At 36.7% G+C, this 288,358-nt stretch overlaps 1 protein-coding gene across 1 annotated transcript; it reads right to left on the bottom strand.

Moving 5' to 3' along the window:
- Window positions 1-56,254: 56,254 nt before the first annotated feature.
- FLI1 (Fli-1 proto-oncogene, ETS transcription factor) lies at window positions 56,255-212,933 on the bottom strand. Its single transcript, XM_074303827.1, is given in 10 exon segments — window positions 56,255-58,371; window positions 60,693-60,740; window positions 62,373-62,435; window positions 63,551-63,616; window positions 98,856-98,924; window positions 109,621-109,824; window positions 115,993-116,050; window positions 116,052-116,145; window positions 131,069-131,277; window positions 212,641-212,933. Coding segments are annotated over 10 exon segments (1,359 nt in total). The 5' UTR covers window positions 212,659-212,933; the 3' UTR covers window positions 56,255-57,841.
- Between the last annotated feature and the right edge of the window lie 75,425 nt (window positions 212,934-288,358).

Consider the following 288,358-nt stretch of genomic DNA (forward strand, 5'->3'; position numbering starts at 1 on the left):
CCTCCATTGCTGAAAAAAAAAAAAAACTGTCAATGACTTCCTATTGTCTAGAGAATTAAGTCCATACTCATCATCCTGGCATTCAAGGAGGCCCTCCACAATCTGGACCCAACCTATTTTCTAACCTCATCTCACACAACTCCCCAAACTTCTACTTCAACAAACTGGTCTCTTAGCTTTCCCTCAGACATTCTCTCTGCACTACTGTTCTCACTATTCCCACTTGGCCCCATATTTCCACTCTATTCACCATTCCTTCATGAATAAGCTCCCTAAACTCCCCATTTCTTTAATTTTGAATAATCCTATAAGATCTAATCAATTTTGGTTTTCTCTACAAAGTCTTCCTTGAGCATCTCAGTCTGAAGTGATTTTCCCACATAATCCTGTCTAAAATAATTCACTTGATGCTTGTCTTTTATTGCCTTTAACTATAGTCAATAAACTTCTAAATTCCTGCCATGTATGTCAGGCACAAAGCTAATTATTCAGTTTAATTCAACAAATATTTATTAAACAATCAAGAAACATTAAATTGATCAAATGTCTATTATGTACTAGGTACTGGATATAGAGATTACAAGAAAAAGTTCTTACTGATATTTTATCAAGCAAGACTTGTATATATGTATATAAGTACATATAAAATACTGACTGGGTCTGTGATTTCATCAATATATTAAAGGCATAAATGACTAAATTCCTTGTAGCAAAATAAGTTGACTTAGAAAACTGCCTTGAGCAACCAGAGATTAAGTGACTTGTTCAGGGTGAACTTGCCAGATCTTCACAACTCCAAGACTAGCTCCTTATCCACTATTTTCAACTGCCTCTTTCATATACAGGATAAATGTAAAGTAATTAGAAAGAAAAGAAAGGCACCAGAAGCTGTAAGGATTTTTTTAAAAGCTTTCTTTAAGTAGAAAGTTGTTTGAGTTAATTTTGAAGGAAATGTACAATCCTAGGGATTCAAAGAAAAAAATTAAAATAATCTTGGTTATCAGAGCTTGGCTACTTTATCTTTATATGTCCATGTGACTAATTCCCCTACTTAGATTGAACACTCAATATTTTTATCTTTATTTCTTTATATGTCTGTGTGACTAATTCTCCCAATTAGATTGAACATTCAATATTTTATACATCTTTAAATTCCTCATAGTTTCCAAAGCAGTGTCTTGCACTATACTTAATAGGATGTTTCATAAAAATTTGAGATTTATTATTGATTGATTTTCTCATCAGCAGACTCAACTCATATGCCAGGCCACCAAATAATTTCTCTTTTCTCTAGGACTATGCAAGAGCAAATATATAAAACTAAGGTCTTTTCTTGGATGATGATAAGAATCATATTCTGAAGATTTTTAAAGATGTTTTTTGAAACTTGAAATCAATTTTTTATTCATAAAAAATTTTAAAAATAATTATAGCTAACTAGCACTTTAGAGATTGCAAAGTACTTACAAATATTATCTCATTTTATCCTCACAATAACTTTGGGAAGTAGGTGCTATTGTTATTTTACAGTTGAGGAAACTGATTCAGACAGAAGTGATTATTTTCCCAAAGTCCCATAATACTAGCTATTGTTTTCTCTTCTTCCCACATGCTCCCTCCCCCACTGTAAAAAGAAAAACAAAATCTTTGAAACAAATGTTGATAGTTAAGAAAGACAAAATATAGGATTCTTGTTTCACAACCAGGGCTCATCCAAGATGGGAATCTTGAAGAAAGTATCTTCATGAGCAATATTAGGATCACCAGGGCAAAGAGTATTTTTTGAGGTGAATATGGAAGATAAAAGAAAAATAATCATAGCAAGAGACACATAGTTAAGCTCCTTGGAGTCAGGAACATTGTTTTGTTTTGTTTTGTTTTGTGTGTTCTTCCAGCACCTGGTAGAGTGCCTTGTAAATAACATGTGCATTATAAACGCTCCTTCAATTGAAATGACAGCTGGAAGAAAATGAAAACTAGGCAAAAAAAGGAGGGTGTTATCTTTTAAAAATAATTCATTCATTTATTTTTAATATTCATTAAATTTTTGAGTTCTAAATTCTCTTCTTCCCTTTTGTCCTTCCCACACTCCTTAAGAAAGCAAGCAATATCTCAATTATACATGTGAAGTCATGCTCAGTATATTACCATATTAGCCATTTTGCAAAACAAAAACAAAACCCAATAAAAAACAAGAAACATAAAAAAGAGAAAAAGGTATGTTTCAATGTGAACCCAGAGTTCTTCTTTCTCTGGAGGTTATAGAATTTTTCATCATGGATCCTTTGACATTATCTTGGATCATTGTATCAATCAGAGAAGCTAAGTCTTTCATGGTTGATCATCAATTCAATATTGCTGTTAGTGTGGATAATGTTCTTCTGGTTCTGTTCACTTTACTTTTCATCAATTCACATATGTCTTCCCAAGTTTTTCTGAAACCCTCCAATTTGTCATCTCTTAGAGCACAATAGGCTTTCATCACAATCATATACCAGAACTTTTTCAGCATTCCCCAATTGATAAACATTCTACCTCAATTTCTAATTATTTGACACTGAGAAAAAAAAACTACTATAAGCTACATGTAGGTCCTTTTCCTTATTCTTTGTTCTCTTTGGGATATAGAACTAACAATTAGTTTAGGAATAGAAATTATCCAGATACTTATTTCAAGCCCTCACTTCACTGAGATGCATAGGCATTGCCTGAGCTCCTACTTTTGATTTAAAAAAAAACCCAAAATTATATATTATACTGATAAATAATGTGAAGGGATGAAGGTAAATAAAAGGAGGAAATGATAAATTGGTGACTAAATCAGCATCAGAGTAAACAGAATTTTATAAGTTAGAAAGATAAGATATGGCAGCATCCTGATCAATTCAGCCCTTGCCTTGGGTAGATGGTATACAATTTCAGCTTGGCCTTGGCTGCCTTGGATATTCCTCTACTCTTATTGACTCCTTAGCTCATTCTCCATATTAACTACTCCAAATCTTTTTATCTCTCTTCAAGCCCCAACTGGTAGTCCCAATTCCTATTCTTCTATCACAAGACCTCATTTTCTTCTGAAACAAGAAATGATTGAGACTCTCTGAAGGTAGTTCTACCAACCCTGAAGAGAGGTAATATGGTATAACATAATAATCAGTGACATTTATTACCTCTGTAACTTGGAGCAAAAAATTTAATTTTCATGGGCTTTATCTTGTTCCTTATTGCTAAAATGAAGGTCTTTTCTAGTTCTAGGGTTATGATCTTGCAAACTCTATTATTCAAAACTCAGCACTATCAACTTCTTTTTTCTTTTCTTCTTTCAGCATTGAAAGAGGTAAATGTTTCTTTTTTTTATTTTAAATTGTATTTAATTTTTCTAAATACATACAAAAATAGTTTTCACCTTTGTAAAACATTTCTAATTGTTCCTCTCTGCTACTAGCCCCTTCTCAAGACAGCAAGCAATTCGATATAGGTTAAACACATACCTTTATTCTAAACATATTTCCCTATTTGTTATGCTGTGCAAGAAAAATCAGATCAAAAGAGGAAAAAAAAAGCACAAGAAAGAAAAAACAGACAAGCAAACAAACAACAACAACAAAAAGGTAAAAATACTATGCTTTGATTCACCTTCAATTTCCATATTTCTTTCTCTGGATGAAGATGGCACTTTCCATTCCAGGTCTATCGAAATTGTCTTGAATCACCTCATTGTTGAAAAGAGCCAAGTCCATCACAGCTAATCATCACATAATCTTGTTGTTACTGTATACAATGTTCCCTTGGTTCTGCTCACTTCACTTAGCATCAGATCATGTAATTCTTTCCAGGCTTTTCTGAAAGTCTCTGGTCATCTGAGGTAATCTTTGTTAAGACTAATCCTTATAACTGTACTTTTGATCCAATTCTCACTCGTGTTGTTTTTTATGACTTCTAACAATAATCTTTCACCTATAAGATACGTACATATTTTCTTTGTCTTAAAAAGGCCCCTCTTCTCCCTTCTATCCTAGGCAGTTATCATATCACTTCCCACCTTCCCTTTAGTGCTAGTCTTATTGAATGCATTTTTTACTTTTCCAGCACTTATCTCTACTGAGCTTAAAGTTTGGCTTCTATCTCTACTAAACTACTGAAACAACTTCCTAGAAAGACACTATTAATCTTCTAATTACTAAAAATGGTATCTTTTTGCTAGTTCTCATTTTCCTTGATTTTTGCAGCAACTGACACAATCAACAACTCCCTCTTATATGATACTCTCTTTTTCAGTTGCTTGCTAAGACATTCCTTTTTATAGTTCGGTGTCTTCAACTATTTCTTCCTATATTTTTTCATCTTCCTTTAACTCAATCCATTTTCTGTACTTACTCTAAACAAGGCTCTTCCTAACTCTTGGATCTATGTTTCTTCCTGGCCTCGACCCTTTTTTGCTTTATGCTCCCTCCATTGGTAATTTCATTCACTCCCATGCATTTAACTAGCTTCTCTGCACCTGAAATTTTATTCCTCATATCTTTCCTGTGTTCTGCCCATGAATCTTTATCCATGAAGCATTTCTATATACATGTCCCACATATATCTCAAACTCAATATGTCCGATCTTGAACTTTTTTATCTTTTTCCCCAAAAGCATGCTCTTCCTTTTGATTCCACTGTTTTATGTGACACCAACATTCACCATTTAAAATGGTGAATTCATATTTAAAATGTTAATGTTATCTTCTTTCTTTCTCATTTGTTGCTCATCTGAGTACTTGTGATTCTATCTCTTAGATCATCAAATTGGTACAGTAGAACCTCAATACAACTCACTTAGATGATTACAATATTTTCTAACAGGTTTTCCAACATGTACATCTCTCCCTGTCCCAAGCTATTATTAACAGCATAACCTGACTAACATTCTTTATTTATAGGCCATAGTTTGATCACATCATTCCCTAGATGAAAGTCCTTCCTAGCTCCCTATTGAGTATGGAACATGTCCTTCAAGATCTTCCATAATCTTGCATCACTTTACTTTACTGGATACCACCCCTTCCATATACTTTATATACCAAAATGGTTTACTCATTGGAAGTGCTCCATATAAACCCACCACTCCCCTAGCTCTCTATCTTTACTTTTGCCACTTTCCTATGACTGGAATATCCTTCTAACTCTATCCCTTTTAGGCTATCAAGTTTCTATACATCAATGAAAGCACAACTTCAGAGCTACCTCTTCTGGGAAATATTCTCTCATTCTAGAAGTAAGCAGTGATCTTCTCCACCTCAAGAAATCCCATATTATTTTACAGCTTTTATTGTATAATTTAAAATTTTTGATTATTCTTCCTCTTGGTTTCTATGTCTTCCTTTAAGATCCATTTCAAATCTTTCTTTCTGTAGGAGGTCTTTACTGGTCTCCACCAGTACTATCTGGAGCTTTCTTCTCTAACACTACCTTTCACTTATTCTGTATCTATATTTTATGTACTTAGATACTTACATATTGTCTCCTCCATTGGACTCTGAATTTTTTAAAGGCTTTTGTCTTGCTTATCACATAGTAAGCACTTATTAAATGCTTGTTGAATGGGAAGTTCTTATATAAACTGATGAAGAGGGAAGTGAGCAAAAAGGGGAATATGATAAATATGGTAACAACATCAGAAAAATAAACAACTTAGAAAGACTTAAAAACCCTGGTCAATGCAACATAAACCAAGAGAACTCTTGGGATACATACAGTACACTTTCTGACAAAGGTGATACAAAATGAAACAAGTAATTATGAACATCGACAATGTGAGAATTATTTTTTGCTTGATTATTGGTTACGATGGCTTTGTTTTTCTTATAAATGGAAAAGGAGTAATGCGAGAAAATAAATTTTTATTAATTGAAAAGTAAAATAAAGTAAAGGAAAATACTGACTGGTAATATCTGTTTAATAAATATATTACTTGCACTGAGTTAAACGTCAAAATATCATCCTTGTGACTGAAGCCTTGTAATCTAGCAGATTCTTTCCTTCAAGCTCTTCTTCCCTGTTTAGAGGTTTGACCTTAATCAAGGACTGTGGTTCTCCCCTTCCCCCCATCAGTAGCTTTACTCTCAGGAAGATTTCATATGGATCTTGGGGCACCCAACAGATCGATTTCCCTAATTCTATGCTCTTTCCTTGCCCATATCTCTTTGCCCACACCTCTTTCTCCAGAGTCACTGGTGTTCCCCGCTTGGGAGGCTGAGGAAAAAAGAGCCCCGGAGGAGAGAAACAGGAGTTGTTGCTACACATTTGACATGTGGCGATGAGAGTGAGGGGAGTTTATGCCGCATAGGGGCAGTATTGGATTGGAATAAGCTAGACTGTATTAGGTGCCGGCTGTGTAGCATCTAGTCAGCAGGTGGCACCATACTCTATAGTTTCACCAAAGTGAAAATTGCCTCATTGAGAGACAGTCATAGTTCTGGGGCAACCAGCAGCTACTGTATTTCAGATGTGGTGCAATTGGGTCCTTTGCAACATCTAATGGGCTTTTTAGTAACCATTACAATCTTTTGGGAACATAACAACTAGACAAATACAATGTAGCACAGTGTTGCACATAAAACAAGCACTTAGTTGGTAATTATATGGCAGCAATGAAAAGGAAGAGATATATGCTGTTTTGGCTCTTTAACTGGGCAAATAATTTAATCTGTTTGAGCCTCAGGGGATAATAATACTTGAGCTACCTATCTCACAGAGTCCTCAGGGAAAATTATTTCCAAACCTTAAATTTAGGTTTAGAATTACCAAATTATGGAAAATCTCTTGGGTTTCTCATCTAATACAATATAACACAATATAATATAATATAATGTAACATAATACAACCTAGACAAACACAACATAATATAGCATGCCAAGTAATATGATGCATCCTAACCAAACATATCATATCACATTATGTAATCTATTTTAACCTAATACAATAAATATGATATATTATAATGTAATATACAATATAACATGCTAAGGTCCATTAAGCACTGAAATTCTAAGGTGCAAATTAAATTAGTAAATTATTATTAAATTCAGAGCTTTAGGTTTTTGGACATCAATTTAAAAAATTTAATAGTTCTTACCTTTCTGGAACTTGTAGCTTAGTAAAAAGTAAACACCAACACAAATAACTACAAAACAAGTGTGACTAAGTTATGTCAATCATTTCAAGAACCTTTTATGTTTTTTAGGGTAAAATAAAAGTCCTTTCAGATTTTCTTAAATTAATTACACATTGCTCCCTCTCATGAACTCTGCTTTGGTTAAATTTATCTTGATGTTCCATGTATGAGATTTCTTTCTCTCATATCTATGTCTTTGTTCAGGTATAAACTACCTTTTCTTTTCTCACTGTTTCTTCTTGGAAACTTTAGCTCCCTTCAGAGGAGCCCTTCACTTTCTTCTTCCAAATCATTGTGCCTTGATTTTGAAGATATTCTATCTTTTCTTATCTGTGACCATAATGTATCATGCAAAAGAAAATGCAAGCTCCTTGAGCATACTTTTATATCTACCATCTAACATAATGCCTGACACATAGTAGGCATTTAATAAAGGAACACTGAGAACTATATGTTGTGAAAGCTATCCTCCACATGTGTAGGAAGAGTGTGTTGTGTGGCTCAAAGTGAGAAGATTAGACATCTCTATCCTAGTTTCTAGCTAACCCTTCTCCAAAGGTTACTATTTCCTGCAAGGAGAGGGAGCAGGAGGTTGAATCCAGAAGCTTGGTTACTCAGAGAAAAGCGGTAGCAGGCTAGCATTATATTTGTCTGTTCTCAATATTATTAGTCCAGGAGATATAGTGTTCAGACTAAGTTAAACTTCTGATTGCTATTCATTAATGAGGAAAGAATGCTTATATACAAGACTTAACTTCCCACCAAATATAAGTTCTACAATGAACACACATAACTGGTAGCAAAGAAATTCATTTTTCCAAATCAATAGCAAAAGAGAAATCAGAGAAAGTATATAGAGGAGAATACGTATCATATAATAAAAAGAAGAAAAAGTAACAGCTCAACTGAGAAAGAGGAACAGATCATGCCCAAAGGATTCCCTGAAGATTCTAATGTAGTAAACTAGGAATAAGAACATATTCTCTTGTTGGCTTTTTCCCACAGTCTTATCTTCCCAACTGAAGTGGGGTTGGCATTGTCTAATTTTCTCTCAAAACTGGAAGAACGAAGCTCCTGAAATGTCTATAGAGCTTGAAGAACCTTAAGAAGCTATTAGGTGCCATTAGACCACACTGATTACTAGTCATGCAGCTTAAATAAGGCAGTGATATATTTGAAGATCATAAATTGTAGATTCAGCACTAGCAGCAATCTTGAAGGCATTTGGTTCTAATCCTTTCCCCCCCATTTTACAGATGAGGCAACTTAAGCCGAGAGAGATAGGATAACATAGCCAGGAAATATTTTAGGATTTGAACTCTAAGATCCATCAGTCCCCCAAATGTGCCAATACAAATAAGAAAATCATAATTCACTTTATCTATTAAGCAGCATAATCAATAATATCCTTAATTTCTGGAAACCTCCCTCCTTCCACCCAGGAATCATCATCAAAATACCAGATGCCAGTGAATGCAATTTCATTAGAGAATTATGAAATAAATTGCTATACACAACAGAGAATCCAGCAGACTTCTCATAGAAAGTACCATTTACAAAGACATAGCTATAGTCAGTCACACAAATAGTCTTTCTAATGCATTTGGTTACAGAAAGTCTTTGGCTTATAACATCTCCATTAGTTGCTCTCACGTATCATATCACCATTCTTATGTCCTCTGAATATAGTTGATAAAATGTGGTGAAAAGATTTGGAGTACAAAAACCTCAGTTCAAAGAATCCCATGTTTGTCCATCACAGTTATCCCTTCCACATCACAACTTTCTCCCTCATGGTGTCAATAAACACAAGTTGGCATTGGAAATTAAGGGGGAATTTTTTTTGGAAGAGGCTTCGATTGCCCCAGGATGTCCATGACATGAAAAGGTTAAGAACCCCTACTTTACAATATAGTGAAGTGGCTCCCAATTGTTTATAGAATCAAATATAAAATGTTCTGTTTGACATTTAAGGACATGAACACCCTTGGGCAGTCTGGTGAAGCCTATGAGTTCTTTCTCAGAATAATGCATAGAATGCATAAATAAAACATGTAGGACTTCAAAACAGAGCACAGTTTAATAAAGCTAAGGATGTAAGTTATTCCCCATCTAAACAAGTTTATGTACCTCCCAAAATCTACCCATGGTCCCTATGTTAAGAACTCTTGTTATAAACAACCTGAACAGAAGGAGAAAACAAATAAGTCAGGAAATAGATTGTGATCCCTAATACTAGGGCATCTCCTAAAGTGCTGAAGGCAAAGTAGTTGATAAAGTCTTGATATGTGTGTGTGTGTGTGTATTAAGTCTCTATAATTCTCTCTCTGGATGTGGATGGCATTTTCCTATAAAATCTATTGGAATTTCCTTGACTCATTGTATTGTTGAGAAGAGCTTTGTCTGTTATAGTTGATTCTCATATAATCTTACTGTTACTGTGTGCAATGTTTTCCTGGTTCTGTGTGCTTCGCTCGACATCAATTCCTGTCTTTCCAGACATTCTTAAATCAGACTTTTCATCATTTCTTATAGAACAATAAAATTCCATGACTTTCATATACCATAACTTATTCAGCCATTGCTCAATTGATGAGCATTCACTCATTTTTTCAGTTCTTTGTCACCACAAAAAAGAGCTACTCCAAACTTTTTTTTTCACCTGTGGGTCCTTTTCCTTCTTATAATCTCTTTGGGATACAGACCTAGTAGTAATTATTGGATCAAAGGGTATAATTCTTAATTTATTTTAAAAAAATAATTTAGCATTATTGATCAGAGAAGTACAAATTAAGACAACTCTGAGGTACCAATATACACCTCTCAGATTGACTAAGATGACAGGAAAAGATAATGATGAATGTTGGAGGGAATATGGGAAAATTGGGGCACTAATACATTGTTGGTAGAGTTGTGAACTGATTCAACCATTCTGGAGGACAATTTGAAATTATGCCTAAAGGGCTATCAAACTGTGCTTACCCTTTGATCTAGCAGTGTTTCTACTGGGCTTGTGTCCCAAGGAGATCATAAAGGAAGGAAAGAGACTACATGTGCAAAAATGTTTGTGACAGCCCTTTTTGTAGTGTCAAGAAACTGGAAAATGAGTGGATGCCCATCAGTTGGAGAATGACTGAATAAGTATATTGAATGTGGAATATTATTGTTCTATAAGAAATGATCAGAAGGATGATTTCAGAGAGGCCTGGAGAATCTTACATAAATTGTTATTAAGTGAAGTGAGCAAAACCAGGAGATCATTGTACATGGCAACAAGATTACACAATGATCAATTCTGATGAACATAGCTCTTTTCAACAATGAGATGATTCAGGCCAGTTCCAATGGTCTTGTGATGAAGAGAGCCATCTGCACTCAGAGAGAGCACTGTGGGAACTGAGTGTGGATCACAACATATTATTTTTACTCTTTTTATTGTTGTTTGCCTTTGTTTTGTTTTGTTTTTCTTTTTTTTTCCTTTTTGAACTGATTTTTCTTGTGCAGCATAATTGTAGAAATATGTACAGAAGAATTTGACATGTTTAACATATATTAGATTATTTGCCATCTAGGGGAGGGGGTGAGGGAAGGGAGGGAAAAAATGTGGAACACAAGGTTTTGCAAGGGTGAATGTTGAAAATTATCCATGCATATATTTTGAAAATAAAAAGCCTTAATGAAAAATAACTTAGTTCTTCAGGGGAAATAATACTCTAACCAACAAGAGTGGGGCAGTTGCTGAAGTAAAAATTCTAAGAGGTACTGACTATTTTATTTAAAATTATTATTAAAGAATAGGAAAAAATTCCAAGTACTGTAACATATATGGTAGATTTTGGGGAAAACATAATGCAAAGAGTTTGGTGAAATGATAAGATGCTATGATCTAAAAATGCTACAAAGTAAGTCAAACCAATAGGAATGAGTAGTTCTCAAAAAATGAAATTCTTGGAATGCAAGTGAAAACAATTCTTAAAAGGAATGAAAAGGTAAGCTTATATAAAGCCATTGAGCACAAACAAGGAATTCATTGACCAACTTAGATTCCATATATATATATGTATATATATATACATATATATATAAATTTGTAGTCTGTATATATTTACATAAGTATAGATAAACAGATGAATGGATGGATGAAAGAGTGGATACAAAAATGTAAGCATAATAAGTATGGTATCAAGAATATTAAAGTTTGAAATAAGCTAAGTCTAATTAATAATAAATACTGAAAATAATACATACTATGTTCCCCCTAGTTATATTAAGAATAAGAACATCATAGGAAGAATACTATGGTTGTTAAAGTTGGTAGGATAATAATTATATATAATAGAGGAAAAAGCAGAATAATTTAATTGCTCTTTTCCTCTAGTTTTTCTGCCAAGGAGGGAAAAAAAGAAGCAAAATAATTCTCTGAAAGAAACAGAACATAAATGGTTAATGGAGAGTTAAAATTTAAGATGAGTAAGAGTGTATTAAATGTCAGCTGGGTGACCAGTGGGTGGAGTGCTGGACCTAGAGTGAAGAAGACTCATCCCTGTGAGTTCAAATCTCAGACATTTATTTTGCTATGTGACTTTCAGCAAGTTATTTAACTCTATTTGCTTCAGTTTTTTTATTTGTAAAATGAGTCTCCATAGCCCTCTCTAGATACAGATGGCTTTCTCCACCACAAGTTTATTGAAATTGGCCTGAATCACCTCATTGCTGAAAAGAGCCAAGTCCATCACAGTTGATCATCACATAATCTTGTTATTGTGCACAATGTTTTCTTAGTTCTAATGCTATGATAGTTTACCTAGATTTCAGAAAAGATTTGACCAAGTCTGTCTTGTTAGTTAGTGGATAAAATGGAAAGAAGTGGACTAGTTCGGTAGAATTAGGCCTAGTTCAATGACAGAAGTCTGAGAGCAGTTATTAATGGCCAATGACATATTGGAGAGAGGTCTCTTGTGGAGCACAAGTAGTTAAAAAAAAATCCAAAGGAGAGAGCCAAGAAAACCTCTGTGGCAAATTTGAGTAAGAAGAGATCATTTTCAATTGGGAGGGATTAAAGGAAACAGCATCAGTACAATTGATCATTAAAAAAAAAAAAAAAAAAAAAAAAAAAAAGGGAGTTCCACCAACTGGAAATGGATTGGGGGAGTGGAAAAGACAGTCCATTCAAGGCATGAGAGAAGGTGTGGAAGGCAAAAAAAAAAAAGGAAAGGAAAGGAAGAGTTGTAGATCAATTTAGCTGAAAAAGAATACTTGAAAGGGAGTACTATAAGATTGGGGACCATCTCTAGTAAGCCTGAGCTATGTCGCTCCATTGAACCAGAGATAGCTCTGGAGGAAAGAGTGAGGCTGATGACTGTGCATAGCCCTGCCTCACTTAAATCCAATTCACTTTCAAGTTAAGATATCATCTTCTGGATGTTATTGGTCTTCTTTGAGAACATAATTCCCATATAGGGACACTGTTCCAGTTGAGAAGTGCTGCTACTCCTTCCTTCCTTCCTTCCTTCCTTCCTTCCTTCCTTCCTTCCTTCCTTCCTTCCTTCCTTCCTTCCTTCCTTCCTTCCTTCCTTCCTTCCTTCCTTCCTTCCTTCCTTCCTTCCTTCCTTTCTTCCTTCCTTCTTTCCTTGCTTTCTTTTTCCTCTCTCCCTTCCTTCCTGCCTTCCTTCCTCTGTGCATATGAGTAATCATGCACTTATATGTGGGTTCTCTACCCAAAAGAAAGTGTATTTCTTGAAATAGAGTTCAGGGTTAGAGTAGCCAGGAAGTTACCTGAGCTCTCCCCAGTTTCCCTTGGAAACAATGTCGAACCTAAACAGATTCTGGAGCAACAGAACCTACAGAAAGGCAGAATGAAATAATTTTCCATCTCAAGATAACTTAGAAGGAGTTTAGGAAAGGTCTATCTTATTTGGGTAAAAAGGGGGCACAGCCCAATGCAATTGTCTGGACAAGCCAACAGGAAATTCTGAACCACAGCACAGATTAGCAGTTGAAGCCCCTTGGTGCTGACTCAGCAGGCGCTAGTGGCATAGTATGCCAACTATGAGGTCTCCAACAACAGCACAAAAGGCAAATTGTCAGCTTCAGAATCCAGGGCACAGTGCAGGTAGCTTGGGCCACCCTAGTATACTGGGCAAGCTACAAACAACTGAAATAATGTCAAGAAAAGTCAGTGACCAGGTCTCTGGTCCCTAGCACTAGAAGCTTGGGACATGACTCATGACTCAGAAGTAAAGAAGTAAAAGACCAAAAAGAACCCTATCCATAAATAGCTACTATGGTGGAGAGAAGATTAAAACACAAAATCAGGAAAGGTTAACAATATCAAAATGCCTATATGTGAAGCCTCAAATGGGAATATGAATTGATCTCAAGCCCAAAAAGTCCTCTTAGAAGAGCTCAAAAAGAATTTTAAAAATCAAATAAAATAGAAGAAAATTTGGGAAAGGAAATGAAAGTTTGCAGGAGAATTATGAGGAGAAAATCAACAGCTTAGAAAAGGAAGCACAAAAATTAACTGAATAAATAACTCCTTAAAAATAGAATTGGATCAATTGGGGGGGGGGACCCACTGAAGAAAACAATTTTAAAAGTAGAATTGGCTAAATAGAAGAGAAGTTAACTGAAGAAAATAACTCCTTTAAAATTAGAATTGAGCAAGTGGAAGCTGTGAAACAGCAAGAATCAGTCAGACAAAATCAAAGGAATGAAAAAAATAGAAGAAAATGTAAAATACCTCATTGGAGGTATTTTACTGAAGACCACAGAGGCCCTGCCAGCTCTAACATTCTTACTGATTCCAAAGTAAGAAAAAAATTTTTGGATCCTGGATACATTGTCCAATGTAAAAATTAATAAACATGACTTCTCTGTTGTCAGCCAAGACATTGCTGAAAATATTAAATAACCTTATACCAAGTAAGCCAAGATCAGGCTTATTGGAGATGGTCCCCCATCTTATACTACTTTTTCAAGTATTCTTGTATTCAAGTATTCAAGTATTCACAACTCTTCATTTCTTTCCATCTTGCCTTCTATTCATACCTTTCTTCATACCTTGAATGGACTGTCTTCTCTATTCTCAATCCATTTCCAGCTGGTGAAGTCACTTCCTTTTTAAAAAATGGTCAACTCCAAACCCAAAGATACCAACATTAGGGATAAAAATTCATTATTTGGAAAAAACTGTTAGGAAAACTGGAAATTAGTATGGCAGAAATTAGATATGGATCCACACTTAACACCATATACCAAGATAAGATCAAAATGGGTCCATGATTTAGGCATAAAGAATGGAGATAATAAATAGATTAGAGAAACAGAAAATAGTCTACCTCTCAGACCTGTGGAGGAGGAAGGAATTTATGACCAGAGGAGAACTAGAGATTGATCACAAAATAGAAGATTTTGATTACATCAAACTAAAAAGTTTATGTAGAAACAATACTAATGCAAACAAGATTAGAAGGGAAGTAACAAATTGGGAAAATATTTTTAAAGTTAAAGGTTCTGACAAAGGTCTCATTTCCAAAATATATAGAGAACTGACCGTAATTTATAAGAAATCAAACCATTCTCCACTTGATAAATGGTCAAAGGATATGAACAGACAATTCTCAGATGATGAAATTGAAACTATATCCACTCATATGAGTGTTCCAAATCACTATTGATTAGAGAAATGCAAATTAAGACAACTCTGAGATATCACTACACATCTGTCAGATTGGCTAAGATGAAAGGTACAAATAATGATGAATGTTGGAGGGGATGTGGGAAAACTGGGACACTGATACATTGTTGGTGGAGTTGTGAAAGAATCCAGCCATTCTGGAGAGCAATTTGGAACTATGCCCAAAAAGTTATCAAACTGTGCATACCCTTTGACCCAGCATTGCTGCTATTGGGCTTATATCCCAAAGAAATAATAAAGAAGGGAAAGGGACCTGTATGTGCCAAAATGTTTGTGGCAGCTCTCTTTGTTGTAGCTAGAAACTGGAAGTTGAATGGATGCCCATCAATTGGAGAATGGTTGGGTAAATTATGGTATATGAAGGTTATGGAATACTATTGCTTTGTAAGAAATGACCAGCAGGAGGAATACAGAGAGGCTTGGAGAGACTTACATCAACTGATGCTGAGTGAAATGAATAGAACCAGAAGATCGCTGTACACTTCAATGTTGTATGAAGATATATTCTGATGGAAGTGGATATCTTCAACATAAAGAAGATCCAACTCACTTCCAGTTGATCAATGATGGACAGAAATAACTACACCCAGAGAAGGAACACTGGGAAGTGAATGTAAATTGTTAGCACTACTGTCTATCTACCCAGGTTACTTATACCTTTGGAATCTAATACTTAATGTGCAACAAGAAAATGGTATTTACACACATATATTGTATCTAGGTTTTATTGTAATACATATAAAATGCGTGGGATTGCCTGTCATCGGGGGGGAGGGAATGGAGGGAGGGGGGGGATAATTTGGAAAAATGAATACAAGGGATAATATTATAAAAAAATTACTCATGCATATATACTGTGAAAAAAATTCTAAATAAATAAAAAAATAAATTTAAAAAAATGGTCAACTCTACTGATGCTCCTTCCTTTAATCTTTCCCAATTGAAAATGATCTCTTCTTACTCAAATTTGCCACAGAGATTTTCTAAATAGTTAGTCCAAGTCAGAAGTATACCTTATATTTTGTGGAGTCTTTTTTAGAGAAAAGATGTTAAAAAATTAATAATAGGATGGATCCTACAGCATACAATTTTACAAGACATGTGGGCTGAAGGATTGGAAAAGCAAAATTCTGACAATGCAAAAATATAAGTCATTCCAAGGAGAAATAATAAATGGATTTGAAGATGCATATTTGGATTTACAGGAATTCATAGTTCACCACTTTATTTTTTTGTTTATTTAAAACCAACTTTAATTCTATGGATTCAATCCAAGTGAAAGTGTCTGTTGAAATGGATGGAAGCTATTGTAAGCCAAAATTCTGTGTGACCAGTGGTGAGGGACTTCAAGGCTAATAGGATAACCCATATCTCTGGACCTTCAAAAATTATAACCATAGAATTCAAGGACACAAAGAAACAAAAATTAAATACATAAATAAATGAACAGACAAATAATGAAAAAACAAAAAAGCAAAAAAAGAGATATAAATGTAAACAATGTTTAAGGATGTAAACAAATGAACAATAAATGTGAAAATGCATAAATAAAAATGAAGAAAGAAGTAAATAAATAGATGTATAAATATATAGGCAGATGAACGAACAAATAATTTGAATGAATAAATCAATAAAAATCAATTAATGAATAATAAATACTTAAATGAAATTTTTAAAAACTATACAAGAAGCAGGTGACAGTTTAATAACAGTTGACTCTTGAATTTCCTTCCCTTACATAGAAATGTTTTGCCAGTCATAGAAAAAGGCTCCATGGATATAAACCCATGTATATAGTCACTGGCACATTTCAGAGAACTTCAGTGAAAAATGAAGAAGAATATTTCTCATTTTCGTAAATGGCTCTGGCATTAGAGCAAACTTAGGGCTTATTTTTCCCAGCAAAGTGAACTTTCTTTATTAGGCTTTTAAGGAGTGATTCAGACAACCAACCTCTGCCTCTAATTTAGGGCTCAGAGGCCCTCAGGCAAAATGACTGGGAATTGGTTTTGCACAAGCATTTCCAAAATCTGTTTGTAAAAAAATTGTAAAAACTTAGCATCCCAGTCACCTGTGGAGGAACTTTTAGAATTGTTTAAGTGTTTGCCAGGGCCCCATTACACCACCTTAGCAAAAATATCAAAACCTTTGATGAGCATTCTCAAGTAGGGCAATCTTGGTCTTGGGGATGGCAATCTGATCCAACCTCTGCAGAACTGATGGTGTTTTTCTGGGGTGTATCCTGGTTGTTGATGAAATCATCCTCTGGTCTCATTAATGAGGGGTCTTGTTTCTTCTAATACCATCTTGTCCCAAGCAGCCAATATTATAATTAATTTCGGGCTTTCAGCTATCACCTCATTGGGAGATGATAGTGCTTGTTCATTGTGGATTTCTCTCTGACTTTTCTTTCACTTTCTAAAAATATCTTTCTCCATTCATTCAGAAACTTCTAAAGGAAAGCTGTCTGTAATTCACAGGGTGTAGAAGGGGTAGAAACAAACAAACAGAGAAACAGAGGTGGGAGGAAGGTGAAATGATGAGGCAACTGCCAATCTGAGCTACCTAAGAGAAAGCTTTTATGGTAATTACATTTTAAAAAGAAGATATAAATAAGTGAGGGTAGGTAGCTATTGATCACAAAAGCAACAAACATGATCGTGGACAAATTTTGGGAGACAGTGGAAGATAGAAGGGCCTGGCATTCTATGGTCCATGGGGTCATAAAGGGTCAGATATGACTGAATGACTTAACAACAACAAAATTAGGGATGGATATAAAAGAGTTGGACTGCCCAATGAGAATAAAATCTGAAAAGACAAAGCTCAGAACAAGCTGAGACATGACAGGAATGTTAAGGACAAAAAAAAATGTTGGGAAGAAGAAGAGCCAAGAAGAGAGAGAACCATTTCTTAGGATGAAAATACTAGATAATGGAGGGAAGACAGAAGTACTAAATTGTTGGTTTGCTTCTGTTTTTCCTACCAAGGAGGCAGAAAGTAATTGCCAATATTTTAACTAATTTGTTCTAAAATTTGAAAAGCACTTTGCACAGATTATCTCATTTGTTCTTCATAAAGAACTGGTGAGATAAGTATTAGTATTATTACCCCCATTGTATAGATAATGAAACTAAGGCTGAAAGAAGTAACTCAACTAGGAAGTGTCAAAGGTGGGTTTTTGAGCTCAAGTTTCTTTGACTCCAAGTGCAATGCTCCCTCTGTTTGCTATCAGTGGGCTTTTAGAATTTAAGACTTGGATGCATGAATCATGTACTTGGAACAGTTTGGGGTAAGCATTCACCAATAAGGTGACAAGATAGCTTATCCTGGTATGATAGTGCTCATCCCAGGGAAAGAGTTAATGGAAATGCTTGCCTCAGGTTGTGCTAATGCACATGGACAGGTCATACTCAAAGTGTGGTCCAGGGATGAGGATCCCCAAGATCCTTTTAGGGGGTTTGTGAGACTAAAACTATTTTTACAACAATATTAAGATATTTTAATTTTGAATAGTACATTTTGGTAGATATAATCCAGATAAAGAAAAGCTCTTTGGACTGTCCTCAATAAGTTTTAAGAGCTTAAAGTGGTTCTGAAATCAAAAAGTTTGAGAACCACTGATGCACATTATATGTATCTCTAGAATGTACATATAATATAATATATATGTATATATCAATATAATAAGAGAATAGAAATGCTTAATAGAAAAGTAAAATTCACAATAAAGGTGATAACAAAAGAATACCTCCTTAGTGCAGTGAGATGGCATAATAGAAAAGAGCACTGGACCTGAGTTAAAATCTAGCCTCAAACACTTATTTGTTGTATGACTCTAGGCAAACCACTTAAATTCTATTTGCTTTTGTTTCCTTATCTGCATAACGGGGATAACAAGTGCCTTTCTTCCCAGGGTTGTTGTAAGGATCAATTAAAGTAATATTTGCTAAAATGCCAGGCACATAGTAGGTATTTAATAAATACATGTTCCCCACTTCTGTCCTTACTGAACTCAGATCTACAGTCTAAATGAATTAGATCCCAAGATAATGAAAGAAATAAATTGTGAACATGATTTAGAGAGAAGCTGCTTGGGAAAGTACAAGGAGATAAAAGATCATCAATTAAGAAGAAAAAGTAGGTAATTAGATATAATTATATAATTCGAATTCAGTTTGTGGAATTTATTGGGGCATGATAGAATAAAGTTATCAGGGTGGAGGTTATTAATCAATTCAAGGACCTCCTCAACCAATCTAATGAAAATTAAGGTCATGGATCATTGTTTGGAAGCAAATGAAGGAATTCCTGATGGAAAATGAGCATGGCCTCCTGGAATTGGATTAATTGAGTTTCAGAGTTTCAGAGAATGGAGGTATTGAAATGATTATCTTACTAAGAATCAGTCACTCATCTCTATGATCTATCAAAGTCAGGGGTGAGACCCATCTCAGTCCTTCTTTGTTCATCCTTATTCTTCAATATTTCACCTTTCTCATTCTCCTTACATTTTTATTTAGAGTGAAGAAAAAAATAATTTCTCACTTCCCATCCTTAAGAGGTAATAATGATTACTTGTAGCAGCAATTCATGGCAATAAGAATTTGCTTGCATAGGGTTTGAGAAAGGAGTTTAAGGATATTGTTCTAGGGACTGAATTCTTTGGGCAATGTGATCTGAGAAACTGGTCTACCTAGGGAAAAATAAGTTCCTGTACAGTTTTAACTTAAATTCTGAGCATTAGTTTTTCCTGGAGAGAATATAATTTCCTGATATTGCTCTTTGGAGAAAGAGCATCATTTATTGAGTGGTTCCCATTTTTAATCATTCATGAACCCATTGGTAATTCATGATAATCTAAGAGATTTGTGTTGAAAATTCTTTAATGATGTCTTAAGTAGTAAATAAATGTTCAATTATATTACAAATATGTTTTTCTTCTGTGACAAATAATATGCTTGAAGCATTATAACTTTGTTTCTACATCAATTCAAATCCATTACAATCATGTGCATGATTTTGGTGTTCATGTAGTGATTATATTAAACTCTGTACACGAATAAGTGTAATATGGTCTCTCAACTTGTTATCAAATTGTTTCCAAACTGTCATATATGATTGACTTTTTTTTTTTTAATTTTATATATATATATATTTTATAATATTATCCCTTGTATTCATTTTTCCAATTTACCCCCCCTCCCTCTATTCCCTCCCCCCGACGACAGGCAATACCATGCATTTTACATGTGTTACAATATAGTCTAGGTACAATACATGTGTGCGAATATCATTTTCTTGTTGCACAATAAACATTAGAATCCGAAGGTACATGCAACCTGGGCAGACAGATATTAGTGCTAACAATTTTCATTCCCCTCCCAGTGTTTCTTCTCTGGGTGCAGCTACCTCTGTCCATCATTGATCAACTGGAAGTGAGTTGGATCTTCTTTATGTTGAAGATTTCCACTTCCATATGATTGACTTTTAAAAGCAAATTGATGTCTGTATTTATATCCTCATTTGTACTCTGACTACTTCACCAGACTAGCTTGTTCATTTCCATCTGTTAATCTGCAATTATACCTCATCAGCTATATGATCACGTTACTATGAACATTTGTGTTTTTATAGTGCAAATGTTAGGATATTTGAAAAACCTGATCTCTGGGCATGCACATCTTGTAACTTACTTGAACCATCACAAACAATCAACAAAAGCAAATCTTAAATGTCACTATAGTATTAAGGCTCTTTTCTCATTTAAATATCTGCTTATATTAGTATTCTTCTATCTGATGATTTTCAAATGAATGGTTTGGCAACACTAGTCAACTGTTCAGTAGATTTTCTATGAGAATGTAGCTGGTATGCTATCGGAAGAAATCAGGTTTGAAGAGATTCCTTCCTTTCAAAGGTCAGTTAATTATTGTTTTGTTTTTTTTAAAGCAACATAATAATAATAACTAACTTTATGTAGCAATTACTATGTGCCAGATATTGTGGTAAAACCTGTACAAATATTTCATTTGCTCCTCACAACAACCCAGGGAAGCAGGTGCTATTATTATCCCCATTTTACAGAAGAAATAACTGAGGCAAATAGAAATTAAATGTGACACAGATAATAAGCATCTGAGGCAAGACTCAAATCAACTTCTTGACTCTAGACCTATTGCTATAACTACTATGCTACTGAGCTGCTTGTAATATATGCAATTAAGCTAATTTAGTTTACTAAAATGCTTGTCATTAGTCAGTAGAAAAATAAATATTTTATATTGCAAATATCTGTTTACTTTCTCCCTCTTCTATCCCTCCAACTATTCACTTTTATTGATAGTCAGGTACCTAAAAGTTAAAAAAGTTCTATCAGCAACAGATCTTGTAAAATTCTCCTGTCATTCCCACTACATATTTGTGTGAGGGAGTTTTAAGTTTGTTTTAATCAAAATGCAGAAATAAATTAAATGCACTCAGGTTTAAGTCTATTTAGTGTTGAATCAAATATTATATAAACCTTTGTCCAAATAAAGAAATTCAACATTAAAATTAAGTTTGTATATGCTTATTATATTATGTGAAACATCTTCCAAATAGTAACTTAGTTCATTAAAATATTATTTATATTCAATAAAATTTATAAAATACAGAATTTTCTTGTAGATAAGCATGAAGCCTTGATGAAGTACTTTTTATTCTTGCAGAATATTCCATATAAAATATTCATAATTACTTTATAATTATAAAGAGTTCTATAAGTTCTATTTATTGAATAAAATTTCATATTTAATAAGTATAGATTTTAATTTGGAGATTTTAATGGGAACTATGTGGTACAGTGGATAGCATTCTGGGCCTGGAGTCACATTAAATCTCAGACACTTTCTAGCTATGTGATCCTCTGCAAGTCATTTAATCTCTATTTTTGCAGTTTCCTAATTCGTAAAATGGGAATAATATATCCTAGCACAATGGTTGTCTCAGTAAATGTTTGTTAATTGATTGATACTTAATTTCTATACATTTTCTGTTAGTAGAGCAAAGCCAGTGAGATATCAAGGCAGTATAAGTCCAATAAGAGAAATTCCTTACTCAGCAAGCACAAATTATGCCTGTTTATATTTTGGGAAATCTAAACTATTAAGTGGGATTAGGAGTCTTGGGAAGGTTATGGGGAAAGATGGGTTCACTCAGGGGTATGCTGATTAAAGTTTAAAAAGCAGTTCTCCAAAACCTCCCATATGCTTTTTAATTTAATCTGCATCATTAATATTTTCATTTACTAACATTTTCAATCTAGAAATCAACAAAACAATAAATCAACTCCTGGATTTGTAGAATTTGCTAATTTCTGAAGCATAAACATACATTGAAAATGTAACAATTGGCTAGGGGACAAGTTAGTTTGAACACCACTTCCCCTCCACACCCCCCCACTCCTAATACTGGAATGACAAAAGGCTGTATCAACAGCAATCCCCAATTTTATTCTCTTCTAGGGGAGTTGATGAGCTTTTTGAAAGTTTCTCATTTTTGTGTCTATTCTTAGGCTCCTGAGTCCTTCATGTCTTATACTGTAGGGCTAAAGTAAGTACAGTCTTGTACTCCATATCCACATTGTCTGTGTGAGAGAAAACTAAGTTTGAATTCTCCCCTTTTGGAGGTTTGGATTTATGATTTCAGTGCTGTGGGGAGCTTTTAATGTAAAAGCTTCCTCTCCTAATTTAGATCAGCAACTGTTCTGCACATTATAATTTTAGGGAATTGCCTTGGGGCACTTAGAGGTTAAATAATTTGCCACGGGTCAGATAGCCAATGTGTGTAATAAATGGGACTTGAAGTCTGATTATCTGGATTCCAAGACTGACCCTTTCTATTCCACTATGTTGCCTGTCCAGGAATGAGTTACACTTAAGCTTTTATTTATTTATTAGAGATTTTTTTTTTTTTGGAGTAAAATTCTAGAATGTGGCAATGAACCAAAGTGGAAAAACTGGGCCTCTTAGGTCAGGATCCAGAATCTGAAGCTAGTCCATTTTGACAGGGAGGGGATTATTATTATAAAAATGAGCAGATAGCATCTTATCATGGGAAGAATCAGAATCCATCCATGAATAAAACATCATAAAGTAATTATAAGAAACCGAGTCTCTAGCATAGTCATCAGATAAGGCAGCCTCTAAACTTGGCAATAAAAGCTATCAAAAAAGAAAAGGACAGAGGATCTCACTTTGAGCTTACATAGGACAGACACAATTCTGGAATAATGTATAGGTGAACAGTGTTGTTTCTATACCAACACTGCCCAAACAACCTAGGAAGGTCCCCAATCACATGGGGTGAACATAAAAGTGCATAAGTGTTAGGTAGTTTATTTAGGGGAATTGAATCATTTTGTAATGGCTATTAAGAGATGATTATTAAATTTTTATTGTGAGCATTTATACCTTAGAAATCAGTAAATGCTTCAAATGAAGGCTTGGTTTATTATTTTGTTGATTGTATATAATTAGGAAAGTGGTAGAGAAAATGTGAACAATACAGACTAAAATTAAAAGTGTATTCCATATTTTTGGAGAGCTGCTTGTTAAACTTTTATCAACGCATCACTGCATAGATGGGTAGTAATCTACATATGCATGTCTAAGAAACTGCAGATCCACTGGAGTTGTCCCAGTTGCTGCTATTACCTGTTGCCAGAGACAGATAGACATCCGTTATCAGCATGCCTTGGAATTCAAGAAGTTTCTTGTTTTATATAGGTCCAGCTTCACCTCCCCTCCCTACACCAATCAGAAGAGCTCCAAAGCTCCCTTCTTTTTCTTTGTCTCATGATTCGAAATCCTACTTGCTAGGTTCTTACTAAGTGCTAATGAGATAATGAGATATTAGGTTCTTACTAAGTGCAAAGTTGGTACTTGACAATTCTCTAGTTCCGGCCTTTACTGGGAGTTTTTACTTGTGAATTCCTGGGGAAGAGCTTGCATGCTTAGGAGGAGCCCTTGCATTATCCCATGCCCATTCCCTGGGAGGATAAAAGAGGGAAGTCACTACTCTGGACCAGAGTTGACGGCAACCGTCTGGAGACAACGGATCTCTACTGGAAGAAGAATCTTTCTGAGAGATTTGAGTTGACACAGCAGATCTCCTCCCAGAGAGCGATGGGCAGCTTCTGGAGGCAACAGCACGTTATACCTACTCACCCCTCCCAGATAACAAACAAGCAATCCCACAAATTTCTCTACCTCTCTGTAATCCTATTTTTAAAAATTTCTTCTTTGAAGCATTTGTTCTATTCTTTCGAGGACTATTTTGTTCTCTTTGTTAAACTGTGAGTTGAAAAGATGATGATGATGATAACAATAATTAATCTTGATATTGTATTTTAAGACTTTTAAAGTAATTTTTCTCATATGATCCATATAACAAACTGACAAAGGTTGAACAGCAGGTATGTTAATCTCATTTTACAAAGGAGAAAACTGAGTCACTGAGAAGTTAAATAACTTGTCATATAATTGGTGGCTGAGACAAAGTTCAAATTCAGGTATCCTGATTCTAGGTAAAATACTCCACTATGTCATGATACTTTCTTCCAAGACAGAGACCAACTTCTATTTTTTATTGCATATATGTGTTCATTTGGTTTGACATTATGGGAAGAAACAAACAAATAAATTACCTGGAAAAATAGATGTCAAAAATTTCAGAGAAACATTAAATTAAGATCAAAATGGTTAAAACATTTTTCAGTCAGATTGATCTAAGGATAGAAAGTATTCAAAAATGGAACTCTGAAGCTACACAAAATTGAATATGATGAAGAGAAAAAAGAGGAAATTGTCTTTTATTGGTACTATGCCTATTTAGATTTTTTGTATTCATAATGTGTGTGTGTGTAGACATTCTCCAGGATAATGTGAGATCCTTGAAGTCAGAGACCAGTTCATTTTTGTCTTTTATCTTTGGTAACTAGCACACTGCCTGGCACATAGTGAACAATTTATATTCATCCATTGAATGAAATGGAATAGAACTGCCTTAAAAGATTGAGGTGATAAACTAGGAACTTATAGAGCAAATCAGATTTTTAAAAGAGATGATAAGAGAATCTATACTGTCTGACAGTAGACTATTACAAACACTATTCACCAGTGGGATTTCCACCATTCTTCCTCTTTTTCTTTACTCATATTCTTGACTTCTGTGCTTCTGTAAAAGAACCTTTCAAGTCAAAATCTTGTAATTATCTTGATGAATTATTTAAGTGAATCTATTGGAAAATATTTCCTGCTAATAAAATTGAAAGCAAGGATCAAATATTTGTTGGCTTCCTGTTGGATTCCATGCTTTTTAATTTTGAGGTAAGGGAGAGAATTGAAGAGATTCCTTCCTTTCAAAGGTCAGTTAATTATTGTTTTGTTTTTTTTAAAGCAACAGTTTTGGTAAATGACCTAAGTAAACTAGCCTGATTTTGATTCTTGGCAACATTCTAGAATGTATAATTAAATGGATAGTTTTTGAACATTTAGAAAAGAAAACAATAATCACTGAATACTGGGGCTTCCTCAAAAAAAAAAATCATGACATACAAATTTTGTGTTCTTTTTTGAGAAGGTAATTAGATAATTATCAACACGAGGTCAGGACTGAAAAAAAAATAGATTAGGAAATAAGGGGAATGCTATAGACCTAGTTTATCTAGATTTCAGCAGATCATTTACCAAAGCCTCTTGCTTCATCCTTTTGGACAAGATGGAGAAATGTGGATCCTGTATTGTTAGGAAGATTCAGAATTGGCTGAATGACAGAATCCAAGGAGTTGTCATTAGTTACATCAGGTCACCTTGGAGAAAGATCTCTAGTAGACCACTCTAGGGAGCTGTAATTGGTTCTAGGCTATTCTTTATTGTTACCAATGCCTTAGTTAAAGGTAAAGAAGACAAAGATAGAGATGACACAAAGCTGGGAGAGAGAACTAAAATACTGGATGATGGAATCAGTAGACAAAAATATTTCAACAATTCAATCCAATTAATGCAACAAAAATGAATTAAGTACCTACTATGTCCTAGGCATTGTGATATGTACTAAAGATACAAATAAGAAAAAAAAAAAAAAAAAGACAATCTCTACCATTAAGGAGCTTGTAGTCTAATAAGGGAACTTTCCTCTTCCCTCAAAAAGGAAACTGGAAACTTCCACACAAAAGAAAACTGGAAAGTGGAGGGGAGGGGAGAACTAGGAAGTAACCAATATGGGGTATGATGTTCCCTAGGATCCAGACTAAGTAGAGCAGCTGATGGAAAGTTAGCTAGAAAGTTTAAATCAAAACTCTCCATTAAGAAAAGCTTTGGGAGGAGTTTAGCTTTCCAACTTCTACCCTCCAATCAGAGGAGAGAAGAGACTAAGGCACTTGAGGTATTGAGTATCCAAAACTGAGTTGATCAGCACTATAACAGGATTTCAGGTCATCACCTTATTATAAGAAAGGCATGATATTCCTGAAGTTCAAACCAAGCAGAGTTGCTGATGAAAACTCAAAGTATGGGCTAGATTTAATAAACTGAAAGTTAAAAGAAATAAATATTTTATATACTATACTCATCATTTCTAAATTGAGTTCTAAAATACAACTTTAAAAGTACAAGATGGGAGAATTTATGTCTAGACAATAGTTTGTATTAAGAAAAAGATGGGAGTTATAGTAGATTATAATGAGTCAACCATGTGAAATGGCAGACAAAATATGTCAATGTTCTTCTTGGTTTCATTGAGAAAAGTATCCTGAAGAAAAAAAAAAAAAAAAAAAGATAGTTCCACTGAACCTTGCTATACACTTCTGAAGTAATGTGTTTGATTATCACATTATAGGTTGAGAATTCTTATAAAACGATGTATATAGCAAAAGGGGACTGGCAATCATATTCATATAAGACTTGTTGGAAAAAATGGACAGCATGTTATCTGGAGTAGGAGAAAAATTAGGGAGAAGATTATGCATATAATCTTCAAGTATCTGAAGGGATGTCACAGAGAAGTGGGATTAGATTCATTCTATTTGTCTTCAGAGGACAGAACTAGAAGCAACAAGAAGGAAGTTGAAAATGAGCAGATTTAAGCTTGATTTAAGGGGGAGGGTATATTTCCTAAAAATTAAAAACCTATCTAAAATTTGTTTTGCTGTTTTCTCTGGAATATTGTAGAGGACTTGCTTTATCACTTACGGGTTAAATTAGAGAGCTTTTGAAGTTCTACTTTATTCTAGGATTTGGTGATTTGATTGCTGATTTTATATAAAATCATATAGAATGGTAAAGGTTTTGCAAAGCTGGAAGAAGACAATATGGTCCCAATTTTCAAAAAATGGGAAAAGAGCAGATTTTTAAAACTATAGGCAGGTGAGTGTGACTTTAGTTTCTGGCAGAATTCCAGAACACATTATTAAAGGCATATTTTGTGAGCAGTTATGAAGAGAAGCAGAGATCATTTTGTGTCAGCATGGGTTCATTAAGAACAACTCATGCCAGGATAAGCTCACTTCCTTTTTTGATAAGGATATTACACAGGGAGATCAGGAAAATGACATGACAGAGGAGTACTTTACATGTGAATTTCAAGCAAAAGGTTTGACCAAATCCCATGGAGACAACAAGGATCTGTGTATTAGAGAATAGTGCAGTTAGGATGAACCAGAATTGTTCTGGATTAAAGAAAGATAATAGATAAATATCTTCTGGATTAAATACATGAAAAGTTTGGGTCCATTCCCCATCACATAAGCAATCTGTTGTTAACATCTCTCCCATAGATATTTTTCTCTACATTCTCTAGGCTACAGTCCTTATTTGCATCTTTATAACCTCTTAAGTAGACACTTTAATCATATATTATCTGAACTTTAAGAACATGGCAACAGAAAAATGGCCTGGAAGTAGCATGGTCCATATCTAAGGTAGAAACTATGAATGTTTACTAATCAATGAGAAATCTAGTCTCTTAAGAGTGGAGCTTATGTTCTGAGTCAGAATTCTGTGGAGTGATGAAGAATGGCAACTTGAAGATGGATAGGAAATAACATGGTAAACATGAAAATAAGCTTCCGAAGGAGAAGGGGAAAAAATGGCATTGAGGTTTATGAAGAGGTGGGTTAACCTTAACAAGCCGAAAAGTCACTTTATCCTCTAGGACTAGAACAAATGAGGAGAGGATGGGCGAATCATCTCACTTTCATCTTTAAAATGAGAGGTTAAATTTAATGACTTCTAGGGTCCTTAGCTCTAAATCTAAGTTGCTATCAAACTCTAAAGACACTGAAGGAAAAAGTTTGTAGGACTTAGAGCAGTTCCAACTTGGAATGGATTGACTCAAGTAAGTTATTCCTCATTGGCTAGATTAGTATTTGACCGGGGCATTTCTGTTCAGGTTCAGGTTGCATTTGATGACCTTCCATCCTTGGGTGTCTACACTTTTATGACTCTAGGACTAGGACGAAATCCATTGTCTGACATAGCACCAAGCTGCTTCTTGTTAGTGACACAGCACCTTGTCCAGAGTAGAAGGGAGGCAGGAAGGCTGGGCTTTCCTAAGCAACCTCCCCTGGGGAAGGACAAAAAGATCAACTTGCAAGGTATATCTCATTTTCTAATCAGTCTGCTTGTGATGACCTTTATACTCTGTACATGATTCTGAACTGTGTGATATACTAGAGAGGCAAGATGGGATAGTAAAAATAACACTGTGTGGCTTAAATTTGAAGCATAACTTCATCACTTAACTGTTTGTTCTCTGGCAAATCATTCAGGTTTCCTCATCTGAGAAAGTTGGACGAGATGACTTTGAAGGTCCCTTTGGTTCTCTAAATCTAAGATCCTATGATCTGTGAAATAGGATTAATAATATCTATCCTACCCACTTTTCAAGAGTGTTGAGAGAATCCAATGAGATAATATAAATGAAAGCACATTGTAAATTGTAGAGCAGTCAACTCTGTGTGCAGATGTAACCTATTAGTATTGCTAGACACTGCAGTCTGGAAGGCAGGGCTGTGCTTAAGTGTTCTTGGGCTTGAGGAAGGATTGGATTCCCTGGAATACCATTTCAACCAGTGACACCCAGCTCTGTGAGGAGCACCTAATTTCTGCATTATTCACATTTATTATCCTCTCTGCATGGTTTATTATGGGTCAAAGATCCAGCCTAATATGAAGTAGAGAGAGGGGAAGAGAGATAAATATAGAATGAAAGACCGAGAGGAGAAAGATGACTCTCCCTCCGTCAATCTCTCACTCTCTTTATTTGAGATACCTGTGTGGAGACACACATATAGGAGAAGATGAATAAATCATTTAGCTTGAAGATGTTACAGAGAGACCACCTCCCTCCACCTCCTCTAACATACACATGGAAAAAGAAGAGAAACAATTAAGTAGACCAGAAATTCCTGAGCCCCCAGGTATTAGCTGTTTGTTTAATGGATTGGTAGCTCCTAGCTAGCTCAGTAGGAAAGCCTAGGCCTGGCCTTACCTACACCCATTCATGAAAGAAGAAGGCAGGACCAGGATCACAAAGAGCTTTTATGGTGGGTGGCAGGATGATGCATATGCAGAGTTTGAGACATCTGCAATTCCCTCCAGACCTTCACCTGTCTCCATCAGATTCCATCACCCCCTTAAAGCTTGACCCTTGGCAGGAAATGATTCCTTCTTTCCCCCCCCTTCTATTTCTTTTCTTATCTCAGCCTCGCTGATGTCTCTTTCAATTATCTTTTTTGTCTCCCTTTCTCTCTTTGTCTCCATAGCTCCCCATTCTTTGTTTTTCTCACTTTTTACACCTCTGGCCCTTCCTCCATCCCCCTTCCAACATGTACCTTTAGCTGGTAATAATTCTCCTGACAGGCTCCTTCTCAGTTTTCTGGCTGCCTGAATAGCCAGACTGAGAAGCTTTCCAAGGAGGCTGGCCAGGGGGTGGGTGGAGTGTCTAGGGCCCAGGATCCCCATGCTGAGAAGTGAATAAAGATGCCCTCCTTCTCTGTTCCTCACCACCTTCCTTCAGCCCACCCACCACTGGCTAGAAGCCTTTTTTGAGGAGGTGCTGGGGTCACAAGAAGCCTCCTGAGAATTCTTCCTGGAGATTTGAGATGGAAGGGGTGGGGGTTGGGGCAAGAGTGATGAGGAGGATGGACCGGGACCTGGGAGGAATACAGCTGCAGCCACATGTTTGCAATAAACTCCTGACTCAGATTGGGGTGGGGGTGGTCTGCAGTCTGACATAAGGCTGGAAGAGGCAGACAGGGACATCCACAATGGGAACTGACTTTCTGGTGCTTGGGAGCTAGGGTTGGGAATTGGAGGCCAGAGAATTGTTTCAACTTCCTCCCTAACCGTCCCCACAAATTTATCCCCAATTACCATCACTTTTGAAAACAGCCACAGCTACTCTTCCAGGTCACAGGCGAGGGGGACCTTTGGGTTAGGAAGAAGTGGAATGAAAGGGGCTGTCAGGACCTGGCCAGGGATGATGGGAAGGTGGGAAGCCGCGGGGCTGCTAGGGCCGGGGCTAGGCCCGCTGCCCACCAGTCGGAGCCCCGCCCCCCGGCCTCCTTGGGCCCTCCTGGCCCTAGCTGTGTGTCCTGCACAGGAGGGGCAGGGGCAGGACCGCAGAGCCGGCTCCGGCGGGCTGTCTGCATGCCGCGCTCCAAGGCAGCAGGAAGAATGGACGCCGTCCAACCCGGAGCCGGCAACTTGAAAATAAAAATAAAATAGAAGGGGAAAAAAATAAATAATAAGGAGTGCTCTAGAATGCCAAAGAAAATACAATCCCGAAACGACCCGGCCTCGAGCAGGCTGCAAGTCCTGGACTGAGATTGCTTGGTATTTAAAGCCGCGAAGTCTTTGTGTTTCTTTTCTGCATCTCCTTCCTCCCCGCCCCCCTCCCCATTTCTATTTTAATTGACGAAACACAATCCGGCCCTTGCAAGCCGCCTCCCCAGCAGCATGGTAACCTAGAAAGGGCTGCTTTATGCCCTGGGCTGAGCCTGCGCCGTCTCCAGGCCTTGGAAGGCCTGCTGATAATGTGCAGATGCATAAGGCAGCCCTGGAAAGCTCCTTGCCCCTCCCCCAGGCCTCAATCCCTACCCCCTCCCCAATCTTCTGGCCCTCCCCATCCCACTCCCTGCTCAACAAGAGACCATCTTGTTCTTTGTGCTAGCAAATATTTATTTTGGTTCAAGTGGACCCCCTTCCACAAAGACCACCTGGTTGTAATCAATAACACCTATTTTCAGATAATCTGCAGCTCTCTGGGCTGAGCCTGCGGAACTCACCCAAACAGAGGCCTTTTCAAAGAGAATTTTAAATGAGTTGAATTCACTGGGAGGAGGGGGAGGGGTGGACCACTGAGACAGGGGTCTGGGGCGGTTGGGGAGAAGAGAGAACTGGGTAACTAGACTGGGCCAGTGGATGCAGGCAAAGAGAGCCCAGCTAGAGCTGCTGGTCTTGGTCCTGGAATGGGGTTAGTGCAACTTCAGTCCTTTTTCTTTGCAAAGTCCTGAATCGCTCTACAGGGATTCCTGGAAAGGAAATCGGCTCTCAGATAGATTTCCACTTTCTGAGGGTACTATGATCCCTAGGCCAAAAGACATTTCCTCATCTGTAAAATACAGAGGTTGGACTAGAGATGATCTGAAAAGCTCCCCTTCAACCATAAATTATCTGAACCTGTGATAGATGAGTAAAGGACATCCAGCATCCTAGAGGAATGAGTAGAGGGAGGCAGTAAACAACCCAACTTCTTTGTGTCACAGAGATGAAAGGGCTCCTATGGGAGATCATCTTTTGGAATTGTCCTTCCTTTCCTCTTACAATCACATGAGGCATCTGTCTTGTTAAATCAGTGTCTAGTAGAGAATTTCTTTTTAAGGTTTGAGACACATACCAAATGATAGGAAAAGGTCCTTTTCTTAAATTGATACCTCAGCTCCTTTGTGACTAGAGTTTATTTTCTTATTTAAGAATTCTTTGGGAGTCTAAATTAGATTTTTAAACAACTTATACAGAAGATGGAAATAAAAGCAGATAATTGATGATAAATATAGAAGAATAACCTATCACATAAAAAAGTTCAGAACCACAAAATTTCAGAAAAAGCCAAGGCTTGCAATAATGAAAGGGATTTAAATATCTACCTACCTAGCTATCCAAACTTTCACTTTTTTTTAATTCATTCAGGCACTTATTCATTCATTTATTAACTTATTCAATTATTTGTTGATTTACTTATAGCAGTTTTGGAAAACAAGAAAATAATTGAGATTGAATAGGTTCATTCCTCTGGGTTTATTGGGTCATTATCTCATGCTCCACCCTATTTCTCTCCCACCATTAGTGATAGGAAATGGTCTCCAAACTCCTATCCTGTAATTTTGTGATTGGTGAGATTTCTGATTGATTGAGAATATGTAGCCCACCCCAGACCCACTTCACTATTCTCTAGCCATCTTTCAGCTATTAAGTATATCTCCTTAAGGATAGGGACTGTTTCACTTTTTGTAATATGATTTGTTTAACAGAGTTCATGGCATATGATAAATACTTAATTATGGGTCTTTTCATTAATTTATATATGCTGCTATATGCCAAAGGGGATTGTTTTCTTGGGTGGAAACCCCTTGGAAGACATTTTGATCACTGGTCAGTGAATAAGTATTTATCAAGTACTTTCTATATTCCAGTCACTTTCTATATTCCAGTCTATGTTTTGAGGAAGAAAATGCACAAGTCTTTGCTTTCAAGGAGATTATATTCTAACAGGAGGAGACAAGACACATATATAGAAGTAATGGTCAGGAAAGGTGTGTCTGGAAGTCACGGGAATGGTAAACTGATTCAAATGGAAGTCAGCTGAAAAAGCCTTTCCAAGAACAATAATAATTCGATTATTGAAGAAAAAGAGAATGTGATATTTTCAGGGTATGTGAAGGACAGATGTTCTTTTGAAGGGTAGATGTCAATATGATAAGAAAGGAATAGCTGCTTGGGGTGTGAAACAAGGTCTGGTCTAGTGAGCTCCGTCTGGCTAGATACAATGACTAGTTAAATTTGTACTCTATCAAGACAACATAGTCCAAATCATGAGGTCCAAATAGATGTTACCATGTCAATGAAATATAATTTGTTCTAGGGTCTGGCTTTAACATTCAACATATATGAAGAACCACAAAGCTAGAAGGGACCTCAAAGACTTCTAGTCCAACTCTCCTCATTGAACAGGTAAGGAAAGTGAGGCTGGCAAAGTGTGAAGTAGCACATATGACATCTTCATAACAATAATATTTTATATAAAATTCCTATATTAAAGCATATTGATTAATTCTGAAAAATAGGATAAAAGTTTTGAATTCAAAGGGAACTTGGCTATTTTATTTAACTCCTCAATTTTTGCAGATGAGCAAATGGAGGCCTAAAGTACTTAAATAACTTGTCCAAGATTACCTAGGTAGCAAGTGGGTTTGAAAACAGGTTCTCTGTTTCCAAATGCAGATGTGCTACCTCATCCTCTTTTTGAACTAAAAGTGCTGTATTAGATCTTATTCATTATCCATCCATCCCAGCATTCAATCCCTGATAGTATCACTATCAGACACTTCACGGAAAAATGCATTTGCCCTCCAATTTCTTTAGTTCTGAAAGGTCAGGGATAAAGATTATATTTTAAAATACATTTCATCATCATCATTCTCATCAAAATTAAATTACATTAATCCTTTTTTTGAACCTGGATAATTCCTAGAAAAAAAAAGTCACAAAGAGACGACATCTACGAGTTTATAGACTATTCTACAGCCATAATTCCTCAACTCTCTGCTAAAGGGAAGAGTATTTTATCATATTCATCACATTCTCCCCAAACCCTGAATTTTTTTGTATGATCAGAAAGGATGAGCACACAATGATTAGCCTGATAGCATTTAAGATAGTGTTAGGCACCTAGTGAATGCTTGTTGAATGTCAGCTGAGGTTGGAAGACTTTTGCTACTTCCTTTTTCAGTTTGGATTTTTTTTTTTTTTTTTTTTTTTTTTTGTGATAAAAGATCTGTAATTAACATAGCAAAATAACTTCTAGAGTCTCAACACATAGTCTACTGTATTTATGGAAGGAAGCCCAGGGAGAGCTATTCCCCAAGGGGTTAGGACCGCCTGAGATTGAATTAATGTCATCTCCACCCCTATCATAGGAATATAATTTAGTTGTTCTGATGAGATGGTCTTCAGCAATATTCCTTAGTCCTAAGCTTCCCTGGAGAATAACATTGAACTTGGGCTCAGAAAGCCCTGGTGGGGGTCAAAACCAGAAAAGATTATGATAAGAAAGGGCAGGGGGGAGGTTGATCTGTTGGAATTTGGGATAATTGAATTTGCTATGCAGCCAACATTTACGACTTGGGTCATCTGCTTAGATCTTTTCTCATAAATCCACTGGGCCAGGAAATTCCATAGTCAGGCTTATCTCTCTGTCCTTCTTAGGGATGAGGCTTGCTAAGGTCTTAACAGGGACTGATTTCTATCTTCTAAAGATTCTATATTCATTAGCAAAAGAAGGGATTGAAGGAGATCTTGCATAAGACTTTCTAAAATATTTCTATATATACTATATAAATGCTAAATACTAATCAATATTATCAAAGTCATCATCATCTTCTTTGTTGTTATCATTTTTGTTATCCTACTCAATTTAGGATCTACTCTTAAGAATTTGGTTGCTCTTCAGCAGATGATACTTATCCCTTTTTCCTGGAACCTAGATCTCTAATTTTATAAAAAAAAAAAAAAAAATGTGATGAATGAAGGGAGATAGAATTCAATTTCCATAATTCTAATGTGTGCCCAGCATAGTCATAGAGAACCTCCCCCAAAACTCCAGTAGATCATTCCTACTGCTGTGAACTTCCAGTTATATCTACCATTAATTGGAATGTCTCATGCCTTAACTTGTGAAATATTCTTTAGGGAGAGGTAGCATAGACTGTGTCCTTAATCCCCTTGCTCCAAAGCATCCAGTGTGCTTCAAAGCAGATGTCCATTCACAACCCTAACAGGTGATTCTGTAGTTTCTATTTGACTAATTCCAATTATTAGATTAAGCTCTCACCTCTTACCTTGACTGTTAGCAATAGTCTAATTGATCTTCCTACCTCATATTTCTCTTTTTGGCAATCCATCCTTCACAGAACTGCCTAAAGTTCAAGTCAGATCTTGCTGCTTCCTTATATAGGTTGGATAAGGCAAATTCTGATTTTTACTTCCAGCTCTGAGATTCCTCACAAACGTCAGCTAACTGTCTCACAAGTCTTCCAAAACACAAGAACACAAGGGATGGCTTGTTCAAAGACAAAGTTTAAAGAATTTTGATTCATCAACCAAACTCTAGTGCAGGCCTAGGATTGGGGGGAGTTACATAATGATTTTGAACATCATATCAGGAAGAACTTCATAAAACCTGGATCAAGCTAAAACTGGAATACAAAAGCAAAACTGAAACATCCAGTGATGTTTAAGCCCCAGTGACTTTCTATTACCTTTATGATAGAATAGAAACTATTTCATTTGGCAAGTAAGTCCGTTCAAAGCCTAGCCCCAATTTACTCATCCAGCCCTATTATTCAGTATTCTACATTATGAAATAATAGGATTAACCAAGTCAGACTATTTGTTATCCTCAAATGCAAGATTCCCTCTTCATGGCTTTGCTCAGGCTGAATCCTTCTCCGTTTCCTGAAATATACTTCCTCCTTACCTTTGACTCTTAAAATATGCCTGATTTCCTTCAAAACTCATCTAATATGTGACTTCCTACATGAGACTTTTCCTGATCCCTCTCAAGTGCTAATGCATCTCTATATTACCCTATATTCATTTTGTATATATCCTCTATATATTTATAGCTACACATGTTGTCATTCTCTCCATAGAATGTAAACTCCTTGTGGACAGGGGATGTTTCAGTTTTGCTTTTGTATTCCTGACACTTAGCATGGTGCCCCACAATTACTAGGCACTTAATGCATGATTGGTGATTAATTGGGTGATAGATTAATGAGGACTTGATAAAACAACCCAGTTTTAGCTTGATCCAGGTTTTATGAAGTTCTTCCTGATATGATGTTCAAAATCATTATGTAACTCCCCCCAATCCTAGGCCTGCACTAGAGTTTGGTTGATGAATCAAAATTCTTTAAACTTTGTCTTTGAACAAGCCATCCCTTGTGTTCTTGTGTTTTGGAAGACTTGTGAGACAGTTAGCTGACGTTTGTGAGGAATCTCAGAGCTGGAAATAAAAATCAGAATTTGCCTTATCCAACCTATATAAGCACTTGTAGGGATTTCTCACTATTAGGGGTTTCCCCTGATATTGAGATTAAATTTGTTCTTCTGCAAATTCATCCATGACTTCTAATTGCCGAGGTCTGGGCAGAACATACCAAACTTCTCTTATATAGTTTAGGGCTAGAGATTCTTAAAAATGCCTTCTGTTGTTTTAAGATAAATAATTTTGTACCCTTGATGCATTTCCCTCTCATCTCCTCTGGGATCTTGCCCTTTTGATCATTTCTAATTCCTTTCCCCTAATTTTTAATCTCTCATTATCCAGGATCCTTCCCTGCTGCTTCATAATGAACAGCACTCCCTCCCTTCCCATCCCCAACCAGGACACCAGCAACCTGTGAGTGGCCTTGATTTACTAAGTTGGACCCCAGTGAGTATAGTCAGGATTTGCTCCTTTGCAGTAGTAACTCCCCTTCAGAGATCCTCTGTCCTCTGTTATTTATGCTCATCATCTTTTCCCTCCTGCTAGCCTCAGCAGGCAGACCCAGTCACTGTCTTGCCATCAGTTCTGTCCCCTGCAGTCTCTGTTTCCTGCCACTCTTATTCCTTAATCTCTCTTTTTCTTCTGTAATATTAGTAATCACCTTCTATTAGGAAGATAGGTAGTACAGTGAATAAATTACAGGACTAAAAGTCAGGAAGCCTGAGTTTACATCTGATCACAGGTACTTACTGACTTGGTTGACCTTGTCATACTATTCAACTGTATGTATAACCTTATGTATAAAATGAGGATAATAATATCACTTTCTTCCTGGGATAGTGGTGAGGATATAATGAGATATTTGTAAAGCATTTGTTAGCCTAGGAGTACTACATAAATGGTAGTTACTATCATCATTATCAAATCATCATCATTATCTTTGTTGTTATGATTATTGTTATTCTACTCAAATTAGCCTCTACTCTTAAGAATTTGGTTCCTCTTCAATAGATGACACTTATCCCCTTTCCCTGGGAACTAGATCTCTAATCTGGCTAATTTGGGATAAATTTCTGAGTGTTAATTATAGGGTTTTTTTTAATCCTATAAAATTCTGTTATTCTTATATGTTTTTATTTTTCTATTGTCATAAATAAAATTCTTTAAAAATTTTTTTATTTTATAATTATAACTTTTTTTTTTTTGACAGTACATTGCCTGGGTAATTTTTTATATTATCCCTTGCACTTACTTCTGTCTGATTTTTCCCTTCCTTCCCTCCACCCCTTCCCCTAGATGGCAGGCAGTCTTATATATATTAGATATGTTATAGTATAGCCTAGATACAAAATATGTGTATAGAACTGAATTTCTTGTTGCACAGGAAGAATTGGATTCAGAAGGTAAAAATAACCTGGGAAGAAAAACAAAAATACAAACAGTTCACACTCATTTCCCAGTGTTCTTTCTCTGGGTATAGCTGATTCTGTCCATCATTGATCAATTGGAAGTGAATTAAATCTTCTCATTTTCGAAGATATCCATTTCCATGAGAATACATCCTCATACAGTATCGTTGTTCAATAATGATCTCCTGGTTCTACTCATTTCACACAGCATCAGTTCTTGTAAGTCTCTCCAAGCCTCTCTGTATTCATCCTGCTGGTCATTTCTTACAGACCAATAATATTCCATAACATTCATGTAACACAGTTTACCCAACCATTCTTCAATTCATTTCCAGTTTCTAGCCACTACAAAAAGGGCTGCCACAAACATTTTGGCACATACAGGTCCCTTTCCCCTCTTTAGTATTTCTTTGGGATATAAGCCCAGTATTAACACTTCTGGATCAAAGGGTATGCACAGCTTGATAACTTTTTGTGCATAGTTTCACATTGCTCTCCAGAATGGTTGCACCAATAATGCACCAGTGTCCCAGTTTTCCCATATCTCCTCCAACATTCATCATTACATAAATACAATTCTGAAAGACAAAGTTTCAGCTGTGATTTATTGATTTCTTAATTAAGCTAGTTAATAATTAATAAGCCGAGGTCACTAATCTCTCTCTCTTGGTAACCAAAAATGCCAAGGAAGCATCCCTGGCAGGTTTATGGATGTTTTAACAGAAAAGTGAATGATACAAATTAATATTAATAATGAAATTATATAATATTGAAATTAATTGTCCTCAGTACATAGGTTCCACAACTGTAGTCTTTTCACAGTAGGGATTTTTAAGTGAGTGAGTGGTGGGTGGTTACAACCTAATGAGAATGTTTCTTTTTTGTAACAAGAAAATAAGTCTCTTTCCACTCAAATTCAAGTTTATGATGAGTTATAGCTCCATTCTCTCCCAACATCCATTGATGTGTCTCCCATTTATGTATGTCTTAGGATCTAGGGAAACACTTCTATTCTTACCTTGATTTTTCTTTAATCCTCAAATGTTCCATTAGGTCATCTAAATTATCTGGGGCTGCTTCCAGGAATTTCAAGAAGGGAGGGGGAAAGGCTCCTTTTTGCACAGGTTCTTAGAGGCCCCAAAGGAGGAAATTGTAGTCCCAGCTGCATAAATTTGAGAAGTATGCCTTCTGCACTTAAATCCAAGTCATTGATAAAAAATACTAAACATTCCAGGGCCTAGGAAAGGTCCCTGGGGGACTCTTCTAGACAAAAATTCCTAAGTAGACATGAAGCCATTAATATCTTTGGACCTTTTTTTCATTCAACTAAATCTAAATCTACTTAATTGTGCTATCCTCTATTTCACTTTTCTCCATCTTGTCCCTGAGGATGGTGTTCATCATGAGGGAATTAGTCAAATTCCCTCTTGAAAGCTAGGTATGTTATTGGCACAGCACTTCCTTGATCTATTGATTTAGTTACCCTGTCAAAAAAGGAAATAGGTCTAATCTGGCATGAACTGTTCTTGAGGAAACCATGTTATCACTCGATGACCATGCTTCCCTTTGGGAATACTCATAAATAATGCCTTTAATAATATGATTTCCAATTTTTCCAGGAAGGAAGTCAGGAATTCTGGTCTATCTGTTGAAGACTCTATCCTCTTTCCTTTTTTTTGTTTGCTTTTAAACAGAGACAACAGAGTTGTCTTCCTCTTGTCCTGTGGTATTTCCCCCCCCCCAACCAAATTTTGCAGAGCTCACTGATAGTAGCTCAATAATATACTCACCTTCCCCCCCCCCCAATTATAAGAATGTGATTTATTTGGGCCTAGAGCTTTAAACTTGTTGAGGATTGATAGAAGCTCCTTTTCCACCTCCTTACTTATCTTGTTTTTCAAATCTGTGCTAATTATTTTTCTTTCTTTCTTTTTTTGTTAGTCCAACATCTTTCTCCTAAGTAGAGAAATATAAAAATAACTAGAATTCAATAATTCTGCCTTCTCTCTATTCCCATTGTTATTATTCTTTTCATTCTGAACTATGGTCCTTTCCCATCATTAGATGTGCTCTTTCCTTCAACCTAGCTATAAAAGCTATTTTAGTTGGCTTTAGTTTAGTTAGCATGCATTACTAGTTTTGGTTCATTCTAATCTCTGATATTCTAGATAGCATTTTTACAGAACCATGACATACAAAAGATACTTTTGTATCTATGTTTAGTTACCTGTCCTTGGTTCTATCTTCTATTAGACATATCTTTTTAAAAATTATTAGTTTTCAGCACTTACTTTTATAATATTTCCATTTTTCTTCAAAGTTAGTTTTGCATGCATAAAATAGAATGCATAGATTTACAAAGAAAACTAATTTTATTAAAATAGAATTACCAGGGGCAGCTGGGTGGTGCAGTGGATAGAGCACCAGCCTTGAATTCAGGAGGACTGGAGTTCAAATCTGTTCTCAGACACTTAACACTTCTTAGCTGTGTGACCCTGGGCAAGTCACTTAACCCCAGCCTCAAAAAAAAAAAAAAATAGAATTACCAAAGTATTTTTAAAAAATCAAATGCCCCAGATTAAGAAACTGTTCTGAAGTATAGCCTATATTCCCAAAAGAATCCTTTCTACTTCATACTTGGTAAATAGTCATCCAGTCTTTGGTCAAAGACTTTTTCAATATTTACTTTTTATAGTATTTCCATTTTGCTCCATTTCTTCCCTTCCTCCTCCCCAAAATAGATTATATATGTACAATCAAAATAACCTTATTTTCACATTACTCATGTTGTGAAAGAAAAATCAGAGGAAAACTATGAGAAAGAAAAACCAATAAAAAAGTGAAAACAGTGTGCTTCAATCTGCATTGAAACTCCATAATTATTTCTCTGGATGTGGATAGTATTTTCTATCATGAGTCTTTTGGAATTTAGACATATCTTTTTAAAAATTCAACTTGGTCAGTGAACTATCTGCCAGATATTTTTGGTTAAGTATTATTCAGAATTGAAAGTCCAGCTCATATCTGAATAAAAAATTTCTCTCTTTCTAAAACATCCTCTATAAGTAATCATTCAGCTTCCATTTAGAGGTATCCAGTGAGGTACACCTGAAACAATCCATTACTCTTTTGGCAAGCTCTAATTATTAGGAATTTAAGATATATATGTGTGTGTGTGTACATACATACATACACATGTACATATTATTTGAATATTTTTAGTTTAAGTATAAAAATAAAATTTTTTAACTTTTAAAAAAAGTATAAATCTTTCTTTGGGAAATCTATAGCCACTGCCACTAGTTTTAGACAGACTTCTTTCTTCTGTCTTAAATAAAAATAAATTTAGTATTTATCCTTCTGCAATTTCTTGAGATTATCTCTTCCTGTGTTCCGTGAGTACCTTTAACTAGATCTATTGTTTCTTTCTTTAAAAAAAAAAAAAAAAAGGCATTTATTTATTCATTTGAAATATAAATATAAAAATGAAAATGAAAAAACAAAAAGAAAAATTGTCATGTACATAACAGAATATAAGAGAAGATTCAAAATATGTAACAATAAATTTTCATGTCAAGAAAGCATATATAATAATAGAACACACTGTTTTTAGAACTTTTTATCTTTGCTTCCTTATAGGTTTTTTTGTTCTCTGCTATACATTTTTTACTTTATTCTCCCTCCTCCCTTTTCTCTACATCTAGATCTTTCTTTTGCCTCTAACATAGATTTTAAAAAGCTTTCTTTGTTATTCTTAGAATACATCACTAAATTTATTTCACTTAAACTTTAGCATTCTTTATATTATTTTTAAGTATACCACCTTTTGTATTTTTCCTGTCATCTACCTTTGCTTCTATGTGTCTTTTAAAAAATCTCATTAGATTGAGTACTTTTTTGAGAATATACATTGACCTTTTTATATAGCTCCCCCCTTTCTTGCCCATGATTGTATTTCTATTTCTATTTCTGAGAACTTCCTATCTGTCTTGTGATGACTTGTCTTATATAATTGTAGACTATGAGATATGAGATCCACTTTTTCTTTCTCTGTACTCTTAATTTTATCTCAAGAAATCTATGATATACTATGTTCAGCTCTCCTTTCTTATATTATTAACTTTAAGACAAAGTGGCGATTTTTCTCCCCATTTTTCCTTTCTTTCTGATTCCATAACCAAACCTTTCTTTTTGGTCAGAGTCCAGAATACTGATTCCTTTTGTTGCTGAATTTTCTACCTTTCAAAGAACGGCACTATTGTCAAGGCAAGCCAAGAATTTATCAGCTGTTTTCCTTTTGGCAGACAGAATGCTTCAAGAGATGTCTGGATAGTTGAAGTCAGTTGTGATGTGTCTATTCCAGGTTTGTTTCCAAACTTATTCTGTTTTCTCCTTCATACTTGGTGATCTTTTGTGTATTTCTATTATAATGTTAGTTTTTTGTCTTTCCATGAAACCTAATTCAAATTTCCCTAACCTTTTACCCTACTCTTTCCCCTAGATTTCCTTACATGATGTTGTAAACATCTATTGCTAATCCACTGCCTTGCTTGTTGCTTTTGAATACATTAATATATAGTCTCCCACAGCTGTATGCAAATTGTTAAATTTCATTCTGCCAAACCTCAGTTATGTCTACATAGTTGGATGTATTTCAATGCATTAAAGTTACTAGCTTAGCCAGTCCATACTTAGTACAATTTGTATTTAAATAGATGAATGTGTTGATTTTATTGTTGAATATGGTTCCTTGGATATCATCCCCTGTGAATTAGTGGGGCTGCCTTCTAAAATTCTTCTTCTCATGTAGTCCCTGAGTTATCTACATTGACAGATATATTTAAGTAGTTTCTCCACCTCTATGCATTTTCATTTTATAATCTTGATCACATTTGCAGAATTTCAGATGACTATAATGTTAGTAGCCCTTATTAAGTATATACCACCCTCAACCAAAAAAAGATGTCATTCCTATATGAACGAATAAGAAAAAGGAAAGAGACATTTATTAAGCATATACTATGTATCAGATTCTGTTTAGTGCTTTACAACTATTATTTCATTTGATCCTCACAACAATCTGGTGGTTGGAGGCTACTATTATTTTTAGTATATTTTTTGAGGAAACTAAGGCTTACAGAAATTATTTGCCTAGGTCACATAGCCAATAAGTATTTGATGCTGGATTTGAACCTAGATATTCCTGATTACAGGTCCAGGTCCTATGCTCTGCACTACCTACTTTGTTCACTTGGTATAGACATCTTAGAACGGGGTTTTATTCTCAGATTCTTTCTGGGATATTATATACTACATGGAAGGCACTGTGCTAAGATTTGGATATATAAATCCAAAGGGAAATAGTTCCTGACCCCAAGAAACTTCCATTTTAACGTGTGTAGACAATAAAAATGTTTTGTCTAATATGTGTACACAAAAACATGTATAAATGTGTTCAGGGAAAACTAATACCTCTAGTCTGAGGGCTGCCTAGCCTTTTTGAAAGCTGCTTTCTACCTTTGGTGTTCATCCGATCTACCTAACTCTCACTTTTGTCTCCAAGAAGCTGTAGCAATATGTGATGCAGAGTGTTGGATTGATCATAGATTTATCCTCTCAAAGTTAAATATTAACATTCAACAAAAGTAACACCAGAAGAATTAATGTCAACAGAGTAGAATATTCTGAGCAGAAATAGTTTGTTGCTAACTTGGAGGGGAAAATGAGTCAACACACAGTTGGTAACAGTGGAGCAGAAAGGAGTGATTTGATTATATAAAGGTTTGAGAATTGCCCACAATAATACAGAAAATAGCAAGAGTATGAATGTGGAATAAGGTGACACCTAGCAAGGGCAAGTCTGAAACAACAGTACCCTGGAGGTCTCATTGACCCTGCCAATAAAACATTCGTCCAGAAGTCCTAGAGCTGAACGAGTTAAGTTTCTTAAGAATATGGTCAATAAAAAAGTCTAGAAATTAAAGTTCCATTCTCATATAGGATGCTTTTAAACCAGATGCTAAGTTCTCTAATTTGACCACCTTCAAATGAAAGCAGTGATAAAAATTGTACCTGTACTCTAATGGATCTTCAGTTTCTTGCCTAGAAATGTCTTTAACAATGCACTCAGTTCCTTTTGTGGTATCACTGGCCCCATGTAAATTAACAGAAGTGAGTACTGATTGGCAGATGTGTTGTTTTCTTGGAAGGTTCTGTGATTGCATATCTATTCTTAGAAGACAACATTATCTTACCTTTATTCATATCAGTTCAACAGAAGATTACCTTAGCACAGCACAAGACTCATCTGTCATCTCTTGTCATCTTTCTTTAGTTCTAGCAGAACTCTGACTTCCCCAGAATTACTTTAAGATGAGATGAAATTTCTGCAAAAAAATCATTAAACAAAACAGGAAAGAAAGTTCATTTGTGCATTCAAAAAAGAATTAGAAGAAGGAGGAGGAGGAGGAGGAGAAAGAGGAGGAGGAGGAGGAGAAGGAGGAGGTAGAGGAGGAGGAGGAAGAGGAGGAGGAAGAAGAAGAAGAAGAAAGAAGAAGAAGAAGAAGAAGAAGAAGAAGAAGAAGCTGGCATTAACAAAAAAACTCATGCTGCATATCTGGGAAGAGGTAGGGAATACCTTGACTTGTCCAGCAAATTGTTGTTTTAACATCAGAGTCAATTCAAGCTACAGGCTTCAGAAGAGAATGACACATTTGGAAAGTGAATAGCTCATAAGAACATAATGCCAGAGGCAGGGATTTGGATTTTAGAATCGAGGAAGAATGAAGGTGACTCTTGTAAAAATACATTCAGAGTTTTACAAATCTTGCTAAGTGGTTTCTAATGTGAAAAGAGAGAGCAGCAAAAGGAAAAAAAATGTTAATACCTCAAAATACATGTCAAGTCAGATACCATAGAAAGTAGCAGATATAAAAGAGAAAGATTAGTAGCAGAGAGAGGCTTAGTTAATTCACAAGATATAATATCCCAGAAAGAATCTGAGAATAAAACCTCGTTCTAAGATATCTATACCAAGTGAACAAAGTAGGAAGAATGACCAAAGCAAAAAAGTAATCTTAATTCCAGGAGGCAAATTCAACCACTGATACTTGGAGACATGTGACTCATGGCTGGAATATTGCTAAGAAAGTATATGCCATAGCCAAAAGCAATATAAAAGATAAATGGAGGAAGAACTACATGATATAAAGAAGGTATGTTTATATTGAGAAATACAGAAATTGAAAGAGAAAAACATTTGGTTAATGACTAATGGAGGGAGAAACAGAAATGATATTGTAGGAGATATCCAATAGACCACCAAGTCTGAAAATGAAAAAAAAAAAAAGATGACCTTGTGAATCAAACCTGGCACAGAGACTTTAACTGGTCAAATATTCCCTGGAGTGCTTTTTCTGCCAAAATGCAGAATAGTTGGCTAGTTCTTGACTTGTCTTAATGGTACTTTCATTCTTCAAAATGTCAGGGAAGGTCTATTATAACTCTATTATTCTGGACTCGAGTCTAACCAATAAGGATAGAATGGTTGTTGAAATACTTATGATGGGAACATTGAAAGGAAGTGATCACAGCATCCTGGAATTCATGATTGAGGAGATAAAATCTAGGCATAATCTCATAGGAATCTTAGATTCTAGGAAAATATATTTCAAACAGTTTTGAGAAAGGATAGCTAGAATTCTGTGGCTCATGAATATGCAAGACAATGCAACATAGGAACAGAAAATGGAAAAAGATCAAAATGGATGTTTTAAAGATGGGGGCATGGATCAATAAGTGGTAAGTCATGATGTGTATGAATTGTTACTGCAATGGTTTGATTCACCTAATGCTGACCCCAAATCTCATTTTCAAGAGATCACTCTGAATTTCTTCTTCTTTGAGCGCTGCGGTTGGTCCAAAGCAAAGAATCAGTCTGTAGGTAAGATCTATACCATCACTATGAGAGCCCCTTGGGATGTTAAAATAGATTTTACCAAAGCAAAAATTCTTTTAAATATTTGTTTTTATTTTTAAAGCTTTTTATTTTCAAAACATATGCATGGATACTTTTTCAGTATTAATCCTTATGTAGCCTTGTGTTTTAGATTTTCCCCTCTTTCTCCTTACCCCTCCCCTAAATGGCAAGCAATCCACTATATGCTATACATATTAAAATATATGTTAAATCCAATATGTGTAAACATATTTAAATAATTCTCTTGCTGCAAAGAAAAATCAGACCAAAAAGGAAAGAAAATGAGTAAGAAAACAAAATGCAAATGACCAACAACAAAAAGAGTTCAGTTCCCACAGTTCTCTCTCTGGGTGTAGATGGCTCTCTTCATCACAAGATCATTGGCACTGGCATCAGTCATCTCATTGGAAAGAGCTATGTTCATCAGAATTGATCATTATATTATATTGATGTTTCCATGTACGATGATCTCCTGGTTCTGCTCATTTTACTTAGCATCAATTCATGTCTCTCCAGGCCTTTCTGAAACCATCCTCCAGATCATTTCTTACAGAACAATAATATTCCATAACATTCATATACCATAACTTATTCAGCCATTCCCCAACTGATGAGCATCTACTTAGTTTCTTGCCACTACAAAGAGGGCTGCCACAAACCTTTCCCTCCTTTAAGATCTCTTTGGGATATAATCCCAGTGGAGACACTGCTAAGTCAAAGGATATGCACAGTTTGATAACTTTTTGAACATAGTTCCAAATCGTTCTCCAGAATGGTTGGATCTGTTCACAGTTCCACCAACAATGTATTAGTGTCCCAGTTTTCCCACATCCCTTCCAACATTCGTCATCAAAGCAAAAATTCTTGAGTTGAATTTAAAATTTCTTCTTTCAGTTAGAAAGGAGTTCAGAAGACCATCCAGATTGTATCCTCTCAATCTAGCAATAGTATTAAACACCTTGCAGGATGATAGATAGCCATATCTGTATTGCTGTAAACTCAAAGAGTAGCTCTCATTTTATGTCTCAAGTAGGAAATCTGTGGTTTCTAGCTTCCTATTCAATAGAGCAGTTGGAGACATTGTAGGGGAACATTTTGCAGAAGTACTCCGTGGCTCAACCAAAAGTGCCACCTCTTCTATAAAGGCTGGCCTGATTTCCCAGTTTGAAATGGTCTCTCTTTCTCTTCTAATTGTCTGGTATACAAATTATATTTAGAAGAAGATGAACTCTTTAAGAACAGTGACAGTATTGCTTTTTTGTGTCCTCATTAGTTAGCACAGTACTTTTTACATAGTAAGAGCTTATGTGTTTTTTTTTCATTCATTCCTATCACATTTCCTTTATTTTAGTAGATATTTAATAAATGTTTGTGGAATTAACTTATTAAGTTGATGGGAAGCTCTCAAAACTGAAATTCTGAAGATAAAAACAGAAAAAAAACTCCAATGAGTAAAAATGATATCATATTCTAAAGAAATTGATATGGATACAATGGGAACTCATCAACTAACTTAGATTTTTAAAAGATGGGTTTATCAAATAGAAACAAGAAGGAAACAAAAGAATTACACAGACTTGAAAAAATACGTCAAATGAAATAAAACTCAGATCAACTGAGGATGATGATGAATGTTTAGGGGGAAAAAAACAAACAAACAAACCTTTGAAGGGAAAGAAGAAGCTTCAAAAGGGATACCACAGCAAATAAGATTTCAGTAGACAGTAACAAAAGAGACAAAACACAATTAGATTTTGCTTCTATTTTCTCTGTAAAGGAAAGTTGTCTTTGGACTTGGAAGAATTGAACAATTTTACCATAGGGAGTTTAAATTCAAGATAAGTGAGTAGATAGTAAGGGAGCACCTGGCTACTCCAGTGAGTTCAACTCAAATCCTGGATAAACTATGTTCAAGGATATTGCAAGAATGAGCAGATGTGATTCCTGAGCCATTATCAGTAATCTTGGAAAAATTTGTAGGGGGAGCAGTAGAGTTGCCATGGGACTGAAGAAAAGCAGATGTTTCTCTAATTTTAAAAGGAAGGAATAGGGAAGAATCCATAAACCATTGAACTCAGCTTTGTTTCCTGAAGAAAATTTTTGAATATATAGTTTGTGAGCATTTTGAAAAGAAAGTGGTGACCAGTAAATGTCAATATAATTTCATCAAAAGCAAATCATGTCAGTCTGACCTCACTTCAATGCTACTAGAATCTGACAGTCTTGAGCTGTCCTTGAGACAAGATGGAGAGATGTGGACTAGATTTAGTACAGTTAGGATGATTCAGAATTGTCTAGATGATCTTATACAAATGGTAGTCATTAGTGGATTGATGTCAACTTAGAGGGAGGTCTCAGGGGAATGTTCCAGGAATCTGTCCTTGGCCTTGAAATTTGAGACATTTTTATCAATGACTTGCAGAAAAGCACCAAGAACACATTTATCAAATTTTCAAATGACAGAAAACTGGGAAGGATAACCACAGTGTTAGATGCCAAAGTGAAGAACCGAAAAGATCTTGAAAATGAGCCAAATCGAATAAGGTGAAATTTAATTAAGATAAATACAAAGTCCAATAGTCAGGGTCAATGATAACTTCACAAGTCCAAGGGGTAGGACATGAGAGATTGAACTTGTTTCCAAAGGACAGAACTAGGAACCATCAATGCAACTTACAAAGAGGCATATTTAAGTGTAAAGAAGGGGAAAAAAACCTTCCTACATCCAGAACTGTTCAAAAGTGGAATGAGTTGTCTTGGGAAGTAATAAGTTCTTTACTGATCTCTTCAAATGAAGTCTGGATGACCCCTTGTTAAGGTTATCATAGAGGGAATTCCAGTTTAGAAACAGATTGGACTGGATAGATTCTGGGTTTCTTTCCAACCCTGAGATTTTAAAAATATATTTATATATTTACCCAAATACTCACATGGATCTATGATCCCTTCCCCAACTCATCCCTACCTTTTATGACTTTCAATTATGTCCTCTCAAAAGTTCATCACTAGGAGCTCACTCAATATACTAGAAGTCTTTCTTACTTTCTCCCAACTTTGAGAGGATACCAGCAGAGTTTTCTAGCTGACCCTTTGTTATCATTTGCTCTTGGTATATGACCAGACTGTTTTCTCTTTCTTTAATATAATTCTTTGATGACATTTTTTACTCTTAAACTCCTTTGGATTTCCTCATTGGCTATATGGTTCAACTTTCTCTCATTCATGCACTTTTCCATTGCCTTCTGTGTGATGCTCATCTTTAAAGAAATATGGAAAAAACAGCTGGATTTGAATACGTGTATAAAGGAAGAAATTCATGCTGAAAGGGATACAATGGTGATAATGTTTAGGGACTGATTTGCAAGGTGTTTAAGGGTTTATAAAAAAAATCTCAGATTTTTTGTTTTTAAAAGGTAACATAAACCATTGTCAAAATATTTCTATGTTCTTTTTTACACAAAATCTTATTGAAGGTCTTCTATACACAAATTGAGGGAATCCTTGATGAGTATATTAATAAGGAACAAGCAGATTTTTTGCAAATTAACTAGAAGATATCAGAGTATAAGATACCCATTTATTACTTCCAAACGCATTGCATTCAGTAAAACAAAATTCCACTCTGGTTTTTGTTGTTGTTTTTTATACAATGAAATTATCGATTATTCCTTAGAAAATGTAACAACAGAAATAACCCTGTTCATGGATTCTCTGATAATAAACATTAAAAGAGGTCAAAAGCTCCCAGCTTGGTAGTTAAGAGAAAATCATGAATTATCCCAGAAAAATCAACAACCCTATGTCCCAATGCACATGCATGCATGAATGCACTTAAACACAAACACAGGAGTCATTGTCATATCCATTTCCCAAAAGGCAGAATATACTAGAAAATAGTGTCCATTCCCATCATGGGCTCTTAAAATTGGAATGTTACTTATATGATTGAAAGTGCTCTAATTAAATGTGTATTAAATTTGGAGTCAATGGTCTTGACAATTACTACTTATGTGACTACGTACAAAGGCATTTGGCCCATCTGAAGCTCATTTTTAAAAATCTGTAAAGAGATAATATTTATAGCGACAATCTTTCAGAATCTAGGCATTTGCACAGGTCTAGAATTCTCTCCTTTTTCTCTATCTCCTGGCTTCCTGTAAGTTTTAATTAAAGTTCTACCTTCTAAAGAAAGTCTTCCGTAGTTCCTCTTAATGCGAATGTCTTCTTGTTATTGGTTATTTCCAATTTATCTGTCTATATCTTGTTTGACATGGTTATTTGCATGTTGGTCTAGTCCATTAGATTATAAACTCCTTGAGGGCAGTTATCTTTCAACTTTCTGTAAACCCAGGGTTTAGCATTATTCCTGACACACAGTAGGCACTTCTTTTTGTTGATTTGACTTGACTCAACTTGAAATAGTACATCTAAAGTTCTTTGAAAAAACATAAATTCTTATATAAATTTCAATTAATTGGAGAACTTATCTAATTTAATGCCTTTCTTTTGTAGATAAGGAAGCTGAAGCACAGAATGATAGAGTAATTTCTCCATGGTGATACAGAGGCTACTGCATTTGAATCCAGGACTTTTTCTCATTTTTCCATAATACCCCTAAATCTTGAGGCAGCCTGATAGTGTCATTGATAGAGCTCTTGCCCTGGAGCTAGAAAAAACTGAATTTAAATCCAGCCCTCAGACACTTACTAGTTGTATATTTACCCCAATTTCTCCAATTATAAAATAAAGCTAATAATAGCCCTTCTCAGAGTTTTTGGGAGTTCCAAATGAGATAATATTAATAAAGGATATAATCCCTGGCACTTAGTAGTGCTTAATAAACTATTACTTTTCTTCCTTCCTTTCCATAATTCTTCACTATTGACTTGCTAACTAAGGTATTCCTGTGAAGAATTTCAGCTTTCTGATCCTGAGAACACATTTTATACATCTTGAATTGGAAAGGGCTGTCTACATACTGCCACCAAGGCACAAGATAATCATCTCATCCTATGCTTGGTTTGGACTCTCAGGGTAATGGTAAAAATCTCTATGGAGTTCTGTCATAGAAGCTTCAATCTTTTAAGGTAAAGAACACTAGGGTGGGAGAACTCAGTTCTTAGTGTGATCCTATCACTAATTAGCTATGTGACCTTAGGCAAATGATTTAACTTTTCTTGACCTCAACTTCCTCAACTATCTAATGAAAGTTTAAATACTTGTCCAGTCAATATCTTTGGGGACTATTGATGATAAATATACAAAGAATTATGGAAAGTGTGAGCTATTATTATTATCTTAATAAGATTTCTAAATCATAGTTACCTTTGTAAATGGTCTATTGGATAGTCTTGGGCCAAAGTACTAAAATATTGGGCTAGAATATAAGTTCAAACTAAGTTGGAACTTGGCATTTAAAAAGAGAAATCCTCTTAAACTTCCACACAGCCTTATGAAATTATTTTCTAGTGTTTAAAAAATGCCTCTCCTCCACACTTTTTTGGGGGATTTCAAAGTTTAGGTTTTGTTTTTGTGTATGTGTATGTAAATTTTAAACTTTGTTTTAAACATAGATATAGAATGAGAAAAGAAAAAAAATTGCCATGTACACTTTAAAACAGAAGAGAAGATTCAATATAAAACAATAAATTTCCATTTCAAGAAAACCTATATAATAAATATTGCACATTATTTGCTTCCTAGCTTTTCTTTGCTACCTTGTACATTTCCTTTTGTCCTCTGCTACGCACTTTTAATTTTATTTTCCCTTCCCTCTCACACCCTAAAAGAAAGCTATAATTAAGCATATATATATATATACACATACATACATATATGTACACAAATAAACACATATATACTCATACACATATATGTATCTTCTGGTTCTCTCAGGGTGGATGACATCTTCTTTCATAAATCCAAATATTTCCATGTTTTCCTAAACCAATCAGCTTATCAATTCCTACCCTACTGCAATGTTCCAACCCAATACCATCCTATCTGAGAGATTGCCTATAAAAGGTTTTTTCCAATTTTCTGAATTCCTTTTACTTTTGGATGCTCTCACCTTAAATTTGAAGTCTGACACTGCAGAATGTACTTCTTTTACATCTTTTTTTTTTTTAAAGTTCCTGACTTTTTGTTCTTCCAAATGAACTTAGTTAAATTTTTTCTAACTCAGTAAGAAAATTTTTTTAGTAAGTTAATTGAGATGACATTGAAAAAATAGATTAGTCAGGTAAAATTATCATTTTAAATTTTATTTACTTATCCATGAATAATAAATATTACTTCAGTTATTTTGATCTGACTTTATTTGTATAGAAAGTGTTTTATACTTATGTTCATATAGTTTCTGTGTCTGTTTAAGCAGCTATTTGCTCAGGTATCTTATACTATCTAATTATTTTAAATGGTCTAAAGTAATATTAAATAATATTGTTGACACACACAATGTAGTTTCTCTTTTTTCTTTTTTATTAAATTTATTTTAACTTTGTCTGAGATCATGATTACTACCCCTAGTTTTTATAACCTGGGTTCTATTCATGTACTTTATTTTACTTTTGTTTGCATCTTTCATTTTTATAGTGTTTCCTGAAAGCTTTATAGGGTCAGATTCAAAATTTTAATTTGCTATTACTGTTTTATGGTAACATCCTATCCCATCCATATTTTAAGTTATAATTACTTGTTATATATTTTCCTCCTTCCTATTTTTTTTATCATCATCCCTCTTACCTTATCCCTCCTCACTCCTTTGCTTTACTTCTACCAGCTATCTTGCCCTCCTATTATATAACTTATCCACCATTCCTAATCTTCTCCCCTTAACCTATCCCCTTATCCTCGTATTTCATTCTGAATTTAGAAGACTTTTATACTTTACTTTTGTTCCTTCTTTAACCCATTCTTGATGAGATTAAGATTCTAGTACTACTGGTCCTCCACCCACCCAGAGTCATCTGCATAGGTTTTTCCTTTTCTGTCTTATTTGTATGACATAACTACTCCTTTTTGTCTCTCCTTACACAGTTTTATTTTTTAGAATCATCCCATCAGCTCAAACCAAACCTTTCTTTCTAACTACCCAAATAATAATGACAGTCATAAGAGGCATGCTAATATTTTCGCTTTTAAGAAGTAAACAATTTAACCTTATGGAGATTTTTATAATTGATCTTTGATGTTTACCTTATGTTTCTCTTAGATGTTATATATTGAATTTTTCATTAAGTTCAGAGGTTTTTGTCACAAAAACCTGAAAGTCTTTCAGTTTATTCAATATCCTTTTTTTCATTCAGGATTATACATAACTTTTCTGGGTAGATGAACTTGGTCATAACCCCTAGTTCTTTTGCTCTATGGTCCTTCACATAGTAGCTGCTAGGTCTTGTGTAATCCTTATTGTAGCCCCATGGTATTTAAATTGTTGGGGTTTTTGGTTGTTGTTGCTGTCCTTTCTGTCCCAGAAATGAAACTAGGAATTTTGCTCTATAGCAAGTGTCCATAACCAGCAAGATCCCTGCCCCTCTGCTACTGTGCTAGTTCCTTCTCCCTGCAGCAACCAGTGGCAGGTTCGGGGTACAGGGAATCAAATAGAGCCCCTGTAACCCCTTTGGATTCGGCACAAGGATACAGAGTTAAATGAGGTTTAGTGATGGCACAAAAGTCCCCTGTAAAGGAATTTACAGACCCGAAATCCTAGATTGATAAAAGAGGTTTATTACGGGGTTTTAAAGTTAAAGTCTAATTAGTAAAAAGTGAAGGTAGAGATAAGAGGGCACCAAAACCAGGGTTCCAGTGGGCAGAGACCCTTAGCATGCTAGGTGTAAGGCTGCCATGTTTGGAACCTCTGCAAAGAGAGGACTTCAGTTTGGTTCTTTTATAAGGAGAGATTTAGCTAAAGGGGCCTGTGGATGGAGTACCAAATTGGCTCAGATCTGACTGGGACTGGGACAAGCCCAGATCTCCTATTGGAATTCAAAAGGGTGCTTTTGACCAGGATTTGTGAATCAAAGGTCCTAGCTTCTTGAATTGTTAATGCTTCAGCTAGGAGGGGCTGGGAATCTGAAAGGAATAAATCAATCTAAAAGGACTAGTTTCTTAAAGGGAGCACAACCCACATCTCTGGGACACTTCTGGTCATCTAAGAGCTCTCCACAGTGGACAATCCTTCAGTCTTCTCTTATTCAGCCATCAGACATCTCCCTCCCTCTGGCTCAGCTGCCTCTCCACCCAGATGCCCCCAAGGCTTGTTGTTTGCTATTTCTGCAGTTAGCCTGGAAGGGTTTGCATTCCTCTTCCTAGGTTCTTTTCAAATTGTTTTTGGAAGACGAATGTTTCATCTCAATTTTTGTTTATTTCTTCTGTTCTACCTTCCCTCCAAGGTGATATTCTGATGCTGTTTTTGTTATTGTTTTATTATGTTTCTTTTTTTTTTTTTTTTTAAATAGGAAACTTGAAGAGTGAGAATTTTTCTGATCTATTCTACCATCTTCCTCAAATATTCTCTAGAGATTTCAAGCTGAAGAGTAAATGCTTGACCTGAACATGACATTGAAAAAGAACATAGTTATTGTCAGTATGGTATCATTAGGAGACAGCGAGGTTGTTCAATGGACAGAGTACTGGACCTGGAGTCAGGAAGACCTGAGTCCAAATGTGGCCACAGATGCTTCCTAGTAATGTAAGCCAGGGCTATTCACTTAACTCCTTATTTGCTTTAATACACAGAAGGAAATGACAAATCACTTCAGCATCTTTGCCAAGAAAATCCCATGGACAATATGCTTAGAAGCTGTCATGGATGGAAACATCTCCTATTTCCACACCTCATGATCAGATTTTCCTGGGTTTTAAAATAGGGAAACAGGGCCTAAAAGGAAACAGAACTGCGTTACCTAAGAGATATGTTGGGAAGAAAAAGAAAAAGGGATCAAAAATTATTCATTACCCAAGCACTTCTTGAGAAAAAGGAAAAAGGGACCAAAAATTATCCAAGCACTTCTTGAAAAGTATGATCTACTGCATGTAAGCAAGTTTCTTTCTTGTCAAAAGGGAACCTTTTAAAGTACCATAAAGACTATTAAATACTGGGGCAGCTGCCCCAAAGGAAGTGGAAATATTATCTCATGGAGAATTTTGAGGATAGACAAGTCATCAGTCTCTGCTATCTAGGGTTATTCATCAACACAATGTCCAGGAAGCCAATTTTCATCCTCTTTTTGTATCTATTGGGTTTTACAAAGAATTGTACAAATTGTAAAGTGCTCCATAAGTGAGCACTGTGTACTGGCCTTGAGTAATACCATAGCACACAAATGACCGGATGCCCTTCAATGATCCCAAGAATGCAAGCTCTGACAGCTCTTACCAAACTGGGAAGGCTTCCATCATAGTCCTGATGATATAGGGCCTGGTGGCCACAGACTACTGTTGAGTACTGATTCTGGAGTTCAGAAGATATAAGTTCAAATTCTGTCTTTGCCATTTAGTATTCGTGAGCTTCTTGTGTAAGGCTCTTAATGTTGGCCTCAAATCTGTAAAACTAGGAAGGTGGATTAGATGGTGTCTAAGGTTCCTTCCAGGTCTAAGTCTATCATGTTATGTAATTCAAGAACCTCTGTGGTATAGTGGGAAAAATATCAGATCGGTACTCAAAGGACGTGAGTTCAAATTCTGACTTACTATTTATGCAATCTTGGGAAATTCATGTAAGCCTTGGTTATCAGTTTCCTCCTTTAAAGGAGAAGGGATTGGACAACTTGACTTCTAAAGATCTATTCCAATTTTAAATCTCTAATACTATGATGGTCTTGGTTTACATTAATTTGAAGAGGGTCAACTGGATTATCTGTGAGAGTGATAAATTTTTTGGCCACTGCACTTCTTGAAGACTGTGTACCCAAATCACTGTAGATTTGCAATCTGCATTGGTGAAAGGAGCAACTACTTTGAAGAAAGCACAAATACCTGAAGAATAAAAAGACAGTGTGGTTTTGTGGAGAGAGTAGTAGACATGGAGACAGAAACTTGCTCCAGATCTAGCCTCTGACATTTTCTAGTTGTATGATCCAGGGGAAATCCCTCCATCTGAGGGGTCTCAGTTTTCTCATTTTTTTATGACAGGATTGGGGTATATACTCTTTAAAGTCTCTTCCAAATCTATCTTTGTGATCATGATTATTATTATTATTGCTTAACACCATGGCCATAGACTACCTCCTCCTTCCCCCTTCCCTGGCCAGATATCCCCTGTGGACCATTAATCCTAATGGGACCACCACATGACTAGAGAAGTCTCCAAGCACACACTCTGGCCATGTATACAGGGCTGGTTGAAAGAATCGGGATACTGTGAGCCATGGAAGCTGGGTTGGGTACAGGTAAAACAAAGTGTGGTCTAATGCAGAAGGGAGCCACCACTGATCAGCATCTTAGTTCTCAAGAGCTATGAGTGGCCTTCATGGTGAATAGTAACCTGGAGAAGCAGCATTTATTCTCTGACTTGGGGAGGTAGTGTTGTTGGGGTTTTCCAGGTCTGAAAGGGACAGCTATCAAAGGGGCAATTGTAACTGTACCATTTTGCTATATGCTCATTAAAAACATTCCTGAGTGTGAAAGAAAGCCATACAAAATGGCCCCCAAGAGACAGTCCCTTCCAGGGAAGCAGAGAAGAAAGAGGAAATTTCTGTTTTGAAAGAAGGCACAATTTATTTTGTCACATTATTTTACAACATAATCTTCATATAACAGTTGTCAGCGTAACACTAATACAGTTTAAAAAAAGGACAAAGATTACCTGCAAAATTATATATATATTTTAATATCCAAAAAAATACATTGCATATATAGAACAGGAAAAGTCTCGTATCCACGAGGGTAAGTTTATTTGTTTTATAAAGCACAAGTTGTGATTATTGCAATATTGTTATTTATTAATGTCACTGAAGCACTAATGATCTAAACAGATTAGTTTTACTCCCTTGTCTTTTTTTGTTAAATAATGGCACCAGTGCATCACTTTGAAGAGACACTCAAATGTTTTGTTTCCTTCCAGTCGCAGTTAAGATACATCGCCCTCCTTTTTTTTTTTTTTAACCTAGCTAAAAAGTACAAAGCAATGGCCCAAATGTACAGATTGACAAAAGATGTACAAATTACATTAAAAAAAAAAAACAAAACAAAACACGACAACCAATTTGATAGTAAAAACTGCATTTGTGACCGAGGTCAACTCGTTTCCTTCTTATTTTTAATTTTTATTAATTTTTTTAATACTGTGAGATATAGGAAAATAACTCTGCATAATTTATACAGTAAGTTGCCTTCTGATTTGTTGATCCTGGAATGACCTTCTGACAAACGCACAGCGCTTGCGAATCTGTTTATGTTTCAAAATCCCTACAACTCTTCCAAGTTCTGGGACCTACTGTCATCCATTTAAAAAAAAATTAATTAATCATTTACCTTTATAAGTTTCAGGAATGTCTGTGCTTGCATTAAAATTCTCCCGATTCAGATCTCAGCTACTCCCAGAGAAAATGCTTTGCCTAGTGTGCATTGCACAGTGAGACGGGATTTTGCAATGCCCTTGGCTTTTTCAACATGACACACTCACTCACACACACTCATACTTGCTAAAAAAAAAAAAAAAAAAAAAAAGATTCCAGTTGGGTGAAAACTTCACTAGCCTTTCAGCCAGTGTTCCAGTTGCCATCCACTTGTCAAATTAGCAATGCTGTCAGGTTCACTTTCTGATTCTTCTAGCATAGGCTAGGAGGCTTCCCATCATCCCTCCCTAATAAGGGTCCCAAACCAGTGCATGACTGGTTTAGTGAGCAGTGACTCTGTGATCCATGTTCATAATAATCTTTATGAGGTCCTTGATGAGACCTGTGTCTTTGATAAACAGCTTTGGGTCATAAAATTTTTTTAAAAAGGATTGTAATTGTTTTTTTCATAAAATATGTTAGAACCGTTCCAGTAATCTGAATGTTCAACTCCTTAGAGATCAAAGGAGACTGTGAATCCAAACTGGAATACTGGCCAATAGAAATATCCATCTCTCTATTTAAGTACAGGAAGCAAAAGTTACCAACTTTTTTTTTTTTTTTTTTTTTTTTTTAAAGAAGAGCTAAAAAGGTTCTATCCAGCAAGAAAGAACATCCAGTTTGGTTTTTGTCTTCATGGTCACAGATAGCCTTCAAAGTCCAAAATTTCCCAGGAACTATGAGGAATGTATGTGTGTGCAGCTAAAAGGCTATTGAGAATACAACTCCTAGTAGTAACTACCTAAGTGTGAGGGGACATGGGTGTTGGGATGGCGGGGGACGTTGGGGTTCGGGTAAATGCCCCCAGTTGGGGAGGTCCAGTATTGTGATGCTGCTCCAAAGAAGCTGGAGGAAGAGACAGGCATGGAGGATGGGTGCGGAGGAACAAAGTTCACCTTCTGTTGATGAGCGTGGTAGGAAGGCATATAGGAGATATCAGAAGGGTACTTGTACATGGGAGATTCAGTTGGGTGGGGCTGAAGAGCTTGGGCAATGCCGTGGAAGTCAAATTTGTAGGCATATCTTTTGCCGTGCACTTTGGTCATAATGTTTTTATCGTAGTAGTATCGGAGGGCCCGGCTCAGCTTGTCATAATTCATATTGGGCTTGCTCTTCCGCTCCCCCCAGCGCCTGGCCACCTCATCGGGGTCCGTCATTTTGAATTCCCCATTGGTCCCCTCCCAAGTAATGCAGCTGGCATTGGAGCTATCCGAGAGCAGCTCAAGGAGGAATTGCCACAGCTGGATTTGCCCGCTCCCTAGAGAAAGTGAAGAAAACAGAGGGAAAAATTATATATTTCTCTATAAAAGTCAGAACTCTAGCCTTATGAGGGCATAACTTATTTTTTAATATTATGTTCTTCCTCTATTACTTTGGTTTTTGGTTATTTAATTATTATGGTTTTCTGTCTAACAAAGAATTCAACTCTATTCAACAAATATCAATTAAGAGATATTATATACCAAGCAATATGTTAATTACTACAGCTACAAAGACAAAAATAAAAGTTTTTGCTCTCTAAAAGCTTACATTCTACAAGGAAGGATGGAACTAATATACTAATAAATGCAATTTTTAAAGATAAACAATTTGAAGGAAAAGAATCCTAAACTATCTCCTTAATTAAAAAAAAAAAAAAACACATTTTTTTCAGTACCACATGCCTCAAGCCTTCTGGACATATTAAAACATAAAAATATTCAAAATTTTAAAATCAATCATACAAGATCAGAAACAGAAAAGAAATGAATATATATATAAAATAGCACAATATTATTTCCCAGCACTCACTTCCAACTGATCTTGGTTGGGATAGTCTTTATTTTTTTATTATTTTCCCCACCCACCCCAGGTATCTTGGGTCAGCAAAATGAACTAAATTCTAGACAAAACCAAATATTGAATATGATTTTGTGAATGATCAGATCACCAGAATGATTTAAGTGAAGTAATCTATGGAAAGATTTGTAATACTTTTAGAAGAGCCTAGCTTTTTCCTAGAACTAAGACAACACCCAGGGCAAAGAAATTTATCTCTCTACTACATATCCACTTTTACATTTTTTCATATTCTTCTCTATTCTACTTGGTTTAGACTGGATACGTACATAAAGAAGAAAAGAAAAATCCTAGCATTCAATTTGAACTGGCTGGTCAAAAAGTTCCAGAGAAGATTAAACACACTCTCATGGACAAGACAATTCCCACTTCTCTCCCCATAGCTCCTATTTCTATTAAAATAATAATTTTTTTTTTTTTATTGAAAGCTTCTCTCCTTATTCTAGATGAACTGACTTTGTTCATGCAAAATTTTTAATTATAAAAACCACTCTAGGTGTATGACAGAGCAACTAGTATCAGGGATAAACATCAACTCATCTACATTAAAAATGATAGAGCTGAGACATTTTGCATATAAACTTTCCAAATACCCTCATCAACATTATTTGAAACCTATAATGACCTGAACTGACTAATGTCTAATGATTCTTCCCATATCTAGAAAAAAAACATGCTTGCATGTCATTCCCCCAGCTGGGGATCTAGCAAAGGAAAAGGGGTGGCCAGAGAGTAAGTTTACAAGAATTTGTAATACAGAATACTCAAGGTTATAAATGGATAGGTAATTAAGGTCCATGACAGAAACAAAAGGAATAATACTAGAAAAAAGCTGCTGCTGTCTTGCTTACTAAATTTAATATTTTCTTAAGTAAGAAAATAATTTACAAAAGTAAATCTCTCGTAACCTCTCCCAAATCAAATCCTATATCTATATCTCCATATTTATTTATCTGCCATCTATCTATCGATCTATCTATCTATCTATCTATCTCTCATCTCTCAACAATTTTTCATTTGTAATTCCTTTAAGAAAACAACATGGATTTACAAAACCTGCAAAACTTTTTGCCACTAAAAAAAAAAAAATTCTTTATATTTTAAAAGGAGACCTGGGGTTTGCTTTAAATGACAAACTCCCCTTTTGCATTTAAAATGAATCAAGTTAGGAGGAGATTAATTCAGAATGAACTTTTTTAGGCATGTCTCTTGCATAAAGCCAGGTGCTCCTATAGCTCCTATAGACCAAGTGGAAGGTTTTTGTTTTTGCTTTTTTTTTTTTACTTTTAATTTTTAAAAAAAGATTATTTGTCCACATGAGTGGAGATATTTGAGAAGTGAGTGCTATTTGATTTCTTTTCCCTTTTCCCCAAATAGAATTCCCATTTTAACTGCTCTTCTCTATTTTGAAATTCAGTAATAAATGTGCTTAATGATGCTGTTTGTTTCTGTCTAAACAGCTTCACCTAAAGCATATTACTAACTGATGAAAACACTTTGGTCTTTCCAAGTGTCTGTTTCTTCATTCACTCTTCAGCCCTTTACTCAGTCTTCTTTTCCTTCTTTTGCTTCTTTCCTTTCTACTTTTCCTCTAATTCATGATAAGAACAAGCTGAGGTCAGTGTGTTACTGTCCAGGGCACTTGGTTATGTTTGGATCAAGGGCAGAAGTCCAATGTTTTGTCTAAACTTTGGACCATTTGGGACAAAAGAGACTTAGAATAGGCTTAAAGTAACTTACCTGGGTTTGCTAAGCGACTGCTGGTTGGGCCCAGTATCTGATAGGGATCTAAACAAAGAATACCAAAGAATATTGGCTTCATTATTTTGGGTTTTTTACATTCATAACTATGAACTTAAGACTCTGTATGTTTATAATTTTATTGTACTCTCACAAGAAAGTTTGATCTGAGAAAGTTTTTTTCTGATGTCTTCTACAGACTTCAAATTTCCGGACAATTTATGGACACAGTTAAAATCTGTGCATCAGCAATAACAGAAATAACATAAATACTACTAGGGATACCACCACCTCAGACTTAATGTATCCTAATTCCCAACTTTGATTAATGCTAACTTTTGACAGAAAACTCTAGCTAATGTTTCATCTTGTAATAATAATAATACGAATTAATGGAAAGTTTGCCCAATAACTGGGTTTAGAGAAATATTAATAATTGCTGGGCCATGATTCTTATTTAGCAATAACAATGTTATAAATTTCTCTTTATTCTTCTGATATTTTGGAGAAATCCCAGATGTCAAGAAATCTAGGTTCTAATTCCAGCTTTGCCATTAGCTAGCTCAGTCTGTCTGGACTTTAGTTTCCTTTATAAAATAAGGAGTTTGAATTCTAATGTCCTTCCAACATCTGGCAAATTTGAAGACAGAACGATAGTTGACTAATGTCAATATTAGCCACTGTTTCAGTCTCAGATTTATCAATTTATCCTTTTTGAAATTTCTATTTATATGTATTATTACTCAGATGTGAAAGATCCCCAAAGCTTGAAAAATCTTTTCCAGTAGTGCAAAAACATATAGGCTTATAGGATGGTTGTAGTTTTTAAAAAATGAACTATTAGTTATGGGAGCCTGAGGTTAGAAAAGATTCTACAGGTTACTTTATCTCTTCTTTTTTACCTTTAAGCAATAGTAGAATTAGATGATTTCTGGTGGCTAGTTTTAACTTTTTCTTAACTAGGAAATTCTTCAAATTGCCTTAATGGCACTTCCTAGTGTCTCACAATTCTCACAATCAGTAACATTTCTTTCTTTTTGTTGTTGTTGTTGAGGTTAAATGACTTGCCCAGGGTCACACAGCTAGGAAGTATTAAGAGTCTAAGGCTAGATTTAACCTCTGGTCCTCCTGACTTCAGGGCTGGTTCTCTATCCACTGCACTAGCTAACTGCCCCAACATTTCTTTCTTTCTTTCTTTCTTTTTTAACTCAAATCTTTCCTGTTGAAATTTAAGTTTATTTTCTGTCTGTATTTAGACATTAGAACAACAGTCACAATTTCCTCCCACAAAAACAAATACATTGTTTATTTTAGAAAAAAAAAAAAAAAGCTTAAGATGTCAGTTTTGGAAGAGGTGGAGCACAACAACTTTTTAAAAAATATGTGAAAGGCTGTTCTATGGAAAGAAGAGACATATGTATATATGTATGTATAAACACAGTTATGTATTATATATGTATAAATACATACATATACACATATATATGTACACAAACATATACTGTATATGTACCATTTCTTTTTCCAGTTCATTTTAAGATGAGAAAACTGAGGTAGAGTTAAATGATTTGCCCAGGATCATATGTGCAGAATATAATTTGACTCCATAACACCTAACTATGCTGCTGTAATGTCAAACATAGAACAATGAGCTAATACTAATGAATCATAGCTGGTTACCTGGTTGAGGGCGTTGCTGTTCAGTATTCTTATTCATGTTTTGTGCTCCTCCAATGGGAGGACCTGTAACAAGGAAGAAAGAAAATCAGCTTAATTAGAGCAAAGAGGGAAATCTTGTTGGCTCTCCTTCAAGAGAATATCATTACTAAGAAATATACAGTGTTGTCTCAAAGATGAGAGGCAGCATAGTATAGTGTAGAGGTGTCAAACATTCTATATTACAATGTTCCAAGAACCAGATTAAAATATAATTGGGAAATATTTCACAAAATAAGTAAAAATATCATAGAACATAGATAATATTAATATGTAGTTTTTTAAATTAATATGCTGCCAGGGAGGGGACCTTATGTGGCCCCTGTTTTTATTTGAGTTTTTAGATAGAGAACTGGTCTCAATGTCAGGAGTTTAATTCCCACCATTGACACAATCAGGTTGCATGACCTTCAGCAAGACACTTAACTTCCTCAGGTAACCCATTAAGAATCACAATTCTATAAGTTGCAGAGAAGGTACCAATCTGTAATCTACAACTGGTAGAGGGAGTTTCTGCATCTAGGAATTCAGATGTTCATTATACCAGTGAAATCACAGGCTAGTATTTATCTTTATCCTTTTCCATATGCAATTATTCTAGTATCCAGGAGTGTAGAACCATCTCAGTCAGTAGATCTGGCTTTAGAACCTACTTAATTTGGAATAATTCATTTGAGGGAACCACTTTTCTGTATATAGTTTCTATTCTTATCCATATGCCACCAGATGGGAAGATACCATGATGCCTGCAAAAGTGACCAATGGAGGAGAATATTTTTGCTCAAGGGTTTGTCTGCTGCACTTTTCTCATGCCACAGAGAGATAAGGTCCAGACTTTCCCACAGGTTAATATCCCCTTAGTGACAGATCCTCTAGCTTCTCTCTATCATCTCTATTCTCTGCTTTGCTTCATTTCTTTTCCTAAAGCCAAATGTAACCATGAAATGACTAAATGAAAATCCTGGGTTTGGATAATACTAACAATTTCTACATTTGTAATTAATTTTGCTTTGATAATGGAAAACAAATTTTCAACTTATTTCACTTAGCTTTTTTTCCTGCTCCCAAATTCCATTATTGCTCTTTCACAATCTCAGAAAAAAATTTAATTTTTCCTAATGAATTAGAAGATAGTTACTTACTTTTGGTGAGGCCTGAATTCATGTTATTGCCCCATCCTGTTCTCCTGACTGATTCATAAGAAGGATCTGATTTTAAAAAATAGCAGATAGAGGTACCTTAAAATTACATTTTTTCAAACAACAAAAGTTGTTGCATGAACAAAATCAATCCAGCTAGAAGAATAAGAATTATCAACTGGGGGGGGGGGGCAAATCTTTACTTCAAATATTCCTAATCCAAATATAATCCAAGGTATGGAGCGAATTTATAAAATATTTAAGATCAAAACCATTATCTAATAAAGGACTTGTTAAAGATTTGAACAAATAATATTAGTAAAAGAAATGTAAGTTAACAATCATATAGAAAATGCTACAAATAATAACAATAGGAATAAAAAGAGGAGGGGAATGAGAAGATCAAAGAAGAACAAGAAGAAGAAAAGAAGGAGAAGAAGGAGAAGAAGAAGACGAAGAAGAAGAAGAAGAAAAGAAGAAAAAGAAGAAGAAAAGAAGAAGAAGAAAAGAAGAAGAAGAAGAAGAAGAAGAAGAAGAAGAAGAAGAAAAGAAGAAGAAATGCAAATGAAAGCAATCTCACCTATCAAATTGGCTAAGATGAAAAAAGATAAAAATGGTCAAAATAGATTGCATGAAAGCAAATACTAATACTCTGTTAGTTGACCTATAAATTATTGCAATTGTTATTTTAAAATTTGGAATTTATTAGAAAAATCATGAGAAACCATTTGACCTTGTTTCTACAAAGATAACTACAGGGAACATAACCCAAAGAAGTAAATGACAGAAAGAAAAATGTTAAATGTAACAAATTATTTCTAATAGCACTTTTTGTGATATTAAAAATAAGGAAAAAAGTGGGTCTCTATTGATGGGGGAATGGCTGAGCAAAGTGTTATACATTAATATAAAGTATATTATTGTAGCACAAGAAACACTGAGCATGAGGAATTCAGAGAAACATGGGAAACTTGCAATATGCAATACCTATATTAATGGTAAGTGAAAAAAAGTCTAGCACATAGTCGATTCTTAATAAATACTTCCTGACTTAACAAGACCATTAAAAGGGGTAGTCAAACTCACACTAATTGCAATAAACAAATTCGACTCTGTTCAGATATGAAACACATCTCCCTCCTCTTGATAGATAGATAGTGGACTATGAGTGAGGAGGGGCATAAATGTTTACTTCATGTGTCAGTTTTCTTTTGTTATAAGGGAAAGTTCAGTGGTGGGGGATGGATAATAGAAAATGATTTTAAGGTAAAGAAAAACAAAGAAATCACTTCAAAAACAGAGGGGAAAGACTTTGTGCTTCTTCAGAGTTCTGATAAAAAGATTATCTCAAGAATTAATAGGAAACATTTAAATCAATACTGGCTTAACTGACTTTGGATTCTTCCATCTTCTCACTAACAGGTTTATAAATACCGCTAGATAATACCCATGCTGCTTTCTTATTTGATGAGTTCCCATATCTCCTCCATCTTCCACTTAACCTTAATATGTTATCTCCCTATTTAGAATGTAAGATTCTTGAAGGTAAAGATTGTTTACTTGCTTATATTTGTAAACCCAGGCTTAGCCCAGTGCCAGGTATATGGGAAGTATTTAATAAAAGTTTTGTCTATTCAATTCAATTCATCAAGTATTTATTAATTCAGATAGTATTCATTAATAGGATGTTGGGGGTATTCATAAATCTAAGCCTATCAAGTGCTTATTGACTTTCTCAGAAGAGAAATTGTATATATATATGCATATATATACATATATGTGTGTGTGTGTGTGTGTGTGTGTGTGTGTGTGTGTGTGTGTGTGTGTGTAATAGAATATTCCTATTGATTATAAAGGGAATCTTTTACCCAGCAGTGGGGGAAAAATGGAAATGGTTAAAATCAAAATTCTTGAAGGGGAGAGATTATGGGGCTTCAAGACTCCCATTCTTCCAAAGAACCAATGTTTGCCAGCCAGTGATTCAGGCTGGTGTATTGTGAATATGTCATGAAGCATTATAAAGTTCCAGATTTCCTTAGCTACTTTGTTCCCCTGTGAGAAGGATGAATGATGTTTCTGACAATTGTGGTGAAGAATAGAAAGAGATTAGAAGTAAGTATAGATGGACAGATGGTTAGATTCATTAATGGTTTGATGGAGAGGAATGAGGAATCATTCTTTAGGGCACCATAACAAGTTCTTGGATACAATACTCAAAATTTTGTTGTTGTTGTTCAGTGGTTCAGTCACATCCTAATCATCAAGACTCCATGTGCCATAATACTGTCTGTGGAATTTCCTTCTTCAGTGGGTCATCTTTTGTCAGAATTCTCCACTACAACCTGTCTGTCCTAGGCAACTCTGCACAGCATAGCTCATAGTTCCCTTGAGCTATGTAAGTCCTTCCTCAATGACAAGGCAATAGTCCAAAAGGGATTCAAAATAATTGGGTAACATTATTTCAGTTTTTCCCCATTCTCTTCTAAACTATCCTGGGGAAAATAACTCTGAAGTTACCTATTTGAAATCTCATTCTGTTCCTCGAAAGATATCTCCTTGACTTCCAAACCTTATTTAGGAATGGCTTGATTGAATGGTGGAGATCAAAAGTCAGGGGTTCCCCTTTCATTCCACTGACCCAGATTTGCCAAGGGTTGGAATTACAGAAAAGTAACAGAGGGGATATAGAGGACTGAGCTCCATTAAGACATTCAACAAGAACAGAAAAAGATTTCCTGACCATAGAACTCTGACTTTCAAAGTCTTTCTCTGAACAACAAAAGAAACCATAAAAAAACCCATTGGAACAAATGGAGCACAAACCTCATCAAACACCAGTCTCACAGAATGAAACAAAAACCATTTCTAATTACCCCATTCCAAGTCCCTCAGACAAATTAAAATAAGAGTCAGGGATATGGGGAGGCTCATCTGATTGCTTGTTCTCATTGTTTCTAGCCTAGAAGAGCCAAAAGACAAGGACAATTTTCTTATGGAAAAATCCACGTGCAGATGTACATTCCTTATGGCTTTGGAAAAGCTAGTTCAGTTTTAAAATTATAGTCTTTTAGTTGTTGGCATGAAAAAGAAAACAGAAAGTGAGGAGAGAAAGGGTGGGTAGAGTGGGTGGGGAAGGGAAAAGAGGAAAGAGGCAAAGCTCTGCTCATTTCATTCTTCTGTTTTTATTTTTATTTGACTTTCCCCCCATCAAAACCACAATTCCTCCTGCAAATAGATTCTTCTGCTTGCCTTAAAAAATGAAAAACAAAAACAAAACAAAACCAAAAACTTGTTTATAGGCTGGAAATAAAAGCTCTGATGAGACATTTTCTGGGATTTCTTGCCTAGGTCTGAAATGCTTGTGCAATGCTGCTTTGAACAAAAGAAAAGGTGAGTTTTTCCAAGGGTTGGATCTCTTTTTTCTTATAGGTAGGGTAGCAGTATAAGGGAGGAGAAGCTGGAAAATGATTAGAGGTATCAACTTAATATGTTTACTAAGTGTATATATAAGCATCTTGTGACTAACTCTCAGATGTACTTCAATTTCCTTACCTGAAAAAGAGAGAATTGGGCTATATGACCCTCTGAAGTGTCTTTTAGCTCAAATTCATGATTTAAGGGCAAGGAATATAGGGGAATACAATGAAATAGAAGACAAAAGGGCCCCTGCCTTTCAGATGTTTTAAGATTTCATTGGAGAGAAAAGAAAGAAGAAATGAAATGTATATACCTATGGCAGAGGACAATATAGGATAAATGTCAAATGAGTGGTATAGATAACATATACCACAAGAATCCAGAGAAGAGAAAGATGAGATAATTTTTGGGCAGATGGGGACAAAGGGAATGGAAAAAGTTAATTCAAGAGTCATTTCTTTTAATTAATTTGTTTTGGTCTGGGCTATTTTTTTTTTTTTTTTTTTTAGTACAGTATGTGAAGACTAAAATTGAGGCTTTAACAACTACTATCTTAATTATCTCTTTTTATCTTGTTCTCTTTATTTCTCTATTTAACCATAGCCCTAGAAATGTTGTTTGAAATTGTTTTTGTGTTGTTTCATCAAAATAAGTAGATTTAGATCACACAAGTTTGCTACATGGATGTTGGGCATAGTTGAGCCACAGAAGCAAAGAAAAGGTTATGAGGGAAGAGATTATTATCAAGAAATTAATCATCAATTAACATGTATTTATTAAGTGTTTATTATATCACATCTTCTATGTTATACAGTATTGATTAAAAAAGAACAATTAAGTCATTTCAGTCATGCCCAACTTTCTATGACCCCATTTGGGATTTTCCTGACAAAGATACTAGAGTAGCCTGCCATATCCTTCTCTAGAAAAGAAAGAAAGAAAGAAGAAAAGAAACACTCCTTTTACCAGTGCTGACTTTTGATTTGGCAATTTGAGTTTTAGAGAGCTACCTGAGACATTGAGAAGTTAAGTGACTTTCTTAGGATTCATACAACCTCTAATGTGTTAGAGATGGGACTTGAAGTCAGGTATTTAAATTTATGATGAGGTTACATAAGGTATTCCAAAGAAGATGAGCTTACAGGTTTTTAGCTCAATTCCATTTGTTTTGATTCAGCGACCATTTATTAAAGAGTTTGCCTGGTTTAGTGTAACTGACAGAAGGAAACAAAAAACATTTCCAATTACCTCATTCCAAACGTATCTGAGATTTGGGGAGACGTCTACCTCAAGCACATGGAGACTTCCCCTGGCAGAACAATTTGTCCCAGTGGCCATGAAGGAGGCTTAGAGTTTGCTCAGCCATTGGAGACACCAAGATCAACCAGGTCAACCATTACCTTCATGGGCCATGGCTAATTGTCTTGCCCTTTGTTCTCGACTTTGATATCTCAGGAAGAAAGATTAAATAATTAAATAGAATTATTGTGGATATATTGCCTATTCACTGGATGATCTCTTTGAAAGACACACCTATAGCTACACCAGATTGTTTTTTCAACCAAAAGAAAAAAAAAACAAACAAACAAACAGATGAGGTCTTTGGAAATATGCAGAGAAATGTTTTGTGAATCATCAGAATGAATCATCTATGAATCATCAGAAGTTTCCAAAACTTGCAATACTCAGAGCAGAAGCAACAACGCATCCGAGAAGATGGGGGGAATGGGCTGCACTAAAATTTCTCTTTCTTTTTTTAATGTGATGCTAGGAAAAGTTTCTGCCTATGGAGCAGAGTAAAACCATTTCAATGGACAGAAAAATAACCAAAGTACCTTAAAAACAATTGTAGTTCTCTGAGATAGGCTCTGGGCAGCTAGATGACACAATGCACAGAGCACTTGGCTGGGAATCAGGAAGAGTCATCTTCCTGCCTTTAAATCTGATCTCAGATACTTATTAGTTTTGCCACCCTGGGGAAGTCATTTAATCCTGTTTGCCTCAGTTTCCTCATCTGTAAAATGAGCTGCAGAAGGAAATGTTGTTGCCAAGAAAACCCCAAATGAGGTCATGAAGAATCAGATACAACTGAAATAACTGAGCATCACAGCACAGATAAGTCATGAAAGTATTTTTATTTCCAATTTGCAGATCTTGAAACTGAGTCTTAGAGAGCAAAATAGTTTGCCTATAGTCACACCACTAGCCAGGATTCTCTTCTGATTCTAGGTCCAGCACTTTTTCCACCATACTATAATACCTCACCATTATATATCCCTAAAGATTAATTTTCTATCCTATTGAATAAAAAAAATAGTTTTACAAAGGTGCTCAGGGAGTATTTCTACTTGTCCTCCTCCTAATCTGTTTTCAGTTCCAAGCCAAATCTTTCTTAATATCTTTTAGTTTTCAGGGGTGATTCGTGTCAAGGGACCAATTGATATCCTAAGTTGTGAGAAGGACTGAAGACCCATAATAAGTACTACTGAAACCAAGAGGAGTCTTATATAAATTTCATCCTTTAGCATTCTGAATGGTCAATGAACAAATAGAAGTTATCACCAGGATACAATCTGGGGCATTTTCAAGCAGGAAAATATTGATCCTCCAAAACTTTTCATTAAAAGGCTTGGGGCCCTTAAGAGATGTCCAGATTTATAAGCTGATTTAGGTAAAGTGCTGTTCTGTAGATAGGAAGATTACACCTCCTAAAAGTATCATCTGGTCTAACAAGGCAGAAAGGTAACAAGGAATGGCAGTGGTACAGAAACCATCTAGCAATCAATGTTACTGGTAGGCTAACTGTGAATTTAACAGAGCAATAAACAGCAACAGCACATGCTGAAGTGAAGGGTGGTGTTTTTAGCCAACATGTAACAGATTGAAGTGTGTAGTCAGTGGGACAGAGACCACAAATCTCCCAGTGGCCTCTTCATTCATATCCATATGCATGGGAAAGCCTCCTGCCAGTACCCACATCTCTGGACACAAAGAATACTTCTCTTTGCATTTATTTATTCAATTTATCAAAAGCATGCCATGGACCTCAGGGCTATTGGGATACATGTACCAAATGCAAAAATTAAATTAAATCCAGTGGCTAAAATTGTGATTCCAAAGAAAAAAGTCTTAATACAATTGGCTCACAAGCCAAGACTGAAGAACTGAGGTCTGGCAGCTTGCCCTGGAGGTCAACAATCTGGTGTAGCTTTGCAGATAGGCATGAGAAGAGTTCAGAACACAAACATTTTCCAGCAGCCCACCAAATCTGCATTTGCTCCACCTGGGCCCATCACTTCACCCACCTGCCAGATGTATAAAAAATATCTTAAAATTCCCTTATTTCCATCAAAGAAAGCATCGTCACCACCTTAAATGCTCCCAACCAAAGTTCCCCAAATAAGGTGTTCTCAATGTGTGTGTGTGTGTGTGTGTGTGTGTGTGTGTGTGTGTGTGTGTGTGTGTGAGAGAGAGAGAGAGAGAGAGAGAGAGAGAGAGAGAGAGAGAGGAAGCAAATTCCGTAATGGTCTCCATGAGTTCTAACACTGTCAATAGTGTCTTCTTCAAACACAAGGGACAGTCATTCACATATGTGTCTGTGCACAAACTGAAACTTTGTCTCTGCAAGGACGCTAAGATGTCAGCTACGGAGGTTTCCAACAACTTTTTTTCTTTTAAGCAACATCGGCTAGGGTCCATTTTTTTTTTTTTTTTTTCTTTTTCACTACAAATCATGCAAGATGAAACTGAGCACTGTGGTCAGCTCCAGCCTCCAGACACACAAATAGAAACACGTCTAAGACAAAATGGAAAAGCCAGCACCAGGGAGCCAGTCCAAGGACTCACATTTCTGTAAAAACAATATCCCTCCTAGAGCCTGACGCCCAGCAGCTTCAAGAGTTCCTTGGATATTCATGGCCCATCAGCCAGCAGATGAAGGGACTAACTTCTCTGCCTCATCCAAAAGCTGCCTGAGTGTATGTGAAAGTAGACTCAGTTATGTTGTTTTCTTTCTGAGACATGAATTTATACCATGACATCTTTAGAGAACTCTTCAAGAAGGTTTTTCAAAAAGGAGTTTATAATGGTAACTGGGGGCACATTGTATGGCTTTTTGGGGCTAAAAGATACAGTTAATGATCTGAAAACTGCTATGTCTATATTATAGATTAATGCAGAGTTTAGAACTAGAAAGTACCTCAGAGATATCTATTCTGATGCCTTTATTTTATATGTAACTTGTGACCCATATCTAAAATTTTAGACTCACAGATGGAGTTCAATCATGCAAACCTTACAAATAAGCTTTATGACTCATGCCCCCACCCAAAATTTCCTCTGATAATCCTGGAATCTAGCTTGTGTAACCTAAAGGTTCTGAGCTCCAATGCAAAAATCTCAATTTAACAAAATTTCCAATGGGATAAATCTTATTCATTACAACAGCAATGACAACAACAATAAGCACCAAAAAGCCTATAAACAGTCAAAATAATTTTAATTTCTTCTCCAATGGGCCTCTACCTTCCATAGAGATTTACTTATATAACCCTTGGGACTTATAGTATTCCTATGGATGGGCTCACAGACATACACAGATACACCCCCTCTACAAAGATAAAGAGCATGGGGTTTCTAGGGAACCAGAAATATTCTGTTCTTATGATCCTCTGCTTCCCCAGAGACCTATATAATCAAGGTTGTGCTGGTAAATATTTCACAGCTGGTTCATGATGCCGGTGAAGGAATGTGTCTGGGTTATTCCTCCACATCTTAACTTTCCCTTTGGATCTCTGACTGTTCAGTGCTTTCTTTCCACCTCACATTGGTCTCTGTCTTCTTCTGGGATTAGTTTCTCCTCTCCTGGTGACCCACATGGTTCCCTAGAGAGAAGTCTGGACATCTTCTTGGCGTCTCCAGGAAATTAAGCCCATCTTTAAGCATAACCTCTCCAGCATGCTTGACCTTCCTTTTCTGTCTCTCGGTCTCTTTCTGAGTCTCTGAGATCTTCTCATTCTGAGCCTACGCAGATAGATCTAAGAAATAAGGGAGCCAGGATCCCAAGTCTGTGCCAAGATAATGACTTTGTCTATGGGACAATCTGAATGTGATACCTTGTTAACAAGGCACTTAGAAGGAGTAAAGGACTAGAGATTCACTGTACAGAGTGGGGGAAATTGAAGCTGAGAAGTTGAGTTTTTTAAGTTAAGAGAAGTTTGCCCAAGACCGAAACTGTAATAAATAGTAATTTCAATATTTAAACCTAGGTCATCTTGCCAGTATACTATCCGACTGTAGTGAATGCATTAATTAATAGAAATTTCTCCCTCAGATCTGAAAAACTTCAGCGCATTATTGATGAAAATTGACTTGCGTCCTGTCTTCCTGTAGTCCAGAGGTGGAATTTAATGTTTTCTCTCCTAAACTGGAAGTGCCCAGAAGGACATAATCTAATGGCTATAAGTGAGCCTGTGACTGTGCTGTGAGTGACCCCTCTTTTGAAAAAGTCAATGTGGATTTATGTGTATTACCACATATCTGATAAGCCAAAATAAGCCAACGGTGCCTCCATTATCAGATATGTGGTACATTGGCTTTCCCCGTATTTTCACCAGAAAATAGGTCTGACTTCAGCTGAAGCCAAAAGGGGGTTACTCATAGAGTAGTCACAGGCTTACTCATAACCCTGACCACGGATTCTTCCATACCAGCCATCTGATAGGCCAACAGTATCTCCAATATGGGCAGCAAGGTGGCCCAGGATAGGGTGGGGTCTGGAGTCAGGAGGACTCATCTTCCTAAGTTTAAATCTAACCTCAGACACTCACCAGCTATGTGACCCTGGGCAAGGTTTTTAATCCTGTTTGCCTCAATTTACCTCAATTTCTTCAATGATCTGGAAAAGAAAATGGTGAACTACTCTAATATCTCTGCCAAGAAAATCCAAACTGGGGCCACAGAAAAGTCGGATATGACTGAGCAACAATAAAACCTCCACCATATTTGGCTTAAAGTGACTGATTCTGACACTAGAAGACTGATTAGATTCCAGGGCCAAATCCTAAGGGCAAGAAAATCTGAAATGGGTTATTTCACTTTTCTTATGAACTCCAAGATACAAGAAAGCTTCTTGTGTATACTATCCTCCCACAAAAATCCTAGTAGGAATTGTTTTATGTCTTTATTGCTGAAAGTTTTCTGTAGATCCTAGAACTTGGATAAGAAATGTGAGGGGAGACTTTTCTTGTTATTCTGCATCCCACAATTAACTGCCTATAAGACTTGGATTTATTAGTTAATACTCAGCATTCTACTTTACTCCATATCCAACCTTACTAGGAGATAAGATTAATGATACCAGAATATGAGAACCTCTCTCTTCCCTTCATTCTTCTTTTCTTCCAATTTAAGTTCTATTCTTTTTAGTTTCCTTTTATGTGTTGTCTTTCCTCATTAGGATGAAAGTTCCTTGAAGGAAAGGGACTTGAGGACAGATAACACAGTACTTAGCACATTTTAAGTGCATGATAAAATCTCTCTGTGTCTCTTTTTCTCTCTGTCTCTGTCTGTGTCTTTGTCTTTGTCTTTGTCTTTCTGTCTATCTATCTCTTAATTTCTGTCTTTCTCTGTTCTGTCTGTCTCTCTCTCTGTTTCTTCTCTCTGTATGTCTTTCTGTCATCTATTTACTCCTTCATCTTTAAAATTATAATATAGAATGAATTTTTCCAGACTCTGATAGAGCCTACTGAGAATGTTTGTTCTTGCTCATCTTGGGAAACTTTAAGTTTTAGATGCAAACTTTTAGTAGAGAATAAGCTACAATCAATCAGCAGTCTGTGCAATATATGAAGTGAGGTATCTATATTGTCCTCAGGATAGTCCCATCATGACTGGATGCTTTTTTCTAAAATAGTTCCAATGAGGATCCTCCTTGGGGTTTACTGGTTCCAGGGTCATTCCTAAGGTGTGGGGGACCTTGAACTGATTATGCTTGTTTAACTGTTCCTTCTCTCTTCTCTCCATTCACCTTTATTATTTGTGTCCAGGGGGGTTAAGATTCAAATGAACATCGAGGGCAGCTCTGAAATGGAAGGAAGCAAGCTGGCACAGTAGAAAGAAGGAAGGCTGGATTTGGCATTAGAGGACCTGGATTCGTACATTGACAGGTATTTACTACCTGTATAAATTTAGGTAAATCTCTTCTCCCTTCGGGACCCCCATCTTCTCAACTCTAAGAAGGGGGAGTTGACCTAAATGACATCTATCAACAACAGCAAAAACAGCAGCTGGAATTTATACAGTGCCTTAAAGTTTGCTCAGTGCTTTACAAATATCATCTCATTTTATCTTTATAACAATCCTGGAAGTTGGGTGCTATTACTATCCCCATTTGACTGTTAAGAAAACTGAAACAGAGGCTCAATACTTGCCCCTGTAGAGTCATATAGCCAATAAATATCTGAGATTAGATTTGAATACAGGTCTTTCAGACTTTAGAGTGGCTATATGGCAGTACAGTTAGCATGAAGTCAGAAATATGTAAGATCAAATCCAATCTTAGACTCTTAGTGGCTGTGTGATCTTGAACAAATCACTTTAATCTGTGATTCCTTAGGAGATAGCAAGGTGACTCAGGATAAAGCAGGGCCTGGAGTCAGGTAAAGTACAAATTCAGCCTTAGAAACTTACTGTGACCCCAGGCAAGTTATTTAATCCTGTTTACCTCCATTTCCTCATCTGTAAAATGAGCTAGAGAAGGAAATGGAAAACTCCTCCAGTGTTTTTACCAAGAAAACCCCATGGACATGGTCTACCGGATCAGGAAGAGTCAAACAGTAGTGCACAAGAAGTTCCTGACTCCAGCTCTCCATCCTGACTTTAGCATTCTCTGCTGTGACAGGCCTGGCTGCCTACTGCTCCTTCTAGTTTTAAGCTGTGATGCTACCAACTAAAAAGGCTACTAAGGCTTGTGGGTGGAAAGAGGCACAGCCCTACCCCTTTGCCTACTAGTGGGAATAGTGGTATTGGAGGTTAGGATTATGAATTGATTGTATTTCTTTATATGAGTTTCAGGGTTGTTTGTTTTAAGCTGGCTGGTGGAATCATTTCCACCCCCGCAGGCTGCCCGCCTGAGTCACTGCTCCACAGGCTCCCCAAAGCAGGAGGCCTGGAGGTGGTTTGCCCATTGGGGAGGGGGCGGTACAGCTTTGATTCTGTGTCAAAGCTTCAGTGTGTCCTGTGTCCCAAAGGGTAAAAGCAAGGACTTGGCTCCCATGGAGAGCTCCGTGGGAGGGAAATATCCAGGCAAGGCTTTCCCTAAATTTTGGAGAAGGAAGAAAAAAACATCCTGGATCAGCTTTCCTTCAGCCTGGGATCCTAGCCTGGCCTCCAACCAGCCCCTCAGTGTCAGCATCAGCCATCGTGTGGAGCGGAGCATAATGGAAGTACTGTTTAAGATATTATACGTGCAAAGAAGAAGAATGGGGGAAGGGAAAAGAGAATGACCTATGAGAAAAATGCTCTAAAAAGCTGATTTTAAGAAAAAAATATAAAGTGTTTAGAAAGCCAAATGCTGTGTTACCCAGGCCCAGCATCAAACACACAGTCACTTGGATCTTGGTGTTGCTTGCTAAGTGCTGACATTCAGTTTCTCTCATGGGTTGGCTAGATCTATTTAGTCTGGTGAAAAGCAGAAGTTGAGGTATCAACTGGTTAATTTGGCTGGGCTGCAAAGTCAATGTTTTTGTTTGTTTTGTTTTGGCCCAAATTGTCTTTAGTGATCTTCATGGATTACATTTGTTGGACAGATGTCAAAATTTCATCGTCTAAGTCTGTGCATAGAACCAGAGAATCCAGGACCTTCACGAATGAGAAAGCACCTCAAAAAACCAACCCATGTCTGAACAAGTATGCCGTCAATAACATCCTCAGAAAATGGTCAAACAGCCTTTGTGTAAAGACTTCTAGTGAGCAGGAACTCACAATAGCCAGGGATAGATAATTTTTCTAGGTCTGGCTAGCTCTAATTGTTAGAAAATATTTCTTCTCTTATGAGAAAGTGGGGGAGAGGAGAGGGGAGGGAAAGGGAAAGGGAATTGGAGGGGGAGGAGTAGAGAGAGAGAAGGAGGGAAGGAAGGAAGGAAGGAAGGAGGGAAGGAAGGAAGGAAGGAAGGAAGGAAGGAAGGAAGGAAGGAAGGAAGGAAGGAAGGAAGGAAGGAAGGAAGGAAGGAAGGAAGGAAGGAAGGAAGGAAGGAAAGGAAGGAAGGAAGGAAGGAAGGAAGGAAGGAAGGAAGGAAGGAAAGGAAGGAAGGAAGGAAGGAAGGAAGGAAGGAAGGAAGGAAGGAAGGAAGGAAGGAAGGAAGGAAGGAAGGAAGGAAGGAAGGAAGGAAAGGAAGGAAGGAAGGAAGGAAGAAAGGAAAGGAAGGAAGGAAGGAAGGAAGGGAAGGAAAGGAAGGAAGGAAGGAAGGAAGGAAGGAAGGAAGGAAGGAAGGAAGGAAGGGAAGGAAAGGAAGGAAGGGAAGGAAAGGAAGGAAGGAAGGAAGGAAGGAAGGAAGGAAGGAAGGAAAAGAAAGGAAGGAAGGAAGGAAAGGAAGGAGGGAGGGAGAGAAGGAAAGAGGGAAGGAGGGAAGGAGGGAGGGAGGGAAGGAGTAAGAGAGGGAAGAGGAAAAAAGAAAACGAAAGGGAGAGAAGAGAAAGGAAGAGAAGGGAAGGAGGAAAAGGGGAAGAGAAAAGAAAATAAGATGGAAGGATAAAGGATGACAGGAAGGGAAGGGAGATAAAAAAAGTGCTTGTAAATGATTGAAAATGGTTTAGGGAGAAACAGGGACATTCTATATTTTCAAACTTTTGGGCTCCTTGCTCTATTCGCTATTTATCCTATTGCTGACAGAGAACAATGCCAAGGGTAGAAAATCCAAGAGAGCTTCATGGGAGATAGACAGGATCACTCTTGTTTCTTCCTCTTTGCTCAGCATGTGAAAAGTAAAGTGCTGAGTAGAGACAAAAGCCAAGTCTCCTTCATTAACCATCTGAGTTTTTGCTACACTTGATTTATCGCATATTGTCTTTGGAGTTGACATTTGGGCACGTGGCAATAATAAAGTTAAAAACACATCCAAACTCTAGATCCCTTGTAGTGCTGCTGAACGCTTCAGCTCAGAATCCCCCCAAAGTCATGCACTTTTCTCTTCTAAAATCTGGGCCACTTGAATCTCAATGCTCCAAGAAAAGATGATCAAATCGTTTCAACCTTCTATTCCACATCTGGTGACAGCAGTCCTGTTTACCTTGATCCCATGTGTTATATTCTTGTGGAAGGGCTTGAATGAGCTCCTTTAATCTTCTCATGAGGACCGTATTAAATCACTCAGATCTCCAGGCCCTTCTGAGAAGGTAGCTTTCTTTTCATTGCTTCATAATTTGATAAGCATGGTTTTTCACTGATGAAAGTAGAAGTGATAATGATAACTGACATTTATATAACACTTTGAAGTCTGCAAAGCACTTCACATACATATCTCATCTAAATTTTCATCATAGTCCTGTGACATAGGACAATTATCTCCATTTTTCAGAAAGGTAAGGTAAGCCTGGATGAATTACAATTGATCATATGCCTAGTTAGTGTCAGAAATGGCCCTTGAACCCATCTTCTTGATACCAAGTCAGTCATGATATCCAGTACAGTCTGCTTCCCATGTTCAGAAAATTGGATAGCTTTACTTCAATGTGCTGGGCATGGCTGGGCTGGACCAAAAGCAAGTTTCATCAGCTTTTTCATGTCTATGAGCAAGAAGGATTAGGGCTGCTCTGTGGTCAGGGCCTGACTTCTGACACATATCCAAACCAGGAGACATTAAGTCCCAACACTTTCCATGATTAGCTTTTCAACCTGCCTGTGGAGAGGTTGGCCCAAAAGAGCAGCTTTCTGGGTTCAATGTGGGGAAAGTGGTTAAATGAGATCAACTTGAGGAAATATTCCACCTTTTGTGGCCTTGTGGGTGAGCACTGAGTGTGCAGATCCCAGCTTCTGAATCCATAAAAAGATTGGTCACTCAAGAGATGCAAAACCACCACTTCCTCCTAGATGAGATGGAGCACCTCCCATCTATAGCTTCAACCATCAAGGACTTCTTTTTAATTTGGAGGGAATCATGCAACCAGCTATACAAATCAGCATAGGCCCCAAAACCAGAGTTGGAGAAAAAGCATAGAATTTGAGTATGCTGAAAATGTAATTCAGGCCATAATGATCATCTTTCTTTAAAGTTTCAATTTTCTTTCCCATTACTCTCTCACAATGACACTGGATGAGTAAGTGGATGAAATTCAATTGAGATTTTTCAAGACCAAGCATTTTTAACATGTAACTAGTTCACCATTTTTCTAATAGGTACAGTAATATCTTTCATGTATGATAGTATTTTCCCTGCTTTTTTTTTTTTAATAGGACTTGCAGATCCATTGGTGTAAAGAATTTCCCAGTGACAAAATTACCTCTACCAATGAAGATCTCAGCAATTACTCTGCCACTGAGTCTTAAGAGTATTGCCCATAGTAATGGAAAATTAAATGATTAGAATCACACAGCTAGGAAGTAGCAGAGGCAGGACTTGAATCCATCCATGTCTTCCTGATGCCAAGATTAGTTCTATATGTACTATTCTAAGATGCCTCTCTCATTTGTCTTTTTCTTAAAGATTCCTAAAGGAACTTCCAAGACTTCTTTAATCCATTTTTGTCATTGTTTTGTTTCAGTCAAGTCTGATTCCATTTGCAGTTTTCTTGACAAAGATCCTAGAGCGCTTTGCCATTTTCATTCTCCATATCATTTTACAGAAGAGGAAACTGAGAGAATTGGTTTAAGTGACTTGCTGAGGGTCACATAGTAAGTATCTGAGGCTGGATTTGACACAGGTCTTCATCACTCCAAGCAGAGTGCTCTATCCCCTTGCCATCTAGTTATCCCCTTTAATTCATGTCAGGGAGTAAAAATATTTGTTTCTTAACCTCCATCAAATTCAGATTCCTCATTTGTAAAATGGAGATGACAATGCCTTCCAAAGTTGTTTTGAGGAAACAATGAAATAATATTTATAAAAGCATTTAGAAAATTTTAAACATGCTATGTAAATGTTAGTTATTATAAAAAAAAAAGTTTTCTTGTCTTAACTGAAGCTTTTGTTGTTGTTGTTCTGCCTCTAAGGGAAAAGAAAGATTGATCCTGTTTCACTGAGAAATCAGCTTTTGATATGTATTGGCATTCTCCTATGTGCCCACCATAGTTTGTAGGACTAAATCCTATAGAATAGTTCAAAATAGTATAGAAATTAGAGGACTAGACAGTAAAAAACGTATTGCACTGGGCTGAAGTAAAGAGTCCTAATCTTGCATCAGCCACAAAGTAGCAATGTGACTTTGAACAGCACCTCAGGCTTCCTCTTCATTCATTCATTTATTTATTTTTTCATTCATTCATTTAAGGCATTTTAGGGTTAAGTGACTTGCCCAGGGTCACACAGTTAGCAAGTGTTAAGTGTCCAAGGCCATATTTGACCTCAGGTCCTCCTGACTCCAGAACTGTTGCTCTATCCACTGCATCCCCCTTTTGTCTTCCTCATTTTTTTTTCATCTGTAAAGATCATGAATTAGACTGAGATCCCTTCCAGATTAAAGACTCCACATTGAGGAGCATGGCAGTGTGGTAGGAAGGCTCTAGATTTGGAAGTGGCTTCAATTTGGATCTTAGCTTTCCATACTAGTGTGTCCTTTTAGGCAAATCATTTGGCCCTTCTAAGTTCCCTCACTGTGAGATCAGTGAGTGGGGCCAGATAACTGTTCTAAATCTGTGATCCATCTCCTTTAAGTGCTATATTGGAGAGTACCCACAATAGCAAAAATGTAGGGGAAATTTAGAATTAGGTGCTGGGCCTGGAATAAAGAAGACCTGAATTAAAATCCAGCCTCAGATCTAGAAGTCACTTAACCTTTGCCTGCTTTAATCCACCAGAAAAGGAAATGGAAAACTATTTCCGTATTCTTGCCAAGAAAACCTCATGGGAAAATATGGTTCACAGAGTTAGACATGACTGAATAACTGGACAACAACAGAAAAGCATCTGGAAGACATATGAACAGATATAGAATAAAGTAAACAATCACAGAAACAATTCACACAATGACAAGAACAATGTAAATGGAAAGAATAAAAGACTTGAAACTGAACATTGGATAAATATAACGATCACATTTGACCTTAGAGAAGAGATGAGAAAATGAATCTCCCTCCCTTCATTTCAGAGATGGCAGAATATGACTATGAAATGCTACAGACACCATCATTCACAGATGATGTATCAACTAGTTTGACTGAACTACATTTTTTTTTTTTTTTTTTGCACTCTTCAAAAGCATTTGATGCCAGGGACATCATGCTTTGTAAGAGAGATAGAAAGGATATATTCAATCAATATCAATCAACCAATAAGCGTTTATTAAGTGCTTACTATGTGCCAGGCACTCGGTTAAACACTGCTAATTACAAAGATATGCAAAAGTCAGTTCCTGCCTTCAAGGATATAAATGAATATGATTGAAAGATAAAATTGTATCAATAAAAATAAGATACCAAAGTTGGATGGCACAACCTCTGGGTTGTAAGAGTTCCTTTCTACCTCTCTCCCTCTTTCCCTCTCTTCTTCTCTCCTTCTCTCACTTCCTTCCTTCCTTCCTTCCTTCCTTCCTTCCTTCCTTCCTTCCTTCCTTCCTTCCTTCCTTCCTTCCTTCCTTCCTTCCTTTCTTCCTTCCTTCCTTCCTTCCCTTCCCTTCCTTCCTCCTCCCATTCTTTTTTTTTTTTTTTTGTTCTTATTGATCTCCTTATCCTTGTCTTCCTGTTCCCTTTCTTTTTTCTATCATTGACATATATAGCACCTTTAAGTTTGCAAATACTTTTGAATACATAATATTATTTGGGCCTCATAACATTGCTTCAAGGTATGTAAAATTTATTTTCTGGCAGGAGGAGGAAGAGGAGGAGGAGGAGGGTGTGGACTTCTGATTTAATTGATCTGAGGAGTTTTCAGGGTAGAAACTCCTTCCTTCCACTGGTACATAAATTCATTTGCAATCTACTATCTTAGAGAATTGTCTGAAGTACTGATTAGTAATGTGACTTGCTCAAAATGACCACACTTCTAGATAGTGTCAAAGACAAGTTTTAAAATTACTTCTCCTCAATTCCAAGACCAATGCTCTAAATATTGTCACTGAGTTTTCTGAGAAAGCATGGCATAGGCAGAATAATACTTAATAAGAGATCAGAACACCTCGTTCCAAATTCTGACTTTGCTACTTACTACCTTTGATATCTTGGGTCATACATTTAGTTTTTCTTGACTTAGTTTCTTTATCTGTAAAATGAAGACACTGGACTCTGAGTTCTCTTCCATCCTTAAATCTATAATTTATAATGACGATTATAAAAGTAGTGATCATCTTTCTCCTCCTAAAAAAGCCACAATAAGTTTTATGTATCCAAAAGCTTATGTTCTTAGGAATCCCCTTCCATAAGAGAGGGAATTACTTTCTGTTTTTCTACCTATAATAATGCTTTTTAGTTTAGCATATAGGCTTTCCTGAAAGGATTCACCATAAATTTCTTTAATGTAAGATAAAAGGATGTTTAAGGCATGCAGGTAATCAAATCTGAAAAAAAAAAAAAAAAAGCATGGAAAAGATTTCACTGCTAAAATGACAGGCCATGTTGGAGATTCCAGTATGAGATAAGTAATACATCAGTCAAAACCTTTTCAATGACATTATGACCAACTCTCACCGTCTTTTATCTTGCCTGAGCTTTTGATAGCCCTTATGGGCTCAGCAAATTTTTGAAGGGATTAGGTGGCAGGTGAGAAGGAATATAAGGACCCTTTTCCTTGAAGCAGCCAGGTCTTCTGGAACTATTTCGAGTTTGAATTGTGAAAAAAACCACAAGATCATACCAAGATCACATGGCCATCAAGATTGTAGCAATTGCCACCAAGTTTGCTTGAAGTCTGGCTTTGCTTTCAGGAGTTTGATGATAGTGTCAAACTGAAACTTGGTAAGGATGATGTACTTAAAATAGTCCCAGAGATGAAGGAACTAGAGGTGACTTTAAAAGACCACATCCTAATGTAGTAGCTTTTAAAATAGTAATCATCAACTTATTTAAAAAGGTATTCTGATAATTGCATTCTACGATACCATGTGTTTTATGCATTTAAAAACATTCTGAAAAGGGGTCACCTTCATTCAAAGAGAGTCCATGATGCCCCACCCCAAAATTCCTTCCTTAAACATTCAATATGCTTTTGAATTCTATTTTAGGGCAAACTGGGGAAAGACTGAACTAGATTCTCTAAACTGGCTCAGTCATGAGTAGGCTAAATATCTGCCTATCTACTTGATTTGAAGGTTTTCTTTAAGGTGACCTCTGGTTTATCTCCCTCATAGCTTTGCTATTGATAGAATCCTGTTCTCTATTATTCATTTTTAGATCTTGTATACTTTTAAAATGCAAGTTGCTTTGCTGAGAGACAACACATTAAATTTTTTGTTTATTAACACCTTAAAAAGACTTTAGAGTTATGTGATGAGTTGGTAAATGTTTAATAAACAGCTTTCTGAAAGCATCATACACTTTAAAATTTGATCTGCACCATTAACAGTTTCTACTTCCCTGACTTAATTCTAGATAATCAACAAAACAATAAATCAAACCTCAATTTGCTTGCTGATTTCTGAAGTATAAATGCTCACAATGAAAAAAAAATTAAATCATCTAGGGAAGGTGTTAGATTGTATCTTACAAGTAAGAAGGAGTAAAGATGTACCCAGAATATACTGCTTTTATGGGAAAGGACAGGCTTGGGTAGGGTGATAAAAAAGCATATTCTGAATAACAATGAGGGAATCATGAAAACATGAAGGTAAGGGAGTAAGGACTATAAGAGGAAATAAAAGATGGAGAGTAAAAATGAAAGCTAAAAGAGGAAGTGCCAGAGAGTTGAAGAAAATGTCATCTACTGACAATTTTGTCTATGTCAAGAGTCCTGATTTCAGGGGTGGGGAAAACACTATCTTATTTTAACTAACTTTTATTTTCCTTGGTAACTCTATGCATTGTATTTTATACATCCATAAGTCATTACACAAATGGGTTCATTGGCTTGACTAGACTTTCAAAGAGATTTATGACATAAGAAAGATTAAAAATTTCTGCTCTAAGGATGGTTTCAGAAAGATCTAGAAAGACTTAATATGAACTGATGCAAAGTGAAATGATCAGAGCCAGATGAACATTGTACACAGTAACAACAATATTGTAAGGATGATAAATTGTGAAAGGCTTAGTTACTCTGATTAAGGATCTAAGATAATTCCAAAGGACACATGAAAAAAAAAATGCTATACATTTCCAGAGAGAGAATTGATGAACTTTGATTACAGATTGAAGCATAATTTTTAAACTTTCTCTATGTTCCTTGATTTTTCTCTCTTTTTTTTTTTCTTGCAACATGGCTTAGTGTGGAAATATGTTTTGCATGACCTCACATGTATAATTGATGTTGGTAGGGGAGGGGTTCACAATGGGTAGGGGAGGGGTAGGAGAGAGAAATGGTACTCAATTTAAAAAATTGAATGAATTAAATGAATGCTAAAAATTAATTAGCAAGAAAAAAAAAAAGCCAAGCCATTTTTTTTCTAGCTCTTACCTAGATGGTTACCTATCTGATAAGCTATAAGGAACCTACCTTATATCTTTTGGACAGACTGGCCTAAATCTTGTACTTTTAGATTTATTCTTTTGAATGAACAAAATGTCTCATTTGGAATGTAAATTTTAAGTTCTGTCTATCCATTCTTCACCTTCTTGTGAATTTTAAGATTGTTTTCTTGTCAGCAGTCAATCAACTATCTTGAGATTTGTATTGGGGTGAGGGGGAGGAAGGGAAGGGTAGTTTTGGAACAAGGACATTTTGTGGAATATGGCTGCTCAGCACATTAGGTAGTCAGGAGAAAGATGCACTAGGTTTGAGGAGAGTCAAGGAGATGAGGGAGCAGTGCTGACAAGCATTAGAAAATTGATATCAGAGGGTAAAAGACAAGTTTCCCCTATTGTCCAATTCTGCTAAGAGTTTCTCCTATCCTGTGCTTTCCCATTGATGAATATCACCTTCTAGCAACTGTATAAAGACATTCCTGAGGTTGGAAATCACCCAAGGGTGAGGGTTCAGTCTTCAAGTTAAAAAATTTCCCTTTAAACTCCTTGGTTTATAATTACCTGGAGCTGAAAAGGGAAAGGAAGGATCAAGTTGGGCAATGGAAAATTCACATTTTGACAATTCTTGTGGAAATGATGAGTAAAGATTAGGGAGAAAACATTTCCCTTAAAATAAAATGCATTTAATTGCATCTCAAAAAAAGTTTTCATTGAAAACTTGTTAGGATTACAAGGTGATAACTCAGGTTGCCTAAACAATTCTCTAGCTCAGAATTCACACCTTTGGTTCAGGCCTTTGAAAGGAGTTTTTTAAGAAGAGCAAGTTCATTGGTTGAAGTATTTCCCCGAAGGGCCCTGAGTTCTCACTAGTCCAATCTCTGCTAGGATAAAAGAGGAGGGCAGTCGGGCAAGGAGTTAGTCTATACTGGGAGATTGAGTTTAGATGGGAGTCTGGAAGAAGAGTCTAGACTGGGAGAAAAACAAGACTTCTCAGGAGAACTTCAGGGAAGCTCGAGGAGATTCAGAGCCAGGATTCATTCAGGAAGAAGAGGATTCAAGATTCTACCTTCGCTTTGGCTGGAGGCTCTAGAAACTTCCCAAGAAACCTGCTCTCAGACGAAAAGATTTTACAGAAAAGAGATCTCCTCCCAGAGAAGGATTACAACTGAGAGATGACAGGACCTTTACAAAAATTAATGTTAATAATTATTTAGGAGTTACAAATGGTGTGAATCCCCCAGCACCTAGCACAATCCTTAATAAATGCTCACTCAATGTAGAAGATACCTATAGATACCTATACAGAATTCAAAGTAATTATTTTGTTTACCATTAAAATCCAATGACTATTTTTGAGTATAGTTCCATGATCAGGTTCTAGGGCTCCTTGCATCTACTCTGGGCACTAATTGTTTGATTCATTCATTAATAAATTTAACTAATACTTATTAAGTTCATACTGTATGCAGAGCATTGTGATAAACTCTGGGAGAGAGAAAAAGCTTATAGTCTAGTAGAAAGACTAAAAGTACACATGAGGACATTTCATCGGATTAGGTGCATAACAAGGTGCCACATGAGTCTCTGTAAGCATCATCTTCTATTTGAATGCTGGGGCTGAGAAAAGGGCTATTTTGCTGGTTGACCACATAGACTATTTTTACTTAGTCAATTTAGGAACTTCATTTACTTTTTTTTCTTACTCTCTATCAATATGTAATTCCAAATAAAGCTGGGGCCAATCATCAGGTCAAGTTCCTGCCAGACCTTGCATGAATGTAGAATGTTCAATTTTATTTCTGACATCCGTTTCTGGCTCATTCTCTAGCATGCTCTACCTCCACGTGACTGCTTGGACTTTGCTTTCAGGTATCCTTCTTCCTTCATCCTTTGCCCCAACTCTGCTTTTTATGTGTTGTCTTCCCCTATTAGAATGGAAGATCCTGGAGATGATCTTGTTTAGCATTTAGTACAGTGCCTGGTATTTAGTAAGTACTTTAAAAAGTTCCATTTATATATCTATGTATCCATGTGTCTGTCTATCTATCTATCTATCTATGTATCTATAACATTTTGCTTTATTGTGCTCTTTAGATGTTTCATTTTTTAGAAATGAAAAGTTTGTAGCAACCTGTGTGGAGCAAACCTATCAGCATAATTTTCCAAGAGCATGTACTCACATTGTGTCTCTGTGTCACATTCTCAGAATTCTTGCAATATTTCAAACTTTTTCATTGTTATTATATACTATGGTGATCTGTGATGGGTTTTTTATTTGATGTTACTATTGTAAATGTTTTGGGGTACCATGAACTGCACTTAATCAGCAAATGCTGTGTGTTCTGAATGCTCCAATAACTAATCTTTCCTGTTGTTTTTCCTTTCCTTTCATTCCTATTCCTTGAGAATAGGATTATTTAAATTAATCCACTCAATAACCCTGCAATGGCTTCTAAGTGTTCAAATGAAAAGAAGAGTCAATAATACAGTGAACTTCGTTGTTTTCTTACTTTAAGAAATTGGGTTCTGAGTTACCTAACCTTCATCAACTTTTAACCTGATCTGTCAACAGTCATCAACAAGTGATGGAGGTAAGATCCTCCAACCAGCAAAAAGATTATAGCATGCTTTAGGCTGAGATGATGACTAACATCTTTTAGCAATAAAGTATTTTTAAATTAAGATATATTCATTTCTTTATACACAATACTATTAAACACTTAATAGAATACTATTTGGTATAAACATAGCTTTTATATGCTCTAGGAAATCAAAAACAGAAATCTTGTGACTTGCTTTATCGCCATATTTGTTTTATTGTGATAGTCTGGAACCAAACCTGCAATATCTTTGAGGTTTGCCTGTAATCTACCTGTCTTTCTCTGAGTGTCTGTTTGCCTATCTTTCTATCTCTGGTGTTTTCTTTTCTCTCTCTCTCTCTCTCTCTCTCTCTCTCTCTCTCTCTCTCTCTCTCTCTCTCTCTCTCTCTCTCCCATTCCCTAGGGCAAGCCAAGAACAGGCTGTATACAGATACTAGCAAGGAGAAGTTAATTTCTATTAGACTGTTTTACATATGGTCTAACTAGATTGGAAAGAGGGAGAAGAAAATCAGGTAAACTTTGGCAATGATTTCTGCTTTTCTACTTGTTAGATATGTGGCCTACTATCTATGTCTCCTCTCAGTTCTCCCTAGTATGTTCTTCTTCTCCAGAGCCTCAGGGGAGGTGGTTACAATATTCCATTTTCTTCCTCTCCTTCCTAAAAATAGCAGCTCTCAATTTTCTTACTCCTTTTCCCTCCTGCTATATTTTACCAGAAGCAGGTCAAATTTCTCCATGCTCAGCAGCCTTGGAGGCTCTCTGATTCTCTCTCTCTCTCTCTCTCTCTCTCTCTTTCTCTCTCTCTCTCTCTCTCTCTCTCTCTCTCTCTCTCTCTCTCTCTCTCTCTCTCTCTCTCTCTCTCTCTCTTGTTCTGTCTTGTTTCTTCCCTTCTTCTCTACTGCTTCAATCACTTCTTCCCACCTTCTTCCCTCCTTTCCTTATAAGTTCACTTTGAGTTCAAAGTTATTAGATTTTGCATGGCCTTGTGTCAATTAATTCTATGCAATGGGTTTTAAGAGAAGTACTAATTACAATTCTTTCCCATGATCTTTACAGAAATGTGTCTGTATATTAAGTGGGATATTTGCTATTCTTAACTCATAAATGTTATCTGGATAAATTTACATGCTTGTTTTGAATTAGAAACTTCTCTGAAAATCCATTTAACTCATTAAATGAATACTTCTTGATTTTTGAGAAATCACCTGTGTTTTTTTTTCCTTGAGATACATTCCATCCAAACAAGAGACTATTTTTAGCTAAAAATGCTGGGAGTTACTAGCTGAGGAGAATCAAAGTTAAGCCTGTACCCTGTGTTCCAGTATTGTTGGCAACACCATTTAGAAGAGTTATAGCAGGAACAAAGGATTTTGTGGAACAAAACAATTCCAAAATTGAGAAGTAACTCCCTATATTTTTCAGCACTTTTTTGCCACAAGCCATGTTGCATTTACATGACTTTAAACAGTAAGAATACAGATCTGGGTATAGTAGCATAGACCCATAAGCCTTGGTATGAGGGGGAGGCTAAGCCTGGTGGATTACATGAGCTTTGAAGATGAGCTGTAGTAGGTCTATAGCTATCAGAGTATCTACACTAAGTCTGGCAGCTATCTGGAGTGATGGTGAGGGGAGTGAGATGAGCATCAAGCTGCCCAAAGAGAAGCAAACCTGCCTGGGTCAGAAAAAAAAAAAAAGCAGGTCAGTTTCCATCCTGATTAGCAGTGGGATGTGGCTTGTGAGTGGTCACTGCACTCCCAGACTGGGGACCCAGTCTCAGATCTCAACCAGAATTGAGTTCACTATGCCTCTTGGGAAGGTAAGTGTTGGTCAATGTGGGTAGCCACATTTTATATCCCTGCCCCTCTCATGTTCCACATAAAAAACTCACTTTTTCAGGGATTCAGAGTCATAGCTGAAACCAAAAGAGAGTTTTTCCTAGGTATCCAATGCTATAGCATTACATTTAAACTTACACTTTTTTCCAAGTATCCTAAATTGAGATGAAGTGAAGAATGCTGAATCTGACCACTTGTGCAGATTATCAGCACTCTTCAAGGACATCCAACCCTCTTTGGTTCCATCCCTAGCCCATGAGTGCTTAGTAAGAGGAGGATTCAGAAATGAGACTCTTTGAAGGGGCATTGGAGATAAGCCAAATGGACTTTCTCCCCCATGCTATTTCAGACTAAATCCATCATACCAGGATAGGCTCAATTATGTGAAATATCATTCAGAAGCACAGAGATCGAGCCTCAGAGTAGTTCCTAATCCCAGGAAGGAGCAGCTGTCTGGCTTGAACTATGGCCACAGTCTCCAGTTGAGACTGTTGGCCTACCACAACATCCCAGTGATTCCATTAACTATAATATTTTTGATACAGATCTGAATTCCCTTTCCTGGTGAAACTGATAGGGATGTTTCTTTTAAAAAGCAAAAGTGAGTGAACAGTCAAAGATTCGTGTTTGTTTGTGTTTCAACCAGATAGGTCCCAAAGGTATGAAAAGTACACATGTTGAATATTCTTCTGCCTTTATTCTATGCTACATATTTCCTAGATATAAGATCTCTCCCAAATAAGGAAATCCATAGAATTGGAAACAGGAACATATATAGACACACACAGGTACACATAAACACACACATAGCCACACACAATGCACCTCAAACACATCCTCTGATATATATATACCTGCTCCCATCATGGCAGTATTACAGCATTTAAAGTCATTTGCCTCTTTACCCTGGAACAAATTTACACTTATCTTGGGAAACAGCCAACTGGTTCCAACAGTTTAGAGAAAGTGTGTCCTAGTCACTGTGTAACCCACATGTGTGTAATAACATTGCACATAGTGCACCCACAAAAAAAAAAAAATAACAGTCCTTTTGCTTAGAGAAAGGAAGGATAATGGTTACTTAGAAAGTGTCCCAGACAAGCTGTCAAATTGAATTCAGAGAACTGGAGTCTAACTCTGGGACAGCACTGGCTGGCTAAGCTCCCTTGGGACTGGGGTTTCCTGCCTGCTGCAGCTTAGAGACAACTATTCTTTGTTTCCAGGGTTTTTTCTTTTTCTTTTTTTTTCTATCTTTTTTTTTTTTTTGTGGAAAAAAAATAAAAAAACAAAAAAAACAAAAAAAAAACGTGAGGCTGCCTCCGAAGAGGGTCAGATAGAAAGCAGACAAAACATTAACTCTGGAATTTCAAAGGAAAACAATTTTTTTAAAAATCTGAGAGAGTTTGCTACTGTCTATTCTGGAATGGTAAATTCTGCCCTTGGATTGCAGGGTAATAGTAATATTAAGAATGCGCACACACACACACACATACACAGAGCAATCATTTCTGTTTTTGTTCTAGGGCACTTAAAAATTAATCTGAAGCATTTTTCACAAAAGAAAAGCAGACATCTTAATGAAAGGACTAAAATACCTTCACATCTCAAAGACATGTTAGCTGATGTGGATGGAGTGCATGGGGCCAGATAATCTGCTATATAAGACGTGTTATTTACTCCCTAAAATTATTAGCATTACAAGTCTTTCCTTTGGGCACACATGTTTGGGGCTTTACCCTGCATACAGTACGCCATACAAGGAGACATACACAAACTATGTAGTTTCAACTTCTCCTTGACTTTACACACATATATACATACATACAATTCTCCTGCAAAACTCTTCTATATGCATGCTATATTATAAGTAGATTAACTTCATTCACAAAGACTTGTTAGAGGCAGCTAGATAGTGCAGTGGGCCTGGAATCAGAAAAACCTGGGTTCAAATTTAACCTCAGACATTTACTGGCTATGTGGTCCCAGGTATAATCCTTTTAAACCTTTGTCTCTGTTTCCTCATCTGTAAAATGGGAACAATAGCACCTACTTCTCACAGTTGTTGGGAGGCTTGAATGAGATAATAGTTTAAAATGTGTTCATCCCAGTGTCTGCACAAAGTAGATACTATATAAATATTTATTCCTTTCTCCCTTCCGCACTTGTCATCCTCATTAAATGTGATTAATAATTGTAAAGTGTTTTGCAAGCCTTAAAGAGCTAGATGATATTATTAATTAATTATTAATACACAGAGATACAATTTTTATTTTTTAAAAAATACTATTGTGCCCAAATCCCTAGCACCTGTCAATATCTCTAAGGTCCTTACAACCAACAACCTACAGTCTAAGAATTTTCTCACCCTTCTCTGTGCTCATGGACCCATCACCAGCCTCCCCAGTCCTACAAAGCACATCATGTCACTAGTTATAACACTCCACTTTCCCTTGTAATATATATCACTTCCCTGGAGCAATATAAGAACTCAGGCATTCACCTCTCTCAACTCCTTAATTGCTCCCCCAGAATTCATAAATCTCTCTAGGACTCAATTTTCTCTTCTGTAAAGTGGAGATAATAGCATCTATACAACGAGGTGTTGGAAAGATCTAAAAATGTCAAGTACTTTAAAGCTTTTAACAGGTTATCCCAAAAGCCTTAGGACAGTTTCATGCCATCTTATATAAATTTCAGCTATTATTATTTCATCACTAATCTTTATTTTATGTCTTCTATTTCCTCCATATTGAGACCTATCATTTCTACTATGGCCCAGACTACTAAAAACATACAACCTTTCTCTAAGTCCATTCTGATCATTTGATAAATGAATTCCATCAAGAAGAGTTAGATCCCTGATGGCTAAGGGAATGGAACAAAAAGCCTCAGTTTAGGGTTCAAACCTAACTGGGCATTGGGGGTAACATGAACATTAAAATTTCACTTCTGATATTTTAAGTGGAACTATGGATGAGTCATTCTCCTTCAGCCTTGATTTCTTTATCTGTAAAACAGGAATGATAATGCCTACTTTTACCCCATTTTACCATAGAAGAACTGAGGTAGACAGAGGTTAAATAATTTTCCCAGGGTCACAGAGCTAGGAAGCATCTTGGGGTAAGATTTGAACTTAGGACTTCCTGATTCCAGGCCCTAAGCTCTGCCCACTGAACAATCTAAGCTGCCTCTCTTGTGAGTAGTACTGGGATATTCTGAGTATCCAATGTAATAATGTGTTTTAAAGCACTGAGTCTATTCCATGCTTTTCTTTACCTCCCTACTAGTTATTATTATGGCTGACACATAATAGGTACTTAATAAATGTTTCTTGAATTAAATTGTATGATTATGAGTAATAGGAGTGGTTATTTCTTTAAATATTTAAAATATATGCAGATTTTTTTAGCTAATCAAATGTGGGAAACTACTCTAGAACCCTCTTTCTAAAGACATTTCAGAATGTTTAGCAGAAAAGTGCTTCTAGCAATCAGCCCGGAAAAGGCTTCCCACACCATAGCCATGAGGCTAAGTGCTGAATGGGCAGAAGGGGACTTCATTAGTTTCAGGAGCTAATAAAATAGTTTAGTGTCTTGGGTCTTTTCGACACCGGGGGACATTTAAACAGATTCTTAATGAAGTACAAGTACAGAAAGACTTAGACTAGAAAGCAACTGTGCTCTGTTTAAAGTCTGGCATCTGTTTTGTGCCCAGTGGCTGTGTCTGTGCAGAACAGACATAATGAGGATATAAGTGAACCTGAAAGATGAAGGGAATACATCAGGAGACTTCAAATTCTCCCTACTAGCCCTGAACCAGATATTTTATTCAATTTATTAATTAGTCTCACAGTTCCATTTGGGATCAGGAAGATGCAAGATTAATTGCCTTTGTGGTAGAAGTTTGTTGTCTCCAAGTTATTTATGAGTTTAAGTCTCACTTCCTCCTTTCTGGTTTGTCTGAATTATGTAGACAGGCTCAAATCATAGTTATGCATGATATCATTAAGAAATCCAAGGAAAATCATGTCAGCTAATGGATTGCCACTGACCAATATGATAACAATCATAATAATGATAGCTTGCAGCCATTTATGTGGTTTTAAAGTTTTCAAAATATTTTATATACCTTATTTTAGTTACTTTATCCTCATAACAACCTTGTAAAACAGGTGCTATTATTATTTCAGTTTGGCACATTGGGAAACTGAATCTCAGAGTCAGATAACTAGTAAGTATTTGGGATGAGCTTCATTCAGAGGTTCTTCTGCCTCCAATGTTCTACATACTTTGCTACAGTAATACACCCATGTCAGCTAAAGAGGCCAGCTATTGAGAACAATATTGACCATTTTTATTATGATATAATCTACAGCTACATGTTGGCTATGTAGGGAAAGAAATTGTCTCAGGAAAGGACAGTTGCAGCATTAAATGGAGAAAGTAGATGGAAATGGGGCAACAATACTCAACTAAGGAGAGAGAAAAAACATTTTCTACACTCAAACTCTTAAGTTTAGGTGTTTTCAGAAAAAGCCAGTCAGCAAGCAAAAGCATGGAGTTATCCTGGAAGCCATTTAGTCTCTGGCATCTGGTTATAATTTTACTTTGGTAACAATACCTTCCCACCCTAATTAATCTTATGTCTTAGTCCAGACTACTTGCTGTAACAGGGATCATAACCAACCTAGTGGGATCTAATCTGTCTTTAGAATATTTAGCTTAAGTAGGTTCAGAACTCTTTTGTAAGCTCATTCTTATTAACCCAGCCTTGCTTCTTGGGTACTTTAACCCTCAGGATAGTAGTCAGCATGTGCAGAGACTGCTGGAGGGAAGATTGGGCCATTTTAAATAATAAAAAGGCATTCCAATTTGATTCACACATTGAAAAATCATTAACAAACACCATCTCTCAACTCCTTTGCTTTGTGCCTGGTGCCAGCACCTGCCCTTTGAGAGAAGAAGAAACATAGGGCAGACGGTGGGCACACACATAGATGGAAAGAAGGGTAGAAAAGCTCAGGCAAGCTCCTTGTGTTTGATTGTGTGTGTCTCTGTGTGTGTGTGTGTGTGTCTGTGTGTGTGTGTCTGTGTGTGTATGTGTGTGTGCATGTCTTATTCAAGCACGCCAGAGCCAAGGTTACATTCAGGTTTTCTTTCATTTTTTTTAAGGTAGCTATTAGAGCACAGAGAGGAACTGGGTTAGCTTTGTCTTGCTAATGTACTTTGTTTCCCTTCCTGATGGCTTGTTCAAGCAGATTGAGACCACCTCGGGAGGAGGAGGGGATGGGAGAGCAAGGGCTCAAGTGGAGGGTTTTACTGGGGACAAAAGATGCACCTGCAAAGCACAGAATTAATCATCTCTCCAGAGGGCAGAGCCAATGTTGAGAGATAAATACCCTGGTACAACCTGAATGAGTGCGGAATGGGCTCGTTTGCTTGGATACTGGATGGTCCTATAGGCCATTCATCTCATGAGAGGGGGTTGCTACCCAGCAAACGTGAGCTGTTAGTATAAATCCCAAGAACATGAATCTTACACTTGGGGTAGGGAAGAAAATATGACCTAGTAGATGGAAAAGTAAACAGGGAGTTAGGATTCCTGGAGATATATTAAAAGATGTGGTTACTGACATATTCTATCCCAGATAAAGTGACTTTTCAACTCTCTGGTATAATTAAAAACCCAAAGACATGAAAAATGCTCTAGTTCACTATTGATTAGAGAAATGGAAATTAAAACAATTCTGAGGTACCACCTTCTATTTATCGGAGTGGCTAATATGACAAAAAGAAAAAGAAAATATCAAATGTTGGAGGGGATATAGGAAAACTGGGATACTGATGCTCTGTTGGTGGAGTTGTGAAGTGAACAGACTATTCTGAATAGCAATTTGAAACCATGCCCAAAAGTCTACAAAATTGTGAATACCTTTTCATCCAACAATACCACTGCTAGGTCTATATCCTAAAGATATATTAAAAAAAAAAAAAAAGTTTGTGTGTGTGGGGAGACCTATTTGTACAAAAATATTTACAGCAGCTCTTTTTGTAGTGACTAAGAACTGGAAATAAAAGGGATGTCCATCAACTGAGGAATGGCTAAATAAACTGTAGTATAGGATTGGGAAGGAATACTATTGTGCTGTAAGAAATGACAAGTGGGATGGTTTCAAAAAACCTGGAAAGACTTGTATGAACTGATACATAGTAAAGTGAGCAGAACCAGGAGAACACTGTATACAGCAACAACAATAATGTATGATGAAGAATTGTGAATGACAGCTATTCTTAGCAGTCAGCAGATCAGTAGACTGATCTAAGACAGTCCCAAAGGACTAATACTGAAGCATACTATCTGCCTTCAGAGAAAGAAGTGGTGGTATTGATTGACTGGTGTGCCTTTTTTCACTTTCTTTTATTTTTTGTTTTTGTTTTCTTTTATTTATCATCTTGTACAAAATGACTAAAATGGAAATGGTTTACATAATCGCAAAAAAACAAAAAACAAAAAAACAAACACCCCCCCCCCGAATCGCCCCCTACTGGCTCTTCTAAAGAAACTACTAGATTTTCCTTTTTTTGCTGCTATTTAGGGTACCTGTAAATTCAGACTTTGAGAAATTTAAGTCAGGTAGCCAAGTATGATTTAATGCAGCCTCTACCTTTGATATGTGAAAATTAAGTATTACATTTAGAGAAAAAAGTGAGCATCACTGAAAGGAGTAATGGATAAACTTTTAATATTGTGTGGGCTTGGCATAATATTGGTCCCCAAGTTGGTTTCCCCTTAAAATAAATTTTTTTTAAAAGAAAAAAAGGATAAGTATATATTGAAAATGACTGTATAGGCTTCATTCAAACATTTTAAAAATGAAGACAAGTCTTATTTATAATCAGAGCAACTTAATATATTTTCATAAAAAAATCTTTTTGAAATAATTGAAGAACAGAGATTATAAATGTACAGAATAGGCTTAATGACTTTGAATAAGTCATTTGACATCTCTGGACACCAATTTTATCATCTCTAAAATGAGGTGGTTGGAAATAGAATCCTACTGTATCAGGGCTAGAAGGTAGAGATCATAACCCAAGTCTCTAATTTTACAAATGAGAAAATTGAAATAGATACAAAGTAACTTATGCAGTATTCCCTTACTACACAGTAGCAAAAGTGGGACTAGAAGAATCCAGGTTATTTTGTTTGGCAGAATCTAAGAACTGGGAAGTACCTTTTTGAGCATTTAAACCATAGTCTACATATCTGAAGGATGACCACTTAGCCTTAACTTACCAACTTCTGAGACAATCCATTCTATTTTAGACAGTTCTAATAAATTTTTTCCTATTTTAATTTATTTTATTTTTAATTTATACACTAAATATGCATTTCCATAAAATATAATAAGATGATTACACATGAAAGCTCAAATCTATTATGTACAACTTTCTATTCTTTTTCAATATATAATAAACTTATCATATAAATTACTTCCCTTCCCCTTTCCCCTTCTTTATTTGTAGTTTCCAAACATTACTCCTAGTCCTGCCCTTTAGGTCAAAATAGAATAAGTCTAACATTCTACTTGATAGCATTTCAAATATTTTGACCATAGTTATCACATGTTCCTTGAGCCTTTTTCAGGCTCAATGTTCTTTGCCTAACATGGACTCAAAGCTTTTCACTATTTTAATTGTCATCCTCTGGATATTCTTCAATCCATCAATATTCCTTCTAAGTTATAGTATCCATCAATGAATACACTACTCCAGTTGTGATCTGACCAAGACAGACTACATACAGCAGGATTATCATTGCTTTCAATCTGAACACTGTACCTCTTTTAATAATAAGCCAAAACTACAATAACAGTAACTTTGGTTTTTGGCTGTCAAAATCACGTGATCAATTAATATTGTGCTTATAGTTTACTATTCAATATAATTCACTAAATTCACTAAAAATTCATGATAAATTCACTAAAATCTCCAGATTGTTTTCTGGCCTTCAAGTCCAAGAAATTTCCAATTTTGTACTTTTATAATATTTATTAAAAAAAAAAAACAAATGAACTTGCTTTCCTCTATTAAATTTCATCTTTTGGTTGGATGGTATGGATATAATCTTGGAATTGGAGTCAGGGATACTTATGTTCAAATACTATTTATGATACATAGTTGTATATCTCTGAACAAGTCACTTAATTTCTCTCAGACTTGATATCCTCATCTATAAAATTGGGATATGCATAGTTCATATTTCAAAAGATTGTTGAGAATTTCAAATGAGAAAACAAATGTAAAGTCCTTTGCAACTTGTAAAGTACAATGTGAATTCCTCTTCACCTCCTTCCCCTCTTCCTTCTCTTTCTCTTCCTCTTTTTTTTTTCTTCTTCCCCTTCTCCTCCTTTTTCTCCCTTTTCTTATCTTCTTAAGATTTGATCCACATTCTAATGTTCAACATTTTTGGATTCTGACGGGCAACCAGTTTGTTAGCCATCTTTCCCAGAGCTGTGGTTTCTTCAAATTTGAAATACTACCTGTGTCTTTATCCAAGTCACTGACAAAAAAAAAATATTAAGCATCATAGGGCCAAGCATTGATTTCATTATGGAAAGTGGCATAGCAATACTGATGGGAGAGGTCCTGATATCACAAATCTTGAGAAAGTCGGAGGGTAGGGTCAGTTTCATGTGATTTCCCTAAAAATATACCTATTCCTAAAGAAATTGAAGAACATTATAGTGGAGACCCTCCTTCCAAGTTAATATGGTACTATTAATAAATACTCTTTGAGTCTGGTCATTTGACCAATTCTCAATGTATTTAATTATATATCCTCTAGCCCATATCTCTCTATCTTTTCCATAAGAATATCATGAGACACTTTATTAAACATTTTATAATAACCTAGGTAAATTATGAACACAGCATTCTTCTGATTTATTAATTTAATAACCTGTGAAAAAAGGAAATGAGGTTAGTTTGTCATGACTTAATGAAGCCAGTTCTTTGTGGTCCCTTTGCTACATGTTCACTAGTCAATAATAATTGAGCATCTCTGCCTCCTTTCTGCCAATAATTATCAAGATCCTTTCTACTCCAAGCAGCATCCCTTCAATAGTCTTCCTTCCATCACTATTAGCTAAAAACAAACCAAACTATTACTTTCTATGGGTCTTAGCTTTTCTCATTAGCTTGAATTCATTCCAAGCTATAGCATTTCTAACCCCCAGATCAGCCTTTTTACTACATCAACTTCCCTTTGGCAGCCTGATAGACTCCTTAGAATGATATTTCTTAATATGCAAAATAAAATAAATAGAACTACAATAGAATATTGTGTTTAGTAAGATAAAAATTGAATTTTTCCATTCCAGTGCACAGATACCCTAAAATCTGTCCATGAACCCCTAAATCCATTAAAGTCATGTTAAGACCCTCTGCTCTGAATGATGTAGAATCCTTTTAGGAAAGTCTCTTGTAGCACTATACTTTCATGATTTAGAGACAGTGTTTCACTATAGAAAGTAGCATGGGCAATGATGATAGGAATGGTCCAGCTATCACAAACCTAGAGAGAACTGGAGGGTCGACTTCATATGGTTGCCCTAAAAAAATTCCCACATCTAAAGAAACCCAAGTGTATCAAATGAGGAAACTAAACTCTATGTTTTAAATTATAATCTTGTTGTTTATTTTGGTATTAAAGATCTACAGTCTCAACCTGAACTATATCTTTTTTCTTGCTCCTTAAGACTATGTCATTCATGCTAGTAAGGACTCTTCTATGGACATCACCTTCTCCCTTAAGTCTATTCATTTTAGCAACTTACATCCAGGTATTGAGTTCTGACTCATTCTATTAAGTTTTAGGCCTTGAAATTAATGGGAACTTTCTGACCCTAACTTTATATCCAAAGATAAAAGGTAGAAAAACTTCAATTTGAACCACAGAACAAACTTCACCTAAGGCCATAGTTGATTCTTTCACCTATCCCTGGTCAGGGTTACATTTTAGAGAATGGAAGATTTACTTAGTATACTATCCTAAATATAAGAAACAATAAATCATACACTGCAGTTCTATTTTGTTATCTGAGAGAAAGAAGAAAGAAGAAGAAGAAGAAGAAGAAGAAGAAGAAGAAGAAGAAGAAGAAGAAGAAGAAGAAGAAGAAGAAGAAGAAGAAGAAGAAGAAGAAGAAGGAAGAGGAGGAGGAGGAGGAGGAGGAGGAGGAGGAGGAGGAGGAGGAAAAGAGAGAGAGATTGAGAAGTAGAAGCAAAGGAAAAGATCAGAGATAAAGATAGAAAAGCAACATTGATATTTTTCATATTCCTAAGAACAAAAGTCACTCTAAATACTTTTTTTTTAGATAAGAAGGAGGAGGGGGAAGAAGAGCCTTTAAAATTAGATTAACAAGACTTCAACTTGTTATAAAATTGTTTTAATTCCTATAGAGAATAAAAATCATCTTGCATTGAATGATATTTCCATGGTATAACTTTTTAGCACATTGCCATGGAAGTCATTCATGTATTTTTCACAGCTATAAGCATAAGTAGGGAATTTCTCTATGGATGAAGAAATACAGTTAAAGGCTAGATCACAAACTGGTGGTTCTACACTCTTTCTGACACTTTATCAAGTTCTGTGTTTCACATAAAAGAGGAAAAGAAAAATTAACTTACCTTCCTTGGCAGTCAGTCTTGAGGACTGGTCTGTATGAGAGGGAGTATTATATGCAAGCAGAGAGCTACCTGTAAGGATAGAGAAACAAAGCTATAAATGATAGAATATCCAGAACCAAAAGGAATAGAAATATTACTGACTGAGACAAAATTAACTATTATATAATCATCAATTTGGAGCTGTATTCATGTTATCTTTTATGAGTTATAGTTAGAGCAACTATTCAGGTTTTTGGCTCCCATGTTTATTCAGGGTGGGATTAAATTAACTACATTGTGAGAAAGTATTCACAAAATTGAACATAATCCTGAAGTTCTTGGAAGAAAAATCAAATTCATAAAATATTAGTCCCTTTTAATAATGTTATCAATCCAGAGGCATCATGGCTAAGCGCTGGGAATGAAGTAATGGGTTAAATTCATATATAATGACTTTTTGATCACCTTGTGGATTTCTGGAAGAGAGAATATCAAACTAAAATAACTTTACTTTCCTATCCCACTGGTGTACTGATGTCCATCCTTTTTTGTAGTGTAATCATTGTTATGTTTGCTTAAAATTTTGTAGTTTCTCCTCTCTTTTTCCAACCAGATCACAGATTCTTGGAGTCTTAAAGCATGCCATAGATTTATTTTGTTCATTAAATAATTTTGTTTTGATCAGTTCTGGAGAATTTGGGGAAATCCCTGGAGAATGCTGAAGAATAGAGCTGGGAATCACTGCTCTATAAAGCAGCTAGTGTATTTTTAAGATGAGCAAGATATTTCTGAACAATCTTTTATTGGCTTATGAGGGCTGGAAAATACCCATTTAGGAAACAGGATTTTAGTACATGGAATTCCCATTCTCAGCTAAACTTTTCTTCTGTCTCAGGTTGTGAACAGGTAAAAAACCAGTAATTCTATAATCTGTTGGCTACAGGCTAATGGTTGTGCTCTTCAGAGAAAAGGATTGATAATTAGAACAATTTTAGAATATGAGAGAAGGGGATTTAAAGAGATTTAACTGACTGTTCAATATGTAGTCCTTCCTCAAATGAATATGACTTAATAATAGCTTGCACTTATATACTTTAAAATTTGCAAAGCACTTTAAAAATATTATCTGATTCTTCCTCCCAAACCCCCCAACAATTAGAAAGTAGATGCTGTTATCATCCCCATTTTACAGGTAAGGAAATAGAGGCAGTCAAGGGTTAAAAGTAACTTTGCCCATGGCCCCGTAGCTAGTAAGTATCTGAAGTGACATTTGACTTTGAGGATTTCTGAGCCCAAGATCAACATATCATTGATTCAATGAGAATTGGAAAGGTGAAGAAAACAACTCTTAAAATTCAATGGTATTATCTCAGTTTAAGGAAGGGGAAGATTGACTATGAGGCATAATGTTTGTCTCCTTTCTCAAGAAAATGAATACAATTAGAGTCTATCATAATATGACATTCTTATCTGCATACAAAGGCAAATTAATGTTCTCTAAATAACAATAAAAAGTTATAGGACAGAAAATCACCCAAAGGATCTTGAAAGAGCATAGTGGTCATGAACAGGCTGTAGCCAATTATAATGTAGGAACTTTGAAGACAAGGCAATGTAAAAGCTGTCTTCAAAGAAAGCTACTAATGGAAAGATCACCACAAAAGTGGGATGGCTAATGTGATCTATGTAACATCAAGATAATGAAAAGAAGGCCTCTGGGGTGGAATTATAGGGAGATAGGAACAAGAGCCTTACAAGATGGGCAGGAAGGGACTACCAGTATGGCTGAGAGAACAGAACGATTGTAATAATTAGAGTAAATAATGTTAACAGCAGGCAATAAAAGCCCAGTGGGTTAGTTAGCCATGTTCCCTGCTCCAGCATCATTGTTATCAAAGAGCACTACTGTAATAAGAAAGAGCCTTACTACATGGAAAATGACAAAGAAATGGATAAAAAGAATCATCAAGAATAGAAACAAGAATTCCTGCCTTCGTTTGGCCTACAATCTTTTCTCCCTGCTTCTGTCTCTTTCTAGAACTTATAAAACTTCACTGGTGAAGTACATAAAGAAGAACGATGTCTCTGAGGGAGAAAAGCCTTCATCATTAGTATAGATTTAGCAGAAAGCACAAAGCTTAGATAAACCATATTTATTAAATTTCCCCTTGGTGAAAATTCTTCTTCTGGCATATGTGAATTCCACAGGAAACTCTCAGAGAACACAGAGAGAAAGAGTTTTTTGACCTCCCTAAAGCTTGCATGAAATACATATTTCATGGTTACCTAGGAAAAGGATTTTGCCCTAAAGACTATTTTTGGTTCAAGTTTCACTCTTAGAAAGATTGCCTTTCCTGTAAAGGCTAGTGGGGGAGTTGAGTGTTTTAGCTTTCTTCCTGAAAAAATAGTGTTGCCTCCTCCTAATCCTTGTCTAACAAGTTCTTGGGGGCCAGGAAGCCACAATACTTTCTTTTCTTAGATGGACTTGCTAAGAAGTGATAGGATTCCTACTGGAGCCCACCCTGATGATATTTGCCAAATCTTTGCCTATGCATGCATTCCATGTGTGTTATTTGAGGATCATTATGTTGGAAAATTTCGCATGGAATTTGGCTCAGCATTGATGTATTGCTGAATCCCTAGGCTACCAAAGACCCCACCAATAAAAACAATTTCAGTCACAGAAACCAAGAGCTCATTTAGACCAATCCTTACTTGAATGTGTCACAAGTCCACTACAGCATCTCTGAGAAACAGTCATTCAGTCTTTCTTTGAACACTTTCAGGGATAGAAAACTCACTGCCCCTGAGGAAGTCAACTCTAGTTTTCTACAGTTTTAGCTGTTTAGAAGTTCTTCCTTCTAGTAATTCAAAAAGTGAATCCCTATAAATCCTACTTTTTCTCCCTGAGATCAGGCAGAGCATGTCTGATTACATTTCCATATGCATTCCTTTGCTTTTTCAGTGATGTTATTGATATGAATACTCCTTTGTCTGATGTGGATTGTAGCCCCTTTATCTCCCTTCTCATCCTGTATAATTCTTGCCTGCTTTAGGTACTAGTTGATGCAGTGGAAAGAACAAGTCAGGAAAACCTGAGTTCAAATTCTATCCCAGACATTTATTAGCTGTGAAATCCTGAGTAAATAAATTAACTTCTGTTTGCCTCAATCTTCCTCAACTACTTTGGGGATAGTAACAGTACCTATCTCCCAGGGTTGTTATAAATGAGTAATTTTTATTTATAAAGTGTATATCTTAGTACCTAGCACATAATAGGTACCTTACAAATGTTTATCCCTTTCTTTCCCCTTCCTTTGACTTTTTTTCTGTAACAGAAGATAATTATTGTATCTACCTTGTTTTCTCTTATTTGGGCTAAACATTCAACCGATTCTTGTGTGGAATGATTTTTAGTTTATCTAGCTCCAATTTTTTAATGTTCTATTTAAAATGTAGCTCCCCAAAACGATAAAAATCCTCAAGGATAGAGAACAACAAAATTAAAATTTCCCATCATTTTGAACACTCTATTTGTATAGAAGTCACTCAAATTTGCATCAACTCACAGAACTTGGCAAGAGAGAAACAAAGAAAGCCCCCTATATTATAATTTTACATTGTAATTATTTGTGGATATATTATAGCACTCTATAGATTATGATCTCATTAAATGCACAAATTTAACTTAATCCAGTCCTTGGTAGCCCCATTCTGACGCTTCAACATGGTGTGAATGTGACCCTGAGTTCCAAAAGGCTATGCAGTAGGAAACAAACTTTTTTTAGTGGCTCCTAACAAATTAGAAAGGCTTTGAGTATAACATGCTTCCCTCAGTTTCAAATAGCATGCTTTATATTCTGTTGGACAGTTAATGACATATTCACCATGACTTAAGATAACACTAAGATAGATTTTTCCAGGTCTTCCATGTGACCAGAAGGAAGATAAACCAGTTTCTCAAAACTACAGGCAGAACCAACTTAATATCAATCATTGATTCCATGGAAACAGAATTTTAGATTTTCATATTATGGAGGCAGTCAATTCCTTAGAGAACAGAGCAGCAAAGAAAATGAAAATGTTCTTGTTGGGGAGTCCACCAAATGAGTCAGGGAAGCTCATTGAGAAGTGGGAAGAAGGCTGAGTGTTCTAATAAACACTTTGTCCCATTCTCTTCCCTTCTTCCCTCAAATGTTAGAATAGGGTTTGAGACTTTTTTCATGGCCTTCTCCTTTTATAATGTCTCAGAGAGATTTTTGTAAAACAGCATTTATTAAATAAGCACTACTTGGGGTATGCCTGGGTGAGTCATAAGGACAGTCCCCAGAGGCAGTCACCATTTAAGTATGTCCACAGGTTTCGCTGAGGTCAAATTTCATAGCTAGTTGGAATAGACCCTGCAATAGCATGAATCTCTGACATCTTTATTGAGTCTGGCTAAAATTGGAGCTGTGTTTGGAGACTGAAAGAAGGGAGAGACTGCTATGGCTAATCTTTGAAGTGGTGATTGAATAAACCTTTATTAAACACCTCCTATCTGTCAGGCATCTGGAGGCAGTCTTCTCCAGTGACTAGAGCCCTAACCTTAGAGTCAGAAAAGCCTGAGTTCCGTCCTGCCTGTGACACATGTTGCTCATGTGACCCTGGGCAAATAATTTTACATTCTCAGCTTCCTCCCAAACAATCTCTAGCAATACAAATCTACATTAGTAGAGATAACTTCTCTTATTAGCAATTCCTAATTAATAATTACTTGTTAGTAATTCCTGATAACAATGAAATGATATATCCCACCAAAGAAATAAAAAAAAAGAAGAAATTCACAAGGCACTGTGTTAAGCAAAATGAAACAGAGATGCTCTCCTCCAGATACTTACTTTCTATTCTACCTGAATTGTTTCTTAAACCTCTACTGATTGAGTAGCAAATAAATACTTGGCTCTCCAAATTTTATTTCCTGGCATTTCAACACAGTTCTATACCCATTATTCAATAATAGATTAGCACCTCCAATCCTTTTATCAAATTTTACTCCCACTACCCTTCTTTTGCTTTTAGATTACTGCTATAGGGCTTAGGAGGCTGAAATCTCAACATGGATTTCAGGAGTAAATTTTATACACTTCAACCAGTTTGACTAACCCCCTGAATATGAGGAAAATCTGAGTCCCTCCTCCCCCCACTCCTCATTTTAAACTCTTTTAATAGTCCAAACATTGGTGTGTAATGTTGCTGGAAAGGATAAAGCATCACCAACTTAATTGCCCAGAGCCATCACCTTTGCCCGGCAGTCGAGGTTGCAGGTGGGAATGCCACAGAATGGGAAACATGTTTTCCATTAAAGCTTAAATTAAAAATGGAAATGGGGGGGGGGATCTTTTCTATTGCCTTCTTGCTACACAAGGTATTTGTTTCTCTTGTGTTGCCACCATTTGAAAATATAGTAATGTTTGTGAAAAGTCAGACTTAGACACTCACATACCTGTAAATTCTTCTCTTCAATGAGAGTAAATGGACTCTTTTCTCTCCTTCTTTCCTCCCTACCAGATGCTTTTCTTCTCCCAAACATCACAAAACTCCCCCCAGCGGTCTTGAGGGTGAACTTCTAGTAAGGGACAGTTAAGTTTCTTTTGAAGTCTATCCCAACTTTGGTATGCAAACATCTAAATCTCATTTCCCCGAAGCCTGCCTCTTATAAATATGGCCTTTGTCAAATGGAGTGAGTATGAGAAAGTACATCAACCAATTATCTCCAGACTTTGAAAAGCAGTGGAGAAGAAAGATAGGGCTAACTGTGCTGTCAAGTTTGGTTAATCTGTCTCACTCTAAGAGCCCATATAAAAAGCTTTTGAAAAAAGGTTATCTTTCCTTGTGAATAAAAAACAAAATATACTGTGGGAAAAGTGGCTTGTCCTTGGGAACTGGACAGAAGTATAAGGACATTTTAAAGGTGGTGGGAATATAAGAAGAGATCTTTCAAACCTTATTTCCTTAACCTAAATTGAATTTTCTGTCATAATAGTCCCTAAATCATTAACATGAGGTAGTTTACAAACAGATACCATAAAAGGGATTTGGGAGACCTGAATTCTAAGTATTGTTCTGTTATTCATCCTTTGTGTGACAATGAATAAATTAATTAATTTTTCTAAGGATTCAGTTTCTTCAGGTCTACAATGGGAATACTAATAAGATTTCCGTATATAATACACAAGGAGCCATCCTATACATAGGCATCATATACATACCTAGCAACTGTTACTTGTTAGTTGTCTGGGAGGCACTGTTTGCCTTTATATACTCATGTGGATTGAGGCTGTTTGGCAATTGTTCTGGGAAGTCTGAGTTTCTCCAGGAGAGTTAAAGTGGTCATAAATGATGAAGGGTCTGTTTCTTTCTGAAAAGTCATGGTGACTGTATGTACTGTGCATATGGATGGAGGGATGGAGGGATGGGTGGATGGATTGGTATCTATCAATTCATTTTGGAATAAGTTGAATATCAGGAAAAATTAGGGCAGACTTGGTAAATCCCAATGAGGTTGTCATCAGGCAGTGATTCTAGCAGCTCCAGTCAAAAACTATTTACATCCCTACTGTATTGTGGTAGAGTAGAAAAGTACTAGATTCAAAGTCAAAGGAGCTGAATTAATATCTATGTGATCACTGGCAAGTCATTTCACTTCTCTTGACCTCAGCTTTCCAATCCCTAAAATGGACTAGTTGATCTATTAAAAGTCTCTCTCTTCCTTAGTTAATGTTTATATGATTCCCTACCCTGGAAATCTGAACAATATTGGATGTATGGATAGGATCTTCGTCAAGCCATAGAAAAGCTCCTTCTTGGAACAACCTGATCTCAGTACAAAGAGAGAAGTCTTACTCTAAAAAAATTTCTGTTTTATACTGAATACCAGAAGATAGATACTTCAGAGCAACATCTTAACTGGAAGGCCTTGTGCAATACCAGAGTTCTCTACTCAAATTTTATTTCCTCACTCATCCTCACTATTGGTTCTCCTTGAGCTTCCATTGGTATAAGGGAAATTGCAAATATTTTTCTCATATTTAATGGAAATAGGAGACTTTCCTCCTTTTCTTTTACCCATCCTCCAAATGACAAAGCATAAGAAATACCTCCCTCAAAAATACCCTCTTTTCCCCAAGAACTGACCTCCCTCCATTAATACAAACATCCGCTGGAAATAAGTCCAGAAAAACAATAAAGTATTTAAAGGTGTTCCAGCATTGGGGAATTCCCAACAACTAAGACATCAGAGAAGAGCACAGCTGCCTGGAAAGAATTTTCTCCTATTCTTCTATCTTTCCTCCACGAGGGTTGACATTTAGGTATCTAAACTTGCTACCCAGCAAAACCCAACACTGAAGGAGTCCAGAAGTTAGAAAATAGAGAGTGAAACTAATATGTCTAGTACTAGGGACCAGAACAAGCTGATCAGAAAAATAAAATTTAAAAATAAGTGAATCTGGTCTGTTTTCTTTAAGGTGACTCAATGTAGGACTGGTCTCTCAAAGGGCTCTGTACATCTAGATCCTTGTCGTCTCCTCTTAGGGACTTTTTAACAAGTGCTGACTCCTTCCTTAATAATTATAGTTTGAACGCAAAACTCTATGGGTGGGACCCCTTGATTTTTTTTATTGGATTGTCAACAAGACACCAGTTCAAAGAGCCAAATGGGAACAAAGGGACTTTACAAATGCAGCTAGTATTTGTTTAGTAAGTAAGGCATTTTCACCTTAAAATGCTATTTTTCACCATGAGACTCAAGTATTATATACTGAGTCACCATGGAATACCTTTTAATAGTGGTACATATTTATTTTCACCTAGAACTGAGGTTTAGCTGAAAAATGTACTTGGTGTTACACAAGACATCATTAAGAAATCAGATGAAAGATATAGCTGGTGAGAATTTTATCAAATTAGGTTATCTTGAGTGAAATCTAGAATCAGGAAAGTGAGAATTCTAGAGCTATCTTCCTCTCTTCTATTCAGATCACCTATAAAGGACTATGTTTAATACTACAGACCAAATTTTAAGAAGGATAGTATCCAATTGGAATTTGTCAAGAAGAAAGTGGCCAGAATGGAAAAGCATACAACTTCAGGACTGCTTGAAGGAAGGAGAAGTTTTCAAAGGAACAGAATAGCTATCTGTAAGTATTTGAGGGATTGTTACATGGAAAACCAATTAGAACTTGTTTTCCTTTCCCATAAGATAGAACTAGGAACAATGGGAGAATTCCAGAATCAGTTTTAGGCTCAACCAGAATCATTCGACTGGTAGTCTACTAGCATTTATCAGGTGCTTACTGTGCTAGGCACTATGCTAAGCACATTTCCTAATAACTCAATCTACTTAAAAGTGGAATGGGCTACCTTGGGCTTTCTTTCATTGGAGGCCTTCAAACAGAGCTTTAACAATCATTGTTAGGAATGCTGAAGAGAACATTTCTATTTGAATTGGGGTTAGGCAGGATAATCTCTCATCTAAAGTTCCTTCCATAGCTGGCATTCTGTGTCATAATTATCTTTAGTGTTGTGTCTCTCAATATCTTTATCTTAGGCTCTAGTCTGTCTAATATTACAGCTAAGAAACAGGTAGGTAGGTAGGTAGGTAGTGCATCTGGTAGAATAGTAGACCAGAATCAGGAAGACATTCAAATCTGATCTCACATACTTACAAGCAAATCACTTAACCTCTACTTCAGTTTGTTCCTTTGTCATATGGGGATAAAAATAGCACCTAGTGTTGTAAGGATCAAAGGGGAAGAATTATAAGGTACTTTGCAAACATTAAAGTGTTATTATTGTTACTGAGCCATATAGTCAATAAAGACTTGAGAGGTGAGTGCTCACAAGGAAATAGCATTGTCTTTCTTTATCATGACAGGGGTTGTTAGTGTAAAGAAAACTGAACTATAAGTCATAATGCATGCATTTAAGTACCAACTTAAGTTTAAGTACCAACAAGAGTTTGCCCCCAAACTCTCTAGGCTTATTTCCTCATGTATAAAATGATCTCTAAGAGATTATAAAAACTTCTGTTGGCTATGTGACTGGTTTTTTTTCAATTCTATCAGAGACCATAGTTGTTTATTCTCTAAGTATTTATGAGCAAGGAAATGTGGACATTAAAATATACTAAATACTCTAAACAAAGGAAGAATGAAGTCATAGGTAAATAGAAGAGAGCAGAATATTCCTCTATTATGTGAAAGTGGAATTTTAGGGGAGGGAGGGAAAGAGAGAGGGGGGGCAGAGAAAGAGAAAGAGAGACACAGAGAGACACAGAGACAGAGAAGAAAAAGATAAAAAGAGATTCAGAGATAGAGAGAAACAGAGACAGAGACAGACTGACAGGCCGACAGAAAGAGAGACAGAGTGACAAAGACAGAGATAGATAGAGACAGAGAGACAGAGAGAGAAACACAGACAGAGAGACAAAGACAGAGAGACAGAGAGAAACCGAGACATTCAGAGAAAAACAGAGAGACAGAAAGACAAAGAGTCCTTTATATTAGCAGCCTAACTCTATCTTGAGCTAAGTAAATGGTATCAATATATCTATATACTTATATTTATTATATATTATTACATCATGCACACTTGTCTCTTTGTTATTCAAGATGTGATAATAACTTAGCCTGCAATCTCAGACTACTGCTAGAGATTCCATGGTCAGTTTTTATTTTGTTCTTAGAGAATACAAATACAATTATTCTTATTTCTTGCTGGTATATTATTACAATGTGAGTCAGAAAAATGGCAAGTCAGTTATTTTGTTGTTATTATTATTTTTCACTTAGTTTTGGTTTATTATAGTGAGTGCTGGTTGGGTTTACTAGCTGAATTATGTAAAATACTTTCTTGGAGGAACTTTCTGAGTTTAGAACAGTTTTTATCTTGTAGTAGGGAATTAAAAATTATAGCTTCTAAGCAATCTTACAAATAGGAAAGTTCATGAGTACTTTTTCTAGATGCCACTGGAAAGCTGAAAGCTACCCACTGAGCATTTCCCCCCCAAATATCTCCATTCTTCTATTCTCTTTCAATTATTTTAATTACATTAGAGTGCCAACTTCATGTTCCTTTAACATTAGTTGATTTTTTTAAGAAGAGTATGCTCAGAGCATTCTATATCCAGGGCTAACAAGAGTAGTAGGCAGTGAAAAGTTGGGGGTAGGTTAGAAAAGGAGAGAGTTAATATGCTGTTGTCAGGGTACCCAGGAGCTATTCAAAACTGAGAACCTTAGATCCATATATCTGGAGGGTTTCCTGTGTGGCTTTTTAAAAATAACTACTCAAGAAAACACTAGTCAGGCTGTCCATCTAGAAGAATAAAAATAACAGAGTCCCAAAATCTACACCCTTCTAGAGGTCTCATCCTCACTCCCATCCCATTCCTTTCCCTGTTTGCTTAGTTCATGCCCTTCTGTGAAGAAGTCACTTGACACTATTTCCCTTATACATGGGACTATGTCTAGCCCTCAGCAGTGTCTTAAAGAGCCAGTGTGGCCTTGGCAATTTTACAGGAAAAAAAAAGGATCCTTCCAACACAAACTGATACCAAGAGGATGAATTTCCTTTCCTTAAATCTGCCTTGGGAATTAGGCCATTCACAAAATATCTACTCCAAAACCCAAGCTATAAACTAAGGCTTAACACTCAGAATCTAATGTTGCTTTCCTGGGATAGCTTCATGTCTAACCTGAGGGCCAACACACACACCTACATCCCCAAGAGAGGGAGAAGCACTTACTTTCCCTGAGGTAAGTAAGGTGTGACCACAGTACATCTGTGTTGTACAGGGAGGTGGTTCGGAGAAAGTCCTCCTTGTTCATTTTACACAGTTCTTTGCCATCCATATTCTGGAACAAGGTTGTGTCAATGTCCATTAAGCCATACTCCTTTATTGCCCACTCCAGCCACTGGCGTACATGTTCCTGGGTCCACAGAGTCGGATCTAGATGAAGAAGAAAACAGAGTAAGCAAATGGTGTCTGCTTAGCCAAAAAAGCCATCCCTCCATCCATTCATCTTATGCTATTTTTATAAGGCCTTTCTCCAGGGGGAAAGTTTTTGTTCCCAGATGGGCTTTCCAACAGCACCCATCTGGGGACCACATCTGCAGCTGCCTGAACCACTTAGTATTTCTTAGAGCTTTTTAGACACTTCCTTCTATAACCTGACAGGAGACTCTTTCAATTTTTAGCAGAGATGCTGGTAATCTGAGCCTAGGCAGTGATAGCATGAAAATGAAAATAAACACTAATTCATAGATATCATCCTTCTCCCCACTCTGTCCCTAGTGCCAAAAAAAAATGAACAATTTCTAGCTCAGAAATACTATTGGTGGTCACATATCTTAAAGATCTTGAATGAATGAAGAAAATTAGATACTTAGTCTGCAATTATACCTTCACATCCAAAGGCTAAGACCTTTGAGATAAGCCAGGCTTAGTTTAATTTCCATCAGATGATCCCAAACATGCAGTTGAAATTCATGTGTTAATTAAAGTCCCATAAGCATTGGGCTGCTTTGTTGGACATAGAAAAATCTCTGATATGAGAGTGGATTGTCCTTGGGTCTGACAATAATAGTCACATAATAAATATTCAACATGACCACATACAAACCAAAGACCGGATTTTTGCCACACTGAGATCTTTACAATCTATTCCCAGCAAGCCAAGGTTTGAGGGGTTGAGAGGGACTTCTTTGATTGCAAACCAGTGATAAGCATCCCACAGTCCGTCCCTGGTGTCTAAAACTGAGGCTAAGAATTCTTGCTTCCTGCAGTATCACTATTGCTTCTCCAGAAGCAAAAAAAGCAGAATGCAACATAATGTGCTCTCTCTCTTCTTTTGGCTTTTCTGTTCCTTGGCATCATCCCACCTTCTAGCACCAGCTCTCCTCAAGAGCACATAACCATCTTCCGGCCTCCTGTGGGGTACAACTCCTCCTCAGCTCCCCACAAGGACTGCCCCATTCAGCAAATATCTCAAATTTCCTTTTCCTGCCCCCACCAATTTACCTGACCTCTGCAGTTACCCTGTTCTTTTGCCAAAAAATATAACTTCTCCAAAAGCCACACTGCACACATACTTTCTTTCCTCTCCTCCTCCCTCTCCTTCACCTTTGCCCCTCTCCTTTCTTTCCCTTCCTCCTTACTTCCTTCTCTCCCTCTCTCTCCCCTCTTGCTTCTCCCTTCTCTTTTTTCTTTTTCTTCTCCTCATTTCCCCCCCCACACACTTCTCTCTCTCCTTCCTTCTGCCCCTCCCTTCCCTCCTCTCATTCCCTCTATTACTTACCTGGGTATTTTTTTTTCTGTTTTATTTCCAGAAATTAGAAATTACCAAGAAAACTGGCCCCAGGGAAAGTGGAAACAACTTACAACTGTTTCAAATTTTGAAGAAAATATTCTTCCATTGCTCAATTTCAGGGAAGGTTCTTTCATCTGATCATTGCTCTTCTTAACTCCCTGCTTTATGTTACCACACCATACAGTCCCCTACATTCTCTCTTGCAAACTGTAGTTTTATTTATTTTATTATTCTTTCCCCACCTGCTTTTGGGCCCTGTCACAATATTATTTTTTTTCCCTCTGCAACACAATGACTTATAAATCTTCCACTCTGGATTATATTAAACTCTTCCAAATGCATTTTCTGGATGATTTAGATCTGGTTTATTCCAATCTAAGCTTAAAGCTGATGATTAATTAGGGCCTTCATTTATATCTGTCTTAAAATGGGACCATAAATCCATGCTATTGTTTTCAGATACTTTATTGCCTTGATTTGTGGACTTGCCCAGATGAGAGGCTTTCTCCCTAGTGCCCAGGAAACTGACCTGAACTACACCAAAGTGACCTCTGAGAGATGCTTAAGGATTTGGTCAGTGCCAGAAATGCCAGTGACTTCCACATTAAAATTCCTATTTCCTTGAAGTGGACTTATGAAATGAAGTTACTTTTTTTTTTTCAATTTAAAGGGACAAGTGACTAGACAACTTTTGGGAACAGAAAGACACTTCTCTGTTTCACAAAAAACAATAGAAAGAGCTCTGGTTATAGAAGCAGAGGATGTTAATGAAAATCTTGACTCTAATGCTTACCACTTATAGGACTTTGGGCAAATCCTCTACCTGATTTGGGTCACAGTTTTCTCATCTACAAACTGAGGAGACTGGACTCGATTGTACTTAAGGGCACTTTTATTTCTAAATCTATGACCTACATTTACTCCTTTTTCTACTCTTTGCTGAACTCACAACACATGAAGGAAGATAGTTCACTAGAGAAATACCAGATTCTGCCCTGAGACCCTGCTTTGAGACAACAGGCCTCTTGTTAAGAGTCCTTAGGACCATGGAATCAAAATGAGATGACTAATATAAAGTGCTCTGCAAACCTTAAAGCATTCTGGACTGTTAGCTATGAGTAATATTACTACCTGAAATGAGATGGTAATTACTATTGGTTCAGAATATTTGTCTGGGGCAGCTAGGTGGCACAGTGGATAGAGCACCAGCCTTGAATTCAGGAGGGCCCCAGTTCAAATCTGGTCTCAGACACTTAATACTTCCTAGCTGTGTGACCCTGGGCAAGTCACTTAACCCCAAACTCAGGGGGAAAAAAATATTTCACTGATAAACCTGGCTCTTATAATACCTTTATCAAATTGGTCATTGATACAAATTTTAGTTGGGGAAGGTGGCTAATGCACTGGATGAACAAATCATAGTTTTAAAAATCTTGACAGGCTGCATACACCATTGGGTTTAATTTAATAAAATGAATTTCATTTGAGATGGTTGTAAAGTCTTAAGTATGGCTTCAAAAAATTAATTTTACAAATACAAGATGAGGGAGCCCTGTTTATATGGCAGTTTGTCTGAAAAAGATCTGGAGGCTTATTTGGACTATAAGCTGCATAGGAGTTAATAGTATGATAAGGTAATAAAAAAAAATCAATGTAATACTGGACTGTATTAAGATGTGGATAACTTGCAAATAGAAGAGGAGATGGTCCTGTCATATTCTGCTCTGATCAGACCACATCTGGGGTATTCTATTAATTTCTGGGCACCAGGGAAGGCAACTAGGATGATAAAGGGCCCTTTGCTCATGCAATATAAAACTCATTTGAAAGAACTTCTCTAAACTAGAGAAGACTCAAGCACAGTAGCTATCTAAAAGTATTTGAACATCTACCATTTGAGAGAGTGATTAAACTATTTTGCTTGGTTTTCAGAGGTGAGCTATGGGTAGAAATTTTAGAGGCAAATTTAGGCTTGAAATCAAGAAAAACTTCCTAAAAATTAAAGTTCATCCATATGTAGGATGGATTGCCTTATGAAGCAGTAGGTTTCTAGCATTGTTGTTGTTCAAGCATCTCTGACTCCTTTGTGACTCTATTTGGGATTTTCTTGGCAAAGAAGCTGGAATAGATTGCCATTTCCTTCTTCTGCTCATTTTACAGATATGGAAACTGTAGCAAATAGGGTTAAGTGACCAAGCCAGGATCACACAGCTAGAAAGCATCTGAGATTGGATTTGATCTCACAGCTTCCTGATTGTGAGTCTGGTGCTCTATCCATTGTGTTACCTGGCTGCCCTAGAATTAGAGGTCTTCAAAGAAAAGCTGGATATCCATGGGTCATATCTGCTATTGTGAGGATATTTTTAGGTTCATGACTTGCACTAGTTAACACTATGTTCCCTTCTGAGACTGTTTCTGGGATATCATGTCCTGTGGTGAGATAATCCGGGTTGCCAGTTTTCTGAACTTTCAAAGGTATGAGAATAGGATGGGAATGAAGACAGAGTCAGTTATCAAAGGCCTGAGGAGACCAGCCTTGGATTTTGGGTGGGACAGAGTGACTTGGCTATTCAGTTTAAACCTACCCTAGTGCCAACACTATGTTTGAGGGAAGAATGGCTTTATTTGGCCTATAGACATATACAAGAGAATAGGATATAAACATTCTAATGAATTCCAAGAAGGGCAGAGAGACAGGAGATCAAGAGTAGTAATAGGATCACGAAAGGCAAAAGAACTTTAACATTCCTTGCAAATAGTTTATAAGATTCTGTCAGACCCATAAAACCTACATGGGCCCCACCCTTGTTTCTCCAAGGCCTTTGCCTCTGCCCCTACCATATCTAACTTGGCCCCATCGACACCTGCCTAACATTCTTTGTTCAAGGGGAATATTAAAACCAAAAGAAATAGGAGAGACACAGAATACATTTAAATTTATTTTAGCCAAGCTAAGTTCTTTAGACCTGATAGTGCATTTCTTTTAGGGTTTTTATATAGCATTTGCATGGGTTCTTATAAAGGGACATCTAACTCCCCTGCCTTCAAGCATAACTGTATTTATACTCTCATAATTGGATAGGTGCTTATCCTCTATGAAAGGTTTCCATGATAAGATATATTTCAACTCTAATATTTCATAAAACTCACAGTCATGAATGGATAAGTTAAGATGGAATAAGTTAATCTGATTAGTCATCAGCTAAGCTCATTTGCACCATCATGCTTAAATGATGCTTTTTAATTGGTCTCTTTGACTTAAGTCTGCTCTACCATCCTTTACATGGTTGTCAAAGTAATATTCTTAAAACATATATGTGACCATGTCCCTCCTTTGCTCAAAAAACAAAACAAAATAAAAAACCCCAAACAAACCCAAAACCATGAGTGACTCCCTATTATCTCAAAGATTAAACATAAACTCTTACATTCAGCTTTTAAACTGCTTCACAATCTGACTCAGGACACATCATTACCTTTCTCTTTTTCAATATTCCTCTCAACTTTTTTTCTTATTGCTTTTTCTACTGTCCAGTTTCTTAAACTATGGATTGCAACTCCATATGATATCTCATAACTGAATATGGTGATCACAAAATTGTTATTTTCTATCAGTAAATGCTTGATTTATATACCTATTTTATACACCCATGAGCCTGGGGTCGCATAAAAAGTTTTCAGATAAAAAGGGGTTGTTAGTGGAAAAAGTTTAAAAAGGCCTGTTCTACAGGCATTCCATTTTATACCTCTCTGCTTCCCAACAGGTTGTCTCCTATGATAGATATAAAAGTGATTCTTATTTATCTTTGCCTCTTAGAATCTCTAGTTTCCTACAAAATTCTTGCTTTTTCCAGCATAGCTATTTTCTATACATTTTGTGTTTCTTTGTATGACTATATGTTGTACCTCTCAATAGAATACAAGCTCCTTGAGGGCAGGGTCTTTCATTTTTATCACTGTATCCTCAGCACCTAACATAATTGTTGGCAAATATTAAGTCTTTAATAAACATTTGTTGATTGGTCTTGATGCTAATGGAATCAAAATAAAGTTAATTATAATTAGAATCAAAATAATATGACTAACATAGCAATAAAAACTCCAAACCAAGGAAAATGTGTTTATTTTGTAATCATGACTTAACTCATTACACACATGTTAAAATATTCCATTTGCTAAATATAGTTGTTTCTATTTTAAAATAAAAATAGTATTTGGCTTTGATTTTGGAAAGGTGGAACTCACAAATGCCAAAATTTATGAGTCTGATGGACAGAACAGATTTCTTTAGCTACCCTTCTACGAGGCAGAAGTATTAGAATGTAAAGCCTGGCTTTAGTCCTCATTATAGACCAGTTATTAATAATTATTAATACTTGTTGTGGTGTCATCAGGGTCTTGGAAGAGAGTAGGAAAGAAGTGGAGCTTGGCAATCAGTTGCTACTCTTCTCCACCTTATTATTTTTTCATAATTTGGATTGTGGTGGCTACACCATAATATTAATAACTAGCATTTTTATGGTGCTCTACTTTTTGCAAAGCATTTGATCCTTATGGCAACCCAGAAGGTAAGTGCTATTAATTATTCCCATTTTACAGATGAGCACACTTGAGGCTGAAAGAAGTCAGTAATTTGCCTAGGGTTACACAGAAAGCAAATGTTTGAGGCAGGTTGTGAGCTCATGTTCTCCCTAATTCCTTTTAAATGATATCATGGCTCTCTGGCATTTTCTGATCCCATATCTGCTGACCTAGAAGAATACAAAACTAAAGCGTATAACTAAAAGAAGATCCCAGTTTCAAAATACCTGCAGGGACGATGACTCTTCTCTCATTGGTGGTCATGTTAGGAGGGGGACCGTTTTTTCTCATCCATGTAGGTATTATAATTCATTGGATTGGACTCGTTTCCACCAACTAGCTTGCTGCATTTGTTAACACTGCAGTCTACTGGAGACTCCCTAAAAATGGAGGAAAGCAAAAATACCGTAAGGGTGTTGTCATCTTTGGAGTCTGCTCTAGCCAAGTGGCTACCCAGACATAAAGGCAGTCATCCACCAAGTTCAGAGGACACATATTATTTCTCGGAGAGATACGGAGCTCTTTAGTAATTGGGCACAATGTTTTCATTATCAGTAATAATAATAATAATAATAATAATAATAATAATAATAATATATAATAGTCATAGCACAATATAGTTTATAGCATACTTTTACATAATTTTCTCATTTGATCCCAATATAAACCCTATTATTTAGACAGGCAAATGGCAATAATGATACTAAAATAATTAAATTATTTCAAGAATCTATCATTTAATCTGTGTGGGTTCTCTCTCAACTCATATAAATTGGGGTCCCCTTAAGACTTGGCAGACAGTCTCTTGGGGTGGCTGTGAGCCAACAATTAATTCTTCTCCAGTAACTGGGAGTGAGCCTTCTGAACTTAGACAGGCTGGGCCTTGGATGACAAAGCATCCCAGTTCTGTGCCTGAGGCCCAGATTCAAAGCCTTTCTAGCAAAGAAGGACTTGCCAGAGCTTGTTATCCAATGACCAAGGCTTTGAAGATCCAGTGTGTGAGGAAGACATTGATTTCCTACTTAACATTATGCTTTACAATTTACAAAGTACCTTTCATTACAGGGATTCTTCTCCCCATTAAACAGAGGGAAAAACTAGTTTAGGTGGTTTGCCCAGGATCATACCTCAGAAAATGTCAGAAACTAGATCTTCTGACTTAGTTTCTGTGACAAATCAGTTTCAAAACATCTGGTTGTCAACTGAGGCAGAAATAGAACTCAGGAGTCTTGATTCCCAGTCCCCTGTAAGATAAAAGTTACAGGCCCTAAGCCTTTGTACCCTTCATGGCAATATTCACAAAGGAAACAATGCGGACATGCTTAATGCAACTCAAGTTACACAACAGAGTCACTCATTACACAAGTCCCAATTAGTGCTTAACATCTTGCAACATCCATGCCCAGATATAGTCAGAGTGACTTGTCCGTTTTACCACAAAAGCAAAAAGCAGATGCATGAGCCTGGAGTATTCACCTTGGTCTCATGAGTGCTGATCCCTGGAGGTAAAATCCACATAGGATAACTGAATACTCCTATTCATTTCACTGGACTCAATTCAGTCCTAGTTTTTCCTCCCATGCTGCCCAGGCTCACCATGAGAAAGGGAAGGACCCTGGGCAGAAGAAGAGCCAAAGGATGTTGCCCAAAGGCCAAAGGCAAACTGTTATAATTTGGGGGGATTACTGCTAGGGTTATAACCAACAAAGAACCGTGAAGAGAGATGCTTTTCTTAAGGGCTTCCAACCAAGGTTTCAAACCCAGTAAGTTCAGATAAGGTTCAGATAGACAGCTTCAAGCTCCAGCATATTTGTCTGTCTTGTTCTTGCCAATGACCCAAGCATTGCTTACCATCATTTTTTTAAGACAGGCGGATGACATCTCAAGATGGTCTAAAACAGTATTTGTAGCCGAGGATCCCTCAGGGCTACTCAACCAATGTGGTAGCAATGCCGCAAAAAAAAAAAAAAAAAGAAAAAGAAAAAGAAAGAAAGAAAGAAAAGGGGGGAGGGGAAATGTGGCAACCTGGAGAAAAGCCACTAACCCAGAGGGAAAGAATTATAGCACAGTGCACCCCAAAGACCCAGGCAGGATAGAGGAAGTCTGAGCACATTCAATAAAGAAAATTAAATGAATTTGTTTCTTAATCTGAAGGAAAAAAATATTGAAGATCACTTATCATAGCTGGGAGATAAATGCTCCACTGAGATATTAGAAGTCAGACGGTAATTTTTTCCTGATGTCTTACAGGGGAAAACATGGCCTGAAAATGAAAATAAGATGTATAACTTACACATGTTAGAATTTAAGGTTTTACTATTCGCCTACTGTTTTTCCAGGCAGAGACCCAAAAGCCAGCCTTCAGAGTCCCAAATTGCTGAAGGTTTAATGTCCCCACAGCAGTTAAAAGAAGCAGTAAGTAGCACATCAGGGCAGGGATTTTTTTTTTTTTTGTTATTTCATTTATTTATTTATTTTAGCAGAGTTTGGTGAAATTGACTTCTGCCTGAAGGCTTGGCTTCAGATGAAGTACCTCTGAAATGCACTGCCTCTGGCTTAAACCCTACTCTGTATATTTCCCACCCACCCCCAATCATTGGGGGCCCTTTCTTATTAGAACTAGTAGGCAAAACAAGAAAAACAGAAGGCTGGAAGTTTCAGTCAGCCTTTAATAGGGGAGAGTGACTTTTTTCTTGATTAGGGAAAAACTACAGAGTGGAAAAGATAGAAACTGAATAGGACCTGTCTGTGTGCAAAGGGAGAGGAAGAGGAAGGAAACCTCTAGAAATCATAAGGATAGGAAGATAGGGACCAAGGGGTCATCTGATCTCTGCATTTGAGACTTTCCCCGGTGTGGTGCTGGAGGAGGGAGATGGGTAGCTGTTTTCACCTCTGACCTAATCCTTTGGGGAATTCTGGGTTAAAACCTAGCCTCATGAGAAGTAAAAGGAGAAAAGTGGATTCTCATTGTAATAGAAATTTTTGAAGCTTCCCAAAATAAGATGTTAGTGGAAGATGTTTCATGTTGTTACTGATAGCACATGCTAAGTCTTGCGGTTGTCCCTGTTATTAGGGACCAAGAAAAAAATGGATGGGGTTAAATTACAGGTGTTGCCTAAGAAAATGCTCCGCTAAGATTAGAGAAAAGGAAGCTTGCATCCGATAGAAAAGAGAGAAGTCTTCCATGGAAAAGGAAAAAGAAGCCTCCCAAAATAGAAGGGGACTCAAAGGAACTAATAAATGTCCCGAAAAAATGTGGGAGAGTGAAGTGGGACTGGGAAAAAATGAAGATTTCAAAAAAAAAATTGCTGGCAAGCATTGGATATTTGTGTTAGGTGCCCGTTTTCTTTGTAATAGTAGGGCACTGGTCACATACATATGACAAGTTTGTTCTCAGATTTCTGTTTGCTACATTCCCTCTTTGCTGCCCCACTATTGTATACACATCGTGCCCCCACTGTCTTTCAGGGTTATCCTTGTGGCTGACTACTTTGGTGGGAATAATGGGTACCACTTAGATCCCCAACTCAGGAGTTAAGAGCTTCCATGAAGCAAGCTCTTTTAAGCTAAGTCCCAACCCCCAAATCACAGACAACGCGTTTTTTCGGGCCAATCTTCATCTAAAAGAACCAATTTGGCCATCTAACTTCAGAAAACTCACACTGTTCAGGAAGAGAAAAAAAAAGCCATACCTGCCCGACTGCTAGGTCTCCCTCCATTCTCAGAGCTCCAGAGGCATTATGATCCCCCAGAGACTACACAAGCCTCTCTCCCTCTCCCATACACTGAACAACTATTGCTTCTGGTACAGGTGAAGCACAACATAAAAGCTACTCTTTAACAAGGCAGCTGGAGCCTATGAAGAGGGCCCGATGAAAACAAGAGGGAGGGAGCAGGGGAGGGAAAGCGGGTTTTGTTCTTCAGCCGGCCGGCACTGCCAGCTAATCGGTATTGAGACCTGTGCTTGCAGCTCAGAGGGTGTCGGGCCATCAGGCAGCTGGTGGCAATAAGATAGGTGATTGAAGAGCCCTGGGCTGCCATAATGGAGCTGGGCAAAGGGACTAAGAGGGCACAGCTTAATTGTCTCCATTGCAGGGGAGGAGTAAAAATATAAGTGCAGGGCATCAGGAGAGAAGAAATACTCTAGACTAGTTCTGCACACCAGAGGCATTTTTGGGGGGTCCGTGATGAGCATTACATCTAAGATCAATCAATCTGAATTCAAATCCCAGGGCTGCTACTGCCTGCCTCTGGGATTTTAAGAAAGTCACTTAGTCCCTTAGGACTTCAATTTCCTAGTTTGTAAAATGAAGGGAATGGAATAGATGATTACTAAGATTCTGCAATCTGTAAAATATATGTCCCATCTAGAGTTTTTTATGTACTTGGAGAAGTCTTAAAGAATGGATACCCTTTTTATTTTCCAAATGGCAGATAATTTAAAATGGATCAAGAGGATTTGAAAGGCTGAGGAAGAGGAAGAGTACAAAAAGCAAAAGTGTAGCCCCAGCCTTATTATTTGAAGAGCTCTTTTTGATAGGTGGTGTGTGGTGGAGAGAGAGCATCCAACTTAAATTCAGGAAGATTCATGTTCTGTCTCTGATACATCCTGACTTTGCAAATCTAAATAAGTTGCAACGTCTCTGTACTTTAGCCAAGCCTCATCAGGAGCTCCAATGCATTGATAACATCAAAGCTGGTTAGTGAGAGAGAGAGAGAGAAATCCTTTTTTACACCTTCCCAAATCTGCATGGAAGCAGCTAAAACTAGGTTAACCCCACCTGAAGGGAGAGGAAGCTAGGTGGCTCAGTGGACAGTAGTGAGCTACGCCTGGAGTCATGAAGACCTGAATTGAAATACAGCCTCATTCACTAGCTGCATGACCTTGGATAAATCTCTTAATCTGTTTGGAAAGGAAATGGAAAATCTCTCCATTATCTTTGTAAAAAAAAAAAACCAAAAAACAAAAAACCCAACAAGGTTCTGAAAAGTGGGACACAACTGAACAACAAGCCCCATCTGAACATATCAGTTCGCATTAGGCTTATTATAGCTTAAAAAGAAAGGTTCTTGGGGACAATCAGTCAATAAGCATTTATTTAACATTTACTATATTCTAGGTACTGGGATAAGCACTGAGGAACATCATAATGTAATTAAGTTAAATAAGTATAAAGAGTATAAAAAATATGAAAAGACTTTTATGAAATAGTGCAAAGCAAAAACAAAACAGCTTATATTTTGTATTGGGAGACAACAAGCAAATAACTCTGTATATACAAAAAGCATGCAATGTAAATGCCAGATAATTTCAGAGGGTTGGTATTAACTTTGGAAGTTAGGATTAGGAGAGTAGGCAAAGTAATTGGTTGAATTTAAACTGAATTTTACAAGAAGCTGAGGAACTAAGTGCCAAGAGGCAAAGCATTCTAGGTTGTAGGGGCAGCCCATACAAAAAAACTGACATTGGGAAATGGTGTGTCATGTGTGACAAGCAGCAAATAGGCCAATATAACAAGATCCTATGGTACATGAAAGAGAGTAGGGAAAGTGTAAGAAAGCTGAGCACTGCAGAATTGACACTTTGAAATGGTAGTACTGGAGAAGACTTTTAAGAGTCCCTTAGACAGCTAGGAGATTAAATCAGTCAATTCTAAACTATCTTTGCTAAATATAAAGAGGACTTTGAGGGAAAAATAATTATCCCAATATTTTGGTATAAGATCAAATAAAACAAGATCACTCCAAGAGATGACACTGGAAGAGAGGAACATCATAATGTAATTAAGTTAAATAAGTATGAAGAATATAAAAAATATGAAAGGACTTTTATGAAATAGTGCAAAGCAAAAAACAAAACAAAAATAAAAACCTGAAGCACAGGTATGTATATGTATATGTAGACGTATGTAAATTATATAAGAGAAAAAGTAAATGGGATGAATAAACACTCCTAATGAAAACTTAAGAAAAAGTGATTAAAAACATTATGACATTTTAAGCTAGGTGATATAGTGGATAGAGATCTGAGCCTGAAGTCAGGAAGATTCATCTTCTTGAGTTAAAATCCAGCCTCATACACTTTTTAGCTGTGTGACCCTGGGCAAGTCACTTAATAGTGAGGAGGAAATGGCAAAATATTTCAGTATCTTTGCCAAGAAAACCCCAAATGGGGTCACAAAGAGTCAGACATGACAAAAACTATTAGCTCCATTAAATGTAAATAATCACAAAGTTTAATTGAATTGATGCTTAGTAAAATATTTATAATCAATTGTTTTTCAAAAATTGGAATAAAACAGTGAAAAAAAGAGAAATGAATCACATCTTCCATTTTCTACAGTGATCCATTTCCCCTGTTTATGATGATGGAACCATCTCATTTGTTGCTCTCCATAACCTTAATACAGTCCAAGTCTATGAGACAAAGGCAGTGCCAGTTAGGAAAAAGAAGTTAAGAAGAGCACCTGTACTAGACCCAATGTATCCATAATGGAAGTGACACAATTTTAAAGGAAGGAGAGAAATAATCATTTTAAAAGCACCTACAATGTACCAGGCATGGTGCTAAATACGTTGCAAATATTATCTCATTTAGTTCTCACAATTATCTCTTTTTTATAGTTGAAGAAACTGAGGTAGACAAAGGAAAAAGGATTTGCCCAAATCACAGAGGTCTAAGGCTGAATTTGAAGTCCTTATTCTTTGCCTGGTGCTTTATTCACTGTGTTACCTCATTGCTCTTGATAGATTCTTGTGAAACAATTTTTTTTTTTTTTTTTTTTTTTTTTTTTTGCTGAGGCAATTGGGATTAAGTGACTTGCCCAGGGTCACACAGCTAGGAAATGTTAAGTGTCTGTGTTTTGATTTGAACTCAGGTCCTCCTGACTTCAGCGTTGGTGCTCTATCCACTGCACCACTTAACTGCCCCTTGTAAAACAATTTTCAAGCTATTTCAAAGCAGGAAAGATTACAAAAGAATGAAAAAAAGATCAAACATACGAAAAACATAACCAAGAAGCCATCAGGAGTTTCTCAGTGATGCTGTTATAGAATACTGGACATGAAGAAGACCTGAATTCAAATCCTGCCTTGTATATCTATTGTATGATTCAGGTCAAGTCCCTTGACCTCATTCAGTCTTAGTTACTTTATAAAATAAGGAGCTTGTGTAAAATCTCTCTCTGCTTTACATCTATGATGTGTCATCTTTACAAAAGTCTTTGAGATTGATCTGTGTACATATAGAAATAATCTTAATCAAATTTCCACCACAGTTTACTCTTTAGTCAGATACTTATGATTCTATGAATACATGAGAAGAAAACAGGAAGACTTTTGTATAAGATTTTCTACAAGAACCACATCTTCAAAGCCATACAACTGTCTGAGGTGCAAAGAATAGAATATCCTGTTGTCTATTGTTTGTTGATGAAAAATACAAAACAAAACCACCTTTGACTCATAGAACATAATGCATCCTTAATGACCCTCCTGAGACAATACCTCCACACACATATGTTAAGATCATAAAAAAAGTCCTATGACCAATACAATCACAGAAATAACTTTGAACAACAATGTGCTGAGTATCGATATCAAGGGAGGTATAAAACATGGAAACAATGACTAATTTAAGTGCTATCGATGTCATGGAGAATTCCATGAATACAAACAAGAGAGGGATACTCTATGAATGGTGAGCTCCTTTAAATGTTCCTGTTCACATATGACATAATACTAACTGTGTTAAGCACTAGAATGTTATAAAAATTCCTCACTAAAAGCAAGTCACTTGAAACAGATTTAAAAAATTACATTGGGATAAAAAAAAGAAATAGAATTCAGCTTGCTCAGACTGAAGCATGTTGATTGGATGAGTAGCCCACTAAATCAATGATCAGAATATATTTTATAAATATACACATAAATATATGTATATATATAATATATGTGTGCATAATAAATATTTCTATATAGATACACACATATACACACAAATAGCATAGACATATTATATTGACTCTCTAATAACTAGTCTAATAACTATTAGTAACTAATAGTTACAGATTAGATCCAAAATTGCATTGAGAGTAAGCTTTTTCATTGGGGATTTGAGATACAGCTACATATGCACATCTACATATACATGGATATACTTACATACACACATATGCACATTCATTATCTGTGCATATATGTGTACACCTATGTACACAAACATACACATCTATATACACGTATGTCTAAGTATACATGCAAAATATTAAAATCATAGATACGTATGCCTACATATCTAATCATATATAATATGTGTGTATATGTGTATGTACATATATACAAACATATAAGAGGCAGTGTGGTATTACAACTAGAGAGCTTCCTCAAAACCAGGAAAACCCAGTTCAAATCCTGCCTCTAGCTATGTGGCTCAGGCATAATTCTCTAAACAGTCTTTCTGTGCCCTAGGCAATTTTTTCATATTATAAACTACAGAGAAGATGGCAACCTGCACTGGTAGAGGGATTTTTTCACCTGGAAGTTCCCTACAATAATGAAAACACAGGAGTAGTCCATAATAACTATGTGAATTTATATATTTCCATATACAAGAGAACGTATAGCCACCCCATGACAGGAGCTATAAGTAGACAATTGACTAAGAGGAAGAGACAAGAATGTATTACCTGTGGGTAATTGTTTAGTCCTTTCAAGAATCTCTAAAAACTGTCTTTTAAAAAAAAAAACCAACACCAGTCTTCTCATGGTAATGCTATATGGCTACTCGTTGTGGATAAGATCAAATAGATTTAGAACTGGAAGCTCTGTAGTCATTTTACAGATGAGGGAACTGAGACTAGAGAAATTACATGTTCTCTCGCTCAAATTTTCAAACAACCCAAAGGATATTGGAAAGATGCGTAGAGAGAGTTACAGCATACCACCAACAAAGATATATTCATAATAAAGTCACATATGATCAGAACAGGAGAGATATTACTCCTATTGTAAGAGGGAAGGGCCACAAATGGACAGACTGTGTGCAGCGCTGGCACCTATGGGTGTTAAAACTAATGAATGGCTTCCATTATACTGGGAGGATCTTTTAAGAAAAATCTATGGAAAGACATGGGCAAGAATCCCAAAGGCTCAGGATAAGTCTAAAGGAACTGTAATCCATACCCTTAGAAGGAGTACTCTCACTGATGATACCAGGTCCATAGAAACTGTGGATTTAATGAGCAAATTAGGATGTAATGGACAGAACATAGAGCTTAATCTGAACTCATAAACACAACTTCACACACAAAGTTGCCAGTGATACAGAAAGCAAAAAATGGAATATTCTTTACAAGCCAGGCAGGTGAAACAGATATGACAGGCATATACTAACATTCTATACATGAAAAAAAAATATCAAGAGGATATATTCCTTATAGATATGCAGTTCATGCAGCCATATAGTGCTTTTACAACTCAAAACTCAGGTTCCACACCATGCACATAAGGCAAGCAGTTCATGCATTTCCTCTCCATAAATTGGTATTCTTTCTTACACGGGATGTTTTCTCCAATTCCCGTGGTTGAGACAGGATGCAGCTGAGAGCTATTTGCAGACCACGTCTTGGATCAAGTCACTGGAATCTGCATCTAATACAGAACCTATGGGCGATGCTGTTTCAGGGACAACCAACCCCAACAAGCTTAACCACAGTGGGAAAATCTGAGGAGAAAGACAACAAAACTTCCCAACGCAAGGGCAGCCCATACTGCCGCTGAACCTCTCAAAGAACACACTTCTCCACCTGACCCTTAGCCGCTGCCCAAGTGAGTCATAGCTAAGTCATGGCCAAAGGCAGGCTCAGCATCATCATGCTCACAAAACACCCCTCCTCATACACACCCTCTTTATTCTGCTTTTTTAAAGTAGAAAGAGCACAGTGGTCAAGGCATACCATTGAGACACAGAATCTTAAACTGTTCTAAAAACCTCAGGGGCCATCCCAACAAATTCCTATTTGAATCAGGAATCTTGCTTCTGGTCATCTGACCTTGTTTGAAGGCCTTCAATTATAGGGAACTCATTACCTGACTCCCTTCCACTTCCAGACCAAGGAATCACGTTCCACTTTGGTATATAGTTATCCCTATATTTCTGAGTTTCTAAACTTTTTCTGTGTCATCTGCTGGCCTTCATGTGTAGTCTGCGGCTTTCTGAAAAACTCTCCCCAAATTCCCATTTAATTTCTTCTGCCAACCCACGATATATTGAAAACATAATGGGAAAAATAGTGATGTGGATGCGATAATTGTATATATATATTTTCTTATACTTAGCCAAGAAATTGATTTTGTTAATTAGTAGAAGGGATATTTTCCTTATATTTAGCCAAGAAATTGATCTCCCTATTAATTAATAATAGCTAATATTTATATAGCACTTACTATTTGCCAGGCACTGTGCTAAATACTTTACAATTATTAACTCTTTTATTCTTCACTGCAACCCTAAGAAGTAGGGGCTGTTATGATTTCCATTTTACAGTTCAGGAAACTAAGGCAGACAGAGGTTAAGTGACTTGCCTAGTGTTACACAATTATTAAGTGTCTGAGTCCAGATTTAAATTCACCACCTAACTGCATGTTACTTCTAACCATTGGTCCTCTGAACCCAAGAAAACCACATTTTTTCTCTATTGCATTATCTTTCCAGTATTTGACAGCATCCCTCATGTCTTTCCCTACTGGATCTTTTCTTCTCCAGCCTGAGCATCTCTAGTTCTTCTAACTAATATTTGGATGACATGCTTTTTCCCCCTTATCCTATTATATCTTTTTCCACATGGGCTCTAGCTTGTGAAAATTCCCCTCAAAATGTCTCATTGCGAACTGAATATAATAGGTAGATAGATGACCTTAATATAATTATTTACTATGGGATAAACTGAAAAAAAAGAAGTCTCCAAGAGTTATCTATTTTGTACTACTTGCTATTCTTTTTAAAAATGTAAAAAAAAAAAAAGTTATCATGTAACTCCTTTTTTCTTCCTTCCCCTTACCCATAAAATGGGTAACATCACTAGTTCTTTCTACTCTGCAGAACTATTGTGAGTGCCTACTCACAAATCCCATTACGAGTCAATCTAAACAAATTCTGTATTCTAATTCTACCTGGTTGAGGCAGATGATGGCTCAGGAATTGTCGGGTCTGAAATCAAGAAGATCTGAATCCAAATTCAGTTTTTTTAGACATGTACAAGTTTATGAACCTGGGCAAGTCACTTAACCTGTTTGCCTCAGTTTCCTCATCTGTAAAATGGGGGTAATTATAGCATCTGCTTTGCAGGATTGTTATGGGGATTAGATGAAAAATATTTGTAAAGTGCTTAGCATAGTTCTTGGTACATAGTAGGTGCTTAATAAATGTTTATTTCCTTCCCCTTTCCTTTCCCCATCTGGTAGTCTGAAGACTTGGTTCTTGTCCTGGCTCCTTTAGTCACCATCCATATTACTTTCAGCAAGCTGATATCTTCCACTCCCTATGTCACAGGATTATTGTGAGACTAAATTGTAATAATGGTCATAAATGTTCTAGAAAAAATATGAGAGACATTGTGGTAATCATTATCTCTGTGGACAGACTTTTTGGTGGGTTTTCCATCTCTGGAGACACAAGTTCAAAGGGTATTATATAAGCCCCCAGGATCAGGGGTGCCACCAGGCTATCCAAGAAAGCTCAAACTGGCCCAATTTGAAAACAGAACAGGTTAAGGTTTCCACACTGATCAGAAGATTGACTAGATCTGTGAGTAAGCTACTGCCTGAGTGAGATAGGGAGCACCAGCACCTGGACTTTTAATATGACTGTAGATATCTGGGGTCTTCCTAACACGATATTCCTGAATCTTAGTCATAAGCTTAAAGATAGAAGGATATGGAGAGGCAGATGCTACTTTAAGAGTCAGAGAAAACGATATATAGAATTTTAACTGAATGATTTTGTGTGTGAATGTCTATTGGTGCTGAATGGTAGCCATCTCTAGAATGAGGAAGGAGGGAAGAAAAAAGGAGGGTAAGAGAAATTTACATGATAACTTTTTTATGTATTTAAAAGGAATAGCAAGTTGTACAAAATAGATTTGCAGTTTCACATGCAAAACAATTATCAACTAATAAAAAAGAGTCAGTCTGGTGGAGGCTGGATCAAACCCTCCAATATTTAATAGTTGTGTGACCATAGTCAAACCTCTCATTGTCTCTGAGTATTAGTTTTTCGAGGTATAAAATGAGGTTAATAATATTATCTGTAATTATCTATAAAACCTACTTCACAGTGTTATTAGGAGGCACCTATGAAGATAAAGTTTTATAAATTTTACTGCACAATGCAAATATTGGTTATTATCAGGAAGAGAAAGGCAGATACAAAGAAGGAGAACACAGAGAGACAGACACACACACACACAAAGAGAGAGAGAGAGACAGAGACAGAGACAGAGAGACAGAGAGAGAAACAGAGAGACAGAGAGACAGAGACAGAGAGAGAGAGAGAGAGAGAGAGAGAGAGACAGAGAGACAGAGAGAGACAGAGAGAGACAGAGAGAGAGAGACAGAGACAGAGACAGAGAGACAGAGAGACAGAGACAGAGAGACAGAGAGACAGAGAGAGAAACAGAGAGACAGAGAGACATAGACAGAGAGTGACACAGAGAGAAAAAAACAGAGAATAAGAAGGGGTGGAGAGGAAGAGAGGCAGGGGGAGAGAAACAGATAGAAAGAGTAACAAAGAGATAAGAGAGAGGAAGGGAGAGGGGAGAAGAGGGGCAGACAGACAGACACGGATAGTGAGACAAAGGCAGAAAAACAGAGAGACAGATAATAAGAGTAACTAGTAATAGAGTAACAAAGACAGAGATATGAGAGTGGGAGAGGGAATTAGGGATAGAGAAACAGGCAGATGCAAATGAAAACACAGAAAGATGACAGAGGCAAAGGAAAAAAGAGAGATGAATAGGGAGAGACAAAGAGAGAGAGGGAGAGAGACAGACACACAGAGAGAGTCAGACAGAGACAGAGAGACACACAGAAAGACTCAGGCAGAGACAGACAGAGACAGAGACAGAGAGACAGAGAGACAGAGATAGGGAGAAATCGAGACAGAGTTTTGATTCTGAGTTACTCTACTGCCCCAAAGCATGAGAATGTGGCTGAGAGCCCAAGCTCTGTCTGGTTTTGGTTAGTGGGATTGAAATGTGGTGAAGTTAGGGGTTCCCACAGGCAGGTCTGGAGTGTACTTGTTACTCCTTGAGAAGGAGGTGGTGGCTCTGGCTTGGCTATCTACTCTCACTTCACTCTCTTCCTTTGTTGTTACATTTCCTCTTTCAACTTCCTCACCTCTTTACAGGTAAGTCTCAGTTTTGTATCTCTAGCCCAGATCTCCCATGACCAAGTCTTATCTTTTCAGAAACATTCTGCTGGATAATTCCACCTGGGCTCTCTTAAATTCAATGCATGTGAAACCAAACTCATCTCCTTCTCTCCCAAACCAACTCTTCCAGATTTCTTTGATTCCTGTAAATAATGACAACTGCTACCCAGGTTTAACACCTTTTAATCATCTTTGATTCTTCCTTCTCTCCCCATCTAATCGGTCACCATGTCTCATTTGTTTACCTCCAAGGATCTTCTCCTCTCCATTTCTCTTTAACTTTTAATACCTTAGGTTTAGATCTTCTTACTTCTTCTATGAACTATTTATATAATCTCCTAAATGATCTCCCTGATTTTAGACTTTCCTTCGATCTGTCCTTTATTAATCTTCCTAAAGGATTGCTCTAATCATGTCAGTCTTCAGTAGCTCTCCATTTTTTTTTAATTAATAATTTTTTAAACCAGTTGTTTGTAAAAAACAATTTCAATACCTGGGTTTTAAAATTTTTGAGTTTCAAATGTTTGCTCTCCCTTCCCTCCCTGAGACTCCTCATTGCTTATTATCTGTATTATTATTATTATCTGCACAATCCTCTCAATATTTGATTCCAGTCTGCCTAATCTAGTTCTTATCTTCCACTATTTCCCCTACATGTAATTATGGATTATCTTTTATTCTTTCAATATACTTTGAAGTTTCCTGCTCCTATATTCTTCTTAAATCATACCTTCTACCTTAAGTGACCTATCCACTTCACTTGTCAAACATCCAAAAAAACCTTAAAAGCCATCTACAAATACCACCTGCTTCATAAAGTCTTTTTGCTCTCCACTAAACTACTTCCTTCCTTCCTGTCTTCCTTCCTTTCTTCTTTTTCTTTTTTCTTCTTTCTTTTCTTCCTTTTTTCCTTTCCTTCTCTTTCCTTCTTGCTTTCTCTTTCTCTTCTTCTATCCCTCTTTTCCTTCTCTCTTCCTCCATCCCTCCCTCCTTCCTTCCTTCCATTCATCCCTCCCTCCTTCCTTCCTCCCTTTCTTTCTTTTTTCCTTCCTTCCCTCCTTCTTTTCCTCTTTCTTTCCTCCCCTTCTGTTTCCTTCCTGCTTTTTCTCTTGCTCTCTCCATTTCTCCTCCCCCTTCCCTCTTGTCTTTCTTTCCTTCCTTCCTGCTTTTTCTCTTGCTCTCTCCATTTCTCCTCCCCCTTCCCTCATCTTTCCTTCCTTCCTTCCTTCTTTCTGTTGTTTGTTTGTTTCTTTCTTTGATTGTTTATTTGTTACTTTCTTCCTTTTCTACAGGGCCTGCATATAAATAAATGTGTGGAATATTCTTGTTGATTTTATTTCACTTACGTATTTGGTGACTGTTCAATGAATATCAGCTCCTTGAAAGTAGGGATTATTTCATTCACTGTCTTTGTATCCCCAGAGCCTAGCAAAGGGCTTGGCACATAGCAGATATTTAATAAATAGCTGTTGATTTAATGGTCCTAAGAGCAGACTCTTACATAAGGCAGAGTTTTTGAAGGCTGGCAGCTCTCCCATACTCAGCCAGACATGGCAGGAGCCCCCTTCAACTGCACCATCAGACTAGACCCACAGTGCCCTGGGCTGGCCCCCTCATCTTAGCTGCCTTTTGTGGACTGACCCAGACTTCCAATTGCCTAGCACTGGAGCCCTGCCTGCCACAGAAACCATAAGTGAATAATGAGGCCTTATGCCTCAGCAGAAGAACATCTGGTGAACACACATTCATACTTTCAATCCCTCCCTCCCTTCCCCCTCCCTCCACCAACAACTTCTTCGACCCTGCACTCATTGCATTCTCTCTCCCAGCCCATCAGCTGGAACCATCAGCAAATGCTATCCCAGCTCTCCTACCTGGATCCATTCATGTGGTCATATTCCCTCTTAACATTGACCCTCACAGGCTGGTTGATCCACTCCTGCTGAGGTGGGAGGGGGTTGATTTTGTGGGGCTGGCCATAGTCAGGGTTGCCAGAGGCGGTCATGTCGTTCTTGGGGAGATGAGCTGCTCCAAATGTGGAGTCAAAGAGAGATTGGTCGTCGCTCACCACCGACAGAGCCTCCTGGAAGACCAAGAGAGGGGAGAAAGACTGTAAGTGTCACAAGTCAATCAACCAAGAGGTGGCTTTTGCTCTCTCAATTTGAGCTGTCAAACCACTCCACAGATGCCCTGGGGCTCTCTTCATCTGAAAGTCCCCTCTGGGCAAGTGCAGGTTGAATCATAGGCCCAGGGCCACATCAAACTTTATGCAAATATGTTGGGTTCTTTATTTGGCTGCACTAGACAAGGGGGGGGGGGCAAGTGGGGAAGGAGATAATCCCTTGGCATCCAGACATTTGCTAATTTATCTAGAGAGCATCATTATCAGATAGCATACCCCAGGAGCAAAAGAGAGATGTAGGAAAAAGGCATCAAGAGAGGGCATCACCTGGAGTGTCCCCTGTATGTTGGTGACAAAAGAAATGAAATGGAACAGTATTACACTGGGAATAGTGTTTGACTTGGAATCAGAAGACCTCCATTTAATTCTTTGTTTTGTTCCTTACTCATTATGTCACTGTGACAAGTCACTTAATCTCTGAATTTTATTAAGACTCTAAGTTTTAATTTAAATTTTTATATTTTTATTTAATTTTAAGACTGGATTTTTAATTTTAATTTTTATATTTTTATTTCCTTTTAATTAAAACAGAATTTTTAATTTAAATTTTATATTATATATTTTTTCATATTTTTATTTAATGAAACCTCTAAATTTTAGAGAAACAGCTTGGGACAGTGGAAAAGTGCTGAAGTTGGAGTTACAGGGTCTGGATTTGAACAGCCTATCTGTTACAAACTGTTTACATCCCAGTAGACAAATCTCTAGGCCTCAGTTCTTTATCTATAAAACAAAAAGATTGGCCTAAGTTGTGGCTTCTCAGCTTCCTTCTAACTCTAATTCCATCATCTGTGAATTCCATTTGGAACCCCACCCCTAAACTCAGATAGGCTGGTTCAAAGACTCAGTGTGTTTTAAAGACCAGTATACTTTTTTCTTTTTCTTAAAGGAAGGGAGTGATTGTTGGGAATAAACTATCATCATCATCATCATCATCATCATCACTAGTATTTATATAGAGAGCATCTATTTATATAGATTTGCAAAGTGCTTTACAAATATTACTTTATTTTATTATCACAAGAGAATTTCTTTCCCCATTTTATAGATAAAGAAATTAAGGCAAACCAAATTCCAGATTCATCCAGCTAATGTCTGAGGAAGGATATGGACTCAGGGCTTTCTGATTCCATGCCTGGCACTCTATCTGTTACCAAAGCTAGCTCTGTGCAAAGGCACAGAGATGGATGAGGTGACTGAGTCCAAGGAATAGCTCTGAGGCTAGCTTTGGTAACAGAACTCTTGAGAGTCTTTCAGGGTTCAGCCCAGCTGCCACCTCCTGAATGAAACTTTCCTCATCTCCCCAACTGTTAGTGCTCTTTCCGTTTCCAGAGTTCCTTATATTTTCTTCCTTGTGCCCTATATTGTAGACTTTCAATAGACTGTAAGCTCCGTGAGGGAAGTTTTGTTTGGGTCTGTTTCCCCAGTGCTCCTTTTGTAGCTTTCATCCGTCCCAGACAGTGTAGTCATTTCAAGCCATTCCATTATTAAGTTCCTGCTGTGGGTAAAGCTACAAAAGGAGCAGAGGAAGGCAGAAGGTAGAAGTAGGAGAGAAGTAGAAATCACTTCATTCATTATCCCTCAACCTTCATTTCCTTAGGAAAGCTGAAACTGAAACAATATTCTGGGTAGAAAATTGGGTGAGAAGCCTAGATCCTTGAGTTGCTTATGGGCAAGGGATGCTGTAATTGTGATACTGGTGAGAGACAAGTCCATGCTCCACTAAAAACTGACACTTCTCCTTACTAGCTCTGTGACTGCAGGTAACTCAGTTATTTTCCAGGATATCTGTTTCTTTGTTCATAAGATAGAGGTGATATAAATACTGCCTACCTCACAGGTTGCTGTGAGATATCATTTATATATGCCATGATATAAATGTTGACTTGTGATTTTGCCATAGAAATTTATAGGACTTTTTAATGTTCTGACAAATATCATAAACATCACTATTATTGCTACTATATAAAACTCTCCCAATATTCATTAGGCATATCCATCTGAAGCAATAGATATATGACAAAAATGCCACATATTAGAAGATAACCGCAAAAATAAATACTTTTAAGGATCTTTTATAAGATGAAGAATGAAATTAGCAGAACCAAGAGTATAATTTATACAAAAACAATACCATAAGGACAAACAACTTCAAAACCAAACAACTTGAATAATAAGAAATACCCATACAGTGACTATCCAATCCATTATTCCAGAGGACTGATGATAAAACATGCTACTGATAAAGAGGTGACAGAGTTAGGGTACAGAATGATATACATATCTGATTTTGTATGCAGCCATTAAGAGGATTTATTTGCTTGACTATTTGTTACAATAATTATTCCCCCAATGAGATAGAAGTGGAAAGAAGAGAAATAGATTTTTTTAAAGAAACATAGTAGAGGTGCTACAGATGTGAAATGTTGCTTGCATATAGAGATGAGATCACTATATTGTTAGTTTTATTTAATTGTTTTACTGTGTTACAAGAAACCTCTCATGGAGTTGTGAGGAGGAGCAGTGGGAGTTAATCTGTAAATGTTTGTAGTAAAAAGACAAAACACATCAATAAAACTATTTTTAAAAAGAAAAAATAATGGGATTTGTATGTGTTTATTATCCCTTTGCCCTTGTAATTAATCCCTAAGAGTTGAGTTTGAACTTCCTTCAAAATAAGGAGAACAAGCACTTATCCATGTTCTAACATTTATTATCTCTGTGTTACTGGTCAAATCATTTAAACCTCTCTGTTTTAGTTTCTTCATCTCTCCTCAATTCCACTTAATACCTTGTTTCAAGTTCTGGCCCATAACACTATCTATAAAATCTATAAAATGGGAGAGATAATACTATAGTACCTGTTCCATTGGGTTATGAGAATTGAATGAGGTAATATGCATAAAGTACTTCTTAAACCTTAAAATATTATATAAAGGAAGGGTATTATTGTCATCTAGTCTTAATTTTTATAAAAATGTATATTCTCTTAAGCCACCATTAATAATCATTCTCCATCCATTCATTGACTGAAGGTAGTTTCCCCCCATTATGTAACAAACTTTAAAAAAATGTAGTATGCATGGCTACAGATAAAGAACATCAAAGGACCTCTTAGTTTTGAAGTTGTTTTGTGACCCTTATTTCACTCATCCCCTTTCTTTGAATATCTTCCTCCCCTCAAAAAACAAATTATAAATTCTGTTTCACTCTTTCTCTGCTGACCTCACTCCCAGTGCTGTACTTAATGCCAGCACGGCATCCTTGTTTCCAACAGGAAGGCTGTTCTCATGTTGTTTCCGGCTGGGACCAAGGCAGGAAATACAGGAAATCACACCAGGAAGTCTGCTTCTAGACCAAAAAGGTTTGGATGTTGTAGATAAGGCAAAGGGTGAAGGGTTTAAGGTTGAACTTCCAAAGTTACCACCACAACATCCAAAAGGTTCACTGTCTCCAACTGAGTGAATGTCTCCAGTTTCTGGATCCACTCTTGTTTTCTACCTGATGCTCTCATAGTTTGTTCTATGGAAAGCTCATAATTCCCTGGATGTACTTCCCTACAAATTAAACTTTGCTCTAACATGTGTGTGATGCAAAGACTTTGCTATATGTTTTAAGTATTGACTTATTAGTCCTTGTCACTATGTTTGACAGACTGTAAGCTTCCAGAGAGAAAGAATTAGTTTGATGTAATTTCGATTTTATACAGTCACACCTCATTATAAAAGTTTTTTTGATCATTATAAAAATGAGCTCACATAACAACCTCTTCAATTCAAGATATTAATAGTGGATGGGGGAAGGGCCACCCAGTTTATATGCTTTATATCATATATGATACTATTATTATGCCATATGTGAAATCTGGAGTCTTAAAGAAAGATTAATAATAATAATATAAGAAAATTCACTCAAAGATTTTGGCCAGAAAGGGGAAAAAACCTTCACTTATACTCTATCTTCAGTGGTCAAAATATTGTGGCATGAAAATTCTCAGAATCTGACCAAAACATAGCAAGTGTCTTGTAAACTGTAACTTCCTCCTAATTCCCACTTCCACCACCCTCAACTCCTGCCTGGATTATTATAATAGCCTTTCAGTTAATTTAACTGTTTACATATTGCTTCTAGGCTTATCATCTAAAAGTACCACTTCAATTAAACCCCTTTCTTCTCAAAAACTTTAATCTTAATTTCTCTATTGTTTTCATTAACTCCAACCTAGCTATCCAGTCTTTTCACCCTCAGCGTCAATAAGCACCTTTTTTATGTTATTTGTACAATTTATGTTATGTTAAGCTATCTGTTATTCACTTGGAATCATCCTTCTACTCATCCACAAAGCCTTCCTTGACCATTCCAGAACTTTCTTTCTCCATTTAACTTCAAAGTTAAAATCACATAAATATCTATGTTCTTTCCTATTTTATTTATTGGCCTCTATTTCATATACATCAGTCTTATCACCACAGCAAGATTATATTAAATGCCTTGACAGCTGATGTCAAATTTCCTAGGTCTGCTGCAATAATGGTGGAATTATCATAAGGACTTGTTGATGCTTTGATAGATCAGTGACATCTGGAGAAGACCCTGCAAATATAGCCTCAATGTGTTACAGCATTTCCTTCAAGATTTCCTGCTCTAGTTTCCCCTGATGACAATGGAGCAGCCTATAAAATTTGGAGAAAAGTGCTTCTGTAGGGCAGACAGAAGGCAAATTTAAGCAATTTACTCAATGTTAGATATTTTAGGCTAATATTCAGAAATGACGATGAAATGAGAAAAGCATGACTAGTGGGACCTCCCAGATCTTATGAAAGTTCAGCATTTGGGTTTTCCCTTCTTAAAACAGGGAGTCAAAATAACTCAAGAAATAGCAATAGTTTTAGAATAGGATTCTGAAAAATACCTTCCTTCAGTCTTCCTTTACAGAACAAATAGACATCAGAACTTGTGCGTTATTTGTAGGGCCTCTTTCTTCCAATAAATGATAGAAGTCTAGAATGGAATTTGTCTGTCCCTAAGCAAGTAAAAGCTAAAACCATCAATCCATGGTACATTAGCACTGCATTAATTCATATACCCTGAAGAATACTCATACAGTGCACCCCCTGAGCTTAGGCAAAAAACAGAAGCAAAGAATGCTGCTGCCAGAAAAGGAAGCCATTCTCCAGGAGCATCCTCTTCTGACCTATTCTATACCTAAAATCCTTTTAATATCATACCATATTCTCTCTTTCTTTGTACCAATCTTAAATATAAAACTGTAGCTGTTCTTGCCAAGGTTAGACCCTCCTAAAGCCTCTATGAGTTGGAGAAAAGTGCTTTCTTAAACTGAAAAGAAGACAAATTTAAGCTTCCTGCTCAATCTTAGATGTTTTAGATTAATATCTCTAGGAGCCTACTCCATGACTACTGTTATTTCTTGTCTTCAATATCTACTGACTCATTTCTTACTTTTCACTAATATTTCCAAATCCTTAAAAAATGCTCTCTTAACCTTGTTATCTCCTTAAATGATCCTCTATCTCTCTTCCTTTTTACAAACTCCTAGAGAAAATTCTCTTTGCCATATTTACCTCTCAAATCTTACAACATAGTTTTTGACCTCACAATCAATTGAAACCATTTCTTTAAAGTTACCAGTGTTCTTCCCACTGATAAATCTGATGGTCTTTTTCTCAGTCCTTGTTTCTGAAATCCCTACATTTGAAGCAGTTGATCACTCCCTTGTCCTCAATATTCTTACCTTTCTTGTCTATCCAGATACTGGAGAGAAGAATAATCCACTGATTTCTCCCAATTCTCCTCCTTCCTATATGATGGCTCCCTTGTCATATTATTTATTGTTCATACCAAAACTTCTAACTATAAGACTCTGTCTTAGGCTCTCTTCACTCTCTGTAATCTTTTTTTATGATCTTTATCTGCTCCTGTGGGTTCAGTTGTGATCTGTATAGGAAGAACTGCCAAATCCATATATCTAGTACTAAATTCTCTTTTGAGCTTCAACACTAAGTAGCTGTTGGACATTACCATTTAGATACTCTTTAAGAATCTAAAAATATATACAATATATACATATATATCCAAAATGAAACTCATTATCTCTTAATGAAAGTATCTGCTCTTCTTCCAAATATTCTTATATATGCTAAGAGCTCTACAGGTTGTTTTGACACAATGGAAAGAGTTTTAGATTGGAGTTTGGAGTATAAGCCCTAATGCTAATTACCCATCTGTATTCCTCTTTTTTTACACTAACACTGTTTAATCATGGTAGAGGATCATCAAAAGTTAAAACCAGACAGAAGAGAATTCAGAAATGCCTAAGTGATGATATCTATTCAGGTACTATGAACACAAAAGCTGTTCACTACATGGCTACTGACTGAATGAATGTCCATCAGCATTAAACAATTTTCATTAATTTTTAAATGCACTCTAATGACTAGTTTAGGGTATTTATAAAGAGTCACAATTATCCCCCTTTTCTTTTTGTTTAACACTAAAATTAATTGGTTGTACATACAAAAGATGGAGAAGACAAGACAGAAAACTCATCTTTGTGTAAACTGGATGAATGAGTTGGAATGAACAAGAATCAATTTAAAAGAACTAAATTTAATGTCCTGCCCTTAGGTTAAAAAACTCTCAAATGTACAAGTCCATGTTGGACAAGGCTGGAATACAAATCAAAGCAAAAGACTAGAGGAGTGCATTTTCCACGTGTATGGTATGATTGCCCAATAAATATGTGACATTAAATGACATTAATAAAAGCATACTATCAGAACCCAAGGAATTTTGCAAATATGCTATACTCTGTTCATACTCTATTCTAATTCATATCACATTTGAAATACCATAATCAGATCTACTTGCCATATTAGGGGAGGGGAAACTATGCATGACAACTTTTCCTACAGTAGGTCTATCCCAATAAACTTTAAGGTGGCATAGAAGTATTCCTGGGTTCTTGAAGATTATGATGGGAGTAAAAGCTCTGATATACTCTACCAAAATGGTTTGGAGACAAATACAAATGCCTGTTAGCTTGAATGAGATTATCAATTTCATTGGTCAGAATGATCCATGATATGGACCAAAAATGAAAAAAAAAATGCCCTAATTCCTATGAACCCTCTTCTACTTCCATAGTGATTGTGGCAAATCACCTACAAAAACAATTTACCTGTTAGCATTCTTGAACTTTGGGCTATAATCAAAAATTTGATACATTGTTGGTAGATCTGACTCAGTTCTATCTTTCAACATAAATTAAATAATACATATGAAAATGTTGCCAATAAATAAAAGAATGGTTTGCAGACCCTTCTAAGAGAGGTAAATAAAATAATTAATTTGGTTTCATTATATACCAAAAAGCAAAAAAAAAAAAAAAAAAAAAAAAAAAAAAAGGAGCATTTCATGATGTGGTAAATTCCTTTTGCAGTAATTATTATTTATGATAATTGTAGCTTATGTGCAGAGGTCTGTAGAAAAGGATTAAGGAGAGGACATCTATGAAAGACTTTGACAAGGTCCTTCAAACTAAATCATCTTGGGCTCAATGACATATATTTGCTCCAAATCAACTTGTTTAGATAATCTATTGATTTAAAAAATGGGAAATAGAAAAAAGTAAACCTAGTAAATCATTATTTCTTATAAAAGTCTAGCTGATACAAAATAGTCACCGTGATGAAGTTTTAAAATATGGAGCATATTGTATTATAGAACAGATGAGAATAAGGGATAATTATGAGCTATATTATTTTTAAAAAGAATGAAAAGCTATTGAATAGAAAATGATTTTGTAGACATTTTGGTATTGGATTCAGGTAAACCAGATAATCCTGAAAAAATCTGTGGATAAAACTTGAAAAACAACAAATAAATACAACAAAAAAACAGATCTGTTGTTGTTTTTATAGTGAGTTATTTCTATCAACAATAACAGCAGACATACTTACTACTCTTGGACTCTACCACTTTCATACCACATGTCTTATTTGAAAATGAAACCAGGAAGTAGGAATTAATTTGGCAAAAGAAACCCATGCTGGAGGCAACATAATTTTAGAGGTAGTCAGGGATAAATTTTCAAAAATATCTTAAAAATGGAAGGCTTTCCAAACAGTGGGAAAGAGCATAGATTCAGCTCTTTTCCCTGAAGAAGAAAAAAAAAAAAAAAAGCAATAACGAAATGTTATTGGCAATTATTGATTCAGATGTCTGCCTTTTTTGCCTCTATAAAATATATAAGAATGGTAAAATGGTAAAATTTATAAGAATGGCATATGCCGACAAATGTGGAAATATGTTTAGAAGAATTGCACATATTTAACCTATATTAGATTACTTGCTGTGTAGAGTTGGGAATAGATGAGGAGGGAGGGAAAAAAATTTGCAACACAAGGTTTTGCAAGAATGAATGCTGAAAACTTTCTTTGCATGTATTTTGAAAAATAAAAAGCTATTTAAAAAAAGAATGATATATGCAGATATCAATTATGTCCTTAATATAAAGATAAAAATAGAACAGACAGACTTTTGTAGACCATTTTCCATAGTCCATATCTGACTAGGAAATGTGGAAAACTTAAGATCTGCTGTCCATATGGTTTATTGATTTTTTTTTTTGAAAAGCATTTGATTTAGAAGGACAAAATCCAGTCCTGAAACGTTTTATCAAATGAGATGCAAAAACAACATTAAATAAGACTTCATGACAGCTATGACTATGGAGTTACCTTTTTTTAATGATTCATGAATACTAACATCAATTGATTTTAAAATGGAGAGATTCACCAGGAGAATCCACCAGAATCATTTAAGAACTTAAATAAAAGGATTTTCTGGAGATGGTAAAATCTTTTGATGCCAGATGACTACATTCAAGTTAGCACTATAAAACTTCCTCTGTTAAGTCCACAGGAATGCAACAGAGATTGATCTAGACATCCACACTGGAAACACTGTTATAATAATGATATTTATATAGGTATTTTTGGTCGTTAATCACATATGACACTTTGTGACTCCATTTGGGGTTTTCTTGGCAGAGATACTGAAGTGTATTAACATTTCTTTCTCCCATTTCTTTTATAGATGAAGAAACCGAAGTAAACTGTGTTTGTGACTTGTCCAGAATCACACAGCTGTTAATTAACAGAGCAAGAATCAGATTCTCTGATTCCAAATCCAGTCCACTTTGTGTTCATACCATATTGTAGTGGTTCACCTTTGGGAAATTATGAAAACTTTTACCATCACCGATATCCTAGGCAGGAAGATGGTATAGTAATGGATAGAATGTCAGATTTAGAGTCAGGAACACCTGAGTTTGAAATCTCCTCAGACGCTTCTTAATGTTGTGACCTTGGAAAAACCATTTAGCCTCTCTCCATTTCAGTTTTATCAGCTGTACAAAAAAAGTAGCTAAGTATCTCATTAGCTGAGACACAGGACTAGAAGTCGGGAAGACAAGAATTTAAATGCTACTTAAGATTTTCACTAGTTCTGTGGTCCTGGACAAATAACTTATCTTCTGTTTGCCTTAGTTTTATCATCTTTAAAATGAGAGTAATAGTAGCACCTACTTTCCCGAGCTGTTTGTAAAAGCAAAATTAGATAATAATTGAAAAACATTTTACAAATCTTAGTGTTATAGAAATGCTAGTTAGTTGTAGTAGAGTATCAAATGAGAAAATATGTGTAAAACCTTAAAATATACATATATACAATCTATAAAAGGAGTTGGAGAAGGAAATGGCAACCACACCATTATTTTTGCCAAAAAAATCACCAAAAAGGGTCATATGGAGTGAAATAAGACTGATGAGGAAACTGAGGTTAACAGGGTTAAGTGACTTGCCTCACTAATGGTGATAGAGCAAGAATTTGAAGCCAGATCCTATGATTCCAAATCCAATACTCTGTACCACACCATGATATACTAGCTCAACTTTGGAAAACTATGCAAACTGTCTATGAGCCCAAATTCCTTTATATCACTGTTATCCTAGGCAGCTTGTAGGTATAGTAATGAATGCAGTATTAGATTTAGACCCAAGACAGATCTGACTAGGGAATGCTATATAGACCAGCCAGGTACTATAAATGGATAACTACAAGATGGAAAATACAAGTGGGATATGGGGTGCTCCATTACTGACCTCTCCATTTTCCAAGTTATATAGTCCCTTGTCCATAATAGGTATTTTATACATGTTTGCTTAATGTTGGAGCTGAAGCTTCAAGTATCTGAAAGGTTGTCATTTGTCTGGGTGATAGATTAGATTTGTCAATGGCTACAAGTTAAAGATAAATAGATGCTGACTAAGATTCTATGATTGTAAGAATTGGTTCTGCCTCAACATGGAATGGGCTGCTTTGTTAGCTAGTGAGTTTCTTGTCACAATAACTATTGAAACAGCGGCTAGAAAATCTTTTCTTGGAATGTTGCAGAAGGGATTCCTGTGGATAAGAGGTGGAAAGTTAGACTGTTACTCTGATAACACCCTGTCTAGTATATATAGGGAACTGTCTGAGACTCTGAAGGGTTAAATTATTTACTCATGGTATAATAGACAGCTGGTATTATAGACAAGATTGGAACCCATACCTTCCTGACTTGGATTCAAGCACTCTAACATGGTTATTCCACCTATTTATTAAACACTTACTGTGGACCAAGCACTACGCTATGACGTGCTTACAAATAAATATAAAGAGGTTGATAGAGATTATTCGCTCATCCAATTTGGATTTTATGACTTTTAAATCCCCTTTCAATGCTACTATTTTAAATTTTCTGGGTTCTGACAAGAAAAATAGTCTCAGGGGCAATGGACAAGAAAATCTAAATATTCTTATCAAGAAGTGATTGAATCTCCACTTGCTTGGTAAAATCAGAGTTGGAAAGGCAATCGTCATCATGGAGAGATAAGAGAGAAAGGGAAGTGTGTCCAAATTCTACCTTTTTAGAGCACACATGCCTTCTCAGTGAAGACAGAGTTTGGAGTCCTTGCATAGGAAACATCTCAAAAAGGAAGAGAAATTGAATTTTTCCTAGGAAAGATCCACTCATCTATACTGCTCTATCACTCTCACTGGTCTTGAAGTCTTATGAGAAAAGAAAATTGGTGTTTAAGAAGGATTTGCTGAGGTTAAGAGACTAAGAGGCAATGAAGTCAGCAAACCTATTCATTGTGCACTTCTGATGTTGGGGTCTGGCTTGATCAGCCCAGAAACCATGGGTGTTCAATCTAAAGACCTGGTTCATACTTTAACAAGATTGCCCCAGGGAGAATGCTGGTTTTGGTTTTTATCACATTCCTTAAGTAATGACATGAAGTTCCCTCTCTTTTTTATCCTGAGGAATACTGTCAGAAGCACACAAGTCTCTAGGGAAGACTGGAAGTCCTGGTCTCTGGAAACCAGCAAATTCTTTGGCCAAAGTAAGTAAGTCTAGAGAAGTGAGATTTTTGTTTATTGTTTTTGCTTTTGTTTTTAATGGCTGGAGAAAGTTAAGGAGGTTGGAATGGAGCTGAAACAAAAGACTCATCACTTCACTGATCCCTCAATTATCCAGAAGGAGTGATGCTTTGTAGGAATTATAGATGCTGCTTAGTTTCCTCTCTCCTTTTTCCTGCAGTTAATCATTAGTCCAGCTACCTGTTTATTAGTATCTCCAGCAGAGGGCAGGTGGGAGAAGAATAGGAATACACAAGATATACTAGACACCCCTTTTCTTCTCACCTTTGCTGCAAGATAAGCAAGAAAGAAGGTAGAAAATACCAGTCAATGAGCAGATATATATATTTATCACCTGTCACATGTGAGTCACTGAGCTAGGTTCTATAATGTGAAACTACTGAATTATAAGGACTTTATGGTTCAATTTCACCAACTCCTTGAGCCATTGCTATGCACCTTGTTAATAAGTGCCGAAGGAGATATGAAAGTCAATAAGAGCACACCCTGATCCTAAGGATTCTGTAGTTTAGTATAAGGGATGTCAGTCAACTAGCATTTATTAAACACCTACTGTGGACCAGGCACTATGCTATGACATGCTTACAAATAAATATAAAGAGGTTTATAGAGCTTATTTGCTCATTCAATTTGTTTATTTACAGATGAGGAAAAGGAACCTATAAAGGCTAAGTGAATTGTTCAATTATGATCTTAATTTTACATCATGCTATAAACTTTCTTTTTTCTTTCCTTCTTTCTTTTTTTTGGTGAGACAATCACCAAAAAGTATCTTGCCCAGGATCACACAACTAGTAAATATCAAGGGTCTGAGGCCAGATTTGAACTCAGGTTGTCCTTAATCCCAGGCCAGTGCTTCATCCATTGTACACTAACTGCCTCCTGTTATAAGCTTTCAAAGGGCAGCTAAGGAGGAAGACATCTTCATGAGTTCAAATTTGCCCTCAAACACATGCATGTGACTCTAGGCATGTCACTTAACCCTATTTGTCTCAGTTCCTCATCTATAAAATGAGTTGGGGAAAGAAATGGCCAACCACTCGAATATATGTGTCAAAACAATCAACCCAAATGGTATGGGACAGAGTGGGAGATGACTTTAAAATGATTGAATAACAAATAAGTTTTCAAAGCAACTTGACATAGGTTAACTTTTTTAACATCATGCTAGATCTATGAAGTAAGGAGAGGTATTTTCATTCCAAAAGCAAAAACTATAAAAGAAGCGCAAATGGAAGTCCTATGAAATTTTGAAAATAAATGAGACAAATATAATGTTTATCTGGATGTGTTAGTTGGTAGGATTTCAATAGCCACAGAAGGAGAGGATGGTATTCCTGATTTGGAGAGATGGTAGAATAGCATTTGAAGGAAAGTAAGTAGGCTGGTTTGGTTATAGAGTAAGGCATGTGAAGGGGAGTAGAGTGAGATAAGACTAGAAAACTAGGTGGAAGGTCTTAAATACCACACTAAATACTTTTAGATTTATTTTCTCAGCAATAAGAAACCATTAAAAGGTTTTGGGCAGCATAAGGGCATATGCATTTGTGTATTATAAAAAATAATTGGAAACACTCACAGCATATAGGATGAACTGGAGCAAGAAAAGATTAGAAACAGGGAGACTGGTTTGGACACTACTGCAATAACAGAGGAAAGAAAACAGGGGTCTGAGCTGGGATGATGACAGTATAAACAGAAAAGATGGGACAGAGGTCTTCATCTATTCCTGAACCATAATTCCCCAATTAATCTCACCTGTGAATAAACTCACTTTCAAAGAATCACATAGAGAGATGACAGGACCCTAAAATATCCCTTTTATTACATATTTCATAAAATACAGGATTAATGATTATGCCTTACAAGTTGAGAAGCTGAGGCTCATAAAAATGATCTTTTGAAAAAAACCTCCAGTAAGAAAGCATTAATCAGAACTAGGAACAAGGATTTCATGTTCACTGAGAAATTCTATTATTTCCCCAATTTTCAAAAAATAGAAGAGGATGGAGTCTGCAAATTCTAAATCACTGAGCTTCACTTTCACTACTGGCAAGATCCTAGAATGTTTTGTTAAAAATATGATTTGTGAACATTTAGAAAGGGAATTGATATGACAGAGCAATCTCATTCTCTTTTTTGATTAGGTAGATAAGAGGAATGCTATATGCATAATATACCTGGGTTTTGGCAATTTCAGCAAAGAAAAAATTTCTCATGATGCCCTTGTACATATGATGGAAACGAGGTGGATTTGTAATTGGTTGAATGACTATAGAATATCTGTTAATGGGTTGATGTCAGCCTGGTCTTGAGTTGAGAGATCCAATGATATGTCTTTGATTTTATACTATTTAATACTTTTATCATTTGGGGAAAAACATGGATGGTGGGTTTATTAAATTTTCCAATAAGACCAAGGAGAGAGACAGTTAACATACTGGATGATAGTATCAAGATTCAGCTAAATCTCAATAGTATAGAATGATGGGACAAATCCAAGAAGCTGAAATTTAAGATTGCCTCAGCAAAAAAAAGTATTAAGTCCCCTTAATGAATTCAAAACATCAACTTCATGTATTGAGGGTACATCAATGAACAATACTTTAAGTTAAAAAAAAGATATTGGGATTTTAGTGGGCTAAACACTGAGTCAGCAGTGTAACATGAAATTCAAAAAATAAAAGCTAATACAATCATTCCTTGTAGTAGAGGAAACATAATATTCTGAATGAAAGAAATGAGTAAGTCTTGCCTGGCCCTAGTCTTCTCTGTTCAGATCACATTTGGATTTTCAGTTGTAGGTGCCACATTTTAGGAAAGATATTAATTAATAAGCTAGCCCAGAGAAAGACAACCAATATGATGAATGGAATTGAGATGATCCCATACAAAAATCAGATGAAGAAACTGTATATTTTTAGCAAAGAGTCATATGTGATGGCCATCTTTAAGTAATTGTAGGTTTGCCATATGAAACAGGGATTTGATTTTTTTTTCCAGGTCCAGAGGGTGGAACTAAGAACTATGAGTAGCAGCTACAGAAGCACAGATTTCTATCTGAGGTAAGGAAAAACAATTCCTAACAATTACACTGGTCCAAAAGTAGAATAGGCCAATTCCTGGGAGGCAGTAACACATCTCAACTAGAGGTCTTAAAGCAAAGTCTGGATTATTTTTTATTCAGGATATTGTAGAAGTGATAATTGTTCAGATATGAGTTGGATTATATGACTTATGAGATCCTTTCTAACTCTGAAATTCTGTGATTTGGAAATACTTCATCAATCAATACACTAAGCATCTGTCATTTCATCTGAATGGGTATGTTCTCCATTGTCACAGACTAAAACCTGTGTAGAGAAGAGAATACATCATATTTAGGACAACCTGGTCCCTGGATGACAGACATATGATCCATCACTAGGCTTCTATTCAAAGCCTTTTTCCAGCCCAGGAGGACTTATCAGAACTAGTCTTTGAAAACTCTCAGAAAAGTACTTTATTGGAGATAGAGTAGGAAAATTTGTCTGATTTATTTTTAGGTTTTTAAACAAAGGCTAGTTAGATTTTGATCAGCGGGTGAAAATAATCATTTTTAAATTTTATTTTCTCTGATGCCAAAGTGGGACTATATAGCTAAACTTATCATTGAGCCCTGATCCCCTTACTATTTCTAAATACAATTAATTCAACATTTTCTTCCCAGGTCATTTAATTTTAACTCACAGAAAGGCTTCTGCATTGGATAACCCTGTGAGAGGCAGACGGCTGAGTTCCTGGAAGATGCAATCAGAATTCCTTGCAGATGAAAGTACTTTATTTAATGGGGTTTAATAAATTAAGGGGAAGAGCATGAATGAGTTGAGAGAAGAGGGTCTCAGAACACCATAAAAACTGGAGAGAGACATGGGTTGTAACAGAATCCAGAGCTATAACCCCTTTGTTAATCACAGTTCTCCTATTAGGCTTTTCTCCAGGTCTCCCATGGGTATTTACCTTGGTTGTTGACTTTGAGTTTTCACAGTCACTTTTCTGACCATAACCACATTTAAAGGGCATCTCTAAAGATCAAAGTTGAATTCTCCTCCTACAGAGTGACTTTACTCACAGAAAAAAAAATAATAATAAAAAGAAGCTGAATATGGAAGCTAATAGGCAAGGGCTGAAAGGTTAGTTTGAACCCCCAGAGGGGGAAACTTTACAGTATGTTTCACTTTCTCTTTTCTTACAGTCCTGAGACCTTTTCACAAGCTCCCTTTCCCAAGGAATGTAGAGGTAAAAATAATAAAAGCTAACATTTGTATAGTGCTTACTCTATACTAGGTATTGTATTAAGCACTTGACAATTGTTATCACATTTGATCCTTACAACAACCTTGCTAATATTATCTTTGATTTACAAATAGGGAAACTGAGACAAATAGTGGTCAGACAATTTACCCAAGATCACATACCTATTAAGTGTCTGAGGCAAAATTTGAATTCAGATCTTCCTGCCTCCAGGCCCTCCCTGCACTTTATTTACTGTACTATCTAACTGACAGGAGGAAGAAGAGAAAGAAAAGGAAGAAGAAGAATGGACAAAGTTCTGTCACACCTATTCTTTGCCTTCTGACATTAGGAGTCAGTTCTCCTTCCCATATTTGTGGCCTTCTAAGTAGATACTTAGGTATTACTGGAGAAAAGAAAGGATAATGCATTTCAAATATCAATATATTAGCTGTCTCATGCCTAGAATACAATCCTTCCTCACCTTTACCTTTGCTTCTTAGAATCCCTAGCTTCCTTCAAGATTCAAGCGTTATCTTCCATACAAAGCCTTTCAGCATCAAGCTGCTGTTATTTTCCACCAAAATTAATATCTATCTATACACACAAACATGCACGTACTATATGTACATATACATAGTTCCATATATGAATGCCATATTAATGTCTTTATATTAACATATGACTAATATGGTGATATTTATTCATATATTATACATTGTTATATATAATATGTTGATTGTTGCTTCAATGTATATTGATAATTATAATATGATGCATTTTATATATAACATGTAATATAAAGTACGTATAGTTTATATTATGTATTCATACAGGTACATACTAATACATATATGCACAGATTCACATACATACATGTATACAGATACATATGCATGGTGCTTATACCTAAAAATTCCTTGAGAGCAGGAATGGTTTACTTTTTTCCTTGTATCACAGCACCTAGCACAGTGCCTGGTACACAAAAAGTGTTAAATTAATGTTTTTTTATTATTGACTTCAGTTTCCCTTATAAAATGCAGATCATAATTTTCATAATAATTCATATGTATTGAGTCCTATAAGGCTTAAATAAATATTAAGGTTTAGAGTGAAAGTATTATGAATCTCATTTCATAAATGAAGGAACTGAAGATCAGGTATTAGAGCAGGGTCCAAACCCAAGTCTTTTGGCTCCAAGTTCAGGTTCTGTCACAACGTTTAACCTAATCTCTCACCTCCCTTGGGAAGTTAGAAGGAATTGATAAAGCCCTACAACCCTGAAACGATATGATATTGACTTCATAACCTTGAATCACCAAGAAATTAGGTTAAAAGCACAAATTGAAAGGACAACAGTCCATATTTACTAAATTCATAGAAAAATATAGATATTACATGAGACATTATACTTATGGTTACTTATCTATTAATATGTATTTATATCCATACATACACAGGGTATCTTAGAAGTATTATGTGCAACTTTCCATCTTTAATAATTTAAACTGCATTGATATTTTTGGATACCTGTATATGTAGATGTACACATCTATGTATTATACATATGTATAATACATATCCATATGTGTGGCTATAGATATAAATATAGACAGAGGTAGACATAGACATATAGACATCAATTAGATATAAATATAGGTCTAGATCTAGGCATAGATTAGATAGAGATATAATAGTAGATATAGACACAGACTTAATTTAGACACAAACAGACTCAGATATATAGACATGGGTTACATATAGATAGAAATAGACATATATTATAGATATAGATATAGATATATAGTTGCTCTCTTTCTTGGTTAATTGATTGACTAATACTTCTCTCATGTCAAGTGATTGCCAGGCAAACATACTCATCATATTGATGCAATGTGAGGATCAGTGGGATATCTAGATTGTTAAGGCTTGAATTTTTAAAAAATGGGTTTTCAGAGCAACTTAGAAAATTTAGAGGCAGAAGTATTATAGTGAAGGAGGTACCCAACTTATTATACATAGTTCTTCCACCCAGGTTTGTTACAGTAAAAGGCAGAGATTTCTGCTGAGAGTTTTGATTGTCCATTTGTGGACCAATCTGCTCAAATCTAAAAACAGGTAACTTCAGGCTTTCCCTAGTGTGAAACTTCTGGTTCCATCAAGATGCCTCTGAGATTTTTGGATTAAGCTTTGTTAAATTCTTTCTAACTTTCCCACTCATTCTCTGACCCTCCCCTCCTCATTGTTCTGGCCAATGATCATTACAGTGAATTTGACCATTTTCCCCAGTGTCCCACCCCCATCCATTCTGGGGCCTATTCTCAGAGGCAATGATCTTATCCGGCAATTTCCTCCTCTGACAAAGTTTCCATGGCAACTTGTGCCCTCATAATCACAGGAAACCCATGAGGAAACATACACAGGGCGGCTCCTTCAATCCAATCATTCCAGCAGCTAGCCAGGGAGCACCCTTTCAGTAGAATGGCCTTTCAGCATTGGAGCCATCCTGAGAGCAAGTGAATTCCACCTGCCTACAGGATAGGAGCTTCCATTGTGCCACAAACACGTCCATGAACAGCCATATTGAATGATATTTAAAGTCAATGGACAAGTGAGGATAGAAGCCATGAAACACCAGATTATTTTTTAAAACTAGACCTGGAATAAGGAGGAAAACAAAGTGCCATTCATTGCCCTATTTCTAATGGATAATTGACTTCGATGAGTCAGGTCTAGAGACAAGGCACAATGATTACTCCGGGATCACCTTGACCCTGGAGGCAATGGTTTTGAAGATACTGTATTTCCAACTATCCCATATGAATGAATATTCCCATGTTAGGAGGATGACTCTTTTATAACCAAAGGTTAAACAAACTTTTTTTAAAAGAGCTAGAAGTATCCCAGGGATGGAAATTTGGAAATAAAAGGTACTTAAACACACTAACACCAAAAAAAAAGTCTTTCTGAAATCTTAGTAGTCTGCCTCAATTTAATTAATCTTTTTTTCTCTCCCCCGATTTCTTGTTTTATATACTTCCTTTTTTTTGTACCCCTCCTTTCTCTTATTTTTCCTTTCTTCTCTCCATCCATTAATTGATCAATTTATTTTCAATTATTTTCTTTTTTTAGTCACCATACACATGAACTTTTCCCTCATCTATGCAAATTAGCAATCCTTTTATTTCTTTAGGTAAGTTTTTAATATAAATTGCCAAGCTATTCCTAGAATTCTGAAATGATCACAATGAAATTTCAACTTTCAGATTAAAAGAATGTAACCAAATCCCACCCCCACCCCTGGCCAAGACTTTTGTCCATGTTATTTCCAGATCTGGAATGCTCATCCTCATGCTCTCTGCCCGTAGACATACTTTGAGGACCAACTCATGTCTCACATTCACCATTAAATATTTCCTGGATACTCTAGCCTTTAAGTGATTTCTCTCTGCTTAATATATTTTTCACACTTACCAGTTGTACCATGTCTTTGTCATTTAATATAGTGTCTAGTACAATGTCTTTAACATAGTAACTACTTAATAAATGTTTGTTGAATCACATCCACAGTTGATTAATCTAATACAGCTTTTTGCCATCTCATATAGTTTAATTTTTCTGAAAAGCAGTATGTAATGATGATCATGATAACTAGCATTTTTGCAGCACTTTTAGGTTTACAAAGAGCCTTATAAATATCTTATTTTATCCTCACAGTATCTCTGGGAAATGGGTATTTGTATTGTCTTCATTTTACAGGTGAGAAAACTGAGGTAGACAGATTAAGTGACTTGCCCAGGGTCACACTGCTAGTAAGTATCTGAGGGAGGTTTGGAATTTGGGTCTCCCAGCACTCTACCCATTGTGTTACCCGACTTCTCCCCAAAAGAGTACTGGTTTTATAGCTTAAGGTTTTTGGTTTGAGTTTTGGCTCAGTATTTACTAGCTGTGGTGATACTTGACTATCATTCAACCCTTTGAGCTTCAGTGTATCCCACATGTAAAATTGGAATGTTCATACATTACTTTCTTTAAAAATGTTTGTGAGGAAAGCACTTTGTAAACTTTTAAGCATTATATAAATTTAAACTGGTGATAATGATGATGGTGGTGGTGACAATGATGATGTCTTGTCACCTCCTTCAAGATTAGAATTTCTTTGGGTATTTTGTTTCCCCCACAGCACATAGTATTATGCATGTGGTAGCTATACCAGAAATCTAAGAAGGATAATTACAACCCAGTGTATTTGACAATCCAAAATCCATATGCAGAGAACATTGCAATAGAAGTCAGAAAAACAGAATTCTAGGCTTGTCTCTACCACTGACTAGCTGTTGTTGTTGTTGTTTGTCCTCCATTATCAAAGAGGACCAGGACATCAGGGAAGTGATGCTATGACATACAAGTGAATTGGATGTAAGGGAGGGAAGGCTGAGCAAGGTCACCTGTCTCACTTTCCCCTCCAGAACCTTCTGGGTCCAAAGCCCAGAAACAGATCAGAATGACTGGAGATGGCCCTGGATACAATACGAGACCTTGGCTAAGGTCTTCAATAGGAATCAGTTTGAGTAAGGCTGTATCCACTCAGTGATGGACTAGATAGCAATTAAGGCAAAGAATCTCCTCTTTCTCCTACTCCAAAAAAAAAAAATCTAAATAAATAGGTAAATGAATGAATAAATCTGGGAAGGGAAAACCCTCAGGGTTTCAGCTATGTTATACTGGGGAAGTCACTGCATTCCTCTGGCTTCCTTATCTTCAAAATCATGGAGCTGGAATAAATGATCTCTAATTCTAATTCTGGATTCTAAGCTTTCTCAAAGGGGTTTCACCAAAAGTCCTCTGACAAGCACATTTTATTGACATCCCTTCTAGCTTTAAAACTGTACAGTCTGTGATTTTGCTCCAGAGTTTCTGAATTTCTCTCATTTAAGCCATTCTTCTTTATGCCTACATGATGATACTATTACTCCTTGATTCACCTTCCACCAGGGAGGTAGAAAGGAGCCAAAAGCAGTCCTGGTCTAAGCAGAAGAAAGCCAGGCATTGATCTTTCTTTGAGGAGGCCCCCACCATCATCTCCTTGAAGCTTGGACTCCATCTCCGGTCCCCAACTGGTCTCCCAGTTGGCAATGACACTCAAAGAGGCCGCCCCACTGGGTTGGCCTGTGTCCCTGTTTGACTTCAGTGCCAAACCCAAGTCGTCTGGCACGGGGCAGGCCCTGTCTCTCTGCATAAGCCTATAGAAAAAGCAGATACTTTGTGAACAAGTCCTGCCTTGGACTTCCAATGAAAACATCTCAGCAGGATTACGTGGAGATATTTTCTTTGTCAATCTCAGGCAAGATATTTGAACAGGAAAACCCAGCTGAAACCACTGAAAATCCCAGGAGCTTTGGACTGATCTGGTTGCTTTATAAAGGGCATTTAGTTTTTTATCTTGGAGGCTCCTGCAGGTATAAAGCTAACTCAATAGGAAGCATGTTTGCCTTTAAAACTCAAGATCATGGATTCTAACACTGGCAGGGAGCCTTTATCTCTGCTATTCTAAGAATTGTTGGTAAATAAGAAGCTGACTTGCCTATGAAGAGATGGCCTTGAAGAGATACCCAATGGTTTATTAAGAAATCTTTGCAGCCTCCATTTTCTAATTCCTTGCATTTAATCACATTTCATCCTTCAAAGTAAAAAAAGGATTACATGCTCCTTCTTCAGAGTCTCTCCTCTCTCCATGGTTGAAATCCGTTTCATTCACAATGGTTCTGGTAACTGATAAGAGAACCTATATTTCCAAAGCCAATTCTATTCACCCCCAGAGAAGACTGTGGGAGTCAAATGTCAACAAAGGAACCTTGTGGTCTTCTTGCTTCTTCCAACCCAAACCAAGAAAGGTTTCTGGTTTAACCTCAGCTCCATAGGCACTCATCACTTATCATCTTAAAGGATTCTGGGTAAGAACAATAAAAGCATACTCTGAAGCCATAATAGCCTTCTGTGGATAGATATTTGCATAATTGTGAGTGCTGAGATAAAAATTCTCTAGCAAAAAAATAGAAGATGCACCTCCCTCAACACTGTGGTGTTTGAATTCCACCTGTGACACTAACTGTATGACTATAGGGGAAAAATTTTACTTAAGTTCTCTGAACTTCAGTTTCTTCATCTGTAAATAGAGATGAAAATATCCACAGTGCCTATTTCACAAGTTTGTTTTGAGGCTTAAAGGAGTTAGCATGTATAATATTTTGTAATCCTTAAATATCAGCTATCAGTACTCTTTAAAAAGATACTCCAAGAGAAGGAAATGGGGCTTACTAAAAAGATCTTCAAACTGTATGCAAAAAACAAAACAAAACAAAAAAACCCTAGTTAATATTGGGGTAAACTAAAAATTCAGAGATAAAATGATGTCAGCTTTGATGTAAGTTCTGAGAATAATCAGTATGCTGAAAAAAGAGCTTGGAATTTTTACTTTAAAGAAAATGTCTTGGATAATGACTATTTTAAAAAATTATCTTTACAAAAAAAAACCCCCAAACAATGATTATTGCCAGTATCTGAGTCCTGTATTATGACTTAGACATTTTTTAATTCTAACACTATCCAAACTAGATATAATTTTTTTAATTTTTTCAATTTATTATTTAAATTCTAAAAAAGGAAATATTTTACCAGCAAATAAATTAAGCTTTAAAAAAAAAAGAATTATTTTGAATAAATTTTTACATTTTGAGAGGGGAAAAAAAAAGAAATGGGATTTTGTCTAGTCTTGATGTTCTTTATTGTTACTGGGCATTTATTTTGACCTGTTCAAGTATTCAAAGAAATACTGATATTTTTAAACGATACTGTTCTCTGTGACCAGAAGAATGTATAACAATATCTCTAGGATCTAGGCCATAAATATGATTAATGTACTCAATTATATTTAACTGTAGTCAACCAACAGAATTGTGATCTCATTGTTTACTATTATACTATTATATATTGACTGTGCTCTGCAGTAGAACCCTTAGAACCTGTTTCTGACAAACTGAGTGAAAATTAATCTTTAGCTAGTAATTCAGAATTATTTTGATTACCTATAAAACTGACTATTTCTTAGGAAATATTCATGGGATTTGATTCTTATAGATGGTTCATCTGGATAGGCTAGTAATCTCTGTAGCTACAACTTAAGTGCGTGGAGGGAGGGATAAGGTTGTTGACTTTATGATGTGTGTGTGTGTGTGTGTGTGTGTGTGTGTGTGTGTGTGTGTGTGTTAGGTGAAATAGAGGGACATTAAGTCTCCTTCCCCATTGACATCATGCTATTAACCAGAAGTTTCAGAAATGAGCCTAAAGTCATGAACAGTTATGTGGTAAAAAAAAAAACAGCCAAGATTCCCTGAAAGAAGAATAGCTTCACTCAATCTGTCCTAGAATAAGTCTAAGAGACCCATATTCAGTAGACAGTTCATTGGGTGTATCCCTCAGTCACAAACTTATTATTTGAATAACTAACACTTTGCATTTTGCTTTCCTGAAGAGGGAGGAGCAGAAATTTTCTCAACAAGTCAACAAGTCAAGTAAAGAAGCACTTTTATTAAGCATTTTAATCCTGGCTCAAGTCACTTAATATCCATGAATAACTGTTTCACTAAAGTGAGCAGTTGTCTGATAGACTGATAGAATTTAAAATTCAATTAGATAATTATTACAAAATGCTTTGAAAACTACTGCATCCACAAATGTAAAGAACAAGATACTTATTTTATAAACACATTGAATTTCACTTTCTTTAGGAGTAATAGCTTTCCCATCCTCCTATCCTATTAGAGCCACTTTTATTAGCTGTACTGCAAAGTCATAGGACAAACATGTAAAAAAAAATTTTTTTAAATAACTGCATCAAAGGACATGAGCAATTCATAGGAGTAGAAAGTAAAATTCTTAGAAGAATGCAATGATTTTGGTAATTTTAAAAGGAGGGCTAAAGTAGCAGGTTTAATATATCTTTGACCTTCAGTATCATAGGGAATTCCCTGATGTCATATAGCCAGGACCTTAGTTTGATATTACTATTTTAAAAATCTTTTAAAATGAACAAGAAGAAGAAGAAAGAGGAAGAGGAAGAGGAGAAGTTAGATATTATCTTTAAAATCTTTTAAAATGAACAAGAAAAAGAAGAAAGAAGAGGAGAAACAAGAAGGAAAAAAAAAAACTAGTCTCCCTTTTAGAATACCAGAGAACCTTGCTTTGAGTGCATCTTTTTGCAAGCATAGTAGTCCAAAAGAAAAAAATATGACTAAACAATGAAGTATCTCTGAGTCAGCCTAATAATTCAGAAAGCCCATCTGAACTAATGAGAAATTTAATTACCAAAAATTTCTGAAGAAATGAAGTTTGTGACTTTAAATTGTCTACAGAAACTTCAACTGATAGTTACCAAATTCTTCCTGAAGTAATAGTTTTGCTGGGCCTGTTTTAAAACTCATTCACAACACCCACCTGTCTACAAACAAGAGAAAAAACTTTTTAAAGACAAATAGTGCCTGTGTCATTAACTAGCTCAGCCAACTCTTTCTAGAAATAGTAAAAGCATATTTCTGCCTTAACCAGCAAAAATGCTATAGATTTGGGGTCCCAATTGGTGATGCTTTACTGTATTTTTAAACTGCAAAAAGCCATCTCTGCATTGCACCCAAGTGAAACTGGCTTGGCGAAATGTTAAATCATCACCAGTAGAGGAGCACCATGAACCAACTGAAGCCTATGTCTTCACAAGGATAAGTCTGCTGAATGGCTGAGTCTTCTTCCTTTTTTTTTTTTTTTTCTTCTGGTTAACAACATTTACATGAAAACAGGATCTTTGCTGCTGCACATTCTCCACTCCTGAGCTACAGTTCTCTCTTTGCAAGAGCTCAGTCATAGCCTTAGTAACCTCTCATGGCCTCGTCAGCATAAGGATTCTGAGTCAGAAATGCATGACCACTTTCTGGTCCTCTCATCACTCAATCACTGGACTCCTGCTGGAATCCCATTAGATGAAGCAGAAAGGTGGAAAAGTTCTCGACTTTTAGAGAAGTCCCTTCCTCTTTGGTTACAGAGAACTGGGGAACACAACTGGATTCCTTGCTTGCAGGACAGTTAGCTCTGGATTTTTATCTCTTAAAGGAGTAGAGCACTGATACAATTCAATTCAAAACAGTAGATAAATCATTTATTTGGGGTCATGAACTGAATTATATTTTTATGGAGATCTTCCCTACATTCAGCAGATTTACCTTCTTAATTAGTGTTTGCATTGGAAGATTTTTAACTTTTTTTGCATTTTGAGCAGTCTGATGAAGACTATAGGTCTCTTTTCAGAATAATGTTTTGCTATCTACCACTCATAATTGAAGATGAAAATTTTCACTTAGTGGATATAAAGATGAAATATTTTTCCTATCCAAGTTCACAGATCCCCTTAAATCTATCCAGACTAAGAAGCCCTAGTTTAGACTAGCATTAAAATGTTTGAATTCCTGGAGCCTGAACCATTAATGGTAGGTGGAGCCATGATAGAAGTATGCTGAGTGGCAAAAACAAACAAGCCTGAGTTTTAAATTTTGTCATTCTCTAATTAAAGATAATCTACATGGGGATAATTGTGAAACTGAATGTATCTGAAAGGAATGTTCCTCCTTCAGGTTTAGAAAACCTTGTATAACTCAGAGTTCTTTTCCTCTTCTCTGGATCATTATTTCCTTGACTGTACAAATTGAGGGGGTGGAAAGAATAGAATAAAATAACTGATAAGCTGGTGTTGTCTCCAAAGCCCCTTATACAGAATTAGCTTATTTATTCTTCTCAGGCCTGGTTGGGGCAACTGATAGACTATCTCCTCTGCACATCATGGGACTGTGAGTCAATCTGATAGGATTCTTTTTTTCTAACACAATCCAGCACACATGTCTTTTTAAACTCATCATAGGTCTAAGGATGTTTAGGAAGGTTCCTCACTGAAAAGATGACATTCAGACAAAACTTTCCCTTGTGATTCCTGAATAAATGAGAAAAAGTCTAGCCTCCTTTCTCTCTCTGTTCTCTCTGTGTCTCTGTCTGTCTGTCTCTGTCTTTCTTTCTGTGTCTCTCCTCTTCTCTCCTCTCTCTTTCTTTCTTTCTCTCTCTCTGTCTCACACACACACACACACACACACACACACACACACACACAGAGTGGGGGGGTGGGGAGGGCATGATTACCCACTGGAACTCCTCAGACCTGCCCCTTTGCTCTTGCAGCAAGAGGAAAATCCTGTCAAAATGGCCTAACGATCTTCTAATATTTCCATGCAATTAAGGCCCACATCTGTCTCCCAGGCCCCCGGACTCCTTTGCTAATGCACAGACATGAACTAAACAGTCTGTCTTGTCGATCTGAAAGGTAACAAAGGCCTCCATTCATAACTGGAGGCACTTTCACCATTTTTTTTTCAAAGTGAAATAGAGTTTTCACTTTGAGAATAACCTGTGTGGCAAGCAAGCGAAGGATTTTCCCCCCTAATAAATCAACTTCAACAGCCCAATAAAATTCTGCCTCCCTCTCCCTACTCCTGTTCCACTCTTCCCCCCCCCCATCCTAATGTCCCTCTTGCCTCCTGCCAACTACAGCAGAACCACATAATTACTGAGGAAGGGCACCCCAGCCCAGAGAGGTAGAGAGGACAATCAAGGCAGAAGACCCAATTGTTAAGCAGAGATAAAGTTTCCCTTCTTTTCTAACTTCACCTCCTTTCTCAGTCTTCCAGAGAGCTGAAAAATCCAAGGTTTGTACACTTTGCTCTCTCCTCCTTTAAAGTGTTCCTTTTTACTTTGGGATAAAACCCTGAAATGAAGCTCCAAAGCACTAAGCTAGAGGTTTTGCCTACACCTGCCACCCAAATATGGTGGGAGCCCTGACAAAATGGAGAGATTTCCTTCCCCCTACAGAGCCTTAAGTGTGAGATCATCAGAGATAGAGTGCTGATAAGTATTGGTCTTTGTGTGCTTATCTGGACTAGATCTTTTGAGGCTCCCTAACACTCACAGGCCTTAGAGAAACCAGTCTGAAAATAGAAGGGAAAATGCAAAGTCAAGCAGTATTCATTTTTTTTTCTTTTCCTCCTCTCTTCTTCTTCCCTCTTGTTTCCATTCTTCCCTTTCCCTTTCTCTCCTCTCTTTCTTCCCCTCTTCGCTCTCCTCTCCTGACCTCTCTTTCCTACTCCTGTTTCTTATTCTCTCATTCTTTCATTCATTCAGCAATATTTACTAAGATCATAATCAGAATATAAAGACAAAAAAGAAACAGACCTTGCCCTCAAGAGGCATGTTATATTTCACTGGGGGAAACAACATATATATCTATATATATCTATGGATATATATATATATAATAATTAAATACAAAATATATATGAAGTAAATCCACAAAACAAGTCCTCCATTTTTTTTGGGGGGGGGGAGACTAACTACCATGGAAATTAGTATAAGATTCCCACAGGAGGTAGCATGAGAGATGTGTTTTAAGGCCAAGACTTGGAGGTGAAAGTGAAGAATGTATTGAGCCTGGATAAAAGCAAGGAGAAAGGAGAGTGAATACTGAGGACTCAAATGTGGAGTGAATGATGAAGAATCAGGATCAGTAATCATAAGAAATTAGGTTGGAACCAGATGCTAGTTTAAAAAGCCAAGTAAAGGATGTTGTAGTTGATCCTAGAGGGAAAGAAAAGGTCACTTTTTTCTCTGTCTTGATCTGTGTCTGTTTCTGTGTCTGTGTCCATTTCCTTGTTGGTATCTGTGTCCAAGTCTGTCTCAATATCTCTGCTGTTGTATATACATTGAAAATCCACTTCAAAAGAAGTCTCAGGCAAACCCTATAGTAAAGTAACTTCAGGATTGTGAAGTCTACTGCTGAAGACAATTTGTACAGCTCCCTCTCTTCCTTCAAAGAGAGCAATATTTTCCTCACCGGAGACATGAAAAAGATCCTTAGAAATGTAGCAACTTCGGAAAAAATAAAAGAAATAGATTCAGAAAAAAATCTGAACACAGACTTGATGCAGAATGAAAAGTGCAGTTCCAGAACAATTTATATAATGCCTATACAGCAAAACAACTTTTTCAGACTTAAGCACAAATGTGAGAATCCCAGAAGAAGAATCTACCCATCAGAATCCCAGAAGACTAATATCTCCCCACCTTTTGGCAGAGAGTTATTGGATTAGTAAGTAGTGTTTATTGCGTGGATAACCTTGGACAATTCAATGGAGCACCCTTAGTCTAGATTACTTCAGATCCCTTCCAACTTCAGATCTGTGATCCCATGAGCCCATTCTCAGAGGCAGGATGAGACATATTTTCAAACATGGTCAATATGTGGGCTTATTTTGTTTGTACTTATTTGTTTCAAGGAGGATGGGGAGAATGATAGTGATAATAAAAATTAGGAAAAAATGACAATTAAATGTTTTTAAAAACAATGAAGAAAGCAAAAGGAAATTCAGAAGGCAACAAAAACAAACAGGACTTCATTGGAAGTACTATGTTAAATTTAATGTATACTTCAAAACAATAAGCATTGTGTAAGAGAGATTCATGATGTCATATATAATTCTCCTTTTCTATTCTTTGTGAAAGGAAATGTTCATGTTTGTTAAATTATTCATTGTCACCATCATTTTAATGTTCCCTCAAAAAATAGAAAAATGCCTGGAACCCAGAAAAGTTCAGAACCTAAACTGAATGTTCTGTCTGAGCATGTTATATCTAGTTTAGGGGACAGGGAAAGAACTTTTAATATTCATATCATCTGAGTAACGAAAGAAAGAAGAAAATTCTGGTAACTAATGGCTGTGCCAGCCCCAGATCCATTCCTTTTCTTAGACCACTGGTAAAAAGCAGATGCTTAGACAACTGTATAAATATTTATACATATATTATATTTAGCATCTACTTTAACATATTTAATATGTATGGGACTACTTGCCATCTTGGGGTGGGGGTAGAGGGAAAGAGGGGAAAAGTTGGAACAGAAGTTTTTGCAAGGGTCAATGTTGAAAAATTACCCATGCATATGCTTTGTCAATAAAAAGCTATAATAAAAAAATAAAAAGCAAATGCTTTAGTTAGGAATCTTTTAGCCTTAAGTCTTCAGCAGTAGACTTCACAATCCTGAAGTTACTGTGCTATAGGGTTTGCCCCTAGACTTCTTTTGAAGTGGATTAGGAAATTGAAACCAAGAAGTAGCAGAATTTGAACCCATTTTCCATAACAAGCTTGTTGTATGTAATTAAAGGAATTCTGTTTCTAATCTCCAAGATTCCAGTCAGACAAATATCCAGTAAAAGGCTTCTTTCTGCATTGAATGGAAACCCCAAATCTCAGAAAATATGTAATTTTATAAGATTATGGAAAAATGGTTCAAGCCACACATAATGAAGACGTCTGGAAACTGATACACAGATAGATTATTTGACCAAGGTCACAGAGTTAGTAAAAGTGAATAATATCTTCCATTTGTAAAGCATTTTATCCATTTAAATTGTTTTCATGCCAGCTGTGTCATTTAACTCTCACAATAGTCCCAGGAGAATTATATGACAGCTATTACTACTGTGGGGATCTGGAACTTGAAGGAACCTGAGCGGAAGGTTGAGTCCCAGAGAGGTGATTTGCCTAGGGTCAAGCAGGTATTAGTAAATGATAGAAATATTCTGCGGAAGCTGTTCCTAGTCTAGTGTTCCTTCCACTATACTCTGTTGTCACCCATCTTAAAGATAAGAAACAGATATCCAAAGAAGTGTCTTTTTAGTTACATTTGAACTCAAGTCTTCTGGATTTTAATTCACTGCTCTTCTATACCACTTGTTGCAAAGCTATTTCCTCAGCCCACCTGACAGCTCAAACTCTTCTTGTTTGGCTGATCTATTTATGACAAATTCTATTTGACAAATAAATTTAGTTTAACAGGTGATTTCACAATTTCCTGTCCATTTAGCAATAAATCAATTGAATGGATATTTCCTTTGAGTATAGATATATGTACCATAAGCGTATTTGAGTAGTCATATAACCTTAAACATTTAAATAAAATTTGACACATTTTCCCAAGTGGAATGCTGATGATTTGAGGTAGAAGTTGGACTTTTTTTTGTTCAATACAAAGTGTTTTCTTGCAATACTAAGGAGGCTATTGATTATAATAGAAATCTCATTTCAGACTTAAATCCCAAGGGTGCCTGTTCCTCTTCCAATTACCAAGATATTTTGAAAAAAAAATTACAAATTTTGTTTTAAATATTTAGCATTTAAATATGATTATGGCAAAAAGTATAAATCCTAGAATACAATTTTTTCCTGCCAAACCCATAAAACCTTCTTTCCTTACAACTTGCTATTGTTCATAAATATAAAGTCCAATGAATATTTGCTTTATACAAAGCAAAGCAATAGAATAGCATATCATTTATTTAATATTAGAAAAACTTTCATTTGCAAAATATTTACAGATAATATAGTAATTTTGATCCCCTATCAAGCTCATTAAAATGGGATTCAACCTATAATTGTATTCCCACAGAGGCCCACTTCTGCTAATACTAAAATTCCAGTTTCTCTGTGCTGCCCCATATGGGCACATCTGGCATGAATTTCATTGAATGGAATTCTTCAGCAGATCTCCCCAGATCTTCACACCCTTAACCAAATTGCATTGATTGCCACAAACCAGCCTCAGGATACCAGACCACCAGGCAGAGTTTTCCAGGAGAACAGGCCACTCATGTTCCCCTATTAATGTGAGAGGGCAGGAAGAACTTCAGCAGCCAGGATGGTGGTACCACTAATCAAGGCTCCAACTTACATACTTCAAGGGTTACTATCAGGCCTTATTTTTTCTTCTCACCACCTAATATATGCAATGTACTATGAAATGTCAGGCTGTTGAGTTTCATGTATATGGCTCAGATGACATTTTGTAGCTCATCGGAGCAGAAAGTAAAGAGCATTGCACCTGTGTGCGTGTGTGTGTATGTGTGTGTATATATTCATGCATGTGTGTTTAATTCACACATCTTGCATTTCCTGTTCATCAGAGTTAGATAAAGGGCCTAAACAGGAAGGTCTGAAATGCTAAATCAGATTGCTATTCTAGTTAAAGCAAACCAAAGATACTCAGATTTGCTCTTTGGATGCCAGATTAAGGATTTTACTCACACGTGCTTTAGGAGAAATCTCTTTCCAAAACCCAAACTCTTGCTTCTGGTGGCACTGACCAGTCCTACTGGGGTCTCTCCTAATTCTATTGGAATTAGATAAAAAGGAGTTTTCCTTAAAATGAAAAGTAGAATCTATCTAAAATTACCAGCAAGCATTATATGGAATGGATAAGCTAGATGCATTCCCAGTAAGATCAGAGGTTGAAGCTAGGTTTCCCATTACCACCATTTGTAAAGGGCTGAAACTCTTGAGTTAATGCTCTGAGATTGGGCAACTAAGAATTTGAGGCTAATTACCAATTGGACAATACTCTATAAGAATACGCTTGGAAAATGGCCCTTCCAACTATTCTTTGCTGGCCCAATCATTTGGTGTATACAGAGAATTGTAGGAGGGACTAGGAGGTAGAGTTAGATTAGCCAGAATCACTTCTGGGCAGGAGACAAAGAGATGAAGTCGCGGAGATCCTGCGCATCCATTCCCTTCACTTCTACCACTAAAGACCAAGAATAAAGAACAAGGACTTTTACTTATCCTGACTCCGGCTGATTCTAAGGTATCCAGGATGCTAAGGTGGTCATCACAACCATTATTCAATATTGTACTAGAAATGTTAGCATTAGCAATAAAAGAAGAAAAAGAAATTGAAGACATTGGAATTGAATTAGAATCACTTAGAATCTCCATGTATACTGGTACAAAGAACACCAAAGCAAAATATTAGAAAATATATTTCTCTTTTTAAAAAATATGCTGTTTCCAAAGAGTGTAAAATGTGCAAGATCACTTTAGGAAGAGAGGAATTAGCCACCAAATAGTTTTAGCAATTCTCTGAGACTTCACAAATTAGTTGCCAAAAGGAGCTGACTCTGAATTTCTGCTCTGCTTTGTAGGTAGTCATACAGATGGAATATGACAACTTTTAAAAAAATCTATCTAGATCACTAAAGAGCTCAACCAATCTATTCAATCAGACAATGGATTTTAAAAAATCATATGGGCCAAGAAGTCCAGTAGTCATATAACCTTAAACATTTAAATAAAATTTGACACATTTTGTGTAATCCTGGATCTGTCGATCATTATTTTTGTGGTTATGAGAAGCTCAGCTCATAACTCTAGGACCCAGTCACCTTTTCCTTAAGAGGGTAGGTAAGATAAATACTAAGTAAGGTCCCTTCCAGTGTTCCTGGATCTCATCTTCCATCTCCATGAAGTGGTTAGCAATGCATTCCACAAAGAATATTTCCTAATCAAGTTTTCCTTAAGTTGTCAGATGCTCTCCGTCATGTATGTATGTAAAATAAAACCAAATGATGTCTTAGCTCCCTGAACTACTATCTTTTCCTAAGGGATTATAACAACTTCACATACAATATACACTCCCTTAGACCTTGAAAGACAAATTGGAACCATTAATGTCTCCAGTTTCATGCTACATTGAATAAAGACCTAGGACGAAGCATTAATTGGCCCAATGTCACAGATCATTTGAGGATCTGGAAGTACTGGATCCTTAATCCTTATACACAAACCTTTCATAATTTTCTTTAAACAACTAGATCTTCTTAGTGCCAGTAGAGGGTGCTTCTCCATACCCTTCTTTCTACACCTTTACTACAGCTTAAGACTTTCTTCTCCGGGAAGTTTTTCAAGATCAACTCAACCAATTTATCATCCAACCAATATAGCCCCTGACCTGCTTACTCCTTCTCCAGTGGCCTTCAGAAGCTTTTATTGGTATACATTGCAGACACTTAGAGTGTACCTCTTACTCCTTGGCTGGACTACAAACTCCTCAAAAGAAGAATCATACTATACCACTGTACTCCATTCCTCTGAGACTTCACAATGGAGTTCACCCAAGAGATGAACACGTTTCACAGGCTGCAAGCACAGATACTCGTTATGCTGGCTCTGACTTTTTAAAATTGCACGCTTCCTCCATTTATACAACAAGTCCAAGTAACCACCTCATGCCATTATCTTAGAACCAGGAAACGAAACTGACCATCAAATGCAACTGACCATCAGTTAATGCACATGGGCAAACCAAGCAAAAATATTTAGCAAGTGGTGCGGGCTGAAGTGCTGGGAGAACATTTCATTTTAATTACCTCCGATTTTTTATTTTGTTAGAGGATAAAGACTATATAGCTACAAATATAGTTTCTATAGAGCCACATGTTTATCTGTTTTTCTTTTTTTTTTCTGTGCATACATATGTATGAATATGGCTCTTTTTTGGATCTTTATCACCACATAGCTACATAAACATGTACAAGAATCCAAAGTAGGATCATTTTTCATAGATTGCTATCCTTTTATTTCTTTCCATTTTATATCTTTTTTAAAAAACTAATTTTATGAAATGAGTTAATTCTTTAATGCATCTTTAAGAATTTTGTCCAGTGTGCCTTGAAAGTTACTTCTATTTATGGCCTGAAACTTGCTCAGAGCTTTGTCATGACTCTCTGTTTCAGAAGGTAACAGCTATTCTAACAAGGTTTGTTCCATACCCAGCAACCCCCCATCATGTGCTTTCTGTCACTCTCTTCTCTCTACTGCTGATTGTAACTCAGATAGGGGTATGTGTGAGTTGACTCTTTCCTCTTTGAAAAGAACCAGTTTGCCTCTTTCTTTCTAGTAGGCTATAATGAGAGAAAACTATCAGAAAACTCGTTAGCATGTGAATGTGGCTAGATGTGTGTGTGTGTGTGTGTGTGTGTGTGTGTGTGTGTGTGTGTGTGAGTGTGTATTCTGGGTACCTTTGTTTCATGTGAAAGAGAAAGAGCCTGACAACAGACACAAAGACAGACGAGAAAATCAGAAAAAGATATTTGTCCGCTCGTACATCTGCAGTTTCTGGAGTTTTCAGGGGATAGCATTTCCAACCAAGCAGGGGTGATACTCCTGCCAACTCAGTCAGAACAACAAATATGATCATTGTGGTACTACTTCTGACCCCTGATGGATTTAAGACTAGTATATACATGGGCAAGTTTGCAACCCCTGCCCCAATTTGCATATGATTTTACAACTTCCCTAGTCTCAACACTTGGGCTGGGTTCAATCAGAATGAACAAAGCTGAAAGAAACAAGAAGAAATCAAGAGCATTTCACTAATACTGCTAATAATTTTAATGTGTGGTGACACTGTGGCAAGTGTTTATGTGCCTGAGTTTGGGGTTGGCCCTTTATACCCTAATGCCTCCAAGATCTACAACTTTGGGACTTTCTGCCTCCAGTGTTCCCATTCTTTGCTTTTGGCATCCTCAAGATATCATAAGAGAAACCACATCTCCATGGGGAAAGGCACAGGATACAAGGAAAAATTTTCATTATTTTTATAATATAATTCATTTTAATATCACAACATGTTATTTCTTTGAAAAAGGAACATAGTTCCTTTTTCTTACCCTGGCCTTTACATAAACTCAATTCAAAAGAGTGCAATTTTGAACTCAGGAATACATATAGGACATGAAGTATTTAAGAGAAGGCATTGAGAAATTAACTGACTTCTACCATCAATTGCTTCAGAACCTTAGACAAGTTATTTTACTTTTGTAAGCCTCAGTCCTATTTTTAAAACTGAATTACATCTGCTAATTGACCTACTTAAAGGGACCTGAAGGTGAAAATTAACAACAATAATAGTAATAATAATGTAACACTTCAGGTTTACAAAAGAACAGTATTATCTCCTTTTTCCCCCATAGCAACGCTAGGAAGTAGGTGCCATTATTATTCCTATTATACAGATGAAAGCTGAGGCAGACAGACAGCACTAGCATCATACAGCTAACAATGTCTTCCTGACTCTAAGTTCAACATTCAATCCACTGCATCCCCTGGCTGCCAATATTAATAATTGACATTTTATAAGCCTTTAAAATTTTTAGAACACATTACATAATTGATTTCATTTGAGAATATAAAGCTAGAAGGAAACTTCAAGAATACTCAGTCCAACCCCTAAGGGAAAATGTGAACTATACAGATTGAATGATAGGTGGTAAACAGCAGAGTTTAGATTTAGACTTCAGTTTTTTTCTTCAGGTCCAGAGCTCTTGACACTGAATCCCTGTGAAATTCTATCTGCAAAAGCAGAGAAATTTCAGAATATGCTGAAATTAATAACCTAGTTGTTACTTCTATCATTATTTTTAAAATTTATCTTTGTCACAAATTCACCATTAGGAGTTTGGCCTTTTGCCAAATGATTTCTTATAAAACATCACTGAGAAGAAATTAGCTGAATAACTGCCTCTTTAACAAAAAATAGGGTTGTGTGATAGGGTTGTACCAACCAAATTTCCATTCTTGACATGTCACCTTCTCAATCAGAAATTACACAGGCAGTCTGTTGAAAACACATTATTCTCATTATTATTTATATCAATATCTAATTGCAAACCTGAAGGCAAAGCAAGGCCCTTTTGCCCTGCCAAGGACAGACATATATCTTGGTCTATAGGGGATCTTATTCCTCTACACAAGAATTGTCATAGAGACTTTGTTATTCCAGTCCAGATCATAAGCAGGAAAGGAAAGAGGGCATGGTTAATGTACATGTCACCATGTGGGTTATGGTCACAGCCTCACCCAAACTCAAAGTCTGCTCAAGCTGCCGAGAGAAACAGGAAATGGCCAGGCATATATATAGCCTCATTGTGTTTATCCAGAGGTGGTGTTTTGCACAGATTATGATGAACTTTTTCATGGGAGAGGACATAGTATTCACTTTTACAAAACCTTGTGTGTGCCTGAGTAGCCTGTAAAATTAATCCCTCACTCTGTTGAGGAAAAAAAGACATAATTCCTTTAAGGGTTTCTTCATTTTCAAAGTGAATAGAATGGTACATTTCCCTCCCTATATGCTCTAAAGAATTGCTAGGAACACTGAGCAAAAGCTCAGAGACATTGACAAAAGGTATGGAAAAATCTTTAGCATAAATCCAGGATTTTCATGAGCTCCCCAAATATTATCCCTTTGGGAAAATAATTCCACTGACTGAGTTTGCATAGAAATGTTCTCTGTTCATTATTTTACTTCCCTGCCTCTTTCTCTTCTCTTTCATCCTCTCTCCCATTCAACAACACTACATTTAACAATAATAAAACCAACACATCTTTTTAAAGAAATGTATTTTAATTTGAAGTCTGTAAACTGGTGTGTGGATACACACATACATATATATGGATATATATATATGAATATACACAGGGACAATCTACTCACCCTATCACAGAGAAGGAGAGCGTATTGGCTTCTGCCTTTTGGTCAGATTAAGAATGAAGCTGAAAAGGGTGAGTACAAATATTTTCCTTAGATCTGTCACAAAGATTTTATTTTTTCCTTTTAAGAAATTCCATTTATCTGCTGCTACAGTATGTATATATGAATATGTGCATATCTACATATAAACATATTTGTATACTTACATTCCTATATATGTATACATACATATATATATATGTATATAGCTGAATTTCAATATAATTTATTTCCTTTGCAATCCTATATATTTTATTTTGTGTATTTACAAATATTATTCTGTGGAGGTCAATAGGCTTCATCAAACTGCTGAAGACCTCCAAGAAGGGGGAAGAAAAAGGAGAAGAGGAAACAAACATTGATTAATAATACATGATTAATTAATACATGCCAGGAACCAAATTAACCTTATATTTTATAAATGTCATCTCATTTGGTGACACAAAATAGTTAAGAAGTCTTAATTTAAGAAATATCCACCACAAGCCACTGGCCTAACCTGCCTATTTAGAAGTTTATCAGGATAAAAATGAAAGGAAAAAGCTGTCATGCAATAGGGCTTAAAGAGACCTAGTTCAACAGTCCATCTCTCTTCCTAAAAAAGGTTATTTTGGAGAAGGTGGAAAATCTTTTACTTTCATCAACAACTTTCACTTTATGCAAAATCTTCACCAGCCTTAGTCTTCTCTAGAAAAGATTTTATTTCAATGTTAGTTCATCTTTTCCCTTCACCTAACCTTTTTAGGTCTTCAGCAACACATATATACTCACATATATACTCCCCTTCCTCTCCTGCTTGAATAAGTATGAAAACAGTCTTTAAAAAATGTAGTCACAATGGAGATGACTGAAATACCTGTCCTATAGCTAATGGAGCTGCAACTTATGTCTACACATAGAGAATGAAGCAAAACATGAAGCAATTATCCGGCAAACTTGTTCAATGTTCCCCAGAATTCCCAGCACTGGTTCTGCAATACTCTTGGAGAGTTTGCAATTCTCTCAAAAGGGCGCGCATTTCTCAAAACCAAATTATTTTTAATTCACTTGAAATTTTAAAAATGAATACCAGCATATGCTCTTGATCGGCAGGTCTGGATGATCTCCCAGTCTTAAATAAAATATTTGATACTTGAGGAGGGGCTGAATGAATCGATGGATGTGAAATCAATTCAAGATAAAGTGCTACTACTCCAAAATAAGGTTGATAATCACTAACATAAACATGTAACTTGAAGAATTTAGTTTCCCTAGCTTAATAGTAAAGATATTCCCCTTGAATATTCTAGGTAACTAACTCAATTGTCACTTCATTTGTGTCTCCATAAATATAGATGGAAACTGAGATGCCTGCACAGACTGTGCAAGGCCACCAGATCCATTATTACAATTATGGAAGATCTACCCAAGTTACTGAAACAAGTAAGACTCTGCCAATTTGCAGAGGAGAATGTGCTCCAGGGGCTTATGCCCAAGGTGTTACTTCTAAGGAGATGATTTGGGCAGGTTTCTATTCACTTCATTATCATGAGCCCCTTACCTGCAGCTCTTTCCCAATTTGAAAGTAAGTAATAAGACAGGGGACTCAAAAGTGAATGGGATCAAGTGTAAGAAGGGTTTGACTTCTTTACTGAGTGGGAACAAATAGCCAAAGGGTAATTTTCCAATTTTCTAGCTATACAAACACATACACACACACACACACACACACACACACACACACACACACACACACCAAAAAGCAACTAATTATCCACCATCATCTTTCCCCACCCCCCTGAAGCTGGGGTTAAATGACTTGCCCAAGGTCACACAGCTAGGAAGTGTTAAGTGTCTGAGACCACATTTGAACTCAGGTCCTCCTGAATTCAAGGCTGGTGCTCTATCCACTGCGCCACCTAGCTGCCCCTAATTTACCACCATCATGACCTTTAAATTATACTATTTTGCCAATAAAACTAATTTTCAACCTGGATGCAGAATGATCACTTTAGAGTGTGAACATTCGTTGACTTGGAGCTACATTCTTCCAGTTTCTGGAAGCTGGAGAAATAAAATCTTACTCAGCTGTTGGCCCATCCAACAAGCAGACAGACTGCTTTTTTGAAATAAATTCTGAAATACTAGGATCATTCTTAATAATTAGCATCTACCATGGTGGGCTTCATACTGAAATAGGCACTTAATGAATAGACTTTGTCTGCTGTAAGTCTCTATTAAATATATAAATATAGTTTAAAAAACAACAACAAACATCTGATATTCCTCTTCATCTGTGGTTACAAATCTTGGGGAACTGAAAATGACATATTCTGTAGAGTCCTCTAACTTTCTTCATATTTAAAACTTGTTCTTTGCTCTATCCTGACAAGCTCATCAGCCAATGGGTAGAGCAGATTGTTCGGTGCAGTTCTCTTCAGATCAACTTTAGTACTTATTCTTAACCCCATCCACAAAAAAGTATATTTCAGAAATCCTTTTATGTTTTCCAAAGACTTGCAGGGGCATTGAGATGCAAAAATTTTAAAGGGGACAGTACTATGAAAAATCAATATTTCTGTGGGTGGGTCCCACTTTGTGGTGCCTGCTTAACTGACATCCTTTCAAAATATCCCACTAAATTGTAAACTTCTTGAGTGAAAGAGTGTCTTTTGCAACTTTTTATCAGCATTTAGCATAGTTCCTGGTATAATATGAGCTTAATAAATGTAAATTGATTGATATTTCAGAAAGAGAACTCCTATTTTCCATCGTGCATCATTCTTTCCTTTCATTTACTTAATTTTGTCCCAAACAATTTATTTGGGCTCAAGGTGCAATGCAGCATTTGATGTACAGTAATTGGGCATAAATGTAGTTAAGACTTTCATCTGCTCTTTGACAACTTGAAGAGGAAAAGCTGATCTCCATCCCAAGATTCATTAGCAAGAGATGTCTAATTCTCTTCCCCACCACCTGTGGAATAAATCTGGACACCTGAAATCATAACACAGGCTGCTTATTGTTTACAAATATAATAAGCCCTCTTCCTGTCCATTTAGTCATTAGTTTTTTGTCGTTGTTGTTGTTTTTTCTCTTAGACTCACAATATTATAGGGTCCATGGTCAGGCTGGCTGTGTTTGCTTTGTGCTGTCCTAATTAACACCAAATTGTAAATGAGTTGTTGGGGGAAGGAAAAACAAAGCACCAAGCAGAACTTGTAGTCATTCCCTGAAAATGTAATTCAAATCATTTTCTGTTCTTCTCCACAGGATTCTCTACTCCCCAACAGCAGATGCTAGCACAGGTGGTCCTGGAATGTCCCCAAATCCTCACCCAGAGCCCCACCCTCACAGAGCAGGAGGGAATGTTACCTCTTGGTTAGACTAAGCATGGAACTGGTAAGGATGGGTACTAATATTGCCTTCAATTCTGTCACAAATGAATTTTAAGTCTCCTTTTAAGAAAATCTATTTATCTACCACCACATTAAAGATCAGCCAGGTTTATTTACTGGTGGAATTGGTATTCAGGAATAGTTTGGTAAATAGTGATAACTGAAAAAAAATTCTCTAGTTTTGGGGTTCTTAACTTTTTTGTTATCATATATCCCTTTCACAGTCTGATGAAACCTATGGATGTCTTTCCTAAAATCATATTTTTAAATGGAGAATTATTTTAAATCCACAGGATTATTTTTTTTAAATTATGTTAAAATGCAGTTATTTTTAAAAATTCTTAAATAAAGTCATGAGCCTTCGGGTTAAAAACCCCTGCTGTAGAGAATCTCCATAATTGACCAGCCTTTAGGATAGATAGCATCCACAATCATCCTATTCTTCTTATCCTGCTATCATTCTCACCAAAAATGGGGATTAAACAGCTTCTTCAGGATAGCTTCCTGGTGACAGAGCCAAGCCAACCATATTGGTCACCTCAAAGGAAAACTTTGCTGATAAAAAGATTCTAGATGATGGCAGCATCTTTCCCTAGTTTCTCTTCTCACTCTGCCTCCCAGTGCCTTCTCTAAGACTATACTACTGCCTACCCCCAACTCCTGATTTTCCTGGCAGATACTCTTGGAAATGTCCCCAAACCTCCTCACTCTGAAAGCTCTCTGCAGCTCTAGATTTCAAACACTGAAGTACTCAGGCTTTTGCAACCTCTCTCTCTCCCTCTCCCTCTGTCTCTCTGACTCTGTCTCTCTCTCTTTCTCTCTGTCTCTGTCTCTCTCTCATACACACACACACACACACACACACACACACACAGAGAGAGAGAGAGAGAGAGAGAGAGAGAGAGAGAGAGAGAGAGAGAGAGAGAGAGAGAGAGAGAGAGAGAAAGAGAGGCTGTTCTCCCTTCCCCTCCCATCTCCATTTTAAGGAGAAAGTACAGATTCAATCCAGACTCTCAGACCAGACTTCTTGATCCCTGCTTTTCAGTTTTCTTTTATATGTTGTCTTCTTCCATTAGAATATAACCTACTTGAGGGCAAGTATTTATCTTACTTTCTGTGTATTTTTAGTACCTAGCACAATTCCTGACACATACTAGCAAACACTGGTTGATTTGGTTTGCTTGATTTATACTGTCTTTACCTTGTAGGTACATGGTTGTTTGAATGTTATTGTCCCCATTAGGATGTGAACCATGTTTTATTTTGTTTTGTTTTTCCCCATTTTTTGTTTGCTCAGCCCAGTGCTCAATATATAGTTAGTAAGGACATAATTGGTTCTTGTTGACATATTGTCTTTGTATTTTATCCTCATATTGCTACTACTATAAACTCCAGGAGGCTAGGCAACAGGACATCTCTAAGCATCTCTAAACATCTAAACAAAATTCTATGCCCACAATAAAAGTTTAATGAATGTTTGTTGTATTGAATTGAATTGAACTGGAAAACAAAACTCCAACTCACATCGTCACAACTTTCCTGATTTGTCTTGTGGCACTCACCCAATAACACAGAGAAAGTTCTCAATGTGCCCGTCTCTCAACAAATTAATGTGATATGACCAAGAGCTGCTGTTTAAACTGTAGCAGATCTGCTGAGTCACAGGCCCTATTTTGTTTCTAAAATTTAACAAGATCATGCCTTCATTGGCTCCATTCTTAACCTAGGTCATCCTAGCATTTCGTGTGGATCCATTGTTTCTCTCCCAAAGAAGCTAATACATTTTATTTACTGTTTTAGCACAAAAGAGGGAAATGGAGTCTCAGTGTTGGAACTTTCCCAGAATTGGAATGCAGGTATCCTAGTTCCTTAATCTCTTTCCTCTTTCTCTAAGAGTTCAAAGTAGTTTGCTATTAAAGCCATTTTCTAACTCATGAGGTTAAAAATAATTGTTAATTACATAACATTTTAAAGTTTGCAAAGCATTCGATATTGAATATCTTATCTAACAAACATGAAAATCCTTTGAAATAGATGCTTATAGGTATTATTCTCATTTTACAGATAACAAAACTGAGGCTCAGAAAGGTTAAATTAAGATGTCACACAGTAAGGTCTTCCTGATTCCAGGTCCAGGCTCTGTCAGCTATACTATGTTACCTCTCTAAATGAAAGTATAATTCTTACTAATATAGTTCTTTCCTTCACCAAGTACTTCCCAAAGGCAGGTTTCCCTACTTCTATCAAACCCTGTTCTTCTCCTCCTTTAAAATGATACTTGGTTCCTCCTTGAAACATTCTCTGATTAACTCCACCCAATTCCGATCACTTCACTAACTTTACTTCCCTTTATACCCATACAGATACAAAATATTCACTATATCCATTGGTCCTTGTTTTTAACATTCCTGTCTCATAGCTTTCTAAAGGTGTATGTCCTGTCTTCCTCCATTAGACTATGAGCTTCCTAAGTCTAGGAGTTTTCATCTTCTTTCTATCTTTTGACAACAAAGGAAATAGCACACTCAGGACATGGTGCTGACTGACCTATTTGACTACTAAAGGCCTCCTTCACAACCAAAATAAAATACAGAAGTAAAGGCTTTCGATGAGCCAAGCTCCCAGATTGCTTTTGTCAGAATGGTGTGCATACGTGACTCATTCACTGCTTTATTCTGTTTACAGAGATCTGACCATTGGGTATAGTACCAGGTCTGTTGTGAAGTGACCCATGCATTCAGGGAAAATATCATGAACTAATAGATGTTGCTGAAAGGGCCATTCCCTTTAATTCTATCATAATCATCAACCCCAATTTGAGTTGTAGATCTTAAGATATTCTACATAAAAGACCCTAAAAGACTACCTCATACTTGTAGGATACAGTTCATGGATGGTCCCAAATAAAATAAAGTCCAGGCCTTCAAAACTATACTATTGTTCCTTGCTAAAGCTCTATGGGTAAATGTTTTTGGTTTTGGGAAGTTACTTGGGGATATTAATCCATATTCTAGATAGCCCTCCAATGTCACTTAACCTCCCAGAGGATGGAGGGCCAGAAAAAAAGGTATCAACAAAGCATGTCTATGTATACATATAGTGTATTTAACTTATTCTTTAACATATTTAATGTATTGGTCAACCTGCTATTTGGGGGAAAGGGTGGGGGGAAGGAGGGGAAAAGTGGGAACAAAAGATTTTGCGATTGTCAGTCAATGCTGAAAAATTACCCATGCATATATCTTGTAAATTAAAAAAAGTATGTCTAAATTCTCTTTCAACTTTAAAATTCTCTGAATTATAAGAGCTTTTATTCTCTGAGTCAGAGTTGATCTTTGTCAGGGATTTGTATCTGATTTTTGGGAAAAGGGCAACATGACAGTTAATATGATTGTATGTGTGGAGATGGGGAAGAAAATAGGATTGGAATAGATTTATTAGGGGAGGGGAAAGTTAAGATTTAAAATTTAAAGTAATGATATAATTTAACACATTACAACTGATGTTAACATAGCACTTTATATACATAATTTTACTTGATCATCACAACAACACTATGAGGATGTTATGCACAACAGATATATTGATCCCTATTTTGCAGATGAGGAAATCAAGGATCAGAAGTTAATGAATTAAACATTATTTGAAATCTATCACAATTATACAATTGTATATACAATTATACCACATTATTTTTATGTAGGAGAATAGTGGTGAAAAAGTATCTAATTCTTTAAGCAATAGTCTTCAAGAAGATACAAAGATGCAGGTAAGTGTAGGAGTTGTGGGATTCTTCATGTATCATGGAGAGTTCAAAGAATCTGAACTACAAAATTAGAATACTGAACCAAGTCTTCAGCAGCTTAGTCCAATCTATACCCAAAGGAATCCATACCCTAAAATGTCCAAAGGGTAATCTTCTCGCCTTGGCTTGAAGACCTCCAAGGAGGCATCCCCATATATCCCCACATATTTTGAGATAGCTCTAATTGTTAAGAACCTCTTCCTGACATCTAGCCTCAATTTGCCTCTTTACAAATTCTATCCATTTCATTATATGTTCACTCACACACTGGTGTTCTATATGTGTTGTAGAGAATAGCAAGTTAAAGTTAAGACCTGAATTATATACATAAAGAAGAGAGCCTGGCAACTTGGTTACAACATTGGATCTGTTTTGCATTCAGCTAGCTTGACTTGTTTCAGGGACCTTGGCTGATGCTTTCAGACAGTCCCTGGGGAGCTGCCTCCAATTAAACTGGGCTCATTCTCACCTCCCCCCAACTCTCAGGGAGTTGCTTTTCCTCCTTATCCCACCACTCTCCTCTTGAACTGGCCACATGATAGTTCCTTTCCCCCACAAACATTAGATCTGAGTTCCTTTTGCTCCCTGTTTCTGTTTTCCTGACACGTTAACAAGCCTCCCTCCCTTCTTGGCCTGCTGTTCTCCGACTGGCACACACCATTTTTTCACAAGATGGGTTTTTGTGGTTTTCTTTTTCTTCATAAGTTTGCAGCTGCTAGTTTTGAAACCACCAGCCTTGAAGCAACTCAGTCAGAGAGAGAGAGACACACACAGAGAGTGACAGAGAAAGACAGAGAGAGAGAGAGAGAGAGAGAGAGAGAGAGAGAGAGAGAGAGAGAGAGAGAGAGAGAGAGAACAAAGAGAGAGAAAGAGAGAGAGAGAAACAAAGAGAGAGAGAGAGAGAGAGAGAAATGGCATGATAAAATATCTTTCTATAAATAATTTATTATATATATTTTTAAAGTGGTCTTTTTATGTTTTTTTTCTCTCCCAGGTTTTTTCTAGTCAATGGGATTTTAGGTATACATTTATAGTTATAGAATTAGAGGCAAAAAGAACCATAGCAATCCACTATTTCAACCAGTCATTTTATGACTGGATGAGAAAAATGAGGTCTGAAGAGGCAAGGCCCTATGTTTTGTCTATGTGTCTATACCCACTGTTCTGTGAGGAAAGTGAGAGAGTGAATCTGAGTAAGTAAATGTGTTCTACCTGCTAAGGTATAGGTTGGAGAACCGTGGACATGTTGGTAAGCTTGGGTACTCTGCACACACTTGGATGGGTACACTGTATGAGCATGTGCATGGAGATCATAAAAAGATTCTTTCCAGGTGAGGTATTATGTGGAGTCAAAAGGACTTGGCTAAGGCACTTATTAGTTGAATGATTCTGGGCAAGTCACTTAACCTGTTTACCTCAGTTTTCTCATCTGTAAAATGAGTAGGAAAAGGAAATGGCAAACCACTCCAGTAATTCTGTCAAGAAAACCCCAAATAGGATCATGGAGACTTGGGGTTGAGTGAAACAATTCAACCACAACAAATTATATGGAAAAGAACACATCTTTATTATTTCTTGACTATCTCTCCACTCACATAGCTGCTATACTTATTCAGGCTCTTATCACCCCTTTCTTGGTCTATCACAGTAACCTCCTAATTGTTCTCCTTGCCTCTATGCTTTTCCCTCTTCAATCAATCCTGCAATCATGTCCCACAATGACATTCCTAAATTCCATTCCTAAAGCTCCATTGGTGAAAACTCTTCAGCTTTCCATTCCCCCTGAGATAACATATAAGCTCTTCAGTTTCATTTGTAAAAGCCCTCCACAATCTGGTTCTAAACTGTCTTGCCAGACTGATTTCACATTAAAGCCCCTTACACTCTCATGTTCTAGACAAAATGGTCTCTCGGCTGTTGCTTGTAGGTGATACTACATCTCTGTGCCTTTGCAAAGTGATCACCTTTTGCTGCAGTCCATTTCTTTTTCATCTCTTTCTTATAGACTTCCTAACTTCCTTTAATTTTCTGAACCAGCACCACCTCCTACAAGAGACCTGATCTTTCCTTTCCTGATTCCACCGAACTCCTCTTCTGTCCTCATGAAATCACTTTGGCATTTGCTAAGCTACCTTCTTATTTCATCCCCCAATAAGGGAAACTCTTTGAGAGCAGTAATTATTTCAGTCTTTGTCTAGCATGTCTAGTACACAGTAAGTGCTAAATAAATGTTGAATTCAACTGAATGGGATGATGTAATCTGGCCCAAATATGAACACTTAGCTGAACTCACACCTGAGGCAACTCAGAAATAAACTGATTCAAGAAAAGCTACTCAGAATCACAACTCGGCCACTCCACCCCACCCCACCCTGTTATGATCGCCTTCACTGGTGGCAGTTAATTATAGCTCTTGATCTAAGCTAACTGAACAGTCAGAGACTTGTGGCCTAGGGAGGTGGGGCTAGCCTCCATTCTCTTCTTTCACCCAAGTCTTTCCCTCTCCTGTACAGGAAGCAGAGCCTGGAGGCTTGTCAGGCATATGAACTGCCAAGATTGTTTTTTGTGAGGTTTCCGTGTCACCTGTGTTGCGACCAATTCTTATCTGAGCTCCCAGTCTTCTGAGGCTCTGCTCTGAACACAGCTGCTGGCAGCTAGTACTCTCCAGGCTGGGCCTAGAGACAACTGTAATCCTTACGCATGAAAAGAAATAAGGGAGTCTGGTTAGATTTCCAAATTGGACTTCTACTTCCACTGGACCTAAAGAAACCAAGTGGAAACTCAGAACTGTTGAGTTCTCTTCAGCCAACCTCCAATATCTCTCTGCCAAGACAGCCACACTTTCTTTTCCTAAGAACACTGAACGACACTGATGCTAACACTCACTTTTGCTCACTGTGCTCAGGACACTCACATAAATATTAGTGTACACCAGTCCTGGAACCGCATTCTTTCTTGTCAGGGACATTTCTATTGCTATGAAAAGAATATTTGCTTTGAGGCCTGATTCCAAACCTCCCCATTTCACAGTCTCACTCAGTTTATGCTGATCTTTGTCTTGCTCTGAATTCCTTTTGCATCATTCACATTGCCTGAACTACACTAATGAAAATGTTTTTCATTTTTCTTTGTTTCATGTATTGTACTCATTACCTTCCAATTAACACATAAATCTTAGCATCAAGAGCTATAAAAGATCTTGTTGTTGAGTTGTGTCTGAATCTTTGTGATCCCATCTTAGGGTTTTCTTGGCAAGGATACTGGAGTGCTCTACCATTTCTTTCTCCAGCCCATTTTGCTAAGGAGGAAACTGAAGCAGGCATGACTAAATGAATTGCCCAGACTCACACAGTAAGTGACCAAATTTAATCTAAGACCAAAATTTGAATGCAAGACTTCCTAACTCCAGACCTGGTGCTCTATGTATTGTGCCACTTTAGCTGCTCTAGAAAAGAGACCTCAGAAATTAACTAATGAGCATCCCTTCCCTTCTTCCCCCTCCATTTTATGGATAAAGAATTTGAGTCCTTGGGGTGGGAAATCATATTCAAAGTCACAGGGAGTTGGTGACAAGACTAAGACTAACCCCAGGTGGTCCAGAGCTCTTTTGACTCCACCAGGCTGTTGAGGGTCTGCCCTTGCTTCGCCCCTCCCAACACCTGCTGCCCTCAACTTCCACTTATGTCAGTCAAGTCCATTTAACAGCAGGTGGGTGTATTTCTTTTCGCTATAGCATTCATTCATTCAAACAAACACACTATTATCAAACATCTACAATATGCCCAGCATTGTGCTAAGCATTATGGGGGACACAAAGGAGTCCCTATTATCAAAGAGCAACTTACAATTTAAATTGTGAAAACAAGGAGAATAGAATGATAGAGTTAGAAAAGGACCTTGGATTATCCAGTTCAATCCCCTTTGATTCTCAACCACCATTTTACATATGAGACAACTGAGTCATATATAAAAAGTTAAACAACTATACAAAGCTGGTTATGTTGAAATATTAAATCTGTGGTACCAGACAATGATACCTGGATCTGGGACTTCTTCATTTGCTATTGAGCAAAGATGTCACTACTCCCACAAACTATTGCTTTCTGTGATACTCCAATACAAAATTTCCTGTTCACACTTCCACCTGGTCTCTGTACTATCACCAGTATCCTTGAATGTACTCAAAGTTTATATGCTTTATCTAATCTGACAAAAATTTGATTGATCCCTTTCACATGTTCAAAATAAAGCTTAATGAGTTAAAACTTCTCTTGTATACAAAAGCATGGATGCCCAGTTGTCCCTTCACCTATTTCTTATCTGATTTTTTTTAACATTTTCCCTCCACAAAGACTGCCACTGGGATTTAAATTTAAATATAATTAGGTGTACCTTCCACATGTCTATATATATATCAGCAGATGAAGTTAAACTCTTGAAGCTGTTCTCCCTATTAAGTACAGTGTTTACCTGGGAAAACTCCAAGGTGTCTTTCTTCAGTACAAATATCCTGAATTTGATTTAACCCAGATTAGTCCATAATACATGCATATTACTAGTGACAGCTCAGTGATTACAAGTGTGACAGTCACCCTTCACATTCAGAATTCATAAAAATGTTGGCACATTAAACCATACCTTAGGCATAATATTTTTTGTGCATGTCATGGACCTCTTCAATAATATAGTGAAGTCTGGCATATATGAATAGTAATACAGTGAATGTCTGGACCCCTTCTCAGAACAATATTTTAAAATTAAATTAAAATATATAAAATTATAAGAAAAGCTAATTATAATTAAATATATACATATACATATGTACATACATACACATGAAATAAATATTTTACAGATCCAGTGTATGAACCTCTGATTTTGCTCCTTTGCCAAGATGTTTTTGAGGGAGTGTCTAAATATCAAATATTGGTTCTTCAATAGGAAAAGTACTTTCTGTTAACAATGCTATAATCCACTATGATTCCTGAGTATCGGTGGGGAAGAAATATTTATATTGTATTTACTCTGTGTTAGGCACTGTGCTAAATACTTAAAAAAACAACAACAAATATTATCCCATTGACCAGTGATAGGATATTATCTACTTCATGCTAGAGAGATAATGGCCTTAATATGAATGATGAGACATACATTTTTAGATGTAATCAATGTGAGAATTTGTTTTTTCTTGACTGTAAATATTTGTTAGGTTTTTTTTTTCTTTTGGGGGGAGGAGAGGTGAGTGGGTATGAGGGGGAGAAAATTAATACTTGTTAATTGCCAAAATAAAATAAAACAAATTTTTAAAAAAATTCCTTCTCAGGTAGATGATACCTTGTAGGTCTCCACCTTTCTTCCTTCCATGTGTCCAGCAGAAATCATTCATACTTTGAGTCTACTACTGAGAAATGCACACTCAGCATCTACTAATACTATATGAGAAAATATATACATAATTACAAAGCTGGGCCAAGACAGAAGAGCTAGTAGCCACATTTGCTTTTTACTGCTCCTTCCCCTTTAAGTGTCTTCACTTTTAAGCCCAGATTGCCTTAAAAGTCTTGTGAATTTAATCTCTCTTGTCAGAAGTCCATGATTCTTGCATTATTCCTGCTCCCTTCATTCACTTGCCCTAAAAACTTGTCCCTATATTGGAGCAATGACTCTATGTACTAAGGTCTAGTACTAAGTCTAGAATGGGTAGTAATGGCTTAATTTGTTACACTTCCTAGGAATTGATGCAAAGTTGCCCAATTTAGAAATCCTACAGGTAGAAATTTGTAGTATTTTTATGTGTGTGCGGTGGAGGGGTGGTTATTAGAAAGATATGTTGGGCTACAGAAGCCACTTTTTTGCAATTTGATCTTATTTAGTAGGTAGCTAACTATTCTGCTTATTTATATGGTCAGAAATTCACAATTTAAACACTCTTAGAAGGTTTGGGATATTTAGAAAAAAAAACCATTTTTAGTCTCATGGCATAATAACACAGCTGAACCTGAACTGACTGGGTTTGGAATTTACACATTCCCTCCAATGGGTATTGGAAAATTACCAAACTGTTCTGATTCCCTGCTTCATCCCCCAACCTGAACTTCCAGTTCTTGTATGTTTCTGATTCATTTACACTGAGAACATCAGCATGTTGTTTGGTTAACAGAACTGAGCATCCAAGAGGCCCTCAGAGAACATTTTCTTAGAAACAGGAAATCCCCTCGTGCCAAGAGTAAACAGATCCCAGCCCCCAAAGGTTTGAGTTCATTTAGGAACTCCCTGACCACAAGGGTCCAGAAGGCCTTGAGCTTGGGCCAGGCCTGCCCTCCCAACTTTAATTGACCATGCATGAAGCCATGGTCTCACAGCAGCAGGAAGCATTTTAAAAGCTCTGGCCTCTAGAAACTCTGTACTATATCTATGAACCATGGGAGTTGGATGGGAGAAGAACTGAATGCAAGGAAAGGGTTCATTTCCACAGTCAAAAGAGTGGAGTGACAGATGGTCCCAAATTATGCAATTGTTTGGGAATTCTCTTCTGGTCCACAATAGGATCTCTAGTTCTGAAAGTCATCCTACAGGCATCTTTTTTATACCCATCATCATCATCAAGTACAAAAAGGGTTGATGTAAAATGCTACATTTGAGGTTTAGAAGCCAGCCACACATGGAATTTCATGTGAAAAAAAGGTTTGGGGTTTTACTGAACTATTAGTGCAATATGAGATAACAATATGAAATGGGGACCACAAAGGCTAATTTAATCTTAGGCTACACTAACGAAGTATAGTTTTCAGAGCAAGAGGGATAATAGATCCACTGTGTTCTTCACTGCTCTATTTGCATCTGGAGTACTGGGTTTCCTTCAGGATGCACATTTTAAGAATATCATCAAACTTATCTTCAACATAAAGAAGATCCAACTCACTTCCAGTTGATCAATGATGGACAGAAATAACTACACCCAGAGAAGGAACACTGGGAAGTGAATGTAAATTGTTAGCACTACTGTCTATCTACCCAGGTTACTTATACCTTCAGAATCTAATACTTAATGTGCAACAAGAAAATGGTATTTACACACATATATTGTATCTGGGTTATACTGTAACATATATAAAATGTATGGGATTGCCTGTCATCGGGGGGAGGGAGTAGAGGGAGGGAGGGGATAATTTGGAAAAATGAATACAAGGGATAATATTATTAAAAAAATTACTCATGCATATATACTGTGGAAAAAATTCTAAATAAAAAAATAGGAATAATAATAATAATAATAAAAAAGAATATCATCAAACTGGTGTGTAATTAGAGGGCAATAATCATGATGGGAGGGAATTCAAACTATGTCATCTGAGAATTATTAGGAGACATTTGGGGTATTTGATCTGGAGAAGAGAAGAATGGGGAGAAGGGACACCTAACATTCATCTTCTAATATTTAAGAGTTTTGTTTTTTTTCTTGTGGAAGAAGGTCCCAATTTGTTTTACTAGGTTTTTTTTTTTGTTTTTTTTTTACTAGTGGTGTGAGAGAATTGGATGCAAAATTGAGGTTCATTCCCACAACCAAAAGGATGGAATGATAGATGGCCTCAAATTTCATTTTACTCTATACCTGAACGTGGACCAATGGGTGAAAATTACAAAGAAATAAATTTCAGCTAAACAGAAAAAAGAACTTTCTAATAATTAGAACTGATTGCAAATTGAATGATAATAGTGAGGTCCTCATCAAAAAAGTAGAGCAGGAATGATATAGAGGGCATTCAGATATAATCATAATTATGATATGACAGCTATCATTTATATAGCACTCAAGGTTTTCAAAGAGCTTTACATATTTCCTCTCATCTGGTTTTTACAATGCTCAGAAAGGTGGATGCTAGTAATATTCATATTTTACATATGAAGAAACTGAAGTTGAAAGGTTAGTTGATTTGCTTAAGGGTCTCACATCTAGTAAATGTCTGGAATAGAGTTTGTATTCATATCTTCCTGACTCTAATAGGCCAGGACTCTGGCACTGTGACACCCATTAGAGTTGGCCTGTATTAGAGTTGAATGGGCTAGCTGACCTCTGAATCCTTTTTGACTAGAATGCTAAGATTCTTTGGTTCATCAACATCACCACCAGTAGCAGAAAGCTCTGACAAAATTCCTTCCTACATGTCAAAAGCATTATATCAAGAACAAAGCAGAGGGAGCAAGATAGAAACAATTATTACCCTTGGAGAACCCCTGGATAGAGAAAAAGCTTTCTCAAGCTTCTCTCCCACTCAGAGATGGTAGACAATTCCTAAGAAGCTACTGGACTGATCCACTTTCTCTAGAGGTACCCTAAGGGTTAGCTCTGGTGGCATAGTGTTTTGGGCTATGAAAATTTTAAACTGAACTGAAGAGAGGAAGGTAGGCTTATAGCTAGAAATTGCTTCTTTTAAGAAGTTCCTTGAATTGCAGACAGTAACTTTTCTGAAAGCTTCTTCTCCCCCAAGCCACACTGAGAGCCTTCATAGAATCCAAACCTACTAACAGACTAGCCTGAGGCAATTATAAGAAGTAAAAAAAAAAAAATAAGCAGCTACTTGGTGCTCTAGTAGTAACTGAAGAGTAACTAATAAAGAGTAGAGACATTTTATTAGGCAGCATAATAGATAGTTTTCTAGACTATCAGGAAACCTAAATTCAAATTCTGTCACAGACATATGGTAGCTCTATGACTTTGGGTAAGCCTTTCCACAGCCTCAGTTTCCTCAGGTGTAAAATAAGCATAATAACACATATATGGCAGGGCTGTGGTGAGGATCAAATGAGATAGTGTAGGTAAATCACTATTTAAAGGTTAGCTAATATTTACAAGAGCAGTGGTGATGATTTAAGAGAAGGACTTTCTAGGTCAGTGTCTCTCCTACACAGACAGACAGCATATCAAAGAGGAGATGCAGAATACAGCTTCCCAGAAGCAGGGAATACTTCAGAACCATGCTGTCAAAGAAGATTCCAGACTCTTCTTCCCATCTGGGCTGTGTTAGGAGGCATAAAGAGGTGAGTTAAGGCTGAGTGTCCTACTTTTCCCAATGCCTCTGGCTTTTTTACTGAAGGGGAGAGATGCTTATTACTTCTTTAACCCAGGCTTTTCTACATTTCATGTGGGTTTATTTTTAAAACCTAGAACAATTTTTTTTTTTAATAAAGTAAATAAGCCGACCCACATGCCCTTCTTTTTCCATTCTTTTTGTAATCTAGTCTTGCTATGCAACACTGACCCATCTGTTAGAATAGGACACAGTTAAGAAATGGGGTGTAATTTGAAGACCTAATATTGGCTAAAAGAAAAGAGAGTAATGGTTCATCCCAAGTATATGTAAACAATCTCACAGAAGAACACATAGTATTGTCTACTCTGAGAACTTTGCATCAGATTTAACAACAAACAATAATGATAGTTAGCACTTATTATTGATTTAAGTTTTGCAGAATGCTTTATAAATATCATCACATTTTGTCCTCATGGCAATCCTAGAAGACAGATGTATTTTACAGATGAGGACACTGAAGTAGGAAGTCCAACTTGCTACTCCTAGCCAATCTAAGCCTCTTTGTGTACTAAAGCCCAAATCAATATTCAGCATTCCTACAAAACAGGCTTCTAGAGCACTGTTTTTTTGAGTTGTCAGCAGTCTAGGAAAAGGTCCAATTTTGAAGCCAGAGGATCTGGCTCTGATACTTGCATAATCTAGATCATTTGCTTTCTCTTTGTCTTTACTTTCAATTCTGTAAAACAAAACAAAACAAAACAAAACAAAACAAACAAATAAGTGGGGGGGGGGAGAGTGCTTGATTAGACTAACAAAGACTAGTTTGAGAATTTGTTGGGAATAACAAATATCTTTAGAGGAATGGACTAGATAGCTGCAGAGGCTCCTTCTAAATCTAGAATTCAAAACAGATTTTAAGGTCTTGTTCAGCAGTAAATGCTGGAGTCAGGAAGACATGAGTTCAAATCACTGATAAGATGTGTGACCCTGGGTAATTCAATTAATCTCTGTCTGTAGTTTTCTCAACTGTAAAATGCAGATCATGATAGTATCTTACCTCAAAGGGTTCTTGTGAAGATTAAGTAAGATGATATTTGTTTAAGAAAAAAAGCACTTAGCACAGAGTCTGGTACAAATAAATCCTTATTTCTCTTCTCTTTTCCTTCAAGGGATTTGAAACAGAGAGTATAGCTGCCAGAGTTGGAGAAGTGAATTAATTTGCTCACTAATCAATGCCTAACATGGGTTCTTCCTCTTGCAGGAAGCCCTCCCAGAACATTCCAATCCAAACAGTTTCAACCTCCTCTGAATTTATAGTGCTCTCTGTCTATATGACTGGTTTGGCAGATAATTATGTTTATTTTCAAGACAGCTCTTGACCTGTTTTGTTTTCTTGTACTATTATTTACATCTCAAATGATTTCAACAAGCTATTTGAGATCGAGTCATTTTTTAAAAATTCCCTTTATTTTCCTTTATGCCCTCACCCTGCATCTAACATATATTAGGAGTATGGGTTCAAAAACTATTTACTAATTTGTCTAATCCAATTTAACAAAATCTAAAAAACATGTATTAAATAGCAATTATGTATAAGGTATCTTGCAAAATTAGAGGGTAGAGCAGCACACAAAACCAAAATAATTCCTGCCTTCAAGAAGCATACAATTTACTAGGGGTATAAAATATGCAAACAGATCAGAATATGCATAATACTTGGAGAGGGAAGGCATAAGTACTAATAACTTACTTAGAAGATCACGAAAGATTTCCAGGAGGCTTATGAACTGAGTTTTGGTGAACCTGTCGCTAAGCAGGCATTGGAGGAAGATACTGTCCCCAGGCCGGGACTTAAGCACAGTAGGACAAAGGGGAAGGCAGACTAAGAGAAGGCTTGAACTAAGGGTTTCTATGGAAATATTCTTAGCCTGACTTCACTGTTTTGAAACTCTCATATCAAAATTCCATAATTATCAAATTCAATTTGGTCTTCAAGTTGAGAGTGGAGAAGCTAGAGAAAAATATTAAACTATTTTGGAAAAAAATTAAAATCTCCCTCTCCCTATCTCATTTTTACAGCAGTTCTCTACTTCCAGGTTCTGAGATCAGAAACGGAAGTTTTGAAACACTGAAAGTTAGCTTCTGTTGAACATAGTGCTTGGGTTAAAAGCAGGAAGTCCAAGAAAGCCTGATCTCATGAGATTTTTCAGCCCAATTTGGATCCACATCTGCACTTCTGGATTTTCCACTGAGGCCATCCTATTGCCTCTCCCATCTCTCTTCCACCCTTCCTAGAGCATGGCCAATATGATAAATGGGCAGAAACAGATCAATGGTAGCCAAATTATTTTGAAAGTAGCTGCTGTCAGTTAATACCTGGCAGAATTCTTGACAATGGAGGTACAAACTCCAGTCAGAGTGGGAGAAAATAGGAGAGAATTTTTATTAGAAAATTTGGAATCTATAAAACATTAAAGCTTATTTTCACAAAGTTAAAAAGAAACAAACAATTAAAATCCAGATAGATCATCTGAATGGTGGCTTCCAGTTCACAAATGAAAGATAGGGGATTTTATGGAGGGGGACAAGCCTTCCTCTTGTTTTCAGAGTAAAGGAGATTTCTTTAAAATGAATAATTCCCTGGTGTACTACTTCCTTTTCTTGCGTCCCTTCCTATCCTCTACACAGTATATACAGCACCTTTAAGACACGAACCCAATTAAAGGGGAAAATGGTGAAAAACTAAGGTAGCATGGAACCTAGACTGAAATAGCTTGGAGTTGTTTCTTGTGCCACAATCCCCATAACCTTATGGACTAATTCTCCCTTCTCAATTTGAGTAGCCCAAATACATGGACTGCAGTATTATCAACATAGTTCATCCTGTGTTTAAGCTCAGGGTTGAAGGGAAAATGGAGAAGTCACCTTTTCCTATCCCATCAGAAAAGTCTATACAGCCTTAAATACCAGAGAGATACCTAAACCTCAAAGAAAGAATCAGCATCATTAATCCCTGGAATTTTTTGCAAGGCATAATGAATAATAATACTTATTAAATAACAATAGCCACAAAAGTAACTAAAACCTTAATGAAGCTGATTATCAGTTCCTTTAGAGAGCAGTGGACTTTAGGGAACCCATACTGAAGTGTTCCCAAATGGAGAATGACTGGAGGGGTAGGATATGATCCCTTGTGAATACATGATGAATGACTTTGTTTATATAGTTGACAGATTTGACCTTACACAAGTTGCCATGGTTGTATCACTTCTATTTTGAGTGTAGAGAGCTATTCTCCCTCATTATTCTTGCCTGAAATGGAAGGAAACTGGGGCTTTGCAGTGGTCAGGACAGGGCAATCTGGGCAATTTCCCATAAATCCAAGCCAATCAGGTAGAGGGTCTTGGGGTTCCACTACTTCCTTCCTCTTTCTGAAAAGTATACAAAATTCAAATTCCTCCAAAGTTGTTAGGTAAGAGACCTATTGCCTAGACACAGAAACTATCCTTCCCTGCTTAGAATTTAAAACAATTATATCTACAAGGTTAGACTATTTCTTCTCTGAGTCCCCACTAGAAAATATAAAATAAAAAAAAAAAAGAAAAAAAGAAAGGATGGGACTTCAAAACCAGCTACTACCTATAATCCTTCCTGATTTAGATTTTACTTCCCTATTTTTCTCTGGAATATAAACCCATAGTCATACCTGCAAAATATCCTCCATGAGTCCTATCCTAGTCTATTCAAGTTGCCTGGAAATTATATATAAATTTTGTATATCCTTAGCTGGTTATCTCTTCTTCCTTCCAAAAAGCAATGTAATCTCTTTGAGAATAGGGACTGTTAATCTTTGTACCCCCAGTACTTTAACAAGTTTTTGGCATATAGCAGGTGTTTTATAAATGCTTATTGAATGAATTGATGAATAAATAAAGTACAAGGAGGAAGGCACAGTCCTGTAGACCACAACTAACCCCATAATAACCAGGGCTCACAATATCCTCTGCTCAGGGAGAAATGAGAAAGGATTGTGAGAGCTGGAGTGGGAAGGGACCTTAGGAACAAACTCATTTTCTAGAGGAAGAAACTATACCCACAGACAGACACTTGTCCAAGATCACTGACTGTTGGAGATAGAGCTGAAAATAAATCTTATAGAGTAAAAAAAAATAATCAAGAAATCCTAAGAATACATCCTCTATCTATCATGAGGAGGACTATATCAAAAAAGGCTGCTCAAATCTCAGCTTTTGGGTGTGGCTCCACAGAATGGAGGATTTTGAGGCCTAAAGTACATTTAAATGTCAATCCTATTGCATATGAATTTTGACAAAAAAAATCCCTAAAAAGTCTTTCTTTCTAGTCTCACTTCTGGAAAACATAAAAATGGAAAGGAAAACAATATCCGATACCAAAAAGATAAACACATAAATAATGTTTTAGAACCCCCCCAAAAAAATATGTAAAAGCTTGGGTAGAAAAGGGGCTTACAAAAAAAAAAAAAAGCTTCTCTTAAAATAAGCATAACAGACATGTTCTATCTACTCCTTTGTGAAAAGGGAAACCAGGTTCCTTCTGATATTTCTGCTAGAGAGCCCAGAATTTAATATGCAACTAGACCCACTTCTCTAAACCTCCAGCTCCTTTCACCATGGTTCCTTATTGAGCCATATTTATGAATCATGTCTTTCATACTCCCAACAAATGCTTCCATTTCTAATGGTGGAACAACCAACTTTTTCCTAAAGCCATTGACTGCAGTGACCTCTTATCAACTCCCAACCACACCAATGCAACTAAGGTAAAATCTGGAACAGATTGGTTCACACAAAGCTTGGCAGGCTGCCCTTCCAGCTCAGCCACCAGTTTTAACGCAGCCTTTCACTCCAGCTCTAGCTGGAGTATGTGGTGGATGTGTCCTAAACCTTACTCACCAGGGTGGATTAGGGCTTCCTTTAAACAATAAAACAGGGAATTTCCTTTGTCCTGGAAATGTTCCGCTTGTCACTAAAGTTATCCTTATCAGCAGACTGCAATGCATTGAGCCCAAGCTCTGAAGTCCTTAGGACTCATGGGGCATCGTTGCAAAATGTTTTCCTTTTTTTCCTCTGCCTTGGATTCAAAGCATGACCTTTTTGGGTGGAATTCAGTCAGGTCACCTCTCAGATGCCCCACTAGGGAAATGAAAGCAGCAAATGTAAAGTCCATTGTCTCTATTTTCAAGGAGGCAGAAATGTTGTTTTCTGCACAGGCCATGTGACTTAACTGTGGAGTGGTGTTTAAGTGTGAGTGTGGCAAGCTGAGGTGGGGGGAGGCCACAGTGAAAAAGGACTCAGTTAAAACAACAATAACAACGTTGGCAACACAGACACTCTTCTCAGCAGCATCTGGGACACACTATAATGAACAGCAGACTAGGGAATATAGCCTGAAGTCTGAGCCCTGGTTCTTATAGATCAAGTAATTTCTCTTCTCTGAAAAATTAGGATGATACTAGCTGCAGCACAAAATCCACAGGTCTATTGTGAGGGTGTTTTTAAACCCCAAAGAAATAAATGTAAGCTATACTTTTGGCACTGCTCTGCACAAAGTGGGCACTCAATAAATATTGTTGACTCACTTATTGCTCAAGCCCATCCTTCACTGTGGCTGGCACATTTTTAAAATCGTTATTCACTTTCTATTTGTTGGGTTTGAAAATAGATCTCTCCCCTCAAAATGGGCTAAAACAACAAACAACTCTGGGAAAGGGATGGGAGTAAGAAGTACAGCAGGGGAAAGACAGAAAATTCAGAAGGCTGAAGGAATAACAACAAAGGGTAGACATTTCTGGTAAGAAGTCTCCTGCATAGCATGTCAATCATAAGCTATTTTACATATTATGACATCTAAGAATTGGAATAATAGAATGTTGAAAGGAACCTGAGAGGTTCCATAGCCTAAATCCTCTGATATGGCTGAGTTTTCTTGTCTACAGATGAGGATATTGAGACCTGAGTTCAAATCTCACCTTAGACACTTGCTAGTTGGGTGACCCAAAACAAATTAAATAACTTCCATCAGTTTCCTCATCTGCAAAATCAGGATTATAAAAACACTGACTTCTCAGGGTTATGAGGATAAAATGAAATAATATGTGTAACAACCTTAAATTTTACATAAATATAAGTTCTTAATATTATTATTATTACTTTATATACATGGTATCCTCAAACTCTTTTTTCAAACTTATCCATTATTGAAAGATAAGCACAAAGGACCAGCCAATCAAGAGAAGAACCAGAAAACTCCAGACTATCCCTAGAGCCTCTGGAACAGAAACTCTAGTAGATACTACCCAGTGGATGACTTCACCAGAAGTACAAAGTACTTTCCTCCCATTTTTATTCACTGCATGGCTTTGAGGTGAAAATTATCATCTCTTGTATCTCCTTGCTCTGAAGTTGAGGAAATTAAAGAAGGGAGAGACTGAGTCAGCCTCTGACCTGAAGTTCAAAAGACAGCCATCAGCAAACTAATTTCAAAACTCAGGAGCATGTGGCCTCCTGTCCCCAAATTGTCACATGGCCCAGTACATAACAGGGAAAGAACTACCCTACTCCAAGCTCAAGACCAATAGCTTTTAGGTACTGTGATTTTCAAAGTTTAAAAACATACTTTCTAGAATCTCAGGCATTTGACTTCCTGGTGCTAATGCACATGAAAGGCAAACTACCCAACCAGCATGTCACAGCACCAGCTGCTAGCTTAGCTGCCTTTTCAAGGAAGTTCAATGCCTTTTAGTGATTCTTCCTATGGGCAACCCTGATTAAGCCCTGAGGTTTTCAATTTTATTTAAGAACAAGGAGGTCAAGAAGCTTGCTCTGAGTCACACAGCAGGTCTCTGGCATAGTTAGGCTGAGGAAAAACTAAACTTCTGACCCTTAGCTTAGAGTTTTGGCTAGACAGCCATACTGGAGGGTAGTTCTTGTTAATTATTAGATTCTAGAACTTAGGTGCTTAAAGCCACGTCATGGAAACAGTTATTTAACCCAATATTTTCACAAAATTACACATGACACATACTTTCTTGCTTAAGAGCAGATCAAACATGGAAAGAACAAGACTGGGATATTTCAAACCTAGTTATGATTTGGGGAAAATTTACGAGCTGCTGAAATGTGGCGCTTCTAATGGAATCTATGGTGTAAGTTGGGTGGGACTACCTCTATGTTCAGTTGGGCATCTGCCAGGTGGCCTATGGGCTAACCTGCACTTTACACCCTTTCTGGTGAAGGGAGTGTGCGGGGGAGGTGGGCAGAACCAAAGTGGCCTTGCTGATGTCTCTGGAAATTGTGTGCAGTGCCTGGTCTTCTGGGAATTGGCTTGGGTTTTTTGTGAAATGTATTCATCTTCAGATAGCTATAACTCAGCTCAAAGATCCACAAGTTACATGATGGATCCATAGCTAGTTTGTTCTATGTCCATGGAAACAAAATGGTGATCCTAAAATAATGACTCCAATAGGTCAGTGTGTAAGAAGGATAGAAAGATAATTCTCATTAGCCATGGCCTAGAGCATTGGGTTCGCAATAATAATAATTAACTAGAAAGGTAGTGTGCTACTGGATAGAGAGCTGGCTCCCAAGCCAGGTAGATCTGGGTTCAAGTACTACAACTCTGCAACAGAAGACATTGCCTAGAAATTGCTGACATATTTTGATAGAATGAGTTTTCTTGGCTGAGAAATTGCTGTATCAATGAAATTAAAGTTTCATACTATTTTCCCCTACTTATTAAATGAGATAGTGGACAAATTAGATAAAAATGGCTCTTGGAATAAAGAACTCGAGTTAAAATCTTGTTTCTAACACTTACAGGTTTTATGATCTTAGGGAAGTCATTTAACCCATTAATACTCCCTTTAATGTTATTACTTGCCCAGCATGGTGATGCATGTCTGTAATCTCAGATGCCGGATAGGCTGGAGTGGATTAAGGGATTTTTGATCCTTAGGTATGAAAACTAAGATTATTTGGACAAACTCAGAGCATGCTTACTGATGGAAAATAATATTTAGGATGTCATCATTTCAGCCAGTGAATGCTTACATTGAATTGTTTTGCAAACTTTTACATTTAAAAAAGAAATCTTTTATAGTGACATGTAGGGAATAAAAACAGGAAAAGTAAATTATTAGTCAAGTCACTTTACTCAGAGTAATTAGATTAAAAAATGTTTTCACTAGTTGGTATTTTTGTTATTGTTGTAATCCTGAATTGCTGTAAAAGTTAAAGACTGTTCAAGAAGTACAGGATACATTTTAGTCATAATCTCTGAAAATTCTTTAAGTTAGATTCAACTACCTTTGGCTTTGAAAGGAGAAATTGAGGCATAGATAATGGAAATAATTTTCTAAAGATCATGTTGAGCATTAATGAAGAATGTAAGAGCATATATTATATGCTAGTATAATAGCACTAGTAGTAATATAAACCTCTTAGGGGTCAGACTTTTTCTTTTCTTTTCTCATTTTTCTTTTTTCATTATTTGTTATTTTTTAATTTATTTTCATTTTGTATGTGTCCCCAGTACCTAATGAAATGTACTTTATATTGCAAGTACTTAATAATTTTTGTTAGATTTAGATGGATTGAATCTAAATATGGTCTACATAAAATCATACAGAAAAGTATAAATAGACATCAGCTCACTTGGATCGTTTACTTGCTTTTTAAAAAACACTCATAAGTTACAGACTGATTATTTACAGATGTGCTTACCTACACACACCCTAGTTTTCCATTTCCAAATCAAAGTAATGTCATGCAGGTAAATATGTATTTTGGACCGAATTGTTCATGATGTTTAAATCAGCATTTCTTTTCTGAATTATCCAGGCATTCTTCCCACACTCACACACACAATTTTCTACTATCTCTGGGCTATAAAGGAACTAGGACAGAGAGCTCCAGATGTACCAGACTAAAGATGGGCAAACTTTGCCAAGATTCAATGACATTTTCTAAATTCCTCATCTTGAAAATCATACCATAAGATTGCCTCTCAAAAGGTTTCCAGAACATCTTTGCCTCTAGCAGGTTATGAAAAAAAATATTAAAAATGACTCAGGGATAAGAGAAGAAAAAGAAATTAGAATAGGCAAAGAGGTAACAAAACTATCACTCTTTGTAGATATGATGCTATACTTAGAAAATCCTAGAGAATCAACTTATAAATGACTTAAATTTATTAACAACTTTGGCAAAGTTGCAGGATAGAAAACAAACTCATAAAAATCATCAGCACTGGGGCAGCTAGATGGTACAGAGGATAGAGCACCAGCCCTGAAGTCAGGAGGACCTGAGTTCAAATCTTGACTCAGACACTTAACACTTCCTAGCTGTGTGACTCTGGGCAAGTCACTTAACCCCAATTGTCTCAGCAAAAAATAAATTAATAAAATCAAATCAAATCATTAGCATTTTTATATATTACCAACACAGTCCAGTAGCAAGAGGTGAAAAAAGAATTCCATTCAAAAATAACTGTGGACAATCAGGTTAAACCCAGAAACTATATGAACACAACTGGAAAACACTTTTCATAACAATAAAGTCAGGTCTAAACAATTGGGAAAAGTTAATTGTTCATGAGGAAACAGAGCCAATATAATAAAAATGACCGTTCTCCCTAAATTGATCTATTTATTCAGTGTCACACCAATTAAACTGTCTAAATTTTATTTTATGAAGGTAAAAGAGCAATGATAAAATTCATGTAGAAGAACTAAAGATCAAGAATATCAAAAGAATCAATGAAAAAAAATGTGAGATTGTCTAGCCATACCAGATCTCAACAATAATTATCAAGGCAATCTAGAATTGCTTAAGAAATAGAGAATGGGTCAGTGGAATATTTTAGATACAAATTACATTAAAGCAAATAACCATATTAATCTAGTATATGATAAACCCAAGATTCAAGCTTTTGGACCAAAAACTCATTATTTGACCACTAGAAAATAGTTAGGCATAGACCAAAACTGTACACCACATACCAAGATAACATCAAAGTGAATACATGATTTATACATAAAAGGTGATACCATAAACAAACCAAGAGAGCATGGAATAGTTTTTCTGTTAGATTTATGCATAAGGGAAGAATTTAAGACCAAAGAAGAGATAAGAAACTTTACAAGATGTAAAATAAATAATTTTGATTATATAAAATTTAAAAGTTTTTATACAAACAAAATTATAAAGAAAGCATAAAATTGGGAGGGGAAATTTTTCAATAAGTATCTCTGATAAAAGCCTCATCTCTTAAATATACAGAGAGAACTGAGACAAATTTATAAATATAAATCATTACCCAATTGATAAATGGTCTAAAAATATGAACAGGCAGTTTTCAGACGAACAAAACTACAATCATATGAAAGTATGCTCTAAATTACTATTGATCAGGCAAATACAAATTAATGCAACTCTGAGGTATCATCCATCAAAGGGGCTAATATGACAAGGAAATTATTTGATATTAGAAGGAATATGGGAAAATTGGGTCTCTAATATACTGCTGATGGAATTGTGAATTAATCCAACTATTCTGGAGAACAATTTGGAACTATAGCCATAGCACTATAAAACTATGAATATCCTTTCATCCAGCAATACCACTGCTAGATGTATATCCCAAAAACATCTAACAAAAAAGGGAGACCTTTTTCATGAAAAAAAATATTTATAGCAGCTCTTTGGGTGGTAGCTAAGAAATGGAAATAAAAGAGATGCTCACTAATTGGGGTATATGATTGTAATGGAATATTATTGTGCAGAATGATTAAAAAAAAAACCTGTAAAGACTTATAGGAACCAATGTTGAATGAAGTGAACAGAAGCAGAAGAACACTGTACCACAGTAATAGCAATATTGTTTGATGAAAAATTATGAATGATTTAACTATTCTCAGCAATACAATGATCCAAGATAATCTCAAAGGACTAATGATAAAGCATACTATCTGCCTCCAGAGAAAGTACTGATATTGATTAAATACAGATTGAAGCATATGTATAGGGGAACAATCCACACTAATATGACATACTCAGACAAACAAACTCCAGCCACATTAAATCCAATTTAATGAATTATCCTTTATATCCTGAAATAGATATTTCTGTTGATCTCATTTACTGGATCAATTAAAGATTAATTTCCTGCTATAAGCCAGGCTATGTGTTTGGTGTTGAGGATATTCTAAGAAAAAAACAAAACAGTCCTTGCCCTCAAAGAGGTTACATTCTATTAAAGGGAAAAAAAGAGTAGTTTAGTAAGTACAAAACCTAAATCGAATGCAAAATAGTTTCAAATAAGAAGGGCAGTGGCAATTGGGAGATGATCCTTGTATTGGAGATAGCTCTTGAAATGAATCTTAATGATAATTAGAGATTCTAAGAGATGGAGGTAAGATGAAGGTGAGAAAGGTATGCATTTTAAGAATATTCACTTATACTGGTTTTGTGTGGTTTCAGTATGAAAAATGCATAATACTTGTGAATTATGGGCATTAAGACTTGGTTCATCTTTTCTTTTATTGGAGGAAAAAGAAAGAGCATTGACTAGAGTTAGTTAGGATCACCCAGTGAATGTCTGAGCAGGCCAAATTGTAGTCTCTTGGAGTTTCAAAAAATACCTCCTTTTAGCTAACAATCCAAGAACATACTTGAAACCATTCAAAGGGAATGCACAAATAGAAGCCTTTGTACAAAGCATCAGTACCTCTGTGAACATCTTAAACTGCCTAAAATACTTTGTTGTTTCTTTGTTTCTTATTATTTAATTCTTCCAATACAACTGAGAGGGCTGAAGTTTTCTTGTGGTCGCATAATCCTGTTTAGGTGCTTTATATGATCATAGGGGATACCCAGTCTGAGATAATTTTTTATATACTATCTGAGTTGAGACAAAGTAGACCAGGTATAATTAAATGAGGGACCTACCATTATCATCCTAAACACTTAACAAATACACCTACAACAAGAGAAACAGGTGTAAGTAACCACAAATTACTTGCTCCAAATCAAACTACCTCTGTCTTTGTTCTTTTAAATAAGTTTGGAATACCAGCACTCTCTACCATTACTATATTTAAGACATAACACTAGAAACTTAAACAACTTTACGGATTATGGAAAAACCTATATTCTTTTCTCAGAGCACTTCAGTTTTCTTTTCCCTCCTTCCTGAGTAGAGAAAACCACACTTAGTTGTTTTGTGAAAGGCAGGGAAATTCATTGAAAGGTCAGCTCTCCTGGCATAATAGAAGGAAAAGTAGGAGGAGGAGGCTTGGTAAATATGAATGAAAACCAGGAAACATATTCTTTGACCAACTGACACTGGAAAGCTAGAATCATAGAATCTCAAAGTTGTAAAGGGGCCTTAGAAGTCATATAGTCTATCTGGACCTGTACAAGGATGTTTCTAGCAAGTGTTCATTCATACTTTACTTGAAGACTTGCAGTAAGGGAACTCAACCAAAGAAATCTATTCCACTTTGGGTCAGTTGTTTACTGGTAGTAAATTGTTCCTCATATTGATCTTTAATTTAAATTTAAAATCTTTAAATTAAATTATTATGTTTCCCTAAGTCTTCTTTTCTCCACCCTTAATAGATTCAGTTCCTTCAGCATGATTTCAAATCCCTTCTGATCACCATTCTCTAGAGTGACTTCACTGTGCCAATGGTTTTTCTAAAATTTGACACTTAGAGCTGAATTTCTCCTTCAAATATGTATGTGATGGACTTCATTCTAGATATTATGATTCTTATTAATTCAGCTTAGGATCTCATTAGGTTTTGTTGTTGTTGTGTGTGTGTGTGTTTTGTTTTTTTGTTTTTTGTTTTTTTTTTTTGGCTGCCTTGTCATACTGTTGACTCATTAAGCTTGGAATTCTTTAAACCTCACAAGTTTTCACTAAGACTCTCAACTACTTTTCACACATATATCCCTGATCCTGCATTTCCAAATTTGATTTTCTTAGCCCAAATATACAACTTAACATCCAACCCTATTAAATTCCAACTTATTAGATTCTGCCTATAATTCTAGCCTGCTTATAATACCATCCAATCAACATTTATTAAGTGTAAAGTACTCTGCTCTACTAAATTCAGGGTGGTAAGTAGGGAGATTCACAGATAACTACAGGCTCAACTTTTCTTTATAAGGCTATGTAAGAAGACAAAAATGCATCTTTTTATACTAGTACAACTTCTTGCCTATTTCAAGGCAGAAAAGATAAACAAGCAAACAAAAAATCAGAGCCAAGCAGCACAGGTTAGAAAGGAACGTTTATTTCTCTGATGTTTTCAGTTTGACACAACTCTCTTTATCAGGACCACAAGTCTGGAATTCCTGAAGCCACACTCATATCCTGCCATCAGTTTTTTACGCAAAACCCCCATTGATTGGGATGGGAGTTTCATGTCTAGAACAATGGCAGGATGTGACAGAGGGAAGGAGAGATGGAGGAATACGTGATGTCTGATCCCAACTAGGGCATTTGTCATGAGCTATGTCTACACAAGTAAAGTGAATAGTGGAGTGGTTAACTGGAAAATTTGGCTAATGTAGACAATCTTTTTACCCAGAAAATAACACTTTTAAATCTCTTCTTCATCTCTACTAGCTGAAATCATATCTGTCATTTAAGTTCCAGCTCAAATGCCATTTGTTTGATGAAATTTTTCCTAGTATACCCAACCAAAAACTTTTTTCCTCCCTTTTAGGACTCTCAAAAACATAGTTATTCTATTATGGATTAGAGTTATTTACGTAAATATCTTATCTTTCCCACTAAATTGTAAACTGCAAAAAGGCAAAGATCATGTCTATATTAGCTGTAGAAAGTAGGTATTCGCTAGATGTCTGTTCAGAGAATAGTCTGCTGATTGATCTCTATGTCCCAACTCTTCTATTTCATGCCATTAATGAAAAATTCCTACCACAATTCCTTATATAGGGAAAAATAAACAACAGTAATACAGCAATGCTAGCACATGAGTGGCACCCCTCTTCCATTTTCTTGTTTGCAAGTCACTTATTATACCTAAGATACTACTAAACACCTTCCACTGTTAAGAAGGAAAGGTTCTCCAAACTGGATATAGAAATCCCCAAAAACATAAAAACCAAAAATATTCCATGAATTACACAATGTGCAGACTAAATAACACAGATGCAGATTAAATAACATTTCTGCATGGATCAAACCATCCAATAATTACATAAGGCCTTGTGATTGGTCAGTATCCCCTTTTCAAGAAGTCAAAGCAACTAGGTTCAGCTAAATTCAATAACACACATTAAACATCTATTATTTTCAAAGTTCTAGGTTAGATAACAGAAAGTACAAATTTTAAATAGCCCCATAGTCTCTCACAGAGTTTAGATTCTACTAATTGCCCTACAACTACAACAATGTGAACATATCTAAGTGAATAATTTACTATAGAAAGAGCATTAACAATTCCAGGGATCCAAGGAAAGCTTCATGAAGCATCTGGGCAGAGCCATGAAAGAAGATAAGGATTGTGAAATGCAGAGATGAAAAGACAATATAAATTAGAAAAGGAGGACAACTGAAAGAAATGCAAAAAGGTAGAAGATTGTGGGCTTGGGGAACAGTTTGTAGGCCAGTCTAGCAGAAATAGAGAGTACATAAAAGGAGGGTAAGATAATATAAGACTGGAAAGTTAGATAGGAGTCAGATCTTTATCCAATCCAATTTTTAGAAGGGGAATGAATCCTTATTCTTAATTCTTTTTGGATAACTCCAATAATTTGTTCAATGTCATGGGTGATAATTTAGAAATCAGGCTATTGAAGGTCAGAGTCCATTCTACTCATTGTGAACCAAGCAAATGATATATTAAAAATTCTCAGATTACGGAGACATTTTATGTCTATTGGCTCATGCTATTATCTATCATGGGACCATAGCTAGACAGGTTCTGAATCAATGTTTTTGGATGATGTCAATAGAAGATATCATTTTCAACAGACACTAGATTTGTTATGAATACAAGTCTCTCTCTGTAGAGAGACTGGTAAATCACGAGAGTCAAAGAGAGGTTATACCTCCCACATTTTTTAATACTGTATTCGTTTATTGATCTGTTGAATAGGATGCTAGTGCTTTTTTGACAGTAAGATGCACATCATTGTATGTGAACAGGAATTGAGTAAAAAGACTGTTTACCAAAAGGAATATATCATTTCTATTGTACACAAAGACCACCTTTGATTTTAATCAGGATCTTGCATTCACAAAGGAAATTTAGATATCTGCTTATCCTTTTATTTAAAGAATCCCAGAGATAAATGGACTTCAGAGGTCACATAGTTCAGACCTTTCATTTTATGGAGAAAGAACTGAACTGACTTTCCCACAGTCAAAGAGCTAGTCAGGTACTGAAGCCAGTTTTCTCTTTTCCCAGCTCAATGCTCTTTCAGCACCATACCATGCCACCTCTTGAACACATAGCTATTTTTCTACCACTCACGAAGGCATTTTCTTCTGTTTCTCATTACTCCAACAATTAAGCATGCAAATGTCCGAACAACATCTATTAAACTTCTATGAACTCTTAGAAGGAAAAAAATAAGAGCCAAGAAGAATCTGGAACATCAAACAACTCTTACGAAACAAGTGCTCTGAGCCTTTAATTGTAAGCGAATCAGAAACAGACGGATGAAATTTCCCATGAAATACACATGGGATTTGAAAACCCAGAGAAGAGGTGCCCAGGGCAGAGTAGGGTCTGGGTCAGACCAGGGCCCCACTATTATGAGAGTTTATGTCTGATGAAGTCCAAATTCAACTACCCCACCACATCCCCTTCAGTCTACTGATCACAAGTTCAGAAAGTTGGAAAAGACCTCAAAAATATATTCCACGCTAGTCTAAGAATCTCTTCAAGAATAAAGTAGTCATTTAACTTTTGACTGAAAACATCCATTGAAGGGAGGAATCCCATTTCCACTGAAGGTAGCCTTATACTTTTGGACAGCTCTGATATGATTGTTAGGAAGGTTTCCTAAAATCAAATGTAAGATTGCATCTCTACAGCTTCTGTCCATTCCTCTTAGCTCAGCCCTTTGCTTCCCACTTCCCTCAGGTCTAATTACTTTACCATATATCAGATCTTCAAAAATTTGAAGGCTGCTATCACGTTTCCTTCCCAGTCTTCTCTTGTACAAGCTAAATACTTCAGTTTCTTTACCCAATTTATTTACAGCATAATCCTTTCATCATCTTAGTTGTCTCTTCCTCCCTTTCCCAACCTATTCCAGCTTACCTATCACATATCATTCCTCATATGAGACACTCAGAACTAAATATTCCACTCTAAATGAAATTTGACCAAGATAGATGATAGCAGAACTATCATTTCCCACATTCTAGATGCTATGTCTTTTTAATATTTTAATATAATAGTATTGACCCTTTTTTGACTTCCATATATCATCATCTCATAAGCTCAAAGAAACTAGATTTCATGAGATCCATTCACCACAGGTATAAAACATCCAGGTAAATAAAAATTCAGAAAGAATGTTGTAGTTCATCCTCACATCCAAAGCATCTTAGCAACAAATTAGAATATGTTCTCTAAAACAGACTGGGAAACTCCCTAGAATAACTGATCACTAAATCAAAATTTCTAGAAGTTAAGGCTTTTTTCTCATTTCTCATCCCATAAAGATGTTAAAAAGTATAGGCTATATAGCAAATCCTTTGATAAATGTCTCTTGGCTCCATGAAGGAATCTCTCACAATGGAATAGAATTCTAATTTGGTCAAAGACTACCTTTGTCTTTGACCAAATGTAGCCTCAATGAAGAAGAGAAGTCAGATGTCATTGAGGTTTTGTTTTATATAATTAGGACTAGATAGGAGAGAGAAAGAAAAAAAAATGATGGGTCCCAAATTTTCTTCCAAAATCTTCCTCCATAACCACTTGAATTGTTTGACATTCTCTCTAGAGTATGTTGGAGACTATAGAATTGGTAGCCAGTTCTTCACACTTTTTAATTCACTGGTATCTTAAAGATTTCTTTAACCCAACACAGCCTTAGAAAACAAGTAGTGTGATACAAAAGGAGAATGTTATATCTAATCAGTGGCTCCTGTTTGAATTTGAATTTTGCCACCACTACTGCCTGTCTGACATAGGGCAAGCTTGATGGACTAGATGGACCTCAGTTTCCTCAATTATAAAATGGAAGAGTAGAACAAAATAACCTTGAAGGTTTCCCATATCTGTAGATCCCTAAGTCTCTCTCATTTAGGGAACTGTGTTTCATTAGTAAAACAAATGAATGGCTTTTTCAGAAAGATTTCTTTGGTAATGTATAAATAATTCAAGTCATTTTCTTTATCTTTTGTGAAACTTTTTTTTTCATTTTGTGAAACTTTTTGTTGACAATCTGTTAATAATTGTATAGCAAAGGGTAAGAATATGAGCATCTTGCCTTGTTGGTTTTGCCCTTTTATCTCCAGCAATTATATACATACATAGTAAAAGCTTAATGAACACTTGTTGACTGACTGATGTACAGCTCCCCAAACAAATTGTGTTTTCAGTATCTTGAAGAACTCTCTCCCCACATGAAATGAGGGCCAGAAAAGGACACTTCTCTGGTAATTTGAGACCTCTGCGAGGCCTCCTTTTATTGGGAAGAAAGTGGGCCCATTGACTACACAAACTTGATGCTTCTCACTGTGCTGTCTAGGAGCTGCTGCCTCTGTACTAAGAAGGGCCAGCAGACTAGCTCTTGCCCTGCTAGGCCTCTTTCTCTCCTACTCTCCCTTAGGTAGAAAGCTAGGCTGCAAGGAAGAACTATCCCCATCCTACTTCATTCAGCACCTTGGGGCAAATCCCTAGTTGTATTTTCCTCCATCCCCCACAAATGACTTCAGTCTCTATACTCTTTAATACCTATTGTCCAGAAGTCAGAACATCTGGGTTCAATTTTTCTTGCTACTTGTTGTGATCTCGTTTTTTAATTTGAGCAAGACCCTTATTTCTTACAATGACTCAGTTTCCTTCTTTGTCAATGAGAAATGTTATTTCCCTTGTTCCTATCTCCTCAGGTCTTTAGAAAGTTCAGTTAGATGAATGAATGAAGCCTTCAGAGTTTCTTAGAGCAAAATAATATAAAAATACAAGGGATTTTCTTAACTTTAGTCTCTTTTGAATGCTAATATGAGAGTGGATCTTTCAGTGATAATGAGATGTGTGTGTGTGTGTGTGTGTGTGTGTGTGTGTGTGTGTGTGTATGTTTGTGAGATAGAGAGGAGGAACTGGAGATATGAAGAAGGGGAAGCTCCAGCTAGTACAATGGGAGGAAGGAGACAGGGAAAAAGTTGTTGTTTAGTTGAGTATGATTCTTCCTGACCTATGGACCATATTGTCTATAAGTAAAGGTATTGGAGTATTTTATCATTACCTTCTCCAGGGGATTAAATAATAAAATAGAAATTAAATAACTTGCCCAGAATCACACAGCTATTAAGCATCAGAGGCTAAATTTGAATTCAGGTCTTCCTGACTCCAAGCCCAGAGTTCCATTCAGATGCCATCTAACTATATAGGTAAGGGGAAAGGGAATCAATTTTTCCTCTAAGAGATGCTGTGTCACCTATCTAGGATGGGTTTATTCAGGCCAACCAACTTAAGCTGATGGAGAATGAGATTGCAAAATCACAATATAGTAGAATAAACTTAGAGATTGACAAGTCTAGTGATCATTTTATAGCTATGGAATCAGAAGCTCAAGAAATGTGCCTAAAGTCACATTTCTAAGTAGTAGTCTGGGCCAAAATTGGAACAAAGATCAGGGCAATCGCTTCCCATTAGACCATGCTGCCTTCTCACCAGCCTCACTCCACGTGCCAGACCCCATGCTAAATCCTAGGGCATAGATGCAGCAACCCTGGGCTACGGACGTTCATAATTTAAAAAAATAATAATGAAAAAGTTGTTCAATGCTAACATTATGTTCAGTCCCAAGGATCCTTGGAGCTACAGTTTTCTTTGTTCTGCCAAAGGAAAAAGGAAATACATCAGGAAGCCATGCTAGTCCACAGGAAGTCTCACTTGGGCTGATAAAAGGAACTGATGTGAGGTGGGTTTGGATGCAGTTATAAGTCAATCAGCCTTGAAATAACAAGAAGTGTCATTCAGAAGAAACTGGAGCCTGAAAGTGGGTCTTTCATGAGGATTTCCTTTTAACCTTCTCCTGCCTTGCTCATCATTCTTCTTTCTTTGCTTTTCTCATCTCTAAATCTCTCTCTTACTCTCTTTCCCTCCCTTCTTCTCTCTCTTCCTCCCTCCCTCCTTGTGTCTCTCTGTCTCTCTTTCTTTCTATGTGTCTCTTTCTGTATGTCAGGCTTGTGTCTCAGTCAAATAACAAGCATTTATTAAATGTTTGATATTGGTTCAACACGGAAAATGAATAAAACAATTCTTTCCCACAAGGAGCTTATGTTTATCTTATTAAAAAAAAAAAAATTGGGGAAGGGCGAAGTTTCAAGCGTGGGAGGTATAGAGGACCATAAGAAAGAAAATGTGAAACATCATATGCTCTTTTATACTACAGAAACTTCTGACATCTTCTGGACATTAGGAATGAGTCAGGGAAGTTTCCCATCCCTTCAGTGTGCCAAGGTAATAAAGGGGCTGTCGCTACAATTTTATCTTGCCCACTCTCCATTCTTGTCATGAAAGAGGTAACACTTCTTGGCAAAGAAAACCTAAACCCTGCTTGAAAGAGAAACATGAAATCTTGAGCAACTCACTCAATTCATTGGACACTTCCTCAGGATCAAGCTGGTCTTGCCTGAACCATGTCACTACCACCCCAAAAAAAGGCAAACTCAACCTATTTTTTTCTTCAGTATCTGAGTCTGACTTCAAACATCCATTATCCAAACAATTTCATCAGTGCTCCAGTTGACTGTACCTCTTTGGTCATAACTCATGTAGTTTGTTGCTTTTGGGATCAGCGCCAGGTACAGAAGAGCCCTTTTTGCCACCTTTAGAGCCCACTCAAAATGGTAAGTGATAAAGTTTCAGGTTGAATCAGGCCCTTTCAGGGTTTGAGGGTGTTTGCCCACAGCACAGCATTACTTCCTGTTTTAAGAAAAAAAAAATCCTCCCAGAAAACTCATAATGAGGCTCAAAATTCTTCTTGGACATCAAATAAGTCCTCAAAATATTGTCTTTTAAGAGCTAAGTGTAAATGAATCAGAACCAGACGAATTCAATTTCCCTTCAATTAAACAGGATTTTTTAAAAGTCAAGGAGAAAGGCGCTTGGGGCCAAATGTGTTTTGGGTTTTAATCGAGACCAAACTTTGGAAAATAACTTAAGACCCCAAAGCACAGCCAGGCCCTATTCTTAGTTTGCATTAATGCAGAAGGATTAGTACAGCTCCAGTGTCACTTAGCAATGAAAACAACCCAGGCCTGAGAAATGCTTATAGTACCTTACTCTGTAGAGCCAGGTCCCTTGAATAGTCATCAACAGACATCTCATGAATACTCATGTTGGCTCTAAGATGTAGAGAGAAGATATTATATAGACCCAAATAAACTGTTAAAGGGATTTACTACAGAAAGCAAGGTTTCTGAAGTCCAATCCAGGATCATCTTAAAGGCATTTCCTTTTATAAATAGGATCCAAAACTCCATGACAGTCTCCCCTCTTCAAATAGAGAGGGTAAGGCATGAATTGCTAGGATTGAAGGAAGGAAAAGAATATAGAGGAAAAAATCTCAATTAATAGGTTGCACTTGGCCAAAACTCTACTTTTATGGAAACAAACACCAAATTGTAAATGATCTGACCTAGACATTGCCTTTGGATAGAATCCAAACTGTCCCTAAAGATTCACTTTGGGAAACTCTTTGAATTGGAGCCCAAAATCTAACATAGACCATCATCTTTTCTAGAGGACATTAGGGATATAGATAGATATCATTCATGGCTCTACTTTATTCCCAGAAGGAAGGGCATTCTCATGGGAAAAAAAAATACAAAAACATAAAATCAGAAGTCTGCATATTTAGATTCAAGTCTTAATTGTCACAGTCTACTGCTTTCTTTAGAAGAGAGGAGGAATCATTATACTTCAGTCCACAGCTTCCTCATCTGGAAAATGAGAGATTAGACTTGAAGGTTCCCTTTAGCTCTAAACATCTATGATTCTATTTGTTCCATATGATTTACTTACAGCAATACCACTTGTGACAAAGAAGAGAAGAAAGATGAATTTTCAGACAGAAACATAGGGGGGAGTGACTGGATCTATGATTTCACTGAGACAAGGAACTCCTAGAGGAGAATTGACTTTTCTCAATGTAGACCGGTACATTCAAATATGGGAATGTGACAAAAAACCCTGACAAGTTAAGTGACTTGTCTAGGGTCACACAGCCAACTTGTATAAGTGGCAGGATCTGAATTCAGACCTTCCTGGATCTAAGACTAGCTTCCTATCTGCTATATTATATTTCCTTGGGCCAGGCATAGTACTTTGGAATGAGTATAAATCTGTCAAATACATATTTTGATAAAAAGAAGATGAATAGTGGCTAGATAGATGCAACAGATATAATTTAAAGATTACTCATAAATGTGTATGTAATTCTTAATACATAGCCATTTTGATTTGACATGTGTGTTACATGAAAGAGAATATACAAAAGTGCATACTCAGATTCCTATATATATACAGCATGCATATGCATATAAGTTCAGACTCCATAACTGTGTTCCTGGAATGTTCTCTGTCTAACTTAAACCCACAAATGTCTGGAAATTCTAGGTTAAGGCTCCCGTGACACCTTTAATTCTGGCCCCATGCATGTATGTGCTGGGATGGGACACAAGGCCTTTCATTACATTGGACACATAACACTGGTAAATGGGACTGTAGACTGCAAAAGCAGTTCATTTTGCTAATATTAATTTATTTTGAGAGGTCCGGGGAGATATTTCATACTCTAGCATTTTGAAGTACAGATATTGGGTACCTTTCATCACACCTTCTCCTTTTGAAAAAGGGTAATATTTGGAGTGTTTCAGAATTTTGTTTTTAAGCCATATAGAAGAGGCCCCAAACTTTAGGAGAATGCATCTGCAGACAATCTCTGAGACTACTCTCATGTCAGATAGAGACAGCATGAAGTATATAGTGAAAAAAAAAAAAAAAAAAAGACTTGGAATCTGAGGACCTGTTTTTGATTTCCAGATATGCCATCCACTACTTGAGTGGTCCAGAGCATGTTTTTGTGCCTCAGTGACTGTATCTATAAAGTTGAGGGATGATACTAAAAACTATTCTATAGACCCTTTTCCAGGTCTATATCTGTGATCTTACAAATTTTTACAGATTTGTTTGGCAGAATTTAGCTGAAGCATGAGAGACTCAAGTGAGGACTTTAAAGATGCTGGATAATTCAAAATATTATTAGAAATCTGATTTGGATCTCAGGGAAAATTTTTAAAAATTATCTCAATTCCTAGGAGCTGATTCATTCTGTTGACATTAAGAATATATAAAATATCTATACATAAAATAACTCACCAAACTATAAAAGAAACTCTCCATGAAACCACTAGGATCCTGAGGAGACATGATATATGTCTGTATTTTGAAATGCGAAGGGGTCAAGAATGGGATAATGTGAAATAGGGTTCCCCCCATCCTGCTGAATTTCAAAAGCAGATGCTGTTTAATAGACAGATGTTCTTAAAGACAGGCGATAGCAGCATGGTCTGGTGGTTGGCCATCACTGACTCAGAATTTTCTCATCCTAATTCTGACTCTGCTACCAACTTGTTGGTGGCCTCAGATAAGTCAGGGACCTACTCTCTATCTCAGTTTCCACAGGGACTGAGTTGAGAATAGTAAGGACTCAGAGTTTGGTAGTGCTAATGAAACTGAGGTTACAAGTCTAATTCTTATGTGGACCAATTAATTTTCCCCAGAGATAGAGTATCCTTAATAGCTGGTTGCTTTTGCCTCAGAGAAGAAGGGAAGAGAGTGTTTCAATGGATAAACCAAAAGTAGTTTTAAAACACCCCCTGGGAAAACTTCTAAGTACATATGTGACAGAAGCTGGGATTTGGGGGACTTAATATAACATAATAATAGCACACAAAAAAATTTTCTTAAATAAAGAATGATCTCACTGATGTGTTTCCCTGATGAGTCAATTAATCGTAAAGCAGAGAAAGATAATGTGTAGCAATAGAAAATGAAACTGGCTACACTCTTCTATAGAAGAACTGGCACCTGAAAAGTTTTAAGAGAACTAAAATGAACTTTGTGGATGCTCGACTTATGTGTCTATACAAATGCTGGTCTCCATTAATAACAATTTGTCACAAAGCAACAAGCCAAAGAAGGGTCTAACTAGAAAGTTTCACTAAATACAAGCAAAGAAAAGCTATGTTATTGAAAACCAAAACAACCCCCCCCCATATCTCCACAGTGCTAACTCTACATACTGCTTAAAAAAAAAAAAAAAAAAAAAAAGGAATGATGGATTTTCCCTTATAAACCCTGACAGGGCCATAACCACAGAGTGGCATTTGGGGATGTTGGAAGTCCCCTCCCCACATCTGTGACTGTTACATTTTCTTTTACCCCATAATGATTTCTAGGACCTCCATTAGAATCTAATTCCATCCTAAGAATGTGATCCCCGGCACTCATAATGAAGCTATTCCCTTCTGAAACCTGCATCAGAAGCCTCAGACAGAAGGGACATCCCTAGAAGGGCATTATCCTAGGGATCTATAGGTTGATATCTAAAAGGAGAAGAGGTGCCTTAATAGAGATAATAATGATTCAAACCCCTAGGAACCTTCCCTGATCTTCTAGTATCATGGACATTTCATCAATATGCTTTAAGTAATTTGCACAATTTTGGTCTTGGACTCATGGCTTATTTATGGTTAATGGACTTCCTTGAACTCAAATGAATTCCTAACTGAGGCAAAGTCAACTGATTATCCATAAAGGAATCAGAAGCTTTGAGTCTCAGTGTCATTAGAGCTCAAAATTATTTAGTCTATCAAGGTTAGGAGAAGAATGTAGAAACTATGGGCTAGAACTTCCGAATATATTATATTTAATTAGAACAATGTATGGCAAGCCAATCATGGTTAAATGGGTCCTTCAGCCTGTCTACTCATGTGTTACAAAGGTGCTTGGACTCATACCTGGATATATCTCTGAATTTATACTCATAAAATATATCCCCTTAAAAGTCACCTACTTGTTAATACTTGGATGAAAGTGAAGGCAATTTGCTGTTATGATAATAGCAACAAAGAGCAGAAATTCACAACATTTCTGGACTCCAGTTTCTTTATACATATTGAAATCAAAGACTAAACAAATTTACCATTATTTCTTTCAGCTCTGAAATTCTGTAATTCTATTATTTTTAAAATTTTATTGTCTTTTTAGGGGGAAAATCTCTATAGACCTGGATTGATAAGGGTTTGAGGGTACTCTAAGCTAGTTCTAACATATAGAAACAAGCTGCCAGGAGATCTATTTCATCTCCATTTGCATGTGTAGATTAAAGTAAACTTGAAAGATTGACTTTTGGTGCTTCTTTGGTATAGCTTTACCCTCTAATTCTTCTTGAAATAGCAAGTCACATCAATATTTTCAAAATATTTCAATGAGTCTCAGAGCTATTTGGACCAGGAAGCCAGATCAACCTAGAATTCTTCTTGGTGCTTTTCAATTCTGCATAGAACTCACATGCTCCAATATTTTTAAACACTCTCATTACCATTCTAATATGTTCAATCATTCAATGAATATTTATTGAGCACCCACTGTGTGCCTAGAACTCTGCTAAGGACAGAGGGATATACAAAATCCGGATGTGCCTGCTATCTGTGTGAAAATTTTGACCCTGTAAGGGGGGGATATAATGCAAACATAAATAATGATAATAGACATTATATTTCTTCTTCAGAGACTGAAAGCATGGACTTGTGATAATTAGGTTCTGGTAGAACCATTACCTATTACTACTACAGACCATAAGTTAAATTATATTATTAAGCAAGGCTCAACTCCACCTCCTCACTGTGATATTATCAGTGGTGAAAGGCATGTGATGCTGATTACTGCTGCAAGAAATGACCTGGTTTCAAAAAACCACACTCAGTTCCAGGCATTCTTCAATTGCACCTCACTACCTTATCTAAGAAAGCCTGCTCCAATGCAGGAATAGTGAAAGTTAAAGGTGAGGAAGCAGTTGGAGAGAACAGAAGATTGCTACTGAGATCTATGGAGAAGGTGAAAAGAATGTGCTTAAAAACTCATCAAATGGCTCCCAAAATTCATAGAGGATAATTTGTTGGCCTTGAAGCAGAGTTAAAAACTGGAAACCAGGAGATGATGGAAGAAGGGAAGGGAAGAGGGGAAATGTGTTTTCTGAAGAAATTTGAAAAGTAATGGAGAGTCAATGAAGCACATAGCCACAGGAAGGTAGGTTACAGATGAGAGGAGCCACAGGCAAGGAGGCTCTTGAATGGATGGGAAACAGTGGTGCAGGGTCAGTGAAGGGAGCAGTAAAGTAAGTAATCAATGGGAAGAGAGTCCTTACATCTTTCTTGCTAGTTGGATGCTATCTTACTCCTGTAAGTGTGAAAACAATTTCCTTTTAAACTCTGTACTATTAAAAATCAAAGAAACAAAGAAAGTATAGAGCTTGTCAAGTCTAACCATAGGCTTTAGAAGTGAAAGGAACATTAAAAATTATCTAATTCAACATTCTCATATTACAAATGAAGAAACTGAAGCCAAGAGAGAGGAAACTTTTTAAGATCAAACAAGCAACAAATAGATTTAGAGTTTTAACTCAGGTCCTTTGCCTCCCTGATATTATAACCTTGCTCACCATGAGAAATTTTAAAATTCTAGGATTCAGTTTAGTTTGTGAATCATTCATGTATTCAAATTTCTATCACTTTATGCTTCAATTAAACTTCAGTGTAGCTGTCGAAGACATTTAGAGAACAGAATTTTCCCCATTTTACAGATGAAGAAACTAAGGCCTGGAGAGATTATGTAATCTGAGAAGCAGAAGGATATCACATCTATTTTGTGGCAGAGCCAGCTATTCTGTAGGCCAAAAACCTTTCATCTATACTATATTGCTCCTAATCACAGACATGATGTGTAAATTGGTCTATGTTTCTCCCATCTAAAGGTTGAACGTAAATAGGCAATTCAAATGCAATGTCTCTGTTGTTGTTTACAAATGATATGAAGATCCGAATTTGTGCCAAATTTGATGAGGGTGGCCCAAAACACTGGCCTGCAGATTTGAAGTTAGGTGATTAAAATGTATTATTTTAAGATTCCACCATCACTTAAGGGGCTTTATTTAGTTATGTATATAGATGTTTGAATAGAACACACAAATCTGTCACTTCCAACCCCTGAACACAACCTGGGAAAGAGGAATACAGAAAATTTTTCTAACTTCTTAAAAGGAATGCATCTAATTTTCCTCTTTGGGACTGGGAGACTAGTTACTAGTTACTAGTGAGAGGTTGCTTTGCTAACTGCCCATTCCAGTCACTGTGTGTATGTCTAAAGAGTCTGGCACATTTGGGTACAAAGACCACAGCTTCCTCCCTCTGCTAAGGGTTTGTGCTTGGAGGTCTGAGTCGTTCAGAAATATTGCTTCACTTCTCTTTAGGGGGTAAGAACCAAGACCCTGAGCCCTGTTCCCGCCCTTCCGGCTTTAAGGGGTGGCTTTCTTGGATGGGTATAAGTAGGAAATGTCTACTTTAACAGAGAGGCTGCATTTGAAATCTAGTTTATTAGATATGAAGAATTTTTTTCTAAGTCAGTAAGATTTTAACGATATCTATACCACTTCAATCACAGAAAGTAGGACCCTTGCCTTCTTAAAATAGTCCCACCCTGTCTTTTTTTCTAGCATCTATCCAGGTGTCTTCCTGCTCCCACTTTCCACCCATACACCTTCTACTCAAGCATCCCCTTCTCACATAGTCCCCCTTCTTACTTACACTTGTTACAATCAGTTAGTCATCTAATCTAGAGATTTCAAGTTCCTGCAGTTAGTGTCTTTTCCCCAGATCAGCAAATTTCAGCTTTCAGAAGCAGAAGGCAAAGGAAAAAAAATTCATCAGACCCCACCCAGGCGATATGCATCTTTTGAAATTGTTCAAACCCATTATCTGCAACCTAGTCTTTAAAAGCACTAAACCGAGTAGGGAGTTTCTCTCTTTTAGGTCTTGGGGATTAAGGAGAGCCTGGCCCCCAGTTCACCAGCTAATTGCTTTTCCAGATAAACTTTCTTTACTTAATGCAGGGCTGCCCCGCATCATTATAGCTCAGTCTTGATCTGGTTTATCTGCTGTTCTGCTACACGTGAAAATCAGTGCCTTTATTAGTGATGTAGAAATTGGGGGGGGAGGGCAGGGAGCATGAGGGGGTGTGGGTATGTGTGCCTTCCTAATTATGTTTCTCCTGAAATTCCAGGGGGAAGGAGAATGGAATAAAAACAGTTTGAGTATCAATACACTCAAACACTCATCGACCTCTCTGCTTGCCATTGTGCTGAACAGAGGTGACACTTTGGGAGAGGTCAGAAGCTCTCATTAGAGTCCCTCTGGCATCTGGGCCCTGCTCCCAGCTGAGCTCTAAGCCGCCCGCCGGCCTCCCGCCTCCTGAACAGTTAGTTACTCTCACCAAACCGTCTTGGGCCTTCCTTCAGAGAACAACGCCTGTAGCCCACTCTCCTTTCTGCTTCCCGCGTTCCGTTCCGTACTCCTCCTTGTCCCCCCCCCCACACCCCTCCAGGGAATAAAAAAATAGGAAGACGCACGTTTGTGGAGGTAGGTGGGTAGGGGAGCAAAGAGTTGGAAAAGAAGACAGAAGACAACCAGTGTCAGGTAAAGCCCGGCAGCTTCAGGACTTTCAGAAGACCCGGAGTCAGTATAAGTAACATAGAAGGAACGGAAACCAGCCCAGTGCTGACAAGTAAACAGGGGCTAACATCTGGAACAGCCTCGCTGCAGACAGACAAACAGACACACATCCCTGACCGGCTGAAACCAATCCACTTGCTTGCCTGGGGCCCACTAGACAACCTAGCTGCCTCTGCTTCCCCCTATGCTTCTCCGATCCCAGGAGACTGGAGAGGAGTGCCCCTGGGCGGGGGCTTCAAGGAAGATGGGACCAGGGGTGGGGGGGGAGCGGTTTGTAGCCGAGCTTCTTCCCCAGCTACCTGACTGTAAATCTCCAGGATCGTCCCCCACTCCACCCCGTTATCATCATCCCCAGTCGGCGATTAGTGAGAGGGAAAGACGCTAGGCTCGGAGAGAGGAAGAAGTCCGGTTGTGGGATGACCTCGGCTCCGATTTGGGGGTTGTGTAGGGGTTACCCCCAGCCATGGGGAGCGTAGGGAGTTAGTGAGGTACCCCTTTTCCCTCTGCCAGCATCCACTCCCTGTACAAAACTTTCGAACCAGAACGAAAAGAGAAGAAACGTGAAGGAAAGAAAGAAGGAGAATAAAGAAGAAAAGCAGCCACGTCTTTCGGACCCCGGCATCTTCACGCCCCAGCCAGGCGGCCCCCTCTCGGTTCCCCCAAGCTACTCCTTGCTTCTTATCAGCCCCGATCCCCACTTTAGACTCTTACCTTAATAGTCCCGTCCATTTGGCGAAGTCTACAGCCGAGCCCCCCAATATTCCACACATTGACCCGGTTAGAGCCTAACCCCGCAGCCCCTTCGGATTGTCTCCGCTCCCGCACCTCTCCGACTCCTGGCCCCCTGTCCGCGTCCCCCCAGTGAGCTCCTTGCCCTCTTCCCCGCTTTGCACGTTTGTTGTTGTAGCGGGGCGAAAAAGAGACAGTTAACCGGATGAAACTTTTTTTCAGCTAATTTTGGGAAGTGACTTCACTTTGCGAATCGGAGAGGAAGTCCTATCTCTCTCTCTCTCTCTCTCTCTCTCTCTCTCTCTCTCTCTCTCTCTCTCTCTCTCTCTCTCTCTCTCTCTCTCTCTCTCTCTCTCTCTCCTTTCCCCCTCCCCCCTCTCCCTCCCTCTCTCCCTCCTCTCCGCGGTCCTGCTTTTTGCATCACACACACTATATAAATATACACGTAGATATTGTAGATACATTCATACGCGGCACACACAGGATACTAGCTTCAGGGAGATAAGAACTACGCTAGAACAATAATGCTACCCACCCTCAGTTCCTGGTTCAGCCTGATTCCTGCAGTTCCAGTCTTCGACCCCCCAAGAGTCATCTACCCCGGGTTCTTCCCAAAAAAGTCAAGTGTGAAACGTTTTTGCCTCTCACCCCCCCCCGCCCCCCGCTCCTTTTTTTCCCTGGGGCTGTTGGCTGAACGCAGCCCGCCTGACTCACTCACTTTCCGTCTCTTCCCACAGATATTTTCATTAATGTTTTTTCCAGCCGGAGTAAAAACTTTAGAGGGGGAAAAAAAACCCGGGAAAGTTTTCTGGAGTTTGTATGACCTGATGAATACCGGGAACGATGTAGATAGCACAGAATCGTAATAATAATAATTCTTTAAAGTCTCACCCACGGTGATGATTTCCAAGCATTCCCTAAATTCACAGTTTTTCCCAGTACCAGACAAATATTCCTTCAGGAGGAGCTCAACCCACCGAGGGGTTATTTGAATACCTTCACAAGCAGGACCCACCCCACCCCCTCCGATTCTCCTTCTTCCCCAAACTGAGCTTGGAGCACTCTTGTTCTTACGTGAAAGGACAGTCTCTCAACGTCCCTCCCTTTCGCCTCGAACCTCTACGAGTTCTCTCCGTAGCCCGAAGCTGTTCTCCTGCTGTGGAGACTAGCAGGAAAGGGGTACTAATAGGACCTTCGAGCCTGGGTATCTTCTTGGAAAGGGGGGGATAATGCTGGGGTAACTACCCACCCAATCCCAATACACTTACTCCAAAAGCCATTTATTCTTGACATCAGGCTGCAAAGCCAACCCATGCTTTTCAACCCCTCCCGAGGGTTGCGGAGACATCCGTGTCTTTGGGAGAAACTAACTAACTGTCGTCCCAAAACAACCCTCCTGTCTCTTGCAAATGGATTGAGTGGATTGGACCGCAGACGAGCCCGTTCCGCCAGCCACGGTCGCAGAGAAATGCAAAGAAAACAGACTTTTCTCTTCCGAGAACATCCACCCACTAGCACTGTCGAGTGATACCCCTCCTCTCTCCCCAGCCCAAGCTCAGACAGCTGAGACCCCAGTAGTCTCGAGCCCAGGAGGTCCCACCCACCCACCCACTCCTAGACGGGTGCCCGGAACCCTGGAGCTGTGGAGAAACGGGATAGAAGCGCAGAGGGAGGGAAAGAGGGCTGGCGGGAGTACTCAGCATGGGTTCGCTTTCTCCTGGGTGCTCCAGAGACAGGTTACCTTGTCCAGCGCTCTCCTGACCACACTTTGGACTTTCTCACTTTTATTTAAGAGTCCGACAGGGGGGGAAATCCAAATGGAATCCAAATGAATTGGGAAGAAAAGAAAACCAAAAGGTCTCCGAGGCAGCCGTAGAAGTGACTTATTAATTCTTTATTTCTTCAAGAGCAATTGAGCCGGAGAGCTCGCTCGTTCTCCTTCCCTTCCCCCCCCTCCCCCTTCGCCCCTCTTGAAATTAGCCTCATCAATTCAGCTCCAATTTTCGGTTCGGATACAGACGCGGGACTGAACGTGACCAGACCTGGAGCCGCGGGTGCAGCTTGCCAGCTATTGAGACTCAGCCGAGGTGGGGGTGGGAACATAGGGGGGGCCTGCAGAAGGGGGGAGCTGCGGCTGGCTCCCTCTCCCCTCCTCCTGTCTGCTTCTCAATCCTGGGGTCTGCTCTGGGATCCCCCGAGACCACCACATCTGGTTACTGCTAGCGGGGTCAGGTCCCCCCTTTGCCTGGGGCCACAAGGACTGGAGTTCAATTAAAAGAAATCAGACTTAACCCTTTCCTCTCCAACCGTCCTCTCTCTTTTTGCACCACTTAGGCTCCCTCTCTTTCTCTCTGCTTTTCCACATGCTTTCCAGAAAAGAAAGAGGTTAAAGGGAAAGTAAGAATGAATTACATCCTTTTAAACCTCAAATTGTTTCCTTTTTAGCCCATACTCCTCCGACCTTCAAACAATAACAAGACTTTCGGGAGGAAAATAAAAAATCCGCTTCCAAAAGGAACTCCATCAAAGAGATTCACCTAACCCCCAAATCCAAGTTTCCCCATTTCCAATAAGAAACAGAGACGGGGATCCCCTTTCTTAGAACGTGTAGTTGTTTGAGATGTAAAGAACAACTTCTCGGTGGTTTGGAGGCTCTCGAATCCCGCACCTCACAGTTGCATTCCCCCCCCTCGCCCCCACTTTAAAATGTACATTCCTCCCCCACCCCCGCATGAGATTATGGATGCTTCTTCCTCAACTTGGTATACACAAGCAAAAATATTGATCTCTCTCTACTCCAATGACCATTTCAATCACGTACAACATCTACTTCCAGGTTCTCCCAAAGCATTTTGGAGAGACCTGTGTTTTCCATTGAAGATGCTAACTATTAAAACAGATAATCCAAAAGATCTTTCTCTCTTCCCACTCTTTCACTGGAACGTCGAATCCAGAACAACTGTGTGATCATGCCTTTTAGAAAAACTTTGAGCAATTTTAAAAGTGGGGGTGGGGTGAGGAGAGACCATGTAACACGTAAACGGTAATGGTTTCTGAATAGCCAATTTACCTCGCGCTCTATGTCTTTGCCAGGTCTCCCAAGTTACCAGACCCCAAGAGTTTCCCAAAAATTCCAAAAAGAAGAAAAGTTGCTCTGCATGACTTTGTGGAGAAATAATTTCCACTAGTCGAGGAAACCTACAAGCTGGTGTACAATTCAGTTCCACTTTATGTAACTCAGCATTTAACGTTGATTCCCCCCCCCCATCTCCCCAAACCCGAAAGAAACAAACCAAACACAACAGTAAACAACTCTGCCCTTTTTAATGTGGTTACCACCAGACATCTGGAAAGATGGTTTGATCCTGGCAGCTCAGATTGTTTTCACGAGCAGCCAAACAGAATATTTCGAATGTTTGCATTGAGACAAATTGATAGAGAGCCTGCGGTCAGGCGGGCTACAGTGGAAGACTGCCCTGGGAATTAAAGGGGGAAAAAAAAAAAAAAGCCCTTTTCCTGAAGGATTTCTGCCTTTCTCTCCCTGTCATCCTCTCCTATCTCTCCCATCTTCTCTCTCTCCCTCTCCTTTTCTCTCCCTCCTCATTTATCTCCGTATTTGTCTCCCCACCCCATATGTTTTGATTCCCCAATTTCATATAAATTCCCCATAGGATACACTTTGTCTAAAGGGTGTTCAGATCTGCCAGCACCACCAGCACTATCAAATCAAGGAAAGAAAGGTGCCCTAAATCTTAGTGTCTGGTTTACTAGACCCAGGGAGAACTTTTCTAATAAAAGGGACCAAATGCAACTTTATTTTCTAATTGTAAAGAAAAAAAAAAAAAAAGAGTTAAATAAAGGTTTCTTATACCGATATGTTGTAGGTGGGTCGAACAGGTAATCATCTAAATGAATACCTGTGGGATTGAATAATAGAGACTATTTGTGCTTTTCCTTGCATCTATTTGCACATGGAGAACATTCAATTAATGTCTGAAAGAGAGAAAGGGGCTTATCCTAGTAGGTAGCTAGTGATGCTGCTGCTGTTCTGTCCTGGCTTCCAAATAGTCCTAAAGATTAGGAATCCCTTCTTTGCTCAGTTTGGGAGGAGAACCACTAAATGTAGCTTAATGTCTGCTGGCTCCGAATGTCAGTCAATCCCCTCCCCCCTCTGCCTTACACACAGCTCTTTGACCGGGTTAAGAGCTTTCCAGATTCTTTGTCCCTGGCCTCAGTTAGCACCAGCCAGTTTGGTACCCATCATCCTGTGGGAAGGGAGGAGCGACCACTCTCAGAGATGCTGCATCTTTGAGGCTGATTCTGTAGACTAGGGTGGGTCCTTCACTTGAAATCCCGAAAGATGCCAGGCTGGGCTGGGTGTCTTTCTTGGCTGTTGTCTCCTCCTCCTCCCTACTCCACCACGACTCAACTTGGAGGCTAACTGGCAGAAGGGGAGGGAGGCTGGGGAGTAGGGAAGAGAGGGGGGTGGGAGAAAGAACGCCAAAAACCCAGACTGCAAAACTGCAGCTTCAAGTGTCTGGCCCCTCGCTCGAGGCCATAATTAATTTGAGATTTATTTTTATTGGAGAACTCGAGTCTCGTCTGACCTTAGCCAAACAAGGCTGCTTCGAGCCGCCCCTGGATGCGCTTGAATGCTGGGGAATATTTCTGTTAGACGGCTCTCCAGGCGCGCCTGCTTTGAATTTGTTCCTCAGACTTCATCTACTTGGAGATTTGAAGAAAGATTTAAAGTCTTCTACCCACCCCCACCCACTAACCCTGCTCTTTTTTCCCTTAACACCAAGCTGGTTAAAAACACTACGTGGGAGGTGAAAGGGGGTGCATAGAGAGCAGGTCAGGAAAGAATTCACAGTGGTTTGGGGAGTATTTGGGGAGGGGGCAAAAGGGACTGAGAACCAACTATCTGCTATCTTCCCAAATCCAGTCAGTGCACTTCTCTGCTTCACAGGTCTGGAAGGACCCTTGAATTCCACGAGGAAAATCTCAAGGGAGAGGGCACCTAACCCTAATTGTTAAAAATTATAGACTAACAGCCAACAAATTGTGAACCAAATCCTCTTTCACCCCAACCCCTGTCTCACACACTCGTTTCCTGGATGCTTTCCTAGAAGGGCACACCAGTTTGTGGAGTGAATTGCTCTGAAGAGTAAGGAGAAAAGATATCAGTGTCTTCAGGTAAGGAACAAGAGACAAGAGACTGGGGAGTTAGGAGTCAGCCTATTATGGGGAAAGAGATAGAGTGGAGAGGAAAGAGTCAGATATGGGGAAGAGGATGATTAGAGAAGAATAATTTCTATCCTCTCTCTTTTGCCCTCTTTCCTCCCAAGCTATCTATTCACCTTTTTTCTGGTCTCTGTCATGCACTGGCCCACCATTTATCAACATTTAGTTTTCCTTTTCTTCCCCTTTCTTCCAATTTATCCTTATTTCATTTCCCTAGCTATTCTCCACCTCATCTTTTCTTCATCTAAGTTTGGAGTGAAGGAGTGTTAGGATTGACATCTCTCCTTCACCAGGTGGTATGTGACTGGGAAAGGAAGCTCAGACAGCCTACTGGCTCCACTCAGTCCCTGGGATTCAAGGGTTGTACAGGCAGTGAAGTGGGTTTGGAGAGAGTGTCTGGTCCTGTCACCTTCTTGGCTCCAACTCTGCTCTTTCCACTCTCCCATCCCCATCATCGTAAGCCTCACTAATGTTTGTCAACAGCCTACAGGGCTAAGATTTGACAGGCGAATTTCAGAGGTTTGGCAACCTAAAGACTGTGCCCCCACTGGCAAACGGTTAGAGGAGGGAGCAAGAGGAACAAGCCCAAGATTGTAGCCTGCACACGCAGACCCTTTGCCTCTATCAATGCTCCTCTTTGTCCAGCAATACAAACGTTATGGCTGGAGAAAAATCCATTTCCCCTTTAAATGGGGATATCTGCACTTAATTCTCCTCCAGCGGTTGTACCTCTCCTGTCCTGGGCATTGGCTTCTCCTGGCTTGCTTCCCTACTGGCCTACCTAATCTAAGATTTCTTGGGCTAGGCTTAATACTCCTAAATGTCCCTTTCTTGGGTGTGGGAATAGAAGGAAACATGTTTATGCTAGGTATTGCAGTTCTGGGGAGTAGGAGGTGGGAGATAGACCCCTTATCCCACACTTCTAGCCTGGTCTAGAGTAGCTTCAATATGCTAACTTAATTCATCTATGATGTTATTATTTATTTGGAAATAAAAATTTCTTGAACGTGGGGAATGCCCACATTTTTACAAAATCAGATATGTCCTCCAATTTCCTGGCATAAAATCCACGCAGCCCCTGCTTAAGTTAAAGTCTAGATCCTAAGGATATCCTGGGATGTGCGAATTAATCTAAGCAGTTCTCCCATGCAAATTAGTGGCGGCTAATTGGGTGCACTATGATTCTCATACTAGCTCATGAGGATCTCCTTGAGGTGTAAGCACCTTCACAAAGAGACTCATGTACATTGCAAACACCTCGGTGCATTTTGTATTCGCACACACACACAAGCCAACCCTTGCATGTTTTCTGTACTTGCACGCACAATTGATTTCCACGAATCTGTTCGTACTTTGCGAGAAAAGCGTTTGACTTGGGTAACTGGTGAAAGAGGGTGGTTTGAGGTGATTGGCAACGCTTAAAACATGGAGTAGAGGAGACAGTTTTGAACTCAAGGTCGCCTTTCGGAAGGAGGGAGACGAGCTTCTCCAGTGGCAGCAGTTTACGACCTTCCCCTCCTCTCACTTTCGCCCCCTTCCTTCCCTCCCCACCTTCCCTTCTCTATGCACCCCCCCCCAAAAAAAAAAAAAAAAACCGTCGGCCAAGTCTCCCCCGCCTCGCCCCGCCCCACTCCGGGCGGTGGCACACTGTAGACTTTCCTTAAACGTGTAACCCAGATGTCCCCGCCTTGGTTTGTTTACATTCTTGGGAGCTGTTGTGGGGGAAAACACCCACACCCATACCCCCCGCCCTTCTGCAAGCAGTCAAATATAGCGGCAATACTTTTTTGGGAGGAGGTGGAGGAAGGGGGAGTGGTAGAGAAAGGTCGGAGGGAGGGAGGATAAGATTAAGGGAGACGAAGTGAAAAAAAAAAAAGTGAACCAGAAACATAGACCGATGAAAAAACGGCATCCCGAGACTGTAAAAGCTGTCACTCACTGGAATCACCAAATTCAGACACTTACGGATGAAGATCCGCAGATGTAGTTCCCTTCTCCCAGTAATCTCACCAAATTTAGAAGATTGAAAGACCTCAGAGCCTCCTGTCTCAACTCCAAACCTATCCCAGCCTTGTCTGGGTCGCCAAAAGCTCTCCCTTTCAGTGTCCCACCTCGTTTGGGAGAGATTAACCACAGCACTGATCTCCTGGATACAAGACGAAACTTTGAATCTAAACGTCGGATGCCCTCCCCCAGCCCTGTCTTCTCCCATCTCTCTCTCTCTCTCTCTCTCTCTCTCTCTCTCTCTCTCTCTCTCTCTCTCTCTCTCTCTCTCTCTCTCTCTCTCTCTCTCTCTCTCTCACTCTCTCTCTCGCTCTCTCTCTCTCTGTCTCGCTCTATCTCTGTCGAGCACACACATACACACACCTCCTCATGCTGGTCGTTAAGCACAGAGATGTGTTTGCACCAGGCCTCTAAAATAGGTTTATTGAATTGACATTGAAGAGGATCCATCTTTGCTTTTCTTCCCATCATTTTCAGTCCTCGGACCTTTTTGAAAGCACAGGCCAAAGGTCTCTAACCTCCTCCCTCCTCTCACCCACCCAAGCAAAAGGATTGGGCTGGGAAGGTGGGGTAGGGCATGGGGAAGACTAAACACTGAATGAGGGTCAGAGGAAGAGGGCTGTGCTTATTACCTGTTTAAAGATGATGTCATGTCTTACCTTGACGTAAGACGATGTGTCTGGGACTGTTTGAAACATCTTTTGTGGGCAATGATAGACTGATAAGGGTTGAGAATCTACCTGTAAGGAGAAGACTTTTGTCAATCAACTTCTAGTGGAAGAGAGGCTGACAGAATGGAAGCTAGAAGCTAGATACAGGCTGATGGGGCTATCACAGAGAAAAGGAGGAAAAAGTTAGACTTTCTAAGGCTAGGGCATGGAGATATGAGGGTTTTTGTATCTTTCTGTGGAAGACTGCAGATTTTTGAACTCTGATTTCCTTTGAAACAAAGTAGGTTTCCCCCACACACACACCCCTTTTCCCACTGTCCCTTTTCCATCTCATTTCTGGTCAAATATACCTACCCATCTTTTATGATCCCTCAATACATACACATTTTTCCTTCATGGCCCAAGTAGTTGCTCACCCCTTCACTTTTCCCATATGTCAAGTGAAAGAAGGAGGGAAATAGGAAAATTAAGGAAGGAGAAAGGAGTAAAAGGCAGAAAGAGATCCTGATGGAAATAGAAGGTAAAGGGGAAAATAATTTGGATTAAATATCCCAAGGTGAAGCAAGAGACTGATATTTTTCAGAACTGGCCTTTTGGTTTTGTTCTTTCCAGTCTTGATTTACTTCTTCCAAGGCTTAGTTCACCATGTCCCACACATCTCCTTTGAAGGATTCTAGTTGTCTCTGGCTACTCTACTAGGTTTTGGGACAACCTCCCCCCTTAATCTCTCTCTATATATGTCTAAAAAATCCTAGATACTAGGTTGTAAAAATATTGGTTTTGGACAATACAATGTGCCTAGTAGAATCAGTGATGTTAGTGTTTCTCTAAGGAGAGAGATATCTAGACTCTAGGTAGATTCGGAAAGGAATCTACAACAACCCTAGCTGCTGATGAAGACTTACTACTCACTAGATGCCAAAGAACCATCTTGATGCTTTGTAATGACTTTTCTCCAGGGAGACAAAGCTCTCGTCTTCTTTCTAGACAGCTTCTTCTCCCCCTACACACACACACACACACACACACACACACACACACACACACACACACACACACACACACACACACACTTCTCTGTCTCTGATTCTTTTTGTGTCTGTCTATCTCTGTCCTTCTATCTCTGTCTTCTCTTCTACTCCCTTTCTCCCTCCCCCCTTTTTCAAACGTGGCAGCAGCCTGCTTCTCCGGCAGCCAATGTGTTTCTGATAAAGTGCTTTTTCCCCCCGCTAACAAATTCCAGCTTTTTTTGGCTCCTGAAGTCACAACAGAAAGACACACGTTCAGGGACAAGGTACATTTCTTCGGATCTGAGATTCCCTGGCCTCCTCCCTCCATGCCCCCAGAGTGACCCTTTCCTGAGGTTTACCCTTCTTTTCCTTATGAATCTTGAAAATATTCAGTGAAACTCAAAAGCAGGGAGGGTGGAATGGGGGGGGAGAGACAGATGGAGAGACAAAGACAGAGAAAACTCTTGAAGAATCAGGTCTGCTCCTTTAGCTGCTTTCCTCATATCAAGCTCATTCAAAGGAGACCAGAGGAATTGTACAGAGGAGGAACTTGTCCTCCCCCCCCTCTCATATTCCCACCCCCTTGTTCAGGGCACAAAGAAGCCACTCACCTTATACACCCTTTCCCCTTAACCAGCAGGAATGGAACAGTGGAAACTCCAGGATGGGAAGTGACGCCCCAGTCCGCCTCCGAATTTCTGTGTTTTCAGACACTGATACCTTGTCTGTGGGATTAAATTTGCTAGGTCCTTAGCGGGACTGAAGTAAAAGTTTTCCTTTCTCTCCAACCCATCCAGACAGCCAGCCTCAGCTCATTCATATCCTCAGGGGGGTTTTCAGTAATGGACTCGATTTGTGTGTGTTTCCCTCTCGCTCTCAAACACTCCCTCTCCCTCTTCCTCTCTCTTTTCCCCTCTTTTAATTTGATTTCCGTTTTCTTATCAATATTTCAACTGCTGTCTGATGAATTGGTCTAACAGGACATCCATGCATCTGTCAATAGTCGCTCTCCTCCTGGGCTGCATCTACACTTGAAGAACTTTTAAAACAATAAACCTGCCCATCTACAAATACACTTATTGTACCCATCCTTCTGTGTGAATATATGTGTATACACTGAGAAGCCAAGAGGAAACGCTGAGTGGAGCTCCAGGCCTATTTTATACTGATTATTTTTCCCTAGGAAGTTTCAAATATCTGTATTAAAATGATAATTCCCCAGGTTTTAAAAATATATGTGAAGTCCTCTAGCTTTCCAACTGTTTAGCATTTTCTACTGAAAGGGCGATCATACTCCATCCAAAAGACTCTGTGTTCCCCCAGGGATAAGCCAATTTAACCAAAGTTCATTCCTAGACGCATTCTTTAGTCTGTGTCTACAGTGGCAAAGTCAAAATCCGAGAGCTGAGGCAATTACCTAGATGGTTGGCCTAACAGGAATTTTTTTTTAAAACACCCTTTTTTAATGACTTGTTTGTTTCAGGGAACATTTGTTGGTTACCTGCCTTGAATAATTCAGATAATTACTCAACCCTTTACTAAGACTGTGTAGACAAAACCTCATATGGTGGCTCAAATTTCACCCTGCACATATGTACGTTCGCTCACACAGTTGCACACACAGTAACAGAGCCATTCTTCACACAAACAGATCCCGGCGTCTCTGATGAGATACGTATGTTCTCTCTCATCTACTCCTTTCACACTCTCATACAACTCTCCTCTTGAGTCCTTGTTTGGGGACCCGGTACCAAGAACCCTTCTTGTCTTTCCGTTTCACTTCTAACACACCCAGTTGGGATCGATGAAATTACAGATGCAGTCACGAATGAAGGCAGGGGTTGGGGTGGGGTGGGGGAAACGGGAAAGAAGAGAGATTATAAATTTGCAGACACCCACTTTAGGGCGGTGATCGTTGACTCTTAGAATTAGGGTTAGAAGGAACCTTAAAGTCCATCTATCCAAGTTTCCTCTTGTCTCCTCAAGAAGAAACTGAGGTCCAGAGATACTAAGAGAATTTCGAAAATAATAGACTTAAGGGGTAGGGTAGTCCACTGAATCAAAATTTTGCACTCCAGTCCCTCACGTCGGGTTGTCCTGCTTTTCCCCTTCCGGAACTAAATTCCTGTCCTGCTGTCCCTTTTCTCCAAAAATCATGTCCATAACTATTTCCCGATGAAACGTAAATAGGAAGGGATTCTAGTGGGGGCGGGGAGTAGGAAAGGGAATTTCAACCCAGAGGAGAAAGTGGTTTCTCACCAGTCGGCCCTCTCTTAGAGCGGGAAGCCGACTTTAAAATCCACGTCTTCCCACGTGGGGGGTATGAGAACAGGCAGCAGGGTTATTCATTATTTCCTTCGCAACAATATCCCGATTTTTCTCTCCCGGCCTTCCCCCAAAGTCCAACATATTGAAACATTTTGCTGCTTAATAAGAGCTGCGCATAGAGCCGAGAGGTGAAAGGCCAACCCAGGACCCGTGACTGCAGCTCTATGAACTCGGCGCTGACTGACGGCCGGCTCGGAGTGCCCAGTGCATTCCTGACAATTTCTTAGGAAAATAAGACTCGACGTTTAGCTACAACCAGAGATTAAGTCTCCGCCCCACGATACATAAAATCTTAAAAAAAAAAAAAAAAAAAAAAAAGTTAGGGGTTACTCCCCCCCAAGTCCAAAAATGTAGATAAAAAATCATCTAAACAAAGCACACGCGCGCGCGCGCGCGCGCGTACACACACACACACACACACACACACACACACACACACACACACACACACAAAAACTACACGGAGAGACACACTCTGAACTCTCACTTCTAATAGAATACTAATTTTCAAGAGCGGATTTTTTTTTTTTTTCTTTAGTAATGCTGGATATCTGAAAATCTTTTGAAATGGGCTAGTTCAAAATTAAATGATGGAGATGGACAATTGAGGCTTCCAGCTGAACCTCAATTTCTTCTAAAATACCCAGATATTTCATGGGTTTTGTTTTGTTTTGTTTTAATTTGTGGTTGGAGGAGGCGTGACTGGGGGAAGGGAGGAACAGTGTTTCTGAGTTAACCAGGTAATCGCCTCAATTGCCTATTTCCCTCAACTTTTTTAGCCCTCATCAGTGAAAGAATACTAACTCTTCCTGCCCCCCCCCCCAGCCCCGACTTCTGGGATACTCCACGTTTGTTTTGAAATTAAGAAAACCTTTCTTTGATCATATCCCAGTATCCCAATGCTTCATTCCCCTCCTTGCTGAACTGATTTTTATTGGGAGAAAGGGTCCCTCAGATTCGTGTTCGACTATTCATGATCCCACTTGGGGTTTTATTGGCAAAGATCCTAGAGAGCTTTGCCATTTTCTTCTCCAAATTATTTTGCAGATGAGGAAACCGAGGCAAAAAAAATGAAGTGACTACCCCAGGATCACAAGACTTAGTAAGTTTCTGATGCCAGATTTGAATCTAGAAAGAGTATTCCTGACCTGGCCAGCACTCTTGCATCACCTAACTGCCCTTGCTGTGATTATAGGTTACACTTAATAGTCCAAACTGACATATAAAGCTTTACAAAATGCAAGGCACTTTCCTGCTAGATAATTAGTGCAAATACTATTCTTCATTTTTTCCAAATGAGAAAACTGAGCCTCAGTGAGATTTAATCACATTCCCAAGGTTACAGAGCTTATGTTTGGAAACTCAGGTTTCCTGATTTGTTTAGTATTCATTATTTAGTAAGTTCTCTAAAGGCAGGGTCTGCATCATTTTTGTCATGCTTCACCCAGCATCTAGCACTGGCACATAATAGTATCTAACCTGGCGTGTAATAAACAAACAAGTAAAAATAAAAGAATGAATCGATAGATAAATGCTTGTTGTTTGACTAACTTCCAACTGCACCATGTTACCTTTCTTTCCAAGATGGTTATAGGAGTCCCATGGGTCTGGACTTAGAACTAATCAGCTCTGAGACACTAAATTCTTTCTCTATTAAAAATTGCTCAAATTTATTTTTAGTGTGAAATATTTGGAGACTTATATCAAGGTTGAGAATAGATAGAGCAGAATCTGACTGTATTTACATGGGGAAACAAAGCAGAAAGATGGAGCAAGAATTTGGGTCATTCACTTGTTCCCTAAAGAAACTCTTATAAAAAAGGAGTTGTGGTAGAAGAGGTGGAACTAAGTCTCATCAAATCATTGTATCTCAACTTGCCCCAGCACTATACTCTGTACAGAGTAAGCTCTAAATAAATGTTTGCTGAATTGAGAACAAGCAATGTTCTGTTTTGACCAGAAACAATTCTGATTAACTCACTGTTGGCCCTGATGAATTTCATGGAACTATAGAGTTTCAGTAGACTATTTTTCATATAAAAACACAAGCCAGAGAGCCGGCTATTTCTATGCATGAAGAAAGAACTACGCCTGACTTCTGAAGAGGGAGCATTTCCTCAACCCTTGCCTATATTGTCCCAACAAAGTCCTTAGGGTCTTAATTTACCCTTCTAACTCAATACCACGGGAACTGATTTGGCAGGAGGGAATAAGCAAAATAATAATAATAATAATAATAATTCACAAAGAGCTTCAAAGTTTACAAAATGCTTTAAAAATATTATTTCATTTTATCCTCAAAACAGAGGAGGATTCTGAAGCAGACAGTGGTTAAGTAACTTTTCCAGGTTGACTTTGAATCCAATTCTTCATGACTCTAAGTTTTTCATCCACCTAGATTCAAAAGTGCTTCAAAATCAGATGAGTTGAGTTGAGAAGCAAAGGAGAGGGAGGAGCAGCTAAAAAGATGATAAGATTCCCTCAGGTTAGGAAATATGAATTGAATTGTGGTGAGGTGGAAGCCAAGAATGTTAGAATTGAAAGTAATCTTAAGAGGTTATTTAGTCTAAATAGCTCTTTTAGAGAAAAAGAAATTGAGAGGGAAAGGAGGGACTTGTTCAAGGTCACTTAGATACTAAGTGATAGATTCAGAACTGGAAATATAACCAAAAAAAATTGCTTATGCAGTATTAAAGCTTGCAAAGCACTTTCCATATGTTCAGAGGCACTATGGTAATAGAGGCTAGAGCAGTGGCTCTGATTTTCTTATGGTCAAAATCTTTGCCCTACACATCACTTGAACAAACTTGAGAAAATCATTTTCACCTCTTTTTCTTACTTTCTTCAGCTGTAAAATGGGTGAATTTAAATAATAAATAAAATGGACTGGCTAGGCTGGTATAGCCTATGGGGCCTGGTTTGGTCCTAGCTTTATGATTTCAAATAAGTCTCACAAAAGCCTTGCTAATATTAGTACCAGAATTTATCTTTCCCATTTATTTGTTGTTCCATCATTATTCAGTCATATCTACCTCTTTATATTCCCAATTGGTGTTTTTTTGGTAAAGATATTGGAGTGGTTTGCCATTCCCTTCTCTAGATCATTAATGAAGAAACTACAAACAAGGTTAAGTGACTTTCCCAGGGTCACACAGCTAGTAAGTGTCATAGGTCATAATTGAATTCATGAAGAAGAGTTTTTCTGATTCTAGACATGGCACTCTATCCACTGGGTCACTTAGCTGCCCAGGTTCTTAGCGTTTAAACAACTGGCCCATGGTCAATTAGTTAGTATGAGTATCTATGGCAATGTTTTGAGACCAGGTTGTTCTGACTAGTATTAGCATTTTATCTATTATTCATACTCTTTAGTATAGGTTAAGCTCAAGAGAAAAAATTTAAGGGTCCATATTCAAAGAGCAAGCAGTGGAGGTTTGGACTGGGGGAGGGGGAGACAGAATAGGAATTGGATTTGGGCTTAAAAGAGTGATCAATGGGCCAATCTTCTCAGTCATATGAAGCTTGTGACTAGCAAGAAAAAGCAAAGGGGACCTCCACATTACTTATAATTGGTCAGTCATATCAATTAATAGCTTAAAACTGCACCAGGACTTTTGGGATACCCTTACTATCTGTGTGACCCTGGCAAGTCACTTCATACTGTTTGCCTCACTTTTATCATCTCTGTAAAATTAACTGGAGAAGAAAATGGCAGATCACTCCAATATCTTTGCCCAAAAAAACCCCAAACAGTGTCATGAAAAATCTGACATGTTTGAAACACCAACAATAATTGTGAAAAGTGAGTGCACAGGGGTCTGGAGATAAAAATTTATTATGTCTCAGTTAAAGATCAGGTCCCCTATAACTATATTATTCTTTGAGATCATGGCTGTAGTTGAAGGATACTGGCTATGCATTTAGAAGGTTTAGATTTAAACCTCAAATTTGCTCCTTATTCTTTTGCAGTTTAACAAACTTCATTCTATCAATAAGTTGTGTCAGTAATGTGACTGACTCCATATCTGTAATATCAAGATTGATGGATTTGGAGTCAGGAAACTTTATTTCAGATCCTTGCTATGAGACGTATTATAAATCTGAGGACTAGCTTCCTCATTTGGAGAGAGAGAGAGAGAGAGAGAGAGAGAGAGAGAGAGAGAGAGAGAGAGAGAGAGAGAGAGAGAGAGAGATCTAGTTGCTGAGAACAGGGACTGGTTTTTTTGGTTTTGTTTTGTTTTTTAAATGTTTACCTTTCTTTGCATCTTCATTGCTTACCACAGTATCTGGCATGTGGCAGGTGCTTGATAAATGCTATTTGACTGAAGAAAAAAATAAGTTAATATATCATTTGCCTTACAAAGTAAGGAAAAATAAGGGAAGTAGGATATAAATGTGAGGAGCTATCATCTATAAAGTGATGAAGTAGTATTAGATAATCTTTAAGTGACTTTCTAGTTCTGGATCTGATAATCATCCTAGGGATGTTATTAGGGTGGGTTTCCAGAGCTTTCCTAGGTACTGAAATTTAGAGAGCGCAAAAGTTAAAAAATAATGAATTTAAAGATTGTGCTATAATTTATATGATCCCTGAAATAAGATAGTCTTCCCAGATTAATCAAAAATTGTCTTTTATATAGTTTCATATAATTCCTAAATGAAACAAAAATGAAAGTTGTGGTGAAATGGGGTGAACTCAATAGCACTGCACAACTAGTATTGGATCCTTTGTGGGCACTGGATCTGGAGTCAAAAAGATCTTAGTTTAAATTCATCCTCAGACACTTACAAACTGGGTGATCTTGGGCAAGTCACTTAACTTAAATTTCCTCAATGATAAAACAAGAAGGAAGAGAACACACATAAGGACCTATTATGTTGTGGGCAACTAAATGAGGCAGTGATAGAATGCTGGACCTAAAATGAGGAACGACACCAGTATTAATTAAATACCAACTGTATGCTAAATGACTTACATCTCAAGCTATGCAGGCAAAAACCCTGGGAGAGAAATACTTTTACTATCTTCATTTTATAGTTAATTTGAATAAGATTTTCTTAATCCCAGATCCAGCACCCAAACATTTGTGTAGTTCTTGGGTTCACTCCTGTTTCACTACAGTTTTAATTTTTTGTTACATTTTGACAGGAATTTCATTTCTTCCCCAGAAATTTGTTAGCAGGTATAGTTAGTTAAACTAGGAAGCTATCATGTGGTTCCTCTGCCAATGGGTTCCTACCTGATTTGTTCTTCTCTTCTCCAGTGACTGGAGTGGAGATTAGGCATTGGGAGTTTCTTTTCATGGCTAAATTTAAGGGGTGTTTAGCTCAGATTGTCCTCTATGCTAAAAATAAATAAATAAATAAATAAAATAATTGTGGTTCTGGATCAATTTATGACCAGAAGTTATTTACATAAAAAAAGATGTGATTTAAAAGCAAAACAATTCCCTGGGAATTCAGAGATAACAATCTTGCTCTCAACCCTAAAAAGCAAAGTCTCACTCCCATCTGCTGTGACAGTTTTCTAAGCAGCAAATGAAGACTTCTTTGGAATGCTGGTCCACCTTAATGTACTTCCACAGGAAGTTAAGAGGGACCCAGAGCTTACTTTTATTCAATATCAGATGCTCTATTGAGAAATACACATTTCCTGAGCATCAACACACAAATAAGCATTTCATGGAAAGATTTGTCTTGAGGGATCTCTTCCTGAATTAGTACAATCCCAAGTCAAGTAAATTTCTGCTTTTGTTCCTCCCCATTCTTTTCCCTTCAAATATTAAAAATAGGTAAAGGGGAAAAGCAGGTTTTCTGTTTCTAGAATATGACAATCAGGTTTTAAAGGGCAACCATCTATGTAGGATAGCAATAGGGGGCCACCCCCTTATCTTCTGTTATTTGTGTTTCCTGGTAGCCCCTGTCAAGCTGCAAACCTAGATTGGACTCCAGGAGATTCCAAAGAGGGAAGAGGGGTGGGAAATCTGTTGCTGGAGATAAGTCCAGGAAACAGAGCAGAGTCACTGTAAAAGGGAAAAGCCAGGACACACACACCCATATATGTGTATATACACACATACACACACACACACACACACACACACACACACACACCCATATTGTGACAGAGGAGGCTAGGAAGGAAGCAAGAATAGCAAGATTGATAACTAAAAATTAAACTGCCAGCACAAGATGGAGAAGTCTGAAGATCTAGGGGGAAGGGGGCAGGGAGGATAGTGTGGTAGGAAATGGATCCAAAGCCTAGCTTTATCATTTACAAACTATGTGACTTTGAGCAAATCTTATATATCGCCAAGCTTTGATACTTGGCCATTAATAAAATGGAGGAAATAATATTCACAATTTCTATGGCACGCTTATTGTGAAGGAAGTTTGTTATAATTTTTAAAGTGGTATTAAGATATAAACTGCTATAATAATGATGATGATGATGATGAAGAAGAATTTGATTCCTTCCTACCCCAACATGTCTTGATTGTCCCACCAATGAAGTAGACTTACAGAGATTCAGTCACTGACATTTTGAAAAATTAATGAGGCAAAGTCAAAATCTGGAGAACAGAGAGGTTAGAAATCATATAAAGCATTCCCCATCTCCTCATAAAACCTCCCTACCTCAAAGTCTGGACTTTTTCTGGGCTTTAATTTTCTCATCTGTAAAGTATAATTCAACAAATATTTCTTGAGGTCCCTGTGTTCTGGGGAGACAACAAAGGATAATAATACATAATGTCTCTTCTTGCTCTAAAAGTTAAAATTTATAAAGAATACTTTATAACCTTATCTATAAAGATAATGAATATCATATCTTAGATTATGAATTTGAATTGTATAATTATGAATTATGGAATACTTACTACTCATACACACATAGGGATTATTCCTACCACTCTTACATACACACACACATGTGTACACATGTGCATATGTGCACACATGTACCATTTCTCCCTTATTCAAAACAACTCTAAAAAAATTCAAATTGAATCCAGAGAAAGTAAGATTTAAACAGAGAAATTCTTTTTGACTTAGTTCTTTTTTCTTTTTTTCACAAGGGCTGAAGAAAGGTGAGTAGGAGCATAGGGTGGTAAAGTTAAGTAGGATAAGGAGAGTAGAAAGAGCATAAAGAAAGGAGTGCTATTTTACTATCTCTGATGCTGGAGGTTTGTAAAGATTACATTATCTTGTTCTATCTTGCCTGATTCAGTGCTTGAAAAGCCTTGATTTAGTCTGGGAAAAAAAGACAAATTGAACTCAAAGGGAGTAGCCCTCTCAGCACTCAGAAAGGGCAACCTGTCTCCTTATATTCAAGGAGAAATTTCTTTAGATTAAAACTCCCATCATATTAGTGGATTGCTTCTTCTCCAATGACTTTCTCAAGATTCCAGATCTGAATAGAGTGGTAAGATTTCCCTTGATTATTCTAGCTTTGAAGTAGTTGATAGACATGCCACTTTGGCTCTGAGTGGCTGAGAGATGAAATATAAAAAGAAAACTGATTTCAGCTTCTTATTACTGATAATGGAGAGCAGTTTAATCTTCTGAATTATCTGTTCAAACAGAAATTCTAGAGGAAAAATCCAGCCATACTACCAGCTTCCTTTATGAAAACTTCCCAACCCTAACTCCCATAGGATGAACCTTGTGGAGAGAGGTGAGATCATGTCTGCACAACCTTTTTTACTCCTAAGAAAAAAGTAGTGTATAAATAAGGTGAGTCTGAAAAAATCGGCATGCCATCATCATCATACTTATTATTATTGTTATTATTATTATGGTTATACTTCACTGAGACAGACTAAGGACAAATATCTGATTTCCTGATATATCCCTTGAAGGGATTAGCAGCCACACATCATGACTCCAGGACATCTCATAACTATATACAAAATAACATATAACCATCAACTAACACAATAAACAACATTGAGCCACAATCTACCAAGTTCCTTTTCAGGAATATGGTTCCTTAGATAAGAGATCAAAAGTGGGGGGTGTTATTCCAATTTTCTTGATATGGTTTTTTAAAAACAAGCCCATGAACTCAAGCATCTTCCAGTTGCATGAATTGGTGCTTCTCTCATTCTTTTCCTTTCATTAGAGAGGTATGTATGTAAAATACATACCTGCATGTGAGATTGCCATCTTCACTGATGTATGAGAAAGACTATATGTAGCTGGAATGATATTTGGGAAATGTTTTATTATTCACAAATATATTTCACAATTACGGTTTGTTGTTATTGTATGCCTGGTTCTCAGGGTAATAGCTAACTGTATCCACATTTGTGAGATTCTTAACCAGAAGGGGTGGGGCAGGATGGAATTAACAGATACAAAGTTACTAGGGTAATTCTTCATGTATCTCATTAAGGATCTGGTCTAGACTGAGCTATAAATAGGATAGAGTGACTGGGGCTATTCCCCATGGCATAGAAATGTAGAAGTACTAATAACACTTGTGGACAGCTAGGTGGTAGAGTGAATAGAATGCTGGACCTGGAGTCAGAAGGACCTGAGTTCAAATCTAAACTTAGGCATTTACTTAACTATGTGACCCTAGGCATATCACTTTACCCTATTTCTCTCAGTTTCCTCATCACTAAATGGATGAGCTAGAGAAATGAAAGTGAGCTGGAGAATGAAATGGTAAATCACTCTAGTATCTGTCAAGAAAACTAAATGGGATCACAGAGTCAGACATGACTGAAATGACTGGACAACAAATAGATGTCACCTGCAATGGAGGAACAACTTCATTAAGCACCTAGATAAAAAGAACAACTACCTAATAATTAGTTACTTATATGCTCAGATCTTCTTTGTTAACCCAAGTCTGTTCCATACTTGTTCTTTTCTGCCATGATGTTCCTTGACCATTGCTAGATGATATAGGATTTTTTTTTTTTAAGTGCAATCTTCCCTAGGTACAAAAATGGCTAATTATAGTTTTGGGTTTGGGGAAACTCTTCTCCCTGACCTTCAGAATATGAATTCTGTTGTGTAGATAAAATGTACTTGCTGGTTTTATATTGGCCAAGTCAAATTCTGACCTAACTTAATGGGCCACTTCCTTCTCCTACCATTATCTACTGAAAGAATGTTCAATCATTTCCATGCTGAGAAAATATCAAAATTTCATGACCCTGAGATCATAAATTATTAAAATTTAATTTTGTGGACATCATAATGTCTATTTTTTGGGTTTATACAGTTGTGGGAGGCTGGAGTAGGCACAGTTCATGTGGGAAAAGGTTGAGCAGTATGAATGAGCCACAAGACCAATATGATCAACATGGCTGTTAAAAGACAACTAACAAGATCTTAGGCAACGTAGAAGTGTAGTATTCAAAAAACAAGGGAGATGATGGTCCTGCTTATTCTCTAATGATTACACTGTATGTTGAGTATTGTTTTCAATTTTGGGGGCCACATTTTAGGCTCTATATTGACTGAAACCAATGCCACACGAGGATCAGCTGAAGAAACTAAAGATGTTTAGCCTGAAAGGGAAAAAAAAAAAAAAAAAACTTGATAGTTGTTCAAAACATCAGAGTTAAGGCATAAACAAGCTCATATTCTTTTTCTCCAAGGGTAAAACAGGAATGATGTATGGAAATTACACAGGTTTGAAGTAGGGAGCAATTTCTTTCAAATTAGAGTTGCCCAAAGTGAAAAGGGCTAACTTGGGGAGACAGTGGTTCTCATCTGCCTGAAATCTGTAACTAGAGGCTGGATGATCCCTTATCAATGATATTGTATCAGAAATTTATAGTGAAGCAGGAGTGGAATTAGATAATGTTAGAGGTTCCTTGAGATTATAAAACTCTGGGAAAGCCAGTACCATTTCTCAATGTCTCCTGGCTATTTTTTTACTTTAAGAATTCTCAATCTTGCTCTATGAAGTAATTACTTTTTATTTTCCCAGCACTTCAAGATTCTTGAGAGGTAAGGAAAGTGTTGATTGTAGAATTCTCTAAGCCAAGTAGAAGGAGGACATGACAATTTTGAAAATGAGAGGAAAACATGATAAAGAGAAAAAAAATTAATAATAATAATAATAATATAATATTTACATCGGGTCATTTAGGTGATACAATGGATAGAGTACTAGGTTTGTAGTTAGGAAGGCCTGAGTACAATTTAGCCACAAACACTTGGAGAGTTAATCCCCATTTTCATCAATTTCAACCTCAGTTTCTTCATCTATAAAACGAGAAAAATAATAACACTTATCTCCTAGGGTGTTATGAGAATTCAATAAGAGAATATTGGCAAAAGCACTTAGAGAGTGCCTGGCAGATAATAAGTGCTACATAAATACTATTTGATTTATTTATAATGCCAAATTATTAATAATAATAGTAAATGTATTTATAATAAATTTGTTAATAAATAAAATTTATTAATAAAGTGCAAACCACTTTACAAATCTTGTTTTCTTACAACAATTCTGAGAGGTAAGTGCTATTATTACTCCCATTTTACAGATGAGGAAACTGAGGCTTTGAAAAGCTAAGTAATATCTGAGATCACAAAGCTGAGAACTCAGCTTTTTCTGTTTTCGGGCTCACCTCTACTTGCTCTACCAGTGTTGTAATGAGCTGGGAGATGAACCAATTAAGATTTCTATCTTTCTAGACTTAATAATCTTAATTTATAAAGATTAGAGTGGAATCCCATTTCCAACACTTATTGGCTATGTGTCCCTGGGTAAATCACATAGAATCAATACAAAAGTTCTGAACTGGAAAGAAACTTGGCAGTATCATATTTCAACCATCATTGAACAAAAATCCCCTCTTTCGATATAACCAATGAGAGGTCACCCAGCCATTGTTTAAAAAATTCTAGTGAGGAGTAATCATGATAATCTCTCTGAACTTCATTTTATTCATGCACAAAACTGTGTTAACAGTGGCTATTTACATTTCTGTTATGAGATTTAAATGACACAGTACACAAAAATAATCTAAATTAATACCAGTTATTTTTATTATTATCCTTAACTACAAGTTGGGGAAACAGCTTTTCCTAAGCAATGGAAACCCACTATGGCAATATTCCCACAAGTCGTTGGGAATAATTTCTTTGAAAGGATCTAGCAAAACTAATGGATCAAAGGCTGTATCATCTATCTGTCTAAAATATAACTAGGGAAGAAATCTACTGATTTTCCAGAAGGATGATCAAATTATATTTTTCAATTTGCTTCCTTTGCTCTTAATTAAAGTCCTTAAGTGTCTTTGAATCTGTGTCTCTGAAATACATAACAGTGATGGACATGATGATGCCCAAGGTCCAACTGCTTGATGATAAGCAATGAACATCTTGGGTGCTTATCTCCTATTTTATCTGAACTCTTTGCACTGAGAACGTAAATCGGGAAATCTCATCACAACAGACTTTCCTGTGAGGAGACGTGAATTTCCTGCCTGCCCCAGAAGGGACAGGAATAGAGGGAGTGTTAGTGTCCTCAGGAACCTTATTCTTCTCCCTTGTTCCACCTCTTTGTAAATCCTCTTCAATTCTCTTTCAGAGGCAGGAAATAGAAGCTATATACACTAAGATCATTAAGACAAAAGTTGAAATGAATCTGCCTTTAAATTGGGCACATATTTGTGTGGAACAGAGTAAGGATGATAATGTTTATGATTATATTTTCAGAAATATTTGATAAAATATCCCTTCAAACAACAAATAAAACACTCAAATACATATTTATGTTTAAATATTTATATAGTAAATATTTATCCTCAATATATGTATGTAAAATATAACTATATAATATAGATATTTATCATATTGTATACATTAATAAATATTCATTAGAATCTAAGTTCCTTCAGGGTAAGGACTGTCTTCCCTTTTTTTTGTATCCTCAGTGCTTGGTCCTTAAAAAATATTGGCTGATTGATGTGATATAGAGGTCCACCTCACTTAATGCATTTGCTGTATTCCTAAAAAAAATTCTGTGAAAATGGAATTTGCATAAATTGCTACATTTTAAATGTTTTTTTGGATGGGGAGCTTGATAGTTAAAAGAATTCCATGGCAAATCTTTCTGAAAATGAAGACTTTTTTGTAAAAGGAATACTCATCACATAATTTAGCTTTGTGTAAATCTGAACTATGATCAAACCAACTCAAATCAATAAACACTTATTAAGTATTAGTCTTCTACACACATTCAGAAATGCAGGTAATACAAACTGAAAGACAAGCCCTGCCCTCAAGGGCTCAAAGAGCTTACTTTCTAAGGAGGGAGAATGACCTTTTTAGGTAGTTACATGAAAATGGGGTATGGGAAGACCTGGCAGGGGGCATTATAGAGGTCTGGAGAGTCACAAAGAGAACTTAGAACAAAATTTCTTATTTCTTTTTATTCCAGAATTTACGATCCTTCCTCTTGATCCAACTAGGAGATCAAATGTGCTTTGGGAACTGGAAGATCCTAAAGAGTAGATTCTGAGAATTCTTCAGCATGGCATCCTAGTCCAGTACCATATAAGAAGAGTTCAAGAGGTATCACTTCTCCTGGGTAAATTCCACATATTATTCATTCTTAGGATTAATTCTTAGGATCCTCTGAATTCCATGATCCATTCTCTTTGGTTCCATGCTTCCTTCATAGAGTAGGTCTGAAACCTCAAGCTGAACCCAAGATCAATCAAGACCATTTGGGAGAAGGAAGCAGCCTGGAAGGATACCACAAATAGGGAGGACCTGAGGTCAGATCTGGGATGAAGATAGGGATCTTTGCTTAACCCTGACCCAGTCTTCCTCATCTATTCTAAATGGCAGTAATATTTTTTTGGGTTTCATTTCTAGCACAGAAGACTTCCCAAACATAGACTATACTTTTATATGTCCAATTTGTTTGGAAAAGGTAATATTAGAGCTCACATCTCCACAGCATTTTAATTCCTTTTCTTATAACAACCCTATGAAATAGTGATATACAAACACACACAGATATATATGTAGAGAGATACAGATACAATCCCCTCCCCATATGCTTTTATGTATATATTTGAGCATGTATTGTGGGATGTCCCAAAAGTCAGTGAATTTTTAACCTGCTAAAACTTAAAACTGTCCTAAGATTTTTAGGGTTCCCTGTATGTATACGTTATAACCAGCATCTATTACATTAAGAATACAGAAAGCATTATATACATTATTTCATTTGACTTGCAGAGTACATCTACATTTGTGAGATAGATATTCCCAACATTATTGTCCCCATTTCACAATTGGGTAATGAAGTGATTTCCACATAATCTAAAAGCTAGTAAATATCAGAGGAAGGATTTCAAATCAAATTTTGCTATTAAGAGGTCTAAAGTTCTCACCTCTATAGTAGGTTATCTTTTCATAGAGAGTGGGTGTATAATATACACATAATAGGAGGATTTTTATTTGGAGTCCAGTGCCATTTTATAATAACATATTGTAAGGAACATCACATGATACTGTATAGTATTTTCAGATCTTTTCAAAGGAATATGATGTTAGATTGCCTCTTACCTGAACATTGAAGATACTACCCTGTGCCTACCTGAAAAGAAGGTCATCCTATCATCCAGAGATGTAGCTAGAGATTTTAGTGATTGGTGGAAGAAGTACAAAACACACTTAGGACAAGACAAATTCTATTGAAGGGGTACAGCATAAGGAGACACCTTGAAACTTAGGATCCCAGGGGTAGAGGAAATAGCAATCTTGCTTTGAGTATATTTGTTGACATATTGTCTCTCCCATTAGATTGTAAGCTCCTTGAGAATAGGGACTATCTTTTTTTTTTAATAATAGCTTTTTATTTTCAAAATATATGCAAAGATAGTTTTCAACCTTCATTCTTACAAAACTCTGTGTTCCAAATTGTTCTCCCTCCCTTCCCCTATCCTCTGCCCCAGACAGCAAGTAATCAAATACATGTTAAATATATTCAATTCTTCTATACATATGTCCACATTTGTCATGCTGCACAAGAAAAAATAAGATCAAAAAGAAAAAATGAGAATGAAGAAAAAAAAACCCAAGCAAACAACAATCACAAAAAAGATGAAACTGCTATGTTATGATCCACATTCAATCTCTAGAGTTTTCTTTCTGCATGCAGATGGCTCTTTCCATCACAAGTCTATTGGAATTAGCCTAAATTATCTCATTGTTGAAAAAAGCCACGAGGGACTGTCTTTTACCTCTTTTTATATCCCTAGAACTTAGGACAATGCCTAGTACTTGGTAGTTGCTTAATAAATATTTATTTATTGATTACTGACTGGTAGCTTTCTATTTTAAATAACTATTCTTGTGAATTAGGTGCTGCTGAAAGAGTAAAAGTATTTTTAGCACCTCCTAAATTCCACATCCTGGGGCTAAGCTTGGATTGCTCTGTCTTAACTAAGCTTCTATTATAACATTTTCTAATATCTATCAAATTTCTATGGAAAACAACTCTCTGCATTAGAAAACACTTTCCTTATGTTCTTTTTGGATGGAACTTTGCCACTAATGATGATGTCAAGAGCATAGATCTGAGCTAAAAGGATCTATGTAGTCTAATGTCCTCATTTATAGATGAGATAATTCATCAAGAAATATTAGATGGTATGTTTAGGTCACAAAGTAATAAAGGACCAAAGGCAGGACTTGAATCCAGCTCTTTTGCCTCTAGAGCCAGTGTTCTTTCTGCCATATAGCTCAACTTAGTTTTTTTTTTTTGTTTGTTTGTTTGTTTGTTTTTTCATGTTTGGAAGTTCATGTCAAGTCAACAAATATTTATTAGTTCACATCCTAATGATGAGAAAACAACATATAAATAGCTGCCAATATAAGACATATACAGAGTAAATGGAAGAAATTCTGAGAGAGATTGATTGAAGGGACTGGGAAATTTCTTCTAGAATAGATGGGATTTGAGCTAAGACTTGAAGATAGAATAATTCACTTTTTTTGGGGGGCATTGTTTCTATAACTGGTAGAACTATTAAAGAATAGATTTCCTTGGAGTATCTGCCTAACAATGTAGTCTCTGGGGCAAAAGGTATGAACATTTTAATGCCCTGCCCTGTTTGGTATAATTCCAAATTGCTTTCTGAAATTGTTGAACCAATTCACAACTCTATGCAAAGTGTACATTTGTATAATTACATTTCCACAACCACTCTAACACTGATTATTCCCCTTTGTCTAATACCTAATGGACAAAGTGAGCTGAAGCCTCTTGATGTTTTTGATCTGTAGTCAGTCAAGGAAGCATTTATTTGTGTGCGTTTTCTCTTTTTGTCTTTCTCAGATTTGAAGCAATATGATTTTGTTATTAATAGTTAACAATATTTTTAAGAGTTTTTGGTTCTTTCTTTTGATTATTTATCTTTAGGAGAATGGCTTTTGTTCTTATATATTTCAGTTATTTGTCTACAGACCTCACAAACATAAAAACATTTAGAAAGTTATTTCTTCTACATCATAAGGAATTAGGGCTATGATGCCCCTGTGATCTAGAAAATCCATGTAAATTTTTTTGACTCTCCCCTAGTGTAAGATAAAAAATCTGAATTATTATGGTATTAAAAAATAAAATATGTTCATATTTATACAATCCTATACATATATTTTATGCATTCCTAAATGTCTAAGTTTTTCTATGTCATCTGTTAACCTTTGCATGTTATTTGAAGCTTCCACATATATTAATTTCTTGTGCCAATTCATGGTATATCAAAACTAGAATGGAGAAAGTCATGATGTAGAAGAGATAACTATAATACCACTCTTTGTAGTAGCAAAATATTGGTACTATAGTAGATGCCCATTAATGGGAGAATGGAAACAGGAAATTAGGAGTAAGATCTTCCTCTGCTTGAGAGAATGCCTTCCATTTCTTGATGTTCATGTGCTCTGAGACAAGGTAGCAAAGAGCCTGGAAAATTCCCATTTAACTCAACGTTGCTTCCACCTAAAAAATGAGATTTCTTTCATTGATTGGCTAACTTGATCTCCAAACTACAAAAAAAGAAACAAGACTTTCCTTTGACCTTGCAACTTCCATCTTTTGCTTCATCTGTTCCTTGAGGAAAATGAAGAGAAAAGTTAGTAAGAAGTAGCACTTTTATATACTGTATGTATGTGGGGCTTTCATGCTGTGCTATACTATTTCCTTCCTAATCTTCAATCTCTGAAGGGAAGAGGAAGAATGAAGTGGGCCTCCCATCTTGTGTTGTGTTTGTCTCTTGTCTTATGTCCAGCCTTCTCTGGGAAGAGGAATGAGTCCCTCCACTAAGTGATGAACATTTTCACATTTGGCCATATCTTACATATCTCAGTGATTCTGAAATCATGTGGCTTATTCCAAATCCCATTCCCCAATCCCCACCAAGTTCTCATTCCCATCTCCTTAAACCCCTCTGACTATTGGATAAAATCCTAACCAAACACCACCCACCTTTTCCACTGTGTCCTCTGGAATGCCTATTCTATAAGCAACAGATAGATATTCCATTTTCCTAAATCCTCTTCTACTCTTTCAATGACACCTGACTGCCCCTTAATGACACAGTCTCTTTAACCACTCTTTCTAGAACTTACTGCATTTTTATTTCTTCTCTTTGGATCAATGGTCAAGCAAGGAGAATTATAATACTCATTGCTTCCTCTTGTCACTTCCAGGTTCTTCCCCTTCTGCATCATTCAGTAACTTCTCCTCCTTTGAGGTTCATGCAGTTCATATATATTACCTAGCCAAAATCTCAGTCACTGTTGTTTACAGATGTTCAAGTCATTCATTCCTTCTAGTTCATATTTTGTTTTTCCTCCCCAATTCCTGACCTAAGGAACTTCAACATGTTTATTGATCTTTTTCAAACACTTTAGCCATTCAACAATTCAACCTATTCACTTCCCAAGTAAAAGACAGTCATGCCTTTAGTTTTATCGCACACAAATGTACCACTTCCACATTCAAGAATTCTGAAATCCCCTTATCCAATCTCAATTTATTGGTTTTTCACTATACACCTCTCAGATTAGTTAAGATGATAGGAAAAAATAATGATGAATGTTGGAGGAGGTGTGGGAAAACTGGGACACTCATACATTGTTGGTGGAGTTGTGAACGGATCTAACCATTCTGGAGAGCAATTTGGAACTATGCTCAAAAAGTTATTAAACTGTGCATACTCTTTGATGCAGCAGTGTTTCTACTGGGACTATATCCCAAAAATATCTTAAAAGAGGGAAAGGGACCCACATGTGCAAAAATGTTCATGGTAGCCCTTTTTGTAGTGGCAATTGGATGCCCATCAATTGGAGAATGGCTGAATAAATTGTGGTGTATGAATGTTATGGAATATATATTGTTCTGTAAGAAACAATCAGCAGAATGATTTCAAAGAGGCCTGGGGAGACTTAAGTGAACTGATGCTGAGTGAAATAAGAAGAACCAGGAGAACATTATACATGGCAACAAGACTATACAATGGTCAATTCTGATGAACGTCGTTCTCTTCAACAATGAGATAATTCAAACCAGTGCCATTTGTTCAGTGATGAAGAAAGCCATCTAGACCCAGAGAGAGAACTGTGGGAACTGAGTGTGGACCACAACACAGCATTCTCTCTGTTATTGTTTGCTTGCATTTTGGGTTTGTTTTTTTTTTTTTTTTTGGCAGTTTTTATTCTTCCTTCTTGATCTGATTTTTCTTGTACAGTAAGATAACTGTATAAATATGTATACATATATTGGATTTAACATATATATATATATATTTTAACATATTTAACATGTATTGAACTAACTGCCATCTGGAGAGGGTGGGGGGAAGGAAGGAAAAATTTGGAACAGAAGGTTCTGCAAGAGTCAGTGTTGAAAAATTACCCGTGCATAAATAAAAAGCTTTAATATAATGATAATAATAATAATGAGACAAAAACAGAAAATATGGAATCACATATCTATTGACACAATGAAGTATTTGTGTATGTGCTTGGTGAATCCAATCGAACAAGACTTAGAAATAATTACCACTGAGTCAAAATAAAGATCCTTCTGACTCAGGAAACTATTCAAACAATGCTTATAGGAAAGATACTGAATATTTTTTTAAAAAACCAATTTATTTGTTTTTCACCTCTCCTTCTACCTTGCTTACATAATATATCCACATTAATTTTCACTGCCTTGACTCCTCCATTCTTTCCCTTCAATAGTCTTTCCCTCCTCCCTCTTTTGACTCCTTAGTGAACCAATTCAAATCTCCTCTATGCTCTTCTCCTCTTCTTCGGGAGAAGAGAATCCTTCTCCTCTCCTTGTCATATTGCCAATTATGCCCACACAAACCTAAGCCTTGGATGACTCCCACCATCCAGCTTTTTTTGCTCAGATACACATGCTCGTGAATGAAAGTAAGCAAAATCACCCAATTGTTCAGACTGGGTTCACTATTCATTTATGTTACACATTGTCACATGGGCCTTCTTAACTGCTAAGCAATCTTTCTACACTTCCCTTATCAACTCAATATCCCACTCTTTAAACCCTTCCATTTTTCCTTAAACTTCCTATCACTCCCACCACTCCATACCCACCACTCCATACATATATTCTTAACTGAGAAACTTGTTTTATAATTTATAGAAAAAAAATGAGGCCATTTTTCATGAATTTCCTCATCACCTCTTCCTCATCTCCTATCATTCAGATGCCTTCTACCATTATCTCCATCTTCTCCAGTCTCACAGAAAGAAGTTGCTTAGTCTTTACTGAGGCCAATCCCTTGATCTGGATAAGCAATCCTATCCCATCCCATTTGTTGTATATACACACACATACATACACACATAGATATATGTGTGTGTGTGTGTGTGTGTATATATATATATATATATATATATATATATATATATATATATATAAACATATCATATGTACTTGTCTTTCCCCCTTAGAATATAATCTCATTGGAAGTAAGGATCAGTTCATTCTTTGTACTTTTGTCCCTAGCACTTAATAATAGAAGCCTAATAAACATTTGTTAATTAACTGCCATCAACTCCAAATTCTTCCTTGGTAGTTCTGAGTTAATTATAGGTTGGTATATACTGTGATCATATAGACCCCCCCCCCCTTCCACAATGGGGGGGGGTGGTTAGTAGGGCATGATTTTCTAACAACTCTAAATACTTCTCGAAAAGCATTCTACTCAAGGATATTCTATAAGTTAGACAGATTTTAGAGATCTCTGGGAGGCAGGTATTAATCCGAGGGACTTGTTTTCCACTTTAACAATTCTAGCTTCTTTCCTTACATGAGTTTAGAGGTGTCCCACACCCTTAGTCAGTTAAATAGCATTTTTAGATACCTTCTATGTGGCAGATGCTGGAAATACAATGATAAAAAATAAAGAAATAATTCCTGAACTAAAAAACTATCCACTAGGCAATAAAAATATATACATAGAACGATATGTGAAACAAATTAATGCATAATAAACACAAAATAGTTCAGTATGAGGTAATTAGTAAGAGTGAAGAAGAGCATGTGGAAAAGTTATTATATGAAAATGGTAGTCATTGAGTTGCACCTTAAAAGAAGTTAATGAATCTTTAAGGTATAGGTGAGAAAGGAGTATATTACAGATTTGGAGAACAACTATTGTTAAAGCATGGAAGCAGATGCTCGAGTGTTATATGCAAGAGACAGAATAGTTCAGTTTGATTGGACTATAGAATGTGGGAAAGAGAAAGGTATAATGAATCTGGAAAGATAGGTAGTGGTCAAATTGAGAAAAGCATTAATAACCAGATAGGAATACATATTTCATAGAGGCAATAGAAAACCCCTGAAGTTTATTAAGTACAGGAATGGCATAGTTAAATTTGTGCCTAAGGAAAAACATTCTAGCAGTATTGTGGATGGATTGGATTGTGGGGAGATTTGAAGCAGGAAAGACCATTACAATAGTTGAGTGGAGATGAGGGCTTAAATGAGAGTGGTGATCATGTAAATAGAGAGAAGGAGTCAGATTTGAAAGATATGGAAGTACAAATGTTAAGATTTGATAAGTGAGTGAATTCATGGAGTGAGAAATAATGAAGAATTGAGAAGATAATGCTGAAACTAAAACCTGGGAGCATAGAGGGATGGTAATATCTTAGACCAAACTGGATAAGTTTATGAGAAGATTTGAAGGAAAAAAAAGAATGAGTTCAATTTTGGACATATTAAGTTTCATACATCTCTGGAAAGTCAAATTTGAAATATCCAATAGGCAGTTACTGATGGCAGTTAATTAACAAATGTTTATTAGGCTTCTATTATTAAGTGCTAGGGACAAAAGTACAAAGAATGAACAGATCCTTACTTCCAATGAGATTATATTCTAAGGGGGAAAGACAAGTACATATGATAGGTCTGGGTATATAGGTCTGTGAGTCATCTGCATAACAGAGATAATTAAATCCATGGGGACTGATGAGATCAACAAGAGAGAGGATGTAAAAAACATAGAGAAAGAGGTTAAAGCCTTGAGGGATACCCACAGATAGAAGAATGGGATACAGATGCTGATGCCACAAAAGTAAACTGAGATATGGACAGGCAAGGAGAACAAAGAAAGGTCAATGCCATAAACACTCAGTTTTATAAATCTGTATGACTAGGTCTCTCAGGAAAGCATAAATCCACTAGATGGTGTTCTGACTAGTTGTATTCTGAGGTATGTCTTTGCATTTTCTGTTTGTGAAATCAAACCTAACAGATGTAATGTATGGTCAGCCAGAGTGCTTCAATGAGGGCCAAAGATCCCATTCCTTTCAAAAGAGAGATAGATGAAGAATTTGTTAAGTACTTACTATGTGTTAGGCACTATGCTAAGCACTGGGGAGCCAAGATTAAGTAAATAAGATCATCCCTAGCTTCTTGTGAAAGATAAGGGTTTGGGATAAGACTCACCAATTCTACCTTGGGGTAGAAACAACTTCCAGCCTGCTGGAGAGGAGGCAAAGAAGTCTAGAGAATGGAGAAGTCTCTGGTTTCTGAGGAATGGGGGAAGAAACCTGAATCAAATTCTATTATTCCTAGGAGAAACTGTAGCTAGGATCTTGAGCCTCAGGTAGATGCCCTCTGTATTAAACCTGAGATACATGAGCCAAGAACTTATTTTGAATCATAGATTATAGTTTTGGTTCAGGTATAGATTGGACTACATTATTTCTGAGCTCTTTGAATTCTGACATCCTATGTGATTCTATTTCTGTGAACTGATATTTCTCCCTATATATTTCACATATTTAATCTGCCTTTTTTTTTCTGAGGCAATTGGGGTTAAGTGACTTGCCCAGGGAAATACAGCTAGGAAGTGTTAAGTGTCTGAGGCCATATTTGAATTCAAGTCCTCCTGACTTTAGGGCTGGTGCTCTATCCATTGCACTACCTAGATGCCCTTAATCTGCCTTTTTCACACAAGGAGAATTAATCAGATCTCTCTTTATGAATTAATGAATGGATGAAGCATTTTTAAAGCATTAGGAATTCCAGATTCTGATAATAATAAGAAAAAAAGCTTTGTGCTAAGTTCTGAAGATACAAAGAGAAAAGTAATCTCTGGTCTCAAGGAGCTTTTGTTCTAATAAAAGAGAAAACACACATGGAGGGAAGGTTTAAGATGCAAATCAGTTAGAAAGGTCCCATGGTCTTTAGGGTACAAAACATAGTAATATTTCTTGTTTAATGTCATTTTGATAAATATGATCCTATCAATTGATGATGAGCTATTTGACAGTGCCAAGGACTTTGGTGGCAAGATTTTTTTTTCTGGATCTTCAATAGCTGTGGCTATGCAATATTTACAGGTGCAGTTGCCAGTCTACATCTATATAAATGTTGCTTCTCTGGGTGATGGTTTCTGGGACTTAACTGGAAGTGTTGTTATTCCCCAGGGTCCTGGGTTATCCCCATCAAATTCTATGAGAGGTGGTACTCAAGGTGGTGGTGTTGCTTTGACTTTCCTGACATATGCTGTCTCCCTTTCAAAGTACTTTGCTGCTTTAGTTAGATTGACTTGCACCAACCTATGTTTGATTGACAATTGATGGGGATGATTGGCCTCTTCCTCATGGGATCTGCTTTCCTGCATGATTCCTGTGAGGGGTGTACTGGAAAGCAGGGCTAGTGATCTGTGGAATAGTGCCACTCCCATTTGGGGACTGTCCCCATTTAGGAATTGGTGGCAGCTGTTCAGCAATTGCTGCTGATAATGCTACTCATGACAACTCTTCAGATATTTAAAGATAGTTTTTATGTCTTCCCCCTCTTAAGTCTTTGCTAAAGTAAATTCCCTTATGAGTAAATTCTTGTCAACCAACATTTACATGAAAAGTTTTAAATCCTTCCACAAATGTATTGGCCCTTCAGTAGACCTGCTCAAACTTGTCGTGTCCTTTTTGAAATGCAACACCATAAATGAATGTAGTGTTCTAGCAATGATTTGACTAGGACAGAATCATAAAAATAATAATTGGCAGAAATAGAGGAAAATTGGTAGTAGGGAGTCTTAGGGGAGAATGAGAATGAGCTCAGTTTTGGAAATATTGAATTTGAGGTATTTCCAGAACATACAGTTTTAAGTGTCCAATTGGCAGTTCTTGATGCCATTCATACAAAGATACATATTTTAAATGTGCTTTTATTTATGTCTTCTGTTTTTTTTTAATATCATCACAGTTACCCCTAGTATTCCTCCCTCCTCCCAGAGTATCATTTCACATTACAAATAGTATTTTGAAGACAAAAAATAAAATAAAAAATCAGTGTAACACGAATATATTGAAAGGTTTAAACATTAAAAGGTTCAATGTGCAACAACTGAGACCTTCCATCATCATGAAAGGGTGGGTTGGAGTTGTATTCTCATATCTCTTTATTTAAGTCACATTTGAGCTATATAGTTTTATTACATTCACTTTTGATTTTTTCTGTGTGATTAGTCTTTCTATTTACATAGTTGTGATTATGTGTATATATTTTTAATTGCCTCTGATTTTTTCACTCTGCATCAGTAGATTTTTCCATACATCTCTGTATTCATCACATACATCATTTCTTACAGCACAGTAATACATTTAGGTACTGCTACAATTTATTTCAGATACTCTCCCAAATGATGGTTTTCTACTTTGTTTCCAATTCTTTGATATCAAAAAAAAAGTGGAATTGTTATAAAGATTTTGAGATATATATATATGGAGATTTTCTTTTTTATAGATGGCTTCTTTGGGGTAAAGAAATATTTGGTTCAAAAACTATAAATATTTTAGTCATTTTATTTGCATAATTCAGAGTTGTTTTGATATGTGACTCCTCTTATTAGTGATTTGGAGTTTGTTCAAATCTTATCTATTAGAGTATGACTACTGATCTCTCATACACACATATATTGTACACACACACACATACACACACACACACACACACATACACACACACACACACACACACACAAATCTGTATATTGCTTATATACTTTGGGTGCCAAATCTTTATGAGAGGTTTTGATTTAGAGGTTTTTCCCCCATTCTATTACTTCCCTTTTTACTCTAAGTCCATTAATTTTATCTGTATACATGTAAAATGTATGGTATTGCCTGTCGTCGGGGGGAGGGAATAGAGAGAGGGGGGGTAATTTGGAAAAATGAATACAAGGGATAATATTATAAAATATATATATATATATATATATATATAATAAAAAAAAATTTTATCTGTATAGATGTTAAAACTCTATATTTTAGCTCATTTGTAGCTTACAATGACCTGATGAGGTAGGCCATAGGCATTATTCTGACCATTTTGTAGACAAGGAAAATAAGGTTCAGAGACATTAAATGCCTTATTCAGAGTAACACAAATAACAAATATCAAATACAGGCTTTGAATATACATCTTCTGACTCCAATTCTGATGCTCTATAATCTATCCGTGATGTCATACAACATAACCTGTAAAATGGGACCCTGACTTTTCTTTTGAACTTTCAGTAGATTACAGTCTCTGGGCAGGAGCTGTATTGTTATTATCTTTAAAACACCAGCACTTAGTAGTGTCTGCTACATAATAGTTACTAAATCAAATTCAATCTTATCAAGAGTCATTGAACAACTGTAAGAAATATTCATAGTGTTAAAGTCCAAATCACAACCAGCACTGAATTATTACCGGATGACATATATCACATACATTCATTTAAATTGTTGTAAGGAGAGAAGAAAGTGCAGGAAGAGTATCTTCAACTCCTAAGTAACAGCATATATGATGTAATCTCCAACAATTCCATAGAGTAATGTTCTCACTCTCAGTTATGTGGTCCAGTGGATAGAAGCCTGAAATTAGAATTAGGAAGACTTGATTTTAAATCTTGCTTCAGACACTGATTTGCCATGTATTCCTAGACTACTCACTCAACTTCTGTTTACCTCAGGACCCCCAGTATTGCTTTTAGGATCAAGTAAAATAACAATTATACATCTATCTATCTATCTATCTATCTATCTATACATATATATATTTATCCTTATCACAGTGCCTTGCATACAACAAGTACTTTATAAATATTTTTCTTCTCCTTCTTGCCCAAACTGGTTAGTATCAGTCTACATGCATGGTGACAAATTTAGAGCAAACACAGGGAAATAAATGTATGTTGGATCACACATTTAGTACTATTGAGCCATAGAACTAATCTAATCAAATGTTTCATTTTACAGACAATTTAGAAGATTTGTCCAGGTGCAAACCGGACTTGAGGGCCTTTGAGGTTGGAAGAACGTGATGCAACAGGCTCTACATGGTGGTTGGATTTGAGTCTCTCTCCTCTGATTCCATTTCCTGCCTCTAACTGCCATAGTCTGATCGTTGAGAATTACCCACCCGTGACTGGTGAGGGAAATAGAGGGAAAATTAAGCAGCTGCTTTCATCTTCTCCCTTATGTCACAAGGGGCAAGGGATAACTGAACTCCAGCCAAAATGTATTAATCACCTACAACCCCACTATACTCTGAGGTTCTATCTGAATATCAATAAAACTAGGATAAAGCAACAGAGATCCATCTGGTCTTATAAATCTCTGAGTTGGGGACATTATTCAATGATGAAGAATTAAAAAGACAGAGTCTTATAAATACCTATTACTAATATGGATACAATGATAAAGATCATGGGAAGTCAGAACTCTAGCTCAAGAAAAGATGTTCCATTAGCATCTTTTTGAAGGTCCTCAACATATTAGGTAGACTCCATTATGATCAGCTTCATGGACAGCACAGACCAAAGTCACACAGGAAAAGGCAATGTCTGAATTGTAATTTTACATCTTTTTGAGGAGTACTCATGTCTGGAAGGTTAAAGAAACTGGAATAATCAATAATTTTAAGAATCCCCTGAGCTTTATATCTAGTTATATGTTTTAATCACTGGGCAGGTTTAAATAAGTAGCTTTCTCTTTTTAGTATCCTGATTTTCTTGATCTTTCACTTGGAGGAAGTTCCTAATGCTAAAGATGAGGTAAAAATGGCAATAGACCAATTGAGATTCAGGTAGAGGCAACTTTCCCCTTAAACTTGATTCTAAAAATTCACTACTGGCTAAAAATATCCTGTTGACACAGTCCTGTCTGTGCCCCCTGTTTTTTTCTGTACAGAAATTTACTTCTTTCATTTTTGTTGGCCAGAATCCTGGTATGTAAAGGTTAAGGTGTGGGAAGCCCTTTAGAGGTTCAACAGGAGACAGGGAATTGGATACAGTTTTTCTTTCTGGAAGGAACTTTCATCAGGGTTTTAAAAAATGTTTAGGCTCTGCTTGCTACTGTAACCTCTAGTCTTCTGCCAAATGGCAATACAACACAAGAAAGCTTCCTTTTCAAGTTTTGGTTAATAAAACGACACAATGCAAGACAAATAAACAGAAACAGAAGGCTTGTGTGCTAGGATAACTTCAGGAGCACATGTGGAGGGGGAGGAGCTATCTTGCTGGACAGGAAGAGACCAATAACACCCAGCACATCAGCACTGCTCCAAAAACTAGGTCTCATTGCTTAGGACTTAAAAGAAATCAGGGGACAGATCCAGAACAGGATCTCTTCATCTTGTTTCTGTCTTTCTGTTAGTCAGTAAGCAAGCATTTTTTCAGTGCCTACTATGTCCCTGGCACTGTGCTAAGTGCTAGGAATACAAAAGACAAAAAACAGAACAAAGCAAAACAAAGAAAAACACCCTGTTCCCACTCTTGAAGCATTTATAATTTAATGAAGGAGCTCATAGTCACAGCAATCTAGTGAAACCTATGGACCCCTTAATTTTAAAATAGTTTTTAAATGCATAAAATAAAATATGTATGATTACAAAGAAAACCAAATTATATTGAAATCATCAATATATTTTTAAAATACTAAAATTTATCTAGCCCAGGTGAAGAAAACCTGGTAGAAAAATCAAATATAAATTCCATTTCTTTTTTGCTGTTGTTGTTTACATGAGTCCTACTATTTGTAGGATGAATTGTATTTGTAGGATATATTTGTAGCTGAATTTTTATTGCAATTTCACTCATAACACCATTCAATCATAGTGATTGATTCACTAACCACTCATTTAGTGTCTATTATTTGCCAGACACTAATGACAAAAAACCCAAAACAGTTGTTGTACTCAGGGAGTTAATGCTATTTTAAGGGGGAATAAATAAGTAAAGGAAATTGATTATTGCAGTGGATAAAACACTGGACTTGGAATCAGGAAGACTCATCTTCATGAGTTAAAATTCAACCTCAGATATTTACTAGCTATGTTACTCTGGGCAAATCATTTAATCCTGTTTGCCTCAGTTTCTATCCCTCCATCATGAGTATCATCCTCATACCTGGAGAAGGTAATGGCAAATCAAACAATATCTTTTCCAAGAAAACCCCAGTGGGCTCATGATTAAATCAGATATAATTGAAAATGATTGAACAACAACAAATAAATAATGAAGATGTAAAAAGTGTATAAAAAAATCTCTTGAGAAAAGGGGAAGGGGCAAAAGGAGGAAATCAAGCAAAAACAGGAAATCTCATAGGGGAGAGGGCAAATGATTTAAATTTGAAGGAAGTTAGGGATTCTGTGAGTTGGTAGAGAGGAGTAAGTTGTTTGTCCTTCATTCTCAAAGAGAACATGATGTGCAAGCATGTAATTAAGGGAGAACTATGCAAAGTCACCTGCCTCACTTTCCTCTCCAAAGCCTCCTGGGTCCAATGGTAAAATATAAATCAAAACAACTGGATATAGCTCTGGATGAAATGAGAGACCTTTACCTTTTTAAGTTAAGGTCTTCAACAAGTCTCAGTTTGATTAAGGTTGCACCCATTCAGTGATTAAAGTTGGGTAGTAATGGAGGCAAAGAATCTCCTCTTTCACTTAGTCCAAAAAAAGTCAGTCTGTGGCAAAAGTATGAAGATAGAGAGGATGGAATATCTATAGAAGGAAAAGAAATCAGGCTGAAGGAGAGAAATGGACAAAATGTTAGAAAGGCAGAATGGAGCCCGATTTGGAGAGTCTAAAAGTCAGACAAAACAATGCATTTCACATATATTATTTCCTTTTCTTCTTATAACACCATGGGAGGTAGGTTCTATTTACACTTGTTTTATAGGTGTGGAAATCGAGGCAGAGAAAGGTCAAATGATTTGCCTACAGTTATACAACTCAAAAAAAAAAAAAAAGTTATACAGCTGAGTCTAGATTTAAACTCATGTCTTCCTACTTCCGGGCCTTATGCTCTATCCACTAGACCATCCAACTGTCTCATTCTTTTTACTTGCACTGGTTATTTTATCTTCTGAGTACTTTGAACTCTAGACCTTACTTGGCTCATTTTTGGTTCATATTTCTGTGCCTTAAACATCAAAATTAATATATAATTGTTATATTGTCTTGAATTTTAAACTTGGCTTAGCAACAGGAGAAAGAGGCACAAGATATAGCTAGAAGGGGTTGGCAAGAAATTTTGGTAAAAGTAGGCAGAAACTATGAATACTTGATAGTAGATAACTTTCTAAAATAACATGGCCAGTCAGCACCTATTCTTCACTCTACTATTGTTAGTTTGTAAGACATCTTTTAATACAAGGAATAAGGATACTGTGCTAAAAGAAGGCAAAAGAGTTGGTAGATACTAGCTCTGAATTTTTTGTTATCATAGAGCCATTTTCAGTCATGTCTAATCCTTTGTAAATCCTTTGGTGTTTGCTTGGTAAAGCTACTGCAGTAGTTTGACATTTCCTTTTCCAGTTCATTTTACAGATAAGGAAACTGAGGCAAACAGGGTGAAGTGACTTGCTTTGGGTCACATAGCTTGCAAAGATATGAGACAGGATTTGATCTTAAGTTTTTCTGATTCTAACTCCAATACTCTATCCATTCTACCATCTAGCTGCCCCATTCTAAATAGCTATTTAGGCCTTTGGAGAAAATGCAATTTCATTTTGACTTAGTAGTCTCTTGTATACTTTGGTAAAGGTTAATATCCAAGGACTTTCCCTAGTCTCATGGAAGATATTCTATGTTAGGGCTAAATTAAAGAATTTTCTTTGTATGTCAATAGTATCAAAATATTACTAGGAAAAATTGCACTACTTGTATCAAAACCCAGACTGATAAAAAGTCTTCTCAGTGAATTTTAAAGCAATATGAGAACCATAAACATATATGTCAAAAAAAAAGTAGATTAAAAACACTTTTAGCCCAGATCATTACACATAGTTAGAGGATAATCTATCAGATGATTGTTTGGACAGGCACTACAGATGACCAATCAATCAATCATTCAACAAGCATTTATTAACACTTACCATGGACCAGGAACTGTTCTAAGTGTTGGAGTATAAAGAAAGGCAAAAAAGAATACTTGATCTCAGGGAATTTACACTGTAATGAAGGATACCACCTGAAAATACCTATATGCATATAAGAAATATACAAAGTAAGGAGAATGTGATTTAGGGGAGAATTGCAGTAGCAGTAGGGAGAACTGTGAAAGCCCTGATATTGAGTCTTAAAGGAAGCCAGTGAAACTAATAAGAAGAGGTGAAAGGATAAAGCACTTTAGGAATGGTGAACAGCTGTTGTAAAGGCCCAGAGAAGGAGGAGTATTATCAGGAGAAGAGTATCAGAGAAAACAAGAAGTCATATTGAGAATTATTAGCAGAGTAAAAAGTCATAAGACAAAGGGAAAAATGGAAATAAGAGATAGTGATCAGATCAAAAATTTGCAGAATACATGAACCAGGAAGTGTAACACTTATGTGTGATGGCAAAGTCTAAGGTATGACCTTTGTGTGTAACTAACATGGAGTGGAAGGGTAGGCCAGATTGAGGAACTGGGAAATTAGGTTATTTGAGGATACATTCAAAATATATTGAAGTCCCCTAGTAGAAGGGTAAGAAAATATAGAGAAGAGAAAGATTGGTAAACAGGAACTGTACTTAATGAGATTAAAAAAAAAAAAAAAGGGATAAACAGATAAGAGCTGCCAAGATCTGGATTAGATGATAAATTTGGAGGGGAACCTTAGACAAAGAAAAGTTGCTGATAGAAAAATCTGGAAGTGACAATGCAAGGAGCATTCCAATTCTATTTTGGGTGGAAAGTTGAGAAAGGATTTAAGAGAAAATGAAGCCATTTCTGAAAATGATGGCAAGAGTAAGGGACAGAAGATGGAAGAGGTGAGAGAGATGAAAGAATTTTTGTTAATTGTGGAGCAGACACATTTTGAAAATCATGAAGAGATCTGGATTGGGACACTGGAAGAGGGGTAGGGTTGAGGTAAGAAAGTTGTATGTTGAGGTTGCAGCAAGTACTACATTGGCAGCCAGAGATGTAGAATCAGTGAGATGGGACAAGTATAAGGGAAGTATACTAACAATTGAGAAGTGAGGCTAGGCATAGTATAGTGGTTAGAAAAAGGTCTTTTAAGTGAGGAACAATATTAACCCTAGGAGTTCATCCTCTTGGCAGGTGGTGAGTCCTCAGGGGTTCCATTTCATAATAAGAAGAATATGGGAAATAAGGAGATATAAGAATAAGTTAGGAGGCAAGGATACCTTAACTTGCCCTGGAGGAAGTTCTGGAGAGTGGGGAAGGAGAGAAGATAGAAGAGGCATTAGTTGAGTCCAGAGTTGAGTCAGTGGAAGAGACTAAACTGAATTGTATTTGGCAAAAAATATAGTACTCTCAATGATTAAAAAATAATGTGAATGTCTATTTAACACCAATACTCTCTTATTAACATGTTATGGCTTTGAACTGTGGAACATAATGATCTTGGAAGAATTAACATCAAAAGTAACTCTATGAGTAATGGAAAGATAACTGGTTGACAAAAATAGATTGTAGTATGTTACCAATAATAAGTTGAATGCAAGAAATGCCATTAAACGTATCATTAAGAGCATGTATATTGGAAAAAGAGGTGGGATACTCACAGTGATAGAATCAAGATGATGATGATGATTATGATAATTTAGAGTTTACAAATCAATTTTTTTCTTACAACTGTGAGGAAGTCACAATATATGTCTTAGCTTTAGTTTACAAATGAAGAAACAGACACAGCTAGGTTAAGTAATTTGCCCATGGTTAGCAGTAATTAAAGGGTAGAAGGGCTCAATGGGGTCTATTCTCAGGAGCTGATCATCAGCAAATCTATCCATATTGAGTGATAAAAATATTAGCAAACAGCATTTATATAAGGGCTTTAAGATTTGTAAAGTTCTTTACATAAATTAACTTATTTGAGTTTTATACAAAGTCTGAGGGGGGGTTCTATTATCACTGTTTTATAGATGAGGACACTGAGATAGAAGTGAAATGATTTGTTCAGAATACTATAGCTAAAAAGTGAAATGAAGCTGAATTTGAAATCAGATCTTCCTGTCTCACATTTTATCCACTGTATCCAAGCATCTATAGATGCTTAGTAGGACATGACTAGAAATTTAATTGAATTTTGGGCTGTATCCAATGCTGGCTAATACTAGTCAGGTCAACCCAACCTTTGTCTTCCTAACCTAACAAATGCCCATGAGTTCAATTATTATTTTTGTGAAGATGACTCCAAAATATACATATTTAGCCCTCATTTCACTGATGAGAAACTGTTCTGTAATGTCCATCATCTCTCAATTATAATCCTTCTTTGGGAGGAGGTTTCTTTTCTGCATAATCTTTTCCTCTGTGAGATTTCTTGGGAGGCTTCTGGAGCCTCCAGCCAGAGCGAATGTAGAATTTTGAATCCTCTTCTTCCCCTCCAAAAGTGTGGGATTGCTAGACTTGCGAATCCACTGGACATCTTCTCCTTGACCCAATCCAGACTGAATCTTCCAGACTCTAACTTCTCCTTTTATCCTCCCAGAGAATGGGCTTTGTAGGTACTCCAGGGGCTTGTGGGAACTACTTACAACCAAAGAACTTGCTTCTTTAAAGGTGTAAACTTCTCTAAAGGTTTGAACTAAAGGTGTGAACTCTGAGCTAGAGAATTGTTAAGTATCGACTTAGCACTTAGTAAGAACCAAGAACCTAACACTGTTCCATATCACCAGTTGCTTACTGGACATTCTAAATGTGTTTCAAAGTCAATGTATCTAAACTAATTATCATTTCCTTGAACTGCTCCCCCCCCTTTCTTCTTCCTAACTGCTATATGTCTCGTTAAAGTTACTATCATCCTTCTAGCCACTCAGCTTCACAAGGTTGGAATTATTCTGGACCTATCACTGTTCCTCATGCCACTTATTTAATTAGTCAATCACTTGACAATTCTTTTTAATTCTATTTTCACAGCCTTTCTTGCCTCCATTCACTTTTCTCTAGACTCATGATCATGACCTTAGGTAAGGTCCTTCTTACCTCTTGCTTAGACTTGCAACAGCCTTCTAATTTTTTTTCCTCTCCAACCAATCCTTTGCATAATATTCAAATTGATATTACTAATGTGCAAATCTGTTTCCCCTCCTTATGCTGTCCTTACCCTTCACCTATTCAAAAAGCTTCAGTGGCTTCTATTACCTCTAGTATAAGTTCTTCACAAATGGGCCAACCTCTTATTCCAATTTCACATTATTCTTCCTCAAACTAAAGTTCCAGCCATATCAGTCAAACTACTGATACATTTCCTGCTTCTGTGACTTTGCATAGAGTGAACTCTGACTCTTAAAACCCCCAGTCTCCTTTAGATTTTGGTTCAGATGCTACCTGAACCAATATAAGGCTTTCCTTATATTTCTAATTATTGCTGTCTACTTTTCCCAGACAAAAATACTTGAATTTATGTGTGCCTGTAATATAGATCTGTTATTCAGAGTTACATACTCAGAACATGGAGAGCAGGATTTCATATTGAGAGCATGCATAGTATGCACTACTTGCTTCCAGCTCATGTGGAAGACTCAGTGAATTTGTTTCACCAAGCTTTCAGGTTCATGATAATTTGTTGTTGTTGTTGTTTTAATGGTATTTTATTTTTTTAAATACATGCAAAGATAGTTTTCAACATTCTCCTTTACAAAACTTTGTGTTCCAGGTTTTTCTCCCTTTCCTCCCCACCTTCAAAATAAAAAGCAAGCTGACATAGGTTAAATATGTGCATTTTTTCTAAACATATTTTCATATTCATCATGCTGAGCAAAAAAATATATTAAAAAGAAAAAAAGCATGAGAAAGAAAAAAATAAACAAGCAAATAAACCCCAAACAAAGGGCAAAAATACTATGCTTTGATCCACATTCAGTATTCATGGTTCTTTTTCTGGATGTGGATGGCATTTTCTGTCACAAGTCTTTTGGAATTGTCTTGAATCATATCATGGTTGGAAAAAGTCAAGTACATCACAGTTGAGCATCTTGTTACTATGTATAATGTTCTCTTGGTTCTGCTCACTTGACTTGGTATCAGTTCATGTAAATCTTTCCAGGCTTTTCTGAAATCAGCCTGCTCACATGATAACTCTTTAAGGAAGGCCCTGCTCTTTGACTCAGAAGCAATGTCTACTGAAAGTCCTTTTCTTCTTCTTCTTCTTCTTCTTCTTCTTCTTCTTCTTCTTCTTCTTCTTCTTCTTCTTCTTCTTCTTCTTCTTCTTCTTCTTCTTCTTCTTCTTCTTCTTCTTCTTCTTCTTCTTCTTCTTCTTCTTCTTCTTCTTCTTCTTCTTCTTTTTAAAATAGTTTTTATTTACCAGATACATGCATGGGTAATTTTTACAGCGTTGACAATTGCCAAATCTTTTGTTTTAATTTTTCCCCTCCTCTCCCAGATGGCAGGTTGACCAATACATGTTAAATATGTTAAAGTATAAATTAAATACAATATATGTATACATGTCCAAACAGTTATTTTGCTATACAAAAAGAATTGGACTTTGAAATAGTGTACAATTAGCCTGTGAAGGAAACCAAAAATGCAGGTGGACAAAAATAGAGGGATTGGGAATTCTATATAGTGGTTCATAGTCATCTCCCAGAGTTCTTTCATTGAGTGTAGCTGGTTCAGTTCATTAATGCTCTATTGGAATTGATTTGGTTCATCTCATTGTTGAAGAGGGCCATGTCCATCAGAATTGATCATCATATAGTATTGTTGTTTAAGTATATAATGATCTCCTGGTCTTGCTCATTTCACGCAGCATCAGTTCATATAAGTCTCTCCAGGCCTTTCTGAAATCATCCTTGTTGGTCATTTCTTACAGAACAATAATATTCCATAACATTCATATACACAATTTATTCAGCCATTCTCCAATTGATGGGCATCCACTCAGTTTCCAGTTTCTGGCCACTACAAAGAGAACTGCCACAAACATTCTTGCACAAACAGGTCCCTTTTCTGTCTTTAAAATCTCTTTGGGATATAAGCCCAACACTGCTAGATCAAAGGGTATGCACCATTTGATAACTTTTTGAGCATAGTTCCAAATTGCTCTCCAGAATGGCTGGATGTATTCACAATTCCACCAACAATGTATCAGTGTCCCTGTTTTCCCACATCCCCTCCAACATTCTGCATTATCTTTCCCTGTCATTCTAGCCAATCTGACAGGTGTGTAGTGGTATCTTAGAGTTGTCTTAATTTGCACTGAAAGTCCTTCTTGATAAAAGAAGCTTTGGGTCTTTATCTATACATGAGTGCATGTTTTTGCCTTTATTTATGTCTCGTGTCCATTACTTCCTACTTTTTGATGAAGGGATATCAGAAATCACTATGAACTGGTGAGATTCAAAAGGTAGGAATAGAAAGTGCCAGAAGTCTGAGAAGTAGACTTCATGCTGGGATTTGCCAGAAGCTGAGCATGAGTTGAGCAACAACCAAGACTTTGAAGAAAAACATGTTTCACTTTGTCCAGTGATAACTGAGACTCAAACTCCTCTGCTGCTATGCTGCATTCAAAAGTGAACTTGGTGGGTAAAATGTTTTAAGTGTGAGCTCACTTTTCTGAGTGTCTAAGATGATTGGTGTGAGAATGTAACATTAATACCTCCTCCCATAATAAAATTTCATTCACTGTGCTCTTTGAAATGCCTGTTTTATAGGTAATAAAATCATCTTCATATTAAATCTTTGCCTCTCCTACTCCTTCCATCTACTAGCTTTTATTGAAATCTGGATTTCCCCTGGACATATCCACCCTTTCCAGTACTGATTGAACCTTTCATTCATTCTTCTTGGTTCATTAATTGAGGCAGGGTAATTGAAAAACTTCTTGCTCCTTATTTTCATTTCTAAGTTCTTCCTCTTCCTCCATTTCTCAAAAACCTCTCTTTATTGGGGGTTCATGTTATTCATATTACCATCCAATCAAAATCCTGGTAGCAATTGTCTACAAACCCCCATTCCACTTCACTTTCTTTTTCAATAAGTTCCATACTTAACTTACAATTTTTCCCTCCTCAATTCCTGCCATTATGCCAAAATACTTCAGCACACATATTGATTCTCCCACAACTAACTTGCTACTCATTTCTTCAATCTGCTTACATCCATGAACTAACTGTCCATCCTACCTTAACCCCATGCAATCATATCCTTGATATTGCCCTCACTTATAAATGTACCTCTTCCGTGTTCAAGAATTGTGAAATCCCTTTATCCAACCATGATCTATACATTTTTCACCTCTCCCTCTGTCTTCCCTTATATAACCATTATCATTCTACATTGTGACCTCCAACTCCTTGACCCCTCAATTCTGTACCAGGCCATTTCCCCTGAAGTGCCATTTCCTTCTTTTCACCTTGAATCCTTGATGAACTAATTCAATTCTGTAGTATCTTCCTTTCTTGAGTAAACCTCTAGAATAAACTACAAACTTCTCTCTTGGGTATTTGAAGGCCTTCACAAATTGGCTCCAATCTCTTACTTCAATTTCAAATTGTTTTCCTTCAAACTAGAATTTCAGCCATATTGATCTAGCTAATGATACATTTCTTGCTTCTATGATTTTGTATAGAGTGAACTCTGTCTCTTAAAATCTCAGTTCAAGTGCTATATCTTGAATAAGGCTTTTCCTGATCTTTCCATATAGTGCTATCCATTCTTTTCAGACAAAAATACTTAAAATACTCCTATCATATTGCCAATTATACCTAGCTAAGCCTCAAGCCTTGGATCACTTCCACCATTCATTGCTTTTGCATCTATATATGTTCTGCTGAGCAAAGAATGCAACCATTCTGACTGGGTCCATCACATATTTATGTTACATAATCTCAAGTGGGCTCTTACTACTGCTAGGTAACCCTACTGTAACTTCACAGAGGCTCTTTCAAAACTCTTCATTCCTACTCAAATCTCCCATGGCTCCCTTTTCCCTAGTCTCTTAGCTAAGAACCTTCCTTCATGTTTTTTAGATTCTTCACATGCAATGAAGTTACATATTTCCACATTAGTCATGTTGTGGGGAAAAAAGAATGAGAATAAAAAAAGAAAAAACATAAAAAAAGTACAAAACAACAAAAAAAGTGAAAAAGTATGCTTCAATCTGCATTCAGACTCCATAGTTCTTTCTCTGGATGTAGATAGCATTTTTCATGATAAGTCTTTTGGAATGATCTTGAATCATTGTATTGCTAAGAAGAGCTAACTCAATTAAAGTTGATCATTGCACAATATTTCTGTTACTGTGAACAGTATTCTGGTTCCATTCATGTCATTCAACATTAGTTCATGTAGGTCTTTCCAGATTTTTAATGAAATCTATCTGCTCATCATTTCTTATAGTAGGGAACTATTCCATTACATTCATTATTTCATAACTCGTTCAACCATTGGTGAGCATTCCACCAATTTCCAAATCTTTGCCACACAAAAAGAGCTGCTATAAATATTTTGTACATGTTGGTCCTTTCCCCACATGATCTCTTTGGGATACTGGCCTAATCATTTTTCTCTATATTTTGCAGAAAAAATTGAGGTGATTCTCCACGAACTCTCTCTTATCCTCTTTTCTTCATCTATTATTTAGATATTTTCTATTATTCTTTCCTTCCCTCACCCTTGCACCACCCTTCTCCCTGTTCCTTCTATAGAAAATGTTCAATATTAATTCCAATGCTTTCCCTCTTTTAATTAGTTCCCTTTTGTCCTATATTTAGCTTATTTTGTATGAATTTATTTGTATGTTGTCTCCCCCATTAGACTGTAACCTCCTTGAGGTCCAGGATTATCTATTGCCTCTTTAGCATAATTTATGCCTGGCTCACAGGAGGTACTTGCTGTTTTAGTAGTTTTTCAGTCTTGTCTGATTCTACATAATCTTTTTTGAAGTTTCTCTGACAAAGATAACGGAGCAGTTTGCCATTATCTTCTCTAGCTCATTTTACAAAAGAGGAAAATGAGGCAAACAGGGCTAAGGGACTACCAAGGGTCACACAACTAATAATTGTCTGAGGTCAGATTTGAACTCTAGGCCAGGCACTGTGCCACCTAACTGAACAACAAGTACTTAATAAATGTTTATTGATTGATTGGGGAAAATACCTTGTAACATCTATTCTTGCTACGTTTTCCCAGTAAATATTCTTTTGTAAAAGCAATTGATGCCAGCAATTTAAATGATACTAAGGCACCAATCATAGTTAATACTAAGAGATAATAAAACAGAATAGGGCCTTGAGCCAATAACATTAGGGAATCACTTCTGACTACTCAGTGGTACTCCTATATTATTGAGGAAGAAACCTTGCTATGGGAGATTCAACTGTCATTGTTAAGTGTGAATAGAAAGGAGGCTCTCCAGAGTTTAAAAGGGACACACACACACACACACACACACACACACTTTACTTATCGGTAAATATGTTATTTCCTAGAATAGAATATGAATTCCTTGAGGTAAAATAAAATTCTTTCTTTCTTTCTCTTTTAGAGTCTGTGCTGTTTTGAGGAAAGAAGAAAGAAATGAAGAAAGAAAGAAAGAAAGAAAGAAAGAAAGAAAGAAAGAAAGAAAGAAAGAAAGAAAGAAAGAAAGAAAGAAAGAAAGAAAGAAAGAAAGAAAGAAAGAAAGAAAGAAAGAAAGAAAGAAAGAAAGAAAGAAAGAAAGAAAGAAAGAAAGAAAGAAAGAAAGAAAGAAAGAAAGAAAGAAAAGAAAGAGAAAAAGAAAGAGAAAAAGAAAGAGAAAAAGAAAGAGGAAGGGAGGGAAGAAGCTCGTGATCAATCAATGAATATTAAGTGCCTGCTATGTACCAGGCACTTTGCCAAATGCTGGGGATGTAAATTCATGTTAGTCCCTGCCCTCAAAGAGCCCCCAGTGTAATGGGAGAAACAATTCATAAACAACTATGTAAAACAACATAGATAGACAAGATAAATTGGAGATAATCAGTGAATGTACCAGAATGAAGTTTTTTAGTGATTTGTCTATGGTGATTCAAGCTTTTTTCCCTTTTTTCTTCTATGACTATTGTATTATAATCCTGGATCCCCAAAAATAATATGCTTGAGAAACACAGAGTGTTAACAGTTCATTGTTTCACCAGAGCCCCATTTCATCCTGACATTGAACCTAAATTAAGAGAATGCTGGCCTTGGGGCAGCCTCCTCATGAGGTAAGGATATCTCTACAGATTTGGCCTCTAAACTTTAGATTGGATCCTTCCTGATCAAACTCAATCTGGAAACCCTTGAGAAAATTGCCCAGTATTAAGTGTCTCTGTGATCAGAGCACTCTTACTTAGGCAGTGAATATCAGGATTGGCCTTCAAACTCATTTCCTGACTATATATCTAGTATTGCTCTGGCCATTCTGTCTTCTTGGGAGATACAGATTGATAGCTATATTAGGGAGTGAAGGGTGACAGACACTGGTAATCCTAAAATATTGGAAAAAAGAGGAAGTCCTGCATGAATTTGAGTAAATCCACTTAGAGGGATTTATGGGGAAATATGAGCAAGGAGATACTGAAGAATGTGATATGTACCATGAAAAGGAATCACCATGCTGATGAAATAATGTATGCACTAAAACATCAAGAGGGCTTTTATTACTAAAACGCCTAGCATTCATACAACACTTTAAGATCTGTGAAATGTCATACAAATATTACCTCATTTGATCCTTGCAACAATCCTGGAATATAGATGTTTTATTATCCCTATTTTACAGATCAGGAAACTAATGTTTGAGCAGTGGATAGAACACCAGACTTAGAATCAGGAAGATCTGAGTTCAAACTCTGCCTCTGATATTTATTAACTGTGTAACCCTAACAAATCATTTAACCTGAAGAAAGAGTCAAATTGCTAGAAAAATATGAAAGTATTTGAGTTATTCAAGAATCAAATAACCCCAAAAGTCAGAATTCAGATGAAAAAGTAGCTTCACATTTTATTGCATTAGTTCATGTAAATGGGTTTATAAGAATTAGATGGGTGCAAACCATTTCCAATTAACCATGGGAAAACTTGTTATAATACTTTATTGGAATATGCCCTAGAAGTTTACAAGAAGTTCGTGAAGTGTAACCCAGAATAAATAAAATTTAACATAGTTTCTCTTTCTGTAGTATAGCTTATACATGGTGAAAATACCAGTACTGTATTATTTGTTAGAAAAATAAAATTCCTCCTGCCATAAAAATAATTCTGATTCTAAGTATGATTTTTATCCACTGAACCACTCAGATTGCCTTACTTTCTCTTCCCTTTCCTGAAAAGAACTCTACAGTCTTAAGGATATATTATCTCCGGACCTCATAGATTCCTTCTCTTTTTTCCCCAAATATAAAGAGATATGATTTTCAACATATGACTAAGGGCCATTTCCAAAATAATAGAATTCCACTCTCCTGATCATAATTTATTTAGATCCCCAAGGAATGATTCTTATCATATTTCATTTGCATTGTCAAAAGAAGTTTTGAGGTTATATGAGTGTTCGAGGCTCCTCAGCATTAGAGCTCTGAAAGCTGGAAATGAAAATTAGATTTAAAATTGGAGACATCCTAAGGATTTATGATGCTTCTGGGAAGAATCAGTGACCCTAAAAAGCTGAGGGGCAAACCCTCCTCTGCTATGTGGTAAATATTAAGCTGAAGCAACAGAAATATTTTCTGTAACTTGTAACAAATCAAATAATAGGAAAGAGGATGAGGCAGTTAGTGGGAAATTTGGAATTCAACCACTACCTCATTCATATTTCCAAGAATTTGAGACAGCTTCTCTCTAACCTCTTTATCTGTGCCTTTTATTCCTATCATTGTTCTAGAACATTCCCTCACATCACATCTCTGATTCTTCCTTGTCTTACCTCAAAATTCCTCTAAAATCCCCCACCTCCATAAAGGAAGACTGTTTGGTTCCAGTTCCCAGCTCCTTGAAATCTCTGATCACTTCCAAGACAGCAGGAGTCAATATGTAGGCTCTTGTTGTGAGGACCTATCTGAAAAGGATCTAAGCCCTATATATCTAGTTTCCACTTCGAGTAAGGGATCTAGATGGCAAATTCTTTTTTTTTTTTAATTTGACAAAATAATGGTTGCCTGGTCCCTACCTAGGTATACTCCACTTCTTCCCTTCTCCCCTTTCCAGCCACACAGCTGTCTGATGCTCAAGGACAAACTCCATCTGAGGCTAAACCTACATGGATAATAATAATCTATCTGAGCTCACTCAGTAAATAGCACACTTCCACTCCATCATACTCTCTCCATCCTAAAGATTCTCAACCCCCAGCTACCATTGTTCAAGCCCTATTCTCTTTTCTCCATTCACTGCTCCCTTATTCCCACCCCCTCAAACTACTTTATTATGCCATACTAAAGTCATTCATTGTGTTCTTTGGAATGTCTGCTCTGTAGTGACAAATTAGCTTTCATTTAAAACCTTTTCCTTTCTTGCTACTTTTGTCTTCTTGTACTTATTAAGATTTGCTATAGCTTCCCTGACCACTCCTTCCAGCTTAAGTTGTACTTTACTCATACTCCTGAACTCATTGTTTGGAGTGTGAGGAATTGGAATATTACTTATTCCTTATCAATACTTCCCGGTTCTTCCTCTACCACATTTGCTCAGTAACTTTTCTTCAATTAATGTTCATTTAATCCATATTTAACACTCAATCAAGATTGTTGATTGTAGACTGTTGTCTATAGGCTGTGTCTCCCAGGATACTCTTCTTCTGTCCTTAACAAATTTAATGTCTGGATCACTCTTTCTCTCTTAACTAATTTTTGTCTTGTAATAGAGAACTTCAACATATATATTGATATTCTCTCAAACAATCCTTGTTTCCCAGTTCCTCAATCTGCTCATTTCCCATAACTTACTCCTGTACCTCAATACAGTTATACACAAAGATGATCATACTCTTGATCTTGACATTATTTATAAATGTTGTACAACTATGTTCAAGAACTCTGATGTCCTTCACATAAGACTGAATACATGGTTCTTCTCCTTAGCAAGTCAAACCTCTCTACATGGATAAGTGATCCCATTCCTTCCCATCATATCCAGAGCATTTTCTTCTCTATAGTACCACTATTTCTATTTATTCACTGCCTACAAACATGCTTATGTTTCTTCCATCTTAAAAATGTTTCCATTTGATCTGCCCATTTTCCCAAGTTATAATTCTCTCCTCCCTTTTATGTTCAAATTACTTGAGATGGCTGTCTACAGTAGTATCTATTTCTTCTCCTCTTTTCTTTACTTACACTACATACTTGCCAGATCTAATAGCAAAATCTCTGATTCTATTTATAATCAGAGATCTATTGTTGTTGATTGTTTTTGAGTCATTTTTTTCATTGTATCTGACTCTTTGTGACCCCATTTGGGGTTTTCTTGGCAAAGATAATGTAGTGGTTTGCCATTTCCTTCTCCAGTTCATTTTACAGATGAGGAAACTGAGGCAAACAGAGTTAAGTAACTTGTTCTGGGTCACAGAGTTAGTGTCTGAGGTCATATTTGAACTCAGAAATATGTCTTCCTGATTCTAGTCCCAGTGGACTGTCCCAACAGTCAGAAATCCTGAGTTCAAATCTTGTCTCTACAATGGTACTACTATAGCTTTGGATATTATATTCTTGAGAGGATTTTTATTTTTTTATATGTAAAATGAGAAAGTTAGCTTGGACTTCTTTAAGCTCTTTTTCAGTTCTAAATCCTATGACTTTACAATAAAAAGGCTTGAATTATATTTCTCAGTATCTGACTGACCTAACAGTATTTCATTTCCTTACTTCCCTTAGGCTAAGAAAATAGATTCCCTCAGGAGCTGTCCCATGGATGGCTTTGAGGAATAGTAGACTTCCAGTAGACTGGAAAACCATTTGCTTATTAAGTTATAGTAGAGATCTCAGAAATGGGTTGAACTGATAGCTACTAAGCACCCTATTAACTCGAAAATTTTATAGTACTATATATTACATGCAATCAAATAAGTAGTCATTCAGTTAACTTAGATTCCAATTCTGAGATTCTATGATTTTTTAAAAATTATATTGATTCATTGTGTTTTTGAGGTATCATTCAAAAGCTGAATGAAGTCTGGGGTGGATTATATAGCAACTGGTATAAATATTATTATCTTCCTCTTTCATTTGGGTCAACAAGATCCTTTAGAATAAAACTTTAGAGTTTTTAATATGCAAATGTAATATTATCAACTCCACAAGTTACTTTCTAAGTACTTTCCCAGTAATGGAACTTGATTGAACTAAAGTATCTGTATTGTTTCTCTTGGTTACTCATTGACATATCTGGGTTATAGAAGAAGTTTGTACATATGGAATGAATAGTTTGTGCAAAAATAATCATCACATAAAAAAATTTCTCTCCCCAATATCACTTAATGCATGTCATGCTAAAATCAGCTGAACAATGGGATATCTATCTGGATAGCATGAATTGGATTTTCAGGAGAACATTTTCTTTCTTTCAGTCTTCATCAAAAACATCTTGAAAATTAAAAAAAAAAAGATTGAATGAATTGAAAAACTCATATGCCTCCTTTCTAATTCCTGGGTCAACACTGGAAGTTTGAATTTGAAGATCATGGTTCTGAACAGTATTCTATCTGTTCCCTCAACAGCAGTAATAATTGTTGCTAATCAATTGTTTCATCATACTAGATTTCTTGGGGCCTCATCTTAGTCTTGGCAGAGACACTAGAATAGTTTGTCATTTCCTTTTCTAAGTTATTTGATAGATGAGAAAACTGAGGCAAACAGGATTAAGTGATTTGCCCAGGATCACACAGTTAGTGTGTGAGGCTAGGTTTGAATTCAGGTCTTCCTAACTCCAGGCCCAGTACTCTATTCATTTCACCATTCAGCTGCTCCAACAATAATAATGGCAAGTGTTTATATAATGTTTTAAAATATACAAAGTGCTTTTACTTTTGTTATCCATTGTCTATCAGAGTTATTATTTTACAACTCCATGAGATAAGTACCAATTGTATCCCTATTTTACAGATGAGGAAACTGAAGTTGAGAGATCAAATGACTTGCCCAATTATTGTTTCATAAGGAATTATAAATGATTTAGCTATTCTCAGCAACATAATGATCCAAGATAATCCCAAAGGACTAATGATTAAGTAGACTGTCTCCAGAGACAGAACTGATATTGATTGAATACAGACTGAAGCATGCTATTTTTTATTTTCATTCTTTCATGTTTTTTACTTTTATTCTAGTCTTCATGTAGAAAATGACTAGTATGGAAATGTTTTACATAATTGCGCATGTGTAACCTATATATAATTGCTTACTATCTTAGACAGGGGAAAGGGGCAGAAAGTGATAAACTTTGGAACTCAAAATTTTAAATAAAAATGTTTTAAAAATTGGGAGAGGGATTAGGTGTATAGATTAAAGGGAATGGCATAAAGAGGGAAATAAAGGGGTAGAAAGAAGATTAAGGGAAGGATCCATGAGTAGGGAAAGGTTAAATAATAGTAAGGCAAGGTAAGGAACAAAAGTAAAGTAAAAGAATTAGCAGGAATAGGAGATAAAAGATATAAACAAACACTACAATAAGGATCAGGAATAAAATTTATTAGAAAAAAAATAGGGTTAGTAGTCATTTATTTTAGACAAAGTCAAACTTAAATATTCAATCAAGAGAGAAATCTATATTATATGTCAGCCATATTATTGCTTCAGATGCATGTTTATATATGGGTAAATGTGTATATATATCTGTGTGTGTGTATTTGAGCATATGTGAGTATGCATGCAAATAGATCTATGTATGTGTGTATGTAGATATATGCATATGTATGTGGATCTTTGGGTAGGCATGTATATATATGTGTGTGTATATATGTACATGTAAATATATCTATGCTTAACTATCGCATGCTTCAGGGAGTATGAAATGGAAGCGTAGAATGAAAGGGGAAAAAAATAATAACATAAAATGTGCAGAGCAGAGGACAAAAGAATAACCTACAAGGAAGCAAAGATGGATACTCATGAATATAATTTCTTCTATTATTATATACACTTTCTTGAAATGGAAATTTATTGTTATTTATCTTGAATCCTCCCTGATATTCTGCTGGGCACATGAAATTTTTTTTATTTTAATTTTCCTTTTTTCTATTCTTTTTTTTTTCTTATTTTGTATTTAGTTCAATAAATAAATTTCAAGGAAAAAATTGCAGGGGGGAGGGGGAGTTCTTTTGAATTTGAGAGCACGCAGACCAGTTATTGAAAATGAAAACTTCGGGGGGGCAGCTAGGTGGCTCAGTGGATAGAGCACTAGCCCTGAATTCAGGAGGACCTGAGTTCAAATTTGGTCTCAGACATTTCCTAGCTGTGTGACCCTGGGCAAGTCACTTAACCCCAGCCTCAGAAAACAAAAGAAAATGAAAACTTCTACAAGGACTAGAAATATTTGGTAATAATTTTATGATTTATTTTATTAACTGTCTGACTAATAAATATCATAATAACTACAGAAACTAAATGAGATGTAACTAAAAATTGACTTGTCCAGGATTGCACAGCTAATAAATGTTTGAAGAGGTTTTAAATTGAAACCTTCTTGATTCCATCTCCAAAATTCTATCCACTTAAAGCCTTACCTAACTGTCTTAACAATTGTGGTTCCCATTCTAAAAAGTTGGGATTTCACTTTCTGTAAATGAATCCTTGAAAGATACAACTTTCCTTACTCATAAGCTCCCTATCACCCTTCTTCACTGAGCCATGGAACATGTAAAGGGCTAACAAAGGGAACATTGAATAAGGGAGAAAACCAACAAAAACTTTGGGTAAATAATTTAGGGAAGAAAGAAAATCAATTCCAGAGGATCTTTTTTTCTAATGTGAAACGGCTAACATGTGAAGAGAAAGTTGGGGAATATTTTGATTAGAAAACTAGCTTTTGGAAGGACATATGTCCAAAAATGAAATAATTATCAATTATTTAGACCATAATGGTTATAGCAAGAACTCTTTTGATATGTTCTTTGGAGCAGCCCTTGAAGAGTTAAGGAAAGAATCTATCTGGGAATACAAATGAGAAAATGCTATTCTTGTAGAAGAAGGTCTTGACCCATCTATTCCAAAGGGATTTGACCCCCTATTTGAAGACTAGGGACTTATCATGGCTTAGAGGATTTACAAGGGATTTGGCTGTTGCTACAGAGAATTGGACAGGGACAAGGCTGGTTATGATTAGATGTATGTTCTCAAGGCCGTGGCATTTTTTTCTTATAATGAAGGGTATAGGATTATTCATAGAAATTGTTGGCTAATTGTTGGAATAAAAAAATGCCTTTCAATATTATCTAAAGAGGTACAGCCTCCTACTCTACCCATTAATAGAGTAAAAACATTCAGTTGAAGGATTTGCAGAAATAATTAAACTCCCTCTTTTCTTACCAAGTATGTATTTAAAGAACTCATATCTTTCCATAAAGGGCCTTCATTTTCCTGATAAACATATAGGGTATACTGGAACTGTCATTTTTATATCAGATCACCTTTCCTTTGCTTTATGTTAAGCGAATGGTAATAGCTTATATAGTACTTTAAGGTTTGCAAAATGATTTGCAAATATTATCTCGTTTTTTCCCTCATAACAACCCTAGAAAGTATGTGCTATTATTATCCCTATTTACGGATGAAGAAACTTCCAAGAGGTTAAATGACTTGGTATAATGCTAGTTTGAGGCAAGATTTTAACTCAGATCTTTCTGATTAGACATTGTACCACCTAGCTATCTCATTGACTGATGAAAGAGTCACAAAATTTAAAGCATGAAGAAGACTTAGGGATCAGTTAACTAATCAGCTGACAAAAATCTAATATATTCAAGGTAATATGTTAAGGCCAAGATATGAATACAAAGAATGAAAAGTTACTTCTTGAAAGGAGCTTATTTTCCAAGAAGGAAGACAAGCATATATAAGTACGTGCAACATAAAAATAAAGTGAATAAATGCAAATACATTCAAAGAAATCAAATGCAAAATAGGAGCTGCTAGGTGGCAAAGTGGATATAGTATTCCACCTGGAGTCAGGAAAACCTGAGTTTAAATTTTACTTCAATCACTTATAAGCTGTGTGATCCTGGGCAAGTTACTCAATCCTGTTTGCTTCAGTTTTCTAATGTGAGCTGAAGAAGGCAGTGACAAATAGCTCCAATATCTTTGCCAAGAAAACCTCAAGAGTGGTCATAAAGAGTTGGACCCGACTGAAAATGACTAAACAACAACAACAATAACAACAGGGTAGTATTTGGGATGTATCTTTATTAATGGAAGAGAGAAGCAGGAATAAGGAGGAAGATAAGATGGAATATGATGTGTGAAGAACAATGAGAAGGACAGTGGCTGGTTCACATAGTGTGGTAGGCAGAGTAATGCTTAGGGGTCATATTCCAGCTTCACACATGAGGAAGATGAGGCTCTAGAGAGATGAAGTCACTTACTCATGGTCCCCTAGGAAAGGAAGACATTTCATAAATGCTGAAATTTGAATACATATTGCAACTACTAACACTTTTCAGTATATTGAGTCAATAAATGATATAAATTCACATTTATGTAAGACTTCAATGGTTTTCGGTCATTTTACTCATGATAAATTGAAATTGGTGGTACAAATATTATCATCTCAATTTTACAGATTAGAAAATCATAACTATTGAAGATTGAATTAGTGATGTAAACTAGTAAGTAGTAGATTCAATATTCAATCACCCATCTAAGGCCCCTGATGGGTTTCCCCCCACTCTGTGTCATGCTGCCTCTTAATACAGAAAGCCTGAAAAAATAATTCTCTTATGAATGAACTCTCACAATAATCAAAGCAAAAAAAAAAAAAAGCAAATGCTTTCAAGTACCATATTTCATCCACATTTGAAGAGTCACCACACCTTGAGATCAGGCAGCCAACTTCAGATCTATAGTTTCCATTGTCAGGAGTTTTACTCAGTCAGAAATCTTTGCCCAGCTGGCAAAAATTTGACTAGCCCTTTCCATATTTATCAAAGTTAGAGAGATTATGTATTTCATAGATGACATTTATGTAGTGTGTTAAGGTCTGCAAAGAGCTTTTATATTCAGCACAGTGGAATGGTTAAAGTTTTGACCTTGGAGTCAGGAGATTCAGTTTTGAGTACTGTCTGAGGTGGGCATTTAACAATTGGGCAATCATGAGTAAGGTACTTAACCTTTCAAAATTTCAGATTTTTTAAAATTGTAAAATGAAGAAATAATACTTGCAACTTTTCTTTGACTTATTTGTGAGGAAAATGCTTGGCAGACTTTTAAGGGTTCCCTAATATGCACTATTATCATTATTTCATAAAGCAATAACACTTATGTTATTAATAAATGTTATGTTGTACATCAAACTTTTAATATTCATGAAAATCTTTCCTTGCTATTCCTTATGAGTTCTTTTAAGTTCATGGACCTGTATGAATCTGCATGACCACATTAGTTCATGTGTTTGATCTAAATGATGATCATAGCATAATTTCTCTGTACTTGAAGATCATGTAAGATTAAGGGCTCTGAAATGAGATAGATTTTTTGTCTGGTTGTTTCTTTCTTTCTCTTTCTTTCTTTTTTTCTTTCTTTTTTTCTTTCGGCATCTGTTCACTGCAGCTACAATCTACACTGTCCATTCCTGCTTCGGAGGCATCAAAGATCACAAATGAAACACTGGTGCTGTCTTCTTTAAAATGCGTCAAGGGCCCAAAACCCTTTAACAGCACAGGAAATGTCAAATATTATATGGATATAAATAACTCAGTAAAACAGGGTTACAAGAACATCTGGCTTTGCACAGTTCCACGCACTCAGCTGGCTTGAGAATATTGCAGTAATACTATCCAGTCGTTGGACTGTGTGAGACTGTGTGGGACAGAAGGGGATTTGAGTGTCGAGTGAAAAATGTGCTTGTAAAAGGTTCTGAGTTGTTATCTGTCTAATCCGCCCTAATCTGTCCAGTCATTTGCTCTTGGGGCTCTTAAGAGAGCAATACTGATCCCCTCTTGAAGACTATAAGCCAGCCTCTTACCATGGTGCCCCCAAGAATTAGGGGTTGGGTGAGGTGGGAAAGGCTCATCTATGAATGTAGAAGATCAAGATATACCATGAATGGATTTCTTTAAGAAACTGACTTTCTTAAATATTTTTTGGAACTTTCCAAGGAAGATGAAGAATCATTCCAACACCAATTAATGGAAATAATTCAAAGATATGGGATAGAGAGGGAAGGAATATGTGTGTTTTGTTTTCTTTTGTTCCTTTCCCCTTCTTCCTCTGTTAAACTTCAAAATTTCCATTCTCAAAAGTCCCCCCTTTTTTTTTTTTTGAAATCTGGCATCACTGGAAGAGAAGGAAAGGTAATATCTAGGAAAGGCAATGAGTTTTGTATATTTAATTACCATTTTATATATTTTTAAAAAGGCAAACACAAGGGAATTTTGGGGTTTGTGGGTTTCTCCATGTCTAAATCATTATAACAATGTTAGTCATCATTATACTCAGATTAAGCAATATTAGTCCCTTCAAAGAGGACAATGTAAACTGTTGGGTGACCCCTTAAAAAGAGACTCTCAGGCAAAATCCTCAGCTTTTTTTTTTTTTTTTTTTTTGGTATGTGCTATTGTAAATGACTTCTTTTCTCAACCTTTCCCTTTGTATCCAGATATCTACAGTCATGTTCTTTTCTTCATGAATCTTTTCAGGACTCACTTGATGAAATGCTAACATACAATTTATAGGCAGTGAAGCTAGTTGGTGATTAACAATTAATGGTATCATTACTTAGAATACCAAAAACTTTTCATTTTTCACTATTGAAATTCTAAGGAGAACATGTGCAAAATGTTTGTGACAGCCCTTTTTGTAGTGGCAAAAAACTGGAAACTGAGTGGATGTCCATCAATTGGAGAATGGCTGAATAAATTATGGTATATGAACATTATGGAATATTATTGTTCTATAAGAAATGATCAGGAGGATGATTTCAGAAAGGCCTGGAGAAATTTACATGAACTGATGTGAAATGAAATGAGCACAACCAGGAGATCCTTGTACATGTCAACATCAATATTATATGATGATCAATTCTGATGAATGTTACTCTTTCCAACAATGAGATGGTTGATACCAGTTTCAATGATCTGGTGACAAAGAGAGACATCTATACTCAGAGAGAGAACCATGGAAAATGAATGTGGATCACAACATAACCTTTTCATTCTTTTTGTTGTTGTTGTTCACTTGCATTTTGTTTTCTTACTCATTTAATTTCCTTTTTTATCTGATTTCTCTTGTGCAGCAAGAGAATTGTATAAATATGTTTACACATATTGGATTTAACATATATTTAAACATGTATAATATATATTTGACTGCTTGCCATCTAGAGGAGTGAGTAGTGGAGAAGGAGGGAAAAATCTGAAATACAAGTCTATGTAAGGGTCAATGTTGAAAAATTATCTGTGCATATGTTTTGAAAATAAAAAGCTCAAAAAAAGAAATTCTAAGGAAGAAGAGAGACACACAGAGAGAAACAGAGACAGAAAGAGAGAGAGAGAGAGAGAGAGAGAGAGAGAGAGAGAGAGAGAGAGAGAGAGAAGAGAGAAAGAGAGAGAGAGAGACAGAGATAGATAGAGAATATGTTAGATTCTTTTGGCAATCTGGTGAAGCCTATGAATCCTTTCTCAAAATAATATTTTTAAATGAATAAATAAAGGATAGTGTTAGGATTACTAAGTGAGAACTGAGGTTGTCTGGATAGTGACAAGGTGAGAATTCAGGTTTTCTGGACAATTACAAGGTGAGAACTCAGGTTGACTTGATAGAAGGAGCAAGCCCATTGGCTGAAGTGGTTCTTCCCAGAAGCCCTTGCATTATCCCACGCCCATTCTCTGGGAGGATAAAGAGGACAGCACTCCAGGAAGAGGAGAAGACTCTGAATTGCATCAGGCTTGACGGGGCTCTCTGCAGGAAGGGAAGTCACTTCTTTGGACAAGAGTTAACAGCAACTGCCTGGAGACAACGGTTCGTTACAGGAAGAAGAATCTGTCGGAGAGATTTGAGTAGAAGACACAGCAGATCTCTTCCCAGAGAGCGATCCAGCAGCTTCTGGAGACGATAGCTCGCTACAATTGGTGCCCAACGTGGGGCAAGGACTTTTGCTTATCCTGACAAGAGGAGCTAGACCAGACCTTCGCAGGATAGTTCTACAAAGGAAGTTAATTATGATGAAATGCTATTAGCAAAATGCTTTTAAAAGTAAACTTATGGACTCCAATTTAAGAACCTTTACTCTAAGAGAAACTGAGAATAATTCAAGTTATTTTTCCTTTTTACACTCTGACTGAATTGTAGTATATTCACTGTTGCTTTGAGGAAAGCCAAAAAAAAAAATCACATTTTATTTAAGTTTTTTATCTTCCCCATCATGTAACATTGATCTGCACACAGTAGACACTGAATCCTTCCAAATACATGTTTCTAATAGGCACACATTCTCCCAAAGATCTGTGAAATTCTCTCCCATTAATATATTCAGAATTTAGTATTTCTTAAACCAAATTTGATTTGTTGAAATGAGTTTTGAGATAGCCTCTTCCTTTTGGAAATCTCAGGTGATCCTAAGATCTTATGATGGATCCCTATGATATCATTCTGATGTACAAAACTGAAAAGGAAAAAGAGATGGTGGAATCCCCTTCCTTTGAAGTTTCCAAGCAGAAACTAGAAAACCATTTGTTTGGGATAATTTTTGGGGGGAAGGAAGAAGAATAATCAGGGTTAAGTGATTTGCTTAGGTTCACACAGCTAGTAGGTGTTTGTGGACAGATTTGAATTCATGTCTCCCTGACTCCAGGGCTGGCATTCTATCTAAACACCACTTATCTGCCCTGAGGATATTCTTTTTTAATATGAGTCAGGCTAGATGGCCACTGAGATTTGCTTTCTGTCTCAGGCACTGTGATTCCATGCTCTTATAATTCAGACCATGTCAGTCAAGAAGTCAACAATCTTTTATCAAAGGCTTATTCTGTCTCAGGGCCTGAGTCAAGTATGTTAAAAAAAAAAATGCCCTCAAAAAGCTTAAATTCAAGGAGGGGAAACAACATGCACATAATTGGATGGAAGGTAATCTAAGAGGAGAAAGCACTAACAGTTGGTGGAGAAGCTAAAACTAGGATAGGCCTCTTGCAGAAGGTAGGATTTGATCTGAATCTTGAAAGAACACAAAGAAACTGGATTCATAAGTGAAAAAGCAGAGTTCTGTAAACATAAAGAGTAGCTAATATAAAAGCCTGGAGACAATAGATGAGGTGTTGTATTTGAGGAATAGGTTAGTGTAATTGGATGATAGAGTGCGTGGAAGGGAGCAAGAAGCTTGGAAAGGTATGAAAGTAGTAGCTTACAAGAAGTTTTAAATACCAAATAGAAGAAGGAGAAAGGTTAGCAATTATCTTGTCAATTAAATCAAAGAAAATGATAATAGTGCATTATTCAGCTTTTCCAAGTATATATTTTAGAAATGAAATTGTATGGATTTGTAATACATTCATTTAAATTAATTTTATGATTGCCAATTCTATTGCACTTAATCCAAATCAAAATAGATTACTAAACAGGTAAGATAGGTACAAAAACCCTAAAAACAAAATGGGTACCTGTTGATTAAAGGATGACAACATATTAGATATGTGAACATAATGAACTATAATGGCATCAGTTCCAATAGACTTGTGATCCATCTGCATCCAGAAAAAGGACTATGGGGACTAAATGTGGATCACAACACAGTATTTACACCTTTTCTGTTGTTTGCTTTTTTTTCCTTTCTCATTTTTTCTCCTTTTTCATCTGATTTTTCTTGCCCAGCATGATAAATGTGGAAATATGTATAGTAGAATTGCAACAAAAAAGAAAGAAAGAAAGAAATATCATGGCATTATGCAAAAAGGTGACTATAATAAATTCAGAGAAACGTGGCAAGTCTTGGATGTGTCGTACATGCTTTGAACTGACACTGCTCCACTCTATTTGCACTGGCAGGTCTGGTTACTAAAAGGCGGCAGCTACTTCTCTCCTCAGGATTCCAGGAGACTCCAAAGGACTGTGAATGGTTTCTTCATGCTACAACTTATTTAGGTTTTCATTTGTATGCTCTTCTTCAGTGATTATCACTTAATATTAATTAATTAGCAAGACTTAATTAATTTTAAGGAAGGGATATCTGCTACAGTGAACAAATATAATACATATCTCCAAAAGTTACACACTTTCTCCCATTAGTAATATACAGAGTCCAGATAAAGTAGGCTCAAGCTTACAGAACAGATATTACAAAAGGGAAATCCTGCTACTGGAAATCTTTTTTTTTTTTTTAATCTTTTTGGAGTTCTTGTGAAATTCCCATTAAGAAGCATGATGTAGCTTTCTGTTGGATTTCTAGAATCTGAAACTGCTTTTCCTCTATGTGTTTAGTTTGTTCTCAATTTCCACCAATCAGTCATTTCAGGAATACTGCTAAGAAGTATTCTTAGCTAATACGGCTAATGAGAAGTCCAAATCTCTCTGAAGTTCACTGAGACTGCTTTCTCCTCTAAGGTGCCAGACACTAAAATAATAATTGGTTCTGACCTGGCTTGCTATTTTATTTCACTTATTTATTTATTTACTTTTGCAATTTATATTCTTTATTTTTTATTAAAGCTTTTTATTTACAAAGCATATGCATGAGTAATTTTTCAACATAGATCCTTACAAAACCTTTTGTTCCAAATTTTCCCCTTCTTCCCCTCTTCCCTCCCCCACTCCTAACTGGCAGATAGTCCAATACATGTTGAATATGTTAAAAATATATGTTAAATCCAATATATGTATACATATTTATACAGTTATCTTGTTGTACAAGAAAAATCAGATCAAGAAGGAAGAAAAAGAAACTGAGAAAGAAAACAAAATGCAAGCAAACAACAACAGAGTGAGAATGCTATGTTGTGGTCTACACTCAATTCTCTCTGAGTGTTGATGGCTCTCTTCATCACTAAACAAGTGGAACAGGTGTGAATCATCTCATTGTTGAAGAGAACCATGTCCATCATGTATAGTCTTGTTGTGGCCATGTATAATGATCTCCTGGTTCTGCTCATTTCAGTATGTATGTACTTACATACATTTCATGTAAGTCTCTCCAAGAATCTCTGAAATCATCCTGTTGGTCATTTCTTACAGAACAGTAATATTCCATAACATTCATATACCATAGCTTTATTCAGCCATTCTCCAAGTAATGAGCATCCACTCAGTTTCTAGTTTCTTGCCACTACAAAAAGGGGCTGCCACAAACATTTTTGTACATGTGGGTCCCTTTCCCTCCTTTAAGATCTCTTTGGAATACAGACCCAATAGAAACGGTGCTGGATCAAAGGGTATGCACAGTTTGATAACTTTTTGAGCATAGTTCCAAATTGCTCTCCAGAATGGTTAGATCCATTCACAGTTCCACCAACAATGTATTAGTGTCCCAGTTTTCCCACATCCCCTCCAGCATTGATCTTTATCGTTTCCTGTCATCTTTTGGCTTGCTATTTTATAAAAGACTCCTCTTAGTGTGACTAGGAGTATATTAGTTTAATATCTTTGATTGATTCAATATAGATATTCTCACCAGATAAATGTAACAGAGCCAGAGTAATTTGTTAGTTACTTTAAATAGGGTGGTGGGGCGATTGATTAATTGACTTAATCACTCTCCACTCTTACTCTTGAATTGATGTTGAGTAAAGTAAGCACCACCAGGAAAAGAATATATACAATAGACACAACAATGTAAACAAAAAGAAGTAAAATGAAACTAAGCACTCTGTAATTATGGCAAATTCACATCTCAGGCCCTAGAAAAAAGATGAGTAAATGCATCTCATTCCTTTTCTTGCAGAGATGGAGGATAATGGGTATAGAAGTTGCTTTGATATGCTGGAAGTAGTAATTGCATTGGTTGATTTCACTTAAGTTCTTTTTTCTTTGCTTCAAAGGAAGATTTAATGGATAGGAGACACATAGCTGGAAATGGCTATAAGGTAAATATAAAAATTATCATTGATACATAGATAGGCAGACAAAGACGGAGAGAGCAGAAAGGAGAGGGAAAGAAAGAGGGAGAAAGATCCACTTTATCTAGATATTCAAATTTATTCCAAATTCTACAACAATAATCCAGAAGCTCTTTCACTTCAAACTGCTAGTTTTAGCCTCTTGACTGAATTCTCTATGTCATAGTGCTGTCTGCTCCTGCCTATTGGAAGATGGGCCTTCTAAGCCTCAAAGGACACAATTCTACTTGTCATCAGGATCTCAAGGAAAATCCTTGAAGAATCTGATCACTTGCCTCCCTCTCCAGCCACTGATATTCTACCTGGACTCATTCCTTTTTTTTGTTACCACTACCTCCTACTCTTCCTTATTCTAGGGATTGATTTTAAACTCCAAACTATTTATGTATATACCCACTTCTCATCTCCTGCTACCACCTTCCTTACTCTCACCTCTTTCAATTTTATCCCTTTCCCAATACTCAACTCCAGGTTTACTGGCTCCTTCCATTTGCTCTCTTGAATGTTTTCCTTAAATGTGCCATTTAAGGATGCCCCCTCTGTTGTCATCATCATTCAGTAACTCCTCTTTCTTTGAAGTTCATTTAATCTATATTTATTACCCAATTAAGTTTTTTTATAGCTATTTTCTACTTAACCCCTAAGATATTACTCTCTTTTCCTCAGTATGTGTCTGGGTCACAATCTTTCCACTCCAACTTTGCTCTCATTACCAGGGATCCTCAAAATACATACTGACATTCTCCCAATAATCCTTAATTTTCATGACCTACTCTTCATGACACTCCATCTAGTTATGTGACTGCTCCTTCTCACTCTTCTTTGCTGGATCACAGGCCACACCCACTAACTATGTATGGTGTTCTCTCAGGATCTATCTTGTGTCCTCTTTTCTTGTCCTTTATTATTTTGCTTGGTGACTTCATCAGTTCCCATGGGTTCAATTACTATCTCTAGGCAGATGATTCTCAGATCAGTATCAATCCAGCTTTAAAGTCTTCTCTTCTACTCTACTCTCTCATTACCAAATGTCTTTGGTATCTTGACTTCAATGCCACACTTGTTTCTGAAACTCAACTCAACATATATATAACAAAGCTTCTTCCCTTCTTCTGAATTTCTCTATATTCAAGGTAGCTAGATGACATAGTAGATAGAAAATTAGACATGGAGTGTTGTCCAATTTCAAATCCTCTCTCAGACACTTAGTAGTTATGTAATCTTGGACAAGTCATTCTCTGCCTCAATTTCTGAATCTTTAAAATGGAGATTAAAAGAGCACCAACTTCTCAGAGGTATTTTGAGGATTAAGTATTTGTAAAGTACTTCTGAAATTTTAAATATATAAATTCTAGCTATTAGCATCATTATTATTATTATTATTATTGGCAAAAGCACTTGCATTATCCCAAACACCTAGCCTTGCAAGCTCAATAACATCCTCATCTCCTATCTTGAATTCACTCTATATATACAATCTGTTGCCACATTTTGCTTTTTCTACCTTTATAACATTTCTCATATATGTTCTTTTCTCTCTGCTCACAGAACTGCTTCCCTGCTACAGATCTTCATCACTTCTTGAGTAGAAAATCATAATAACTTTGTGGTTGGTTTCCTTGCTTCAAGCCTCTCCCTATTCCAATCTATTTTTACTCCACTGCCAGAGTGAGCTTCCTAAAGCACAAATCTAACCATGTCATCCCACCTTTCCCAACAGACTCTAGTGGCTCCCTGTTATCTATAAAATCAAATAAAAAAATCCTCTGTTTTAAATTTAAAGCCCTATAAAATCTTATTTTCCATGAGTACCAGGGATGACAAACATTTAGGTATTTTTTCCTGGCCAGCTACTTTACTCAGAATTATTTTTCTTTATTTCATTTGCCAACCTTGTATAGACTAGATGTCATTCTTCAGTCTCATACACTCCACCTCTTTTCCCTTCTCTTTCTTTTATAATAATTGGCAGAAAAAACTGCCTTTAGACACCATGAAAAATTGTGACAATGGTTAACAGACCAGGAAACTCAAATTGACAGGTCCCTGATAACTCCTCTCTACTGTAGTTGTAAAGGGGACTATGGACAGTCCCTTCAGCTCAGAGAAACTAGCTGTAGTTAGAGATTTTCTACCTTGTGCTGAAGAAATGGGAACCCTGTAAGGGACAGGGCTTGGGGCTTTGGCAAGGCCGAAATAAGGATTCTAAAGTTGACGTACTCTTTTTTGACTTATCCAGCTATCACTAGTCTAGACACTAGACTGACAAATAGCCTGCAAAATTTTAAACAACCAAACTTTAGATATGTTATCCTTTTAGGAGTAAGGATGAAATGGACTCTTCCCATACAAAGAAGTTGTCTAGGAGATATTAAGATTTTATTATGGATTCCTTAATATTTTGACTAATGCTCTATTCCAGTGCCTTCTTTCTTGTGGCATGAAATGATCCTAATTTTCTTAAAGTTGTACTCATGAAATAACTTTTGTAGCTCCTATTAAGCCAGAAAGGCTTTGAATATGGATCTTTCCTGGCTTATTGCATATTACAATTTTACTTTGTATGTATTTTGCTTTTACTTTAGCATACAAATTGTTTCCTACTACCACTTCCACCATAACTCTCTTCCCCCAAGCATGTAGTAGGAGTTTAATAAATACTCATTCAATAAATGACTATATGTCTATTGAGGGCCAGACTAAAATAAGAAAGCTTTTCACCAGCCAAACAACTTCAAGGTGATGATATTTTGGGCAACAGCAATTCTAAAAGACTATCTTTTAAGACACAGGAATTTTGATTTGCCTTGGTAGAAAGATTACCTGCCCCACTCAAATCAAACCAGATACTTCAAATATTTGAATATTTATTTCTGACACATTTTGCCAATTGTTCAGAACATATTCATGTTGTATTTGTTTTTATATAGTTTCTTCTCTCCCCCTTTAGAATGTAAACTCATTTCAAGTAGAAATCATTTCATTCTTTATGATAATCTCCCTTTCATCACTTTCTGGTGATAAGGACTTTTGAGTCACAGAGTGACTAGGTCAGATCTGAGTTTAGGCATATCAGTTTGGCAATTTGGTAGGTAATAGATTAAAAAGTGAGAATCTGGACCTGGACACAGGAAGATCATTAGAAAACTATTGTAAAAGATAATGAGGTCCTAGACTAGGGTAAAGGATATGTAAGTGGAAAGAAGAAGATAGTTGTAACAGAAGTTGAGAAGGTAGATGCAACAAGATTTGGTCATATGAAGCCCATTTATAGAAAAGACATTGGAAAATCACCAGAGTGTTTGAAAAACAAAACAAAACAACAGTTATAAGCTAACTCAAATATTCAATTCAAATGGATATGTAATGTCACTGTTGGGATGATGCAATTTGAACCACCTCTATTTCTGTCTATCTAGTGAGGCTTTTACCCACAATCTTCTTTAAGTTCACCACATTCAATCCATTGGAAATCTTCCTGCTTTTCTCTTACTAAGGTCATATCCCTTTCATATTGGAACAGTTTGGTTAACAGAAAAAGAGAATCTGTGTAAGGAAACCTAATAAAAATCTCCTTTTGAAGAAACTAATTCTCTCAGATAAAATTTTGAAGGCAGACACAATTGTCCTGAGAAGTGAGTATGTCTCAGAACACTGAAAAGAACTGTTTGAAGGCAGAGGAATGATTGAATAATAGCTAACTGCAAAGGATTGTGGTCCCTCTACTTCTGTGTGTGGTGTTGTTTTTAGAGTTCTAAAAGTTACAACCGACAAAAATATAAGTCAAATTGTTTTTGGTGACTATAAGAAAGCTCTTTAAGGATTATTAGGTTCATAACTGACAAAAATAATTGATTACTTAGGTTTTACCTCATAAGGTAAAAAGGAACCACTGACCACCAGGAGGCAGTTTGAAGCATTTAGAAGGGGAGAACAACTCAGCAGGTGAGAAAACTTTGAAATGGTGTTCAGTAGGTAGAAGAGGAAGCTAGAAAGTAGGCTGAGCAGACACAAAAAGCTGGGGAGTGAAGACTTAGAGGCTTCCTGCTGAGATAAATGACTCTTCAACTGCTTTGCCAGAAACTCGATGATTGGGAAATAGGCATTAATTGATTGATTTGCTGGAGAAAAGCTGGAGTAGCAGCTGGAAGATGATAGGGTAAGAGATGAATTCTGCTGCTGTGTAAAGAGCTATTTGGGTTAATGTTCTCTAGTTCCACCAATAATTTTTTTAACAGGGGAAACTTCTCAGGGATGCCTGAATTGCCCTCTACTGCCCTCACTGGTTTGAGGAAAAATAGAGAGGGAAAGATAGATTTTGCAATATAGTATTTTTTTTTTAAATCTCCCCCCCACCCCAATTGCTAAGCTTTGTTTTGAGAAGAGACCTGAAGCTGTTTGGACAAAGCATCACTTGCTAGTTGCAGATCTGAAAAGCTTGGAAGTTTTTGAGTTTAGAGCAATTGCTTGTCACTGAAAAACAAAATATACTCCACACCCTGTTGAGAATGACTGAGAACCAAAAGAACTTCTCACTGCTTAGTGGGCTTGAGAGCAGACAAGAACCTTTTCCTAGCAGGTTACTAGTGAGGACCAGAAGAGGGAGTAACTTCTACTGTTTATGTACTGGAAAAAAATACTAGCCTTTTATTTATTTATTTGCTTGTTTAGATTTAAAATTTTTATTCTGAACTTAATACTAAATAAACATTTCTATACACAATAGAATGGGAAAAGAGGAGTGTATACAACACTGCAGTCTTCTATTATGTATGGCTTACTTTTCTTTTTTTCTTTTTCTTTCTTTTTTTTCCTGAGGCAATTTGAGTTAAATGACTTGCCCAGGGTTACACAATTAAGAAGTATCAAGTGTCTGAAGGTCAAATTTGAACTCAAGTCCTCCTGACTTTAGGGCCAGTGCTCTATCCACTGTGCCATTGAACTATCCCTTTTCTTTCTAAGTATATAATAAATTGAACCTATACAGACATTTTTCAAAGCTGTGCTGCTTGTCAGTGCTTTTGTCTGGTCTCTCTTCTATTTTCTTTTATTCATTTATGAAAAAGATATCCTAATGACTTGTCCCCCTCTGTTTCCTTTCCTCCTTTCCCTCATCTACCCTTCTTTGCCCTCCTGCTGTTTCCTTAGAATATAAAATATAAAACAAAAACAAAAAAATCGACCTTGTTAACAAATGTAAGGGTTGAATTGATTGATATTTGCTTAAGTCAAGCTACTCCACTTAAAACAAGTGACAAGATGCTCAAATAATCAACCTATCATAGACTTTATACTAAATGTGAGAAGTCCTTTTAACTATTGAACTATTCCACAAGAAATCATGTGCAGATAGGCTGAGGAAACTTGGCCACATCCCAATGTAATTTCTAAGGATCCAACTCATTACTTCCTGGGGGTAGAAATTGGGATAAATATTCTGAAAGCTTACACAGAGTACATATGCATAGTCAAGTAAAATGAATTCCCACACTGACGATATCTGAAGTTATGCCTTATTCTATATCTTGAATTCAGCACTTTTCTGTTGAATTGTTCCATTTTTCATAACTAGTTCCCTGGAATCAGAATTTTTGTAATATTGTTATTGTACAAATTGTTCTCTAGGTTCTGTTCAATTTATTCCATATCAATTCATATAAATCTTCCAAAGTTTCTCTGAAACCATGCCTTTTGTTATTCTTATTCCCATATAAATTCTATTACATTCATATAATTTGTTCCACTATTTCCTATTGGATGGTTACTTCTTTCATTTTCAGTTCTTTGTTACTGTAAAAAAAAAAAAAAATCCGCGCTTCAGCCCCAGCTCTAGCCCAGACCCCAGTGTCAGTGAGGTAGAATCTCTGAATTAGCAGCAGTGCTGGAGGCTTCTGGACCTCTCAGCCTAGAAATGCCAGGGAGGACTCAGAAGGTCATGGGAGAAGGTGTGTAGCAAAGGGGCAGGAGTCTGGTGTGCAGCCTAGTGCAGCCCCAATCAGTGTAGCCCCAGGCCCAGCAGGCACATTAGATCTTACAGTTACAATGGAGTGGAACTTACTTAACAAGCTCCAGGGAAGAAAAGAGTGCTTGTGGTCAGATTCCTAGAAGGACTACTGAAAATAGCTGCACTAAAGCCCTGAAGCTTGGAACAGTGAACCTCCATCCCAGAAATAAAGCCTACTTTAACAAAGAGTTAAAAGTAAAGTAATAGGCTAGGAAAATGAGCAGAAAATGAAAAAAAGTTTCTGAACTTTGAAAGTTTTCATAGTGAGGAAGCAAAACACATACTCAGAAGATAATAACAAGGTCAAAGCTCCTATATTCAAAGCCTCCAAGAAAAATAAGAATTGGCTTCCTGTGCAACAAGAAATTCGGTTCTGCACACATATATTGTATCTAGGATATACTATAACATATTTAACATGTATGGGACTGCCTGTCATCTAGGGGAGGGGTGGAGGGAAGGAGGGAAAAAATCAGAACAGAAGTGAGTACAAGGGAAAATTACTCATGCATATGTACTGTCAAAAAATTATAATTATAAAATTAATTTTAAAAAATGTTATAGATAAGGAAAAAAAAGAAAAACAATAATTGGGTTTAGGCCATGGAAGCTCAGAAGGGACTTTGAAAATCAAATAAGATAGAGGAAAAATCAGGGAAAGAATTGAGAGAGTTGAAAAAGGAAACACAAAAAACTAATGAGAAGAATGCCTTAAAAAGCAAAATTGACCAACTGGGAAGGGAAGTACAAAAGCTCATAAAGAAAAATAATTCCTTAAAAAATAGAATTGAGTGAATGGAAGCTAATGACTTTATGAGAAATCAAGACACAATAAAGCAAACAAAAAAATGAAAAAATAGAAAAAAAAGTGAAATATCTTATTGAAAAAACAACTGATCTGGAAAATAGATCCAGGAGAGATCATTTAAAAATTATTGGTTGACCTGAAAGTCAAGATCAAAAAAAGAATATGGACATTATCTTTCAAGAAATTATCAAGGAAAACTGTCCTGATATTTTAGAACCAGAGAGTAAAATAAAAATTGAAAGAATCCATTGATTACCTCCTGAAAGAAATCCCAAAATAAAAACTTCCCTGAATATTATAAATGAATTCTAGAACTCCCAGGTCAAGGAGAAAGTATTGCAAGCATTCAGAAAGAAAGAATTCAAATATAGTCAGGATAGCACAAGATTTAGCAACTTCTACATTAAAGGACTGGAGGGCTTAGAATATGATAGAGATAGATTGCTCAGAGAGCAATAGAGTTAGGAATTGCAACCAAGAATCACTTACCCAGCAAAACTGAGTATAATCATTCAGAGGAAAAGGTAGATATTCAATGAAACAGAGGAAAGTGTCCATGATGAAAAGACCAGAATGAAAAGACCATGATGAAAAGAACCAAAAAAGACAGAAAATTTGATTTGCAAATACAGAACTCTGGAGAAGCATAAGGAGGTAATCAGGAAAATGATATCAGAAGGGACTCAATAAGGTTTATCTGTTTATATTCCTACATGGGAAGATAATACTTGTAACTCATTAGAATCTTCTTATCATTTTGGCAGTTAGAAGAAGTATATATAGACAGAAGGTACAGGTGTGATTTGAATAAGAAGGAATAATATTTTTGTAAAAAAAAATAACAATAATGAAATTAAGAGGTGAGAGAGGAATGTCCTAGGAGAAAAGGAAAGGGAGACGTTGAATAGTGCAATGAGTGAGTGAGTGAACCTTACTCTCATCACAACTGGCTCAAATAGGAAATATCATATATACTCAATATAGGTATAGAAATCTATCTTACCCTGAAAGAAAATAAGAGGGAATGGGATATGAGAAAGGGGGAGGGTAATAAAAGAGAGTATATTGGGGTAGGGAGTGGCTGTAGCAAGACATTTTTGAGTAGGGACAGGGTGAAAAGAGAGAGAATAAATGGGGGGAGGGAATACAATTAGCCATAGTAATTAAAAAAAATTCTAAGCAAGTTTCTCTGATGGAATATTATTGTTCACAGGAAAATGATGAGCAGGATACAATCAGGAAAAAAAAGAACTTGGAAAGAACTCCATGAACAAAGTGAAATATATTGTATACAAAATAATAGCAATATTCTGGGATGACCAGTTGTAAATGATTTTGTTATTCTCAATAGTACAATCATCCATACCTACTCTGAAGGACTTGTGATCAAAAATCTTATCCAAACCCAGAGAAGGAACTAATAAAATCTGGAGATATGTTAGAGCATTCTCTATTACTCTTTCTACCTTTCTCTTTGTTTTTATCTTAATTTTTCTTGAGGATTTTTATTTTCATTAGAGTGGGAGATCTATGTTTTCTTTCACAACTTGACTGTCATGGAAATATTTTGCATAATTTAACATGTTTCTTAATTGTGTGTGGAGATAAGAGAGAAAACCTAGAACTCAAATATGTTAAAAACAAATGTATATAAAATATTTTGAATATAACTGGGGAAAAATACTAAAATGAATTAAAAGGGGAAAATTATTGTTTTGTTTCTTCTTTGTTTATGACAAACTCTTCAGTATATTTTTCTTTTCTTATAGCTAGTAATTCTAAAATTACATTTAATAGTAATGATGATGATGATGGGCATTCTTGCATCATCTTTGATTCATTGTAAAGATCTTTAAGCTCTCTCAATGACATAGAATGTAAAATGTTGGTGTTATTCGCTACTTACCAGATTAAAGAATTTTTCATTTGTTCCTATACTTTCTATTTTTTTTTTTTAGTGAAAATAGGTGTTAGATTTTGACAAAAACCTTTTAAACATTTATTGATATAATCATGTGAGTTTTTTGTTATTAACATGGCTTATTACTTTATAGTTTTCTTTATATTGAATTAGTCCTGTATTCCTGGCATAAATTAAATCTGACCATAGTGTTTAATCTTTTTAACATATTGTAGCCTATTTGCTAATATTTTATTTACTATTTTTTTCTCAATGTTCTTTAGAAATATTGGTCTATAGTTTTCTTTCTCTATTTTATCTCTCTCTGGTTTAGGTACCAAGAACATAATTGTATAAATAGAAGAGTTTAAAAGGGTTCCTACTTTTTTTCTATTTTTGTGAATATTTGATATAATATTTGAATTAGTAATTCTTTGAATAATTAATAGGATTCACTTATAAATCCATCAGGTCCTAGAGTTTCTTCTCCCCTTTTAAGAATGCACATATGGTTATTCAATTTATTTTTTCTGATATTGAATTATTCAAACAAGTTACTTCTCTTAATCTTATTTTTGTAAGTATTTACCAATTTTATCTAAGTTATTTATTATATGATGGCATATAATTAGATGAAATAATTTCTAACATTTTCCTTTGTTTCCTCTTCAATGATGAATTCTTTTTTCATTTTTGATATAGTTTGATTTTCTATTCTCTTTTTAAAAACCAATCTATACAATTTCTATTTTATTAGTTTCTTTTAAAACAAATTTTGCTTTTAGTGATGTATTCAGTTGATTTGGGGGGGGAGGATTTTAAATTTTATATCTCTTCTTTGATTTTCAGAATTCTACTTTGTTTTTTTTTAATTTGAGCAGTTTTTATGGAATTTGGCTTTATGGAATATGGTATTCATATCTGGGAGAATGTCATGGTTTTCAAGTATTCTGATGATTGTTAATTATCTCTCACTTATTCATTTTCTAGGTCAATTATTTTGATAATAGATAACTCATATTTACATATTTGGTTTTTTTTTTTATTATTTCTTGTCTCATGGATTATTTTTTTTATTTACCCCACTCTCATTTTCTTGGAATTCAGTTCTTAAGTAAGTTTTACCATCCTCTTTTCTAAGGTATTAATTCTCCTTGTCATTTTTTTCTTATTTTGTATTCTATTTTTTAATCTCTTATTTAACATCTTCCAAATACTCTTATTGTCCAGGATATTCTTTTTTCTGAGGCTGTGCTTGGGCTCCCCCCCCTTTTTTTTTAAAGACTAGTTTTCTTATTTTACCTATGCTGAAAATATAGTAGTATGATCCTAGTGCTTAGCATGGAAGCTTTGACTTATTTCTCCTAGTCACTAAGGCTCACAACCTACTTGTCATTCTCACTTCTCCTCAATCTCACCCCATTTAATCTATTGATAAAACCTATTTGATTTTACCTTCATATTATCTCCCAGATATTCCCACTTCTCTCTTCTGTCATTGTTATGACTTTGGTGCAGGCTGTCATCACTTCATACCTTCTGACTGGTCTCCTTGATACATGT

This window comes from Sminthopsis crassicaudata, chromosome 3 (assembly GCF_048593235.1).
Source record: "Sminthopsis crassicaudata isolate SCR6 chromosome 3, ASM4859323v1, whole genome shotgun sequence".
In the NCBI taxonomy this organism is placed as follows: domain Eukaryota; kingdom Metazoa; phylum Chordata; class Mammalia; order Dasyuromorphia; family Dasyuridae; genus Sminthopsis; species Sminthopsis crassicaudata.